This window comes from Sparus aurata, chromosome 8 (genome assembly GCF_900880675.1).
Source record: "Sparus aurata chromosome 8, fSpaAur1.1, whole genome shotgun sequence".
Taxonomy (NCBI): Eukaryota; Metazoa; Chordata; class Actinopteri; order Spariformes; family Sparidae; genus Sparus; species Sparus aurata.
Genome location: NC_044194.1, coordinates 30,405,586 through 30,670,363, shown reverse-complemented (window position 1 = coordinate 30,670,363; position 264,778 = coordinate 30,405,586). Strand labels below are relative to the sequence as shown.

At 41.6% G+C, this 264,778-nt stretch overlaps 4 protein-coding genes across 5 annotated transcripts; 1 reads left to right on the top strand and 3 right to left on the bottom strand.

Annotated features, from left to right (window-relative positions):
• The first annotated feature begins 24,550 nt into the window (after positions 1-24,550).
• On the top strand, positions 24,551-181,339 carry necab2 (N-terminal EF-hand calcium binding protein 2). 2 transcript variants are annotated; one of them, XM_030425706.1, is made up of 13 exons: positions 24,551-24,935; positions 32,243-32,267; positions 74,820-74,928; positions 78,828-78,853; positions 79,480-79,577; positions 106,270-106,406; positions 107,482-107,606; positions 120,574-120,653; positions 133,405-133,461; positions 163,832-163,944; positions 172,519-172,596; positions 173,435-173,526; positions 174,759-181,339. In XM_030425706.1, the coding sequence occupies exons 1-13, from the start codon at positions 24,609-24,611 to the stop codon at positions 174,785-174,787; spliced, it is 1,296 nt and encodes a 431-aa protein (XP_030281566.1). In that variant the 5' UTR covers positions 24,551-24,608; the 3' UTR covers positions 174,788-181,339. The 2 variants fall into 2 exon arrangements, with proteins under 2 accessions (XP_030281566.1, XP_030281567.1); XM_030425707.1 differs by lacking the exon at positions 133,405-133,461.
• Positions 181,340-183,479: 2,140 nt separating this feature from the next.
• slc38a8a (solute carrier family 38 member 8a) lies at positions 183,480-205,173 on the bottom strand. Its single transcript, XM_030424939.1, has 10 exons — positions 204,834-205,173; positions 200,879-201,077; positions 198,315-198,471; positions 196,742-196,843; positions 195,472-195,529; positions 190,360-190,474; positions 187,315-187,462; positions 186,804-187,006; positions 186,673-186,724; positions 183,480-183,694 (listed from the first exon to the last, which is right to left on the bottom strand). Exons 1-10 carry the CDS (start codon positions 205,035-205,037, stop codon positions 183,592-183,594), a joined length of 1,341 nt encoding a protein of 446 aa, XP_030280799.1. The 5' UTR covers positions 205,038-205,173; the 3' UTR covers positions 183,480-183,591.
• A 7,217-nt stretch (positions 205,174-212,390) lies between these two features.
• On the bottom strand, positions 212,391-241,994 carry mbtps1 (membrane-bound transcription factor peptidase, site 1). The gene is made up of 23 exons (XM_030426188.1): positions 241,829-241,994; positions 236,303-236,892; positions 234,528-234,791; positions 231,812-232,027; positions 231,438-231,548; positions 231,062-231,171; positions 230,202-230,318; positions 229,494-229,561; positions 227,794-227,896; positions 226,685-226,836; positions 223,971-224,132; positions 221,859-222,003; positions 221,462-221,650; positions 220,975-221,147; positions 220,690-220,805; positions 220,423-220,579; positions 216,403-216,527; positions 216,209-216,286; positions 215,913-216,053; positions 215,665-215,796; positions 215,433-215,559; positions 214,649-214,779; positions 212,391-214,217 (listed from the first exon to the last, which is right to left on the bottom strand). Exons 2-23 carry the CDS (start codon positions 236,505-236,507, stop codon positions 213,997-213,999), a joined length of 3,243 nt encoding a protein of 1,080 aa, XP_030282048.1. The 5' UTR covers positions 236,508-236,892; positions 241,829-241,994; the 3' UTR covers positions 212,391-213,996.
• Positions 241,995-243,776: 1,782 nt separating this feature from the next.
• On the bottom strand, positions 243,777-256,069 carry pskh1 (protein serine kinase H1). The gene is made up of 4 exons (XM_030427136.1): positions 255,735-256,069; positions 254,261-255,039; positions 251,656-252,585; positions 243,777-247,940 (listed from the first exon to the last, which is right to left on the bottom strand). Exons 2-4 carry the CDS (start codon positions 254,327-254,329, stop codon positions 247,623-247,625), a joined length of 1,317 nt encoding a protein of 438 aa, XP_030282996.1. The 5' UTR covers positions 254,330-255,039; positions 255,735-256,069; the 3' UTR covers positions 243,777-247,622.
• Positions 256,070-264,778: the final 8,709 nt, after the last annotated feature.

Sequence of the window (264,778 nt, the reverse complement as noted above, 5' to 3'; positions counted from 1 at the left end):
AAACATGAATGTGTAATCAGTAGCCATTATCCTCTAGACACTATGGATCTCTTTCTAAATTTAACAACTCTTTGAAGGAATGATGTAATGAATATTGCTGCCTGAAGTTTCTCATTGTGATGATTTAGAGCTAGATTTAGAGTAGGTTTTTCTGTTCAGAGAACCTTAACAATCTCTCCGGACTTCTTCCTGTTTTAAATGTAGCTGAGAGTTGAGAGAAGGACATCTGTGTTTTTCACAGCAAGGCAGACAATACAGATTTATGTGGAATGGTGATTAATTTAATGGACGCTGAGACGAAGGAGATGGTGGAATGCGGCAGTGAGAGCAGCAGTGAGTCAGACTTGGCCTGGTGGAGTGAAGCAGTTGCCAACTGCACTGTCCTCACACAACCGACAAGGCCACCTTATTCAATGTCAAGCTTTTAACAAGCACAACATCCTTTCACACTGCGCTGTCTGAAACTTTGCAAAAGTTTTGCACTTTTACAGCACAGCTAGTTTATCAAGTTGAAAAATCTGATGAGCAAAGATTTGCTGCTTAGACCAAATTAAGATCATCTGTGTGATCACATTCATAATCCTGCTGTGGATTCTTCTCCCTTATTTTTTGTAGTGTCATGGGTGTGCAACAGTGCCAACAGTTGAGTCAGATAGAGGGTTGCAGGGTGCAGCAGAGTAAACTAGGAGAGCAGTTTACATAATGGTGTGTAACATTTTCAGTGATGCGAGCCACATCGCTCTCTTTGGAGCTTTTATCAGTGATTCCCTTTGCACTTTGCCCAGTAAGGACATCCATGACACACAGTTGATTGACACCACTTCAGAATTAAGATAAAAGCTCCAAAGTACTGCCATGTCAGAGATTCATAGATTGCATGAAAAAAATGGAGCGTCTTTGATATCAGCTCCAGTTTGTTATTCTGAAGCTTTCATTTCATTGGTCACTGTCTTTCACTGATTTGATGCATCATCCCGCCCCTGAACATAGCCTTTCTAACTCTGACTCATTCTGTCGCAAGCTATTTACATTTTACAGCTCATCCTGTTTGTTTGCAACCGACTGGACATTTAAATTAATTCATGTATTTATTTATTTTTATTTATTAGTTTTTTCAGTAAGACGATTCTTTCTTATCTCAGGCTTCATGTACACAAACTACTTGTACACTGATTGTTTCGTGGTCGGGTTGTAAAGAACAATTGTTCCCACAGTTAGATAATCCTTTTACAAGAGGAGGTCCTTTTGATGGTTTCCACATGGAACAGCTAAATGACATGGTGAATGAAAAAGTGAGAGACCCAGATTGGCTCATGGCCAGCTCATGGTGTCAGTGATGTTCATGGTGTCACAAGTGTCAGTGATTATGGGATGTGATGCCTATGATGTACACTGTATGTGGGTCAGGGCCTGTTGATAAGCAGGGTGAAGATGGAGAGTTGTTGTGTGCTGCTGTTCACAAGCATTATCAAGGCAATGAGGATTTTTTTTTTCAGCGCTGGATTGAAAAGAAGACAAATGTTGAAGAATTAGACAAGAGAATGCTAACAAAATTAATAAGCAAGTCGCTAATAGATAGCCAAGATAACTGCCCAGTCCACTCAATAATAGGCTGCCAATAACACACAGATTACTTTAGGTGATAATTAAAGTAAAGCATTACTGTAGCAAAACTGTAAAAACGTACAGAAACCACAAACAATAACTTTATAGTCAAACATATTCACTAACAAAAAAGGCAAGGACAACAATACACAAATCATGAGAGTCACAGCTGTGTAGGATGGTGGTATGGTGCTGGCCTCCTCTCAGCTTTTTCTGATGTTGGTTCTTGTGCCCCCTAGTGGCCAAAAACAGATGACTACAGCTTTACTCTATTTCCATTCACACACACACACACACACACACACACACACACACACACACACACACACACACACCATGGTCTTCAGCTGTAGAGGTTGTAAAATGAAAAGGCTGTTAAATGTGTGGGGAAGGTTGAAGTTGCTGCAGTAATCAGAGAGAGTAGTTCCAAACAGGAGCAGGCCAAAAAAATATGGATTGAATACATTTAAGTATACTGACTTTTTCAGTGTCGTTACATTAATGTGATCACACTCAGGCAAAAAAAAACAACAACAGAAAAGTGTGGTGTGCAAAAGTATTCACCCCCCTGAGTCAATACTTTGTAGAACCACCTTTCACTGCAATGACAGCTGCAAGTCTTTTGGGGTAAGTCTCTACCAGCGATGCACATATAGAGACTGAAATATTTGCCCATTCTTCCTTGCAAAATAGCTCAAGCTTAGTCTGATTGGATGGAGAGTGTCTGTGAACAGCAATTTTCAAGTCTTTTCTCAATTGGATTTAGGTCTGGACTTTGACTGGGCCATTCTAACACATGAATATGCTTTGATCTAAACCATTTCATTGTAACTCTAACTGTATGTTTAGGCTCTTTGTCCTGCTGGAAGGTGAAACTCCGCCCCAGTCTCAAGTCTTTTGCAGACTCAAACAGGTTTTCTTCCAAGATTGTCCTGTATTTGGCTCCATCCATCTTCCCATCAACTCAGACCAGCTTCCCTGTCCCTGCTGAAGAAAAGCATCCCCACAGCATGATGCCGCCACCACCATGTTTCACGGATGGTGTGTTCAGGGTGACAGTTTTCTGCCACACATAGCATTTTGCATTTAGGCCTTCCCTTTTTCCAGCAAACCCATGAGAAAAACTGCACTTGAGTACAAATTTGAGCTACTTATTCCATGTTATTCAAGTCTATACCTCTTCTACATCTCAGAGTGCTCTTTACTTGACTGCATCTGGGTGGCAGCTTTACTAGTTTCATTTCAGATTTTAATAGATTCAAGATAAAAAAAAAAAAAAGTTAATTCTTTTTTCAAAAGGAACAAGCAACAAATCTGTGACACGAGATAATGATGGCCTTATCATTTTTATTTTGCAATGACCTTTGCAAAATATGCATATTTTCCAAACCCATGATGAAGCATTTCAGTCAATGTCACAAAAGTCATGCCCTGGTTTCAAGGGCGGACACAGAGACAGACGGGGCAAGAATGCAGTGTAGAGGAATGTTTACACAGAGACAAGGAGTCCCGCGGAGGCCGGAGGGTTGCACGGTCAGCGGACAGCTTTAGCCCAAGCCGCTGGTTTAAATCTATGTGGCTCGCCTGCAGTTGTGCTTTTGGTAAGAGGATATGGACTGTCACAGCAAAACTGACCTCTAAAAAGTGTCGCAACACAACACAATGCGGTCATAATGTACCATATCTACAAACATGCAGAGCATTCAGACAGACTGGTCAGAACAGGACAGAACAGGTAAGAAGGGTTAAATGCACATGCAGGTAAGTTGCAGGAAAATAGTCCTGAGAAATGGACATTGTGTTCAAACATGTCAGGTGATGGCAGTTATAGCATGATGTGCTATTTTGCTGGTGGACTGAAGTTGTTTGTGCAAAAAATATATTCAGGACTGCAGTGACTACCAATTTCTAGAATTCTGTGGTGACACACCGATGTGTTGAGGCAGTCAAATCCTACTTTTAATAGGGCTCCTAACCCAAGAGCTGATTTATATCTAATCTTCTAGACATTTAGCTGCTGCAGTGTTATCTATGGAGCACTAAAACTGCCAAAGTCAGAAATTGAAGAAGAAATAAATTAGTAGCTCAGTAAATATATTATTATGCTATTAAAAGCATCAAAAATAATATCCTTTAATCAAAATATAAAATGTGACATAATTTTCCTCTGCATTTATTTACCTTTGTATGAATTCATCTATTCATCACTTTCCCATTCAACTTTACACTCCATTATACATATATTTATTTTTAGATTATGTGCTGAGTGTTTCTGGGGGATGGGCCTCACTGATCACTGTAAAGTCAACAACTTTAGAACTTATTCACGGATTTCACTGAAACTGGATCGTACTGTATGGAGAAAATACTTTGGAGATTTGGCTACGGAGTTTCCTGATGGACAGACAGCTCCAGCATTACTGGACATACTTTTTGCTTATCTAGCTAGCCTTGCAGCTTCTGGCCATAGCTGTTGACTCTGCTCAGACTTGGAGAGCCAGAGGGGTGCTTGTGTTTAGGTACACATCTACAGCTAACCGGCTGCTACTAGCTTATGCTACAGTACAGCAATTGTTAGCCTTTAGCAAAAATGTTTTTTTCACCTGTTTTGCCTTGTCCTGCCTTATTGTGCTGATTGGCTGTAAATGACATGCCCCTCATTTGCATAAGGAAGCATAATTGGCCTATTATGGGGATATAGGGAGGAACTGGCAAATGTCAGTCACAAATGTGAGAGGTTTTGACCTTGAGACAGCATTTTGAACATGTCTTGACAGTGAATCCTTAAAGATATTTCACTGGGACATTCTGCAGACATGCCTGTGAGATGAAATCTCACTAATTGGTGAGAATTAGTTGATGTGCATTGTAAAACTCAAAACACAAATCCACTGCACTCGCTTTTTCTCTTTGTTCTGCCATATACTGTATTGCATCATTCAGTCACTGAAAGTTTGCAAAAGGCAGGCTGTTTAGTTCAGGCACTTTTTGACATATAGGACGTAGCAATCAATGTTATATTAATGTTTTTTACAGTAGATAACACATTTCTATAAACCATGTTCAGCTTTTCAGAACTCTTCAAATGGTTGTCTTTATTGAAGTACAGCTGAGCACCAAGTTAATGCAACATCTAAAATCGACTAATGCAGGCAAAACACTTGATACACATCTCAAGGTCAAGAATGAGAGCATTCTCTCCCAACAGTAAGGGACAGAGGTTACTTGTCACTCAATCTATAATAACTGTTGTCTTTAAACTATCTATTAATTGGTTTTATTATATTTATATTTTTGTCAGAACTTTTTGTTTTGTTGAGCTCATTTACATGTACGTCAGAGAAAAATGCCCCTACAGTGTCCTTGAAGATGTGTTGAGTATATACCAGTTTGACAAAACCACAAACTATTTGTTTGTGTGCCTGCATGCTGTACTGAGTGACTGTTATAGTAGGAGGAACTTAAACAGTGGAGTAATGTCTCCTTAACAATGCAAAGAGATAAATGCAGCACAAACAGGCCTCTGCATCAGATGCCTTCAGTTAATACAGCATCATGCAGTCTGGCAGTGACCCCTTCAGTCCTAGGTACTAAATCCCAGATGGAGAATATCTCAAGCAAGCGCTACATGTTGCTGCCATGTCTCATCATAGCCAGCATGATAATGTGGAACGACAAGCAGCTTGAAAGAATCTTCAGATACTTCTGCCATTACTTATGAGCTACAAAGAGAGGGTGCAGCTTCAGGGGAAAATTCTGCTGCGAGTTCATCCTATATGTTCTTCAGGCTACAGTGTCTGGATTTCTTTGGTGCACGTCAGTGCTTGTCGATGGAGACTGGTATTTGTGCTGTGGAAGCTCGGAGGAGGTGATGACTGTTAACAAAAAAACAAACCAAACGGTACATAATGAGAGGTGCTTGTTGTTGATATATTTGCCAGGATATGGGGTTAATCTGTTCAACGTTCATTTTTGCTCTGCTGTAGAAGAGGTGGTGCGCAGGGAGAAATCACTTCAGGGCAGCGTTTGAAGAGAGCATACTGGACCAGACAGAGGTTATTTTGCGGAGGGAGATGAAGAGCACGGCTGTAGATGCTGTGAAAAAATCCCTGACCTGTCTGATAAAAATGTTAACTGGAAAAAAATATCTTCTCTTATTGATGTCCTCAGTGAAAGCATTCCAAAAGAATGAGCTAATAATAATAACAACAACAGCAACACTTTATGAATTTCTATTAAACAGACGTATGAATGAAAACTTAATGTAAATAATTATAAGAGAACACATATTAATACGCCACACGTGTAAATGCCTTTTAGAAATTGCTATTTTTATGTCAGCATAAGAGTTAGCTGTTTTCTCTTTTTTGAATGAATTAGCTCTTTTTGAATGTAGACATTTCAATTTTTTTCCCTCTCATTTATTCACACTGTTCAAAATCTTAAGGGGCAAAGAATGTCATCACGCTGAACCCGATAAAATTATTTGCTTGCTCTGATTTGGTTTGAAACGTGCACCTTAATGTTAAGGTGTTAAATTATTGGATTTGTTAATTTTGAGTTATTTATGTACCACTGGGCCTTTCTGTTTTCATCCCATACTTTATTTACATGTTGCCGTGTTAGCATTCAATTAAACTGATGTTAAATAAATAGTTTGACATTTTGGAAAATAATTTTTTTGCATTTTTGCCCACCAAAAGTGACGCCATGTCACAGAAGGAATCAGACATGCTGACTGAAACTGATCAAATGTTTCAAAATTCATGATCTGTTTTTTTTTTTGCACTCAAACTGAACTGCCACCAAACCAGTTTGCACATGTTTACATATGATTGTAAAAAACAATTGTATTTACAGTGCCTATAAAAAGTTTTCAACCCCTCAGATTGTTTTTTATAAAAACAACTCTCTAATGCCAACCTGATTTCTACTGTGAATTAATTAATCTCACAGTTAGTGAAATGGAGTTCGCATGAGTGCAGTGCAGTGTCTGTCAAGTGATGGTAGCATAAAGACACTTGTGTCTGAAGGTCCGTTCACTGGTTAATCAATGTTAGAAAACCCCAAGTAACTCTTTGAAAATATTATTGAAAAGAATAATTCAGGGGATGGATACATAATGAAGCCTAGGTTCTTCACCAGCGTGAGAATTCGTGACTGGACTTGAAAAGGGCTGTTCATGTCCGACCGCTGCACAACCTGACAGAGCTGGAGCAGTTTAGCAAAGAAGAGTAAGATTGCAGTGTCCAGATGTGCAAACCTGATTGAGACCCATCCGCACAGGCTCAGTGCTGTGATTGAGGCCAAAGGTGCATCTTCTAAATACTGACTTGAAGGGGCTAAACACTTATGCAATCACTTATTTTACATTACATATTTGTAATCGATCAACATTACTTTGTTGAACTCACCTGACATTAAAGGTTTTCTTTTGTATATTGACCATGGTTCCATTTATAAAAGCAATAAAAGGGGAAAACATCCGAGGGGGTTTAATAGTCACTGTATGTTATCAGTGTACACCAAGTGTGACAGTTTGGAGATCCATCTTGTAGAGCTGAACCTGAGATGTGTATGAAGTATTTTGGTTGTATTAATACGTTTTAGATGTTAGATCAACTGTTGTGTACAGCTGCCTGTCACTAAACACTGTGAAAATTGCTTTCAGAAAGTGTTATCAGTACAACTTACAGCCTGAATACCAAAAAGAATTTGGCACGCGAATTTGGCACGCGGTTGAAAAAACAGAAGGCAATAATTTGCAAGTGAACCACCCATGAAGGTTTTACAAAGTGTTCCTGAGCCCATGTTATAACATCCTTTATACAATCATGTGTTTAGTGGTGAAGCTCCCTCCCCTCCAGCCTCGCTTGTGAACAACTGAGCCTGTCAAAGATACCCCTTCATACCCAATCATGACTCTATCACCAATTTACCTGTTGAATATTCCGAACAGATGTTTATTAGCATGCCACAACTTTCCCAGTCTGTTGGTGTTTGTCACACATTAGATCATGTGTAAGGGGGTCACGGCACTCTGCATTTACATGTCTGGTAACTAGACTGTCCAGATGCCTGTAACACTTAATCTTGACACGACTTTCACTGTCCAAGAAATACCGTACGTCAAACACTGTTAGATTGGTGGAGGGAAGTTATGTTCCCTGATAAAGATCCTGATGATCTTTAGTGTAAACACTATATACAGAAACTGTAGGTGACTTTGTAGCTGTTGTACTCTGAGTGAAGAGAGCCACTCCATATGTTTAAAGGAATGTTTCCATTATTAAGACTTACATGTAGCTCTGGCAAGTATCACTTGGATTTTCCTTAGTTGACCCAATATGAGTGATCTCATCTCAAGAGTTAAGATGCAACCTGCAGTTGGCTCAGGAGAGGCTTTTAATAGCTACAAAACAAATGAGAGGATATGAAGTAAGACACATATTATCAAGGATGGAAAGAGTAGACTTTGGCACAATGACCAGCCGAAAGTAGGTTAGTTAGTAGGTGTTTCCAGTTGAAGGAGACTTCCCTGCAGAGTCTAGACACTGGTGGTGGTAGTGAGAACTGGAGCCTTTTAAATTTGACAGCTCACGAATGATTGGCTAAAGGATGATGTGAAATGTTGTGATTGGATGGAGAGGACAATGAGCAGGAGGGGATAAGGGGAAGAGGGGAGGGAGTCTTAAATAACCCTTCCCTACGCTTCATTCCTCTATCGTATTGAGGGTATCTTTCCAACCAGCTACATATTCTATAAGTGTGTGGACTATGCAAAACAACAACACACACAACCCGAAGGGCCCAGGCCGATGCTACAAACAAACTTTATACAAATGTACAACCTCTGAGCCAAAAGGACAGCTAGTTGCTTTCACTTTAAGCTTCAGTGCAAGGTGCTCCCTTTAGCAAACCCAAAAATATCACTACTTAACTTTTGGATCCAGTGACAGGTCTGCCCAAATCCATCTTCCACTTTCTACTTCATTTTGTTTCACACTTTAACTTAACTTGAAAGGTGGTTTCCACCGAACAATGTCGGTTTCCACTGCAGAGTATGGGGAAGCAGGCACAGCCAAACAATATGCCTGTATGGTGCACTTCTTTCACTTCCAGTCTCACCATGCCCCGCTGCTGACCCAGATTCCACAGTTACACATGAGTGTGTCACCAAGCCTGTCACGCAATACACAGCTGGTGTGCATGATGAGCGCAAGCTTCGAAGCCAGCAAACTGACCTCAGCCAACAACCAGTTTCTTCCCAAAAACTACAGAGTGCACCTTAAATAACTTAAGCATCATACATGGTGTCAGAAGTTTTATTCCTGAGTTGTGACGGACTGTTTTCAACGCGGATGTGTGATGCAGCTAAACAGTGAGCATGGCAAATTGATTCCTGAAGCCCCACCCACTCGTCTGTGATGGTAACATCAGCAAAAACTGAAATCTTCGGAAAAACTGTTTGACTTTTTCATCACGCCAGTAGCCGCTGACAAGCCGGTTTACCCACAAGCATTCATTCTCCTCAATCAAGCGGGACTGGAGGCAATTGAAGTGAAAGTGTCCAGCAAGGGAGTCACTCAAGAAGTGCAACCCTCACACGCTAATGTTAATGGAAAGACACACGTTCACCAGGAAACAGAGGCACGATTTTAAATATGACAAGTCAGTAAGACAAAATGGAAACACAGGGTACTGCCAGCTGCAGCAACTGTGAAAGAAGCCATGCAGCCAAGAGAGATACAATTCCAACAGTGCCATACCTGCAAAAAATAATCATTTTTAAAAAATGTTGCAAGTCCAAACTGTAAGAGAAACTGTCAGAGAGCCAGGAGCACTGTTCCAGAGCCTGACCAGGCTGATATCTGAATCATAACACTGCAGATGAGTGTTCATTAGACTGCTGCACAGACAGAAGGAAACGATGAAGCTTCTGTCACTGTGCGCGTTACTGACAGTTCAGTTGAAATGAAAGTATATACAGCTGCTAAGTGCAACGTTTAGACAAAAATGACATCTGAGCATATAAATATTGAACAAATGGGCACGTATTCAGTCCACAAACCTTGCTGCATTTAGTGGCAGCAAAATCAAAACTGTGGACATGATTAAACTACACTGCCACCTAGAGGTACATCTACACACTGCCATTCTACATGTTGGGGAGGATGTTCTGCCACTGCGAGGTCTGCATGCCTGCAGGCAGATGTGGCTTGTTCCATTCAGAGAAGCAGTGCTCTAACCCTACCTTCTTTTGTTTAAAGGGTAACGACAATGTTATGAATGCACTGTTCAAATGCACTACCCCTGTCTGAGTTGTGTTAAAAACTAAATTACTGAGCTTTATCAAAGCTCATCGGAGCTGCATTCGAGTGTCCGAGGCAGATAGAGGGTGGAGCTGTAGAAATTGCAAGTGGAGTGTGATGTTGGTGGAAGCTGGAGGTTGTGGCTGGAGATGCAGCTGGCTGTGAGGAGTGAGGAGTGAAGGCTGAGACCGCTGCTGACTGGTGGGGCTGTAGATGGATGTGGACAGTAACATTCTACTTATTCAGGAGCTGCAGGTGAAGAAGCTGGAGGCATCAGGGCAGATTCTTGGCATTTGCAGGCAGAAGACGGAGGACACTGTAGATGGAGGTTTGGGCTGCACTTTTTCTTCCAGAAACTGGAGGTCAAAAGCAGGACTTGGAGGGACCTATAGGTGGAGGACATACGTTGTAGCAATCTGTCAGAATCAACAGGTGGAGGATGCAATGGGTGTCTCTGGCAGTCTGCAGGCGGAGGATTGTGCTGCAGCTGTGTGCTAGAAAATGCAGCTCAAGGTGACCGCTGCAGAATAGTGGCAGAGGGTGGAGGTGGAGGTGTGTGCTGTGTCAGTCTGCCCTAGATCGACAGGTGGAGGCAGCGGTGTAGGTTTTGGACTCTCTGCAAGAAGCTGTAGGTGGAGGTCGCTTGCAAAAGCTGCAAAGTAGAGGCAGAGGGTGGAGACTTCTGCTGGGTCTGCGGATGGAGGCAGCAGTGTCTGTCGGTGGAGGCTTGTGTTGCATCTGTCTATGCAAATCATACAACAGCAGGAGGAGATGGGGGGCAACATATAGTCTTTTCAGTTTCCCCATGACATGAAGTCTCTGACGTCTCCTTTTTTGGATACTGCTGGCGTGCTAGTCAAAGCTGAGTTGATTGTCAAGTGTCACCCTACTGTATTTATAACTATCAACTGAGGAGGAAATTGTGACTGAGGTCGAATAGACGAGAGGTGGTGTTCAACTGGTGTAGCGTCTGGATCATCAAATACCCTTGAATGGTGTTGAAAGCATAGCTGAAGTCCACAAACAGAATATTGGAGTGACCTGGGGAGTTCAGGTGCTGAGGGAGGAGGTAAGGCAGGCAGGCAGGCCCCACCATCCTCTGTGCCCCTCCTAGTCCTATAGGCACACAGGAGGGGGTCCAGTTGCGAGGTGAAAACTTCTCCAGGCACTTCATTATCATGGACTGTTCTATGGACCATATAACTACAGTGCCTCCTGCTGGCGGCATCACTGCTGTCCACTGATTGCAAGCCGACACACCAATACCGCAGCGTTCTTCCAAACCCTGACAAATGTGTGAGCATACTTGGACGCTGCCTCATGTTTATGCACAACCTGAAGCTCACACTCAGATGTACACACACACACACACACACACACACACACACACAAACACAAAGGCAATAAGACAGAACCAGCTTTCAGGTGGCATCACTCAGTAAATCTCTTTCACTCTCTTCCATGTTTATTCAGCACTTCACTGCTATCCCGTCTTGTTTCCTGCTGCTCGCCTATTAAAATTCCTCTTGATTATAAAACACTCTGTGTAATTAACTTGATGGATGCACTGAGTCTGGTCCCACAGGGAAGGAGACAGTAAAGCAAAGAGAGAAAATAGGTGTCAGAGTGTTTTTGGGGATGCAGGCGCCAAAGATTTTCTTCTCCGCTTGGGTATTACAATGTGCGTTAATGATACATTGGACGTACAATACATGCGGATGTATTTTCATTTTCATGTGTTGATCTGCTAACCCTTAGAGATCTTGAGGCTCTCAGTTGTCCATCAATGAAGCTTTTTTAAATCCTTTTGCCCTAGCAGGAAGATGAGCAGCCTGAGGCGAACGGTCCTGAAATGAGACTGAAGAAGGGCGGAGGGGGAAGCTTCTCCTGCAGATCACACAGCTTGGCAAATGTTCACATGTAAACAAATTCCCTTTGAATGTGGATTTCCCTTTGATTTCAAATGTGCCAGGGCTCATTCCCAGTCTGTGTGCTGCAGCGATGTTGCTTTCTTCATGAATGTTCCCTGATTTATGACTAATGTTTAAAATGTTTACCTAACTACAGTGATCTGCGAACACTTTGACGGCGGGGTAGGCAATATGAACATTAATATCACTGTTTCATATGTAAACACTTACACCAAACTAAAAAGTACTCGACTCACTCTACTGACATTGTTAGGGAACTTTAGAAAGAAAAAAGATTTTCAAGAAAATATATGTATGCTTGAAATCAGAGTAGAAATAAGTCATAGGCCTACATGTGTTTTGGGAGGAATGGTAGAAAAGGTAGATGAATCTGTTTAAGGGGCAGGAGCATTTAATTTGTAGACAATCCAAAGAATATTTACACATGGAAGTAGGTACAGTAGTCGGCCACTAGAGGGCATGTCTGTCTTACATGTCACAGCATACTTTTTCTTATTTTGGTCTTTTGCAATTCCAATCCCTCTTTATGTATGCAGGCCACCCACATCGGTCACCAAAATGGATTTTTGATTCATTTGAAATGAGGGATTCAGCAAAACATCTCTCTGACCTTCCTGTTTGTTCAGCACTATTCTTTCTCTTGTTTTCGCCCATTAACACTCTCAACACCATCAACTTTGGAATCCTGGCAGGATGGGCCTTGAATACAGCGTCACTGACCCCCAAAGAGAGAGTTAGGCAAATGTGGAGCCAGGCAGGACAGAGGAACTCAGAGGAGGAGGAGGAGGCTGAGCAGCAGTCTGATGCATGGCACAATAAGAATGGACAGGAGGTCAGACCAGGCCAGCCCGTGGTCATTCAATGCACAATACAATACAACATACATTGTTATCTATTACTATGCTTAACCTTCTAGCCAAAACTGAGAGCTTTAGTCAGTAAACAGAGCTTATCATTTATTGTACGGGTTTATTGATCCCTGTTAGATCATTGTCAGAATAGAAACTCAAGCACAGAGCTGCTTTGATTTTTAATACCTTTTATATTTGAAGACGCTGAGCTCACAATATATGGTTGATGGACAGGTCAGGTCTCCATGCTTACAAATGTTGAAAGGCTCGTTATTTCTGCACTCATGTGATGCTGGGATTGCCTCACAGCTGACAGGAGCTGCGGTGATGTGATGCAGCTGTGGAGGCACATAGAGTCAGAGAGGAGCGACGACAGAGGCCGACTACACTCTCACCGTCAGTGACCATGAAATGAAAATTAAAACACTGATGTTATACAAAGCTGTTCTTGAGAATCAGGAAAATTCATCATTACTTCATACTTACAAGCATGTTTTGTAAAGTACTGGGTTTTTGACCTTACATAGCGGCCGTGCAATTTACAATTAAGCATACTGTACGTAGTGTAACAGAATAACAGAATATACAATAAACTAAGTATAAACTAAGTAATAAGGTAAGACTAAAATGACTATGAATTCTGTTCCTGGAAGGAGGGAACAAGGCACACCACATACAGTTTGGGACGTAAGGACCCTGGGTGGTCTGACTGAAGACACCCCTCACCATGCCTGTGAGACAAATGATCCGGGGTGACTTGCTAGGCCCGCCTGCTCATCAATCACCATGGTCTATCATCAGTTTGATAGTCACTTTTCACCAAGCCGGGCTGTGTCATGGGGAGACCAGGCGTTCCTTTCATTTAGAGAAAAGAAGAGACATCATGTCGTTTTTGGAGGAGAAATTCAAACTCAGAATCTAAATGTTTAGAATATTATTGAGGTAATAATACAATCTCAGAAATATTTACTTTTTCCAAAACTGAAATATCCATAGAACACTGTTTAAGGCTAGAAAGGTGGCAGGGTCCGCCACATATAAACAAAGTAAGACCGTATGAAACTGTGTTGTCCTTTAATGTCAGTTTGGTTATTCAGTTTATTCAGCCATGAAAACAAAAATTTTTAAAGACATAGAAATGTTTTTCCCTCCACACTGGTTAAACAGGCTGAGAAGCTGTGCATGCATGCCACAGAGGGAGGAGAACTGCTGACTGACCTGCAGCACTTTAGGAGAAGGACTGTCGCCCTCTGGTTGGCTGGAGGGGAAAGGCATCACCTGTCTGCACTCATTCATTTGACATGAAGTTTTTTTAATACAAACTTGACTTCGTGTTGACTTCTACAGACTTCTACATATTCCTACAGCGCCTGGAAGCCCTGGAAGAGGGAAGCTCTGCCCAACAGATTGAGCTGTGGGTAGCGATATGGAGGCTTGGTGTCTCTGTGCCACCGCTGTAGATGCCAGCTCTCTGCCTAGGGAGAGCACTGCACAGCAGGACACCCAGAAAATGTAATCCATGGCAATTCTAGGCAATGAACCATCGTGGAGCACCAATGTCCCGAAGTCCTCGAGACACACGACTCGAAATGTCTATCTATCTATCTATCTATCTATCTATCTATCTATCTATCTATCTATCTATCTATCTATCTATCTATCTATCTAGTCTCTCATCCTGTTCTGGTCTGTTCCTGCATCTCCCGGTTTCATCTCCTCTTCCTGTCTTACTATCCCTCTCTCTTGTCTTTCCTGGTTGGTACCCTTCCCTTTTAATTTTCTACAGTCTTTTTATTCCAACTTTGCTTCCTGTTGTTCCTTATTTCGTTTTGGTTTCTTAGATTTGTCTGGTTTTGTTTTCCGACATTTACATTTACATTTAGGGCATTTAGCAGGCGCTTTTGTCCAAAGCAACTTACAATAAGGACATTTGTCAGAAGAAATAAACCACATCACATCGCTGTCACATGGCCTGCCTTGTTGCTTTATTTTTGGATTTCACTGACTTTGGTTATTGCCTTTATTTCATTAAAGCTCACCTGCTGGCTTGTGTGTCTTGCGTTTAGGTCCCGGTGAAAGACTGTAAGATCTGTGAGTCAGTGAATGTAGCCTAAAATTACAAATTTTCCTCGAAAGGGCTTAGTAGATAAGTATTATTATTCCTACAATCCACTCAGTGCTGTTTGTTGCTTAAGTAACTCTTCAGTGCTGTTTTAGTAACTTGTGTGTGTGTTTATGTCCCCCTCCTTCTGTCTCCCTCTCCCCATTTCTTTACCCTCCTTTGCCTTCTGTCTCCAGCATGAAGAGCTGCTTCACATGGAGTTCGAGAGAACGGCCGTCAAAGAGAATACTCTCGCTGTGACTGGCCGCACGCTGGAGCCCAGAGACACGCAAAGGTCTTCCAGAAAGTGGCACAAACTTAGCGAGCATGCTCACACACACACACACACACGCAGTTTGGTTGAACAGATGGTCCACTCTCTGGACGGAAGTGAGGGCTGTGTTGTGGGATTCAAACAGTTTGGCTTTATGAATAATCTCTGACTGGGTATGTTTCTGCTCTGTGGTTCAGATGTCATGGTGCGCACTGTGCCGTTTTCCCTTGAACCATATTGCGATCCCTTGTTTAACTTTCTCAAATGTACACTGCAGACTGTGAGATACAGAATAATCACATTGATTTTCAAAACATAGGAATGTGTTCCATTGAAATGACAAAAAAGAAATACACCTCACACAGTCAAAACAAAGACTTTGATAACAAAAATGCTCTTAATGGTTTTAAAGGAGGGTTTTCGCGCAAATGTGACTTTCAGTAACATAGTTTTGTAAACTGATAACATATTATTATCATAGCAACTTGAAGCCGTTCTTATTCTATTGTTCTTTTGAATCTCATTTAATCGTAAAACTCTGCTTCGGTTAACAAACTGCATGCGTAACATGGTTGTATTGCCAATACATGTCTTCACTCTTACCTTTTCCACTTCCCCAGGTTTCTGCCTCCAGAGAATGTTTTGGTTTTGTCACTCTAAGTCCTCAGTCACGCTGTAAAAGTCACCAACACTGGGTCAGTGGCTGTGCCCTTCTATGCCAGTCTCAAGCTGCATGTTGGTGCTGGTAAAACAAAACTTAATGTGCTGTGGCAATTTCCTTTTCTTCGTGTTTGTTTCTTATTTTCACGTGATTTATCAGTATTACTTTACCACCATGATGCCACTGAAACAATCATTTTCGGCCTCTCAGTCATGCACTTTTCGTACTGTTGTCCATTTCTGAGTTTGTATTTCTACCTCATTAGTATTGTAAATATTATAATTCTGACTTTGATTTTCTTCTCCAACTACATAGTGCCCCTTAAAACCCAGAGGAGGTGACCTGAACATGAGAGACACGAGCGTCATGACACCAGTACAGGTACAACACGTGGTCACACAAGATGTACATGTGCATCTAAGTGCACACAGTTATTGTCTTTATGTGTGATTCAGTGTTAGGTAATTCCTACATAATTGGGCAGTAGCATTGTGACCTTGATCCTAAGAGGATTCTGTTTGGGTGTTACAGGTCACACATGGTCCGGTGATCCAGACTGCGCCTGCCATCACTGTCTCCATGGGTACACTGCTATTTGACATTGTGCAGTGTGGCATGTGTCAGGTTATAAATACAACATGATAACATGGAATGACTAAATACTGTTCTGCAGCCCTATAATGGTGGCTCGTTGTGTTCCGTGATTGAAAACGTACTTTGACTGCTGATTTTATATAAAAGACACTTTTTACACAGCTTAGTGTGTGTGTGGAGCAATAATAATCGCGTTAATGAGACACCAGTATGTGGGTGGCCCAACTGTGGTGCCCTCTTGTGGTCAGATCATCTCAGACCGATTGTACTAAGTCGATATACTTGAAGTGCCACAACTTGATTGTGGCTACGCATCTTAAAAGTGATGAAATCATTAGCTGAAAACTGTGCTCAGTGCTTTTATGCTGAAGCAACAGGAACCCATTTATTAAATGAAAATCTATCCATTCTGTTTCATCCAAACAGGCCGGAGCCTGCGCTGAAAACCTTCTAAATCTTGTATTTTATAACCTTCCCCACCAGCTAAAGAGAATACAGCTGTTTGATCACGACGCTGTGACCTGCTGCTGGAGCATCGCTGAGGTGGTGAAGCCTTTCAAAAACATACGGTCCAATTATTTATGTATTCAATTATGCTATTTGATGTTCATGTAGCTAAAACGACCTCTACATGGCACATTTCTCATCGTTAGCTTTGGAAAAAAACCCCATTGTTGGGTGACACCTACCTTTGCGTTTGCTATCACACAGGTAGATAAGTTCCTGCCTCTCTACCAGCGTAAAAAGATCTTGCAGGAGCTACGACCACCTCTGGAGGTGTTTGAGACGATCCCCAGCTCTGGCATGCTGTCCCCTGGTGAACAAGTCAATGTCAAGGTAGAGCTCAGCCCTGCTGAAGGTGTGAGGACCTGAAGGGATATTAGAGTTTGGCACAATGCATAGCAGAGCAACATGGCATTAAATGGGTTATGGGTAATGGGTCCCAAACAAAATCTAGGGATTAATATCAATCATAAAAAAAATCAGTCATTATCCAACTCTCTGAATTGAACCGAATAGTGTTCATTTTCTGAAGGCATTTCTTTATCTGAAGTTAAACATACAGTTCTCCATGCATCTATCCTTTGACTTCAGTACACCTGTCATCACAGTATGGTACCAAATCAGGATTTGGTGAAGCAGCGACACTTCCTTCTTTTTTAAGTTCCTACGGTCTAATGTAAAGCTCATAGCAACCACTTTCCTTGAAGTTATTAACAATTCATCCACCAGGGGGAGCAGGCTATCAGTCACAAGCAATCTGCACCAGTTTTGTATCAATTATTACCTCCAACTAGAAAATGTACTCATAGTACAGAGAACAAACTGCACCACAAGACATTATTGTGTTCTCACAAACACATTTGAATTGATTCCAGGACTGGACTGAACTGGAGCTCTCAGGGCTCCTGGTTTTATACTGTTGGAGACTCTGAGTCTCCATCTATTTGTTTTTATTTTTTTTTAAATCCTCCTCTGAGATGTACTTTAATAGTGTATTACTAAACCTGGGGCTTCCAGGGACTTTCAGTTACTTCTGGACCTTTCTGCTGGATGTTTTTTTTTTTTTTTATGTTTAAGATTTCTCAGACAAATAAAAGATTGTTAATGGATTGTTTTTGTTCTTTTAAATACATTGAATTTGTTTTCCTTCACACAGGGTGTATGATTTATCGCTAAGTTTTGTCACAACACACTGTTTTTCCCTTTAGAAAGAAGAAATCATGACAGTAATATTGGATATACACTGTAGTAGTTTTATTGTGTGGCACGTTAAAAAAATGGTCTCAGAATAATTGCTGGGGCTCAAGTGTCATAGGACCACACATATAGTTCAGACAAGGCCTTCTGGGAGACAAAATGCTTCGTGCATTTATGCTACAGAGTTTCACTTGTGTATTTTTATGTTTTGCTTGTCTTTGTCTTGTCATTGTCCACCGCGGCGTAATGATCAGAGGCCTTATGTCTGTGTGCGCTCAGTCAGTGGCAACAACACTATTAGTTGTTCTCAAGGCGCTAAATAACAGCCAACACATCCATGTCGCCAACTCATCTGACTTCCCTCGCTTCCCTGGAGGCACGGGAGAGAGTGAACCAAGAGAAACCTAGGTTAAAAAACAATTTGTACAGAGGACAGAACACGTCGAAGTTATCTCAGTTATTTCTATTCAGTGAGGAACTGTCTGTGTGTGTGTGTCAGAGGCTCTGCAGAGAGAGAGACAGCTGACAGGGAGGAGCAGTGGCTGCAGGAGCCGGATGAGAATGAGTTTGATGCCCTGCCAGAGGAGGAGAAGGAGTGTATTATCCAGCAGAGAGAAACTCAAACAGAAGAAGAAACTCAGTTACTGACTGCCAGACGGGCGGACATGAAATTTTCACCTTCTGTTTTTTCCTATCAGTTTTCCTGTGAGGGGTCCCAAGTCAGGTTGATCAAACTGTTGTAACTCTAAACCGGACAAATAATTCATTTCAGCCAATTGAATCTTACCTGTGCTTAAGGGCGTGCACGTTCCTGAGATGTAATCATTACCATAATCAAATGCCCCTCCGTTGTTGGTCAAGTCTGAGTCACAGAAATGTTACCAACGATTAAAAAAGACTGAAGGCTCACACCAAGGAGCCTTCAGTCCTGCTGTCACAAATCAGCAGACACAAAGACAAGTTCAGCGGTGTCCGAAGTGGTGTAAGAACCGTGAGAAATTAGAGATGCAGCACCAGCCACCTAAATATGCCTGATTGTTTCATTAAGATTCATGCATTATGCCATGAGAAATAACTCAAATCTCTATTCTGGGCTGCGACCCATCCTCAGTCCAAGATTCATGGAGGTCCGTTCTGTAGTTTTTGCAAAATCCTGCGGACAAACCAACCAACAGACACAGGTGAAAACATAACTCCTCAGCAGAGCTAAATATTGCTTGTACAGCTGCCAGTGACGAAACCAGACCACTTCTTAAGTGTGACAGACATATAGAGGGAATAGGAAATGAAGTAAGACACTAAAACTGTCTTCCAGTGACTAATACAAGGGGCAGTCAAGGGAAGGTGACGATTACGTTACAATTAGACAAGAAAACGTGATGTTAGACTTTTACACGTCTCCTGACACGTACTTATTGTAACTGATCAAATCTAAACAAAACCATCAGTAAACTGGTCAGCCATTTGATACTGCATTAAATATCATTATAATTATAATATCATAATTCAGTTGAATTCATTTCTACATCATGAACTCAATTCTTCAAATTAAGGCTATATGGTTCTTGAGTCAAACAGGCAGATGTGTTTTTGTCAGTTTGTTTACACAAAACTAAGTGGGTTAAATTTGGCTATCAATAATAATTAATGATTAGCTGAGATAATCATCAATCATATTGAATAATAAGATCCACTTTACATTAGGTCACTTTAGGAGCACTGCCCTTGAAGAAGGAAGAAGAAGGAAATGAAAGCCAATTCGATAATTCTGTCTGATAAAAGGTACTAAACTGTGAATTTGGAACAGTTATTGATAACTAATTCAATACCTACAACCAAAATGACAATTTTATGATTTTATGATCATTAATTTCAGAGCTCTTAACTCACTCTTGTGCAACATTGAACTGACAACATGTAGGTTCAAACGCCTTTTATTTACTCCTAAACAATGGCAACACACAGTCTAACAGAAATATACTATATACAGATGTGTGGGTGGACCTCCCGTCATGTCAACAGGAGCTCATGTCGCTGGTGTTGAGAGCAGTTCTGAGGGCCTGCTGGACCTGCTGTTGATCCCAGGAGAAGAGGAGTACAGACGGCTGGGGGCCCAGGAGGAAGAGCTGGTGGGGGTCAACGCCCATCACAACCCTCACATCACCTTAGAACTCTCTTCCTGAGGTGACGTTCTGTAATGTGAATCTGGTGAGTGCTAGTACTGCTTTGTTACCTTCCTTGTCACATCTCCTGATGTCCTGTCCTCCATGGTGACAGCTGGTGACAGCTGTTCAATGGATGGCCTCAGCCACTGTACGGGTAGAGAGCCCCCTGACCACAGGAACCTGCCTACCTGCTAATGCCCTGACGTCAGCTATCACTGTCTACAGTATCTGTTCTTATATATCAGAATTTGTACAATCCTTTATGGATACGAGTGCATTGCCCGTAGGAAGCATGTATTCCTATAGAAAAGTGGGAGGTTAAGTAGCTTTTTCATGGATGGCCAAATGAGGTTGTGTTTGAAGGTGGGACGTCAGGGATATAATTGGCTGTTTTTGACTACTTTTGATTATACCATTATATTTCACCTTAAAAACTATTTACCTTGCCTTGTTTGGTGTCATTATTTTCAGCACAACCTCACATGTGTGACTGTACAGTTATTATTTCATTTTGACATATTATATTAACACTATGGACCTAAAATCACAAAATAACATAAAATCAGAGTAGGAAAAAGTTAGATTTTTTACTGTGAAAACCACAAATATGTTTAACAAACCATTTTTGGTATTACTTATAATGCAAATATAAAGAGTTATATGTTATATGTAACTATTACTTGTAAATGCAGGCAATACTCAGGTCTGTCTGTGCTCCTTCCAGCTGAATGAAGAGCAGCACTGCCTGCTCCACATTCAGCTTCTCCTCATTGTTTTGACTCATTAAAAGAAAAACCGACTCCACTACACACTAAACACACTACACCAAACACTACATAACACACTAACTACACACTCCAAAACACGCTTAAATGTCACAAATCTCTCAACTCTCTATACACCGACCGCTGTTGCCTGTCATTCATCCGCCTAGGTCCCTCCCACAACTTTCCCTGTTCCTCAACAACCAAACTTGCTGCTTGGACACTTTCGTGACAAAAGCCTGTTTTTACGTGACGGCAATGTTCGCGAAAAAGCGTGGCGGACATTATTTACCCTAAGTCAGGTTTTGGACGTGCCGTAGCGTCCAGTCCGTCGACTCGGGAGGTGGGCCCTGGGGGTGGGCTAGCAGCTAGCTACACACGAACATCCACAGATTCCGATTCCACTTTGTTGTCCGCGCGTCTCCAAGTCTCCTCAGACCCGAACAGACTCGGTCCGGACTCGTTTAGTCTCATTAATCCACAACAGTCAGTTTAGATGCACAGAACAGAACGGACCGAACCGCCGACATAATCCCGGTCCAGCTCGCGCCGCTGCAGTTACAAATCCGCTTGTTTCTTAAGGTATGTCGTGGAGTCGGGCTCTGCAGTGATTGGCTCTGGTGCGCACGTGGCTACGGTGTGCAGTGATTGGCTCTGGTGCGTACGTGACTGTGGTGGCTCTGGTGGACAATGGTCTGGGAATTTGTAAAGCATTTATGAAATTATTTATTAACGGTATCATTGCAGTCCAAACAAATCCGACGTTGCATACCCTTGAACCAAGCAGCAGCCATGTTGAAACTCTCAGGTCAGTCTGATCCTGATCTGCAGAGATATTTGAGGAACACACACATACACAGACAGACAGACAGACAGACAGACAGACAGAGATTCCTTGCTTTTATAGAGAGATGCCAGGGAAAATTTCGCCTGACATATTGTTCATTATTTGAACAGTTACTTATTTAGTTATTCATTTATTTAAAAGGATCTCCATTTGTCAAAATATCATTATAAAGTACATATAATAATATATGAATATAAAGATCTCTTTCAACGGTAATGATGGCCGCAGTTTTCATTCAAAAAGAGCAATTCATGTTTCAAAACTCAAGACAATCCCAGAGATTTAGCTGCTTCCATGTTATCCCCTTCTTGTTATCTCTCTCCTGTAGACTGATTGCCCGGACTTCACTGTCGACAAGAGCAGCTTTGCTTCTCCGTGTTTCCAGGCGGGGTCAGAGGCGAGCGTGGATGTTTGCTATGAAGCTCATCAACTGGGGGAAGTGAGAGGCCAGCTGAGCCCGTCCTCAGGCATCGGAGGCGAATACATCTTCGCCTTAAATGAGATCTGCCTACCTCCTAGCGCCCATTTAGCATCAGGGCCGGTTGCAACATTACTAAGCCCGCTCTTTCCAGGTTAGGAACGAATGATTAGAGAGCCTGTGAAATGAGCTGTTTGAAAAGTGAAATTCATGTGTGACACAGAATGAAAGTGATTAATAATCCAACACAGGCACCGTGCAGAAAGTCAATACACTCCATTCTGAAGCTGTGTGAGCAATATTTAGACTATGACTCTTAAACCTTCCAGCTTTATTTAATTTGCTTCACTTTATTCATTTATCTTTTGAAATCTATAATTGATTAAACCTTAGCCTTATTTACCCGGTTCCTAAGTAGAAATATTTCACTGTCAAAGGAGTGGACACCATCCCATCTAAAAAGCTGGTTTGGCCAGTTGACCATCTCCAGCCAGCGCTCTGAGGGCCACCACAAACCATGTTCGTGAGTCTGTTACCTGAAGGGATATCGTCCCCAGTCATTTTTTAGAGAGATGTGTGCACACATGCACTGGGCTGTGCATACACCTTGTAATGATCAACGGCCAGCTGACAGATAGTTTGAAGATATTCTGGTGGTACAAGGATTGTATGCATTTAACAAATTGACACTGAAGTCCATCCTCTCCAGAGACATGTACAGAAAAGGAGAGCTTACTCTGTCAAAAGCCTTTTTGATGTCAAGGCTGACCAGAGCTGCACTCTTCAGCTTGTTCTATGATGTTGGTGTCCAATGTCGTCCTGCGTTTGTCTCCCTTTCATAAAACCTGTTAAAAATGCAGGAATGTATTAATGCAGGAAGAAAGTGTTCAAATCTGTTTGAAACTGTGGATCTAAATAGTTTATAATCTGGGATGGTTGTGGCTCATTTGTAGCGCCAGCGTCTTGTTATCAGAGGGTCACTGGTTTGATTCCCCTGGTCTGCACGTCAAAGTGTGACCCCAAACTGCTCCTGATGTGCTGGTCGGCACCTTGCAAGGCATCCACTGGCATCAATGTTGAATGCATGTATGAACTACTGTAAGTCGCTTTGGACAAAAGCATCTGCTGAATGTAATCTGAGTTCAATATAGAAATTGGGCAAAAAGATTCACAACATTCTTAATTTTTTGTATTGCCCCTCCTTTGGCTTGACTGATATCACTGCCTCTTGCCATTATGGCGGGGCCCTGGCTTTGAGAAGTGCGTCTTGTTTTTTCCATGATGCTTCAGTTAAGTTATTAATCCAGTGCCTGAACTCTGACTTTGACACAAAAAATACAAATGTATTATAAATAATCTTTGAATAAAGGTAATGAACTCTGCAGAGAACACAGGCTCAGGCCTGTCACTGCACACTCATTTCCACATGGGGGCAATCATGTGCAATGAGTCTACCTTTTCCTCTGCTCCACTGATGTGAGGAAGAGACATCATTTGCTTTGCTTGTGTGCATTGTGGTCATTCTTTTTAGCCAGCGTGTCAGAGTGTCGCCTTTCCACCACGAGTTAATTTGTCCAAACTACCCTGTGTGCTGTTAGACACATGGCACAGTGCGGGCATCACCAGCTACTCAGCTGAAAGGGCAGAGCTGGAGGACATGCTCATTATTAAAGGTTAGATCTGTCACACACACACACACACACACACACACACACACACACACACACACACACACACACACTCAACCAAACCTATAATGAGGAGCCGGACTGACAGTTAGAGAGACACTCCTCTTACTTCAGGAGATAATCCTCCGATCTCCCCACTGGGACAAAGTGGAGCACACAGGACAGGACCGACACCTCCTGCTGTGACTGTTTGGGAGGAGGATGGCAGAAGACATTAGTCAACAGACGCAGACAGGTGGATGTGACCTCTTGTCATACACCCCTCAGCTTGTATTTGGCCAACAAGCTCAGATGAAATGTTGTGATGGAGTGTGTTCTACTTTTATTACAGAGATGTTACCTGACTGCTCACAACACCTTGACCAAGGATCAAAAACCCCAAACCATTCACTGAACATACATGCAATACACTGTAGCCCATAGCAATATACAGTGATTTTTGTAGTAATACAATGTGAGACGGTGTAAATGCTATTAAGTGCAACAAAGTCCCCATAAAACTCTCCAAACCTTATAAAAATCCCTTCCCATAACAATATAGTGACTTTTCTCTTGTTCCATCGATGAAATTAGGGTTATGTCGAATGGGTGGGTGTGTTTTAGGGTGGGTGCTGTGATGTAAGAGGGGAGGTGGGGGGGGTGGGGGCTTCTCTCTCTCCCCCATAGAGCGCAGCATGAGCGCTCCGCAGCAAAAGGATGTGTGAGCAGGCAGCGCGCTACTGTAGGGACGGAGTCCACAAACTGCTCAACAAAGAACAAGCCAAACTTCGAGCTCAGGAAAGCCGCGAGCAGCCGATACCCGTAGCCGGTCAGGACAGCGAGTCCGCGACGGCAGCGCAGTCCGGAAACAGCGGCGCCCAGCCCGGTGGAATCGACGGGCTCGTCCGCTGGATCGTCACCAAAATGAGCGACAACAAGAACATCTCCAGCCGGGAGTACGCCTCCAGCAAGGAGGAGGTGGCCGTGGCTCAGGAGCAGTTCTTCGCCCCGGAACCGCGGAGAGGCATCTCCGTTATTTTGGATGTGAGTATGGAGAGGAACCAGGCTGCGGTCAGCCTCACAGGTTGGGTAGGAGGGTGTGTGGGATGGAGACATCCAGTGAGCAGTGCGTACGGACCGGTGCAGTGCGCGCTTACGCACAGAAACGATTCTTACAGTTCAGTGTTAAAGGCTCGTAGCTCGAGCAGAGCAGAGCAGGCAGGAGATCTGCAGGAGGAGAGCTCCTCACAGAAGTCATCATTAATGCAGCTCTCTGCGTTACTTTTGCTGGTGGTTTTACTGTCGGTCCAAAGTAAGTCTGAGGCGCACCGACGCACCCCGCCGTAGTAAAAGCGGCACCAGTGAGTCAGATGGTCTGAAGGGATGCTTAAGACAGTTTTATCACAACACTTTAATAATTCATGGAAATGCCTTACTACCACATCTCAGAGGCTGTAGGCAGCGGATGAAGCTGCGCAGAGACGCAGCCTTCCTGTTCTGGATGTGGCAATAACGCAGCGCCCTGTCGATGTAGGTCAGCTCATCAATACTATTGGGTTATTTTTTCATAACCGCCCCACTAAATATTTCCCCTGGAGACGAGCTGGAGTTGTCTGAATGCGTTAACGGGGTAGAAATAAAAGAAAAAAGTAGTTCCTGAGCACGCACACGACCCACATAGACTGATGGAGTGATAAAGAAGGGGTCCACGGGAAACTAATTAGGATCAAGACCGGAGGGCCAATATATCCTAGTACCCTAGTAAACCAATTGTTTTGTGTGTGTGTGTGTGTGTGTGTGTGTGTGTGTCAGGTAGATGCATCTCTAAAGTTTTTGTCATATGCAGGAAATGTAAAAAAAGAAAAGAAAAGAAAAAAGAGAAGAAACAGAAAAGTGGAATGGATACATTCAAGTTTGTCATGTTCTCCACTGGACCGTTTCCTTAATTTGGTTTCATGTTACCTGATGCCCTGATTGTGACGCTTATCTGCTACACACTGATTGGTCGATACACAGTGCGAGCCGCGCCTTCTGACACCAGCACTGAACTCGCTCTGATCCCCCACCCAGCCCCCCAGCTCACAATCTGCATCTGCTTGAACTTTGAAATGTTAATCGTTTTTTGCCATTCTCCGATATTATTGACTCCAGCGTTAATATCACGGTGAAAAAGTCCACGCCGAAGGGATTTGAGTGTAGGTGTGTGTGTGTGTGTGTGTGTGTGTGTGTGTGTGTGTGTTTGTGTGTGAGAGAGCTCTCCTCATTAGACCTTGTCTGCCTGCTTGTTTCTCCTCCTCTGCTGTTCTCTTCTTCTCCTTCATCTTAACCCTGACGCACCTTTCTTTCTATTGTTGAAATATCTTTCATCTGTTGTGCTCTCCCCCTCCATCCATCTCTCCTCTCCTCCTTTCATCCATTTCCTTCTTGTCTTCCTCCTTACTCCTCAGCCAGGCCAAGAAAACATCCATTCTTAATAAGGTTAGGAGATGGATGCAACATCCCCCCCTCCCTCCGTCTCCGCTTTCTCTCTCTTCACTTCAATCGTTTTCTCCTCCTCTCCTTTCCCGTCTCTCATTGTCTTCTCTCTCTGTATATCTGTTACAAGTCCTTTTCCACACATACACACACACATGCACGCACGCACAAACACACACACGCACACACACACACACACACACACACACACACACACACACACACCGCCTCCTCAACAATTTCCCTCCTCTCCGAGCCTGTCTGTCTCCAGCAGCTTCAGAGTTGGGCTGTTTTCTGTGGAGTTGAGCGCGCCCCAGGGTGCTGCAGGAGAGCAGAACAATGCAGAACAGCTTGTCATTTGGAACGTCGCGCATCTCAGATGTGAATGATTTTCACTTTGGCCCGTTCAGATGGCTGCAGTCAGTGCCTGAATGCACCACAAAACTCGCAGCTTTATTGGCAATTAACTTGTAGAGTGAAGCAGTTTTAGACTGGTATACGCACTTTGCAAGTTCTAATCATTTGAACTTTTGTCGAGATGACTTTAACCCACAGTCATGATTGTTGGATAAGTTGATTGATCTATTTGTCTGTATAATGTAATAACATTCCTGTTTTAATCTCTTGTAGCCCGAGGTAACTTATCCTGATTGTTTGTCGAACCAGCTGTCCAACACCCAACAATCGACTAAGAGTATATTTGGCTTTTTCGCTTGAAAAACTATGAAAACAATTAGTTATCAAAAAAGTCGACTGATTTACATTTAGCAGACGCTTTTGTCCAAAGCGCCTTACAATAATTCATACATACATTCATCACTGACTGCCGTGGCTGCCATGCAAGGTGCTGACCAGAACATCAGGAGCAGTTTGGGGTTCAGTTTCTTGCCCAAGGACACTTCGACATGCAGACCAGGGGAATCAAACCAGTGACCTTCCAATAACAAGCAGTGGCATTACCCCTGAGCCACAGCTGCCCCGACTGATGAACAATTATTTCTTTGAATAACATACATCATTGCAGCTTTGGCTTCAGGGAGACCCATGCATTATCAGCCAGATAATGGGACATTTGAATTTTTATGTATAATCCTGAAATGAAAATAAAGCTTGAAAATTGAGCCAAATTGCTTTCATTTACCTAACAAATGCCACATTGGCACACTCCAAAACAGCAGGTGGCAGTATATGCTTAAAAGTTTGTTAGCGATCTGCCAATAGACAAAGAGAAAAAGAAGGAGGCAAAGAAGAACGCCGTTGTCACGCTCCTGAAGTCGACATGTATATAGCTGTGACACTCAACCCTGCTTCCAATTTTGCCGTGTGGCCACTTATGGTATTGTGCCAGAAAATTCCCTTGCGGTCTCAAAAGCATTTTTCCCATGAAACATCATTGTAAGAGAGAAGTCTGTAAAACTGTTGACACAAAACCTAAAGGCCAATTCTTGCTCCAAGAAAGTTTTATATTTTTACAACTCTGCATGAGCCAAGAAAAGCTGTTGCTTGTTACCTTTAATGACATTTTCATTTTATGTTTGAACTTCTGTTGTCTCTGATCTTCCTCAGCCAACATAGCGTCATGCACAAGTGGGCTTGCTTTAGAGAAGGCGCTGCTTTGACTCTGCAGCATAGACAGTAGAAGAAGAAGCAGAAGAACTCGATAGGAGACTCCGAGATAGCACCTATTCAATTCTATGAGAATTGCGCATGTGTCAAAAAAGGTTTTTCTAGCTTACGGGTTTACTTCCTGGCTATGCGAGCAAGTAGAATTTCCCCTGGTACTTCCTATGAGTTTTGCTTTGCCTGTACACTGTCTATTGTGAGGATGTCACCGATTTCTAAACAATTTGAGGAAAGTTTTACAAATATAAAACCTATCATAGAGAGTCATAATTGACCTTGTCTGCAGTAGCGGTGGCCTCTAAACAGTTATAAAGCTGTCTCAGTAATAAATGCGCTTAACTGGGAAACGCTTTTTGGGCCGCATGGGAATTTTTTTTGCTGTAATACCGAAAATGGCCACTGGGTACAATTTGTAAGCTAGGCTGAGCACCACTGTGCTATCTAGGTTTTAAGTCCGTGCTCTAGTTCTATTTTAATCTGTGAGGTAAAGCAACGCAGTGTAGACATGGGAGTCAAACATGTCGTAGCTGGTGAGGAGGTCTTTCAGGTTTTTAAAGAATACAACATAACTACAACTTGCACTACATTTTCCAGATGGGTTCTGGGGAGAAGGAAAAAGTTTACCAGTTTTCACAGTAAAAATCTTATTCGACCTCTTGAATTTTAGGCTAAATCCTCCATCTCTGCTCACTACATCAAAGCCTTTAAGCCTTCATTAGATGTGTATAAACTACAGGTTAGGAACTTATTTTTATAATACAGCAATGTGAATAATCACTACTGAAACAGTAAGATACTTCTTCTTTTTGACCTTTCCATTAACTGTTGATAACACAAGTCAATGTCAAGTCTTCCTCTTATAAGCTCCGCTCCAGCACTGTTCTCGAGTGTATAGGTGTTCTTCACAGAAATCCACGTCTTGTTGGTAGAATGGGGCAAAGTTAAGATACTCCGCCGAAAATTGTAGGTCCCCCTCACTCATCGCCCATAGATTGGAAAAACGTGTATTAAAGTTACCACTTTGTCCTTCAGATGAGCAGTTACTGCTACAACAGTGGATGGTGACAGGTTTTCTCCGGGGAAAATAACAATCCTCCCTCTCACCTTCTTTCTGTCTCTTCATTTCATCTTTTGCATCCCTTCACTGTCTTTCTCTCTGTCTTCAACCTCTTCTCTCTCAATTTACAGTTTTCTGGCAGTTGAACAGTTGACACCACACTATGAAACACAGATTAAAGTACAAGAGCTGCTTCTTTCAAATCCATAGGGAGGCTTCCACTGAAGCTATACATAAGATCCCAGATTCATGTGTGTGTTCATACATGCGGAGAATGCTGCACACACGTACACAGCAACTAATCATCAGACTGACATCTTCCCCTAGGTGTGTATTTGTTCATATAGTTGTGAGGGTTACCCTGTGACACATTAATAAACTTTACAGTCAGTGGCTCCTGCCAAGTCTTATCCCACACCACTGCACCCCATCTGGTTGAGATACACTTTTGTTTAAGTGTTTGTGTGTGATTCACACAATGCACCGACTGCCCTAACAAATTGAAAAACCAAACAATTCCATTTGCAGTTACTCACCCACTGGGTTCTGTTTTTCGTTGCGAAACACTGGTCATTCTGTTCTACTTGTTAAACATTACATTATGTGTTTAACCATCTGTCACTTTAGCTGAAAAGTGACTTCATCGAGATGTTTTTCCTCAGAGCTTGAAATGTACAAACCTCAACCTCTCGATTTTCCCTTTTTTATTTGTGTGTCAAAAAAAAAAGAAAAAACATATTCTGTTAAACTGATGTTAAAGGTGCAATATGTAAGAATTAACCACCTGTTGAATTCTTAGTCATAACAAACAGGGGGCACCATATCAGCAATGTAACCACTAACTGCTGCTAACTGTAGCTGACATTAGCCATTTAACTCAGTTAGCTATGCAGCTAGCGGTCCAGACTGGGAGCTTGAGAGCCACTGGCCTGTTTGTGTTTACATAGCTACAAGAGGATATTTGGACCTGGGGACAGAGCTGGCTGGTTAGCACGCTAACTTCAGTAGATATTTCCATGATACAAAACAGAAGTTATAACATCAGACTGTTGGTTCTGCACATTCTGAAATGTTGGTAAATGGACTTGCATTTCTACCGCGCTTTTCCAGTCCACTGACTGGAAAAAATGTTACAGTTTTGTAGAAAAACACATGAGAATAGTTTCATTCAGAACTGATGCGTTCTACAAGACATGAAACATAAGTAACTAAGTTACTTTACTGTTTCTGTCTGTTTCTTAGGATTATTTGTGATATTACTTAAGGGAAAGACATGTTTAATATCTGTCATTTATAGACAGATATTGGATTTCAAAATTGATTGAAATACATTTAAAAGTTTAAAGGGGAACTACAGTTATGTTAAGCCTTTTGTGACTTCAGAAGGAGCTGATTGAAATCTAATAAATCACCTCAAGTGATGTCACTTCGGTCAAAAAGGCCAATTTTGATCCATTTCTTAAACTGCACATCCTAACTCCATTTACAGAAGTGCATTTTAGAGTATTCTTTGATAAAGTGAGCAGTGTTCTTTATTCCATGAATGTATATATCCATATGCTTTGCCTAAGCATTATTCAAAAGTAGGGCCGGGACTTTAACGCGTTAATTACGATTAATTAATTACACAAAAAATAACGTGTTAAAAATACGCATTTTAATCGCACTAATTTTTGCACCGCGGAACGTTTCTCACTGGATGAGTTTCAGGGGTACCGATTATACTGGAGCACCTGCTAACGTTCATGCATAGCGTTCATGACTTCAGACAACAACAATAAATGAAGAAGTAGATGAGACCGCTTTGGTTGGCCCCGTGGATGGGAAATTTTGTTTTAAAAAGCGGACGGATGGCAGCGTAGACAAGAGCACGGTTGTGTGCAAATTATGCGAGGAGTTTGCGTATCACCGCAGCATATCAAGCCTCAGATATCACTTAAATGCTAAGCAACTATTTATTATGTTGTTGTTGCAACTGGCACTTTATGTTGAACTGTTTATTGTTTTGGCCAAGGTTATTTACAGAGAGTTGGACTGAAATTGATTTGTTTAGATCAGCTGTTGGTAAAGTCTGTTATGGCCACTGAAGATAGATGTTTTCTAATAGTCAGGGTTTCCAATGTTCTGAATGTACTTGAAAGTATTGTGTTTTACTTAAAAAACAAAGTGTTATAGTTTACAGAAGGTCTACCTACCTATAGGCTACCTGAATCTCTGAAATGTATTCCTAAATAAGCTATTGCTACACTTTATGGCAAAAATTGCACTGGTCTGTTGGTCTTGAAAAAATAAATAAACAATGTTTTGTTGCTTAAGCTTATGTATTCAGTCATTATTCAATGGTATACTAAAATCCATGTGAAAAAAATTGCTTCTCACTTCTCAGGTCAAATATTTATATGCGATTAAAATGCGATTAATTTCGATTAATTAATTACAAAGCCTCTGATTAATTCGATCAATTTTTTTAATCGAGTCCCGGCCCTATTCAAAAGATAAAAATACTTACAGTGTGAGAAACACTTGTCAGTGCTCTATGGTCAGCAAACGACGTACTAGCGTCACTGTTTCTAAAAACACCTCAAACTTGAATGTTTGTGCTTTTTCTGTCTAGCAGTTTCCATCTGTGATAAACTTACGCTGGCTGATATATTGATCCTCACTTTCAATCTCTTCAAAATCGTATAAACTCCAGACAGACATGTTTTCCATATATGCAGATGATACCAAGTTGTACATACACACATTAAGTTGAATGACAACTACTGTTCTAGATTGATACAACATCTTTTGAAGAACAACGACTTAAATAGATATAGAATTGGCATATTATAGCACATGGCCACATTAACATGAACGCCTGCACCAAATAATGAAAATAAATGAAATACCATAGCCCTCCAGTAAACACAATTTTTGTGAATCGTGGATAACTAGTGTTGTATATAAATTCCAACTTATGTGAAAAGTGTTAAATCAACTTAATTGGCTTCATTTGTTATAATTTGTTATTTTATTGTGTCCACCCCATGTTACTCCTAATTGAACATTTCCAAACACAGGGTTAGAACTTATTTGGTGTTGAGACTGCATTTATATGATCGTTCATTCTCTCTGTTGATACCTCCTGCAGCTCACTGCAGATCCCCTCAATGATACTAACTGCACTCTCTCTTTTTTTCTTCCATGATCGCAGATATTCAGAAGAGCTGACAAAGATGGTGAGTGCTTTCATTGGCTATCTTAATTACTCTCTGCAGACCTGAAGAGAAAACTCACCCAAAAATGTTAGTTTGTATGATGTATTTGTTGAACATTAGCAATTACAGAAGGCAGATATATGTGCAATGTCATACCTACCTCTGACATGGAGGGGTTTCTCAACATTGAACATAAGAAAAGGCCATTTTGAACATTTTCATTTTTGAAATTCTGAGCTTCATTCAACACTGATTTAAAAAAGGGGACACTCTATTTCTATAGTGATGAGCTAGATCCAAATGACAATCGCTAAACATTTTTATACATCTTTCCTATGGGGACACAACAGGTGACACCAATTACATTAATAATGTCTGCATTCCACTCAGATGATGAAATCTGTGCTTTTTCTAGCAAAGACATTCTGCTTTGAGAGAGGTTTATGATTGAAATGTATGATTTCTAAAGGATATGCTGTTTTCATACAGTCTGCATCTGGAGTTTTGCACCAAATGTTAACAAAAAAACACAAGAAGTTAATGTAACTAACAACCTGTTTCTCAATTATGTTGGCCTCATTGGGCAGGCTATCAGCCATATGATTGGGTTTCAACACAAACATTAGATTAACTGTCTGTGAAGGTTTTTGTATCGCAGGAAACCAGAGCGTCAAGCTCAGTCTGTGTGCTGCCTGAGCTGCCGCTGCTGCACTATGCTGTATTTTTAGCATGTTGGGACATTAAAGCGTTTTTAAAGGGGAAAGTTTATATTGCTGTGTAGCTGTGCCAGTGAGCAGGTTGTTTATACCCTTTGGCAACTCATGTACTGCTACTTTTTCTCTCTTTATCATCTTCTCCACATCTCTTTTTACATCTCTTCCCGCTCTACCCATCTTTCCTCTCTCTCATCCCCTCCCTCCTCGCCTCTTTTATCCGATCACTGTGTCGTTGACAGAAAATAATTTAACTAATGAGGGAACAACATTAAAAGCTTTGCTTTCATCGTGGCCAGATGGCCATTTACTCTTCCAGTGTGTGTGTATGTGTGTGTTTGTTGAGGGGGTTTCTCTGCTACCCTAGAGCATTTCTTCTTTGCCTCCTCTCCAGCAAAGCTACAGTATGCTCCCCAAATGTATCTCTGCAGAGAAGATGTCTGTTCACTTTAATGTTCACTATTATGGTGGCTCATTCAGTCACTGTTTAGTCATCTGTCTGACCGTCGTTTTATTAGTTGTTAGCGCAATGGCTGTGTGCGCACGGCACAAAATCCATTTATCAGCCGTTGTCGAGCAGCGAACATAAACTATTTTTCCAGATGATTTAACTGTTGACATCCTTGCTGTCAGACTTTCTCATCTTGCCTGGGGTCGTTCTTTCTTTTCCTTACAACAGACTGTGGAATCAGCTGTCAACTGTTTTGATGCTTCCACTGTGATTACCAGCTGCACAGATACAGAACAAAATTCCCACTTTCTGTTCATGCTGATATTATCCCAAACATGGACCAGTTGTGCCAACGATAAAGCTGCTCAAACAAGCTGTGGCATTGTGTGCAACTTCATGATAACAGTCTCTTGGGGTGTTTCAACGACTCCCATCACTGCTCCAAACGCACAGCTGCAAAATTGCCTTCAAAGAGTCAGATACAAGTGTGGCTGGGTGAGGGGCTACAGAGCGAGCGAAAAAGAGAGACTGAGAGTCAGCGAGGAACAAAGTGAGTAGAGGAAGAAATGACGGTTATGAAGAAATGTGGTTATTTGATGTATGGAAAACAGACTGGAAAGAAAGCACCAGTGAGCCCAAGCTGAAGCAGAGCTATTTTTATCCTCCTCCTCTCTCCAGGGAGAAGACCGGGGAACTGTTTTAATGAGAGAGAGGGAGAAAGGAGATGCTAACGGAGAAGGGGAGAGAATTGTTGAAATGAGAAGAAGGTGCAGGGAGGGAGATGGTTGACAGGAGGAGAGACAGGAGGTGGCAAAGTCCAAAAGGGAGAGGAGGACAGAGACAAAGAAGGAGAGGAGCAGGGCAAAGAGAGGAAGGGGAGTGAGGGAATAAGAGGGAATTGTGTATCTGACAACGGGCAGTAATTGAGGTTTAATTGGCTGAATTCTGTCTTTACATTCACGGCACAGATTTTAGAGTCGGCCTTCCTGCCCCCCAGCTGCTGAAACAGCAAACCAGGAAGAGTGTGTGTGTGTGTTTGTCTGCATGTGCATTAGTGTGTGCATTATGCATCTACTTCAAATACAATCTGTATGCATCGCTGAGCAGTTTTTCTGTATGCGGGAAATTTATGCATATCGTGTGCCGGAGCTTGTGTGTGTGTTTGTGCAGGTGTGCGTGCATGTATGTGTGCATTCTGTGTGTGATTTTGTGATCATCGCGACTGAGTCACAGCAATTGTTATGCAGCTGGTGAAGGGTTTCAGCAGCCAATAACTCTCTGAAATAGTTGCATCATTTGACAGCACTTAGTTTACTGTTTGCACTCGCAGCAGCACCTCGAGTATAACACAGTTCACGGAGCCGCTGCTGTCGGGAACTTTGTCTTTGCAAGAGAAATGTTACGTGAGAGTAACTTGGCTGCCGAATTGAATTGAAAAGAAAAATTCAAAATCATTTAATTTGCACCATTAATTTGCGACATTAAAGGGGAAATATACAATGTACAAGGTCATCTATCAGTCATTACACAAAACAGGGTTGCACAAAGAAACAAAGTTATTTATATAAAAATATACATCAACATGTAGTGCATCTTTTCAATCTGCGTCAGGGTGTATGTGAGCAGGTTGGAGATGATAACGTGGTCAGGATCTTCATATCAAAAGTTGGACATCAGTTAATCACCGTCCATCAACTTTGACTGTGTGTGAGCCCTAAGCATCGAAATTAAACACAGAGTCCACCTCTCCTCGTTCAGCTGTCGTCCTGCACTCTGTTGGCTCAGGACACGCTCTGTTCTGAAATGTTATGAATCGGTCACAATTTGGTTAGGTTTAGGTTTAAAATCTTTTTGGTTATGTTACGGAAAAGATAATGCTTTTGGGTTGGAATAAGAAATGTCACTCCATAAGTTCAGTCATGTCACTTATGTGACTTACCTTACAGTTATACCTGAGTTACCTACTGACGTAACATAACAAATCAGTTTTGTCACACACGGGACACAAATCCTTTGTGTGACCCATTCAACCGACCAGACTCAGAGTTGTATTGTTCTCTATACTACTGTACTAGAGGGGTAACCACAAAATCATACTTAGAAATCTATAGCCACTGACCAGACTGCTGTGATCAACACAGTGGGAGTGAGAACAGGCTAGTTATTCAAACTGATAGAATCTGGTTACAACAAGAGCCTGGATAGATGATGTGGAAATAGAGAAAAAACTGGACAATCTGTACTGTGTACTACTGTGCTAGCTAGCTAGCACAATCAGTCAAGAGTTCCATTTAATCATTGCAAAGAAATTCAAATGATAATAACCTTGATCCAATTCTGCTGCACATCTTGGTCCTCACATTAAATGAATTTTAGTTTTCCTCTACAGTTTGAGCTGCTGAGAACTGCACATGTTCTTCCAGATGCCCTTCACAATTTGTCAGAAGAGGTTGAAAGGTAAAGGTAGAAAATTGTGCACTTCTTAGAACAGCTTTTTGTCAGAGGTGTGTGTTGTGGTAGGAAGCTACAGCAGTGATGGTGGTTTGTTTACTTCTGGTACTTGACTATCTGTTATCTGTTATATAGTGAGTCAAAGAGTGAACAAAGGAGTGTTTAATTGCGACATGCAAACCTGATCTAATTAGCCAAAAAACAACATTTTCGAGAAACTTTCGACTCTGACAGCACTGTCACAACCAGGGTTTTTTGTATCTGAGTTTCTCATCAGTTGGCGTTTATATATTTTTTTTTGCTTCTTGCCTCGTGACTCATCAGCCATCTGCTAATTATTGCCCCAATGTTTGACATACAGACAGAGTTCTGGGAGGCTTGTTTACCCATCCTGTCAAGACCAGACAGAATTACAACCTAACAGTTAAAAGCAGACCAGAGGGTGCAGCTGCTTCTGTTCAGTGTGGCCAAACACAACTCTTCACTTTTACACTAATGAAAGTGACTCCCTCATTTCCTTTGGATTTGCTCTGGATATCTGGCGCCCGAGTGTTCTTCGGCGCGCACTCGACAGATCACCTGTCAGTCTGGTGTCAAGATGCTGGAATGTGCTATTGATTTCTCTGCCCAATTTATATTCGTTCTACTGGCCAAACCAATAACAGGCTTCTGTCATATCTTGAGACTTAAAACAAAACTCTCACCAAAATGCAACCGAGGCTTTTTGTGTGAATGTATATGAGTCAAACCTTCACGTAAAAGCATAATTACGACGAAAGAGGCACTTTAAGATTTACCTTATTTTCGTTTTTGGGTCAAACCCATTTTCAATGGGAGTGCTTGGGGCACTTTTACGACAGCATCAAAATCGCTATTTTTAAAACACTAAGAAGACTTGACACAACATGAAATATGAAACTGCTCAAAGTATCACCAGGGTCTCTACACATGAACACGAGCAATGAGAACATTGTTTGTGTACACAGAGTTTACTTAAAAGAAAGTTTTTTAACTACTCACATTAGCAGATGCTTGGTCCACTAGCCATCGTCCTTGCCAGTGAGAAGTGTCGATCTTCGAATGTGACGTAACCTGGAGGACAGTTAAGGTGGATCGCTCCTAAAGCTTAGTTCCATAAAAATGCATAGATAATTCATTGTTTTGTCGTTAGCGAAAAACAATATTGACCTTGAAGTTAAAAAAGGAGCCTCATATAAGAGACAATACTGAAATCAAAAGCCGGAAAAGTCAAGTGAGCTATGGCGTGGATAGTTGTTGTTGGAAGACAGTAGCGGTCCACCTTAACTCACCCTCATGTTAAGTCGCATTCTGAGATCGACTTCTAGCTGGCAGGACACCAGCGGGCGGAACAAGCTACTGCTAAGGTGAGTTCTTCAAAAACCTTCTTTTTAGTAAACTCTGTGTACACAAAAAATGTTCTCAATGCTCATGTTCATGTGTAGAGACCCTGGTGATACTACGAGCAAAGTTTCATGTTGTGTCAAGCCTTCTTAGTGTTTTAAAAATAGCAATTTTGATGCTATCGTAAAAGTGCCCCAAGCACTCCCATTGAAAATGAGTTTGACCCGAAAACGAAAATACGGTAAATCTTAAAAGTGCCTCTTTCGTCGTAATTGTACATTTACACGAAGGTTTGACTCGGGTACATTCACAAAAAAGTCTAGGTTGCATTTTGGCGAGAGTTTCGCGTTGATAAAGAATATGAATGTAGAGGGTGAATGAGGATGATGACAAAGATTCGGATGAAGACTTCCTTGTCTCGCTGTCAACAGAAAGAATGGGACGGAGAGAAAAGGAGAAAAGCAACACAAATCAGATGAGAAAGACAAACTGACAAGTCGCAGACATGAGGAAGAGAGAGATCAGACAGCGCAGACAGACAGCATGATGGCCCATACTGGAGCATTAACTTCATGGTTTATTCAACAGGAGCTAGCCGATTCACTGGGGCACAGGTTTTAAGCAGAGGCTGGATTACATCTCTGCTAACTATCTGTTTCCCAAACCTGTGCTCCAAGTTTTTAAGGTCAATGTCTCAGCCCTTCTGAAGTTCAGAGGAACCGTTCGACACAAGGGAAATATTTCCTGCCGAGAATAAGATGAGAAGACCGATAACATTCTCATGTCTGTGCGCTAAATGTGAGGCTACAGCCAGAAGCCAGGTAGCTTAGCTTGGCTTAGTTTAGCTTAAGCGTGAGGCTGGAAGAAGATGAAACAGCTAGCTTGGCTCAGTCTAAGTTTAAAATGCAGTCACGGTCATCTTATACTAGTGCAACCCTCATACCACTACAACTCCCTGTACTTACATTTCCAATTCAGATACAGAGTATGTTAATCTGTGAGTTTTGGAGGGGCTGCTAGGTGTGTTTTGAACTTTCAACCGAGCCAGACTAGGTGTTTCCCCCTACTTGCAGTATTGTTTACACTAAGCTCAGCTAATGCAGTCCTGGCTCTAGCTCTGTAAAATGCAGAGACATGAGCAACCTTCTCATCTAACCTTGCGAGACAGCTGGATTTGCAAGATCAAGTGATCAAGTGTTCTCGGAAATCCATCCTGTCAGGCCATGAGCAACACGCTTGTGGTCAAACACACATTAGTTGAACAAATCAGCTTCCTTTTTGGACTTTGTGGCTGCTAGAGGCTTGCTTTGGGTTTGACGACCAGTGACAGAAGTGATCCTTGGTTTGAAAACAACAATGGTGGCTCCTTAAGAGGTTAGCAGAGCTGCTGCTATAGCAGCAGCTACATCAAAACTAGGGAGTAGGCTATATTTCATTAACAGAAGAGCAAAGAAGGGACTGAAGGCTTTTCTGATGGAAAAAATGTTCTCACTCTATCCTGACTGGCTTCAGCGAGAGCTTGATTTACCATCTGGCTTTAATGGCAGTCGTCTACTGCTACTGAATAGTTGAACTCCCTAGTGATGTATTGCCGTCTATAATGGGCTGAGTTTGGTGTTATTTGTTGCTGGTTTCTCCAATCACCTGCCAAGTATTTTTTGAGAGGCCCTGCCCTTTTTTCTTAAAAGTTTCCTGCATTGCTTGTTCTGATTGTTCTGTAAAACAAACCATCCGGCTCATCAGGTTAGCATGGACTAACCCTGGGTAAATAAAAAACAGTAACGCGTGTTTCCAAATTGTCCAAACAATATCTTTAAAATTGAATCTTAAAGGTGGACTTCCTTTGACTCCTGTTAAGTTGAGCATTAAAGCAAAGTTTTACATTTTGGGGACTGGAAGGTTGAAAGCTCTCATACTTCATCTGTCAAGTTATCCTTAGCTGTATGAAAAACAAAGGTTACAAAATCACCTTAAATAAATTAGTGATCTTTAAAGGTGCTAGCATTCAGATTTAGTTAGGATACCTTAGGCTAGCGGTTCTAGGTAAACAAACCTACGGCATCTACTGTACTGTAAGTGAGTGGTATCAATTGATTGGATTGTTAAGGGAGTGTTTAATTGGCTGACACTCCATGCAGTCAGACCAGGCTGGGCGTAGGTTTTAAGACAGCTGGGCTTCATATCAGAATTCAGTTAGCATAAGCCAGTTCATCTGCCACTCATACTGTAGCCTTCACATGTTAAGCTAGTAGCCCAGAAAATATGCAGATGGACCATTAGAACAGGGAGGAAGCATGAATCAGACTAACCGTGGTACAGTAGATGTGAAAGATCAATGTGTAAGCCCAGCTGTCTAAAGAACTCCCTCTGATTCAAACATTGTAGCAGCTCTAGACTAATAAATTCATCCCACAGAGGAGAAAAAGCCTTAAAAAGTCATTAATTCACCTAAAACTGTACTGAAACAACCTCAGAGCTAATCACACAATCAGTCATCAGCACCTGTGATTAGAATAATCAACTTGCTCGGCTAACAACCTCAAACAGAGTTGTCCACATGCCTCCTCCAACCGAACTGTGTTTGGTTTTTTCAGGACTGATATAAAACATTTGATATGATCAGTATGATTGTTTAATATGAAAAACATGTTTGTGTTAAAATTGCATGCAGACATATTCCTGGGCAAACTTAGATGTCAAACATGACTGGTCCATTGCACTGATCATGGACTGTTGAACACTGCTACTATAGTTACGTGCTTGCTTTATTACATAACATGCCTGAATATCCAAAGCCTCTGGTGAGAGTAACATTTCATTTTAAAAACAGCAGAAACTCAGATGTCGTGCACAGATTTACATTATAGATGGCGACATTAAGTCTCCATCTGGTGTCATTGGGGGAAGAATTTTGACTGCCAGCAGTACAACACTGGGCTCGGCTGCTGGTAGTCGCTGCAGCTCGTCAGTCAGCCAGTCAGTCAGAATGGTGTCATGTGTATCTAATTACCTGCAGTCTTTAATCACTGACTCCGCTGCTAACAAGCCCCAGAGTGCCGCACGCCGAGGGAGACAGAGAGGAGGCGAATAAAGAGCGGGCGCTCTGTCGGAGTGACAGGAAAGGAAGGAAAAATAAAGGAAAGTGTTTTTGCTGTAGGACACAACAAGGAAGCCAGGATGTGCTCTAAATATTCAGTGTTTGTCTTGGAAAACCAAATCCGTTGTATTTCTTCAATTAAACTAACAACTGAGAAGAGCTGTGTAAATTGCAGAAACAAAGTGTGTTGTCACTGTCAGGTGCCTACATCCTGCCTCTCCCTAAGTGTACACACGTGATAATGACATATAGTATGTAACCAGTATTCTTTCACCCTTGCAATGAAACATCACTAATTTGTGCTCTTGAACTCGTCCGACACATTAAACAAATACACCTTTATGACACGGACAGTCGTGTGATTGGATATAATTGTGTTTAAAACGAATGATTGCACAGAAGTCAGAGGCGTTAGAATGTTGTCTTCTTCCATAGTCACTCAGTATCTCAGTGTGTGTTGGCTGCAGGGTTGTAGATGGGTGGCTGGTTGTTCTAAAAATGTCTTAATTAAATCTCTGTATGGCGCTGGAAGATAAAACTCATCCTCTTCACTGCTTAGAGTGGTGGACTTGAACATGGAGTGAAAGAAAAAGAAAGAAATATAAAGTCTGTTTTTCTGTCTGAACTTGCAGTGTATTTCACTTCAGACAAAGAGAGGCTTTAGTCCTTTAAGTTGTACGTACGCCTCTGTATACTCTCAATTCTAACATGTAGGTTATGGGAGGGTTGTATGGGTAGGGTCTCGTATTTATTCGACATGTATAAGCTAAATATTGTCCTGTATCAAATCTTGACACACAAACTAACATCCTCATAGTGTCATTATATTGGTCTTATACTATGCAGGACATAGGTGCTGCAGTAATCCCTGAAATGCTTCAGAGCATGTAAAATCTACATTTTACCCTGAGCATATCATCCCACATTGTTGAGATGTGTCTCTTTCATTTATTGCATCATGTGTAAAATGGGGTCGAGATATTTGCAGCCCAGTCGCCAGAATAAGATGCTAGCAGTTAACGTTTCAACAAACCAATGTTCAAATTTGCACAAGTCATTTGTTTGACATGATATTTATACAATATGTGTAGTTAACGTAAAGTTAGTGAGACATGTTAATGGACTGATATGATAAAGTAGTGTAATAAGCAATATAGTACTCTATACAGACAGTAATATTGTAATGTAGTATATACATTAAAATGAAGGAATCTAGTGAAGAGACCTTGGGACAATTTCCAGCTGCATTTGTGGTGACAAAATCGGTCTTTTAATGTTCTTCTCCTAACCCTAACCAAAGGGTTGCTGTGCCTAAACCTAACTAGTCCCTAAACACAGCGTGTCACTACATACAATTGCAAATTGAACCTAAAGAAACTGAAAGTTGTGACATACACAAGTGTAAAGTTTCAACATATCCATGGTCCACAAAAATGGTCATTACTAGTATTTATTCTTGCAATGCCTCCGGGCTTTCATTAAGAAAAGGCTACCTCCACATCTTTTACATATCAGATTTCTAGCCAACCCACTAGAAAACCACTATATACACACTTTCTACTAGCATAAAGAAGAAAACAGAACCAAGCTGTCTGCATATATAAGTTGACACACATCCTGTTTATTAAAAGAAAGATTTTTTTTTCGATTACATCTACAGAGCTTGTTTTAGGGTATAGATTTCTGTTCCTTAAAAACACTATAACGATTGTGCATTAATGATTTTAAAATGTTGTCAGGCCCAAAACGATTGTTTTGTATATCTCTGTGTAAGAATTCTGACTGTTGGTTCCAGCTTCTAACATTTTTTGTCAGCCAATAGCATAACCCTGTTGGTATCACGTGGTGTATGTGTTTCGTCTGCATCAACTGTCTTGTTAGTTTCCAGTTTGTGGAAAAAAAAAAAAAAATCTGAATGGCGGAGTTCTACAGTATGAACCCAGCATACTGTACTGCATACCGGATTTAGTGACTGAATGTCATCAATAACACCGTCAAATGAATAGACTTAGGCATGTTGGAAAATAGGGTTCTTTGGCTTCTTAGCAGGATAAGCTAAGAAGACTGAAACCACTGTCTTGTCTTGTAGGTAAATACTTTCAGTCTAAGCTTACCTAACTGCCAGGTTCTTTTTGCTTCAAATCTGGTGTACAGAATTTTTTTGAAATTGCAGGGATCAAAGGGAGAGGCTCTATTTGATTTACTTTTTCTTTAGTCTGATAACTCAATTGTATCTACTGTATGTGGACACTTGGTCTACAAAATGAGGCCTTTAAAATATGACATCGCAATAAAATGACTTTACATGAGACAACATGGCCCCTGGAGTTTTCAGTAACGATCATAACTCAACGCTAAACGAGTTAACATGGTGCATGAGTGTGTGATGTGTATGTGTGATGTGGTGGAAACGGTGCAGCGAGAAGTAAAAAGGATTCAGCGGAGGTTCCTTTGGTGGCCCACGGAAGAAAGGGAGGGAGGGAGGAGAGCAGAGCAGAGGGGATTGAAGTCTCTTTGTTTGCCGTCTTGGTCGTCTGGATTTGGATCAAAGGCTGAGAGTTAAGACGTCCTTTGAAGACGTTTTCCTCACCTGACGCTTTCTGCCCACCGCTGGGTTGGGATCAATCCCCCCCTCTTTTGGGCTCATTCAATTGGAATTTTTGTACGCTCTAAAATGGCAAGAGCACGGAGCTGAAATGAAAGCCTTTAGATACAGAATTGTAAGAATAAAACATGATTTTATTCACGAAATGTAGGAATAAACATCCTTTCTTTAAGGATAAAAGAGGGAAGGATGGTTGGGTCTGGGCGCCGCAGTCTTTTATCATGCGGGGCCTCATTTTTTGGATTCAATAGACTCCAAATATATGAATGTATGAACTCTGCAAAGAAGCAACCAAAGTTTCTTTTGAAGTGTAACACAGATATTTTATTATGCAATAACTTTTCGAGTGAACTATTGCTTTTATTTTGGGAGCCCTGAAGTACTATTCTTCCCCGTTTTATTCTGTCTCAGTCACACAAAATCCTTTCATTCTATTCTTTTCTTTCCTTCCTTTCTCCCATCTGCCATTATTTCTCTCCCTCCCTCCCTCACTCCCTCCATCCCCCTGCACCGAGCCTTGTTAAACCGGCCTCGGTGCTCGTGTGGCAGGACTCCCTGGCTGAGCCACATTTGGCAGCCTTGCTGTAACAAAGCTGAGCTGCCTGTGGGATGACTGAGTGGGCATTTGGTAACCCCAACCACCCATCCTCCCCCTTCTCTTGTTCTTTCTCCTCGACTTCCATTCTATGTATTCTCCAACTCCTCCCTCGTTTTCCCCTTCAACCTCTCCCAGCTCTCATTAATTGTTGCCGTTTGTCCCTCACTGTCCATCCTCCTACCTTTCTTTCAGTGAGTGTATCTTCCGGTTCCCAATTCTGTGTAATCGTGTCTGTTCAGCCCTCGCACTCCTCGCTCCATCCTTCCTTCATCTCCTGATTTCCTTTTGAAAGCGGATAGAGCTGTCAGCGTGTGACAGGGATATAAAAGACAAAAGGGTGGGCAGACAATAGCAAATTAAACTAGACTCACAGAAGTAAATGAATATGGGTTTTGGTCAACTATGGCAATTTAGAGGAGGATATGAGGTTTTCAAAGTCGTCTTGGGGGAGTTGAAGGGAGGGAGAGATGTGAGGCAAAGATACTGCATGAGGTGGCCAAGGCACAACTGTAGACTACTTTACAAATTCAAGTTTGGCCTGTTCGTTTGGCCAGTATGGCCCAGCCCTCTGCACAGGACAGGCGCCATCACAGATCTGTGTTCAGGATTGAGAATAGGGAAACATAACATTTTAACAGACAAACCAGATGCACAATAGGGGAAAAAATATCATGCATTTTAAATGTCCAATAGCCCGTACATTTCGTCATCATCTCGCTGACGAACATTCTTCGTTATAGTTTAAGATAACGAAATTAACTCTGATGACAGGGAGATGACCAGATTGCTTATTCTCACAAAAAATGATGCTCACTGAAGAGGATGCGTGTCCCATATCAGTGATGCAATACAATGAGCGTGTCTTAACACGCAAAGGCAAAGTGATTCTAGTATGTTTAAGTGCCATTTTAAGAGTTTGAAGCGTGTTTCGGTGATTATTTGATTAAGATCATGAATTGAATGTGACATGGAATTTTCATATCCTCCCATGTATACAACAGCAATGAACACAATACAAACAGGAACCGCTAACAGCTCGCTCCACCGACTTGCAATGGTGCCAATTAGGCTGCACAGTGTTATGTATTCATGTTGAAATGATATATTGTGCAGCTCTTGTGCCCATTAGCTAATATGTTAACAGATATAGAGGAAAAAATGGGCTTCGGTTGTAACTGACAGTGTAACTCACTTAAGCCATGGCACTATTCCACTTCCTGTTTACATCCCAGAGTGATATATTATCTCCTGAAAAGCAAAAAGACAGAGAGCACGATAGCAGTGACAGACAACCAGCGTAGAGCAGAACATGAAAACATCCAGTGTCCTCCCGACTTTTTGACTGTGTGGAGCAAACAAGCATCTCAACTCTATGCTTGTCTGAATAACAGACTTCACAAACTCCCAGAAGACACTGAGATCAGGGTTGCCCAAAGTAAAAGTAAAGTCAGTAAAAATGTCCTTGACATATGTGCGATCCCAATTATCTTATTGTTTCGTCATGCTTCGTCATCTATCACTGACTTTCTAAAATAGAACCCCATGTGAAAAGGTCGGTATCAGCCTTTACAATCAGCTTTATTGAACGTGTGCGCAGGTCTTAAGCAGTCCTCTGACTATTGATTGACGTTCGGAAAAAGGGAAAAGATTGAAAGCAAAGGCCAAGAAAATTATGAGACTCTACAAATCATCAGGAACAAAGCAAAGCCTTTAATCAGTCCAAACAGACTCTCTGCTTTAGTGCTGGAGGTGTGAGAGGAAATCAATGAGTCACTGATGTGACCTTTCCAACCACTCACTCACACACACACATACGCACAAAATCCTCTTGAGAATCTGAACAAACAAGCGGTGATGAGATCAGAGGTCTATTGTGTCCTGAACAGATTACACCCTGCTAGTCTATGTGCTGTTGTGTGTAGGTGTGTGTGTGTGTGTGTGTGTGTGTGTGCAGGCATAGAGTTAAGTGTATTACAAAGTTTTTACTGGATAATTGAAAAGACGGAGAAGAAGATCGGCTGGCAGCATGCCAAGACAGCCGTCCACCAAGTGTTGATAAAAACTCTGAATGAATGCTTACATATGAGGTGCTTGTGTTGTATAAGGTAGCTGTCAATGACAGGATTAGTTACACCTGTGCTTTATCTGCTCTGTGAAGAGAGGTGTAATGTTAAAGGGTGGAATGCGATGGTTTTAATCGTCTTTAAGCACCGAATGAATGAGTGAGTGAGTGAGTGAAAAGTAAATAAAAGCAGTTTACCTTTGGTTGCTTGTTCTCAGGTTATTCCAGTAAAGACTTTATCCTGCAGTAAACTTCTAGAATTTACAGAAGTTATAATCTGGGTTATTGATTGTAACAGATACTCAAATATTCCTTTCTGGCGGTCAGCATTTATGAATGCCAGAGAGAATGCTGTTATGGCTGCTGCACACCCACAGTAACAGCAGGAGAATATTGTTGAGAAGGCTGAATAAAAATCAGCACAGGTTTAAAGGTTTCTGTCAGTCAAGTAAAGAAACTAGGGGGGTGTTTGTCAAGCACAGACAGCTGCCAAGGCCAATAGTGGCGCAATTTAAACAGGATCGTAAAATTATTTGTTTCTCACCATTCACAACCATACAGACTTCACCTCTCTCTCTTTTGTTAGGCATAAAGTTTGAACATTGTTACTTAATATCTCTGGTCAAATTTGCAGACAGTTCAAATTTGCATGTGAGTAAAATCTAATCAGTTCTGTCATATGTTTGTATTTCAAGTAAGACCTAATGTGCTTTTTTTTGTTTTCTCTTTCAGTATGTTATGTACTGTATGTTCTTGTGCATGTAAAAGATCTTAAAAGTTAAAAAAGTCTGCACCAGCAGAAGCATAGTTAGTAGTCCCCCCTTTTGTTCCGTGACTTTGTGACATCACACTATGTCACAAATTTGCATAACTTCTGCCCAGCCGCTAGTTTGGCATGTAAGGATTGATTACAATCTAGCTAGTGGTGCCTTGTCAAGTGTGTGTGTGAGTTGACCAATCAGAGCAGATTGGGTAATCAGGAGGGGGGCCTTAAAGAGACAGGAGCTAAAACAGAGGGGACTTCAGTTCTGCAGTCCTGGACAGTATGGGAAACGTGATGTGGGTTTTTTTTTTTCTAGCATCAAAGCATGTAAACTTGTTCAGCTAGTGATAAAATAAAATTATGAACCTGAAAATGAGCATAGTATATCTTACTTTAGTTTAAGCATTCACAAACTGTGGCAATGTTATAATGTTGAAGTGTACTGATTCTGAGGAAACCATGTTTCCTGTGTTTGACCAACAACATGGGTCTGTTACCCATGAGGATTAACATTAAAACTCCCAATGTTAACAAAAGTGGAAAGTGTGAGCTCTCCGTATTGATCAAATTTGAGGGTTTTAAGGACCCCTGCCAAGCTGGTTATGTTATCACCCGTGTCTGTTTGTTGGTTGGTTGGTTTATCTGTAGGATTACTAATTGCACAATGTTGCACGTTTTTCAATATTTTCGTGAATTTTGGTCAAACATTTATGGGTGGTTTAAAACTTGGAGAGATACAGGACTGAGTGTGATATTGGATTAGGCTTGATTGAATGAAAGGAAGTGTTGGGCTATGGTGGAGGTATGCAATACCTGGTATGGTATGATTACCATTGTGTATTTGAAGCAAAGTTATGTAGAGATTGTTATTTTGAGCGATTTTGCACCCCCCCACTGTTTCTGAGTGCCACCACTGATGTAATGTACGTGCTAACTACAAACAAAACTTATTGCGACATACAAAGTTATCTCTTGAAAACATGAAGCGAATGATGGGGGGGCAGAGACACATCAATTTTGAAGCTGTTAAAACAGACAGATAAACAAATGGGACCAAAAACATAACTTTCTGTGTGTAGGTTATAAATCTGCAGATTTCTTCGACGGTAATTGCTCCCTGCAACTGCTTCTGCCTTTGTGGCAACCAAAAGTCAGCGATTGGTTTTTTGAAATTTGTGCTATGTTGATGCAGGTGCATGGTAAGAAGCACAGTGCTGCACCGGCAAAGTGGCATTTCCTGTGGCGTTCTTTGCTGGGCTGGGCTGGTTTAATATTTTGGTGACACCAACCGTGCCACAGTGGGAGGTGAGGGTGTGCCATGCAGTCTGTAGTCGCTAACTTTGAGAAGGGAAACAGCTTAGTATGCCCAGAACACCCACGTTAATCTCTCTAATAAAACACAAAACCCCTTCATTCATTCTTTTTCTGTTGCTTTGTTGGTCAGTATCACATTCAGCTACATTCTTCAAACTGCCTGAGGTCATTACACAAAAATTATATAACTCTGATAATGGCAGATCATAGGGGTGGGAATCTCTTGGCACCTCACGATTCGATTCGATTCAGATTCAGATTCAGAGGTCAACGATTCGATTCTAAACCGATTCTCGATGCATCTCGATGCAAAATTTTTTTATGTACATTTCAATGCATGATTTGAAAATTAATAATAATTAAATGTGAGTTTGCTAATCACTTCCTACTTTTTTCTCACTGTGTGACTACTTGGCACTTTCAAAGCAAAGTATTTGTAATGATCCATACTTAATTTACTTCCAACATATTTAATATATTAATATTATATTAATATATTAATTATAAATATATTAATATATATTTAATTGTGGCAAGTCAACATGAAGGTTACATTTGCTAAAGGTAAAAGAAAAGTGTTCCTGTAGCAGCATACATGTAGTACATTAATACAGCTGCAGCTGGTCGACAGTCGATACAGGTGTTTGTATCACAGGTTGATCTGGACGTCTCACACTTTGCCACAGCTGACTGACCTCACGCTGAGTTCGGGCTGGATTTCAACATACTGTGCGGGCAGTATGACAGTGTACAGTTTTCACATCGACTTGGATTCAGCTTAATAACGATGTATGCGGCTGGGAACGATGGCTTTAAGTAACCATTTGAACGCAGTGCGAAATGACAGAAATAGTTACAGGTATCACAAGTTAGCCTGGACGCTGCGCACTCAACGCAACAGGTAACAGGTAACAGGTAACAGCCAACAGCGGTCTCCGCGCTGCTCTCGAGCCGCTCGGCGTGAACAAATGCCTCAGACGTTCCACCCATGAGTTGTTTGTGAGTACAGACATTCACAACACATCCATGTTTTTTGTTGTGTGCACGCCGCCGACTGTCCGGGCGCTGCACTTCCGCACTTCTGAGTTCCGCCTCTTGCTTTCCGTTAACATTACGTTGTCAATTAACATGTAGAAAATCGATTTTTGACATTTGTGAATTGATTCAGAATCATCCACGTCTGAATTGAGATTAATCTAAGAATCGATTATTTTTCCCACCCCTAGCAGATCATGTATCCCACCCCATATCCAGATCGTTTGAAAATGTGGTGTTGAGCTCCAAGAATGGAGCCAAGGTCAGATTGATTAATGAAGTGTCATCAATGACAAGTCAGATAGCTTAACAGGCTTACTTAGCAGCACACAACACAAACTTTAAAGTAGACCACATGTCTTCTCTTGTTGTGCATTTGTTCAGTGCCTGCGGGGACACTTAGAGTACCGGGCCAGTCAGAACTGCAGAGGGGGAAAACTCATTTTTAGTTAAACTAGCCTAATTAAAAATGTGACATCTGACAATGCATGTTTTGGATGCAGCATTCATTATCTCTCTGTGAAACGTGCTTGTCGCTGGATTGCACCATTAGCGGCAGAGGAAGTACCTGCCACAGCACATGAAAAGCAAGGCGCCTTGGTGACATAAAGCAGTGGGGCTACCGTGGCGAACGCAGCTACAGTAGATGATTGGCAGCGCTGATGATCAGAGACAAAGCTACTCGGTGTTTGTTCTTCCATGAGCTTCATATTGGGAGAGAATCTGGCTGTGGCTGCTAATTCCTGACTTTATCTCTCTTAATGAGCAACGGTTGGGAGCTGCCACTCAGGAGAGGATGTGTGTACTGTGATTAGTATCTGTGCACACCGTCTGTGTGTGTTATTGGAAGAGTGGGGGTCTTCTGTTATGAGCCTGAAAACACCAGGGGCACTTAAGACATGACATTTACGTGCCTCATAATTAACACTGGGGCCTTGCCTTATGTGTAGTGTGTGTGTGTGTGTGTATGTGTGTGTGTGTGTGTGTAAGTGCATAAAAACTCTTTCCTAAAGGTCTCTCAGAGCAATCAAACAGGATTGAGTAGATTTATTTGAAGTTTGCAAACTTAACTTTGTGTTTTCTGCTTGTTATATGAGATTGATAAACCCCCTGGAACTAAACCTGCACATATTTCTGTATGTTCATCACTAAGACTCCAAAGCTGACAACACACTGGCTAACTAATGAAAGAGCCTGGTGATAATCAGTCTTAACAGTGCAAAGAACTACAGCACATTAAGGTAAAATTGAGACTTCTTTTAGCATTCTGTATCAAAGCACTAAGAAAGCAGTTTGCCTCTGCTGAGATCAAGGAGACAGTAACCCCAGTTACCACTCAGTTGCCCCTGGTTACAGCATCCCTATGTTCTCCTCCCATGAGGCCTTATGGGCTGCTGTTGCCATGACACTAAATGTAACCCCTCCCCCAAAATGAATTCCTCTGCACAAGACCAAAAGCACCGTTTTTTGTCACAAACTGTGGGCAGCTGCTGGCCTTCAGTTTGTACTCTGCTCTCAGGTGTCGATAACCTTCCAGGGACACGCTGAGTTAAAAAAGTTTCTTTTTGATTTTTTAGATGGGTCGAGTCTAAAGTCAATTCAATATCTAGTTGATAAACAAAACACTAACCTTAACAACTACAAACACATTTAGATTAAGGTTTTGAATGAGCTTTAGCAATACTAGCAGAACTTGAGTCTCATTCCCAACTCGTCAAATAATGACACTTTGGGATATAGGATGGGTCGGCCGCCATCCCACAGCATCGTTTTTTGACAAGTTGGGAATGAGGCTCAAAAATCAACCTTTTTTTGTCATGATATCACATATTGTTTGTTCAAATAGCACCTTTCATAACAGTATGCACTAAAGCTAGCATGGACTCCACAAGTATGTGCAAAGCTTGCTGACTCATGTTATCCCAGCATGATTTTACAGTGTTTCCCAAAGCTTTTTGTGATTTAACAGAATGAATGGCTTTCTCAGTCATTAAGTGTCCCCATACCTATTCAATGGGGTTGAGGTTAGGTGAGTGTGGAGGAAAGTCCATGACAGTCAGGACTCCATGATCTTCTTTGGTCTTCAAGTAGTTCTTGCAAAGCTTTGAGGTTTGTTTCAGGACTTGTTGACTCTACTATATATACTAGAACTAAGCTCTATAAGTTTTTACAAACATTCATAGTGATAAGAGGATGAATTCAATTGACTTTAGTGATCCCCTGACCTTTCTTGTCTCCCTCCACCATCAGGTTGACATAAGTGGTTTTAAAGGAGAACTTCGGCCGTTTTTAACTCATATCCCTGTTGATTGAGCTTACCGAGTGCTGTCAGTAGGAAAAATAACGTGATTTTTTCGCACAATATTGACCAGATATCAGGACAGCAGCTAAAGCGAACCTATGGGGGCAGACATCCTTAAGTTTCACCTTTCGCTGCCGTTCTGATACTCTGTAAATATTGTGCCAAATGTTCTCGTTATTTTTCCTAATGACAGCACTTTGTAACCTCGATCAACAGGGATATGGGTTAAAAACGGCTGAAGTTCTCCTTTAATTAAAATGTCTCAAAGTGGATTGTCATGAATTTTGTTACAGCTATCCGTCTTTACTATAGAACAGAAATCTCAGAAGTTTTTAACTTGTCCAATTCTTTATGACCAAATGGTGGAAATTCCCTCAGCTGCAGCATGTGTTTTGCACTCATTAGCAAATGTTAGCATGCTAACAGGCTTAACTAAGATAGTTAACATAGTAAACATACCTACTAAACATGATTGTGTTCAGAATGTAACTATGAGCAAGGCTTGGCGATACCCAAATTGTGATATCATGACAGGATATTATCTTCTTACTGTGACATACAGCCTCATTCAAATTCCCTGGTTAGCCATTTTAAACCCGAAATATCGCCAAACTGACTGTCTGTATGTTACAGCACAGTACGCTGTATGCAGGTCAATTAACCTGAAGTGACCTCCGCCAGCCAGGTCTCATTTCCACCTTGCCAAATACAAAAACACTGAAATAGCTGAGTATGCATTTTCTTTTCAAAAAGTTTGATATTCGATATTCTTGAAAATATTGCATCTGATGGCAAATATTGTGATATTCAATAATATCTAATATCAATCAAGCTTACTGTGAGCATAATGACATTAACATTTAAAGGAGCAGTGTTTAGGACAAGGCCCTCTCTAGAGTCAGTAGCCGTTTTTAGACAGGGCACTGTCAGGGTACACTTATTTCCGCCTTGCCTTCTAACTAAAAATGAGGCGGCAATGTGCTGGCCTCTGCGCAAGGTGGGCGGAGGTGTCAATGAACTGCACTGTTGTGTGACCCACAGTCGGGGAGTTTTAAAACCAAGAAACAGCTGATCACAGCAGTCAGTCCATCATTTCATCTGCGGACGTCAAGATGAACAACTGGACAGCCGCTGAGGTCCGGGAGATGCTACAATTTTCTCAGTCTCAGTAGCTGTTTGGTTGTGTTAACTTGTTGTTGTAGCAGCAAGCTAGGAACGGTCGCTACTTTCAAATTAAAAGCCCCCTGCTAAGAACCCAGTTCTAAACTCCAATGGGGTGCAATGTAAAGCTCTTATTTTGAAGTCAAATTCATTGTCATTGTTCACAGCGCAACTTCGAGCTTCACGTCACGTCACATGTTTATGCCTACCTCAGAGGCGGCTTTTGGAAAAGGAGGAATATTACGCCTCCGTTTTAGAAAGACAGGCCAGCACATGGCCGTACTTACCTTGGAGCAGATGTGCCGCCTTTTCTATCTAAAAAGGGCTATTGTTAGTTTTGTCTGTTCTGGGCTACTGTAGAAACATGAGGGTTCCACTCTGTGGAAGAGGACCGGCTGTCTGTAGGTACAAAAGGCTCATACTAAGGTAACAAAAACACACTTAGATTATGGTGATAATTCACTAGTGACAGCATGATGATATCATATTCCAGTTCTGTTCTATATTGTGGATCATTAAGCACCACTGTACCTGAGGATAGCCTCAGAGAGCAGTTAGAGTGGAAATATGCCAAACATTTGTTCGTTCCAACCAGTATCCAGACCTGCTGCTGTTTTCTTTGACATTGTAGTAAACTAAGTATGTTTGGCATACAGAGCAATCTGAAGACGTCATCATGGGCCTTGGGAAGTAGTTTTGGGAATGATCTACTATTTTTTATGCCTAATTAATGATGATGAGGATGAGCTGCAGTCTGAGTTAAGCCCAGGAAGTTGCCTCGTGGCCATAAGTAACTAAAAAGGCCATGGCCAACTGTTTGAACACCCTAACTCTTTGAATTTGTCTAAGTGTGCATAGAGCATAGCTGACCCTTACGACTCTGCCTCACACTATACGGCTACTCTGTTTGGTGAAGCAGTCTGTCACATATTTGCCATCCCTGTCGCCTCTGATCTTAGTGTGACTTTAATTTTTATTTAATATTTGCTCTTCTTCACACCCACCGCTTTGCCTCAGCCTGCAGATCACAGCTGCTCCCGTATCACCGACACACTCCACCGACTCTCTGCCGAGTTACATTTAATATTCACCTCGCAGCTGGCATCTAGTACAACATCTGTTACCTACAGACATACACGCACGTCATGTCACCCAGAGGATTGTTTTCAAAGGGAGAGAAATAGTTTTTGTAATTCTAATTGTAGCGTAGCTCAGTGGCTGGCAGCGTAGTCTCGCAGTGAAAGACCTAGGTTTAAATCCCAGGCCGGGTCCTCTCTGTATGGGGCTCGCATCAGTTTGCTTGGGGTTTTTCATGCTTTCAACACGCAGAAGGTCACAGTTTTGAGTGAGGTTTTTCTTTCAGAGTGTGAACAGTGATGGCAGCCTCATTGTGTTCCACTGCCTGCAAAACCAATGCATGCTGGAATAGCCTCCAGTCCCTGCTGACCACGCATAGAAACAGGCACAAGAACAAAACGAAGACATTTGAATTTGGTATATGAGTCAGACACCACAGGAAATTCTCATGCAAATACTTGAAGAAAAATTCATTTTCTGACATTATTCGCGTTCCATTCAACCACGGACGAGGCTCGGCTCCACTAATAGATGCGCTGACAAATCGGGATGTCGGCGCCCCCCTGCGCGGCGCCTTCCGTCTGTATCTTGTTTATAAATCACACGGCTGCCAGGTTGAACAGACAAAAACACGTCAGGTTAAAGGCCAGAGATTTCATTTTCAGCCGACAGATATTAGCAGCTCATATAAATTCAGTCACGCCGCACGCGCTCCGTCCTGCTGCTGATTTGCTGGCTCGAGGCTCAGACGAACTCTATCATCTCCTTCCCTGCGTGGAAGTATTGAATGGTGTAGCGACAGCAGCATACACGTGATCTCCCGCTCTTTACCGACAATCTCAGGGTTATCAAAGTACGGATTGGCACCAGAGGGCAGGTTTACTGTCTACAAATTGGAATGAAACAATGCTATCTCGATCTGCTGTGGGGCTCCCAGTGTCCAACAGATATCATTATAGAAAAGTTCATTACTATTTAAAAAAGACGACTATTCGTGCCATTTACTGAAGGCCACTGGAATAACCTGTGTGTGTGTGTGTGTGTGTGTGTCTGTGCGCCTTGTTCACCGTCTGCCTTTGAGTCTCTGATCAGCCTTCGGTGAATCGGCTTCGCTCGGTGACAGAGTGGAAGAGACGGGTCAAAGTTTGCCTTTATTCATTTTCTCTCTCTTCTTCACTCATCTTCTCTTTTATGAGGATGCCGCCTTCCATGACAGAGAGTGAGAGAGAGATAGATAGAGAGAGAGACAGAGAGAGAGAGAGAATGGTGGTGGTGGTGGGGGATATAATTGAAACATTTTAATCCCCCATGGAAATAAAAAGCAGAGTTTTTCATTAGTAGTTCTGTGTGATGACGGAGGGAGTGGATGGGAAAGAGGCAGGGGTTGTTCAGGATGGAGAACGGAGGGAGAAGGAGAAGAAGGAGAAGAAGAGCAAACAGTGATTAAAAACCAATTCCTGATCACACACCCCCTCGAGCTCATTCCCATTTTCTCTCCTATTTCACATTTCTCTCTGATTCCTCTTCTCGTTTCCTCTATCCACTTGCAGTTGACCCCCCCTCCTTCTCTCTGTTCTCCACTCTCCACTCTCCACTCCTGAGCTTCTCTTTTTTTTATCCACCTGTCAGACATTTCTACAGCTCTATTAATCATTACTCTGCCCATGCCATGACAGCAGCACTGGCCATGTCAAATTCTTTGTAAACTAAAATGCCATTTCAGCCTGTCAAGTGTGATTGTTGCTGTTGTGAAGCACTTTGTGTGGTCCAAAACATCTGGTTAGATTTTGGTGAAATGTCTCATCTGGGCACCTCTGACATATACAGACATACAGTAGGTGTAGACTGTTGAGCTCACAAGTTGCAAACAGTAAGTAGAAAGCAAGTGTAGGTGAATAGTTGAATACCTCAAGGTTTGGTTGAATTGGCTTTCATGGGACAATATATGTAAATTGTATCCTTATCTGGACATGAGACTATATATTCTCTTGGAGTTATAAAGATATTGTTATGTGGTCATATATCATGTATTTTCTCTCTATCTTCTACCACTTGGTTCTATTCTCAGGAAACATGGCATTTCTTTTCATTGCTATGCGGATGACAGCCAGATCTATGTCCCCCTCAAAAAGGCTGATTCCTACTCCGTTAACTCACTGCTAAAGTGTTTACATGACATTAAAGCTTGGATGTCTTTACATTTTCTGAATTTTAATGAAGAAAAGACGGAAGTCATGGTCTTCGGTGGCACTTCTGTGACCCTCCCCCAAGTTGATTTGGTTTCTCTGGCACAGTATCACAAGCCAATTGTGAACAATCTGGGTGTAAAAATGGACTCAGCCAGATTAAAGCTGTAGTGAAATCTAGCTTTTTCCAGTTAAGGCAGCTGGCAAAAATCAAACCAATTTGTAATTTGAGACAGTAATCCACGCCTTTGTGACCACTAGGCTGGATTACTGTAATGAACTTTATATGGGGGTTAGCGGGTCCTCCATTGCGTGTCTTCAACTGGTACAAAATGCTGCTGCACGTCTTTTAACCGGCACAAGCAAGTATGAGCACATCTCACCTATTTTAGCTTCACTCCACTGGCTGCCCGTCCATTTTAGAATTCACTTTAAAATTCTTTGATTTGCTTTTAAAGCCTTGAATGGCCTTGCCCCACTGTACCTCTCTGAGCTGCTGCACCCCTACATGCCCAGCCGATCTCTCAGGTCAGCTGACCAGCTGCTCCTGACAGCGCCTAAAGCTAGGCTTAAGCTCAGAGGGGACCGAGCGTTTGCCATTGCAGCTCCAAAGCTTTGGAATGGTCTGCCTCTGCACATTAGACAGGCCTCCTCTCTGTGTCATTTTAAAACTCTTCTTAAAACCTTTATTTTATCCTTTTGTGCAGCACTTTGGAAACCTTGTGTTTGTTTAAACTCATGCTATATGAATAAAGTGGATTGGATTGGATTGGATAGAGGTTGTCTTTCCTGGTTTTAAAGGCATGCCTTACAGTAAAGTCATGTCATTTCTGAACTCACCAGACAGCTCTACTTGTTCTAATACCCACCTAGTCATTATATTCACATTACTGATGACTATTAAAAATCTCAAGTACCAATAGTCATCCTCACAACATTGTCACGATGTCATTATTCCATTGCCCCTCAGAACAGAGTTACCAAGGGTAAATCCTGATTTAAGATAGGACAGCCCTTCTAGACCCTAATACCTCATCAGAGGTTCCCAATTCACCATTTTCAGCTGTGGTGATTTCTCTAGCATTACTGTGACAATATTTCCACATTTGCTATTTATCTGATGGAGATAGAAAACCCTGGATGCTCACAGTCTGTACCTAACACCATGCTATCAATCAAGCCATCAAATTAAAAACAAGACTGCTTCCTTACCTGGCAACTAGTGGTGCTAATATTTATAGGTTAATATTAGCAACATTAGCTGCCAATCTGCACTTGTCACAGTTGCTCAGAAAGAAGACACACAGGCATATAGGTTGTATAACAAAAAGCTAGCTTTAACGTCCAAAAAACCAAAATCCAAAAAGCACATATAAAACAGGCAGTGGAAAATCTAGAGGAATAAAAAACAGAGAACAAACCAAAAGCCATGGGGAACATATCAGGAACAAGGGACAAACCAACAAAGACTGAGTCTGCACAGTGCAGGTTTAAATACAAACTAAACTTAGGAAGGGATAAGGTGCAGGTGGAGCGACACTGGGACAGGGCAGTGCTAGCGAGGCTGATTTGAGACAGGTGTGGGGGGAAAAATCAGGCTGGGAGCACAGGTGGGAAACAGAACACTAGGAACACAGGTGAGCAGGAAGTAAAAAAGAGACAATGAGACAAAAGAGCATACAACTACATCATAAAACACTAAATAACCAACAAAAACAAAAAAGAAAACATCACACTGATAATTGAGGAGTGGTACCAAGTGTAAAAACTTTGCTGCCGGACTTAAGTTTAGCTACTGCGACATCAGCGAAGTAGCAGTGGCTGTTTTATACTTTTCATCGAGAAAAGACCATAATACATAAAGAAACAGAGAGTTCCCATTAACCCCTTAGTTTGAAGTGTGCCTCTGTAAAAGCTCTAATTGGAGGGCCATGTAGCCCTGACACGCTATCCCAACAAGAATCAGGACACCTCACTGCTGGACGTGAATGCCAGAATTGGAGTGGGTGGGATAAGTGCTAGGAGCATGGAATGGAATGCCCTAGCGTTTATGAGGAGCTTTATAGGAGATTGCAAAATAAGAATATATATTGTAATATAGACTTATATGTTAAGGCCATCTTGCCAAACCCTAGCTCAGCAAGTGTTTCAGTTTCTTCAGCTTACAGTAGATTGTGAAAGTGATGGAGGCTCTTTGTTTTATTGTTTTGGTGACACTACTCCAAATGCGTTATGAATCTGTTAGGAAGGTTCAATTCAAGCATCTGTGAGGAATATTTACGGTAAATGAACATGTAGATTAAGATAACATTACTGTATTTGTTTGCTTCGCTCCAAAAAAAACGTGCACCTTTTCCAGCTGTGAGTGGAACCTCCATTGCAACCAACATATGCAGTGGGCTCAACTCTGTAGCCTGAGGGTTCAAACCCAGGACAGAGAGAGTCCGTGATGCACTCGCCAGTAACTGAAAGCAAACAACATTTTTATCAAGTCCTTTCATCTGGATTATGACAGCTTGACAGTAAGTAAACTCCCTAGGGGAAATCATTCCCTTGTAGTCAGAGGCAATAAATATTAGCATCTTCATGCTCGAAACCAAAGCACTTCATTTTAAATAAAGGAAGCTACTTTGATGCTTGTAATGAGAACAAATCTGTCTATGCATTAGCACAATATGGACAGCCTCCCCGGCAAGCTTGTTAATCTGCCAAGCCACCAGGGCTCCATGTGATGATAACATTAACAACAAAGAGGGCCGGCACAACATGCAGAAATGGCCTCGTTTGACGCTCTGACGTTCTATTATCTGTCATTAAACACCATCACGCTGCATTAAAAAAGCACTGTTGTGGGCAACAGTAGTCAATTACGGGCTGGTGAAGGAGCATATCTGGCTCTAACAGGAACCATAAAACACCATTTGTGCAAATGAGGCCTCCCCAAAGGGCTGATTGAAGTAGGAGAGGCTGTCAATGGGCTTCATACTTTAGGATCTGCTGCAGAGACAGGAACCTGAATGCATCATCCTCACTAGCGCACTGACACGGTGCTATTATCTGCCATCACCCAGGATTACTCATCATTAGGATAGACCCCCACACACACACGTACATTCGCACACATCTTCTCAACGCCACTTCACCCATTGCTTTGTGTGCAGCCACACTCCTCTAATAACAACATTATTATGTTCAGCCAGCAGATTGATCATGATTACATCATTCCACTCTGCTGAGACAGAAAATAGATAAAAGTGACTGATGATCATCTACTGGGGTTCATCTCCTCTTCAGACAGACAGACAGACAAACAGACTGACGGTATATTGTTTACACCAGGGAACAATTTGTCTCTGAGGAGATGGAGAGAATCATATCCTTCTCATTAAGACAAATTACGAGCCAAATCTCTGTTTTTATTAGAAATTAGAATGCTGGTGATGCTTGAGCAGCACACAAAGCAGCTTGTTAAGTTCAGACACATAACACACACAATATGAATTTAAACAATGTGCCTTTCTGGATATTTGAACGGTGCTCATGCTGTTGAATTTAAAGATGCAATATGTAGGAAAAAAACATTTTTTTTAAATGTCTAAAATTCACTAGACCTTTGCTATATATTTTGTCGAGTGAGTTTACTGTAATAGTACGTTTTTGTTTCATAGCCTACCTTCTGGGATAGGTTGAGGAAGGAAGTCTGCAAATGCAATTAAACGTAACATTATTAAAACTAAGATAAGATGAGATAAGAAAGAACATCATAAATCCCGAAGGACATTTTTGTGCCAGAGATTGCTACACAAATTTCAGGATGATAATAATAATTAAACATTTTTTTTTTAAAAAAACCCACTAATAACCAGTGAATAATCATGTCCATTAATTTGTGTAACTTCTGAGTATTTGTTCACCAGAAAAAGCCAGATTACGTTTTTGTTTTTGACCACTAATGGCAGAAATGATATATTGTACACTGAAAAGACCAAAGTGATGGTTATGCATGTCAGATTATAGATGTTTAAGGTCAGAGCTGTTACCAGGAGCCTAAAAGGTGTAGTGTCATGATCCTTGTTGTTCATTCATTTCACACTATGAAAATGGAGTTGCAAAGGAATCACAGGTTGTTTCAGATTGCTGCACAGTGAACATTTACCTTGATCATTTTCAAAGTTGCATTACTGTAACATTTAAAACAGTATAGCTTGTTCACTTGAAATCAAAAACTCAAAACTGGACCATTGTCATCATTGTCATGATGCATGTCATCCTTTTCCTGTCTCTCCCTCCATTTGCCTTAATCTCATTCTCCCCAATGAATGCTAGTAAGGACGAGCTCAGAAAGTACTTAAATAACTGGAGCACCATGCAACTAGCAAATAGGCAGCAGATGGGGGGTAGGATTTTTAACATGATACGATATCTTAGAAAAATCCCTTGAAGCTTGTTTAATGCTTCCTAGAGATCAATCTAGAAAGCCTGAGGTATGCTGGGTAGAAAATTGGATTCATTTCAGTTAAAGGGCTGAAATATGCAAAACTGTTAGTATGGTCCCTTAAAAATCCTATGATGTTTGAATCGTTTGCTGATCTGGCCTCAGTTGGGGTTGAGGTTTCAGTTAAAGTTCTATGAATCATTGTACCTTGCTGTGTGCAGGATCTGTTTGGTTGTTATAGACATCATAAAGCAATCAGCAAACAAAAGTGGTTTCCCATTTTTGTTAAAATAACTAAATATTCATGACTTTAAGGTTCCATGTTCTATTTGGAATATGCAAACACAGGACCTCCCATGTCCTCCAAACCAAGGTTAAGAATAAATGATGACAAAAGGAAATTGAACCAATCCCTTGGCTTTTGTCTACTAACGCTGTGTTCACTGCCAGCTCCTTTATGTCTGGTAGAGGTGGTGACCCAGTTTCCAGAATAATGGAGAGATCATTTCGCAGTGCTACCATGGTAGTTGTCACCAGGGTTGTCAGCTGGCTAGTCGGGTCAGGCGGGACAGTATGACTGGTTTGATCTCATGAACCTTTTCAAGTGGACGTCTGCGCTAAATGCTATTTTTACATCATGTGAAATCAAACTGCAGAGAGACAAGTCAATAGTGGTGTGATACTTCAATCCAGTGTCTGGCTCAAGGGGTACTTTAGCAGGGTGGGACGCTAGCCAACAAGAAGATCCGACTGACCCGTAGGAGACAACAGCTGAGGAAGCTGATTGGTTAGAAAGTAAGACATGGCTGCTCCATTTTTGAAAACAATGTTTCCTGAGGGACTGCTAAGTGAGATGCCAAATTATTATATGTGTGAAAATGTGTGTGTGTGTGTGTGTGTGTGTGTGTGTGTGTGTGTGTGTGTGTGTGTGTGTGTGTGTGTTCCAGGTGGGCTGCAGTGATGGATAGGGGGAAAGGACAAGAGCTGACAGCTCAGTGAGAATCACTCCTGTTCCTCATCTATCAGATGAAACAGCTCACTGGCAGCCTCACACATACACGAAGACACACACATTCACACGCTCTCATACGCACACACACAGATTGTCCTCTCCCGCTGATAAGGATTATTGGCAAAAGTGAGATAATTTAGACAAAGAGTGAAGCCAGCTCCTAGAGCAAATCTCTACCTCTCACTGACAAAGCAGGTGATTGTGTCTGTAGAAGTAATAAAGAGATAAAGACAAAGATGAGAGAGACAGGCAATAGTTGCATCATGAGCGTTGGAAGTTGTTAAGTGATTAAGAGAGGAAGATAAGAAAACAGGAGAATGGAAAAAAAGGAAAAGGAGAACCAAGAAATAGGAAAAGAGGTAGAAGTGTGTGTGTCTGTGTGTGTGTGTGTGTGTGTGTGTGTGTGTGTGTGTTAATGGTTATACTGAGGGAGAACGAGTTGGTGTTATCATGAGCCTGAAAGGAGGGTCAATTCCCCCCTTCTTGTTGCTATGACAACCCATTATCTAGCACCCCAAAAATAATGATAAACAGCAAGAGAGAGAGAAAGAGAGAGTGGTAAAAGAGAATGGAGAGAGGACACGGACGGCAGATATCTTCTTCACAAACTTACATGGTTCATCGTATGTAAAAACATATGCAGACAGGCTGAATGTGTGTCGGACACGTGGTGAAGGAAAGAGCAGTGAAGACACGCTCGGTCTCTCCTCGTCCTCGGTGGTGTGTGCAGGATGTGGAGCCCAGCAGGAAGAAGGATGTGCTAATTGCTTGTCTTTAGTCTTCACGGAGAAAAGAGAGAGCAGTTAGCGCAGTGGGTCCACCGCTCCAGCAGTCCCTCAATCTTTCTTTCTTTTTCTCTCTTTCTGTCTTCGAATCCTGATGTCTTTCCCCTCGAGTGTTGACCCTCGGGCCCTCTCATACTGTCCTGATGCTCCAGAAGACGTGGCCTCCCTCAGTGCTAGTCAAACAGAGGCTCCACTCAGTGATGCACAAACGCTGGTCCAGAGCATGGACTGGTCTCTCTCTCCTAGTGGTGGTGGTGGTGGGGGGGAGAACTTGATATTAAAAGATTATCTGTTGATGATGCTCCACATCTGTAGAGCGTTTACTTTGATCTATAACAGTCAGATCTTCCTTGACGGTTGGTTCATTACTAAAGGAACAATTCTCCCTAAAATGAAAATTCAGTCTTTATCCACTCAACTCCATGCTGATGGAAAGTCAGCTGGAGTTTCGTAGTCCATGAAAAATTTCTGGAACTTTACACCAAAACAGCATTGCAGCATTCTCCTACACTGCTGAAGAAGATAGGGAGTTGTTTTAAAATATTAAAAAAAAAAAAAAAAAAACTTACTGTAAAAAAACCAAACATAAAATGACTCCATCTGGTGTAATCCAAGTCTCTGGAATGCCTGAGATCCAAAATTAGCTCTTGCAACCACTTCAGACAGGGTCAGACAGGCTAACACCTCTACTTTAGCAGCTTACGGTGAAGATTTTGGCTTTAAAAGAGTGTAAATAGAGTATTTTCAAGTCAATTTGGGAACCGTGGGCTTCTGAAGACTTGGATTACGCTGGGCTAGCTGTATGGACTCATCCAATGTTTTTTTTCCCAGTTGTTTTAATGGAATGCTGCAACACTGTTTTTCTGTTCTGGGACACTCCAGAAATATTTCTTGGACTGCAAAACTGCCTCTCATGTAATTGGCACGAGGGTGAGTAGATCAAGACTAAATTTTCACTTTTAGGTTGAACTTTTTCAACCAAGATTCAACCAGGTCTATCAGAAATCCCCAACAATGACCGCAGCAACTGTAGCTGAGGTCCAGGGAGGCATTGTAAATTATGGCATGTTAGTACCTGGTTTAACCAAGTTCGCCTTGGTTTAAACAAATCACTAGCTTACACCATACTGGTGATGTATTAAACAACAGAGTACTGACTTTTATGTCATGACTGTATGAATTGTATGGTTGCTGATGCTTGGGCTCTTTATAATTGGCTCTCCAGTGGATTTCAGTCTATACAACCATATCCAGTTGTTGGACATCATGTGAGGCTGTGAATACTCGTTGCTTTGAGAATCAGACTCCCTCCACTCTGTGCTGCATCTCTGCTGCTGCTGCTGCTGTACAGAGCAGAAATTTTCAGAAAGTGGAGTGTCCCTAATTCAACTAAGTATTATAACACGCTCAGTGTTACAGAAGTACCCTGGGAACTGTAGTTGACATTGAGAGATGAGTAATAAAGTAACACTAATGTTAAGCACACACTGGTTGAAACATTGACTCTCTTGTCAGGGCCCAAGTCTCCCTCTCAAATAAGAGTTTTTTTTTTTTTTATTTGATGAACATGGGCACTGATATAGCAAAGTTTTGAAAAAATTGGTCTCATTTCTATTAAAAGCAAAAAAAAAAAAAAAAAAAAAAAAAGCAGTCCACTCATGGTCACAGAGTGATGTTGCAGTGTGATGTGCTTCTCAGTCCAACAACAACAACAAAAAAATCTTTGTCAGACTACAGTCAGCAGCTTGAAGATAGCACATTAATTGACAATCAAGTGCCAGTGTAGCTGTTACAAAATTAACATTAATTAGCTACGCTGGTGTAATCTGCTGCTCGTTGAACTTTTTAACAGATGAAAGTACCCATCATTGCCCACTGTAAATGAGATGCCAGCCAATGTTACCTGCATTTTTTCAACACACTTTGCTAATGAAAATTAATGAGGAGAGATAAAAGGTTCGATTTGTTAGTGTCGAAGAACCCAACCCTCGTTGTGCCACGTTATCAGAGCTGATTGTGTGTCAGCTTGGGTCCATTCTGAGCATTAGACAAATTGACGTGTAAATTTGAGATACATGCCAATAAAACAGGACCTCACGTGACCCAATTATGTTGAATAATTGGACCTGACATGGCACATTCCTCTAGCAATATGACAGACCTCTAGCTACAGGCAGCAGTGAATGAATTACAATTCAGGAAGTCCAGTGTGACTTACAGATCAATGAGACACCAAAACACTGCACAGAGACAAGTAATACTCAGTATTCTACATCTCTGCAACATAATCATTATGGCAATTATTACCTCCACTAAGGAGGTTATGGTTCTGCCTGTGTCCATGTGTTGGTTGGTTGGTTGGTTGGCAGGTCATTTGGTTGGTTGGTTGGGCAGCAGGTTGGTTGGATTTTTGGTTGGTTGGTCAGTCTGTTTGGCGTAGATCTAGGTAAAGGGACTGATCCAGGAATTATGTATCACTTACTTTGTGTTTTATGTATTTAATTATCCAAAATCCCAAATCAGATTCAAATTAAAATACACGCCCAGCTAATTAAAATATGATTATTTTGATATTGGATTAATATTTGATATTGGCCCCAATTTTTACCAGATGTCAAATCACTGAAAACCTCAAAAGTTTGGTCAATTGTAAGTGTTTATGGCAAAGAAACTCTACTTTTCTTTGCGTTTCCTTTGAGCTGGCACCCTCACTGTGACACTGACCTGGCCCCATTCAAATGCTTTTCCATGTTGATTTGAGCACAGCCTTAGTGGAACAGATGAATTTCACAGTCTACTTTATGGTAGTGCACAGGTTCAAAGCGATGTGATTTTAGTTAGTTGATTTAACAAATTAAGTTTTCATGTTCATATATATATTTTTTTAAGATCAATTATTTCAATAGTACCAGATCTAAATGTCAAATCAGATAAACGTCCATCGCAAGTGATTAATCAGAGCAGAGGCAGCTGCAGTCTGTTTTCTTTGACAGAGACTTTTAGTTGGTCGCTCTGCACATTTTTTTTCCTTAAATCAGTCAGGTTAAAAACAAGCATCCACACCTTTGATGTTTACTAAGGTGAATCAAATCTTGAATCACTCTTGAATCACTTCACTGCTGAAAGACAGCCTAAATAACTGGGTGCGTTGATGGCATTTTCACCACCTGTAATTTGCGACACTACAGATGGCACCACAGCTGATTTCCATGATTGGCTAAACAAAGAGGGATTTAGTTGCTTGATTACCTTTTTGGTATTTTCTAAATGAAGAACGCTGATGAAAGTAGAAATGTGGAAATGCCATCCTGTTTATGACTCGGATAATGACACCCCAGTGGCATTATGAGGAAATAAAACAGGGTTTCATTTATTCTACATAATGCGGAGGGAAGGACTGTTTTTACCTTTGCCCAAACAACTTTAAATTAAGTGTTTTGTAAATTGTTAATTCATAGATTTATGAATTATTTAGAAACAGTCTTCTGTCATTACCTACTTTCAGAAGTCACATTTGTACTTGCAGATTACATTGAACTTATCCTTATAAGCCTATCCCCAGCTACAAACAGATTAGAAATGAGCGTGACACAGATTTGCATGACTGTATTACATTGAAGCAGAAGCAGGCTGGTTTACATTATACTGTCAGTAAAAGTGGGTAAAAAAACAAAAAAAACAACAACTATTAAATCTTCAAAGAGGTTTGAGTCTGAGGGGACCAGTAGACAGCAAATAAGAACAGAAGATGAAGACAGAGAGAGCCAGCAGCTGCTCTACCTAAACCCTCACACTGATGAGGTACACAGTACACTCTGTCCGTGCAGGTCTGTGTGAGTGTGTGTGTGTGTTCTGTAATTTCCATAATTTAATCTTGCTATGCCATTAGGAGTACAGGACCTTGTATTAAGAGAAAATGAAAAAGACTCAAACTACAGCATCGCAAACAGAAAATAGAATCAGCTGGTGGAGACATGGCATAGGTAATCAGAGCTGCGGTGGGCAGCGTTGGACGTCGGCAGGTCAAGGTTTCAGATCAGGGGCACTGACTTTGGAGGACAAAGTGGTACAAACATATCCACCTTATTCAGTCCATAACACCTTATGTCTTCCTTTTTCTTGGAGATTCCTTGGAAATAAATGTTGGTGTTGCAGCATTCTGGTGGAACAACTGAAGCAGACTGTTTCTTGTTAAAAAACATAAAAACACTTGGAAAATATCCCCCAAATGGCTCCAAACAGCGTGTATGTCATGGTTTGGTCATTTTGTATTTTATTTTGTAGATTACAAGTGTTTACAAGTGTGGCAAGTGTTACTCCCCACTTCCTATCTTTATCTTTGTCCCACCTTTTATCCTTAGTATGCCTGTGTTTTATTTTAAAAACACGCGCCTTTTGTTGTTTGCATTTTGGATTTTGTACTTCAGCTTTGTTATCAAAGTTGTAATCCAAGTCACTTGAAGCCCAAGATCCCAAAGTGATTTTGAAAAAGACATTACTTACACCTTTATTCCTTTTCAAATCACTTTGGGATTGACTGAATTTTCATTTTTAAGTGCACCTATCCTTCAGGGGCAAACAGCAAGCCTGGCTCTGTCTGAAGGTAAACGCCAACATTTTCTATTATAACAATGAAAATATAAAAATGTTTGCCCGGACTGCCTCTTAATCCCCTCCCTGCTGTTTTAAAAGCCGTTTCTGAGTGTTTGTCATTTCCTCTGCATTAAATTGACCATTTTGGATGGTAAAATAATTATCAGGAAATAGGGCAAATCAACAGTGTCTCAGCTGCAGGAGTCAGGATGCTCTTGGCGTTTGCATCACCTCCTCTGTTGCCAGCCTATGAGAGTGACTGTGAGGGTCGTCAGGGAGTTGCGGGGTGAATTGGTGGCTGGAGGAGCAAAACTTTGATGAAAGGGAAGCAACCGAAATGTTTTATGAATGCTGTTCTGTAACTGACTGGTCGAATGCATGCAGAGAATTTCCCAAAGGAGACCATGCAAGTGGAACATTACATTACGCTGTATATGTGTGAGAGGACATTGTGTGACAAAGAAGGAACATATTGAAGTATTTTACAGTGAAGCCGGGGATTACAGAAGCTGTAGTTTTTTGTTAGACATGTGTAATTTGGAAATGGGGTTAACTAGCTCAGTTTTTTTTTTTGCTTGAGTGGTGTGTGTCGCTGCATTTACGCTGTGTTACTGGAGAATTCCTAAGTGGGTCTAACGGGGCTAGCTGGCTGCATGCAGAAAATTGGGTCACTGCTGAATTAAATACCAGTGCCTCTACTTTCAGTGCTGGTTCAGTGCTGCTGCGCCAGAGAAGGGCAGGTTAGAAATAGTCAGCGCCACACAGTCTAAATAAACACTCGAGCACATGCGGACAGGAAGAGTGGGACCGGTGCTGTGAACATAAGAAGTGGCATTTCAGTAGTCCTCCGCAAACAAACATGCCTTCTGCCGAGGAAAGGTTATGCCAAGCGTCACCGAGAGAAAGCCGCTTGTAAGGCGTTTTCTTACCCTGCGTCATCGTGCGCAGCCAAAATCAACATGGCACAATATGTGAGACTCAGCTTCTACTATCTCTAACAAGGAGCTGGAAGAGCGGAGGGATAAAAGTTATGGCGAGACTAATAGGGAGACAGGAAATAAAGGGAAGGGAAGAGGAGAGGAGGTAGGAGTGTGGCTGGCTATGGTTGCAGAGTTTCTGAAAGTTTTTTTGACAGTTTGTTAGCCTGTTTTGAAAACTGTGCGGAGCCTTTTCTCCTGAGTGGTCAAAACTCGAGTCAGAGACAAAGAGCGTAGCTCACGCTTTCTTTTTGCTGGATGAGTGTCAGCCATGCTGCTGCTGCTGCTGCTGCAACCCCCCCCCCCCCCCCCCCCCCCAAATAAAAAAAAACAAGAAAATAGCTGCGAAAGAAAAAGAAAGAAAGGGGACTGAAAATGACAGAAATAATAAATAAAGAGAAATTCATTAACATATGCTCACCTATTCCCGCAAGGACCAGCAGAGGAGAATAGATAAAGCGGACTTGAGAGCAGCACATTTGAATGCAGCCCTTTGTAAGGCTGCAGTCCTCCCATCCTTGTGGGTTTCCCAGCACTCTGCAGTGGCCCTATAGCTCAACCTGCTGCATCCAGTCAGACACACTCAAGGGCAAACACACTTCGAGGGCAAGGGAATAAATATTTGATATCAGGCTCTGCATCATGTGGTGAGACAGACAGCAAGGCATACTTAGAGAGAGTAGATGCAAGATGGAGTCAAAGCCCTGAGTAACTAGTCCCTACTGCAGAGCCACCACTCCACCACACCAGTCAAACAGCAGACAGGGATGTTGGATTGGTTGTTTGTTGGATCTGTGTTTGCAGCACTGGTTTGAACAAGATGCAGAATAGCAACACCTCACATGTGTCAGGGTCTTGCTGTATGTTCCAGCAGCCTTGTGACAAAAATTTCAGTTCAGGCAACTCAAACTACTGTACTTCATTGTTGTTTGGAAAGGACTGGTTTTCAGGGTTAAATCTTAATAAAGATGTTACTGCTGCTGTTAGATGGGACCACCACAGCCTTAAGCTTCGCTGTGCATCGAAAGAACAGTACATTGTGTGCCGCATAACAGTCTAGTATGAATGTTAGTCCAGCACATAAATAGAGGTATGGGAGAATACCTTTTTGTACAGATAAGTTCATTGGCCCCATCAGGCCAAATCTCCTCTGTAAAGGACTAGTATTGTGTTTCTTCTCCTCTACATGTTTTTATATTTAAGTTAGCAGACCGCTAATTTACGGAGTTATATCAACCTCAGAAAGACTGCACGACAACAATACACTGCAGTAAATGGATCCAAATATAAACCGCCACCAAAAAGCCACAAATAATGCTCAGAACAGCACCAAACTTCAGCAACAGTACAAATACGGTCTCAGCACATAGTCCAGGGCATTAAAACTCCACAAGCTTAGCTGGTTTTCTACTGAAAAGCTGACAAAATTTACCACTCTTCCGCAGCAGCTTCGATTACCGAGTGCAGTAGAGTTCCACGGCTCATGGATGAAAATGTATGATTATGACTCCATGGAAAAGCATTCCAAGTTCATATGTGTCTTACCTGCCAGTTTATAACAGTTATTATCGAGAGCGGACAGGGAAAACATTGAGCATTTCTAACGGCATTCGGTAATTGTCGCGTCTGGACTTCCCTGACCCGGAAGCTGATGGAGGAGAGTTGAAATCTGTTTTTAGCTTCACAATAGAAATCCAGCTAAGCTAGCGGAGGTTAAATGCCCCGGACTATGTGCTGAGACCCTATTTGTACTGTTGCTGAAGTTTGGTGCTGTTCTGAGCATTATTTGTGGCTTTTTGGTGGCGGTTTATATTTGGATCCATTTACTGCAGTGTATTGTTGTCATGCGGTCGTTTCTGAGGTTGATAAAACTCCGTAAATTAGCGGAACTTAACTAACTTTATCTCTCGAGAGGGAGTCTAACACAGTTTCACGGTGATTTAGACCATGGGTTAAACTTACACCGGAATATCCCTTTAACCAACTAGTTACTGAGACACAGTAGTGTTTTTTTTTTTTACATGGATTCATTTCATCAGCAATTAGACAAGAAAGAAATCACTAATTCGGATCTGAAAAAATGCTGAATATTGGATCCAATAATCAATTGACCCATGGCATACATTAAATACCATACATACTTACATGTATAATACTAGTTTACTTTTATATACTTTTGATGGTAAGTACATTTATTGCCAGAAAATTACTTTTAATACTCAAGTACATAGAGTATCAGATGCTTTAAGACTTTAACTCAAGTATGTCTTTTGAGTACTTATATAACAGTCTGTTAGAGATTATGCATATTGTGCACTTTCAACACTGCTTTTCAGTCATGTGTTACATTAGGTAAAGTGCGCACTATATATGCCAGCACACTGGTGAGCACTTACTTTTGATATGTTAATAATATAGCTGATAAAAGCTGGTTTGGACTTGAAATGCACTTGCATGCAGAAAATGTAGAGAGCATTCCACAACATTGCAAAGTTTTGGGGGCCACAAATCAGTATGAAAAGAGAAAGAGATGGACTATTATCTATTTAGCATAAGGTTGAGGGAAGGTTGCGCTGTTTTTGGTTGAAATTAGAAAATCACACTGAGGGAATGAAGCACCCTGAGGACACAGGACCAGGACAACATAGAGTCGGTCGACTCGATTCCAGTCATTATGTACGACCAATTAGACTAAGAGCGTGATTGATCTTGTGTTCAGGAAGCAATTGATTGTTTACATGGGATTGGGTGGTGATTGTTAGCAGAGAGCACACTGAAAACAGTTTTGCGTTTTGTACTAATGACCTATAATTCTAAACCTGTAAAATGCTGTACTCAGCTTGCCAACGATGCCAGTGTCCTGCAGCTTGTTCTACACTTTGGATACACAGTGCTTGTACATAATGTACATCTTCTCTGTAAAACAAATTATTGGACTGTCAAAATGGTCAATTAAATATTCTGTTTTGCTTTAGGGTTCATTGTTAGATGATGAAGTGTCATATTAAAACCACTTGCTATGAGGGATCAACGTCCTCCTTCTCCTCTGTCAGTCAGATACTGCCACAGTCAAAGTGTCAAACATCGTCCTGGTCACACATCAGCATAGCATGAAGAAACTAATCTTTTGCTGAAGCTTACATAACAACAGCAGAAATCCATTTTTGTTTTATGAGCTCGCTGTTTATCAGTGCTTCCCAAAATGCCTCGAGGTTTTGAAACAGAATCGGCATTGTGTGCTTACTAAAGTGCACGGACAGACAGACAGCAGGGATACAGCTGAGGGTTTGTAGACAGACAGCATGTGCTGGATTGATTTCACAGCAGCTTGAGAAAGCACTGAAGGCAGGGATCACACTGAGCATGTGTGTGTGTGTGTGTGTGAGTGTGTGTGTGTGTGTGTGTGTGTGTGGGGGGGGGGGGGGTAGAGCAAAGCAAACTGGAATTAAATGTCAAGACTTATAAAATATTCATCACAATCAGAACAAAAGAAATCTGAACAAAAAAAAGGGGCAACTAAGGACTAAAAATCACATCGACAACACTAATAGTGTGTACTGAGCAGTGACCCCTGTCTTCACTCTGACTCATACAGTACAAGGATGAGGGGTTGGAAAGTTTTAGACAGAAGTTCAGGCAGGTACAGTAGAGATAAGACGAATGCATGGATGCCTGTCAGGGGCCTGTTTGACTCAGTCTGGCTCTCTTGGGGCTACCTGGCTTCACTGAGCCGAACATCGGCCATCCTGCATAACCGATATCACAAAGCTGGTTTTCAACTGGCTCAGTCAACTGAGTTTTCCAATCAAGCTCCAAGTGCGTTCATGTGAAAGAGGTAGACACCAGAGGGAGAAGACGGGACCAGACAGCGGTGCCTGCAAGGAAACTGGGCTGTAACTGCAGCAAAAGTCAACGAGGATTGAATAAAATAAGTTGTTGATGTTGAAACACTGGAAATAATTTCACAATAACAAAAGTAATATGTCTTTAGTATTAGGTATGATGAACAAAGTTCAATGAATATGCAATGAGCATAAATAGGTTTATAATGTAAGGATGTTTTTGCTGCCAGCGCAGAGAGGACAGGAGAGAGAAGGAAAGCATTTAATGTCTATATATATATATATATATATATAATGATATATATACACATATATATGTATATGTACAGTGTTGGGGAGTAACGAATAACATGTCACGACGTTACGTAATTTAATTACAAAATTTACGTAATTGTAATCCGTTAAATTACTGGGAGAAAATATGGAATTAAATTACAGTTGCTTTTGGAAATTTCGATGATTACAACTTAAGTTACATTTGAAAAATCGCCGCAAAAGCTCGGATTTATCAAATAGTTTTTCGCCCCCCTGGATTCATGTTTGTTTTTAGTTTTTTTCATATCAACATCCTCCTTCAAAAAACTGACGCTTGTGATTGGCTCTCTGGTCATGTGCCATTCGACTCAACCGACAAACCGTACGGCGGCAGTCAGACTCAGCAGCAACAGTGTCGGCGGGGCACAAGATGTTCCTGGGCTGGAAATACAAAAAACACTTAATACAGACAGAAGCCAGGCTTCCCTGTATTACAAAGGTGGCTCTCTTTTAACCCGACTAGATCACCATGGTAACTTATGCTTAGCTCATAACCTGGTCCCGACCAGGTTCTGTTCATTGTTTAATAATAAAATCAACTGTTTCCCTATTTAACTCATTTACAGCTGGCATGACCTTTACTTTGAAAGTCCAGTGGAGCTGGATCAGAACAGAGCATTTGTACGGAGGGAGAGATCGCGCTGATCCGCTGCTGTTTACTTTCTCTCTGAGCGTCTCCGCCTACAGATGTTCAGCTGAGGGGATACGCTGCTCAGCCGATGATCCGACTCGCGTCAGGAGGTCATTTATTAGGCTATAGCCTATTTACTTTTATATACAGTCAGTCACCACTGAAAGAAGTTGTGCGCTCGCAGCAGGACAGATAATTTAACTTAATGTGGCCATGAATAAATTAATTGTTTCGCCTGTTATGTGTTGTCCAAACGCACATTTTGAGTAGGTCTACTCTGTTTTCTGACATTTAAAAAGGTCTTTGTACAGAGACAACATTAGATTTGCTTGTACCTACAGCACCTAAAAAACCCACTGTAACCTATTTTCATACGCACACCAGCCTCGCTTTCAATAAAACACACACTGGCATTTTATAATTGCGATCAGTGAAATATATGAAAACAATATAAAACACAGTTTAAAACAACAGTTGTTGTTGCTCTAAAGCTTCATATTTAAAAGCAGCTCAATGTAGAGATGTCAGAAATTAAAATCAGCCTCCTCTTGTCATATTTGCAGCAACACTGTTGCTTCAGGCTGTGATCAGGCTTTTTTGTATCGCTCATACTCTCTCCATTAAACAACCTGCTCCTCTTGGCTGAAATCAGCCCGTTGTCGCTCCATTTAGTGAGGAAGTGAGCCTCCTTTGCAGCACAGGCCTAAGGTTAGACTCATAATATATGGTTAAACCTTTGAACTGAAAGGTTTATCACACTATAGGTCTTAAAATGTGAAAATGGTTAGCAGTTGAGAGATTTCATTCAAAATTAAGAAAAGTTATCATAATGTAATCAAATGTAATTAGTTACATTACTTTGAGAAAGTAATTGAAATAGTTACACTACTATTACATTTTCAACAGGGTAACTTGTAATTGTAACCAACTACATTTCCAAAGTAATCTTCCCAACACTGTATATGTAGTATGGAAACTATCCCTCCATTTTAATTCCGTGACTTCCTGACATCACACAATGTCACACATCTATGCCTAGCAGCTAGTTTGGCACGTAAGAAATAATTTAGCGAAGCTGCTTCATTTTTGTTAGCAGTGCTGGCTCAGACATGTGCAAGCTAACCAATCAGAGGAGACTGGGTATTCAGGACAGCAGGCCTCATAGAGACGGGAACTAAAACAGAGTGTTACAGACAGAGGGGGAATGCAGCGCTGCAGCACTGGACAGAATGAGAAAACAAATGTGGTTTTTGAGCAGTAAAGCATGTAAACATATTCTAGTAGTAACCCAAAATGAAATGAACCCAAAAAATGGTAGTGTCTCCGTTAAAACCAGAGTGGACACAAGAAACACTTTGAACAGCAAATCAGTTTGACTAATCTTCAAAGATATTGGGTCTTCATTTTATTGTAAACTCTTGTCCAGGTCTGACTCAGTGTAGTGATCTGATTGGTCAGTAGTCAGTCGGTTGTTTGGTTTTCTACTGAAGTTAACCTGTGAGCTCTTGGCTACCCTATCAGCTTCATGATATCAGAAAAACAGATTTCAGCCCAGAGATAGCTGGCTAAGCAAGCGGCACAGTTTCCTGGTCAACACAAGAAAGGAACTGTTTTATTTTTGGTAAAAACGATCTCCACCTGCTTATCAAAGATAAGATCAGCTCTGTCTGGTGGTGAGGGGAGGGAGTCTTTCTGCAAGAAGATTGATACCAGAGCAACTTCCAAGAATCTACAGTAAACATTAGATATAACACTGTGGCATATGGGGCTTTATTTAATAGTTGCCTACACTAAGAAGTGTCAGATGACCTGTGATTTGTTTTGAGTTAAAATTGGACCCAAAAGCAGACCCAGACATAGCTTAAGTGTGATAAGTTTGAAGGTGAAAGAAGGAGGTGAGTGGCAGAGGCAGACTGAGGCTAAGGGTTTTTAGCTCAAGTGGAGTGGGCAGATGGAAAATGGCTGAGCTGGCACAGGTGGTGCCAAGCACAGGAGGTACACATACGCAAAAAGACACAAGGACTAAACTCAATGCTGAGAAGTTGAGAGCATCACCCCCACTGAGAGGGCAGAACAATCTGGTGATGAGTGTGTGGAGAGGCAGGGTGCTTATACTGCGAGCTGGTGAGGTGATTGAAGGCAGGTGTGGAGAATTAGCCAGGTGCCAGGTGGCTGGAGGCATTTTAATGAAGGTAAGCATGTCAAATAAACAGTAAACAGTTGCCAATACAGGCAGCTTCATTGACGCCTGCAGCAAAACTCGCCAGACTCCCTGAAAAATGTGGAGTCAGGAAAAACTTTTTAAAGTTTGTGAACTGCTGTCCACAGCAAATTATCAGTTATTTGGGCCTTCTTGGTAATTCGGCAAACATTAAACATGAAGATGTTTCTTCCTTTGTGTAAAAAACCCTGTATCCATCAGTTCCATCGATGTACATGTTTATAAGCACGTAGAAGTGAGGGGAAGTGAGATGCACGTCGATGCCGGTTGTGAACTGACTGATTTAGTGCCTTCCACTTCCACTACGGATCACTCGGGACGGCTGCTGATATGAAATGTATCACAGGGTGGAGCTGGTGCACGGCTGCAGTAATAACCATCCGCTTTATCTCCTTTCATCCCTTTTAAAAGCAGCAGACAGGATCACACAGTGACGCAACGGTTCACCATAATAATACTGTCTGATATTGATTTCTTTTGTCATGAGCGAAATGTCAAGTTCTTTGATGGAACTCAGTCTTGTTGCGAGGATGCTTTTTAACACAATGACGTGTGTGTGTGTGTGTGTGTGTGTGTCTCCTGCAGATGATGGTAAGCTGTCTCTGGATGAGTTCCAGGCTTTCTTCTCTGATGGCACGCTGAACGAGGAAGAGCTGGAGAAGCTGTTTCACACCATCGACTCTGATAACACCAGGTCAGCACTACCACGCCACTACAGCCCGTGTAGCATGTGACACAGCTTTGTAACCTCAGGAAATAAATCTGCATTGGGTCCTTTGTGGCATTTTTGCATGTGTGTGCTCGTTCCAGCGTGACTTTTTCTTTTTTTTTGAAACATCGCTGCTCAATTATGAACGGAGGGAGAGGCACAAAGCCGTTCTGCTGCTGCATCGCGTCAATATCTCACTTTTACTTTTGCGTGTGTGTCTGTGTGCGCACGCTCAGGTAAGCCCTTTCTGAACCAGAGCCCCTTATGTTAAGTGGCACTTCAACTATGAAAAAGACAAACTGAAAAATGATCAAGTGAGATGAGACGAAGAGATAAAGAGAGGGAAAATTAATGAAAGCAGGTTGAAAAGTGTTACCTGTTACCTCTCGCTCAGATCTCAGTTTGCATTTTTCACCGTGACCCTCCATGACAGAAACCTCCCTGCGTCTCCTGCTCCCCGGGACGCTCTGTGATTGACTTTCATCGAATCAATTGAGTGACCCTTAAGAATCAGCCAATCAGCTCATCCAGCCTTAATCAGGAGGAGTGTGCTGACACAGTGGGATGTGAGTGATCAAAAGAGCGGCTCTGTTAATTTACACGACCTCGGAAACCTGCGGGGCCTTGAAATAAAATGAAACCAAGCAGAACAAAAGCTGACCTTTATGACTGTTGTAGAATTGAATAAGGGTTCAATATATAAATCCTCCAGCAGGCTCAGCCATTAGTGGGGATTTTTTTCTTTTTCAAATCAGCGCAGTAAGTGAACCATGCCCACCGCCGCCTGCTCTCTGACGTCAGCCATCTTGCTTATTGGAGATGGTTGCGCCTTTATAAATCTTGTTCACTGCAGTTGATGAAGTCTGAAAAGTTTCAACTCATTAGAGTAAAGTAGACTTGGCAGCCGCGTTCCAGGCCTCAGCGCTATCATGTGACAGCAGATAAGGTTATTGATTGGTCCGAGTAATAGATGAAATGATGGCGTAAGCGTTTCCTGTTGAAGAAGGAAGTTGATGGATGGAGAGGAGGGAGGGAGCAGGCAGAGACGGAGCGCCGCCCTGCTTCCAGTCATTTGTCTCTCTGTCTCTGTCACTCGCTGGTTTCTTCCCATTGCCAGCATTCTTCTTCCGTCACCCTGTTTTCTGAGATGTCGGTCTGTTTTGTGGCAGGCTCTTCCTGTTTCCATCCTCCATCACTCTGCCCATCACCCCGATCTCTGCATCTGTCACTCAACCCTGTTTCCAGCCTTTTTCTTTCTTCACACCCATTTCCCACTTCTCACTGTCTGTTCGACTCCTTTGTCAATCAGAAATGGTTCTGGAGGCGAGGCAGCACATGAAATCTCAGGTGACATTCAGATCGAAGTGATGCCGAAGGCCATTCGTTTGTGCCTAATAGATGAAATTTTACCCAAATACATGGACAGACAAACCTGCAAAACTGACGTTCCTTCAATCAGTTCAACAAAAACATAATTTTATGAACAGTTATTAGAGTAACAAGCAACAAAGTAATTATTTAGCTTTTTATACATGCAGAATAGGCAGATACATATGAAAAATGAAACTACTTGTGTATCTGCATTAAAAGTATGAGCCCATCTCTTTTTGCAGAGGGAGTTTGTCCCATTTTTTTGCCAGTATGTATAAAAACATGCAAAAGTAAAAGTGTAACATTTAATAAGTTGGACAAAATGTTACTCTCACCATTAAAAGGGTAGTCCACTGATTTAGTATTGCACTCAATTCAAGTTTAAAAAGACTCATGGATCGGTGCAAGAGAGGCTGATTAGGGCCGAGCTCCCAAAACATCTGGCACCAGATGCATGACGCTCCATGATTAAAACTGACAGAGATATGCTCATGCTTCTTGATGACAGATTTATAAAGCTGTAGAAGTGCCGGAATCTGTTCAATAAATATCTCAGTCATTGTCTCAAATGGAGTGCACATGCACAAAGCCTCATTTCCTCTCCAACAATTATCCATAAAGGGATGTAAAAACACCGTTAAATATGTTGATACTTAGATTTGACCAAGAAGAACAGATAAATAAGAAGCAAAATGCAGTTTAACCGACTGTTTCATCAAGAGGCTCTCGAACAACATCAGAGCAGCTGTCATTTTGCATGATTGTTACACACAGCTGTGGCTATTTATAGCACCTGCACATGTACCTGTAAACCAGTGTCTCTGTTATATCTCAGTCTTAATAATTCATCTGTGGAGCTTCACAAAGTGCTTCCCTTTTCAGGATCAAATGAACAGACCATTAACAGGGGAGTCACAGTTCCAATGTAAATAAAAATAATGATAAAATGCAACAAGTCACTCCTAAATATTATAAAAGTCAGTTTATAAATGCTCTGATTGACATTTTACTGAAAGCTGTTTGGACTGCAAAATAAAACATCAGTGACATTTGTGTTTTACTCAGGTAATGATGTCACCTTACACCAATCAGCAGCACCGTTAAAACTACTGATGGGTGAAGTGAATTACATCCATCATCATTTTAAATCAAATGCTCTGTTGGAAAACCATATGTCCTAGCATCATTTGGAGCAAGCATTGTTTTTAAGGCGTACACAGTGTTAATACATCTGGCCCCAGGTCCTACATTTCCCATAATACAGCACAAAAATCACACACTCATTCCACACAGTTTGTAGTTTGTAGCACATTAAATTGAACTTGACGTGTACAATCTGTGGAGTGCCCCTTTAATTTGCGCAAAGCACCGATAATTCAAAGACACAGTGATTTGAAATTCCTTTTGCAACATCAGTGTAATTCTCCTCGGCCCACAGACAAGAATGAGATGCTTTTGATGGGTTTGATGCAGATAAAGTCTGAGAGCCCCACTTTCATATATCACTATGTATTGCTTGTGAGAGAACAACTTAATTACTGGTTGTGAAACGACAGCATCTGCATCTAGCATTTGGGCAGTAAACAATCAGTCACTATCATACTAGTTGACAAAATTTTTTACAACATCACCAAATGCTGGAAGCATGGGAATACATTTAATGTCATGTAAAACTAGACTTTTGGTAGACACTTTAAAAGCCCATCTGTCACAGTGATGTATCTGGATTAATACTGGCAGCGCTCATGCATGTAAAAAGAAACTGCTGCTTAATAAAATAAAACGGGCCATTATCAAATCAGGCTGTCTAACAAGGATCACTCAATCAAAACAGAGCCTGAAAGGATTAGCCTTTGGATAATATTTAAAACATTGAAAGAGCAATGAAGGAGAGAATTCAAACGCTTAGTCACAGTGTTTTGTTTTTTTTAAAGGTCCTGTTCCTGGGCAGCATTTACTGAACAGTGATTTATAATTAGGATGAACAGATGGAGTCTTTCTGCCCATCTCCTCCTCTGTCCATGGTCCTCCCATCATCAGTTACATCTCACGTCCCTCTTTTGGCTGCTTCCTCTTCGTCCCTTTATTCTCTCGTTCGTGTTTTCCTTTCCCGCCGTTCCCTGCCTCTCCTCTCTTGTTCTCCTCTCTCCCTCGTGGTCAGTCAACCAGGGAGAGTCTTCTCCCTGCCAGTAAAGAATTGGCTGCCAAATGAGTCTGCACACACCGAACTGGGCGTGAATGATGGCGCTGGATTGATACAGACTCCTGTCAAGGAGTCTTGTTAGATTCTTCCTTGCATGCCAAACTTTCACTCTCTCTCTCGCTGTGTGTGTGTGTGTGTGTGTTTGTGTGAGAGACAGAGAGAGAGAGAGAGTTAGAGAGACTGCATGCAAAAAGCCTTTCCTCTGTTTCTGACCCTGCTCCTCTCTTTCCTTCCTTCCTTCCTTCCTACTTTCCTTCCTTCCTTTCCTCCCTCTCTCTCCATCTGCTGCTCCTCTGCTATGCTGTGATAGTAATGTTGACACCAAGGAACTCTGTGGTAAGTAGACTGCCCACACACACGCGCACACACACACTCTCTCTCTCTCTCTCTCTCTCTCTCTCTCTCTCTCTCTCTCTCTCTCTCTCTCTCTCTCACACACACACACACACACACACTCTCTCTCTCTCTCTCTCTCTCTCACTCACACACAAACACACACACATGTCCTAGCATCATTTGGAGCAAGCATACACACACACACACACACACACTCTCTCTCTCTCTCTCTCTCACTCACACACAAACACACACACATGTCCTAGCATCATTTGGAGCAAGCATACACACACACACACACACACTCTCTCTCTCTCTCTCTCTCACTCATACACAAACACACACACATGTCCTAGCATCATTTGGAGCAAGCGTACACTCACACACACACACACACACACACACACACACAAACACGCATACACACACACTTCCCTGCCATTGTCCTCATTCTCTCTCTTATCTATTATTAAAATGCTTCTCAGTTGAAATGTAATTGTTTTTTCTTTCAAATATCTGATATTATTTTAGCAACTGCAGCTATGGCTAACTGCTTCAAATTTTTTTGTGAATGTAAAAGTTTTATAAATCTTATAATGTGCCTGTATGTGTGTGTGTGTGTACAGACTACTTTGCTAAGCACATGGGGGACTATGAAGGAGTTTTGGCCTCGTTGGAAACGCTCAACCTTTCCATCCTCAAAGCCATGGACTTCACCAAAAAGGTAAGATTGTCACAAGTTCTGTAGTAATAAGTGACATCAGTCAGGTAATGGCGAAGGCTGAAACACATTGCAACAATAACACAATCACAAAAAAGCCATAAAGTCAGCGAAAAGACTGAGCAGTGTTAGAAAACAGTAAAGTTTGCTAACATTAGCCACCGTAAATCATCAATGACACTGTGACACCCCCAACACATACCATATGACATTTGCACAAACATGTAATATCGCATTCACACAACATGTCTTTGAGCTGACTTTCATATCGCTGCCAAGCCAGTGACCACAGTTAGAAACTGCTTTTCAACATCAGTTAGTGTGAAACCACTGGATATTTTTAAGGAGACCTCGGGAGAACTTCCAACTGTGTTTGTTGAATGTCCTATTTGTAAGAAAAGAAATGGTATTAAATAATGATGGTCGGGGTTTCCCAAGTCGTCAAAAGCGGATACTTTGGGACTGTAAGAATGTGGCGGCTGCCATCCCAAACATGATCTTTTTTTACCCTAACCAATAGGTCTTTGTGCCTGAACCTTACAAGACCATAAGCACAGTGTTGTCAATGAATTGAAAACTGAACATAAAGAAATGTAAAGTTTCAACCTGCCATGTGTGCAGTTTGCAGAAACACACATGCCAACACAGCAAGAGTGTTTCATTGCTTTTGAAGTAAACTTTCTTCTTTTAAGATATTGTGCCAGTCATTCTTAATTAGCTTATTATTGGATGGACTTACAGTAGATGCAGTGTCTGATATTCTCTTACACACTATAACTGGGCCTGCCAACGAAACATCCCAGACCAAGTTGCCATCTACCAAGAGACAGACCCATTTCTCAAAACACACTATTCCCCTATTTTGACATATGATTCAGATTTGTTAAACTTTTGGTAAAATAGTATACACACAGTTCCCTTCATGGCACTGGTGTTCAAAATAGATAACTAAGACAAAAATGTTCACACACTAATCAGAACCTCAGGATTGGATGTATGAATGAATGGTCCACAAATTCAGTTTTTGATCTGAGAGTAGAAGAAGACACTGGCGAGGAGGTGGAAGAGTATAAGGAGGATTTAACTCTTTTTTTCTCACCACGCCGCACAGCAAATCCTCCTGGAGGCAATGGTGGACCTGTGGTGATGTGTTTGTGGAATCTATCCAGAGTCTGATAAGACACACCAGGGCATTTTTCCCATGCTGGCAGGGCATGAGCAAACATAATGTGTAATGTTGTTGAGATGTTATGGCCCGACACAAGACGATGACATCGCTGATGCTAAATAACTTGTAAGTTTACTGCATTTTGAAATAATGCTTTTGGAAATTTGACGATGCATGAACTTAGGTACATGTCAGTGGTATAATCCAAACCTCCGGTTTTGGACCAAAACAGCATTTATTGTAGTATGTTATCCCCTAATGTAATGTGAAACAGAAAGAGAAAGAATGGTTTGTCAAGTTTCTGTCCGAGCACTTGTTTTGGTGTGTGTTTGTGTGTGTGTGTGTGTTTGTGTGTGTGTCGCTGTCAGCTGGAGAACAGTAATGTTTTATCCTCTCCCCATGTGCCATATATAGCAGCTGGTCCGCAGCCATACAACCCTATCCATGTTCATGTCAGAGACTTGCTACAGTGTGTATGTGCGTGTGTGTGTGCGTGCATGTACTTGCGGGTGTGTGGGCAGCACTCTGACTCTGCTCTGTGTGTCTCTATATCTCTATCCACCAGCTCTGTCTTAATCTTTCTTTCAGCTGCAGGCCATTCAGCAGCACACATACACACACACACACACACACACACACACACAGACATGCCCTCCCTTGCACAAAACCTCAGGCTAGTTTCTCTCTAATGAGCAGCCATTGTTTAATCAATCAGTTGAGTGTCCCTCTTGTTCAATTGCTATATCTCTGGTGCTCTCTCTTTTTCTCACTCTCATTCATACTATCCTTTTCCCTGTAACACACATGCACACACATACACATTCTCACACACACACATGGTGCTGTCTCAGGGGCAGTGGTGTCCTGTTATTGTCTGTTACGGGCAGAGTAGAAGAGCACCAACAGTGCTGTGGAGGGGATAACCCGCTCAAAGAGTCAAATAGCCAAACTGAAGCACAGACACTGCTGACAAGTCAAATTTTGGTGTGTGTGAGTGTGTGTGTGTGTGTTTCAGATTTCGTGGCTGCAGTAGATTTTACTGCAGAGGGAGGGAAAGCTATTGGTCTCTGAAGTATCTTTGTTTCAAATATATCAGATACATTATCACAGCTACTGTAGTACACTCAGGTATATGTATCAAATGTATTCATATTTTTTCATATATATTTATATGCATTATGCATACTTTACTGGTTTTTATTCTATATTTACATAATAATTATAATTATTATAAACACACATATTATAATGCATATACATATAGCAGTATACCAAGTTATAAGTCTGCAGTATATAAGTCTGCATACACTACATATCCTTATTCAAGAATAGATACTGCATGTATACAGTATATCTGTCATATTCACACAGTGACACTGTCCTGTGCAATTCCTGTTTTTTTCCTGTGCAGTTGAAGTCATACACAGATTTCCACTGTGTTACTACACACTGTGTGTATTACAACTATGGGTGCAATTATCCATCTCTTATCCATCTGTGACAGGTAAATCTAGCATATATAGTCTTCATTATTTTTATTTTATTTTTCTGTTCACTGATTTTTTTTCTAGCTTTGTCTTGTATCGTTCAATCTATCAGGCATGAGGCAAACGCTTTATTTTTATTTTTTCCATCAAAAGCTTTGATAGCAAAGCTGATTACCCAATACAAAGTGCCAAAAAATCCAAAATTGACGACACACATGCTGCAGACACACATCACTCACTGCCCTGTTCTTTGAAGAAGCTGCGCCACTCTTTGAACAAATGAATCCACACACATTCACAAGGACTTCCATCACTAAGACAGGGTTGTAGGTAAGACTATTCTTAGGCTCCAGGACATCAACTAGTTCTTACTAAGCCTATCAGCTCTTCAGCAGAAGTGGACTGTCTGAGTGTTAATCCACAAGCAGTGATAAAAGCTTAAGTCACTGGGCCGGCAGTAATTGCTGCATATGTTTCAAATTAACGTAACTCTTTTAACAGGAGCACCGGTGATGCTTGTTTCTTTATCCTTTGCTGCAGAACTACTTTGTCTTTACCTATCACTGCCTCCTCTCTGTACTGTGTGCCTCATTATTCAATTCCACACCCTGCCCTCCGTCTGCGTTATTCCTCTTCTCTCTTTCCCCCATTCTGCCATGCTCAAAAAAAGATTGATAATACCATTCTATAGAAAACAGTGAAATCGATGCTTCCAATGTTAAAGTTTCTTGTTTTGTTGCTTCTTTTTGTTTACCTTTTAAGGAGTTCCAAGACAACTCCGCTGTGAGAACTGGGGAAACTCTCCAGATGGAGGCAGATGTGAGGAGGCGGAGTGGGTGGAGCTAAAAGACAGAGTGTGATATTAGCCTGAGCGGAGGGCTGCAGTCTGAGCCCTGGCCTTTTAGTGCACAGTGAGAATTGATTCGCTCTCCACCTCAATGGATTTATACAAAGTGAGAGAAAGTGTGGAGAGTGGCACAGGAAGGCACGCTTTACTAGTTTTTTGTTAAATGAATAGAGCACTTGTTTGAAAGACAAGGGGCAAGTATAAAATGTCTCCTGATTATGTACCTGCAATGGAAGATGATTAAAGTACTGCTGCTCCTGGGATAATACAAATTGTGCTCGCCAGTACAATGCCTGCATGATTGTCTCTGCCATTATCTTTTCACAATCATATAAATCATTCTGATGTGTACAGCCACAGCCGTGATCTGCGCATTCTGCAATAACCCGGAGAGCGGTCGTACTTTGTGTCGGTGTCACCATCGCTCATCAAACTTCCCGTCGAGTTCCCAGAGGGACGGCCAACACACTAATAATTCATGCAAATGTGATATTTCCATTCACTTCATGCAGTATTCATTATTTTGACTGTCAAGGTATCAATTAGTGGAGGCACTCATCGCTGCCTGTCTTCAGAGGCTCGTGAGATTCTGCAGATGAGCTGATCAAAAAGTAATTAGTGGTGATTAATAAACTCCAATCATCTCTGACCCCACAACAGATCAGCTCGGGCATTAATTGTAATTATCCTGCTCATACACACAGGAGGAAGCAGCGTTCTTTCATATACATAATTATGTTTAGATGCTAAGATTACGAATTAAGAGATGTATAAACAGCGTGATCTGATTTGTATCTTTTACCCGTGCTGTTAATTGCATGCCCATTTTCTTGACTTATTACTCTAATGTGTTGACACTGAAAAAGTTGCCACCAGATTACCAACAGTTGCACCAAACAATAGACCTTATTGTGCACAGTGGTAGTCAATAACATTGCGCATGCTCACAGACTGACATGGCTTCGTGGCACACCCTAATGGAACAGGGCCATCGTCAGTGTTATTAGTTACACCTGTGCCTTGCTCGTGACGGCTGCTCCGTCAGTGTGTGAATGTGTGTGTGGAGGGCTGAGCAGAGAAATTTCATAGGGCACTTTTGACAGAGCAGTGTGGCCCCTTGCCTCGCCGTCTCTGCCATCACTGTATGAACGTGTGGGTGAATGTGTGAATGTGGCTCAGAGCGCTTTGAGTAGCAGGTAGACTACAAAAGCTCTATAAAAAGGCAGGTCTGTCTGGCATTCCTGCTGTGGCGAGTCAAAATGTCTGCTGAGAAAAACTCCTTCCCCCCTGCGAACACTGAAACATAACGTTTCGCTGTGAGTGTGTTCTTTGGATGATGAACGCTGGACACAAGTTTTGGAATCCAACAACCAAGTCACCCCAATAAATGTTGGCAATGTTTGCTTTTTGCAATTCATAGACAGGTTGTAACTCAGTGTTTCTTCAAACTCAGTTTTCAATTGCATCTTGTGACAACACTGTGCTTCTCTGGTTCCATTTAGTTAGGGTTACAAAACGATCATATTTTGGCTTAACCCGAACCCGGTAGGAAATTGTCCCAAGGTCACCTTAAATCAACCAATCAATCAGTCAGGCAGTCAATCAGTCTTTACTTGTATAGTTCCAATTCCTAACAAAAGTCATCTCATTATCTGATTTAAATTTAGCAGGTCTTGAACATAGTCCTTGATCAGTTTGTTTACAGAGACCCAACATTTACCCCATGAGCAAGCGCTTGGCGACAGTGGCGAGGGAAAAAAAACTGCCTTTTAACTGGCAGAAACCCAAAGAGAGAGAGACAGAGAGAGAGAGAGAGAGATATGACTTACATAAATTAAATAATCTCCAGTACAATCATGCTCATGAATATTGAAGCACTGTGGTCGCTCATCTAAAGTATCCAGTAGTTTATCACATACAAATATTGAAACAGGGTCTTGAGCTGCCGTCACTGTCTTCCTCACTGGCTTTGCCACCTAGGTAACCACCACCACCACCCCCTCCACCTTGTGAATTTGATTTGACACTGTTTGTGGAGTCGTGGTACTCAGCCAGTGACATGTACAAATACAAATGTATCAGTGGATCACAGTAACTTTAACTGTCAGCAGCGACTGGGCTGATTTTATAGGAGAGTTTAAACAAAATAACGATAATTATATTCATTCTTTTCTTTAATCCTCTCAATTTTTGTACTCACCGTAATTATATTTGTTGACACAACGTTTTATACAATAATATGCGACCATTTACAGAGTGAGACACAGTTGAATTATTATTCAAACAGCGTTGGATCGAAGCACTCATACATGTAAAAGGCTTAACAGACTATTTCTGTACTGTCTGTTTCCATTGTCACTTTCCCCATTACCTGGAGAACACACTCTGAGCACGCTCTGAGCCTCTGGCTGCTGAGCTGAGACCAGTGATGTGATTTTTATTTATAACATTTCTTTTATGTTTTTTTTTTCTTTAATTAATTAGCACACTTTCTGATATATATTCCACTTCAGCCAGTACTTTTGCAATCATGAACCGAAACAGCAGGTGAGCTTCGAGGCAAAGCACTAGGCTTGGTGTATTAAAGAATACAATTATTGAAGAAGGGGCCGTGCAACCGTGAGTTCAACTTTTCTTTAACTGCATTGTGTAATACTTAAAGTCTCGGATCTTCTTTCTTCAAATTTAATGAAAGTTAAATTATCCCTTTCTCTTACAGCCATAACAAAACGATGTTGAAGATGAGTAGCCACTTCAATGACTCATTCATTCTGGTCTGAATATGGTTTGCAATATAAGCTATAACACTTACATGCTGCAGCTCATGAAGAACAAGAGCTGTTTTAATAGTGACTTGTGTTAGCTTGATTATGCATAAAGAAAAATACAGCGTACAAAATTGACAGATTTGATCACTTTAACTTTGACTTTTGTGTGGTTGAAAGAAGTGAGCAAGATAACGGACATTGGACAATAAAAAGACAAAAGAGATCTCGGTCGTCATTAGATTTGTCAACTTTTTTCTTTTTTCACAGTAAAACAAACAAGCAGTCAGCTGTCATGTTCGTCTAGAGCATCTCACCCCAGCTCGTGTCAGCAGGGCATCAAGAGTTCTCACAGATGAATGTGGTGACAGTTGCCATGGAGGCAGGATACTTTGGGTCAGTTGTCATGGAGACAGGTTGAGTTGATGTGGAGCAACTTTTGTATTTGCAAGCAGCTCCCACTCGTGTCGTCATCCAACATCACACGCAGGACAGACCGTGGGCTTGGGTTGACATCCCTGACGTCTCCCTGACAGTTTCATACTTAGCTTCAGTTCTTCATTTCCGAGAGCGACTCCTGATACTGTGAGCGATACCAGAGGTGATCGCGAATCATGAGCAGTGAAGAAAAGTTCGAGAGAACTTTAAAGTGGACAGGCCACCAGTGAGTTTGAGAAAGCGCGTCTCCTTCTTAACCACAAGAGCAACTTAACCCAAATGACACCACTGAATGTCACGACTTAGACAACGCTGGAGAGCAAATATATAATCCGCATGGATGGAGAATGTGTTGGAAGGCTTCGGATGTAGTGCTGTTTCAACTATTTTATCTTTTTCTTTTTTGTGAAAGCTTTTATGGCGCTATCAGAGTCAGTAGTGTCTCCAGAAAACAATTTTAATTGGCTTGCCAGCAGGTGGAGATACTGTTAGAATGGCCCCTCCCATGAGGACTGTGTGTGTGTGTGTGTGTGTGTGTGTGTGTGTGTGTGTGTGTGTGTGTGAGCTGAAGCGGGCGACAAAAAGAGAAAAGGGAGAATTCATTAAATCTCCTGTCCTATCTGTCTTGTATAAATGCTACGTTCAGTGAGCCACTCTCATTAGCACTTTATTTTTTCAAGCTTTTCACTGAGCAAGCCGCCACACTCATTGGCAAGTCTACAGGCACACACACACACACACACACACACACACACACTCTCTCACACACACACACACACACACGCACACAGTGTCTCAGACTAACATCTTGTTAAACCCATCTTTTTTTTTTTTTTTTTCAAAATCTGTTCAGGAAATTGTTTTGTACCGGTGAGTGACCCTCCATCAGCTTTTTTAGCTTCTTCTTCTGTGACTCCTCCTCCCCATCTCCTCTTCCTCTCACCTCCATTTTCTCTCATCTTCTCCTCTTTCATCTCAGCTCCATTGTCTTCATACACCCCCGAGTCATCGCCGCCTCCCCCCACCTCATCCTCTTCATCCTCTCCTTTCTTCATGAAGATTAAGGTGAAGCAGATCACGGGGAAGAGGGAGGCGATTTGGTCGGCACACAATGACATGACAGCAGGATGAGGAGAATAAGGGGAGGGGGATCGATGGAGGAGAAAGGGAATAGCGGAAAGGGCAACGGGGAAGGGAGGCGATGAGAAAGTGAGAGTGGGTTAGGCGAGGGGGGTGTGACGAGACTAGGCAGGAAGTGGAGATGTGATGGGTAAAGGGATGAAACAGAAGCCAGTGTGTAAAAGATCTCAACGCAAAGTCGGTCCGACTTTGCGTTGCATTCATCACTTATTCATTAGCATTTGATGGGGTTTGGATGAAGATTGTGCATTTGCACATACAGTATGTTGGAAATGCAGCGGTGGAGTGTTGTGCTGTTAAAGCTGAACTGGTATTCTTGAACTTGTATCCTTGTGGGAGATAGTTTGGTTTTCAAAGCCTCAATGTGATCATTATCATGATGCCCCAAAACTGACGAAAGGCAGGAGAAGCTGATACATGAATAAATCATACTGTTAGATCCATAGTTAGAATCAAGTATAAAAGGAAACATGAAGCTTTGTACTTTTTCCTTGACTACCCTCCCCCTGCCCTCGACATACAGTACACCAACGCAACTAACTCATTATCATATTTGCATAAATATTATTTGGAAATGTTGAGTGGGGAAATAAAGAAATGATCAAATATGTGCTGAGACCAAAGGCAACATAGCAAATTGAATATAGCCGAATAAAGAATGAAGTAAATTGATTGGCATTAAAGGTGATATATGTGAGAATCTTACTTAAAGTCATTTAGAAACATTTTCACCAGGATGTGCAGAAATATTATGACATTATGTATTTCGTTGCAAGATGGCAACCGAGCTAACTAGCTAATGGCAGCTGCAGTTAGCAACTGTTAGCACTCACTCTGGTGTGACTATTTGTTTTGAGTATGAATTCAACAGGCATCCAACACTTACATACTGCGCCTTTGAGGCCAGAGGGTCAGTGTTACACCTCAGAGGTTCACAGAGTAAACAAACCTGCACTGTAGCCTGCAATTCATGAGCAGACAGCATCTCATTAGTGGCATTAAATAAGGGCAGCAACAGCCTCTAAATAGAACTAAATTTGATAAACATATTAAATATAAAAAAAAAAAAAAATCCCTGACTTCAAAAAATCTCATTTAATGTTCAGTTAGATGGGATTAAATAGTTGTTTTCAGAGGACTTATCGCATGTCTTCACCATAATGTGTTGGATCATTTGCTCCCAAATGTGAGGGCACGTAATAAATTACATACATGGCAGGTTTAATGATTACAAATTGCTGAGTGTCCCCAGGTGATTTCGCTGCAGTGCACAGGCAGCAGTGTGTACTCCTGAATGTGTGTTTGTAAGGCTTGTGTGTGTATAGGTAGCCAGCTGGTGCCAGGAGTTCAGTCTGGGGCATTCCTGCAGCCTGGAGACACACACACACACACACACACACACATTATATACACATGTATTACTAAGTGGTGTCAGCCCTGATAGCTGGTGCATCCCTCGGCCTGTAGAGCCTGGTGCCCAGGGATATCGCTTCCCCTGTGATCAAGGAGCAAGATGTGTGCTGGATTTTAAAGAAATAAAGTTAGATTCAGGGAATGAGGAGAGGAGGCAAGTTAGGGGAGGGGGTTATGGTGAAGACAAGGGAGTGAAGGAGACTCCGGAGGAAGTGGAGGCGTATGATAGGAGTTTGAGAGTCAGGAGGTCAGGCACAGCGAGAGGAAGAGATGAGGGAGGTCAAAAAACAGGTCGACAGCTTTCTCATGGCTGCCATCACCGTCTGGATGGGGAGGAAGCTCGGGAGCTCCGTCAGTGAAGCTCATTGCAGATTACATGGTTTCATTTCATCATTCAGCTCCAGAGTGTTACATTATGCCACCTAAACATTTCACCACATTTTGGCTGAGCTCATCTCGTATATTCTAACATTTTGCGCACTCCAGCTACAACAGAGCTAGCAGTTAACACTGACTCTACCAATAAACGGGGTTTGGGTGTCAATCGAAGAAAGCCTCAACCAGCACGGGGACAGCCTTCCATTCCGACACACCACCATTGCGAAACCCCTCCATTCCGAAACACCCCCACTCCGAAACACCGCTGTTCCGACCCTCCCCCCAAAACACCGCTGTTCCGAAATTAAACACAGCTGTTCCGAAATTGATTTTCAAGTTTACATTACTTCCTACATCAAACACTGCAACTCAGTGTTTTTTATTGCTAATAGGCCTATGTCACTATCTTCACTTATTATGTAGTATATTTTCGCTTGCAGCAAACACATTTAAACGTTTGTCTAATCTTTTTACACGCGCTATCCGTGGTGCTGAAATCCCCACTTCCAGCCGCACTCACACAATTCTGAAATAAACTGTGGCCCATGGGTGCGATCTGCCGGGGAATGACCTACAACCCCTTTGGTCGTTCGTTTTGCTCAGAACCCATATCAGGCTGTGTCTGAAGCATTGGAGCAATTTTCATACAATTTCGGATATTTAGCATGATAAAGTAATTTCAATTCAACATAGCCATTTGTCCAGCTGAAGCACAATGAGCGTTATGTCATTGATATGAAGTAGGCTTGTTTTGCGGTTAATCAGCCACATGATCCGTTTGAACCCACAAAGGAAAAAAGGATAAATGCGCAGCCTCCGTTTCCTTTCTGATTGTGTCCATTCGGAGTGGGGGGGTTTCGGAATGGAGGGGTCTTTGAAAAAAAGGGAAACCCCGTCATTACGATGAATTGAAGTCTATGTTCGAAACAGCTGGGTTTCGGAAAGGCGGGGTGTAACCTCACAGCACGGCAAAACTATCTCTGCTGACTCAGTGCTCAACACTGACCTCTATCACAGTGACAGTAAAATAATGTAAAAGTGTAACACTCTGTCCCCAGGTAGTCTTTGTAGTGTTCCTCAGTGTAATTTTACATCTGTGCTCGTCAATGGGAAATTGGGCTCTGCTCCCTGAAGAGCTTCTCATGTGATCTCATGACATCGCTTCAACTCGCTTCATCTTATTCTATAGGTTTGTTTCATTGGCGCTGTACTATAACAGCAGAGCAAGAGAAAAAAAACAACAGGCTTACCTAAACTCGATTTAACATCATGCTCTTTTATAGCTGTAAAGCTTTGACGTTTCTATGAGGCAGCAGTTGATTTCTAACCTGCAGATGTTCCCAGATCAGAATTTACAATAATCGCCCTCATGTCCGTGGAACCGGCCCGTACTGTTACAGTAGTAGCATCACTGTACAACCCCTCCCTTCTCTCTATCTGCTCTATTAGCATTGCAGAAAGAGCATTTCCTGTCTGCTTCTCTCATAGTTGGAGCAGGAGTGTAGCAGAAGAGCAGACAGGAGGATATTATAAGGGGTTTCAGTGTTTCCAGTTACCTGTGGGGTGGGGGATGGGGATGGCAAAGTATCCGTATTTGACAAAAAAAAAATCATCCATCGGCCTTCAGATTCAGTTTAAAGGTTTGCCTACATAGTGTTACTTTAACTGTCCACCTTAAAGGGAAATTCCGGTGTAAGTTTAATCCATGGTCTAACACACCGTGAAACTGTGTTAGACTCCCTCTCGAGAGATCAAGTTAGCAGACCGCTAATTTACGGAGTTCTATCAACCTCAGAAACGACCGCACGACAACAATACACTGTAGTAAATGGATCCGAATATAAACCGCCACCAAAAAGCCACAAATAATGCTCAGTACAGCACCAAACTTCAGCAACAGTACAAATAGGGTCTCAGCACATAGTCCGGGGCATTAAAACTCCACTAGCTTAGCTGGATTTCTACTGAAAAGCTGACAAAATGTACCACTCTTCTGCAGCTTACTGTTGACGGGACTCGATTACCGAGTGCAGTAGAGTTCCACGGCTCATGGATGAAAATGTATGATTTTGACTCCATGGAAAAGCAATCAAAGTTCATATGTGTCTTACCTGCCATTTTATAACAGTTATTATCGAGAGCGGTCAGGGAAAAGAACGGAATTGAGCATTTCTAACCGCACTCGGTAATCGTCGCGTCCGGACGCGACCGCGACGATTGGCGGTTTATATTTGGATCCATTTACTGCAGTGTATTGTTGTTGTGCGCTCGTTTCTGAGGTTGATAGAACTCCGTAAATTAGTGGTCTGCTAACTTGATCTCTTGAGAGGGAGTCTAACACAGTTTCACGGTGATTTAGACCATGGATTAAACTTACACCGGAATATCCCTTTACTGCACACACACTGGCTCACCGCATCTTTCTCTCCCTGTTTGTGTCTGATACCATTTTTACTACAGCTGATGAGCTGTGAGAAGAGGGAGCTTGTGGTTATTTATGTAGCCTATCAAAGCTATCCAATCCTACGTGGTACTAAATGACATCAGTACCAGACTGGGACCCCCCTGGAAAATGAGATTGTTCATTTTGTCCTTAGGGGTTTGTCCTTATTGATAAACTTGTATAACATCGCCACAACCAGGCTCACCTACAAGTTTGGCTGAAACAACAGAAGGCCTATATTAGATAGGAGAGGTCGCAAAATGTGTGCCTTTAAAGGAGGAACATAATACCAGAGAGCTTCCCTCTCTTTCTCTGTTTGTCAGTGTTTGACTGCAGTAGACAGGGGTTGAGCGAGGGCGCATTGTCCTACATCGATCACAGATGGCGTAATTCGAATAAACAATAACAGTTGAAAATGCTAAAGTGGGTCATCAAATATATTTGGGCAGCCTATAATATAACTCGTTGGCCCGCATGAGTAGAGTCTATGTGTGGGAAACACCGGATTTGTGTAGCTGTGTTTCCATTGCATGGTACAGCTCAGCCAGTGATGAGCACAGACATGTTGAGGGTCTGTTGCTGTAATCTGAAGAGAAACTAACCCTAAGGCTGTATTCACAACATATCAGGTGTTGCAGTAAATAGCACGGGGGTGTGCATTGGTGTAGAAGTGTGATGCAAACGTGGAGGCATATGTGGAGTTTTCTATTCACTGTTTTTTTTCCAAAGCCCTCACATAAAGGCTCAAAACAACAAGTTTCAGTTCTTGTGTCACACGTTTTCATGAAGTTGGCTGTTTCCCGCCGAGGCATATGGCTATCAAATATTAATAAAAGTGTGGATGATATGGTTTATATTTTGCATAGCCACAACAACAAAAATAAAAAAGAGGGGGCAGCTCAGCCAGAGATAATAGTGCTCTCTTTATCCAGCAAACTTTAGTCCAACCCTTGGACATGTTCATGGGCAAAATGCCTGAACTTACTTTTAGTATGAGGTATTTTTCTTTTAAACTGCAATTGGCACCACTTCACCACGGCAGATGGCACCACCTCATCTTCATTGCAAACTCAACACACAGGAACAATGGAGGATATCTTCTCCTCTCATCAACAACCAAACAGGGGAGCTTCTGCTCTTTGTCAGTTGACCACAGCATGGTTATGTGGGCTGCCATGTTTTAAAACTATGGTTTGAGTTGACAAATTGCAACCGCAAAAAATTGCGGTTGCAATTTGTGGTCAATGATCAGGATGTCCGTGCTGTGCAAAGTGGCGATTCTTGTGAAAAAATCCCCGCAATCAGAGAGTCAGCAGTGTTTCCACTCTGCTGTTTACGAAAAGACTCGTCAAGTCAAACTGAGGTGTACAGTACCAGCCAGTGAAGAACACCGATTATGTATGTATTCCTGTCCATCCCCTGTTTACGCTGTCGATCCACAAAGAGCAGAGGTAGACATGTGAGCGACAAATGCAGTATGTGACTAACTGCATGCTCAGTGTCTCACACAACTGTTAATGATGTGGACATGAATAATTTGTGTGTGTGTGTGTGTGTGTGTGTGTGTGTGTGTTTGAGTGAGAGAGAGACAGAAAGAAAGAGAACTGGCACTGTGTGTTAGGTTGTCAGCTGGGTGTGTGTTGACTGATGAGGTTACACCCAAGGCATGAATAATGCAGAGAACTGGAAGAGTGAGAAAGAGTGTGTGTGTGTGTGTGTGTGTGTGTGTGTGTGTGTGTGTGTGTGTGTGTGTGTGTGTGCGCGAGGAAGAAAGAGAGGTTGATGGGTAATTGGGGAAAGGAGAGCTGAAAGGATTTCCACCAAAAGGATTTGATATAGAATTGAGGTTGTGAAAAGTAAAATACACAAATGAAACAAAAAGCTTTACACTATGTACAGAACGTTGTCCTCCTTCTCTCCTAACCCACTTATTTTCTTCCCCCCTGCTCACTTCCAGTCTTCCACTTCCTGCCTCCTTCCTCTGCTCTCTTATCTCCTTTTCCTGAAGCACCTTCTCTCCCTCCTGCTGTTTCTCCCCACCTTTGACCCCCGTCATCCTCCTCGCCGCCCGCCATTCTTGCCTCTTTCTCAAGGCTGATGAAGCTGGCATGATATCTGAAGAGTCAGTATGTTTCTGGTGCTTGTTAGTGGGTTCGCCTTCTGTTGAGAAACAAACTCAGGCATGGTGCCTGCTGGTAACCAAGTCCACAATTCCAGCAGTCGATTCCACCAGTTAAATCTTTCCAAAAGACCAAATATTTGGTCATGTATTAACATTTTCTCTTTATAGCTGTGTTCAATCCCGACTGCAAACACAATATCATGGGGGACTGATGGTACTCGGTTTAGAATGTGTTAAACCACAGTATGGGTATTTGTCTTTTCGAACTTTCAAGTCCTCAACTTTCAAAGCTTACATAAACTTGTAAAGAACATGTATATCATGACAGTCTTCAGGCCCAATAATTTCTAGCTCTCATTTTTCTGTTATGGAATGAGAAGATTATGAAATTATTATAGGTCTTCTGAAAATATGACCACATCTGCTGGATCAAAAATATACAACAGTAATTCTGATATTTGGCTAAATGTCCCTTTGCCGTATTTTGCCTCACTTTTAGCCATTTTTAGACAGGGCACCAAGCTGCCAATTTGGCCGTCCTTTTGGCGGCTCAGTCCTCGGTTTTAGACAGAGGCCGGCATATTGGGGGTCTGTTTTGGTCCGCCGATTTCCCGCCTCGGAGGGTACACTTATTTCCGCCTCGCCTGCTATCTAAAAACGAGGCATCAATGTGCCGGCCCCTGCGTGAGATGGGCGGAGGTGTCAATGACCTGCACTGTTGTGCTCCACACAGCCGGGGAGTTTTAAAACCAGGAAACAGCTGATCACAGCAGTCAGTTCACCACTTCATCCACGGACAGCAACTGGATGAGCAACTGGACAGCCGCTTAGACCCAGGAGATGCTAGCATCTCCTCGGTCTCTGTAGCTGTCTTCGTTGTCCTCTTGTTGTTGTAGCGGCAAGCTAGGAACGGTCGCTACTTTCAAATTAAAAGCCCCCCGCTAAGAACCCAGTTCTAAACTCCAATGGGGTCCAAATTCGTTGTCATTGTTCACAGCCCAATTTCGAGCTTCACGTCACATGTTTACGCCTATCCCAGAGGCGGCTTTTGGAAAAGGAGGAATATTACACCTCCATTTTAGAAAGACAGGCCGGCACATTGCCGCCCTTATCTTGGAGCAAATGTGCCACCTTTTCTATCTAAAAAGGGCTTTTGATAGATATCCAAAGGCTTCTGACTGACCTCTTCTAACCAACTTTTTGACCAATCAACTTAAGCTTCCTGGCACAGACTTGTTTCTTCAGCATGGTCCACATGTTCTCCATGGGGTTCAAGTCAGGACTTTTGGAAGACCATTCCAACGTGATGTAGCCGTTCCTTTACCACTTCTGATGTGTGTTTGGGATTGTCCTGTTGGAACACCCAGCTGCACCCAAGACCCAATCTTCTGACTGATGATTTTTGGTTTTCCTGAAGAATAATCCTCCTTATTCATGATTCCATTTACTTTCTTTCGAGCAGCAGATCTACTGGTAGCTAATCAGCCCCACTGAATAATACTACCAGAACCATTCTTGACAGCAGGTATGCTGTTCCTGGGGTTAAAGGCCTATCTGACCTATCAGGCGACAGTTTGTGTTTTCTTCCTGATCATGGCAGTGACACAACTGTGCCATACACTTTATACTTACAAACAGTTGTTTGTACAGTTGATCTTGGGACCTATAACTGCTTTGATTTTAATCATTGTTCAAAAATCAATAACGTCTATCTTTCCAATCAATGCTGAGCTCTTTAGACTTTCATTGTGGTGTTTTATATAAATAGGCCCAGAAGAGTCGCGAGTTGTCATCAGTCAGATTCACCCAGAAGAAGTTAAGAGCCATAGTCATCAACATTTGTCATTCAAGTTGCTTTATGTATATTTTCTGGTCACAATTTTAGAAGGCCCATTAGGAATTCACTGTTGAACCAAACGTCATGTTTTTTGTGTCAAAGCACTAACAGTGGCCACAAAGCCAAGCAGAGAATAGATGCTGATAGTGGAGAGTGTGTGTTTGTGTGTGTGTTTGAACGCGCGCACACACACACACTGTTCCGCTAATGGACTGGTAGATGTCTCCAGAGGAGGAGCAGCGGGTGGTCACTCATAGTAGTCCCCCATTATTTCTAAACCACAAACACACACTCACACTCACATGCACACAGGCAGTGCACTAACGTGGTTAAACTCTCTGTGGTCAGCATGTGCTGCAACTGGGGTGTCTTCATCACAGGGGGAGGCTAAGATGGAACAGTGAAGAAGGACAGGGCCAGAGAGACCAGGAGATGCAGGCTGAGAGAGTGTGTGTGCACACGAGAGGACACTTGGCTGTTTGTGGTTCTGTGTGTGTGTGTGTGTGTGTGGTGTGTTTGTGTGTGTGTATGTGTGCCTACACACTGACTAGGACTGTGAAAAAGAAGAAGAGACATTTTAAGGGAAAATCTCTCTGTTTTAAAGGTCTGCTGCTCAGATATAATTTCCTGCATACTGTTAAAATGGCGTTGCTCAGAGACATATTGACTGTGGTTGCTAGGATACCACTTTAATTGGTTGATGTGTGAAGCTGAGGCAGGGTTGTGGGGGTTTTCAGATGTAGAGGGCCAGCCGGGGAGATACGCTTGTGCTTCCTGACACATCAAACCTCTGTTATCCCTCTGTTATCCTCGCAGATAGAGACCTACTGTTGGGAGGCGACGCCGGCTCTGCAGAGACCTGTGAAATAAAAAGCGATACCTCTTGAGCTGCGAAATGAAAAGAGACGCCACATCCAAAAAACCAACACAACTTCTCACAGCTGACGCTTCAGACTAGCTGCAACATAAACAACTTTTTATTGGTTGCCATGGTAAAAAGAAAAAAAAAAAAGAAGAAGATCAAACCAATAAAAAGTAATAACAATTCTAAAAATAGGCAGCTCAGGAAGACTCTAGAGATTGAATCTTGGTAAGCTAAGGTGTGGGCGTTGTAGTGCCTGGAGCTGTTTGAAGACCAGTTGAAAGGAACAGTAAACTGCTCAAAGGCAACATGCTAAAAACGACAAGCTGTGCACTCTCCTCTCCTCTCCTCTCCTCTCCTCTCCTCTCCACTTCTCCGGTGAAGGAGTAGCAGGTGGAACAGGGGGGCTCTGTATTCCTGCTGCACCCTCGGTGGTTGCTTTCACAGGGGTAGTAATAAATCATTGTACATTATTTCCTTTTTCTTTTTGGTGCAGTTTGGGCTCGCACTGACTTTTTTCTAACAAACCATGAGCTGTACATTTGAAGTCATATTTACTGACAGATAGCCAACTCTTGAGCTGGACACATTACTGACGCCATCTTGCATCATCAGAGAAAACCAAGCTCCAGGAACTGACAGCCTCCTGTGCTGTTTGAGCCTGTTCTTACTGGCATGGCATCAATTACAGCAGCCTGGTTGATGAGTCCAATGGTTCAGAGTGCACTGTGGTCGTCCCTCTAGCATTGCTTCTTAAAGCCCCCTTTTGGTGCAGGAGTACAGAGAGTGAGAAAGTCTACTTTATGAGGTACTGGGTGTGGTTGGGTGGGTCTTTCACAGCACCATCCCACTGGAAACCGGGAATTGCATCAAGAGTGGTGTTTGACAACTTTAAAAACATGCTAAAAGTCTTATATGTCATAAAATGTGGGCTGTTTCTCAGCACGCTTTATTATGGAAGACTGAATGGCAGGCGTATGTTATGTATTTTTGCCATCTTCACTGCAAAGTCTTAATTTTTAAAGTTCAGCCAGATGTTGCAGGTAACATATTGGCGCTAGCTAGACTGCTGAGCTTTTCACATGCAAAACTGTACACTAGTAAGTATTTCAAGGACAATTCCCCATACTAGAGGCAGGGATCAAAACCACTGACCCTCCCATTAGTCGATGACCCGCTTGACCTCCTGAGCCACAGCCATCTTCTCTGGTGTCGCAGAGAGCTCATTAAGGAATGACTGATTATGAGCATCATCAAAAGTGTAACACAGCCTCATTTTGGAATAACCAGTAGACAACCAGTAAGAAAAAGGTAATAAAAATGTCCTCTATTTTTTTAAGGGAGATAGAGCTGTTTAATAAGTAAATGTAGGGTAGGACATAATTAAGCTCAACAAACACAGTTTTGACTTCTTTTACTTTTAGATGGCTCTGCTGTCGTCTTTGGTTATGATCATCTAACCAGCAGTCATTATTACTCCCAGAGTTCTCCCTGCTCATACTGTCAAGAACCTGCAGAGAAAAGGCTCATGTCATGCCTTGTTGGCCTACAGAGGCACATATCCGAGGGACAATGCAGCCCTCAGGTAACATCGCCCTTGCACTCCATTACCCACTTATCCAGAGATGTTGCAGCCAGCTGTCCCTGACCTGTAAACCGACCCGCACAGGAGAGGAGAAAAAAAAAAGGTAGATGGATGCCAAGTGTTTCTATATGGGACAGACCAAGTGATTTTGTGAAACTGTCACCAGAAGCCTCAGGTTGAAAATAAAGTTGAGCAGACATTTCTGCAATAGCTAATTGAGGACCAGTGTCGCCTGTAGTCAAGTCTCTGAGCACAGGTCAGGCAGAGAAAATGCAATTAGAGGGCTATGAAGATATGGTAATGTGAAGAATTACATTTTCTTTTACTCATTCAAAAAAAAGTAAAAAAAGTAAAAAAGTGAAATGAATTGCTCTGTGTGCGAGGCAGCCTTGAGCATGTGGCGGCCTGTTTCAAGTGCTTATGTGTGTCCCTAATCAGATTCAAACACACTGACCTGTATGTTGGTGGCAATCGGGACAGTTAAAATCTTTTGGCTGAAGTGAAGAGTTTGATCTTGCAGGAGGGGACCACCAAGAATCTCAAATCCCACTGTCGTGGTAACACAATCTTTAGGGGGGGCCTGAATCAAAACATAGCTGAGGCCACCACTGTCTGTGTGTCACAGTCAGTGATTTGAACAGAAGACACAATTCATTCATTCATTCATTCATTCATTCATTTGTAACCTGGAGATGATGTCATTGGCTGCTGTATACTAAACTGTTACGATGTCGTTCAGCAAACAGTGTATCTTAAAGGAGACCTTTTCTGCTTATCTGTTTTTCCTCTTCTTCAGAATTTTTTATCAGTTCTTGTACAAAATATCTTGAAATTCCAAAGGTCAAAGCCCCCACCAAACAGAAGCTCCTCTCTCCCACAGAAAACACTGCTACTGAAACGCCTCGTCAGTAGTCCCTCCTTTAACTGATTCTAGTAGAAACCCAAAATTCAACGGTGACCCTGAAAATGTGCTCAATATATCTCCCTTAAGTCAAAGTAGTCTTTATTGCCTCAATAGGAACCTAACACCACATTAAGAGCCTGCCAAACTGTTACTATCTAAATATGAGTGTGTTTCTTCACAAACTTCTACACCTCCTGGCCTACAGCATCTAGAAGGTGCTAAAAACAGCTGCTTTTAGCTGACTGATTATATTTCAGCTGATATTTTGAGCAGCAGTGAAAGTATAATTTTTTCGATCCACTTGAGATGCCGAAGCCAGGCATACCCAGGATCTGGCACACATTGAGGTTTTTCATGTATTTGCAAGATGTTTACACTTTGTGCCATGATCTAGGGCTCCATTTTTCAAAGGAGTTTATTTTCTGACCTAAATATGGTGCAGGGAAAAGGTCGCTCTCCTCTCCTCTCTTCTCCACTCATCTCCTCTCCTCTGAGAACAGTTTAAGGTGACTCAATTTCCCTCCTGTGAGACAGATCAAGTTCCTTCAAGCTAAGCTGAAGGATATAGAGAATTATCAGTGGATCAATACCAACACTTACATCCCCTCTCCCACCCGTCTGTCTGATTGACGGCCAGCTTGCAACACCTTATTCTTTACTCAAAGTGGTTCATGCTTGACATGCCAGCACTGGAACGCTGGGATGACTGTTGTGACATTATTTAGACTAGACAACACTACAGGGACAATTATATGGTCCAATCAATACTCTAGATTGGGGGTTATACATAAGGGGAGCGCCACTCACTGTCTTATTATGCAGTCCGTACCCCATCATTACAGATTTGTGGATGCTTTCCTGAGCACGACTGCTATTTTGTCACAGTGAACGATTGACTTGCGTTGGCTTTCATTAAGTTACAACATGAGGACAGCGGACACTGTGTAGAACAAATGGAAATGATTGTTGTGAGCATGATTATATGCATTATTGTCCTTAAGCAGCCATTTCAATATTTATCAATACGGACTGAAAGGTTGTTTTTGGAAGGGAAGCAAATTGAAGATCACGGCAAGAGTCTTTTTAAAAAAAATGTTTATTAGTACCATTGTAACATCACATTGATCCAGATATGCTGTATGTGAAATTCAGTTATTTGATTCTTAATTCTGCTAAAATGTTAAAAAAGCATTCTTTTATGCACATATTTTCAGAACATGTTATTCAGTAATAAATGGTAAAAGTATAGTTAATCAAATGTAATTAGTTCATAGTTATTTCACTGTTAACGAATAATTAAATACTTTATAAACATTTATTAAACAATATCAGTTGCAACTGATATTTATAATTGTAATATATTGTAAGTGGTTAATAAATACTGTGTCATTCATCTATTAACATTAATTGGCAGGACATTATAAAATTACGCTAACTGTATTTTGGGTTACTACTAGAATAGGTTTATGTTCTTATTACTGAAAAAAACACATCAGTTTGCTCACAGTGTCCCGTGCTGAGGAGCTCTGTTTTATCTTGTGTCTCTTTAATGTCCTTCCTCCCAATTACATATTCTTCTCTGGTTGGTCAGTGAACACACCCCTGATCCGGCCCCAATAACACAAATGCAGCTGTGCTAAATACATTTTCACGTTATGCAAACGTCCGACATGGTGACGGAGTGTGATGTCACAAAGTCATGGAATTAAAAGCGGGACTACTGACAAGAAATCTTTTACATGCACAAGAATCTATATAACAGGAAAGGGAAAAGGAAAAATACGAGAGAAAAAAATGCATAATCGGTCGTCTTTAATGATTTTTTGTATTTCCTTGTGGCCAGTATACCTCATAATCAAACTTTATCATTTTATATCATTGTCATATCATAATCTAAAGTCCTGTACTTTCTGTTAAGGTCTAGCATTTCTCTGATAAGGTGCAAGTTTGAATATATGGTCAATGTTTCCTGTCCAGGAGTGACTTTTTTGGGAAAATCACGAATCAAAGTTGAAAATTGTGAGTTGAATATTTATGATAGTGAATAGTGTCTGAGTGAAAACACTGCAGTCTGCCATTATCAGTCAATTACGTCTGTCAAACTGAAGGCTTACTTCTTTGTCACCTCCACCCCTCCGCAAAGCCTCTGTATCCCCATCTGAGACACTGAAGATGGAATAATTTCCCCTAACTAGACCAACCTCTATAATCACTGATTACCACCTTCTGAAACCCCCTGTAATCAGCCACCGCCATCTTATCGCAAAAGAGTGTGTGTGTGTGTGTGTGTGTGCGCGCACTGCAGGGGAGAGCTATGCCGTATGTGTGCAGATGCGTAGGTGGATGATAATTAGGAGAAATGTTGTTAACCTTAAGAAGATGAAAAAGATCTGAAACAAAAATGCACAGGCACACACACACACACAAAACACGCACACACCCTCACAGGCTTGGTGACCCCGCTGGCTCGGTCAATTACCCCTACCAGATTAAATTTCTCAGGTCTCATAAAAATCATGTCACCTCCACTTTGTGATAAAAAAATGAAATAAAAATAAAAGTGGTATTTAGGGTGACTTCAGGGCAGATTGCAGCTCTGTGTGTGTTGGCTGTGTGTGCTCTTCTAAATGAAACACTTGGTGACGTGTGAAAAATGACAATATTGAACCATGTAGGTGCAGTAAGCTCTAAAGCAATGTCATCAATCATCACAAGAAATCCACACATCCAAAAGCACGCACAGATCCCTGCAGAGACACACGCACACACAGGCACATGCACGCATGCACGCACGCACGCACACACACACACACTGATGTTAACAATAATGCAAACTGTAGCTAATCACCGTGCTGGTTTCAGGAAGCCAGCAGAGAGAGACGGTGTATCTCCTCCAGGGTCAGTGATCTGTGTGAATTATAGATCACAGTGTTTCTATCCCAGGTTTTGTAGCCAGGCTCATGGGAGCAGAGGAAGAAAGGGAGTGATAGACACATACGGAGGGAAGATAAGGGAAGAAAGTGAGGGGAGAGGAAGACATGATGAACTGTGGAGCAAAATCTGAAAATAGAATTTACAATTTCACACAACCCAGTGTGTTTGACAGAATAAACACACTGCATTTTTGAATCAGTCCTGTGCAGTTTGGATGTTCTGCTGATGCAGCATTCCTTGATTCTAAAAAGCAAAGTGGAAATAGCCCTTAAGGCCATAAAAGCTCCAGGTTTAATGTGACTGGTTTGTGCCAATTTATTGAAAATTCATAACGCCATTGCACAAGTGGAAGGGGTGGCAGGAGCATCTAGGAACCAAAGAGTCAAGACTCAATGCATTATGCATTTATGACTATCAGGTGTATGGCTATATCATTGTAGGATCTTAGAGTGGAAAAAGACAGCTTTCCCTGTGGTAGTTCTGTTGGTGCCACTATAGCGAATCATTTTCACCCGGGCTCACCTAGCCCTAGCAAGATGACCGGTTGGGTCAACACCCCACAAGTGGTCCTAACAGCTCTAAAACTCAGAGCTCACATGTGTCCTTAACAGCTCTACAAGGACACCCCCAGACAGAGTTTTTAAGCCTGCGACTCTCCTCCAGTTAGTTAGAACTGAAGAAGCCTCTTGGATGAGAGGTGAAACGTCTTCAAGAAACTGAAACGTGCAGTTTCCGTGATCTGGATGACTGAGACCTTCATCAACATTGAGCAAACACAGCATCAGCAACATGGCTGTCCATTGCTTTGGACAGTTGGCAACAATGTCAGTATCTTGGTCAAGGCCACTGACTGGAGAATCAACCGACCATGCAAGTTTTGAATGAGGAAACCCATGCAAGCACGGGGAGAATATGCAAACTCTGTACTCTTTACATGATTTAAACCTCTGACCTTTTTGCTGTGGGGCAACAGTGCTTACCACTGCGCCACCACTGGCAAAGAGGAAACACATGTCAGTGAGGATACAGACACAGGCACGCTCCATTGAGTGAATACCTCTTCACTTTTTGGTTGAGCAATGGCAGACATGCTTCCTTCGTGCTGACATGCAACTTTCATTTTTGCAGGAAAAATCAGGCCTAATGAGCAGGACGAACATCATAGTGAAAGCAAGGTTTATAGGGAACCAATCTATATTTGGAAGATGTTATTTTGTCTACAGCCATTATAACAATATTTACTTCAGGATGATAGATAACAACAAAAATGTCTATTGCCAGTTTATATTATCTTTAATGGCAAGTTTTGGGAGCACCATTTTGGGATTTCCAGGTTGTAATGTAGTGGCTTGTATATTTTAAACTTCAATTTGTCGGTTTAATGTGTTTCACATTTGATGCATACTATTGCAATTGTTGCTCCAGGGGCACCATTATTAAGTAATGATAATTTAAATCTGATCTAATCTAATCTAATCTAATCTAATCTAATATGTCTGATCTAATCAGTCCAGGCTCATGAACAGTCAAGTGTTTAACAGTCACAGTTACAGTTTAACACCTACCTACAAATCAACAACTAAATCAGTGCAATGTTCTAAAAAATATCGGGAACCCGAATGTTTTCTGCAGCCAGCTGAAGATGTGATTCAGTCTGTGCAAAACAAAACAAATATATCACTATTCAAAGGTCACACAAATACATCGACTCTGCGCGCGGTTGGATAGTAGTGCATGTAACTTTACTTTGACCATAAAAACAACCAATTTATCCACCATGTTGCATCCTGCATCTTTCACCCGTTGGGGGAGCTAGTCCTCTAATCACTTCTTCCTCTGAGTCTATAAAACAGCTGTAAACTTTTAGAATATCACCTCAGGGAATTCCTCCACTTTATTAGTTTGGCTCTCAACTTTATTAGTTTGGTTCATCGTCATTTCAAATAAATGATAGTGCTTAACCTGCCTGACTAAATAGAGAACTAACTGTCTACCAGCCAAATAACTGGCATGTATCAAGAATCTATCAGCATTTTCTTATTCAATGACTAAGTTCCCCTAATGGACTCATAATGCTCTCATAATCTCCAAGAAAACTGCCAGAATTTCCATGTATCATCTCTGTTTATTCAGACGTGTACTCCACTTTGGTAATTGAATCTCGGCATGGTAGTCATAAGTGACTCATCAGTGTCTCCTGGGTAAAATCGTGCATAAAAAAGCTACCAAAAAACCTGAATCCTGTAATCCTGGGGATTTATGTTGCTTCTACTTCACATATATGTGTGTTTTATGCTCTGAGTGGATTCTGTTAAAAAAACAGAACATGCTGACTGGATTATTCATACACATGAGCCGATGAGGAAGGAGCCTCCTCCAAGTCTCTGTGTTTGCATGGCTGAGGATGCATGTTTGTGCGTGGACATGTAAGTGTACGTGAATAAAAGCCGTTGACTGCGATAATGGAAGTCAATACGGCCCGTGTGATTCTGCGTCTTGTGGGAGTCTTTGTCTTTGATTAGAGCATAGCAGAGAATGGCTGACTGCACAGGAACCTTAATTGTCTCCCTGAATCACTGCACTGTGACTTCTGACAGTAAAGCTGACATGACCGACTGAGTTCCCTCTCTGGAGTAGGCATGTAGTCAATTACGGCCTATTGTCTGATGGTTTGGTTTTCATGCGTTATTGACAGTGTTTAAGCCTTAACCCACATGGCAAAGTCTGGACCAGTGACAGTCCACACAGTCATGTACACTTGGCCCACATTAGTAATCACTTATTGTGTGGAGATGGTCCAGATCTGGTAGCCAGAGCACAAATTCTGTGACATAGGCCTGATTCATTGCTGTATGTTGACAGACAGCCACTTACACTGGGCCTGACCAACTTTGCTATGTTTGAACATGTATAAACAGCCCATGAGAGTTGCTGGTTTAGTTTCTTGTAATCTTCAACTGAGCTATATTAAATCAGGGCCTGTTTACTAGGCTGAGTTACTGGTGCCACACCTAGCTGTTTTATGAAATACAAATATAACAATTTGATTTCAGGCAGAGGCAGCCAAAAGGAGGCCTCTTATTTCTAGATGCCAATTGTTGATTTTTCAGATGAAATGACAGTGGTCAACAGCAGATTCTATCCCTCGTAGCTAGCTAGACTAATTAAGTTGCCAATTAAGATACATTGTGAATGTTAACTTATGTTAAACAACTAGAGAAACAAGATAATAAAAAAAACAGTTTGATGGTGTTGCACGATACGATAGAAAAGGCATAAATCAATTGCAATATATTAATGCATATCTTGGAAACATTTTTTATGCTCAAGTTAGCCAATGGATTATCATTTGGTGTTCTTTGATAATCCGATGTCCCTCTAAATTTGTATTGTCTGTCATCTTTTCAGTTGCTGAACAATCAGGAAATGTTCAAATGATAAGAATTTATCAGATTTTCTACGTTTATATGACTTGCAACCAAGAACACAGCAGCATAACTCCAGTCATATGTGAAGCAGTCAGCTCCTCTGACAGTTCACCATGCTGTTGACGTCAGGATGTCCCCTCTTTGTTAATTCCTCTCTTTGAGAGAATTTCACTCACATTCAAAAAAATCAAACTGTCCTTCACCACAACAAGTTCTGTCTGGATAGATTTCCCCTAGGGCTTCATTCACAGCAGTTGTGACAACTTAAAACAGATCTATGAAAATGATTGACTACCTATGGATCAATACGCTCTGCACTGAATTTTGATGAGCTACAGTGCTCAGTTGTCACTGTGAATCAATATTGTTAAGAGTTGTGGCTGATGCCAACAACTTTATTGATTTCCAAACTTTTTTGTGCATTTGTGTTTAATAAGAGAAGTAAAACCTCAACACGAAAAACTTTAAATTCCCAGCGAGCCTGGTTGTCTGCACAGCCTGAAAGGTTTTCAAGGTTTACAGCGGGCATGAAACACTCAGAGACTACGAGCGAGAAAAGGAAGAGATTAATGAGGGAGTGAGAGAAGTAGAGAGGGAATATGGCAGCAGAGTGAGTGAAAGGTACAAGTCTATTTTTACTTGCTGTTTTGGCCTCCCGACATGTTGCCTGTCCACGTTCAGAATCCCTTCAACCATCGGATGGAAGGAAGAGATTTATGCCGAAAAGGTCCTGTCAGAGGAGTGAAGTGAACAGAGTGAGAATTAGGGAAACTGCACTGTGATGTGTAAAAGAAACTTTACCTCTTTCATTGTTTATGGACCATAACCTTCAACAGACTGTTTTTTGTATTATAACAGTTCTGAGAGAATGACTGGCATTTAGTTCCGTATATGGTTTGATAAATAACATACAGAATTGTTTTTTTTCCCTCTCTTCCCCCCAGGTTTATGAGAGAGGAACCAACGTGGAGCAGTTTGTGACCCGTTTCCTGCTGAAGGAATCAGCCAATCAGATCCAGTCTCTCCTGAGCTCTGTAGAGAGTGCCGTGGATGCCATTGACGAGCAGCATAGCCAATCAGGGTGAGCCAATGAAGATATCACTGTATCAGGCTGTTTTGTGTGAAATTGTGTGTGAATATATGTGTGTGTGAGTGTGTGTGTGTGTATGTGTACACACACATGTATCATGGCATTATGTGTGAAACTCAGATTGGCAGCGCTCATAATTGTAAGCAGGCAGTGTTTCAAGTACAGATCTCTGCTGGTTAGAACATCGGTCACTCATATACACACCCACGCGCACACGTACACACACACACACACACTTGTTCTCCTATATTTGTGATCACCTTCATTGACATAATGCATTCCCTACCCACTCACCCTAACCATAAACATCATAAATGCCTACCTGTAACCATTACCTCTAACCTGCCTAAATCCTAATTTACAACCTAATCCTTAAAACCAAGTCCAACCCATCAAACACAGCTATGAAATTGTGAGGACCGACCAAAATGTTCTCTTTCCAAAAATGACCTCACCCATTGGTTACAAACCTGTTCCAGTCCTCACGATGTACTATAGCAAGTGCAAGTATGGACACAGACACACACACACACACAATTTTCCATCAATTCTGAAGACATTGGACAGACTTACAAATGTTTTCTGGAGCCTTACAGTAATCCTACCTTGTCATTACTTGCCTAACCCTAACCCTGCTCTAAACCCAACCTTACTCTAAGCTTAAACCACAACCTCTCCTCAATTTCTCAAATGACTTAAATAATGGGGACTTGCATCTTGTCCCCACAAGGAAAGTGGGTCCCCACATTATTACCGTCCAAACACATTTGTCCCACAAAGTGAGTAATACACAAACACACATACAGACACTCACACATGCACACACAAGACAGGTTCTTAAGATCACCCTCCATCACTCTCTTCATCCTCTTCTTCATCTCCTTTGGTTTCTTCCTTTCACCATTCAAATTCTTCTGGAAGGTCAGGTGCTTTATTTTTTTTGTTCTTTCTCCCCTCTCTCTCTCCCTGTCTTTCCTTTACTCCTCCACAATCCACAATTTTCATGACCTACTTCACTTTTTTTCCCTTACCCATCTATCTGCTTCTCCCTCTCTCTGTTTTTCAGTCATCTACCTGCCAAGGTGAGCCCACGGATTCCACCGAGGCGCAACGAAAACACTGTCCCTGACTATCCCCCTAACAACAGAGTCAGTGCCAGGGAGGCTGTCAGGACCATCAACACTGCTTCAGGTGACAACCACAAACACACTTATATAGACACACACACACACACACCAACAATTCCTCAGAAGTCATGGTCAAGGGCCATCCGTCATGCGCTTGTATGATTAGCCTCATATCCACGACCTTTGGTGTGAGGGTACATCGCTCTGGGTGAGCAGAAATCAAACTCTGGCTGCCACTTTCATATATTGTACATACACACACACACACACACACACACACACACACACTCTCACCCCTACTTGATTCATTCTCCATTGTAAAACACCTCAATCTGCCAGCTGCACATGTGTGGTGCAACTCTTCCACAACAGACAGGCAGAGAAAAAGGAAGGGGGTTTAGAGAAGTGAGGGGGATCAGGGAAAAAGAGGGGAGGAAGAAGGCAGAGAGCGGAAGACGAGGATGAGGTGACAAGTGATTGAAAGAAAGGCTGCGGAAGCAAAGGGATGAGGTGGAAAGAATGACTTTATATATCTCTGAAAGTGATAAAGTCAAACCTGTGAGCGTGAGTGTGTGCACTTAACACTAAGAATCTGCCGAGTGTTGTGTGTATTTGTGTATGTGTGCATGTGCACCTAAAACAGACTCAAACTGATTGAGGCTGGCCATTCTCTTTTAAAGATGTGCCGGACCCTCATTATTCTCTCCCTGTCTATAAACATTCTCCCTATCTGTCTCTTTCTTTCTGTGTCTGTTACAGTCATCCTCTCTCTATCCTCCTCTCTTCCTCCACCAGCTGGTAGTTAACGCTGCAGCGCACGCTCGCCTTGACACTCTGCACCCACTCGAAACAAATTGCTTGCTGAAGAAATGACACTTCAAAAGTCGTCAAGATATGGCATCACTTTATCGCTCCACAAACTTCATAGAAGACGAGTCAGACAAAAAAAACAAAAAACAAAAAAACAGTTGAGTCGATGCTCGGGAAAAGAAAATCCCACAAGGGTGGAGGGGAACTGAATCCATCACTGCTCAGATGATGTTATTGACAAGTGTCAGTTAAAGGTTTTCAGTGGTTTTGTTTCAGTGTCAGTGGGTCATTTTGTCCATGTTAGGAAGGGCTAGAAGTGTGGAACACACTTTATTAGTAAAGCAACAGACAACAGATGGTTTGAAATGGGGCTTCCCAAAGTGTGGCCTGCAATAAGGTTTAATTTGCTGGCCAGATGTTTCTTGTAGTAAAAAAGGCGGTGAGGTGAAATTACTCCATAAATATGTGGGAACCCTAATCATTAATTATTTCTCATAATCTGAGCATGATGAGTAGAGTGATACTTAGGAAGGGAGGAAGGCGATTAAGGGAACTTGGGTTCTTAGCTAGATGAAAAAGTTGTTGCTGGACAAGTGGGTGTTTTTTCACTGACATATTTGATGTTATCTTAGCAATTCCTTACCAACATGCTGTTTAGTGTGCTAAAAAAGTGAGTTATTTTTTTAGTCTGAAACTCTAACTCCTGTTATGTTCTGTGTCGTAAAACAATCAACAGTGATTTCTACAAAATCTCTCACATTTTTAAGTGTCTCACATTTAATTTGGTAATGATTTATTGACATTAAATGATTTGAAATTATGCAAATGATATCTTCTGTAATGCACGTGAATGTACCTTCAAACCCAAATCAGAAAAGACAAGAAATTGTCAGAGAGCTGTTGTTGCTGACATTATGTCTAAATAAGTGTTATGATACAAACGGGCACAGACAACAGAGCTGCTGTCAAAGACATTATTGATGAAGTGAGTGATCAATAGAGCAGAAATTGATCTTCTGGGTTTTAATAAACAAAGGGTTCGACGTGTGGCCCTCACATGTCCATGACACAGAAAACCACAGCGTTTATCACAAGAGGCCACATGAAGTAGAAGTTCATACTGATACAACATACTTGTCATAGGTATCAAGGCCAGTTGAGTCATTTGACCTATTTTGATACACACTTAAACAAGAAACATCAATTTAGTTTACAGGCTGTGAGTTGTCTCGACAGGATTTTGTGATTTATGGCCTCATTAATGTGGTAAGATGAGCAGTAGAGTGTCGTAACAGTTACCTTGTTTTCCATAAGGCTTTGTGTGTCATTGGGATGTCACACACACACACACACACACACACACACAACACACACACTATCTGACGTTGCTGTCAAATTGATGGGGCATGACAGTGATGGCTCTTTGTTCTCACAAAGCACTGACAGTGACAACATGTTGCTAAAGAACAGTTTATCCTATGTCTATAAAAAAACCTCATTATATGACACACACTGTGCTGTGACAAAGGAGGGTGTGGTGCTTGCAACGCACTTTGTACCACCCTCATATCGCCTCCTAACATTGATAGAAATACACAACAACACAATAACATAAACACAGGGTAAAGAGCATATAGGAGAATTGCAGTAATCCTAATTGTATGCAATAACAGTGTTGCAGTGAATATCCAGATGTACAGTATGTGTACAGCTAAAAAGTTAGCTCACAAAATAAATCTATTTTTTTCCTTTTACTTTGGTGCTATTTATCTATCTAGATTGTTTTGGTGTGAGTTAGATGGTTTTGGAGATGTGAAGCATAGAGAAGTCTGCCTACACTTGAATATAAAGGAAGATGACACTCAAAGTGCCAATACAGCTCATCAGCTATGTCTCTCCCATGAATGATGACTATTTTCTTTCTACCGAACTACACCTGCCATCACCACGCAGAGAAAGGCATGCATCGACTTATGGATGAGAAGCTTGCCTTTGAGACAAAGAACGTTACATTAAAACCTGGACACAGCCATGGAGACGAAGCCCCGTTCATTCCTATGAAAGCGTGTGCATTATAGAGACTTCTGCTGACCGATCCAGCTAACTTCCAGTTTAGCGCCAGGCTGATTTGAATGGGGATTGAATAAAGTCATTTTGCAGGGGTTGTGAAGCTCCATAAAATGTTTACACAGTTTTACAGTTGTTCTTTGACAATGTTAGCTCTGGGGGGAAAAGTCTTTTTTGGCCCTGTGATGATACACAGTTTGGCCACAAAGTAAACTGGCATCAAAGCCTGACACTCCTCCTGTGGGCTTGCTGTGATGGTGCAGGTTGTAAGAATTAACGTTGTCCATCTTGGCTGAGCTGTCCATGAGTAGACTGGGGCGGCTGTGGCTCAGGGGTAGAGCCAGTATCACAGAGGGTCGCTGGTTCAATTCCCCTGGTCTGCATGTCAGAGTGCCCTTGGGCAAGAAACTGAATCCCGAACTGCTCCTGATGTGCTGGTCAGCACCTTGCGTGGGAGCCACCGCCGTCAGCGTATGAATGTATGGATGAATTACTATAAGTCGCTCTGGACAAAAGCGTCTGATGAATGTAAATGCATACATGCAACTACAAGCACATTTTCCTCTGCATGGCACTAGTTCAGTAGAAAAAATTGTTCTTACGTGAAACTGCTCTCAATGAGAATTCTTGATTATCTGGCTGACAGGGTTATGATTTCTGGAAAGAGACGTTTTTGAGTTTTTCAAATGTATTCTTTTGGTGCTTTGAGCACCACAAGCTGAGCACCATGTAGTTCCAATATATTCAGATAGAGCATACGTCTTTACAGCTAATTATTTATTGACCTATCATTGAGAAAGAATAAGGTAAAAGATTTTTTTCTTCCTAGGATAATAGTATTTCCTTTAAATGAGTCACTCCATGATATGTGTCGTGACCCTGACCCAGATACAGATCTGTTTACAGAGTTGATATGAGCAACCGATGACCCATGCCGCTGACAGTGACTAAACCAAAAGACTCCTGGGTAATAAGGTATCCTTCAGTGAATACTGTGTATGACTGTGTAACACACTGACAGAGTCAAACCGAACACACAGCCTTAATGACCATCCTTGAAAAAAGTATAGAAAATAACATATTTTTACATAATGACCCTAAACAACACCAAACAAGCCACTGCAGAAACCTTCCAAATGAAAATCCACTCTGTGATCTCTGTGGCCTTACGATCATCAGCGATAGGTAACATAGTTATTTTTATTTTTTATGATTAGAAAGCTTCTGTGGCAAACATCCTAATATGAAGGCAGTCTTCACTAAAAGCAAAAGCTTCCTGCAAATTGGCTCATTCCATCTCAGTTTTGCCTGCTCTGTATTTCCTCTGTTGCTTTAAAGTGAATGTTCAAAACCCTGTTCAAAGTGCATGTTATATATTATTCTTTGGATCTTAAAATAAATAAATAAGTCTTCTATCATCTGACAGTGAACCAATTTCAATACACACAGCTTCAGTGGAGCTTTGCCAAAGCAGTGTGCAACACTGAGGAAGAGCTTCAGTGTCATGACAGTTATAATGTAACATCATCCAATTATAGATACTGCATACAGAGGTTATAGCTGCTTCAACACAAACATGTTCCTTAATAAGGATAGCACAGTGTTTGAGCTGAGCATTAAAAGTAGCCCTACTAGACGTGGTGTCATTATAAAGAAATAATTGCAGATTATGTGCATTTCATTCAATACGCTTCTGAAGCGTACGCTGCACAAACATGCAATCATTTGTTTGCACCAAAGCAGCTTGTCCTGTATTATTTTTTGTGTTCTCAGGCTACAGCCTTTGCACAACATGACAAATAAATGGCAGTGAAAGGCAAAATACTGGCCCTGCAAACTCATCAAAACTGTGCACACCGGCAGTGATGCAAATTTGCAACATGCATATATGCTCTCATTAAAATGGTACCTACAACACCAAGCAGGAACGAGCACTATCCGGGGATCTCTAGGGGTCCCACTGCAGCACTGAGAGGTTGCATTCACCAGCCTGTCCTGGGGCTCCAGTCCAGTCTGTTAAGATGTATTAGTACATTAAAACAGAGAGAGCAGCAACTCCCACATTCTGTAAGGTAAAATAATTGTTTTTTACAGAGCACAGATGGAAATAACAGCTTCAGTTCCCCATCAGTAGACCCCTCGTGTCTGTCAGTGGAGGGAGCAATCAAGTTTACTCATCCGGAGTCCCCTTTTCCATAATGTCTTGTGCCATTTGCCATAGATTAAAGGGTGATGACAAACAGGTCTGCGTCATCATGGGTTGTGACATGATGGCCAATTTGCACAATATTAATGGTTGATCTCTTCATTTGTCATGCGAAAGCCGAAAAATATTAAAAACTATTAAAAAAATAAATATTGATGTGTAAATTAATCGGAAAAAAAAAACCCCACTGTGAAGAGGCCTGTAGACATCAGTGAGAATCTAAAGTTTGGTCCCAGAGAGTAATTGACAAAAGAGAACATTTGATAGATGTTGGATGACTTGTGCAAAGATGACAGGATGTTCAGTTCTTCATCTTACAAAGCCCAAACATCTGTCACCTGTCAGGGCAGTGTATCCCAGGATATATTTGAGCTTACGGTGTGTCAGAAAAGGCCCCTGAGCTACATACTCGTAGGTACTCTTTATGAGATCCTGCAGGCTCAGGCTTGGAAATGTATTATGAGAAATACTGGTATTGGTTTGGGTGAGGTTTCCTTGTTGGTTTATGTTGGAGCACCGCTTTGCTTCAGATTGGTCACCCCCTGTGCATCATATGTTTGACTCTTGATGGCTAGTCGAAAACCTCACAGTTGCCAAGTCCATCTGCAACCACATCAAATCAAACAAGCAGCACATTTTTTTTCTGCACATTAAAGTCATTTTAGTCCTCATTTCGCTAAATGGTAGCATGTGGCAGCTCTGAGTGACAATGGCCGTCATCAGGTTTGATTTTAGCACAAGCAGCCATCACACTGAGAGCTATTCAGCCTCAGGATCGGTGGGCAGTAGCTGTTGCTGGAGGATAAAGCACAGCTTGATTGCAGCATTTCCCAGCTGGTTTGGGAATTTGAGTTTCCGGTCATTGTACAGCCTCCATGTTTTGATGGAGACATTTAGTACTGTAATATTGAACCAAACTGCCGCGGTCTGTTTTATGTTTGCAGCAGATAAAAAAATCTTTTGTCATTTTTACGTTCAGCCAGACTGCTGGTCCCACTGGACTGTAGACTTTAGTGTCCATACAGAGTCACTCAGCCGACTGACTGTCGGGCTGAAATTGTAACAGCTTCCTCCCTGTGGTATAGTAATACTTAATAAATTGTACAGAACACAATGTAATGTGGTTGTGAGCAGATATAAGGCGATTTTAAAGCAACTTTTCAACTCTCCCACACAACATTGTAACATTGCTACCGCTAGCATCCTGGCTACTGGCTACCTGATCTCAGTGCCACGAAAAAACTCTGTGCGGTCAAACACTGTTGTATTAACACATAAGTAGGTCTTGTTACCTTCTGATCTAGAGGAAAGAATGCCAGTTCTGAACAGTCTCAAGGTCTAGTGATAAGGGGAAACACAGTCTCCATTTTTTTGCCTCCTTCATCAGTGTTTCTTAATTTTTATTTTGCAGTATATAGAATCCACAGTTATTCCAGTTGTTCGATTGTTACCAAGGGTTGTTGACAGGGGAAAACAGTGCCCCTTGCAGACTTGTGTCCTTTGTGCCCGGGTGGCAAACCAATTAGCAGAGTGAAAGCAAGGTTTAGAGGTAACCTATACGTCTATACGTGGATTGTGCCAATTTTCTGAGGCCATTACACTGTGCAGTCAGCATTTACTGCAGAATGGTAACTAAAAGCAAAAAAAAGTTCTAAAACAAACATATAGGCTGTTAATACACACAGTTATTACAAATTATTCACAGGCTTAAAACATTTCTAGGAGCACAAAGAGGTGGACTGAGATGCAAGAGACAGCAGACAGGCAGATCAATGAATGAAGGTTTATTCAAAGGAAACTGCAGGAACAGGCACACGCAACAGACGGCCGCACAAAGACTGGACTAATGACTGGACTTCAGTACAAACTAAACTAACGAGGGGATGAAGTGCAGGTGGAGAGAGGCAGAGGAACACAGGGGAGGGAAATGATGTGAAGTCACAAAAGAGCAGAAAAGGAGCTGATAAGCTGGGAGGAACACTGGGAACAGGGCCGAGCTGACAAGGCTGATGGAAGGCAGATGTGGAGAGAATGTGGAGAAGTGGCTCGGGATGAAAAAAGGGCACGAAAACAAATAAAGACAGGAAGTGAAAAGTAAACCAGTGAAAAGCAGAGAACCTACAAAATCAACTGAAACCCCAAACCATGAAAGTTTATAAATGTGTTCAAAACTTAGGATGATATGTGGAGCTTGAAGGTTCTCTGGAAGTCAACTTTGCATAACTTGGAATGGACTGCTCACTTCACATGAAAAGTGAAGAAAATGTATTTATAGTTCAATAATAGATATAATTTCAGTATGCACTTCAAAGGTGAAACCCTCAAGATTTCAGCCCTGGTTGATTTGACGACTCCCGTGGTTCCCAGTGATTACAGCAAATGCAGTTAAACAGTACAGGTCACGGAGTCCTGCAAAACACACTATTGTCATATTAGGAAGGCCTTTTTATATCACTCTGCGATCTGATTTTATTCTGCACGTGGCATGAGTCTGTGAGCACAGGCACAGTGAAAGGAGTTGGTTTCCTCGCTGAGAAGTTGGAGGAGTGCAGCCCGTTATGACAAGTCACTGTGACTCCTGCTTCCTGTTCCATTACTCCCTGTAATACTTCAAACTGATCTGCTTTTAAAATCTGCGTCATCTTGCTTTTTAGACATCAGTGCTAATGTCACTGACAAACATTTCCTGTGACTGCTTCATGATAAAAGTCAAGGATTTGTGTCACCAGTTAAATGATTTTATGGCGAGATCGACATTCCAGGTTGTAATACTACACATATATTATTGCACAACCTTCATCAGAGGACCATAGATTCAAGCACGTGTGTGATACCTGATCCTCAGATATATTATCACTTAATTTATTCATTTTGAGTAATAAAAATAAAGTACGCACTAATGGGTCTCGTGAGTATAGGAAATAATCCCTAGGCATAGAGGATGAGGCGGTCCAAACCCTCATCAGTGCTTAACTTCTGGTACCATGAAACTTATTTTTTATTTTCATTCATCTTGATTTCAATTCAGGACAAAGCCGGAGAGGCAGTCTTTGAGCTCTTTGTCAATCTCACAGTCTTTTTATCCTCATTTCTCAGGTTTTCTCCCCCACCTCCCCTCCTCTCTTCTATACAGTAGTCTGTAAAGCAGCTCTGACAGCTGAGGACCTTGATGTCAGCTACACTTTGTCTTGAGTCAGGATAAGTCAATTGATTAATGACTCCCAACTCTTCTTCTCCTTCCCCCTCTCCCCGTCCTTCTGCCCAACCTCCTCCAATATATATGAGTTACTGCACCCCTGAGTCAGTTCTTTATTCTGCGCCTCCTTGCTGTTCTCCTCCACTTATGGCTACACTGCACGAACACATATGATGTCTCCGAAGTTGTGTTATCTCGTCTTTTCATGTCATAATTGTGTGTAGAGAGGTATGTGTGTGCGAGGTGTGTTTTCACTGTGAATCGATCAGAGTCTGTGCAGAAACACAGACACAGAGGAGAGCAGAGAAAAGACAAAGCAATGAGTGGGAGAGGACTGGGGTTAGAATAAAAGAGCGAGGGAAAAGAGCAAGAAGGAGGGAGAGAATAAGAGAATTAAAAACTATCCACCCCCACCTTTAAGGCGAGCAGCCGCTGCTGTATTGCTGCTGTATTCACCGCTCTAGTGCATATCTCCACTAAGTGCGTCTGTCACCGTGCTGAGGAGTTTTAATTGCAAATGAAGTGCAGTTCATTGTTCAGTGCTTTCTCAGGCACGGATGCACTGGCAGACACAGGCCAAGAGTGTGTTTGTGTGTTTGTGCAGATGTGTGTTTATATACTAACAGAATGAGTGTGTCCTCACCTCGGCAAAAACATGGATTTCGATGACGTTATCTATGTGTCATGTGATGTTTTACAGACATTTTCCTGTCAAGCTTTGCGCTCTCACATTGGTACAAATGCATGTGATAATGAAGTCCGGCTTATTATGGGGGACTTAGGTGATGTCTTTATAACGTGGGCCCTTAAAGGAGAAGTTCACCCAAAAATGAAAACTCAGTCATTGCCTACTCCCCCCAGTGCTACTGGAGAGTCGGGTGAATTGTTGTAGTCTACGGAACTTGCACAGCCAAACATTGTTGCAGCGTTCTCCTAAAAAAAGTGAGGTACTGTAGATGGAGACTTGTTTTCAAATGCAAAAAAACAACCAAAAAACACACATGAAATGGCTCCATACTGTACAGCTTGTTTGGCATAATCCAAGTCTCCAGAAGCCCTGAGATCCCGAATTGAGTGTTAGCGCACACCTCGTCTGAGGCCGGTGGGTGGATGAGCTTGACCGCATGTTGAGGGTGTAAATAACTTATTTTCAAATCAATTTGGGATCTCTGCGCTTCCAGAGACTTGGATTACGCTTGCCAACCTGTATGTAGCCATTTTTTTTTTATTTTATTTTGAGTAATCATTTGACATTTTAGAACAAGTCCCCATCTACCTTAGTTGTTTAGCTGCAAAGCTACAAAAATGTTTTGTGGCCTTCAAAGATTCATGAAGGTGAGTAGATAATGAATACATTTTCATTTTGGCATGAACTTCTCCTTTAAATATGCACTTGATGTCTGACTGAGTCACAAATTGACGGTCAATGTGGATGAACATAGTTAACTAGTTAGTTATTAAGAAACATGTATCTCACATAACTCTGTTCTGCTCTGCTTAAAGTACAGATACTCAACTCAACTACTTTTATACATATCTGTTTTCAGTTTTAACATTACAGGAGAAAAGGATGAGGACTAGCCAAGGAGGAAAGGTCATGCTGTAATAAAGAGCTGAATAAAGCTGCTAACTTCAGACCTTTTTTGTTCCTGAATTTTGGGTTTGGTTTGGAAATAGCTAAAAACACAAAAGACACTATCATCCATTATATCCCTCTTACTACAGCCCCATGCACATAAGCTCAAAACATATATAAAAACGAGGCTTCACATATATCATACAGATGAATTGTGTGCATCTATGTGTGCCACACGCAGCTGTATCTGCCATTATGTGACTGTGATGGAAATGAGAATGGAGCTGCCATGTGTTATCCAGTCTGCTGTGACAGTCTGTTAAAAGAGGACAAACAGTAGCTGCTAATTATCCCAATAAGATGGAATACTCCGCTCTCGGTTTATTGTTAAAAATGTGAATTTTCCCATCATTGTCTGTGAGATGATAAACAAACAGATGGTCCTCGCAGGAGCTTTGATTTCTACTGTATCACCAGCATGAAATGTCAATCTCTTCATGTCCTGATAAAGATGGAGATGATCCTTGAGTGGGCACAATGGAGCGGCCCATAGTTGTTATGGTGCTCGCCACTATTTTGTATAATTAAACCTGGATTCACTTTTGCTTTGATATGTTTTACTTATATCAGAAGCTAATCTGGCAACTACAAACAGCATTTTTTTTTTTAATTGCTGCAGAAAAGAGATGATCTTATGTGAATATAATGAAAGGCTGCAGGTTTGTATGACACAGCTCTCATTGTACAGATATTTCAACATGACAAAAGCTGGGGATAAATATGTTCAGACAATGTTCTGCAACACCAATCAACTTTACTCTAATACCAAGCAACTTCTCCACTTTTAAAAAAAAAAAAATCAATTTAGAACACACACATTTCTCTTGAGCTTCAACTGTATATCTGAATGATGATGATGATGATGATGATGATAATAATAATAATAATAATAATAATAATAATAATGTATTTAATATGTACCTGTACACATAAGAGCACACATTGCTGGTTCAGATGGCCACTTCTGTTGTGCCTACATTTTGAATTCCACCACAATGCACATTTTCACAATTTGATAAAACAGTCCTATACGTTTTGAGAACAAGAGTAAAGGTAACCATAGGAATCATAAAGCAGCCCGACTGAATTTCTTTTTGGAAAACAATAGAAACTTCTAAAGGAAAGACAGTGGAGTGTCTGAGCATAAAATGAAAAAGTAACCACACAGACAAGAAGAGAGGAGAGGATTGTACACATCATATTTTCTTTTCACCTCTCCGCAGCCTGGTTCTGTAAAAGGAGGATCACAGTAATCAGGGTGACTTGCAATAACATCTTGCAGACAAAATATTCTGATGAAAAAAATGTGTGTTTGAGGCCTTTTGTCCACCAAAGGGCACCCTAGAAAGAACTTATAGGGGCATCCAAGCTATGCTTTTTCAAACATGGGGGCAGCAAGTTCTAATGTTACAAGGCTGCTTCTCCATTCAGGTCAGTTGGCTTATGTTGCGTTGACTGCCAGAAATTATAATAAATTACTGACGAACAGAGATGAACAGTGCTGAACCAACATTTGTGCAATTTCCAGTCACTTGGTTTAAGAGGCGGCTTAATAGTGGACCATTTAACCACCGTCTGACACGGAGTGGAAGCTAAATTATGTGAACAGTGAATATCTCAAATCAGGTTTAATTTAGGAGAAAGTCAACAGCGCTCCTCGCCGTGCTGCTGCATTTGAAGGCTGTAATTCCTCACACACTTCTTTAATTGACTGGGACACTTATTTTCTAAGTCCATCGAAATGACCACTGGGCTTTTATCTCCAACTGTCTCCATGGTTACTGACTATGGTTTAATTGATGACTGTGTATGAGTGTGTGTGTGTGTGTGTGTGTGTGTGTGATTGGGATGGGGGGAGGTAGCTCCTAATTGACTGGCTTTTAATGAAGAGTGGGCAGCCAGCTCTCCAATTAGCTGTGAGGGGGCCATCAGGGAATGAAAAGAGGACAGTGGCTCAGGAGAGAGCGGAGGAGACAGGGGAGCAAGAAGACAGAGGGAGGAGAAGAAGGAGGAACCAAGAGAGGAGGGAGAATCACAGAGGACAAGAGGGAGAAAAAGAGAGCCGTTTATCACATGTGGGGTGAATGAGAGGAAAACAGCATGTTTTCTCAGCGTTCTTTATTTCACAGATTTTTAGCTGTAGCGGCATAAACGCAAATACAAACCAGCAATAGCAAAGGCAGTGAGGAACACAAGGAACCCTCCAGTTCATTACTTCACATTTCTTTGTTGTAGCTTACAAATAGTTAAAATGACAATGTGTAACATGGGTTAGTTGTTAATAAATGTGTATGTTTACATTCATCCGACTCACAAAAACACAGGATGTGCTTCTTCAAATTCTAAAAACTTCTCAAAAAAGCATTTGAAAATGTCAGGAATCAGGAAGACAATATTACAAACACACAACAGTCAAGCCAGACAACGAAGGCTAGTCTAAGGAGATGTTGAAACAATATTGCAAGCCCTGAAACATATGAGCCTCATGTTCCTTTCTGAAATCATTCTTCTTCTGTATATATGAATTATGTTCATGAAGCATCAATCTGTGGCACCAGTAAAACACGTTGCAGACAGAGCTTAGTGGTGTACATGTACATTAGTACATGGTGAGGTGAGGTTACATCACTCCATTATGATGTATTAAAATGCCTTGCTCCTCCTTCCTACTGGAGGTCTTTATTTCTAAAAAAAGTAAACATTATCTGTCAAAATGTCAAACATATGGCTTGAACACCAATATTAATTAGAAAACAGGACAGTGGCACTGGGTACCTAAAAATCCCCCTGGATTAAGAACCAATTAAACAGAGCATCTCTAAAGAGCTGGCTTCCCATCCGTCTGTTCTTTACCGTCTTCGAAAAAAACCTCCCGTTCCTTCCGATAAACAGATATAATTGCCTGTTTATCAGCCCCACTTTGCATGAAACATTCATGATGAAACAATGGGAGTGAAAGAAAAAGAGCTGATAAGGAAAGAGCATGTAGAGTTAATTCCTCAGGACTGCGCAGTATCTTCTGCATTTTTACTGTACCTAGTGTGTTTGTGAAACATGGACCAGTCAAGAATATAACTACTACCATATTCACAAGTATGTGTATGTGTGTGTTGCAGGTACAGTGGAGGTGAGGAAAGAAGGATTGGAGAGTCAGATCAACCGCCTGGCTGAACTAATCGGACGACTTGAGAATAAAGTAAGGAGTACTGCATACACCGCCCCCCACACACACACAAACACACACACACACACACACACACACACATAAACTTGTTCTGGTGTGTGCTGCCTGGCATTAATTCCCTGGAGGCTTACCATAACCACTACATATGAAACGTTTTTAAACAGGGGTTATTCTATTTCTTTCTGTCTTGCTTTCTTTTTTCTTTTCTTTTTTACGTGCTTCCCATGCACTCCCATGATTCTTTGTTCCACGATAACCCATCTGCTTCCTGCTGGCTGTCTTGAGGCTGGTGCTGTGTACAAAATTGAAATCATGACGGAAAAAGAAAGTCATTTTCTTTCAATAAAAAATGAAGTCTGCTCGAGGCTTATGACAAACTGTCAAAAATGAAAAACTGATAGAAATGTAGACAAAACCTTTTGAGTGCACACTTTTACAATGACACATCACGCAATGGCCATAGTGAGTTTCATATCTTTATCATCATGTAATAAATATACAACTAGATGATGGTCTGTAATCAGAATAAAGAAAAATATATATATCTTTAAATAGTCATCCACTTATAGTGATCAATGTGACTTGCAAGTAGTGATCATTTGAGAGGTTTCCACTCATGGCCACAAGAAAAGTTATGTTTCTAACTGTTTTGGCTTTAAGACCTTTTAGAAGGGTGAAATGCCACCTTAAGTTCCTCTTTTAAGGAACAATATGTATGAATTTTGAGTTGAAAAAGAATTCATTAATCAACTAACTAACCAGCTAGCCCTGGCCCAAGCTCCTGAGCTAACAGGCAGTGTAAACACTAACTGCATCATTAAATGAGCTACTGATAGCAGCAGTTAGCAGTTATTCTGGTGATATGCTGCCCCAAATGTGATTTGAGTATGAATTTGAAAGATGTCAATTCTTAAATATTGCAATTTTAATCAAAGGTTATGTGTTTCTGAGCTGGGCTATCAACCTCCTAGATTGTTTAAAGGCACACTATGTACTTTGGGAGATGGAACTCAAACTAATTTTAATTTTTACAATATTATTGAGGTTGTAATACACACTCAGATATTTGTATTTTGTCCATAAGTGAGCTGTTGCCAGTGGAAAATAAGGTCAGAGAACTCTGTTTGAAGCTAGAAAGGTGGCAGGGTCCGCCACATATAAACAAAGTAGAACAGTATGATATTGTGTTGTCCTTTAAGGCCAGTTTGTTTATGCAGTCATTAAAACAAAGAGAGTTTGTTTTTTTAGTAAAAAAAAATTGGCAATAACAAAATTTCTCTTCTGATCATATTGCCTAAACTACATAGTGCACCATTAAACAGAGTCATTTTAGTGGTCCTGAAGTGGTAAATCTATCATGTAACGTACAATTTAGCTTTCCTCTAACTTGTTAAAACATATCATTAACCTCCCAGAATGAACGTGTGGTCCAAAGCCCCAGGCTATGACTCTTGGCCCTATACTGTAGATTAGCTTCAGAAGGTTTTGAGATACAGATACAGTTTTCTCTTTTCATGGCATTTGTTGACAAAAAGAATGAAAACAACAGCAGTATTCTTAAAGCCTAGAATTTATTACAGACACCGTGTTGTCAGCGTGTAAATGATTTGTAGGTTTGAGATGTTTCATTGGCCAATTTAGGCGATGTGAAAGCACCATACTGAAGCTGAAGGTCCGCAGGAGAAAGGGACACCGGAAAGAGAAAAATGAAGAAGGGAGAAACAGGGGGACGAAGAGGAGGCAGAAGGATTGGGTTGGATGAGTAGTTAATAACGCTAAGTGGTGGAGAGTAACAGGGTGGAGGGAGGGAGTAGTTGTAGAAAGAGAGGGAGGAGGCAATTAAAGGCCTGGTGTCCCAACCATAGCAGTCTGTCTCCTTCCACACCTCCTCCTTGTTGTAGCAGCTCTCTTGTCCCAGATGAATCTTCATCTACCTCCCTCCCTCCATCTCTATATCTATCTTTCCACTCCTCCTGCCACTTCCTCCTTCTCCCTCTCTCCCCGCGGTCTCTCCTTTCCTCTGCATCGCCTGCATCTCGTCTAGTACTGAACATGTTTGGGCTAATGGAGCCCCAGCAGACTCAGCTGTCTCTAGGAGAGGGGCCACTACAGCAGAAAGAGCTGCGAATAACTAAACACAATGTACTGCTGGGGGGGTGCTCTCCAACCATGGCCCCTGTTTAGAAACAAGCCAGAGCCCATGACCCTAATTTAATATAGTTCTGACAAATTGCTGAGGTTTAAGTAGAATTGTTTCACTCAGTTGAGTGACCTCCAATTTAGAGGAACTGATTGAAACGCCTTCAACTAGAGAATTGTTCAATAATCACCTGTGACCCTGAAGCCCCCCTGAGGTTACCCTGAGGCTCACTTGTTTACAGTGACTATGGCACAAAGGCACATCTTCTCACACATGACTAAACACAGTGATGAAGACTCCTTAGGAATGATTGACGTATTGAGATTTGTTGCTAGAACTAAGTTGAAGCTTGACATTTTGCGTAAAGGGAAACGCAGAGATGATAGTGACGTCGCTTTATTTGATTCATTCTTTTTTCATGTAACCAACAAGATAAGATCAAAGTAACAAATAAAAGTCAACATTGTCCCAGTAAGCAGCCAATTAAGTGAAGAGTACACAGAAAAGGTAAATGAAGCCTTAGATTAGATTATCATTACATGCTAATTGGCTACTCCCATACATATGATGCAACGTAAGGTTGAAAAAAAAAAAAAGCTACTTTTTTCTGTTTAAGAAAGACTCAGGCCCCGTCCGAAAACGCAGCCCTCCCGTTTTCATGTGGACGGCGAATCCGCATACTTTCCAAAACGATGACGCCATCGCCCCACCCCGCGACGTCCCATAACACCAACAACAACAATGGCGGCCTACATGCTCGTGTTCGTGCTGCAGAAGATATTGAGCCTTTCTTGCAACTTAGATGCCTTGTAGTTGAGTGTGAGTCGTAGCAGCAGTTTGACCTCGTTACCGGTCCACACAAACGATGCTGGTTTCCTTGCACTAGCCATTTTCATCTTCTTCTTGCTGTGTTCGGTTTCTCCGTCTACTGTCTGTTTACAGCGCGCAAGCTTGATGCGCATGCTCCGTGTCTTCTTCTCCGTTTTTGGTGAATATCAAGCACCACCTATTGGCCTGGAATATGAACTACAGCGTTTTCGGTCGTTTTTAGTGAAGAGGTGTTGACGCAAATATTCTTAAAACGATGACGAGGAAGACGGAGAAAAAAAAGATCGTTTTCACCCGTGTGGACGGCCCCTTAGAGATAAATCACACATTACATTTTTTTAATGAATGTTTTAAATTACTGAGAACCTGTGCAATAATTGCAGCATTAATTAATTGTAGTTCTTTTGTTATTGGGAAACAAGACAGGTGTAAGGCTCAAGGTTATCTGTCATTATACAACACAGGGTTGCATAAATAAAAAAAGGTTTTTGAATTATCTCATGCTACACAAACAAAGAATATATACACTCATGTATTCACATACATAGGCCTACATAAAAGCATAGTGCACTTTTTTATATTTGCATCTGGGTGAATGTAAACCTCAGCACCAAGATGTTGAAGATGATATGTTCGTCGTCTTCATATTAAAAGTTCAACTCTGACTGCGTGTGAAAACCAAACATCAACAAGGTCAACATCCATTTGTTCTTTTCGTTTCCCCCGTGGTTTCTAAAGGGTTTCAAGTTTAAAGGGCAGCACGGCATTAGACATCCATTGTCAAGATTTACAGCAAGGAAAGGGTAAAGGGATACAATTAATTCCTGGAGATTTTCAGTCTGACCTTGCACAGTTTATGGTCAGCTTACACATGTAATGTCTGCAACTGAGCTCTCGAAAACACTGCAGCGTTCACAGCCCCCAGCCGCTCCTGATTCCACGTATGTATGTTCAGTGGACACCTGATTAACACACCTTTAAGAGATTGTTAGGCATTCCTCTCTAAAGCCATGGACATTAACAAGGAGTTGGACCCCACTTTGCATCTATCACAACTGCCACTCCTCTGGGGAGGCTTTTCACAAAGTTTGGAGTGTTTCTGCGGTATTATATGCCCATTCAGCTGAAAGAGCATTTGTGAAGTCAGGCACTGATGTTTCTTCCCAGTGGTGTTCAGTGGGGTTGAGGTCGGGGCTCTGTCTAGGACAAATGAGTTCCTCCTTATCAAACTAGCCTCGCCATGTCCCTATGGACCTGACATTGTGCACAGGGGCACAGTCATGCTCGAACAGCAAAGTATTTTCCACAAACCGTTGCCACAGTTTGGATCCATCCAATAGGCTCAACTGTTTTCATATCTTGTAGCATAAAAAGACCCTTCAATGGCCCCAGACCATCATCCCTCCTCCACCAAACTTTACAGTCAGCAGTCATTATGTTTTCTTGGCATCTGCAAAACCCAGATTTGCCAAATAGTGAATCATGATGATCAGTCCAGCTGATGCTTGACTATGTGAATGGGGACATGAAACTTGCACGCAGCTGCTCAGCTATGAAACCAGACCCATTATGTGTGCTGATGTTGCTTCCAGAGACAGATTCAGACTCTGTATGGACTGATGCGACGGATGCTAGGCCATTTTTACAACCCAGGTGTTTCAGCATTCATTGACCTTTGTGGCTGTTGAGGCTTTTAGATGCTTCTACTTTGCTAGCATTTAGTTGACCAGGGGAGATCTAGTTGAAAAGAAATGATAGCAAAGGTGGGATCCTGTGAAGGTGTCATGTTTGCAGTCACTGTGCTCCTTATGTCCTATTTTAAATTTGATTGGTTTGTCCGTGGAGATTTCATGGCTATGTGCTGGATATTATGCACCTGATAGCCATCGGTGTGTCTGAAACACCAGAACTTCATAGATAGTGGTCCACGGACTGTGCTAGTGGAAAGCATATAACAATATTCCCCTGGATATAACTGTTTCTTCAAGCTCAAATATAAGCTCAGCACCCTGTGATAACTTAAAGGCAGAAAGAATGTAATCATGAGCCAAAAAGTTCAGATCAGAACATGTATTCAGTGTTAATATTTTATTTAAGAACCACAATGAAATAAAATAAAATGTGCCACCACTCTGCTAAAAGAAACAAAAAAAAAAACCAAAACTGTCTAGGTCTGATCCAGTTATGATTCCAAGAATGACTTTAAAGGTGCAATGTGTAATTATGGCTACCTGGATTCTCCAATCAAATAGGTGGTAGCATATCATCAACTGCTACTACCTGTAGCTTCTGTTAGCTAATTAGCTCAATTAGCTGTGAAACTGGTGCTCCGATGAGCTGACTCTGTCCGAGCTGGGAGCTTGAAGGGAGGTTGATTTACTTACGGAAGTGGATAGGTACTAGCTGGTGAGCATGCTAACTTCAGCATATCTCTAAAACACAGATACATCCATAGACACAGTCATCACTGACATTTGATCAAATGTATTGTTCCTGTTATTTTTTCACATTATGTTAATTATTACATATTTACATTATTTAAATTGTGCATTTCTTGAACTAAAACTCTTACATATTGCACCTTTCTCGAGCAGTTCATTCTCAACCGAAATTATTTTGTACTCTTTTTCAATTAAAGCCTGTCCAAGGATGAAATAAAGAAACATAACGTTTCAGTTACATCACACTGGCCTATTTCTATTTGATTGTCATGTAAGGTTGTTGCATTTTCAGGAGATTTTCCACATCGCTGAAAGATTTCATGCAATGACAACAAAGAATAGCGAGAAAAAGAAGAAAAAATAAACACCGTTCCTATGAGAAAAATAGGTCACGAAACTTTTATGTTGGAAAGTGTTTGTGTAGAAAAATCAGAGCTATAGAAAAGCAGCACAGATACAGACACAGACAGTTGCTGCTGGAATGGGTTTTCAGACAACCAGACAGCATTCTGCAGTAATCATATCAAAGCAGAATAAGGCTTTGAGGAGGCAATATTGCATGTGGATTTGTCTTTGTCTCTGTGTTTGGCCTGGATTTACCTGCATGAATCATAGTATTAAGACTTTGCAGGAGTCTGGATGAGGAAATGATATTATCACAGTGCGTCGGAGTGAATCATGACTTGTTTACTGGATGAATAATAAGCCAGCTACACACTGACTGATGTGGTGCCTGGTGAGATGAAAATGGTGCCCTGCGTTGGCACCGCTGCTCTGTGATAACACAATGGAAATCCTGTTACCTGCCAACCCTCCTTAAAATGGCACATTCATGTTGCCTGTGTTACCCACTCTCACTTTCGGATTCCCTTGCTGTCTTCCTCCATGCACCCCTGGGAGTGTGTTTGTTCTTTGGTTTACAAAATATCGGTATTTTGTGCACTCTTGTGTAGACATGAAAATGCATTTCTCACCTGAAAGAATCGGCCTAAGGATGAATGATCTTTGATTGAAGCTGCATGTCTGGCATATTGGGACTGAATACTGACGGGCAAAGAGGTATATGCATTCTTCTCTTTTTCAGCAAAAGTATGTGATGTCTATGATGAACTAACTACATTGTCCTGTAATGGCAGATCTTTATTCCTTTACCACGCACATGTGCTCTCTTGGCTTGACTCACTCTGAGTTGGTGCGTTAGCCAAGAGCAGCAGGGACGTCCACCTCCATCGCAACCAGGCCATCCGCTTAAAAGTTTGTCTTTAGCTGATGACAGGCTTCTCTTCTCTAGTCAGTGATGCTTAAAAGCAGTGCCCACTTCAGTGCTGTTGACTACTGCACTGAGCTATGGTTTATGGAAGCCTGCTACTTGTCATCGTGGATCAGAATGCCTGAAAAACTGAAATAGAATGACAAAATAGATCTAGAAGACAAACAGAAAGTGCAACGTTAACGCAAACCGCTTTGATTGATCATCTCGGGTGCAACTCGATGCATTCAGACTGATAATAGAAGTGCAAAATACAGCATGGTTTGACTCAAAGCAACCACAATGCCAATGGAAACATCTAATTTAAAGCCTATTGTTGTTAAGCCCCAAGCTGGTTTAGGATTGGTTGTATGAGCTGATCAAAGCAGGTCAAAAAATCGGATCCTTTCTTTCCTCAACTCTATTAGGCTTTTTCCATCTCCGCCTTCGAGTGTTGCAGCACTGCTCTCCTTAATAACAGGCAGCTATAGTGTGAACATTTTTCTCCACATATGAGTGGATACTAGAGCTTTGGTTGCATCATGACGAGTGGGCGAGTCTGTTTTGCCGCCTGGGTTTGTAAAATAAAAATTCCACTGGTAACAGACTTTTCTCCCTTATTAGCAAAGATTATCACTGTCCAAAACATTCCGATATCAGCTCCTCCTTGTTTGAACACTGCTGTAGAGCCTGAAGTGGACTGAGTGATTTTTGCTGTCCCAGCAATTACAGCTGAGCATTACATCTTTTTTTCTAGCAGATCCCCTCAAGTCAATTTCAGGATTGGCCTTCATCCAGTTAAACTTTCCTCCATATCGGCAGATAGCTACTATTAAAGGACTCATATCAGGACATTACTAGCTTTTAATGTTTTAAGGGTCAGTGAAGAGCAGTGGAAAATGGAAAGATAGGAATCTATCTCCTCCAGTCTCTCAGTGTCAAGGGTAATCTTTTTTTTTTTTCAGAGCCTTACTTGCTTTTGTGTCTTAAGATCCTGACCTCATATAGGAGAAGTGAGTTTTAGTTTGCACAGAATTCCTCTGACTCTACACTTCCCCTCAGCTCTACAGAGCGTTTTAGTGTCTTTCGGCTCATAACTTTTTACTTTACTCATTACTGACTTGTAATGTTTCGACCTACAGCCCGCAACTTTATTGCTAAGTTAGATTCCCTCTTATCATTTTCAGGCAGGCAGCTGTTGTTAGAGATAACAGTTTTGTAGAAGACATATTTATACATTTTCAGGTTTCCAAATTTTGACTAGAAATTACTAGAATAGGTTTACATGCTTCAGTGTTTAAAAAGCGTATCAGTTTTCTGTCCATTGCTGCAGCACCGTATTCCCCCCTTTGTGTGTTTTAGCTCCTGTCTCTTTAAGACATCTGTCCCGAATTCCCAGTCCACTCTGATTGGTCAGCTCACACACACCTGAGCCAGCAACACTCACCATGTCTCTGGTCAGCTCTATAGCTCTCTTCTACTGTGAATATAGGCCTAAACTATGCGCATGTGTGACAAGGTGACGTAGTGTGATGTCAAGAAGTCATGGAGTTAAAGGAAAGACTTCTCAGGTACAGGCACTCCAGAGGCCGCAGACTTTGGACTTTTGTAACCTTAAAGAATTTTACATGCACATGAAGCTTTATAATAAAATTAAAAGCATAGAAAAAAAAAATGCTGTTTTTCTCAAGAGTTTGAGGGAGACAGTTAAGAGGACTAGTGGCAGTCGGACTTACTTTAATCAAGTGGACAGAAACACTGCTCTAAACAGATGCTCATGACTGCTCGCGGGCAAATCAGCAGATTTATGCAAACATATTAGTCACATCCTGTTCATGAAGCATCAACGCATCAATATTGTGTTTGCAGCTCTTTACCACTGACGTAAGGAATTAAAAATCAGTTACACAGATACTGTGTTTGACAAATGAAATGTCCACCTTGAACAAAGTCCATTGGGTAAACTGCACAACTACATTTTGGTAAAGAAAAGCACACTGTGAGTCTTCACCTCTGGAGTCTTTTGTGTGCAACAGCCAACCAACACAAAGCGCTTTACCATTTCCATCCAGCTGTGACCAGACTGTGACATATCAAGCTCAAAGCATTCAAATACCAATGTATGTGTGTGTGTGTGTGTGTGTGTGTGCCATGTGTGTGCGTGTCACCTGCCCACTGTTCCAGACCTCATTTCTTTGACTTTCCCTGCTGTGTTTGGTAAAATCCTCAGTTACTCCTCAAAGCGGTGCAGAAACTCTTCATTCACAGTTCCATCACTGATACTCATCAGTCACCTTGGTGACGGGAACCTGCAGCGCTTACAGTGATTTATTAGAATAGGTTTATATAACTCTGACTCAAAGACTTTGAGAGGGAACAAGAAATCAATGTCTCATCATCTTCACACACAGTCACTCACAAACACACAGTCCATTAGCCACCTGGTTTTACTGACATCCAAAGAGAAGAACTTGAACTATTAATTACATCTTCTTTGCTTAACTCTTGTAAGTGAATAATTGACTGTTTGCTAAACTAAACCCTTACCCTGAAGCACTGAGGGCAAAACTCCTCACCAAGAGCTTGTGGATGATTTATATGTTTTGCTGTATTTGTGATATTGCTTTCAAAAAGCGGAAAACACAAGATCTAATTAGCTAAATTGCGAAAGGCTAACATAAGCTACAAAACATTAGCACGTCTAGCTAACTAACTTACTTTCTAAGGTGGTCAATTAAAGTAGCATTGATTCCAAAGGCAAGGGGCATGACGACTATTATAATATTGGGTTACACGGATACATTAGAAAAATATCTGGTCACATTGGACTGGAACATTCAATGCTTGGGGGCTAATTTGGTAGGGGAGCATATCACAGTTTAGAACAGCAGCTATCTATTTAGTTTGGTGAAGTTAACTCACCAGTAACTGTAAGAAAAAAACAGACGTAAACTTAAACTATTCTTTAATTCTTTTGATCATTTTTGACTTGTAAACTTGTTTGAAAAGCATGAACACTGAAGCAGAAATTAAACCATTATGTTGAGCATCAAAATCAAGCTATTTAAGGGTTAATCTAGGACAATCAACACTTCAGATACTGTAACCTGAAATAATGCTAGGACTGCAATACACAAAGTGGCTTCCCCTGTGTGAAATGGGTGCGCCGTGACATTCCGACACCCCTCCATTGCGAAACCCTACCATTCCGAAACACACCCACTCCCGACACACCGCTGTTCCGACCCTCCCCTCAAAACACCGCTGTTCCAAAATTGATTTTCAAGTTTACATTACTTCCTACATCAAACACTGCCGGCCACACTCACACAACTCATTGCTTTTTATTGCTAATAGGCCTATGTCACTATCTTCATTTATTATGTATTAGGGCTATATTTTCTCTTGCAGCAAACACATTTAAATGTTTCTAACGTGTCTAATCTTTTTACACGCGCTATCCGTGGTGCTGAAATCCCCACTTCCAGCTGCACTCGCACAACTCTGAAATAAACTGTGGCCCATGGGTGTGATCTGCCGGGGAATGACCCCTCTGGTCGTTCGTTTTAACATAACTTGTCTTTGTGGAAGGTTAACAATGTATGTGTGGATTGAGCACTTCTGCTCAGTTGTTCTTTGAAAAAAAAAAAAAAAAAGCAGAGGAGAAGACAATAGGCTACCTATGTATTTTTGATTCAATAAACATTAAATGAAATTGATTGTGTATCCATCTCTTATAGCCATAGAGGGGATTATCATGACCACGGGCCTACACACGCAAACTGTGCGCACGCAAAGGCTGTTACATAATTACACTGAATGTAATAATGTCCGCAAACGTAATAAACCTCAAACACCTACTAATACTACTGACCGTGCGTGCTGCTGACCCTCCGCTCCGCTGTCACACAACGGATCCCCCGTCCGCGCTCCCTCTCTCTCTTATAATTGTTTGCCCGAAAAATAATTTCCATGAAGAAAACATCGCCTGACATTTAAATTCAAATTCCCATTGACAATACAAATCTCAAGAAATCTGGATGTATTGCTCATTTGTAAACACAACACTTAACAGTCTATAGGCAAGAATCTAAAGGTTTATTAATTCAATTCATTTCAAATTTGCTTTAGAATGCCACAACAACAATATTGCTCCAAGCAACAAGAACCACGAAAAGAATACCTAGCACAGTAAATAATAATAATAAACAAAAATGAATAAATAAATAAATAAACTGCGATGTAAACAAAATGCAAACATTACAGACTTCTAACCATTTTTTAAAAGTGTCTGTATTTTAATTGAGAATAGTTTTTATATAAATTACACAAAAGGAAAAGAAAATGTGATTTGTTTTACCTATTTCAGCCATAAGCGGTCATACTGACTGCACATCGTTTCGCGGGATTTCATACATTGTCTCTCTTGTCTCTAACCTTGTTAGCGGTCTCCAGCTGTGCGAATGTAACACAACTTTATATGAAGAAGGACTAACACTAATAGCCTAATTGATTCTTGTTTCTTCCACTTACAGAACTGTTTACGACTCGAAACAATGTTGTTATATATGACGTTTCTGACCAAATGTCGCGGCTTCAAATGCATCAAATTCCCACATCCAGTTACGCAGGCAGCTGTCCAGGGTGCTGAACCAGGTGACAGACAAAGGCTGCACTCTGCGTTCTGATGTTTGCTGGACAGATCTGTCCCCCTTGGTTTCTCATCCACTCTGTTGTGGGAGATCTCCCACAGAGCAAAAGTAATACACATTTTTTCTCTCTCGGCTGAACTCTGGCTTGAGCCCACTTCACCCAGGCGCGATACCTGCAGCCCCCGCTCCTGCTGACAACAGACCGGGGGAGAAAACAGACATTCCTTTGCTCAGAACCCATATCAGGCTGTGTCTGAATATGCACGAAGATCGGTATAACGCATTGGAGCAATTTTCATACAATTTTGGATATTTAGCATGATAAAGTAATTTCAATTCAACATAGCCATTTGTCCAGCTGAAGCATAATGAGCGTTATGTCATTATTAATATGAAGTAGGCTTGTTTGGCGGTTAATCAGCCACATGATCCGTTTGAACCCACAAAGGAAAAAAGGATAAATGCGCAGCCTCCGTTTCCTTTCTGATTGGTGTCCGTTCGGAGTGGGGGGCTTTCGGAATGGAGGGGTTTCCCCAATAGACTTTTCGGAATAGCGGGGTCTTTGAAAAAAAAGGGAAACCCCGCCATTACGATGAATTGAAGTCTATGTTCGGAACAGCGGGGTTTCGGAAAGGCGGGGTGTAACCGTGTAAATGTATTTTACATGGATTGTCATCTGTGAGGGTGTTGATGGTGGTTAGCATGCTAACTTCAGAAGATGGATACAGAGTCTTTGTCATAATGCTAAATCAGATATTTTTTCACATTCTGTTGATAAATGTTGTAAATGTTTAACAAATTGACCTTTAACAGACCACTTTTTTAATCTGCTGGAAACATGAGAAAGTCAGCTGGAGACAGTGTTTTTAATCTCACAGAGATTGAGCATCAGTTTTAGCTTACGCTAATTAGCTCAAGTTGATAACATCTGCTAGCGACAGCTGTCAGTTCACTTTATAATTTCACACAAATCATCTTTTAAAGCATACTACTAAAGTTTTGCAAGGTAAATGTACAATAGTATCGTTTAATGTGTGTGTGTGCCATGTGAGACTGAAGAACTACTGGTGTAGCAAAAGCAACTTTCATGTTTCAAATATTTCCTACTATCTGTAGCTCCTACATCATGATGTTCAGTTAGATTTGTACTTCCAGTGTTCTTGTTTGTTTCGATCTTTCATGCTGATATAAGTTATTCTCTTTCATTTCTGGCTTCTCTTATTGGCATGCATCCACCTCCGCTCTGAACCCTCTCACCATACTCCCTGCTGAATTTTATTTCCATCTTATCATGTCCCGCTTTCATGCTTGTTTCTCTTCTCAGCGTGTCCACTATCACCTCTTGTTGCTAGTGACTAATGTGTGCTTTAAGTTGTGTTAGTAGTAGTTGCTGTCGTTGGTCTTGTTGATTGACATGTTGCTGCTGTTGTTGTTGTTGTGCTTCTCCTTGCAGACGGTCTGGTTTGATCTGCACCAGAGGCTAACAGACACAGATGGCACTGCCAGCGCAGTAAGTAGACACTAAATGAATAACAGTTGTACTATACACTGTAACACACAGCCTCAGGTGCATCGTCATTTACTGCTTCCTTACAAAGGCCAACAGCCACTGCATCAGTACCTTAGGCTGAGTGTTACAAGGCTGAAACAAGACTTTGTGATGTAATTAACATGGGAGAGCGCTCCCATCCACACATAATCCATGTCTCGGTCCCTCTCCCATGGGCGCTGATCTTTTGAATTATTTCCCAGGAAATGTGCGTGTTTTGTTTTGTTGTCTAGACCTGAATAATGTATAGACGCTGAGTATTCTATGCAGGAATTAATAGTGTCACATACCATCTCACAATATCTAACACCCAGAGAAAATAACATATCAGCTGTCCCAGAAACACAGAGAATGTTACGCGTGTGGGATATTCTCTGCGATAACAATCAATGATTCATATGAAAACACCACCAAGCTGTGTGAGCTTCACCTTTCCATAAATCAGAAAAGAAATATGCTGTCACAAAGGCTCAACTATATGACAACATCTTCAGAGATAATTTCAAGCCTGCCATCAGATACAGCAGTTGTATGTGTGCAGAGAGGTAGGATAGAGTGTAAGAGCGCAATCGATAGAGTCCAAAGCTGTATACAGCTCTGAATGCCTGCAAGAAGCCATAAGCAATCTGTATCTCAGAGAAATACAGATTTATTGTATTCACATGTGCTTCTCCTTAAACCCTCTGTAGTGTAAAGAGGATACAGGAGAGTTGAAACTACTTTCGCTAGAAAGAGCTCAGGGCTTTTGGTCATATATGTTGGAATGTGCTTTGGATGGTGTAGTTCACTACATTGATTCTTGATTATGACACAGGGTGCAGGATTACTGGCACCAGTGTAAAGTTACAGTACATTTACACCATAAGTGACAAATGGATCCTGGAAAAAATGTTTCCCATGCTGTTTATTTTACATGAACATGCAGTACAATCCCAGCTGGATGACATACGCTGTGTATGTTTTTTTTTTTTTTTAAATCTCAATCATTATGGAAATCATTGCACAAGCCCTCTCCACACTCCATCTGTTACAGTGAATGGATCAAAATACATACATCTAATTAATCAACAGTGTGCATATCACCACGCATTAGACCTGTCAACAGAAAGAATAGCAGTTTATAATGACTGTGCCACATCAGCGAGGTTCTGCAACAATGTCAGAGAAGCCATTATTACAAGCGACCGTCAGTCTAAGCTGTGGCTAATTATAGCGCACATATCATTAATTTATCGCAAGAACCACGTCAGAAAGATGATAAATAATGTAGTTCATAGCACCATTAACAAAAACAGATTTACATTACAATAAATAGCACAACACAAAGAACAACACACAAACAGAGAAAACTGTAAAATAATGCCCCTATGTAAATAAAAGACTGATCACAAAAAAGTCGTCAAAATCAAAATCGTCAGTCTATTGCATGAATCTTACATCTTCATTCCTGTGATACTGCTTGGCGGTGCGTGAAGCCAAAAAATTTCAAATCCCAGGTTTAAAGTTAACCAAATCCCAAAGGGCATGCACACTAGAGACTACCGCCGACTGAGCCAGCTAACTTAAATGGGAATAAAAGAATTTAATGATACAGCTCTACTACAATTTCCGAATGCTAGTGGATTGAAAATCTGAGAGTGAAACAAGTCATTCCATGGGGGTTGTGAGGCTAGAAAAACGTATTCCCCATTTTTCAATTGCTTCTTTCACAATGTAATGTATAACATACAATTAGGGTGGATTTTAAACTGGTGCACAAGACTAAATTGAGTGGATACAAGTGAAACAGAAGCTCACACAAAAAAGAAATGTGCTTAATGTTTTGCGCCCACCTCTCCAATCTGTGGGCAATGCCAGTCTTGTAATTGTCTGCATCAACAGATGAAGAAAAAGCACACTTACTTCCAATAAATAACCAGGGTGTGAGGCTTAACAGTACAGTGGGTTTTAAGAGCCAAATACATGAAACATTGTAGTTACACTCTAATCACTGTGGTTTTGTCATTATTGCTACTGGTCTGATCACTGTCTTAGTGATTGGCCACTGCAACGTGACGCCGGGTTATTTTTCTCCAAAGTAGATTCTGTTTTGCCACAGCCGGCTGTGTTTTATTAGCAACCCTCCACAGACTAAACAAACTATCCCTATTTAAATGAGTGGGAGGATTGGTGTTTTCAGTGCAGCAACTGATTCTGTCTGAATGAAGCCTCAACGAAAAGTAGGGGAACCTGTGTCTGTACCAAATGCCAGAACAATCCATCCAATATTCGTCAAGTTCTTTAGCTAAAGAACAGTGTTGACCATTTGGTGACGCTACAGGAGTGATCACCAATGCCATCTGACTGAAAACATGGATGTCTGAACAAAAGTTCAAGGCAATCCATCCAGTGGTTGATGGGATATTTTAGTCTGGTGGAAAACTTACCCACAGCCATGTGGCTCGTGTGGCTAAAAGAATCACTCAATCAGTGAAATACATCTGGCCCCAAATGTGTGCCACAAGGGGTAAAAGACTGTGCCTTTTCCGTCCTCCTCTCGCTGCGGAAGACCAGTGTAATAATCACCTTTTGCACTTTGTCCACTGCAGCCAGGCCACTTAAGGCTCCCCATGAGCAGCCGCCAAGCAGAGTAAGCCCTGACTAAATTGTCCAGTTGTCATGGGCACAGATGCAGAAGGGTTATTATAAGACACTGCTCACCTGCACTGAGGGGGAGAAATCTCAAGTCATGATTCACCTTTAGAAAGCCTCTTGAAGAAACACTCCTAATGCACCCAACCAGGAGCACTTATTAAGTCAAGGACACAAGGAACAGGTGCAAGTAAGAAACAAGAAAATTAAAACAAGGAACTAGTAAAAAATAATGAGCTTTAAACAACAGGAGCTAACTCAGGGCACAGTCTTTGAAGAAAAACATCCCCCTTGAAACCCTGTGAGACAATTAAAAAAGACGTTTTTCAGCAATTACCATGCTTTCCGGGGTCCATTTGGCTGTTTGGTGGTCTGCTTTACAAAAAACAAAGCAAACAGGGGCAAGGCAGGGAATTTTTGCCTTTGGGGTTATCATATTTGTTCACTGACACAGGCTGGGAAAACACTCCACTTCAGTTCCCATGGTAATGTAGCAGGAGCTTAGTGCTTATTGGATATGCAAAAACCGTCTGTATAATGAATTGTTTTTAGACGTAAAAACCCATGAATCCAACATTCAATTTCAATGTCAGAAGTCCTCATTTTAACATGAGACTTGTAATATTAGACAGGTGAACTTTCATAAATAAGAGTTAATTATTTCCCATTCTCAAAAACACACATGCTTTGACAGGACTTGGGACATTTGTAAGTCATAATCAATGTCCTGTTATGTACCTGTGGTGTGCATTTAGGAGCTGTTTACACGACAATGTTTTTTGCATAAAATTATAAACGTTTTTTGTTGTGTCAACTAGAAGTACACAATTCCTGTGAGACAATATGGCCCCGCTTCCACGTTTGTTACATTTTCAACCTGACAGCCATGCGCTAATAGGAGGTGAGGTATCTGGATGACAACACATTCTGATCTTTGATTTTACCTAGATTAGATTTAACGATGACTAATAGTTTTTCCATATGTGAGTGAAGGAATGTAGACAGAGTGGGGCTCGCAGCTCTAAGGGACCCGGAGTCGTTCCTCAGCTGGGGATGTGTTAAAGGTTAGCAGGCCATAAAGTACTAAACTGAGTTTTGCCCCCATGCCAAATGGTGGGAGATGCCTAAACGTTTATGTTCCTGTAGAAGGACAGAGAGTTCATCTTGTGGAGAAGACCTTAGGTTGACCGCAGCCAAGTTAGATGAGTTATGGTAGATGAGCAGAGAGACAGGTCAACTCTTCTTTTAGTCTACTGGATAATTTACCAAAGTGACCAATTTAGAAGAAGTGGGTGTTAACTGGAAAATGGACTCTAAAAACCCGCGCACAGGAAGAGAAGGGGGTGGCATTTGGTAGATCTCCTAAGATCGAAGAATATAGAATTTCTGATAGAGGGCAAGGCATTTTGGCATAGCTATTGCCATAGATTTGGCAATAGCAATGCCATAGATTTAAGAATACCGGAAAAGCGGCCGCTTTCTGGATCGGACGCAGGCTTGAGATCTGTTTCGATAAAGATTGCAATATCATTCCACCCAGCCTTGCCTCCGCAGAATTCTTTTATCATCAAACTACACGCCGACACCTTTTGATGAAGAAAGCCCAGAAACCACAGGGGACAGCAAGAAAAATGGCGGAATATCGTGCTATCTTTAGTCTATTCAGTCTACTGTACTCACTTACACACACTAGAGGTCTCTTTCATTTTCAATCCCGTTTCACCTTTTCTTCAGCTTGTTCCTTGTACATTCTCCCACGTCTTTTGTATTTCTGTGGAAGTTCTGTGTGATTCAGGACAAAAGAGTAGTGCAAGCATGAAATTAGCGAGCGATTTCTACAGTTATTAGCACTGCCCATTCTGCAATAAAGGAGATATCAAAGAGTCAAAGGTCATAGCTCAGTGGTGGGATTTGACCAGTAAGCATAGAAAATAAATCAAACAGCTGAGATATCAGAAATGTAAATGTCAGGGGAGCCCTGATAGCTGGCTGGTTAAGCCCGAGTTATGCTCGAACAAGCAAATGTCAAAGCTGGTCTGAATGTCAGCACTCAAGACAAAGTTAAAAGCTCGCTATCACTGAGTGGGGGGGCTACAGCATTGTTTAAATGTACTTCAAGGAACTTCCAACTGGTTATGAAACAGACACAAATTAATACTGATGCCTTTACATGATCTACATTAACAGTTGAGAGCATCAGTGAGATCACTGGCTATTTCTGTATTATTGAAATTGTTACTTTTCTGCCTGTAACTTGGTTGGATTCCAACCAACACAATGTTTTATGGAGCACTGAGGATGATATGAGGAGTCTTACAGCCTGAGGAAAGTTAGACGGTATGGTATGGCACTAAAAATAAGTGTCTTTGTTTAACTATCCTAACCTTTTGTCCTGAGAGGCCAGTTTCAACAAAAAGTGGCCAATCTCAATGTGTGAATGTCGGGTCATCACCCGCGGTAACAGGAAGGAAGTCCCAGAAATGATAACACAGCCTCCAGTCCCTACTTACCTACCCATTAAATCTGTCATTTAATGCTTTCTGGGGTTTTCCCTTCATTTATTGTGTTATATAGCATTTCTGTGCATGTAACAGGTCTGCAAAGGTCCAAAGGTCCATGCTAAAGGGAGATATGGTCTCTTACACTAAACACTACTCCTGCACTGCCTGAAATGCCTGGTTTGGAGATGAGCTTTTACTTCCGAAACTTATTGGGGTAGAGAACGGTTTGTAGAACGGCTATAACATAGAGATGTTATAGCCGTTCTACAAACATATATATTTATATATATTTATATATTTATATTTATATATTTATCATAAAAAATATACACTCCGGTCAGTCAGCAGACATATAGTTGCTACTGTAATAACAAGTTAAAATCAATCAATCAATCAATCAACTTTATTTATAAAGCACTTTTCATACATGAGTATGTAGCACAAAGTGCTTTACACAGGAAACATAAAACAATAATAAAGAAAGCGTCATATTTGAAAGTAAAGATAGTTACAACATAATGACTTGCCACTCTGAAACATCCTGCGTGTAGAGTTATTTTGAATCACACTACCTTGATATGACCCGCCCTAGTCTGCCTCTGATTGGCTTTATCCTGCCCATTAAGTAATGTGCATATGTAACTCCAAAGATTGACCAGAGGTGAGATGTCTCACTCAATACCTGAAACGCAGCATTCAAGACACAGTGTGAAAAGTGTTGCTGCAGGAATGCACCATACATGGTGAAAAAAACAATATAAAAAAATGATGTGTTTTTGTATGTAAACCTATTCTACTAGGACCCCCAAATAAAAGTGTGAACCTGAAGAATAGCATAAAATGATCACTTTAAGACGTTGGAGGGGTGGATTTACTGGATGTATGTGAGCAGACTGTAACTTGACTTGAAAAATGAGACCTTTCAATTCTGCTCGTCAGTCCAAAGGGCGTGACTCTATGCAGGTTCTCCAGTGCTTCTTTCTGCTCCGCTAACAGAGAGCAACAGTAGCTTAGTTTAGAAATGGAGTTTGCTAACATAGGCTAACGACCAGCTTCCAGCACAATGCAGGAGTTCCAGAAACATGATTCCAAAATAGATCACACTTAAGCCACCATCCAAGTCTGTAAGACAACAAATTTTGTTGTAATCCATTATGTTTACTATAAATCAAATTAAAACAACAGATGCCACTGTGATATAAATGTCTCACTGAAAGAGGAGAAGCACCAGGGCTTGACAGGGACAAAAAATCGGCCCTGGCATTTTTGGCTTAGACCGGCCCCTCATAATTAGCGGAGCACAACCGGAAAAAAAAAACATAACTTTTTTGCCTTTAGGCTTATTAGAAATCTACAGTTTATCATTACTTTAGAAGTCTATCAAATAACCATTGTGGAAAGCAAATAAGTACATACACAAGGTATATTCTATTTCAAGCATAATGTATCATCAGCATCCTAGATCTCAGAAGTTTAGCATCTGTTGTTAACTCTACCACTTTTGTCTGCTCTGTGTAGTTCAATTGATTATTTTATCCTTTTTATTGAAATCATCTCTAATATGTATTTTCTGAATTTCCCTGATATAGCAGCTCAATTCTAATTCTTCAGGTTAAAAGGTGCTCCCCTTAAAAAGCTATAAAATTGTTATATCAGGCTAAAAACAGGGCTGCTTTATGAACTCATGCAAAGCAACTTGTCTTAAAAGCATTTGACAGATCTACTCTTGTTCTATGTGGACAAACCTTTTGCTAATAGTACTTTTATACTTTTTTTTTACACTTACTTTAGTAATGCTTAAATTGCAAAGCTTTTACTAATCATTTAGCAGTTTTAAAATCTGTTTTTTAAAACATGTTTAACCACAGCATAGAGGGTTGCTACACATTCAAATTACTATGCAGCCTTTCAACACACCTTTAACCTAAATATCTAAAATGCTATGATGGAGCCTAAAATAGACACTTAATGCTCATCCGACACTTTTTACACGTTTTTGACATGTTTTATCAGAATAAGGTGCCGTGGCTGCCAGATTTTGAGAAGTATGCAACACCAATTAATATTGATACTAATCAATCGCCATTGCTCATCATTATCATGTAATTAGAGTTCTCAACGGGCCTGAAAATTACAGTCCAAACCCGAAACAGCGCTACACACCCGCATGAATTGTCTGCCCCCCCCCCCCCCCCCCCCGTTAACTCGGCCAGAGCCCGCGGGTCCGGTCGGGTTTGTCGGGCCGGCCCGACCCGTTGAGAGCTCTTCATGTAATAGAGCTAATGTTCCCTCCATCACCTCACAGTCCCTGTATTAACATTAATACCTGCTTACCGGCTGTACTACACTGTCCCTGTCAGTCAGCATCATCTCTGGCTACTTCTCTCCTGCCCGCTGCTGCTGTCTTCACCTTCAACCTGCTGTTACTGGATCATTGCTGTCTCAGATGACGTGGAGGCTACAGCAGCCCCTATAGCGAACATGTCTGTGATTTTAGCACATTTTGCAGCATCTACAGTGAGATTCTTCTCTTAGCACGCAACTTCTCCGCATCCAATTTCTTTCTCTTTGGTTGCTCCATGTTGTCAGTCCTCGCGCTCAACACTTTGAAACTAGCAGAAGTTACAGGAGACAGCGCAGGGAGGGGTGGGGCCGCCTTTGTACTATATCCTGATTGGCTCAGTTCACTGTCTATATTGCAGACGGACCAATGGGCCTCCCCCTCTAAATTGTGCACTTAGAAAAAAAGGAGGGCTGAGTGAGATTGGATTAGCCCAATGTCCTTCAAGAAAATCAACCAATGGGCCATCGCGGTCGATAAAAATGATTTATAATAAAACTTTTGGATTCAATTATGAAAGCCCAGCCAATAAATGTGCTTCGACCCACTGGGCATTGCCCGGTATGCCAGATGGCCAGTCCATGCCTGAAAAGCAACAGTGTACACCACAGCTCAGTGAACAAGTGGCATTAGCACAAAGCCACAGACTCATTGTTTTGTTTTAAGGATTGGTTGGTTGTTGTGCTCATGTATGGTCTTCTCCTTTCTTTTTTTTCATTTAAATAAGTCGTGTGTTTGTTTTTCTCCATCGGTAGTGTGCCAGCGCAAATCTGCATCTGCTTTGGAGAGGCAGGAAATATTTCTACACAGCCTGACCCTCATACATTGTGTATACCTAAATGATTCCATCGAAATGCAAATAGGTGTAGTGTATTTCCTTTTGTTTGCGTCTTCCTTTAAAAAGAGGCACTCTTCACTGATTACACACAGACTTCTCTCCCGGCCTGGTGCGCCTGTTTGATGAATAAATCACACATCTGGAGGCACAGTATGCCTCTGAAACCAAGTGAGCATGTTCAAATAAATCTACGTTTTTATTCCCAAACTCAAATAAAGACACAGTATGTATGCTAAAAAGGAACAGAATGAAAACTCTTCCTTCATCCACCTCTCACCTCCTCTTCACCCTTTCATCTCACCCTCTTATCGTACCACTGAGTGTATCATCATCCCTCGAGCCCTGTGTTCCCTTAGAAACCCCCCTCTCTTGCATCCAAACACAGATTACTTTTAACAAGGTCGCGCTCCTCTTCACCTTTACATAATTTCACCCTTCCTCCCACCGCCTGCTCAATCTATCCCCTCTGACCTATCATTCTCCAGTGGAGGAAAGATTCAAATGCGATTAGCTGTCAGCACGCCTCCCTTCAGTCCTCTGTCGAAGCAATCATCCCTCTGCTGGGCACAAAGACGCCTCTGTGAGTCACATGCGCACACTGGGGATCATAATAAGATCATGTAGTGTATGATAGACACAGAGATACTTTGAAACTACAGTTGTTAAGCTGAATTAGCATGTGCATTGTCCTTGTAGTGGACACTTGTGAGCAGTGAGCAGCCGGCTGACAATGATATCTGTCTTGTGAAGTGGGTAAAGCACATCCACTGTTTCTTGTCAGTCTTTTGGTCCTCTGGAGCCAAATGGAAAAGACAGAATAAAAAGAGAGGAAGCTGAGGCTGAGAGAATAGGAAAAAAATGGGTGAGTGGGATGGAGGGGTAGATTACACTGTAATAAGAGAGAGAGAGATAATAGAGATGGGGTTGGGGAATGAAAAGAAGAAAAGGCCAAAGGGACACAGGCATGTTTCTGTTTTTAAGAAGGGATGTTTTTAATAGCGCCTGAAGTGCTTTTTAAATCTCAGCAGCACAAGTTCGTCTTGCTCTCCTCCTCTGTTTGTTATCATTGAGTTCAGTATCTCTGCACAGCTATGTTTATCTAAATGAAACACATAATTAACTAGAAGGCACCAGAAGCACAAACCCACACCAGCGCTCTGCTATTTGCCATCAAATGCCGCAGTGTTCAAATTATGGTTTGTCTTCTGGGTTTGATCCTCCACCTAAAAATGTAACATGAGCGCAATGATGCCTGATGGCTGACCTGGATACTGTAGATCTGACCACTGGCTCATAAATTCCACCAAGGCAGCAGTTGTGTGAGTCTGTACATATGCTGCGTTCCAGTCAAAGTCAGGGCGAACAACATGGTGTCTCTTTGGCTGCTGTACACGCAGTTGAGCCCTCAGCTTTTCGGCCTCCTCGCATATACTGTATAAACAGAAAAGTCTACCATCTTAACTCAAATAGAGCTGGAATAATGACATTTGACGTAACAGGCACCAGTATACATTTTATTCAGTGGGAACCATGAATGTCTAAAATTTAGCAAAACTGTTTAGGGCCATCCGTCTAGTAGGAGTAGAGATATTTCTCTGTAAGTGAAACATTTTAACCGCTGATGGTGATCTCCTCTGGGAACTTTGAAAGCCTGAACAAGAATGGTTGGCAAATCTATTCAGTAGTTGTTGAGAAATTTCAGTTGGGACCAAAGTCTTGGATCAGCCAGCCAACGTATATGGCTGAAAAGATTTAGACCTAAATCCATAGCACTGAACTATTCCTTGGTGTGAGTGTCACATTTCTGCCAAATTTCCGGCAACAATTTCTATTACACACTTTGCCTTGCCAACAACCAGACAGACAGATGATAACTACTTTCCAAATTCATTAGCAGAGCAGACCAATTAAAAAACAATAACAGATTAATGAAGGGAATGTGTGGGAAAACAAAAGAGAGGTGACAAGTCTGCATCTAAAAATAAGTGTGTGAGCTGTGCTACACAATAAAGAGAGGGGAGGGAGGAATGCAGAGAAAATCAAAGCTGGAAAAATTGGATCACAGAAGAAAAAGATGTCCGTTTGAAAAAGCAAATTCACACTGTGATTAATAAGGAAGAGCTTCCGCGTATGGCTTAAATATATAATGAAGGCTCCAATAAGAAGTGGATAAATGAAACGGACAGTCAAGAGGTGAGAGGAGAAAGGGAAGTTCACAGAGGGACGTTCAGGATGCTGTTAAGACAGTTATGAAAAATAAATCAAGAGGTTATAAATATGGATATTACCATAGGAACAGGTCACACACTCTACAGCAGCTCCCGCACAGACGGGCCTGCTCTTTGAATTAACTATAATTCTCAAACACCACCAGTGCTGACTCAGACCAGATGGAGACGTGGTGTGAAATAGGTCCCACCTCACGGATAATGCAGGTCAGCTGCATGTTAATGCACTTTATTACTCACATTGTAAATTTCATTCAGCTGAGGGGTCATTTTGTAAAACCATGATATGAATATAAGATTCTAGAACAGTCTTTTGTTCTGTCATATTTTGGGAATCCAGAGTTGGAAAACAACCCCATGAATTGTGCTGTCCTCAGTAACATATCCAGACACAGGTGTTTGTTTATATCTACGATAAACATTCAATTGTGTAGGATTTGGTGGTATCTAGTGGTGGGGTTGCAAACTGCAAACAACTGGATACCCCTCGTCTCACTCGCGAACAATGTGACGGGCTCTGTATGGAGCCAGTGTTGTTTGTCTGTTCTGGGCTTCCATAGAAACTTGGACAACCTGGTGGACAAAGGACATACTCCCTCTGTAGATATAAACTGATAATTCTAAGGAAACAGAGTACAGCTTTTACACACCTTAGGAGAGGTGAAGGACGACAAAATCATGAAAAAGACTCCCACACACTGTTTACTTCACTTACAATTGAGTTTAAAGACAACAACATTTCGGTACTCAGAAAAGTCTTAGTCTAAGTAAGGTCTAAGTACCGAAATGTTGTTGAGGAAACAAAAACTCAGTGATTCTTCATTTCAGGTGATAATAGACTATTGAAAACCTCATCTTTGAATATTATGTTCCATTTGTGCCAATAGGTCCCCTTAAAAATTCTCTGCACTGGACCTTTAAACTAAAGTAAAGTATTATGAATAAAGCATGTTCATTTCTGGTCTGCATTATCTGCTCTTAAGTCACTCATTTGTAAATACACAGCGAAAGTGCTGTTTGGGGAGAGAAAAAGTCATGGAACTTTACAAGACTCAGCAGTGCCTGGAGCACACTGGGCAGCACCGAGGTACTGGTTGTTAAAATTAAACAGTATTAATGGTTTGGTAGGTTAGTAGGTCCCTAATCCTCGCCAGGAAAGAAAAAAATAATCAAGCCCCAGACAAAAAGTGTGTTTTCCAAAATGTCACATCATACAGCATGGGCCTTGTGTCACCAAATGTGTTTTTGTTTCTTGTAATTCCAAGTAACGTTTTTAGAGCTTTCAGTCAAAGACAGACTATTTTACCATTTCATATTTAATTGTTTTTAGGGTTTTACACTAATCTTAATTGCAGTTCTATGTAGCATTAAAAGGTCTTAAAAGTCTTACATATGGCTTTCTGAAGCCTGCAGCTGCGCTCCAGTGAAGCAGTTGATTTAACATCACTGGTAAAGATGCTTGTGTGAAGTGGGTCCCTCCCTCGCATTCATTTTTCCCATTAGCATCCTCCCATTCTGACTGCTTCTTTTAAACATCAGGTTACCACCATGTTCAGTGAGCTTTAAACGTTAAATTCAGCTTCACATGAGCCTTTTCTTCTCCTTTCAGCCTCCCAGCTCACACAACTCTGACGGAAAGAGTTCTCGCCATTCTCACAGGGGTGTTTTATGAGTACAAGGTACTCCTATTGAAGAAATTATTCATAAAAATAGCCTCACTAGGGCGATCGCATAAAAGTAGCATGTACCAGGTGTTACTCAGCCCAGCAGTCTGCCACTTATACTGCAGTGAGTTGCAATGTGTGGAGGTATTACTGTCGATATTTGAAAATCATATCAAAGCCAGAGAGAAAAGACACAAAATAATGGGAAGGGATTTCTCGCTGATTCAGTTTAGACTAATGTTTTATATAAAAGAACTCAGAGGGGGAAGCTTATGACTTATTGACAGTGAGAAAGCTTTTATGACACAGGTCAGCAGCTGGAGGAAAAATACGTGACATATTGAGGAGAGCAGTGATTGATCGGAAATTTACCAGAAAGCTTGTGTTTCAGACCTGCAGCTCAGACCACATCAAAATGTAATGGGCATCCTGGGCACTCACCCTGTCCAGCATGTGCCATGTATCAAGGCTGAGTCGATTCCAGACCGGACATTTTACAGCATGTTATCCCCTCCCTCTCCCCCACCTGCCCGTCCTGTCTGTCTACAGATGTCATTGTCTCAATAAAGCAGTAATGCCAAAAAAATAAAGATAAAGAATGCAGGAGGGCAGCAGGGTGGTGAACCACCCAGAGGCAATTATAGCTGTAGGACTCTTTATTCGCACGATCGGCTCTAATTCACGTATCCCTGAGCAAGTGGAGGGCTCTGCAGCACAGTTTGACCTCTGACCTCTATGTGGATGCCAGAAAGAGACCTCTCCCTCTCAGATGAAATGAAAGCAGGATCCCGAACAAGAAAGTGTTAGAGGATTATGAGCCTCAGCTAAAGGTTTCAATGTGTACTATTGTTAACCCCAGTGTGAGCTCTGTAGAAGCCATAGCCCTTATTATACAGATTTGGTGGGAGCTCCCTTTTTACTTATTTGTATCATGAAGCAGGCCAGCAGATGTGAGCTACTTATAAAGGATAAGCCTAGCAATATTCAATATTTTTCTTATTCACAAAAAATACCATAAAAGATCTACATCCTGCAAGTATTCTCCTAAGCTTATCCTCTGTGGCATGGAGCTCCATTGTTGTTCAAAAACTATTCATAACACACCAATGAGCCACACTGTTGCAATTGGGGACATGTTCCTTTATTTCTATCAGGATACATCATTCAGAGTGAATAAATAAGATTTTGAACATCAGATGAGAAATATGTCTTTGGCTATTAGGCCCCGGTCGTGACGTGACATCGTTATATTCCAAATCAGACATATTATGCTCATTTCAAGGTTACCACTAGAATAGGTTTACAGGCTCTAATACCAGATACCCAGTCTGCTCTGATTGGTCAGCTCACGTACGCCTGACCCAAATGAGCTTACAACAACAAAGCAGCTGTTCTAAATCAATTCTTATGTTCCAAACTAGCGGCAAGGCATGAATGCAAATGCATGCATGTGCAAATGTATGACATGATGAAACAGTGTGATGTCACAAAATCACAGAAGGCAGACGACTGATGAAGCGTTTCAGGAGCATTTTTTTCTGTTGGAGAGAGGAGCTTTTTTTAGATGTGGACTTTGACCTTTTTCAACTTTTTATCATTTATATTTATAGGAAAAAAACAACCCATTAATAGGGAAGGTAAAGATGTGAGTAGTATAGGAACCCCCCTGATACAGCCTAGACACTGATGGTGATGGGGTGGAGATGTGTGTATGAGGTGGACTCTGATGAGTTCGACCTACCCTGAATATGATGAACTGGGGGCTAATGCGGTGGAGGTTCACTGAAATGACAGCTGACGACAACAGAGAGGAAAACAGTTTAAAGTTTGATGGCAACGACATGATTGCTTGATTCAATTGTGGCAAAATCTGTTTGGTTTAACTGGGAGTGAATGCCTGCAGTCAGCTGATTTAGAAGTAGGGAGAGAGAGAGTTGAGAATGAATGAGCATTAAGGTAGTTTTCCTGGTTCAACTGAAATGCTGAGCTCCACAGAGCATATTCATACAGAGGCCATATTCCTCTGATATCTCGTTCAGGTTGAGAAGCTGCATTGTTCCAGGTGGTGAGCATTATTGCATTATTGTTTGATAGTGTGTTGTGATACAGTAGGAAAGATGTAAATTAACTATAAGATATCAACTTACATCTTGGACATTTAGCTAAGCCTCGAAGTGAAACACACTGGATATAGGCTAATCAAATGTTTATATTAGCTAGGAAGTGGTTGAATGCTAACATTAGTTCATGGACACCAAAAGTTTGACGTTGAATTATGGCCCGATGTCCCTCTGGATTTCCGCCACTTTTTTGCTAAATAGTCAGGAAGTGTAACGATTTGTCAGATGGCATCATCGAACATTGTCCCGGCGTTCGAGCTTCGTGGCATCATAGGAAAATGGCCTCTGTGTAAATACAGTCTATTACCATGAACAAACACATCGTAGTTTATTGAGGCAATTCAGCATGCACTGTGTTCCTGCTGTAAATACTCACCACAACACCAAATGTAATTATTAAACCGCTGCTGAAAACAGTCCCGAACAAATGCTCTCATTCCTTCAGTGTGATTAACGACAGCACCCGTCTGTGTTAGCCGAGCCCTTTTAAAAAGGGAAACTGTTTAATTGTAAATTGTAAGGATTTATGTCTCAGTACTAAAAAAAAATCTGCTGAGTGCCACATACAGAGTGGCCTGAAATTCTTGAGAGAATGCATATTTTGTTTTTTTCCGTCATGACATAATGAAAATATAGAATAACTGACTTATCCTTTAAGGCCAGAGGAGGAGTCTTCTTTCCAGCAACAGTCCTGCTTGTTCACAGTCATAAACAGGTCTGCAGATAAACTGGCTAACGGTATACTGAAGTGTTAATGTTACACATCTGAAGAAATTAGGTCAGAATTACTAGAGAGAGTCCACGTGGTCCATTTAATACTCACTCTGACTGCATCAATAGCCTGTAAATTGTAAAGAATACTGAAACGTGTGACTGGGTCCTATTGGGCTTTTTGAAATCAGTCATGCCCCACAGCTGTGTTGGTTTGAAGAGTCTGATGAGATCTGGATCTTTTCACTGTCTCCTGTCCTGATGTATGAGCAGCGGCACTTGTTCCCTGAATGGCCCAAATCCCCCCGGGGGCTGCTTGTGTCCTCGGCGCTGGATTTTCTCTATAAATTCAATAACCGCTCCTACGTGCATTAATCAACCAAAACCCACACTGCTTCTCTCCTCCCTCCCTCTCGCTCTCTCTTTTTTCTCTCTCTGTTTGCTGTTTGTTTCTTTCTCCCCCTCCCAACCCTTGCTGTCTCTGCTGCAACACAATTTAGGCCACTTAGCCTGCAAAACTGACAGCTTGCTCACTGTATCTGTTTCTGTGTGTGTGTGTGTGCGCACGTGTGTGTGAGTGTGTGTGTGTGTTTGTGTGTGTGTCCGTGCATGCTTGCGTGCGTGTGTGTGTGTCATCTCCTTCGTCTCCATATATTTTGACTTACCCTTTATTGCCTCCCATCTCTCGTTAATTGACCTTATTGACCACTTTGTTGCAGGCTTTTATTCAATCGACTGACTGCACCGAGAGGGCCCCTTTAATCTATTTTGGTTTTCCAAATGAAGACATAACTTGTGTTATTTTTCTCTCTGCAAGAATAACACACTTCGTGATCCATATTTAATTATTAACAAACATCAAAACAGAGTCAACCAAATAGAAGGCAAACAGTCGGCGCCCCCTGTTGCAGCACGCTAACAAGAATGCTTTTAGAAGATTTTGGGTGAATGCAACAGAGGGTCATAGTGTATGAAGGCGAGCAGCAAAACAAACCAAACACCCGGAGGAGGAGGAGGAGGAGGAGGAGGAGGAGGGAAAAAACCTCAGGATCAAAGCCTAGAAACACACAGACACACAAAACACACACATTATGGAGTCAGCTATTTTTTTTTGTTGTAATTGTCTTTTTGGCACAGCATTATTTCACTCACATTCAGGGCTCAATGGATGTGAATCACATTGTCGATATAACCATGGCAGTGTGGACAATAGAGAGAGAGGGGGAGAGAGGGGGAGACAGTCCAACAGTTAGGGTGGTGAGCCAGATATATAGATGAGGAAGAAATTAAACGGGAGCGTGAGACACAGCTCTCTGGTGTGAGTCTCCACTACACTGAATACAAATAAGGCTGGGGATGTAATGAATACAACACCTGTATTTGCTCTTGACAAATGAAAACAAAACTGATTCCGGTCTCTGTAAGTTGCTCTTCAGGCACTCATTTTCCAACCTGTTAAAAGTATGACACTTCATGTGTTTATTGAACTTCAGTAAAATAAATTCATTCAAATGAAAAAGCTTATAATGTATAAAAAGCTTTCTTAATTTCTTCTCAATTAAAAAATAAAACCCTCCCTGTTACTTTTAAAGAGTAAAATGTGACATAGACTTGGAAGTTAAAGATTAGTGGTTTGGCTTGAGACATGATGACTCAGATGACTTGTCTGAGACGAGTCTAAAGTAGGGCTGATCCTAGCTGACATTGGGCAAGGGCGGGACACACCCTGGACAAGTCGCCAGTTCATAACAGGGCCAACATATAAAAACAAGCAACCATTCACACTTACATGCAATCCTGTGGGGAATATAGAGTGACCGATTAACCTCACTCGCATGTCTTTGGACTGTGGGTGGAAGTTGGAGAGAACCCAGGCAGGCACAGGGAGTACATGCAAACTCTCCTCTATGAAGTCTGTTATAACAAAAGATGACATTACACGTACACATGGTGAGCCCCGTCTCTGGATGTAACCAAGTGTTTTTCCTGCATACATCGAGACAGCCACTCAACAGCACTGATCTTGCCACACCAAGCATGCTGTATGCTTACTGGCTCACACGGATGAGATTAACTGAGGTACTGAATGACTGTGTATTGAAATTTAATAAAGAATGACAAGACTTTTTTCGATTTCTCAATAGAACCAAGACAGTTCGGACAGTGACATATAATTACAGAAGTGTAGTACTCAGCCGAAATCTTAACTCAAGTCCAAGTCACAATGACTCGAGTCCACATCTTTGCTTTCAGATCACGTGCAAATGATTTAACACCAGCTTCTCCACATGTGCTGTAAAACAGCAGAGGGGGGCCACAGCGCTGCCACAAATGGCTCTCCTCACCGACCCAAGCTGCCTCACTACAGATCTGCAGCTTTATGGTGTCATTACATCGAGGTGGGAATCTGAGTTAGAGACAGTCATAATACCACAGATGGAAGCTGAGACTCCACCTGTCCCGATCCCTGACATCCACTATATGTTCTCATTTGTGAGCAGCACAAACTTTCCTGGTGGTTTCTTAGAATATTTCGCAGTGACCCATAGTGCCTTCTGTGTTGTGGCAGGAACGTTTGGACGGGGTTTCTATAACCTATTTTGCAAAAACAAAACACACAAGTTCAAATGCAGTTTTCAGCCAACAGCAGCACCTTAGAATTGTCTCATTTCTGTGTGTGACAACTTTGTAATATGCTGATACAAATCAGAGTGATTACTGAAATACATTTCTTAATTATGCTGTGTTCATATTGCTGTATAGTTTTGTAGTCATTATGTATTTTGGTGTGCTTTGCAGTGTTGTTTACACCTCATGCTGTGCTATTCTGCTGATGTATTTTGGGTTTGAGAACACTCCACCCCTGCACTCCCTATTGAAACGTGCTCCTGTGCATAATGCTAAAACTTAGTGGAACAGTATTGTGTGGAAGTCACAATGTAAGCAAACTCAGACATGCATTTCATTACTTGAGTATAGCTTTTCATCTGTGAGAGGATGATAAAACCCAGAGAGACAGAGTCTCATAGTCTCCGCGTTTTCATCTTCATGTCACTTCCCTGCTTAAGACTTTGTATTTTGGGGGCATTACAAGTTTTCATGACATTCTCACTCGTCCCAAACCGCAGCTAAGCTCAACAGTGGGTTCAAGTTTTTGTCTCCTTTTCAAATTCAAATCAGATTTTTCTTATTTTCCTAAACAAACACTGAACTGAAAGTATGAACTCCTCTGAGCTGAATATATTTCTGTAAACCAATGTCCAAAAATGCCTCCTGCACCAAGAGGCGTTAACATTGATTGAAGGGGTAATTTGGAAGATCTTTGGAAAGGCAAGAAGTGGAATGATTTAATTGATGATGGGAGGAATTCATAAGCAGAGAAGAAAGATCGATCGGGGATCAGATATGGGCAGATGTTCAAAGAAACATTATATATATATAAATATACGCAGCCATTCAAAAGTTTGTTGTTATGAGTCACGATAACTGCTGCCTGGAAGTGTGTAAAGGCACTCATTGCGTTTTTACATAAGAACAGTGAAGGTAATACAGTCTGAAAGGAGACCATAGAGACAACATTAAAGAACAGTGATACCTCTGATGAATAGATATACAAGCAGGTTACATCAGTGGAGCTCGCAGGGAGCTGGTGTGTAACCTATCTGTGTGAGGGAGGGAATAACAGGGATGAAGAGAGACATGCAGCTTTAGAGAGAATGTGTTAGTATTGTATTTGTCAGGCAGCGACAGATAAAGAAGACTGAGTGAAGGTGGCGGCAATAAAAAAGAATTTGTCCTTGGAAATATTTCAGCTAGCGTTGCATTATCAGGTCATCAGTGGCAGCTGCCGTTTCCATCCCAACTTCTTTATGAGTTCTGCAAGTTGGTGGCACCTTTGGGATTTACTACTAATACACCATTATGCACCACCAAGTGTGTATGAAGTGTACAAGCTTTTGGTGGATTGTTGTGCAGGCAAAAAGATTTCATCTGTGTAATTTTTTCTGTGAATAGTCTAAAGAGATTTTTGTTGTGACAATATGAATGCGTGGACCTGCATTTCCAAAGGCACTCACCCTCATTTCACCAGGCCAATTGGTCCATTTATAATTGCAGCAATAGTCTCAGATATGAGATTTTAATACACATGAAAATATCTGGGAGCGGCACACTACAGCCACAGCCTGGTTCCATTGACTGATGCTGTAATTGGAGGTTAGACATGATTAGTTTTGTTGCTGCTTTTGTTTCTGGGTTCTGCCGCTCAGAGCTGATTGCTGTTTCTGCTTCCCAGATAGCACCTGTCAGTCAAACAATGTTAGCTGGACTGTGATTCCTTTTTCATTGGATTTCCACCCATTGATGCCCACAAGTTTGAATCTCCAATTAACCAAACCTACACTTCATGTTAGAATAGGGGAGTCAAAGGAAACCCTCACGGACAGCATGCTGTCTACCAACAATCGGTTAAAACTGCACTACTTGATATTTTTGAATAGGCAATCTTTCAAAATGACAAGGATCTCTTGTAATGACCCATCTCTGCAGTCTATCTTTGCTCCACAGGTTGTGTTAACTATTGCTGTGACAGCAGACCGATATCATTAGCGAGTTAGCAGGTGAACATAGTGGTAGCATTTAGCAGTTAGCGAGACAGATGTTTCCTTTAGAGTTGGTGGAGGTCAAACCACAGTCGAGTCCACGCCAAACGCTGTTAATGTAGGCTGACGCACTGAGTTCGTGTTACCATGTTATGCAGTTGTTACTATGGGAACAGCTTGCCTGTTTACCCTGATTACAGATATGTACAGCGTAGATACGTATACACCAATCAGCCACAACATTGAGCCACTGACAGGTTAAGTTAGTAACATCAAACATCTCGTTACAATGCAATGTTCTCCTGGGAAACCTTGGGTCCTGGTATTTATGTGAATACTACTTGACACACACCAGCCATCCAAACATCAACGTAGACCACGTTAATGACCTCCTGGTCATGGCACTCCCCCAGTGGTAGTGCCCCCCCTTAGGAGGACAATGTGCCCTACCAAACTACAACAACTGGTCAGGAATGATCCAAGGAATGTGACAAAGAGCCAAAGGCATTGATCCGATCCCTAAATTACCCAGATTCCGATCTGACAAGAATCTGTGGGATGTGCAGGAACAAGTCCGATCCATGGAGGCCCCACCCCCCAAAACACAGGGGATCCACTGCCTGTTCCAATGCCGGCCCCTAGAAGTCTTGAGTCTCTGCCTCGATGTGCCAGACCTGTTTTCGCAACACAGAATAAAGCAGGTGGTTTTAATTTTGAGGCTAATTGGTGTATATTTTATATCTGTTGATGGAACTACTGCAAAGTAACAAACAGCATGTGTGTTGCATCCACCAATTTTAGACATTAACATGTGTTGGCAGGTCTTTGTAATTCAAAGCCCTTTGTGCCTTTACAGGAAGCTCCATGTTATCTGATAAATTGCCTCCAGTGATGTCACTCAGTGGCTAAGTTGCATTGTATGTAATGTAGGCAGCAGGTTTTGAAAAGCATTCCACTGTCCAGCTCTGCACGCGTACAACACTGTTGGACACATTACAGACAGTTTGAAAACAAATGATCAAAATCCATGGAACAGATACAGATATCACCTTTTGCTCCGTAAATTCTTATTCCTTTGCAAAACCTGCTGCCTACATTACCCACAATGCACTGAATGCAGTTTATCGGATTACATGAAGCCTCCTCCAGAGCCATGAAAGGCTTTATACTATTTTTTTTCACATAAGGAGCAGTAATCCCTAAGATCTGTAAACATCCTTTAATTGGTGGAGTTACCCTTTATTATTACTTAACTTACATAACTTATTTTTACACTGTATTTTTACTTGCTTTTACACTTTAGCGATGCTACGAGAACTTGAAGGCAGCGTGTCAACTGACAACTGTTTGTTTACATGTCAGTGTCATTTCAGACACACCATTCTCAGGTAGTTGACGAAAAAACAACAAAAAAAATTGCTGTAGCTTTGAACCCTCACTTCCTCTACAAAATTATACCAATGCTATTCATATGGGGACTACTTAATCTGAAATCATATTCATTTATTGTTACACACAGAATACACACTGAGCAATTTCACTACTACTCCTCTATTTACTTGAGTAAACAAGTCAAACAGCCTGAAAAAAATGGAACAGCCTAGTTCAGCAAGGTGCTGCAGGCCCAAAATGATAACGACCACTGTTGTGAGTGTACAACTGCTGCCTATTGTAAGAAATGTATTCTCCTTCTCCCAATGCTGCAGTCAGCAGGTCAGGGCACTGCACGTCATACTGTAGTCATCCATCTATTATTGTAGCCCAAGGAGAAATATGCAAATGTTCCCTGATCTAATGAAGGGGTTCTTTCTTTCTTTCTTTTTTTTGTTTGAATAAATGAGGGATTCCTTGAGCCCAGGGATGGAAAGAGAGAGCAGGGAAAAGGAAAAGAGGAGGGGTGAGGATATGACACTATATGTAAGAAGAGGAAGAATGAGGAGGGCAGAGCCGTACAGGGGAGGAAATGATAGAGGAAATATAGGGATAGAAATAGAAAAAGCGAGGCTGCAGAGCCCTGAGATGTCCAAAACGAGAACTAGGGCAAGGCAGAAAAGTGGGGGAGGACAGAGAGGACAGAGTGGGCGAGTGTGTGGGGAGATGGGGGTTCGAGAATGAGGTAAGGTGTGAGAAGAAGACCTGAATGTGGATCACTGGTATTTCCCAGTTCCCATGGTAACGCCAGACTGATTCCCCCCCTTTACACTACATACTCACACATCTTCCTGCTACTCTCATTTTCATACCCAGTGGGACAACATCCCACACTGCCGCATGTTAAACACACACACACTCTCACACACACACACACACACACACACACAAACGCACACACACGCATGCATGCTTAACATATATAGTACAGTATACTCTATGTGTCCTTGATAGATGGTGATGATTTTTGCATAATTTATACCGTTGTCAGTGGGAAGCTTCACTTGGGGGGTTTGTTTACAGATCTGAGGAGGGGGGGGGGGGGGGGGGGGCGCATGAGAAACACCTAAGTTTCTAAATGATTTGATAACACAGTACCCTAATGCTAACACTTGATGCTAACCCTAACACTTAAATTTTCTCTTTAGTCCTATCACGAAAGACACAACATGGATGCAGAAGTTTTGTTAGATAGACATATATCCCATTTTACATATATATTCCCTAGGTCCCTAGGTCCAGGGGAGGCTTTCCTGTGTAAATAAGATGCTCCACACTTCATGAATGCAAATCAGTATAGCAGGGGGAGAGATGCCTTCTTTCATAATAAAATTACAGGTGCACCGGCTAAATATAGATGATTTACTCCTTTGCACATTGCCAGGAGACAAATTAGCCTTTCTGTCTTTTTGTTGTTGTTTTTTTTTCTTGTGTGACAGGTTCTTCATCATGAACATGCTAGAAAATCAGAGAACAGTAGAAAGCAGCAGAACACAAACCTAATCAATCGAGAAGACGTTAAACTCATTTTAAAAAGCCTTAATCAACACATTTCTGAAGCATTGTTTTTCCTAGAGCTGATGGTGGAGGAGACATCTTGCACCTTTCTCATCTGTGTTGTGAGTTGGAGCAGTGGTGGCCCAATGATTCAAGAAGCAAACTTGTGACAAGAGGGTTGTTGGTTCAAATCCCCGGACAGAATAGCCCTGACTGGCATGATATTGGAGTGTTTGCTCCATCCTCCTAACCCATCAGTGAGGTTCCCATGAGCAAGGCCCTTAACCAGTGTAATCCAGTGAAGCACTAATGAACAGATCAGACTCTAGTTGTACTTCCAGGTGTGAATATGCTCACGTCCTGGTCGTGAACCCCCTGAACAAGTTAGTGTATTTTAAGATTGATGTCCCTCTAGACCCAGAGACTCTATGTTATCACTTGTGCTGGCACAAAATGAATGACAGCAGATAGAGAAAAGTTGGTAAGATTGTTTTATTCTCCAGCTAAGATCATCAGATGACAGAAAAGCCTGCACACAGAACCCAGTGAAATCATTAGATAACAGTTCAGAGATGGAGCCCCAGTTTGATGGCAAGATAGGCTGACAGTTATGGCATACCAATTTCTTTCCCAATAGGACCATGCTTAATTCCCTAAAAGTTGTCAGGATCTTGACTTTTCGAGCATCTTCAGTCTCTGTGGGTGAGTCAGGGGATTTTCAAGTGAATATGTAGGCGTTATAGAACACTTGAACATGTAGACCAGGGGACTCAAACCAGCGACCTTCTGATCACAAGACATGTGCTCTACCCCCAAAAAACAGTTAAGATGAGTTTGTAATGGTTGGGGTTAAGAAGTAGTCCCCACAAATCATTTGATTTGATACATGTAAGCCAATATTTCCATTAATTATCAACTTTCATTATCAACTTTTGTACACATCTGAATGAACACATCTTAGCTAGTTATTGATTTACATGTATGTAAGTTATGTCAATCAGTTTAAGTCAATCAGACCTCGACGTTTTTATTGGTTTATTCAGTCACTTTTCTGTATGTTAAATGCATCTTGAAATTCAAAAATGTCAGAGTCTACACCAACAAAACCTCCTCTCTCCCACAAAAAACACTGCTCCTGAAACGCCTCAACAGTAATCTCACCTTTCAGTCTATGATTTTGTGACATCACACTTTGTCACCATGTCACACATTTACATAATTAATGAGATAAGCTACTAGTTTGATGCATCAGACTTAATTAAGCACAGCTGTTCTGTTGTTGTTAGCTGTGCTGGCTCAGGCATGTGTGAGCTGACCAATAAGAGCAAACTGGATACTCGGGAGGGGGGTCTTAAAGAGATAGGAGCTAAAAAGTGTTTCAGATAGACGGGGAATACAGCGCTGCACCACTGGACAGTATCGAACTGGTGTGTTTGAATGAAATTATAAACCTAAAATAAGCAGAATTTGTCTCTAATATTTGCCTTATTTTCTAATATTTTGTCTTTTAAATGATTAAGAATTTAAAGTTGAGTGCTAGCATTATTATGCTGTTATATTTTCATGATATCAGTGGCATTTAATAAACCTAAAATTGAAATATTGTTTATTGCATTTATTCATGGTCCATATGGTCCAACAAAGGTAGTTATCTTGAAAGGTCTAGATATGTGTGTATACGCCCCCCAGGATTATTGAAAGTGCAGTTTGACACGCAATAATTCTGTGTGTTTGTACAATGAGGGAAAGTCAGACTGTCTGTCTGACAGTTCCTTTGTCATTTCCTCTGGGATGATCCCATCAAAGTCAAACAGGGACATTTTTTGTTATTCTTACACAAAGTTGGTGATCACTGTCAGTTTGTGATATATTATGTCTAATTCCTAGCTGCACTTTAAAGTGCAATACAGAGTTACCTAAAATGGCTGCAAACCTCTGAGCTAATCATTGATACCTCATTTGACCAGTTAGGAATCTGTATGCCTGCCATGTGGCCTACAACAGCAAATTGTCAATACTTAGACAGAAGTATTTGTCCTTGTTCCCTCTCCTCTTTCCTGAGCCACTTACACACCAGCCTCTGGATGGATGCGTAATGTAGTCAATGACATTTCAAATCCACAAATATATACTTTTAATGGATTTTAAAGCCATTAGGCAATTTTTCCATCCAGGCACTTTTTTTTACTACGAGACAATTTTATATGCACACAGAGAGTGGAAATAGGGAAATACAGAATATTAATGATTTTAATGCTCCTGCTACTCTCAAGTCTTAAGGAGGGGTATTTTATTATATTTTTTAACTTTGGGCTAGACTTTGACATTTTAGGATAATTTTCCAACAAGAAAGTGTGTGGCACCTGTCAGTGAGTGTGCACACGTCAGACCCAAACTGAGACATTTTCTCTTGTGAAAAAAACAAAAACAATCATGATGTGAAAATGCTGACAGGACTCAGTTCCAGTTGGCAGCACATGAGATGATCATCGGTCTTTTTTTAAGATAGAAAAACAGGGCTGTAGAAATCTGATGGAGCCCAGAACAAGACAGAAATCGATAACATTTTCACAAGCCGATGAACGCGGCTCCATGCATCTTTACGACATGGTGACAGTCAGCCATTTGTCCAATCAAACAGACATGTAGAGTCAATATTGTCCTATAAACACACACAAAGTATGCAATATTTTGCAGGCTTTATGGGTACAAGAAGAAGCACCGTTATAGATGTTCATGCTGACACAACACACATTCACACACACATTGAGCAGACTGAATAGGTCCATTATATCATACTGTAAATTGAAAGCTCAAGGCAGTTCTCAAACAATATAAAGTAATGAGCTGCAGACCTCTGACAGGAGCCAGAGCATATTTCATAACTGGTAGGCCTTTAGGGAAAATCTCGTCGTATGCACTCTTACACTGTTTAATGTGATCACATTTTAATTAATTTAACTGCATCAGCACTGTCACTCCACTTGTCCTGCCCTATACATCTGTTTTCACAACTCTTTCAGGGTTTTATAACTCTTGATTGGAAAACTTTAGTGCAGAATGTACTGGGCCTGTTACCGTCATGGATGTATCTTTGATGTAGACCATTAACACAGGGGTTAGCCTTCTGGTGGAAGCAAAGCTGGAGAGTTAGAGGATCATGATGTATCACATCTGAAGGGCCGCAGCGTTGGAGGGTAGCAGATGTAATCATTTGGTCAGAGAGGCAGGAGGCGTAATGGAGTGGTAGTGATTAGATTACCAGACGCTGCTGGACTATATAGTGTTTCTAATTGAGTTGGTAGGACGTCTCTGTGTATTTTATGTGCATGTTCATGTCTTAAGGTTGACTATACGGCAGTTATAATCCTGTCAGGTTCTGTCACTGTTAAGAGTGCTTTATGTATTGGCGCACATGCTATCATGGCCTCATAAATCACATACAACACACATCTTTATCGACCAACGGCCAGGGGTTAATCCTTCCAGTTTAATGTTGCAGAAATGCCGTCGTCTCATGACAGCAATTTAAGTTAATGGGAGCAGATAAACAGAGGTGAAAAAGGAATAAACAGTCATTACATGCCAATAAAACAAACAAAGTGTCAGAGGCGCACTCACACACGAGTGGATGCAGATGTGTGGAATACTTAGAGCCTGCATGTGTTCAAGGAGCAAATAGAGCGCTCTCTTCTTACGATGTCTTACAGCAAGCCGTTTCCAATTATACAACAGCTGCATAATCTGATATCTCAATATCTGTGCTGATAATGGCAACAACACTTCCTGTATCTGCAGTCACTGCCAGTATCTTAAAGATAATTGGAAAAATTTCTCATGGAGACGGAGCGAAAGATTAAAAGAGAACCACCCAGTGGTGAGAACCAACAGCCAAAAGGGGTTACCAATGAGGTTCACCCTCCAAAGTAGCTTGAAATACAGAGAGCGCAGAAGTGATTTCCATACAGATAAATAGGATTTGATCACATCTGTATTCTAAAGGAGACCCAGAATGTGGAGGATAGAGGGATAGAGGAGTTGGAAAAGGGTTTGTTCCAGGATGAAAAAGGGTTGGGTGAGGTGAAAATGAAGTAAGCAGTGAACTAGCACAGGGCTGCATAGGGGGAGAAGCCAATATCAGGTCAAACTAAATGTGATGAAGTAGTTTCTGCAAACAGTAGAACAAAACACAGTTGTTGTGATTTATTTCATGTTTCTAGGTTTCATTTCTGCTTGTGTGTAGACTTTGAGAGCACAGTTCTCAAAGTCGCTTAGATAACTTTTGTACTTCCTCAGCTCTCAGGTCATGTGGAGTCCCACAGGACTCAGTTCTTGGCCCCATTTTATTCAGTGTCTGCGACCCACTGGCTGTATTAAACATAACTCACTGCAGTGTTTATGCTACCATTACAGTAAGTGATGATGCAATTTTGGTTTCAGTCCCTAAAAGCAAGGAGCAGTGTTTTCTTGTATATATCATTACACAGTCATCTGTCATCCGGGATAGAAACCATGATGTCTCTCCCTTTCCCTGAAAAAATTGTTCTGTTGTGCCGACATCCACTGCCTTTTCTAGATCCTTTACTTAAGTTAAAGATTCAATACATTAATGTAAAAATACTTTCATAAATCATGTATAAATTGTAGGAATTCTGCATTAAAATGTCTTAAACGACTAGGCCTTTGTTATATTTTGTTGAGTTGTGTACTGAAATTATCCCAAATGTGTCAAACAATATGCAAACCCAGAGAAATCCGTTTACCTAAGCTAACGGTTTCATTTTGTCCAACGAAGCAACTTCCAGAATAGGGAAGTTGGCAAATTAGACTTAATTTAATGTGAATTAAACTTTCAAACATTACCTATTCTGTGGACATTTGTGCCTGAGTCACATTAGATAGATTTTCATCAGCAATGGTGATTGTCTTATGGTGGGGTTAGGGTTAGGTAAACAGGTATAAAGATAAATCCATTATTCCCAAAAGTTAAAAAAGTAATCTCTGAGCTCTCCTCCCGTCAGTAAAAAGGCTCTTGGTGTTTATTCCTCCAGAAGGTCTAGCTCTACTCCAGAGCTTACGTCCAGGGTTATGTTCTCTGCTCCACGACATTCAGGGGGTGGAAGTGTAAAGTAGCAATTAATCAGGTACAGTACAAGTACCTCAAAACTGTACAGTACTTGAGTAAATTTCCTTATATACTAGTCAACGCTGGAGGCCTCTTAAGGATTGTCAAGTCATTACAGATATCTTTTCAAATCACTAACAGTGAAGGAGAACATGGGAGACAATAGAGACATGGCAGGATAAAAGAAAGCAGGTGTGACAGGAAAGTAAATTATAACACCTCAAAGTGTGTGTGTGTGTGTGTGTGTGTGTGTGTGTGTGTGTGTGTGTGTGTGTGCACAAGTGACATCTGAGTGTGTGTGGACGTACATGTATTGTGAAGTCTCAGCGAGGCTCTGCTGGAGTTATCTAGGTCATAGTGGATGAATTTTTAATTGCACTGTAGTGAGCTACAATAGCACTGGCACATAAGAAGCTGAAGGCAGCAGCTAATCTCATCAGATAATAAACAGTGCAGCAGCAGTTCTTTGTTTCCACCTGTTCTAAATGGGATTTATACAAATAATTGCAAATAATCCTCTAGGCTCTAATTGTACAGCACTTCACACACATGGATATGCATGCAGATTTTTGCAGGCTAAAGCTTCTGTTACATCCTGGACCACTGGGAAGGGAGCCACTGTGCTGTCCTGAAAGTTAAAACCGAACAGAGAACGATCTCTCCCACACACACACAAACACACAAAGGCCACTGGAGTTGTTTTAGTTGCATTTTATGCATCTTAGACCACCGGGTCCCCAGGAAGCCTCCATGAAGACATTTCTATAGGCTGTGTGAGATTATGAACATTTTGTGCTTACCTCTGAGAGACAGAGACTGTGGAAGAGTGATGCTTCATGCCCTCCCATTGCAATTCAGAAGCAGACAAATTGCTTGTGGCTATAGGGGAGGCTTAACACTTGCACCATAGATGAATAAAGCTATTTGGATGCAGTTTTATCACAGATCTCCTGGTAACTGCAGTTGCTGTCATAAAGCTGCTAGATAAGAACAGAATGTAGTCCTCACATGCAGCTACTGCACTATAACAGAGAGAAGAAGGCTCTGACCACACACCCACACACACACACACACACAAACAGGTCAGATGTGTCGACAGAGAGAGAATGAGTGTTAGCTGACCACAAAATATCTCAGATTTAAATGAATAATTTGAAATAATATATTGAAAAAAAGTTTCAAAAAAATAAATACAAATTCTAAAAGTTTCTGACAAATTGAAATGTTGACCTGATGGTCACACTCAATGAAAAGCAGCTTATTTCTGTTCAGGAGGGTATAAATGGAACAACATTTCATATTCATTCATCCAATATTTTAATCTAAAGGGCTGGACCACCAGACCAAAAGGGGAACTTGAAGGAGAACTATGTTCTTTTGGAGAAGAAATTCAGCCCTAACCCTTCTTTTTTCCATAAGTGAATAAACAAGCTGTTCTCAGAGGAAAAAAAGAAAACTGTTTGAGGGTAGAAAGGCAGCAGGGTCTGCCACATATAAACAAGGTAAAACAGTATAAAATTGTGTTGTCCTTTAAGGTCAGTTTGTTTATTCACTTATTCAGTCATTAAAATGACGGTTGGTCTATTTAGTTTACTTTCTCTTCTGATTAAACTTTCTTCCCCCAAATTACATAATGCACCTTTAAACACAACAAATTAACCACGTCTCCTACTCTTCATTTGAGACGAACATTTAGGAAAACATTAACACACAGCTAAAATGCTTTAGCAAATCAAGGTTCATTTATTTATGAACACAGGTTTATACAATGAAAAGCCAGTTGTAGGCTCTTAATGTTACACAGAAAAGTGTTACTCATGGTGGAGTGTTGAGGATGAGTTCAGGAGTCCCACAGCCAGAGGAAAGAAGCTGCTCTTATCTGTAGTCTGGTGGTACGGCAGCAGATACTTCTGTATCTTTTGCCAGACAGCAGGAGGGTGAACATGCCCTGACTGGGGTGGGTGTTGTCTTTTTTTCTGGGCATTCTACAGACATCTGACTATACCAGTGATCTTCAGGGCGGTTATGATTACCTGCTGTAGAGCCTTTCTGTCCTCAGCCGTGCACCAACCATGCCATTTTGTGATGTTTCCAGTCTGAAGTCAGATCTTGACATGGGAATCTGGCTTCAGTCATTAAGAAGAAGAGCCGTTATTGTGCTTTAACTAGGTTCTTTAATGGTGTTGATTCACAAGTATGAAATGTATTCTACCTTGATTACGTTTTCATGTTTTAAAAATGTATACCAGATGTCAGATATAGTCATTACAGTAGTTTTCTAACAGTACTGGCAACCAAAAGCACCTGGTGTTCTTGGTTAGGATTCGAGAAAGATCCTGGTCCATGTTAATTAATGAATAAGTCAGTGCTGACTTAAACCTTGACACCGGACACTGTGAACACAATCCAAGCAGTAATTCTCTGAAATGTATTTGGCAAAGGACGGTAGAGGTTTATAAATCTATTTTGGATTGAAAATGAGAAATGTCAGCCAATGAAGACAAACAAAGGCAATTAAAAAGTTTCGTTATTTGGCAGGGAACTTTGCATTTGTTCAATCTTATCTGCTTGTAGCGAACACAGTGACTATCGCTAATATCAAAATGTTGGTTCAAAACTGTCTCCCTCTCTCTCCCTCTGCAGTCTTTGTTGCTGATTCGTCAGGAGATGGTGGTTTCCCAGAAGAAGCTTGGCGAGTTTTGCGAGGCTCTGAAGCAGTATCTGAAGAATGTGTCCACTCAGAGAGACTGCTTTCAGTAAGTCTCACTACTGCTCCACATTTCCATATCTGCTCTGCTGCAGCTGCAGTGTGCAGCACCATAACCGTAATCATTTTAAATATTTAATGTGTTCCATTTTCAGTGTCAGGACCTCGCTGTTTTTCTCACTTTATTAAGTACTTCCTCAAATATTCTCTCCTCTGGTCTTGGAGTGTGTCAGTATCTTTTTTAGGTGTTAATGCACACACACATGCACGCACGCACATACACACACACACATACACAAAGGCAGAAACAAACTTTTTCAGGTATGCTTTGAGTGAGTATTTCATCATAATCTTTACAAAACGCTGTAACTCCAAGGTAGTTTTAATCAGTGAGATACGATGTCATTCTGCAAATCTGTTGTGCAGATTATTGTGCCTGTAACATGCTGTACCTATTACACACCTCCTGTGCCTCCCTCTCTGAGCCTCAGGGTGCTAATATCCTGAGAGATTTCTCCAAATCCCAGACTCAATATGCTTAATGCACAGTCCACAGCCATATTCATGCCCTTGGCTAGACCTTAAGGTTCTGTCTCCACTGTTTTAGTTTTTCCTACCAGTAACTGCACTCTCTTCTTTGGGATAAAGGAACTGCTGAAGGGGTAGACAGAGGTATAATGCTTAACAATTTCACAGATTGCACAGAATGCATAGTGCATGTACGTACAGTAATATTCAATGCTTCTGGTATATGGGAAAACAGAAAGACCGCAGTCATTCTTAAACCCTGGTTAATTAAGAGCATTGTCTAAACACAAAATTGACATTGACATCTCTTTTATTAGTTGATAAGGCTAATGTGTTAACAGTTGTCTTTTCACTCACCCAGCAGACATACAGCAATACAATCATAGCTCTTTTTTTTGTTCTCAACCGTCCCCTTGAACGAAATGTCTGTCTCATTAGCTGCTAAACGTTCCACTACCTTCAGCAGCTAGTTGCAAACTTTGTCTGCTGTGTGCTAGGCATGTAACAGCTGTTTGAGTGCGAAATTGACGCTGAGAGTTGTGAGACTGAAACAAAACAGTAAAGTTATGGCCTGTTAAACCAAGAAGATTAGCCTATAATGATAATACACCTGACAGAAGCTACAGAGTGTTAGTACAAGTGTTCATTAGATCCTGATTACAGCACTGACATTGCTATGTGGCAGACAAGACAAACCCTACATTGATAATATTGATGTTATTAGTTGTTTTTTAAAGAAACAATATGTAACTTTCTGGATAAAGTAGGGTGATGGTTTAGTCTCATCCCCAGGTCATCCAGTACTGAAGCTCTGGGTTGGTGGCCCAGAACCATTACCAAACCAAAGCCTCAGTGTTTGATGACCTGGGGATAAAACTCAACAATCAGTTGTGTTAAAGCAAAAATCTGTATCTTTCCAGAAAGATACAGATTTATGCTTAAGCACTGTTTACTAGAAAAAAAGAACTGACAAACCAGAAACAAGTCTCTACAAATAAACCATAAAAAAAAGGAAGAGACTAAATTAAATGATTAATTTAGTGTTCGCTCCCTGATTGGAAGATATCTTAATCATCACTGGTGATTTATCAGCCTGAATACTCATGTACCTGGAAGACTGCTGTATAGTCATGTACCTGTCTTAAACTATCATGAAGAGGAAGGACCAACCAATCTGAGACAACTTTATTTATTGACCTAAGGACGTCTGAGGTGATGGACAGAAGAAAAGTTACAGGCGAGGCAGTGAATACCCCTCAGAGTCCAATAAGATTGTTCATAAAAGTAAAAAGATATTGCACTCGTCGTTAATCTGCCTGGAGCAGAGCATCCTCAAAAACTGTAGAGATGGGAGACATTGTTTTTGCAGTGTAACTTAACTCTAACTTTAGGCTCTCTTAATCTGGGCTGGAGGCATGACGAAAGCTGTCAAACACAGAAAAAATAATGTTCTGGTCTGGTGAAACCAGACTGAGCATTTTGGCAATCATATCAAACAGTGTGGGGTAATCCAAACATCACACAGCAGAAACACACCATTCACACCATGTAGCCTGTCAGTGGCATCATCGTGCTGTGGGGATGTTTCTTTTGCAGCAGACTCTTAAATCCTGGGGGGAAGGTCTTTGCGAAAGCTGTGCAGTTTTCAAAGAAGAATGGGGATAAGCACAGTGTGCAGATGTGCAAAGCTGAGATAAGCATACAGTATACGCGTAAAGTCATGGCTGTAACTGCTGCCAAAGTTGCTTCTACTAAATGTAAAGCGAATGTATGCATTACTTTGTGATTGGGTGGGGAGAACCATAAAAGGTCAATGTCTAATAATGAGTTCTCTTGTAGCGACATTTTACAAGTAAAAGATTGAACACAGCAAAAGAATAAACCAATGTTTTTATGTTTGCACCCATTTTATTCCATTTTAGTTCGCCACATTTTATGATCAGCATATTTTTTGATAAAATGTTGCCCGGGCCGGAGGGAAGTGTCTCTGTCACAGCAAATAATGTCTTATAATCATTTGGATGGAAGAAGTTTGAAAGTGGAACAAGGCGAAGGTTTTGGAGTCAGAGCAAGTTGTTGTTTATCTTTTTGCTTATGTAGTGCTGTAAGGCCCCAGGGGCACGCTATTCTGGAAAACTTGGTCACATGCAATCAAAGCCCTGCAGTGAACTGTGGCTCTTACCCGGCCGTCAAGGGACAGGCTATGCTAGGAAACTTGAAATTGCACGTCCCGACCTTTGAAACTCTGTTATAAACCTCTTTTGCTGCTGTGAAAGTTCAACTGGCACCTTGATTTACTGATGCTGTTCCCAGCACTGTTTTCCAAGCACATTTATCTCTACGATAATAGCAGTAGTATATTGAGACAGCATCAATTTTCAAAACCAGATACATCAAGTTAAATATAAACTATATCACTGCCAGTATCGACACAACCATAAAGATATGTGCTGCTCTGATGGAGTCAGTATGGGTAGTTGATGGTCCAACACTTTGTCCCAGACTAAAATGTCCCAACAACTGCTGGATGGATGGCCACAAATGTTTATAGAAGATGAATTGCTATCACTTTGGCCATCCTTTATCTTTCCTCTAGCGCCACCATTAGACATTCCCATCAGCCTTTTGTTGAAGTCAGGGCTGGTAAGATTGTAGAAAACCAGCAAGAGCAGGCTATACTTTCAAAGTATCCCAACTAAAAAATCCCACCTCCTCCCTACAGGGCCAGTCCTCCGAAACACATAGCTCACTGGCCAGCAGGGAGATGTGTAAGCTGCTAGTTCGCTATGTTCAATGATCTCTCTTAATGTTTTTTTTTTAGTCTAATAAATACATTAACAACTCTTTTAAATGTCAAAATGCCACCATCATAAAAACAGAAGCAAAATAGCCATAGTGAATGTACCACAGTTCAAAAAGGCTACCCAGTGTGCTTTGTGTTATTGTTAGCCACTGAGGGAGTCTATTGCTGCTGCCATGCCCCTGTTCTTTGGCTGTGTGCTTTGTGCTACTGAGTTACCTAGCTGCTGAACAAAACACCCTGTGGCTGTGTGCTTTGAGTGTAACACATATTTGTAGTTGCTAACCAAATCCATGTAACTTAAAACAATGAACATAGCCGCTGTGAGTATGATATGCTCAAGCTAGTATGTTAGAATTAGAAATTAGAATTAGTTTGCTAATAGCTGTGCTAAAACATTTGCCTAGCCTCATGTGCCATGAGAGCCGAGTGCAAAGGACAGAGTGTGTGCAGGCAGACAGGTAGACAGACAGGTCCTGTCCAGTCTTTTCATACAGGCTGAATTAAATGTTTGGATTGGCTTATTACAGGCCTGCAACAGCCATATATAGTGGATTTCTTTCTGTTATTTGTCAGAGCTTTGTCTGATCTGATGTATAGATTGATTGTTGTGATGTTAAAGGATTTTCTACAAATACAAATATAGCAAAAAACACTTCCAGAATAACTTACCAACCCTAGCTTTAAGCATGCTTATGTTAACTTTAGCTCAAAGCACGGCTGTGTCAAAGTACAACATGGTGTACTTCATGATTTGCTTCCTTCCAGGTTTGCTCAGTATGTGGAGAATTTGGGCATACCCTTGACTTTTAGTTATGTTTATCATTAACTTTGTCATCCATCCATTTTCAACCATTTTTCTCTGATTTAAAAAACATTCAAGGATTTTTGGGGTTTTATGAGAACTTTAACAGCCCTGTTCATAGATGATAAAAGCTTTTCTTCAACAAGACATGCACACACACACACACACACACACACACACCTAGGACAAAATGTATGAAATGATTCAGCTCAATAAATTGCAGGTGGAAGTGGCCTTCGGTTGAAGCACCACATTCATCCTAATGAGGCTCTTTCTTTGGTGTTTGTTTTTAACATTTTTCAGCTTTTTCACTGGCTTGTTGGTAGCTTTGCTACTCCCTTACTTTATCAGTAAATACGGTGGCAGCACAATGCTTATATGTAGCTGGGGTAAGTAATGCAGAGAAGCTTTGTTGATGGAAGAAGCCTGCTCATTACCTCTGAACAGATTTTCCTGTGTGCTGTCTCCTTCTTTCTCTCTTTTGTGTCACTAACCCTCTTTTAATCTTGCACAAACAATCTGTACTTCTCTATAAAGTTTTTGTACTATCTGCCTACCCTACTCATTATCTTTTGGGGTGTATGTGTGATTACCTGCACAAACACTTTATTATACCCTCTAGCAGAGCTAACACATTTAATGTAATGCCCTGTAAAATGTTAAGCGGGTAGCAGCAGCCTGTCCCCCCAGTGCCCTCCTCAGGTTCAGGGAAGAACTGCCTTTTAGACTGTGGATACACTGCTCAGGCCAAGTGATCAGACCAAGCCTTTAGATCACATAGAAATACAAGCAGTGACAGGTATTTGTATTATACATGTCAGTGGTCGAGGTACTGGATGAGAAATAGCTCCTCAAGATTTTGCATAACAAAGCATTTCATTTTCTAAACATCAAGAATAAGTTGTACATTTGGTAGTTGATATTCGATCAATAAAAAATATATTCAGATTGATTCCTTATAATGAAATGACAATTTGTCCTTAACTGTTAATAAGTAATAAGGCCCTCATAAGATGCTTATTAACATTAATGATAGTAGAATACAAATGTTTTATAGTTGAGTTATAAGACCTATACATTTCTTATTATAGACCGCTTAAGAACAAAGCCTTAAGAGTCTCTTATGACTGGTGAGCATTACAAATACATTAAGTCTAACTGACTTACCTTTATAGGTAATTATTATTAGGTCCTTGTTAAACTTTGACATAGCTTTTTATGTTGCTTTATTAACATTAATGAATGCTGTATTATGCACTTATTAACAGTAAACTTTGTTTTTGCAGCTACATGAGCTAAAGCTAGACCACCAATATATTAAGGATATGGTTAGGTTTTCACAATGGTACATCCATATACAATTTTATTTTATGTCACTCTGTAAGACCCTTCATCTTGCCATGCCATACTTCCTGCCTCTCTTAGCAAGTTCAACAACTGCTAGCTCCTTTCAGGTAGAGCAACAACAGAGCCAAGGTCATCCTGAAAAAACTTGCTGTCAATAAACACTCTGTCCACAGACTACTAACTCACCCCTACTTTCATTTTACTTAACTACCAACCTAGCCAGCTAATTATTACATCATTATTATTATTATTATTATTATTGTTATTAATAATATATATATATATATATATATATATATATATATATATATATATATATATATATATATATATATATATACTGGTTTTTTTTATAGTCCGGCCAGTCTGTTCACTCTGCTGCCATCTGGCAAAAGATACAGAAGTATCTGCTGCCGTACCAGCAGACTATATAGCAACTTACTTCCCCAGGCTGTGAAACTGTTATCCTCCACACTCTGCCATATTTTATTTTGTTTGTGTAGCATGAAGGGACTACACCTTGCATGTTGTGGTAAAATCTTGTGTTGTAAAATTACAATAAAAGGAAGCTTTGAGCTTTTATTAGCAGGAGATAGCTGAGAGACAGAGTTATCTCAGCAACTTGTAATTCTGAAGACAGTCCTATCAGTGATTGATTATTACTGTCTGTTGGGTATAATCTTATTAGGTGAATACAAATATGTGTCTACATTTAGCCACTATGATTAAGTACACTAAGGTAGTGCCATGACATTAAATATTACTTATGTCTTGAGATCTTTGATGAAACTCAGGATCCACCTGCTGTAGTGTATAGATCATGTGAAATATTTCACATGTGAAGTTAAACTTGTGCCAGATTAAGAAATACATCACTGTGAACGAGGTCAAACACTATCCACATGAAAGGAGATTTTTCTTTTGCGATTTTAGAAAGGTCTGTGCTGGCACCATGAAAATTGCTTTGAAAATTGAAACGAAAACTGTGTTTGTGATAAGAGGTACCCTGAGCAGGCGTTAATGCAAGTGTAATTTCATGCCGAAACAAGTACCAGAATTGCTCTGCACCGCCTCATCTGCATAAACACAACCTCAGCTGCTCCGCTTCTCTCACTTGGCTGCGTTCAGAGACAGAGAATGACAAAAACGGGCAGGTGCAGCTAATGGACTTGAGTCCGATGCAAACGGCATCACACTGCATTGGTGCTGCTGTCCATTATTTACTGGAACTAAATCTGAGGTCTGGTGTCATGTCAAACACCAACTGGGGACTTTTAATCGAGCTTAGTAGTAGTTCACATCACATTCTTTCATCATATGTTTAGAATTATTCAAAAACATACCACCGCATGTTGAATGCTTCATCATGCGGTGGATCAGCAGGTTTAATTCTTTCTTCCTGTCAACTTTAAACAATAAAATAAGACGACAGGATGGTAGACTTGTGATCATTAAGACAAGGATGACTAAGTAGCATACTGTCACTAAACCGCAATCCTTTAGCTGTGATATGTTGATGCGAGGGGGGCGAGCTGGCATAGATGGTGATGCCAGTCCCCTTTAGCTTCAAAATATTTCAGTTACCAACCTATCTGTCCTTTCCAAATCTTTTTAATGTTACTACAGAAATAAGGAGGAAGCAAACTGGGCTGCCGATGATCTGACAGAAGGCTAACACTGATGTTACATTAGCTAATCGTTTTACGTAAGCCACCTCGTCAACTAGTGTTTTTCTAGCATTAGCTAACCTAAGATGTGACTGTGAAGATTGTGGTATTAATATAATGTGACATCATAATGATACCTGTGAAGTAAGTACTTTGGAGACGCAACAAACAAAACGAACCCAACACGTCGCAAATATAAGTTATAACAGGAAGCAGGAATGTTGACCCTAGGTTCATCCGGGAACCAAGCTTGCTCACGGTCAATTTAGGACTTGAATTATATGCACTGTTCTGTTAGACTTTCAAAATGCAAAAGTGCTGACTAACACTTTGCACTGTACATATATATGACTTTTGGACTGTTATAAACGTTGTCAAACTTTCACGGTTTGGTTAGATTCAGCAAAAAAAAAAAATTAACGTAACTCGTTAAGAACAAATTACCCTCAAATGGGACCAGAAGCCCGGTCTGTGAAGGGAAAGTCCTGTGAATGACCCATCCAACCACCCCATGCACCCCTGACTCGGAGTTTCCCAGTCTTTATACCACTGTACTGGAGGGGTGCTTCATGAAGCGATGCTGCAGTGTTACCTACAGCGTTGGGCCACTTACAAGGCTGCAGCATGTTACTCATTGACAGCGAGACAGGCTGGAATATCCCCATCCATGTGAGCGCCAACTAACTCTTAAACACCATTTTTCTGCACCCTGCAACCAAAATACTCCTGCTGACGAGCGGCATTCCCCTTTGGGCTGTTTAACCTTTGTCAAATAGACATCTCCAGCCAGATAACAGACTTTCTCATGACGGTGCTCCCAGTTCACCGCTGCAGTTCTTGAAAAGCAGCACTTGCTGTGAAAACAAGAGTGAGTGAGTGATTTCCAGCACCTTGTTGAACCCAGACTAAAACACATTCATGCTGCTCCAGAGGCAATGTGGAGCTCTTGCTCATTACTGCGAAGTGTACCCCCTATAAAGTGCCTCGCAGAATAGGCCAATAACCTCCCGCTCCCGCTGTTCACACTGACCTGGTCATGCGTTGTTCCACTGTATTATTGCTCATTTCATTTTTATGGAGGGGATGCACTTTCCCAGCCCTCATCTCGTCGTTAAGTGATATAACATCAATATTGTATACACCATCTTCTTTTTCCCGAAAGCCCGACTATTGTTGTGTCTATGTATCTTTTTCATTTCAATCACATGTCTCTAATGTGCTCCTGTCATGTCTATCATCTGCTCCGTCCTCAAACTTTCTCTTTAACTCCCTTTCCCGCTACATCTAATCCATCTCTCCCCTCCTCTACCATCACTTATGCCATCAATCTATCGTATACATGCATCCCTCCTCTCGCCTCCATTTTCCATTTACCATTCTGTCATAATTCTCACTTCCTCTACCCTTCACTTTCAACGCCACCTACCCTCCTCTATTATCTACTCATTCCTATTCTCCTCTGCCTCCCCGCTCCAGTGTGACTGCAGTGCGCCTGCCTGACGGTTTATCCTTTGTCGTCTACGAGTTCTGGGATGGAGAGGAGGAGTGGAAGAGGTGAGTTTTCAATCACATATGGCTTTATGTGCTTAAAATAATCATATTCAATCTTAAGCCTAAGCTTCTGGCAAATGTCTGTCACTCATGCTTGTATTAAAAGGCTTTGTGATTTTCTGTGAACACGCCTCTAAAACAGCCATAATGCAGTTAAAGTCACAATCCTGCTGTGACAAGGAACGGGCAGAATGAAACATCTGTAAATGCCGAGGAAGGCCCATTGCCGCAGAATGTCTCATTTCCAATGCTGATCCACTCTAAAGGTATTAAAAGTCATTACTGGGTGTGGACATTCGTTTTGTTTCTGAAAATGCCTTCGAGTCAGCACTCTTGACTGCTCTGGAAAGTTTTTTGGAGCTGAGCGTGCCGTTCCTTCCTGCCATTGTTTTCATTGATTGGTGACTGGCCAAATAAAGAGAGCGCTCACTTCTCTTCCATTACTGCCACGAGCCTGCTGGATAAATTCCTCCATCCACATTTAATTAGCATGCTCCAGCCATTGCCGCTCGCTCCAGAGCTGCAGGAGCACTTGAGTTGCGTCAGGTCATCATGATTTAGTGATGGTGCTGGTGCTGGGCGCGAGGAGAGGCTGCTGATGCTGCTGCCTTCTGATCAGAGTTTCTGCTCCACTGCTCACAGCATCTCTCCGCCATTAATATTTCAAGTCTTACAGTAAAGGCTGAGGGCTGCGCTAAGCGGTTGGAGGCTATGTGTGCTCACATGCGTCTGTGGGTGGGGGTGCAGATGCGTGTGCTTGCGTGAATACAGTATGTATTATGTGTGTAGCTGTGTGCGTGTGTGTGTGTGTGCGCTCTCACATTCTCCCTTCTGATTCCAGGCACCTCCAGTCGGCCCCTAACAAAGCCTTTCAGCATGTGAAGGTGGATACACTGTGCCAGCCAGAGGCCATGTCCTCTGTAGCCGTGCCAGGTGAGTGGTGAAATACTACAGAGTACAGCTAGAGAATGAAACGAGGGCTATTATTCTGTCAACAAATGAAGGAGGAGTGAAAAAATGCTGAATGCGTGTGCATGGACTGTAACCACATAAACTTACTAAAGTACTATAGTTAAATTTACTACATGGAACTTTTAACTGGCTATGAAGCACTCCCAATCTATCACTGATGCCTCTATATGCTCTACATAAGCACATAGTTTGTTGCCCTGTCCTGATCCGACACACCTGCAGCAGAACTTCATAACGACCTGATCAATTGAATCAGGTGTGTTGTGGCAGGGAAACATCTGAAACATGCAGGGCATGACCAGAGGTCTCATTTATAAACATTACGTACGTACAAAATGGGGACTGAAAGGGGCGTACTGCCACCTCCCATGCCAAAGTGGTGATCTATAAAAACAAACCTGAAGGGAGAATGTGTTATATTGTGTTATATATCCTATGCTATACTATTACTATTTAACATCTAAGTAATACCTATATTATTCTTATCAGTCGGACCGCCTTTGACGGACTAAGCACAAGACTAATTAGGCGGACTACATTTACAATTTGCCAATCACTTTTTGCATTCTTGGATTTATTGTTTGTAAGATATCAGAAAATAATGTTCCCAGAGCCTAAGATGATGCTTTAACAGTCCAAACCCAAAAGAAAACAAGAACATAATAAAGATTTAAAACAGATAAAAACACGCTGGAGGAGCTGAAAACTGGAGCTGAATTTTTTGTGGAAAATGACTTAAATTATTAAACAATTAACAACATTTTATAGTTAAAAATGGAGTATAGAACAATATAACAAAACAGAAACTAATGAAATGATGTTACAATACACATATACAGCTGTGTAATTACTTGAAGCTGAGATGCTCCGGACGGTTAAAGCAGCCTGGCATCATTTAAAACGTCTGACACTGGCAGGCGTCCATGCATCGAGGTGTACTCTGTCACTGACTTGAGGTGATGCCTGGCAGAATGCCATTTGTACTTTTTCTCATCTAATCCTCGTTTTTTCCTCCCTCTCTGTCTTCTTTCTTTCTCTGCCATGCCACATTTCTCCTCATCTCTTTTCAATCTGTTTTCCTCTCATTGTGCTCCTCTCTGGGACACTTTTTCTTCTCCCTGAATCTCTCTTTCACTCCCACCTCTTTTTAACTTGTCGTCTCTATCTCTCCATCTCTCTCTCTCTCTCTGCAGCCGCCTGGTGCAGTGTGAACAGGGACTGAGCATGAAGATATTCAACTACGCGCCAAGACTCCCCCCGACACTCCCCACTTCCTCTGTAACTCCCCTCGGACCCTAAATCCTTCTCCCCCTGCGTTTCACCCGCTCTCACCCCCCCTTAAACCCCCTCCTCTTTCAACCCTCACTTCTCCTTAACTCTTTTTGTAAGTACATGTTTACACAGTGCAAATGAATGGTGTCAACTGCAGTGAAAATTGAACAAACAGTGCATTTTACGATGTGAGATTACTTCAACGCGTTTGCAGATATCAACAATAATGTCATGTTTCGAGTAGCTTTGAGCCACTGAGTTTTGTCATGTAGCAAGGACCCTGACGTTGAGGTTTTCATGTAGCAGTTAATGTTTTTGAGTAGTGCATCTGGGAATGAGGCTGTTTATCACTAATCCGCAGGTAGCTCATCTGTTTAGCTATATTTCAATGACCAAACGCTTTGGACATTATTCTCACATCAGCCATTCTGAACACGCATCATCATTTTAAGAAAAAGAGGTCTATAGACGGACGAAGTCACCAGATTAGCTTGCAATCTCAGGAAAACTGAATGTTTGAATTTAGCTTGTAGGCTAGCTAGATCCCTAGCTAGCTGTGACTTACATTTCTAGAGTCCCTAATAACGGAGTTGGTGTCGTGTCAAATGTGTGAAACCATGATGGCCTTGCAAGCAGCGAAAGGATTTTCAGAAATGTATAAGTAGGTTACCAAATGTGTCAGTGTTTAAGATGTTCTGCATTGATATGGACAAAAGCTAGCTAGCTAGAGCTAGTAAAAAGCAGTGAAGTTGCACGTTTACTAACTCAATGATTAGATAATTATCAATAATGATAATAATATTCATAATAACATTTAGTATAAAAATGCACACAATATTCATACATTTCATGTCATGTACAACTTTGGTTTTTCATTTTAATATGTTTCAGTTTTCCCAGAGAGACTGAGGTCAAATGTCATATTAGCTTAAATGTACGACATCCCTTACTCTTTTTTTTGTAGGGAAAAAACTCTTTCTAAAATGTAACATATCTTACATCTTTAAGACAAATAAAAATAAAAATAAATTCAGCCATCTCATTGACAGTTAGCTTTGATCTGTGGGTTGGTCGACTTGTTCCAATAAAAACAGCATTTTCCTAAATGATTACAGCTACACCCCCTATAATTAAGATGAGAGAGCGTGTACACAGTATCTCACAATAGATTTACAGTCCTCTGCACACTCATGCTATCAGAGAACCAGGGTTACAGTCATAACTTTAGGTTTTAAATGCTTACTTACATTTATGCCAGTCTGTAAATGAATGCAGCTGTCGTTCCAGAGTTATTTTCCTGTATATCTGCACATGGTATTTTACCTCAAAATACACTCCTGTATTTTTTCAATATCCCCATATCCATTAGTTTGGTTGTATGAGCGTTATCTTGTTGAGTTTGCTCATGTTCAATGGCTGCTGTGGGAGTAATGTCTAGGATGGTATATACACTCATTTGTAAACTCATGTTTAAACAAAGATCTGGTTTGTAATAAGCAACAGAACCCTCAAGCCAAATCTCTGTGAAGCCAGACATCAGGATTAGAGACTGGCCGATAGGAGTGGGCCACTGCAGTATTCAGCATCCCACATTATGAATAGGTGTTCGTCTTCACAAACGTTTGGGTATGTAGACACCAGTTTCTGTTTGACAGTTGATTTGAATTTCTCATGTAGCTTTTATTTCATGAAACACTGACACGAGGGTCAAGTGAGAGGTGAGATGAACAGATCGTCTTTGCTGTCAAGAAATCATTTCTGACTCCGACAAAAGTCTGCTGCTACCTTGAGACAGAAGCATAGCGATAAAGGCAGTGCCTCACTGTTCTCCATGCAGCTAGCATTTGTTTTATTTCCACCTTCTGTTTGTGTATTACTTATCTGAATTGGCGCTGGGTAGCTTATATTAGCAGTGTGAGTCTAGTAGAGAGTGTACATATATGAAAATGTTGTTCTATTCTGATTATATTTGTATTTATTGACATATTTTAGTGCTATGGTGCAAATTTTTCCTCAGTGGAAGCAGCAGTAGCTGTGTAGGCACTGCGGCTTCATGTAACAGTTTGTTTGAATCAGAATACCTACCATCAGACACTTCAGACAGATTAACCCATCTGAATGACACTGAATATGAAGCCTTAAACATCACCACATACTAGAGGAGGTCCTACGGTTTTCAAAAGATTACACTGTCTTTTTTTGATGTGAAGTAAACTCCCAGTAAGCAGGGAAATGCCCACTAGCGGTCTGTCAGTGTGGACCTCATGGCATCAGACTACACAACACCAGTTTAGTGTTGCATTGACATATTAAGACAAAGATAGTTTTGCCATTACATTAGATTTCTGCACACCAGACTTTCTCATCATCAAAGCACTTGGGAAATAACTTCGATATAGGACTTCCCATCACTTAGTGCACTGTAGCTGATAGCATCAATATCTTTCACAATCAATGATCACATATATCGCCACCATTGACCCCTAGCTACAGGAGACTAGGGTCTCAATATCTAGAATTCAACTGGAGGACCACGCAGAAAGATGTGGACCACCATTATCAAATGCTCGACAGCTCTGATCAGTTGTCCCTCAAAAAATAAGACAAGACCAACATCTAGAAACTCTGATCAGCACATTATTGTCATGTGACCAAAGGTAAAACTGTTCAAGGAAGGAGTGGCTCGCTTACAGAAGAGGATTGGTGTCAGCTCCTGTGCAGTTTTCCTGTTGGCCTGGGTTTATTTCCACTATCCAAATAACCTCAAAGGAACCTCTCCAGCAAATATACATTAATGTGATCATGTACCGTGGCTACAAACTTGGCTGAATTGGCAATTGGGAACTGAAATGATAACGAGGTCAACAAACAGAAGAAAAGGTTAAGTCTTGTCTTATTCCTGTTTGGCCTTTCCCGTGAACTTGGTGGATTTGTTGGAAATTGATCGGACCCGCCTCAGCATCCGCTCTGATCTCTCTTGATCCTTGGAGCAAATCTCACCATGTTCGAAAATAAAGTCTTCACCCATTCACCCTGGGCGGAGCTTAGGTCAAAATACACAAGATTCAATCCCCCAGACGCCTCACCCAACCTCACCACCACTAACACCACCCTGAGCCCACCATCGAAAAACAATCAGACTGTCACTCAGAAAGCACAATGTAAAAATGAGTGAATATTGTGACTTGAAGATAGAGTGTATTAGAGGTTGTTGAGTATAATGAGAGTATTTAGAGATATATTGTGTTACTGTTTATCTGGTAAAAGGTTTATTGATGAATCACTACTTCTTTATAGCTCTATACTTTCAAAGGTGCCATTTTGCCATCCACCTCACTGTTGACTCTATTTTCTCAGTTTTCATTGGTGAATGGCAGCCAGTCTGTCATCTGCCAGTACTTTGGTAGCAGTGGGTGGGGGATCCAGCTACACTGATACTAAAGATCGATCCAGCACTTCTTTTAGAGCTCTGGGCTGCACTGAGCGGGGCAGGGCTGTGTGGAATGTGGAAGTGTTGAATATTATTCGATATATTGTAACAGATATACGTATTACAGTAGGCTTATAGAACAGGCATGCAAAGGCATTGCAGCTTTATCTGTGAAATGTCTCTATTAATCTCTCCGAGTGTCTGTGTTAAAGGAGTCCTGTGGAGCTTTTGACCACTAGTAGCACTGTGGAGCAATGTGTTCACGAGTGCATAAAGTGATTTGTTTGTCTGCTGCAGGCAATAGGATATACATTCTTGCAATTTCACACAATTTTTGCTGAATAGCTCGCGGCAGTACAGCATCAAGAAATGTAGCACAAACAAAGGCTGCTAGCAAACATGGATGTAGCTCAACAATGCAGGATTCAAAATGTTAGCATAGTTAGCAGTGGTTTCGAGTGGGTATACTTCACTTGAGTTTTAAATGCTTAACCAAGTTGTGTCCACAAGGAGAACAGGCTCAGCTGATCTGGAGCTAACCTAAGTCTAATCTGATGACATTACCTTAAAAAGGTGCAATATGTAAGAATTTAAGTTGAAAACGTTCAAAAATGTAACAAAAAATATGAACCGAATTAGTTTGGACGTTATGGCGCCTTTGTATCGTTGATATATGCTCAAGTAAGCATGCTAACAAGCTTACCCCAACAGGTCCTTGTCTAAAGCTCCTGTGCTAGCAGTGCCAACACTTTCATGGTTCTTGAAGTCCTGGTCCCAACTGCTAGCTGCACAGCTAAATAGCTAACAGCAGTTAGCGGGAGCATATTGTAGCAATAGGCTGTGCCCAATTGGTCTGATTTTGACAGGTGGTCATTCTTATATACTGCACCTTTAAGATCTGCCAAACACTGGTGTTTCAGAGGAGCACATCATCACAATATCATTATTTACTCAACATTTCTCTTGTATGTTTGGCCTCCAAAAAAAGTAAATGATGTGGGAGCCATTTTTTGGTTATTTTAGTCACTTTTTTGACATTTATTTTTGCAAATATTTAAAAAAATATATAAATGTGAAACTTAATAAACCTCAATCAAGAGATGTACTACTGGAAAAAAATATTTAATCCTAAATCCTGTCTCCCGTTACCATTAGCAAAAAAAAAAAACACATTCTGTGACAGGCTTTTATCCATGGCTCCATCTTGTCTTGATAATTGGGGTTCATTGTGTATTTGGCTGTGGTCTGCAGCTGGTGCAGAATGCAGCAGCAAGTTTTGTGACAAATGATAAATGCAGAAACTGTATCGCTCCATCACTTGGCTGGATTACCTAGGCTTCCTTTAGAGTTCAATGTAAGATTCTTTTAGTTACTTTAAGATGTCCATGGCTTTGGTTGCATTAGTATGAGATCTTATAACACCCTATTCTGCACCAAGGCCACTCAGGTTCGAGGGTTGTTGTTGTTCTGTTGTCCTTTAAATCTCTTAAATGGTGTCTACAGTAGTAAATGGTAAGATAAAACTTCTCCAGTGATATAAACCTCTGAGGACACAGCGATGATGTTAAAGGTGTCACCTGATTTAAATCCACCATAAAGGAGACCTATTTTGCCTCTTCCTCGTTTTTCCTGTCCTTCAGTGTTTCATATATGCTCTTGTGCATGCAAAAGATCGTGAAAGTGAAAAAAGTTGGGAAGGTCCCACCCACAGAAATCACTGCCCCTCAAAACGCCTACGTCTCAATGTCACACATTTGCACCATTTATGCCACATGGCAAATTTGGCATCGGGGGGATACACTGAGGGGGATACATAGCTGCAGCGCTGGACAGTATGAGAAAACTGATTTTGAGCACTAAAGCATGTAAACATATTCTATTAGTAACGCAAAATAAGAAAATAAACTCCAAAAAAGAGCATAATACGTCTCCCTTTAAACTGCAGCTAATGACATGAATGAAAAGCAGTGAATGCAACATGACTTTGGTGCGTTTACCTGAAAGCTCCACAAGGTTCCTTTAAACATTCACTTCTTAAAAAAAAAATACTACTTGCACTCCTGTGCCACTTCAAAATGTGCCAGATCATGTATGCGTTGAAGAAGGAGCTGCTGTATTCCGAATAGAAACATAAAGCCATATTGCATGGATTGATGTTTACATGTCAGTGACTTACTTTACTGATAGCCATAGTTTTTCAGTACTCGAGTGCCCAGCTGAATGCAGCCCACACTCTCTGATCGAGGGTTTCTTTCCTGTACATTGTGCCCAGCTCGGTTGGGTTGTGTATATGAGATAGATAGTGAATCAACTGTCAGAAATGCCAATACTGTTTCCTATTGATACATTCCTGAATGTCCCTCAGACTGTGCAACCTGTTTCTTTTCTATCCTCCTACTCCTCAGTGCAACCTGTGCTTCGTCATACAATGGGAGAGTTATGACACCGGAAAGTGAGTGAGACAGGATTTGAGACCTTGATTGAATGTTTCCTGGGAGCATGTTAAGGTAAAACACAGAGGGACATGGCAGCCTCAGCATCCGTAGCTGCAGGGGAGCTGGTGGACGGACAGCGTGTCACCGGGTTTACCTCAACGAGTGCTGTTCCTCCATACCAGGCCCATCAGGAACCAGCCAGAACTGACCAGTGTCATAACTCTTCCTTTATATGGCTGTGTTCTTTTCTATCCTTCAACTGAGTGCATGTCAACTGAATGTCCAGTAACTTCTTTGCTGTAGTATTAGGCCATGCTACTCTTCAATGGGTTTTGTGCATTTCTTACCTTCTTCTTTCTTTTCTAGTATTCCTATGAAGGAGACAGAGACTAAAAATCTATTATATAAAATATATATGACTAGAAAAATGGCATACAAGAATGAAGATTCACTTTTATGGCAATGTTTAATGAAATATTAATTCTTAATGTATGTTTCAGTAAAAACTGCTTTCTCTTCTTAAGTGTAGAGACTTATTGCAGGGATGCAAGTATTATATTTGGTCTTTAAAGAATATCTTGTTGAAATTCTAGACGATGTAGAGTGATGCAATTCAATAAAACTATAAAACTGAAAACTGCTTTGTGGCTTTTAATCCTGCTGGTGATTCACATCGGTGCGAATGTCACGCTGAAAGGTTCCAGCAGATCTAGGATTTATTAAAGAATTTTTCTCGTGATGGAAAATTAGATTCATCCTGTGGGACAAACCTCAGTTCAGATGTTTACTTTACGGTTTGATGAGTATTTAAATGACATGAACTGAAAACAATCCACTTAATCTGATCTCAACCTAACAAGGATGCGGTAGTTTCATTAAAGGTGCACCCTTCTGATTTGATTTGTGAGGTGTGCTGGAGAAGTGGCTAAATTAAGTGTATGGGAGATTTCTGAGTGCTTTCGATGTACACTCCACACAACCAAAGTGAGGGAGACACACTTTTCATAAGTGTTTTTGTTGAAGTCCCGACCAAAGATTGTAGCCAATGACAAGAGACAAATACATTTTTGACTCAGTTTCAGTCTTGCAATGAATTGCACATAATGTCTGTCAAGTTCAAAATACATTTACAAGTCAGGAAAGTCCTAAGATTGTCATAAAGATAGGAAAAGTTTATGGAAAACTTCTCCGTGAACTACATCATCTCGCACAATATACTGTATGTCACCAACACCAACACGGCCATCACTGTCACAGAGGAAGAATTAAAAGAGGTAACAATCACAATAAGTTTGGCCATATTGCCATCTGGATTTATGAATAAATCAATTAAAGCATAACACAACCTACAGGGGGTAAAAGACAATATATTGGCTTGTTACAGTGTGGTTATCTGAGAAAAAACATTAAGATATTGGACCACAGTAAGAATTACATATTATTGCAACAACTGCTTTGGTTATCTGTTGGCAAAAATGTGATATAGTATTTGTTATTATGTTTTCATCCATGTATAAGCAGATGAAACCAAAAGTAGAATGAGCCTTTTCTACCTACAGAGGGAGCGGGTACTCTGTGGTCAGCATGTCTCCAGTTATTGTTCTTGTTGTACAAAATCATAGTCAAATTGTGCTTTGAAAAAACAAGCCACAATTTTTTTGACATCTAATGATGCACAAATCATTTCCGGTTAGTATGAAATAACTGAGTATGCACATTGTTTAAGTACAAGTGTACCATTTATTACGTCAAAAAAATATTTAGTACGTCCAAATACTGTATAGTATAGTGAATCAAATGTTGTATGCAAAAATACCAGCATGTCCTACTGCACCTGGTTGCATCTGCAGTATGCAAGCCAGCATGATTTTTTTGGCTCTTCTGCCCCACAACTCTCTGCACAGCTGAGGATACGTCACATCGACTGAGCTGCAGAGAGAGCAGACAGCTGGCCGTGTTCCAAACACATTCTTTGTCTCTTTACTTTAAATTCTGCATTACACACTGCATTAGATGTATGAACAAGAGGACCAGAGATCAGGGCATAATAACCCAATTGCATTATACTGCATACAAGTGTGCAGCTGCAATCTGTACTGAAAGTTAATAAACAGAAAAAACTAAGCCCTCACATCATGGTTATTAGTATGCAGTATGCACTGTGTAGGTGTTGTATGGGTGTGGGAGCCACTATTCACTACGGACTAAAAGTTGGAATATCTCAACTTCTGATTTTGACTACTCTTTTTCAAAAAGCTATCTCCTGAATCCCTCAACTTTATGTACATGCAAGAGTTGGAGGGCATCATTTAGCCGTACTGGTGGCTATGTCGTACAAACAAGTCAACTCATCTGGAGTTTTATTTTGCACTTCCATGAAAAACAGCCACACACTCAACAGAAGGTTTCATATAAAATTATTTAATTCCGTTATCTTTTCATTAACTCAGTAGCATGACTACTTTACACATCATTACACACTTATCACATACGATGCACGCACACGCACACACACACACACACACACACACATATATATACACACACATGTACAGAAATCTGTCCCCATCCCTTGAGGCTCCAACCAGCAACCTCTGTCTACTCAGGCTGATATGGCTCTACAGTAGATACCAACAGGTCCTGTAAATGTTCCCAAGCCGGCCTTCTGTCAAATAATCTCATATGCAGGTTGTTCAAATGAGTACAGTTGGTTGTTGAGTTACACTGCTGACAATGAATATTCTGTGAAATAGTGTTCAAGAACAGGACTGAGGAAATAAACTGACAAACATGTTTATAACACCATGCCCACCATCAGTTTACAGTGCCCTGTCCTACAAACAGGTACAAGTACAGGTTGAGATATAGTCAGTGAGAGTGGAGCAATGGTCAGATCTTTCCGAGGACCTGCATGACGGCGACGGTGGTGCTCTGGCCAAAGATGAAAGCTCCGCAAAGCAGGGTGACCGCTCCCCAAACTGTGAGGATCACTCTGGAGAGGACAGGGTGCAAGTATTGTTAGATGTTTGGGTCCGTTTTAACGGTTAAGGTTAAAGGATGATACAAAACTCAACTTTTTTTTTTTTTAATAAGTGAATAAACAATCTGTTCTCAGGGGAAAATAAGGTCCCCAGAACACTGAAGCTAGAAAGGTGGCAGGGTCCGCCACATATAAATAAAGTAAAACAGCATGAAATACAATGGTTTGTTAATTTAGTTTGTTTAGGCAGAAAAAGTAAAAGAAGATCTTTGTCTTCTGATTAACATGGTGCACCTTAAATATTTTGTGAAAGTACTTCCCATGGATTTTGTTGCCCAGTCCTAACATTTATGAAGTGCATATCACAATGTAGCTTATAAGTTGTGCAAAACATTTTTAAGTCCATATCTCCCAGCCATAGTTTTAAGCAATGGGGGACATTTTGGCAAATAAAATAATTCTCTAATCATTCAATTTCCCATTCATAGTCAGTCCTTCACACGCAAAAATGTTGTGATTGATTACTGAAAGAATAAAATAAGAGCTTGAGAGTTGAAACTCTACATCATCTCTTTCTGCACACATCTCTTACTGGCCCTTAAAGGTCACACTCATCAATCCATCTTGGTTATAAAGGAGGTCTAGGTGATGCATAAATATGAAAATGAAAATTGTTCAATCCACCAAAGACTGCGCACAGCCGGTATTCAGAAACTGTCTCTTTAAAAGAGCAGTCAGGACTCCTGTAATGTAAGTATGAATGCTGGTGAAGATTCTCAGTAGACGTTTCATCTCTCTTCCAGGAAGAAGCCTTTTGGATGAGCAGAGGAAACTTCAATAAACTGAAAGAAGTCCAAAGTATGAATACACAAAAGGAGAAGGATATTGGACCTTTAACAGAGCAATAATGATTCATCCTTTCAGCATTTTTTCTTTACAAAAAAATAATTATATTTGTGCTGAAATGACAAGCCTAAGAAGATGGGTCTAAATGTGCTTTGTTGATAACATTCCTAATAAACACAAGAGCAAAAAACAAGCATGCATCCATCCAACAGCTAGACCTGCTGGTCCTTCGGTGGGTGGCAAGGGGCTGGAACCAATCAGAGCTGACCTTGGGCAAGAGGCGGAGTTCACCCTGATCACCAGTCAATCACAGAGGTATTATATGAAGACGGACAACCCTTTGACACTCGAGTCCGTAATTGACCTAAACTGTATGTGACATAACGCAACATACTGATGATTTACTGATGATGTAGTTTGTAGAAACTGCAGCAGCAGTGGAGGAGAACTTATAATTACAGTAGAGAGAGAAGCACTGGAGGGAAAGTCATGAGGTCAAATCAAAAAGGGTTCATCTCAGTGGGAGCATAAATGTGCTCAGTAAATTCCATGCCAATCTGCCCTGAAGGGTGCACTACAGGGAGCCCATTAACTGTGGAGCACTTAAGTCCTCAAGCAAAGAATAAATGTGACAAAACATCAGTGATCTGCACATTACAATTTAATCTTCCAATCCAATGCATTTGATCTATGGTGTAGAAACTTTCAGCTGTGACTCATTTTAAAACAGTAAGACATGTGCAGACACAGCCCACAATCATGTGCGTGTAAGACTTCTGTCATATGTTTGTTATGCATGTTAGGCAAAGCATCTGGATGGACCAACAGAGGCCAATTTACAGGAAGACTTCATTCTCAGACCCACCATTACCAGGGAAAAAAAACACTTTTCTGAGAATTTAGGACCAAGAAACCATTTAGAAGTTGCTGTGCTCTGGAGGAGACATTCATCAGCAGAGCCCAGAGCTTCTGGAGGAACAAACAGTGGGAGTTGAGAAGAGCACTGAGTTTTTAAACTTTTAGGATTAACAGGTGGATTTATCTTCACACACCCATCTCAACCTGTCTTGCTGTAAGTCATAGAGTTGCTGAAATCCACAGTTATGTACTGTAATTGGCTCTTATGAGGCCGCTGCATTGACGGGACATCTACATCACTTTATCAATGTACAAAGAGGAGATGGGGACAAACAAAAAAGCACTCGAGGACAACAGGTCTTTGGAAGCCAACATTCCAATGTACACAAATGCACACACAATCGATGCCTGTGGTTTCTTGTATTCTAAGGATTAATGCATAGTAAGTAGCGATAGACCGATACATCGGTCGGCTGATGTTATTGGCCGATTTTTGCATTTTTTTCGTGTATCGGCATCGGCCGATGCGGGCTGCTGCGTCGCCGATCCGGCATTATTTACAGACAGGCGTCTAAAGGCAGCTCCGTGTTGCTGGAGACGCTGCAAGAAATGGCAGAGCAGAAAACCAATCCAGTGTGGCAGCATTTCAGAGCACTGTTCTACCTCACCTGTTTTTAATATTTGTTAAATATTGTTACTTGTTCTTGTTCTACCTCACCTTTTTTAATTTCAATAAATGTTCCTTTTTTTAAATTGAGACTCGTAACATTTTTTATCATCAATGTGTAATTTTTATGATGTAAACTGAATGAGCAAAAGTAGTATCGGCTCCAAATATCGGCTCAAGAAAATCAGCAGTCCGTATCGGTCATCGGCTAAGGCTGATGAAAAAAAAAAATCGGTATCGCCATCGGCCCTAAAAAATCCATATCGGTCGATCCCTAATAGTAAGGTATTCTGGCGGTTCGGGGCGAATAAACCTGCAGTAAAACTCAAATTGACACAAATGATCCAGCAATCACACTCAAACAATTAACGCCGAGTGAGTGATTTGGCCGTCTCAGGTCCAGCCACACTCTTCTTTGCCTATGTTTGATTGGCCAGGTTGGCTGGTACCGCTAACTTTGAGCCGCATTCTGACAATAGGTGATGTCACAATGGAACAAACACCCACTCAACAGTTCGACTTATTACTTAATTCCGCCTTTGTGTGCAAGTATTATTTTGAGCCCTCAGCCAGACGTATATTTACAATAAATTAACATTTAAATGAAGTTCTGTCTCACCTGGTCTTCAAGGACACGGGCTCAGACTGCATGGCAAACATCAGACAGAGTCCTGTTCAAACACATCACAGCGTTTAAGAGTTGCAACACAAGGGGATAGCAGAGAATATGAGTGTATAAACCAGAGTTACCTGGAAAGATAAAGATGAAGAAGGCGCTGATCCCTCCGATGACACTGATGACCTTGCTGATGTCAGGTACAAACATGGCTATGAGCAGTGTCGCCATTATCCACAGGACCGTCAGCACATAGCGGCTGCGGCTTTCAAACGCCACCGTCGCAATGCTGTCACGCCTTCGCCACCAGCTCAAGAGGGGGTCCTGGATCACTGATCTGATGAGAGGAATGGGTGCGATTTTGATCCGTTAGTGTGTCTACAAAACCTCTTTAAGCTGCCCCCCATAAAATTGTCCTTTGTAAAGTCAAAATTGTGACTAAGGTAGAGAATGTGAGGAGGTCTGAGGTCATTTGCTCTCACTTGATATTATCAAAACAGTCTTGTGTCCACATCAGGCCAAATTTAATGTAAATACAACTTGATATGTAAGAAACTTGAACTTTAAATCATTCACAGTCATTTAAAATGTTGAGATAAAGTGAAATAGTGACACAGATGGAGATTCAGCTGAAGTGTCCCTGACCTGCCCAGCAGCAGGATGATGGGATAGATGGTGATGATGGAGATTCCAAACAGCAGCCGGGCGATGAGCATCAGAATGTCATCGCCGGTGTACGACATCAGAATGTCTGCCTTCACATCCTTTCCAAATGTCAGGTACCCATAAACCCCTGCAACAGAGGAAGGAGGCTGATATTTCCTTAATCCATCCGTAACAAATACAGTGTGTGATGCCAAATGGGACAACTGACATTTCCGCTCACAAACCACGGCCAAGTGTGATGACTCGGCACGTTCACAGTGGCATGATAAGTTGGAGCAACCTACCTGTTTAAACATGACTGATACATGTATGACAACATACATGTAACTGTTTATTTGTTGGGTACATAACTAAGCCAAATGACTAAGCTAAATGGATTTTGTATAGTGGAGCATCTTAAAACATTTTTATTCAAAGAACATGATTTATAGATGTGACGTGCGTAGTAATCCTTAATGAAGTATTCAGTCATGATCGACTCACCCCTGTGCAGATGGAAAGGCTGGTGTCCTTAATAAAGGTGTAAAAAAAAAAAAAAATATGTCTTCAAATCAATTTGTGGTGTCAGAGCTTCATGACACTTGGATTAGCTGCATAGAGCCATTTTATGACTTTTGCAGTTTTCTTTACATTTTAAAACAAGTCCCCATCTACTTCAGTTATTCAGGAGAAACGCTGCAACCTCGTTTTTCCTGTGAAGCTCCAGAAATGTATGGCATGGGGGTGATTAGATAATGACTTTCTGTTTTTGGGTAAACTTCGTTCATTCATTTTCATTCAACCTTTATTTAACCCCCAGTCACCAGTAATGAATCTGAGGGCGGAGCGATAAACTGAGTTTAGTGGAAAAAGAGATAACAGAGAACATCACCATAATCCAGGACAGATAAAGACAACTTCAATGATCCATGTCATGCAGAACAAGTGGTTCCGCTTCTGTATAAATAACCAATTGTTTGTCTTAGCTTGCTGACAAGTGTGTTAATATGAAATTTAAATGCAAGTTTCTGATCCAACCAGATACTCAAATATATATATATTTTTTTAATCAGAAACCCTTTCAATACTGTGTCCTGTAGAACATTTCTCGATGAAGGCTATCAAAAGAGTAACGTTTCATCCCACCTCCGTGTCAATTGTATACGGTGTTAGTGAACTGATATGGTTATTTCAACACCGATACCAATTAATAATCAGGAAGACGGATCATTCATAATTGGAACTATAAAAAAAAATCTTAGTCTCAAAGCTGAGACAAACAATTTACTCGAGTACTGTACTTTGCTTCAGTATTTTCATTTTCTGCTACTTAACACTTTCACTCCACTCCTCTTACTGAATAACTTTAGCTACTAGTTACCTCACAAAATCTGATTATTCAGAGCTGATCGACTATTACTTGTGACATCAGATAGTGTTGTGGACACTGAAACCGCAGACTGGTGACCACTATTATTTGAAATCATCAATCAGACACACAACTCATTGATACTGATCAATGTTGAATAATGGCCCCAATAATCAGCCAGACCAATAATGGGTCTACCTCCATTATACAGTTTATTATTTAGTTTACTTTCTGAGTATGGATTGTGGACACATGTTAAAGAGAACCTACAGCCATGCTAGCAGTTGTGTGTGGCTGCTTATGCTGCATTCAAGAGGAATCACAACTTCAAAAATGTCAAACCATCTTCTGTCAGAATCTCCATGTTTATAGGACTGGCAGCCAGCTTGACATTTGAGCTTCACCCCCCTGAGCTTGATGTCAGAGAAAAATGGCTGCTGTGTGACCATGGTCTACAGGGAGGGGGCAGGATGTATTTGTAGATGAAAGTATTTGTATTAGGCGAGTGAATGGAATATTAAGACACGGTTCCGAGCAGTACAGTGGCTTAAAATAAATGTGTAACGTCCTAGTGGTGTGTTACCTGATGTGTTGTTTTCCCTCGTCTATTTCGGTAATACATGTAAGGAGGATGCACTGCTGATAGTTCAGTTCTGTGTAGACTTGCCAAAGATTTTGGTTCGGGAAGATGAAGGTCGGAAGTTGGAAATTTCAACTAGGAAAATCTGACCTCAGACCGGAAGACCAGAACATTTGGCTCAGCTTTCATTTGAGCTTAATGCAAACATGAGCATGCCAACAATGACAAAGCAAATATTCATGTTGCTTCTTGGTTTGCCCAGTCATTCAATTAAAAACTCTTTCATCAAAGAAGGCCATTTTATATCCTTAAATGCATTGCCTGGAAAAATGCTCACATATATCAATAATATACCACCTACAACTGCAGTTTGGCATGAGCTGATATTCGAGAGAATACCAATGGATGAATCTTAACATCATAATGTAAATTAGGTGAATTTTTGTTGACTGGACATCCTTCTTTAGATATTTTAATCACAGACTTCCAAAAAATATAATAAAAGGAATGATAGATTACAATGAGGAAACTTGATACAACAAAGTTTTAAATCCAAAGATGGGAACTGGATGAAAAGTTGATGGATCACAAAAGTTATTATACTTCATCCTGAGGGGGACCTGAATGTCCAGATTTTATGAGAACTCATTCTATAGGTGACATTTCAACCAACCAAAATGTCAGCCTCCAGGTGGCGCTGGAGGAAATGTCAGGGGATCAGCAGCAAAGTAATTATGATTCAGTGTCTGGAGAGACCTTGAATATCTACCAAAAAATGTCCCTGCATATATATATAGAAGCAGACCTACACATAGATGCTGAGATTTTTCAGTTTGGACTGAAGCAGTGGACCAGACACACTAGAGAATCTAACGAAACTGCCTGTGACCTCCAAAATATGCTGCTCACTTCATCTCACTGCACATAGCAGTAAAGGGAAAAGAAGCCGGATCATACCTCTGGAAGAGACTTCTCTGGGTCAAAACCAGTTAAAAAGAAAACAATTTGTATTCCCCCTGATGTTTCCTCTGCTGCTCATACTTGCACTGGAGATGTATGGAGAGACAGTAGGTGTATTGTAAGAAAGAAGAAGAACCTGTAAGCGTGTAGATGACGAGACAGATGATCATTGAGACCAATGAGATGAAGACCCAGTGGGAGAGCCGCTGGTTCTCCATGCTGCTGTAGATGGCGATGGACGCCTCGTGGCACTGGAACAAACAAAACACAAAGACAAAAGAGAAAACTAAAACACCCAAAAGTGTGCGCTCAATGCAGAGAATAAAGACTTCTTCGGTGAAGGCGAGGAGATAAAACACAGATCTGACAGATGAGCAGGGACAGGTGTTGGGCGGACAGATTGCCTCTCTAGCCGCCAACCTTGGATTTTTCTCATCAGTTTGGAGCTCACAGAGGAGGGTGAGGATCCAAAGGTCTTATTATCTCTGATCTCTGTGCCGCGTGTGATGTACTGAGAGGAGATGGGGAATTAAATGAAGGCTTCGGGCTGCGACCGGCACAATGGGTCGAGCTAAACCATCACAGAGGTCAGGATACAGACTCTTGTCCCCACTTGATCCCAGCTGCCATCGCCTGGTTATAAAATCTAGCACCCCTGTTCCTGCCTCCTCCTCCTCCTCCTCCTCCTCCTCCTCCTCTCCGGATCTCATCAGCTTCCTTTTCAGCCCTTCACAGTGCAATCACTCACCCTGAGGGAGTGTGTCCCTCGGTGTGTTTGTGTGAGAGGACATGCATCAGTCCTCTCTCACTTTCCCCTCCTTTTATTAGATCCCGCCAGCATCCCTCAGGGGTTACCTTGGCAACTTGGGAAGTTACACATCAGTCTGTTCTGCTTTAGACTGACAGAATGATCTTTTTCCCGTACCCTACCCCTGCTATTAAATATGAAAAGCTCACTCTGCAGAGTTCCTGCGGAGCACAGCGGCTCCGGGCTGCACCAGCCTGCTGACCTTTACACTGCACTGAAACACTCTCCTGAGAAAGTCTAGATCCTGGAAATTACCGAAAAAACAAACCCTGCATCACTTCAACGTCTGCCACTGTTTTGAATATATAAATACGCCGAAGCAAAATTCCAATAACTGTTTTTTTCATTTGCCTCTGACATTTGCATAGTCTCACTATGCAGATTAGTCTAGTTTTATATGTCAAGCTTAGAAATGTTTCAGAGTAAGTGAACATACTTGTGCCTGTGGTGCTCACAACTTTCCACAGCAGTGCTTCTATTTGATGTCATTTGGGAAATTTCTTCCGTAGAAAGCAGCTCCAGTGGAAACGGTTTACAGTCAGGTTGGAATAAAGTATAGACATGGATACATTTCTTTAGCTCATTCCTTCGCCATTGTTGAGTTTCCCAGTCCCGCCCTGCTGTGTGTATTTGAGCATGCCACACTGACCCTTTTGAGCACAGCCAATGGCTGAAGGTTACTGCAAGTCCCAAGTTTATCATAACAGACTGACATATGCACATCTCATGAAGTGAGATGAGACAATACATACTATGAAGTTACAGCCAATAGGTAATTAGCTTAGCTTCACATGAAGCAGGGTTCTCCCCAGACAGTGGAACAGCGGCGCTGCGCCGCTATACCACTAGGTCAGCGCCGCTATACCACTAGGTCAGCGCCGCTATACTCCGCGCGTGACTGTGACGAGCGTGCGTGCGTCCGTCCGTCCCCCGGTTGACGGCTAGGAGCTCCCGGCTGACGGCGATGAGCGTCCGTCCATCCCCCGGCTGACGGAGTAGATGACTGTCTGTCTGTCCGTCCGTCCGTGTCTCCCTCCCCTCCCTCCCCCGGGACTGACGTTGACGAGCGTTCGCCCCCCCCCCCCCGGACAGACGGTGCGCTGCAACACTAAAAATTTCTGGGGAGAACCCTGCATGAACATTGGAAATGGGAGGAAGTGGCTAGCCTGCTTCTGTTCAAAAGGTAACACAATCTATATGCCAGCAGCTCACTTCACCACTTATATTTTCAGCCATGGGCTCCTGTCATCACATGGGCTCCTGTCATCACATGGGCTCCTGTCATCACATGGGCTACTGTCACCACATGGGCTCCTGTCATGTGCGAACCAGCAACTTAATTAATGAGGTTAAGATAAATGAATGAAAAGTGGAAAGTTCTTTACCAACTAAACATAATCAAATTATCAGCATTTGCTAAGTGACATGTCATCTTCCACGTGGTACATACAGTAAGTAAAGTGGCCTGTCTGCTCCAGCAGCAGTGCTTGTTGGATGGTCTAACAATGTCTGAAAAACCCTCGACCTGAACTTCTCAGGCATCAGAACTGGGGATCTGCATCTGACAATTTTTGCAACGTTTAGAATCAAAAACAAACACATTGAACCGGTCGTCTTATTTATGCCCCCAATAAGTAAAGAGACCTGTTCTCTGTGAGTGTCAAAGTTTTGCTCATCTTTGACCTGTTATATTGTTCAAGTTTACGAGTGTGTCCTACTGTTTTTGAAACAGACAATCCATCAGTCAAATCCACCAAAAAAACTTGGGTCACTGTGTCAGTGTGAATGTATATTGTGTTTTTAGTGTTCCACCTAGGATTAAGTTGTAGCAGCGGTGTGTTCTTTTTTTTTGTACGTTTGCAAAGTGCCCCGTCGGGGAGGTTTCTATGTGTCTGCTAGCAGCACAGTGACTCTAGTACTTATGAGGTGAGGTGAGAGGAGCCAGTCTTTAAAAACTCATCGGAAAATATCAACCTGTGCAGGTGAAAATCAAATATCTCCTTTGGAGGGGAAGATTACATGAAATTTTCTCTAGAGCAACTTGAAGGAGACACCAAATGTAGTGGTGTAACTCATACACCCTTCCAGAACATCCCTTACCATAAAGACTTCCAACAGCTGCAGACCAGTTGCTCTGACTTCATACCTGATGAAGACCCTGGAGTGGCTGGTCCTCGTCCATCTCCACCCTCTGGTGGGTCCTTGTATGGACCCACTCCAGTTTGCATATCAACCTGGCTTTGGAGTGGATGATGCCATCATCTTCCTCCTGGACAGATCACAGCACTTCTGGGGTACACAGCCATCCACAAATGTTCTCTGACGACTGCTGTCGTCGGCCTCATCAGGGAGGGGGACGACAGATCCTACAGAGAGCTCATTAAGGACTTTGTGGACTGGTGCCAGCGTAACCACCTTCAGCTCAATGCCTAGAAGACCAAAGAGCTGGTGGTGGATATCTGAAGGCAACCCTGCACACGTCCAGGGAATGGACATTGAGATGGTGACATCTTCCAAGTACCTGGGAGCTCACCTGAACAATAAACTGGACTGGATGGATCACACTGCGGTATCATATAAGAAAGGTCAGCAGATTCCGTCTGATGAGGAAGCTCAGGTCCTTTGTGGTGCAGGGGGCACTCCTGACAGCTTTCTATGACTCTGTGGTGACATCAGTCATTTTCTATGGAGTAGTCTGCTGGAGCAGCAGCATCTCGGCAGCAGGCAGGAGGAGACTTGATAAACCTATCAAGAAGGCCATCTCCATCCTGGGATGCCCTCTTGACCCAGTGCATGTGGTGGGAGAAAGCAGGATGATGGACAAGCTGTCATCTCTGCTGGCGAAGAAGTCCCACCCCCTGTAGGTCACCATCTCAGTACTGGGCAGCTCCTTTAGTGACCGACTGATACACTCCAAGTGTGTGAAGGAGAGGTATCACAGGTCCTTCCTTCCTGCTGCTGTCAGACTGTACAACCAGCACTGCTCCCAGTAGCATACACAACTCATTTCTCCAATTTAGTTTGCACTATCTGGTTCAATTTTTATAAATACCCATATTTATTATTATTTGTAAATAGCAATTCACTGCCACACTTTATAATTACAACGTTAATTTTGTACAGTATTATGTTGGTATGTATATAGGAGTCTATTCGATTTCTCACCACCTATATTGTTGATGTTTTACTGTTATTGTTAATCAAATTACTACTGTCCTTTGGCTGCTGTGGCAAACAAATTTCCCCATTTGTGGGACAATAAAGGAATACTGATTCTGATTCTTCTGCTGGAATAATTCAGTGTTCAGCATTGCTTACTTTAATTTACCTGATGTCGTTGTGCTGACTCGTGTGTGTGAATTGGTCTGGATATGAAGAGTCAGTAGCAAGAAATACATTTAACTTTAGTCTCCAGCGGCTGCTGCCGCCATTTGTATATAGGGGAAACACTGGTTACACATTTAAAAAAGGCTGCACCATCAACAGTTTTTAAAGGAACCGTTTAATCCTAGTTTTCTCTATTAGTTCTTGACTGACTTTCAAAATAGATGATAAAAGTATGTTGTATGAAATGATTCTCTGCAAGGATTTACCCGAGCCAACAATTATAGTAATCATATCACGGTATCAGTCGATACCCAAAGCCCAAGTTCGGAATTAGTAACGGGAAGGAAAAATGGCATCTGAACATCTCTAGTAAGAAGTCAGTGCAGAGAGCAGAAGATGCAGAACACACTGGCCAAAATACAATGTCAGAGCCCATCAGCCCTGATGACAATTTAGCTTTTTATCAAGTTCCTTTTTTAAAAAAAAAATAATTTGTATTCAAATGCATGTATCTGTTTATATAGATTAACCAAAATGTCGTCTCCATCTGCATTCACGCATCTCAAGTTGCTCATCAGAATGTAAACCGTGATCAGGGCACAGAAAAGAAGCCTCGGCCTGGATAACTATGAGCCCAGCCGCAGCCCTGCAGCCTCCAGAGGCTACGCTGTCATCAGACCTTGGTTGATGGGTTCTGATGCGTTCAGATGTCGTCATTGTACTTTGTGCAAACAAATTATTTTCTGGCATACTCAGGCCTTAACTAAGAAATTAAAATGATCCCTTTGCCCACAAGTTGGCTACCATAGACTCCACTACTGATATCTGGAAAGAATAAGCATCCAGGCGGAGCCTGACAAATACTGTAAACCCAAACTACCAGCAAGGCTTGATACTTATGTTGAGAAAAATCTGTAACTTGATAGGTAATCACATTTTAATGTAGCCTCGTGCACGTCTTTTCAGTTTTCCCCGCTGTGAAGCATGCATACATAATTTCCACACGCGGCTGCACACTCAGTGGCCTCCAGCCTTACCACATCGTGATGTTCCAAGCACATGTTAAAGTCTCAAAGGGTCCTACATGAACACATTTCAAATGGTTGCACTCACTTGGAAACCAAAGCAGATGGTCGGGATGACGCTGAACATGGAGGCCCAGGAGCTGATCCTGCACACAGACGGGGTGAGACACAAGAGTCATTCTTTTAAGATCACAAATGCCACGAGAAGAAGAGGACACAAGCCATTATTAGGGCACCATTCATAATGCCGTGCCATTTAGAGACACTTCGCCGTAGAGTTCATCTGTCAGTCACAGGCGCACTGCTGACAGGAGCAGCCGGGGTAAGCCAATGAGCTAGAAAGAGTGTCTAAACAGTGACACAGGTTCAAGGAGAGGAGCGAGCACAGTGGTTTGATCTACTTTGTCTGTCCTGGTGGCCTGGATTGAAAGGAGATTTATGGATAAGACTCGTGACAGTCATATTTCCTGGAAGCAACACCAGAACACACACGTGCTCTGGTGATGAAGTGCATTTATAACACAGGAAAGAAAGCTTCAAAGACAGAACTTTACTTTTCAAAAAGATGCATAGAAATCCCATTTAGCATTTTGTTATAATAATTTCCTGTTTTTCCTTTCCTCATTTCCACTAAAGTTGCTGAGGCTTGAAGGCAAATTATACACTTTGCTGCAGTCATGCAGACAAGAGTAAATATGGACTGCCGAGCATTTATTACAGAAACTAATTTTGTAATAGAATTGTCAGCTCCAGACTCTGTCTAAAAGAATAGTCTGACATTGTGGGATTTAAAGTTAATTGCTTTTTGGCCAAGAATTAAATAAAAAGATCCAGGTCACTCTTATGTGTTTGTATAATATGGACCTACAGCAAGCACACAGTTAGCTTAGCTTTGCATAAAGACTGGAAACGGGGGGAAGCAGCTAGCTTGGCTCCGTCCAAAGACAACAAAGTCCCCCTACCGGCTTGTCTAAAGCTCACCAATTAAGAGGTGAGAACCATAACAAAGAGTAAAAGATTGTAGCTGTGATTTGGCTAGCTTTGTCCACCTAATACCAGTCTTTATGCTTGGCTAACCATCTTCTGGCTGTAGCTTTGTTCTGAAGGTAACAGACAAATAATCCTAATAACCTCATTATAGTCTCTGCAAAAAACAAGTGCAGTTCCAGAAATGTCATAAAATAAATGCTGCCAACAGGAGGACAATACAGCATTCCTGATGGAACACATTAGTCTGCACCTAGACACATCAACTCTCAACACTAATTTGAGTTCACCAGCCATTATGACCAGTGGAGCAGACGGATTGTTTGGAGCCCTGAATCCCATAATTTGTCCTCTCCAACACACACACATACCCACTGCTGTAGAGCGGGGCGATGTGAACCAGAACTGGAGCGGTGTGGTATTTGATGATGATGGCGATGGTCAGGTAGGTCGCAGCCAGAGTGCCTAGAACACTGAGAGGACAGAGACAAAACGCCTGGTTCAGACACAAGTCAGACAAACGCTGACACAGTTAAGTCAAAGTGCAACGGATGAGCGCATTACAGGAAAATGACCACAGCAGTCGGTTATCCATATACACGTGCATGACTACAAGGTGTGTTGTACTTTGTGCACCATGTGTACAGTGGAGTAGCATCCGCAGTATTAACTGAATGTGTGTTAAAACTAAGACGAGGTGAGATGAATCTAAAACCATACTGTATACTTGTTGACGATGTCAAGGTCAAAGTGCTACACAAGCTTTTAGAGGCTGCAATGCTCATTTCACCCTGAAGTAAGAGAAGAAACAACATACTGACCATATGGCAAGATATTTGGGCCAAATACACCCCTTGCCCCTACAAGTTAGCTCTACCCCTCCACTTTGTGCATTCACACTGAGGGTTAAGGTGTCCTGATTTAGCACACTGAGAACTCGTTTCAATGTATTATGGTCATTTCCCTTGAAAAAAAGAAAGCATAAAACAAGTCCTTTATTTTAACATATTACAATGCTGCCAGTAAGTAGTGATGGGGAAAAAGGACAAGACAGTTTGGTCAGGTGTGGGCTGAGGTGGCACTAATTAAAAGTTATTTTGGGGGTGCCGTTTAGCTCAGTTGGTAGAGCAGGAGTCCCATGTACAGAGGCTTTGTCCTCGCTGCGGCGGCCCCGGGTTTCAGTCCGGGCCTGGGGCCCTTTGCCGTGTGTCACTCCCCCTCTCTCTCTCAACTTGTTTCCTGTCATACCTTCAGCTGTTCTATCAATAAAAGCCGATAAAGGCTGAAAAATATACTAACTATAATCGTTAGTTATTTGGGGTTTAAGGGTTTGTCCTCAGGGGAGTATGAATATCTATGTATACAAGTATATACATTTATGTTGCTTAGTATAGATCTGGAAATCTGACCATTACCTGCTGAGCTACCTTGCTATGTATTGAATAGCTGATTAGAGGCATATCTGAGCTGATGGTGGAGCTACATAAAAGTCAAAGTGGTCACCAAAATCATTAGGAATCAGACTGTGGTAATTACGGCTGCATCTGCATGTCCAGACTTCAACGCTCTTGCAGACTCGGGCCCCTTGCGAGGAGTCCGAGAGCACTGTCCAAAAAAATACTTAATCCAGTCCACAAGGCCCCTCAACCCGACTCTCTGCAGACTTTCAGTGTCCATTTGAGGTGCAGGCTTTGATGGACCTCACTGGTTTAATTGACAATTTATTGTAATACGGACTTGATGATGTAGTTTTTCCAAATGCAGATTGAACAAACAAATGACTCATAATGAATGTGTAAAACAATGAATTGAATAAAACACTGATACATTGAAACTGATACAGGGAAACATCGACTGCTTCTGTACTGCTATACTGTACTTCTAAACCGTGTGTGGACAAACAAATGGTTATGCATACATGCACTCCCAAATGTGACATCTGACCTGATGTATTTCTGAATGCTGATCTCTTTGGGGATGGACAGCGGCAGAATGAGGAGGATGCAGAGCAGCAGAAGGGCGAAGCGCTGGTCTGTGTAGAAGTGGTACGGCATCTCTGACTCGGGCAAACCACTTACCAGCTCATAGAGGGAACCGCACACTGACAGGCAAACAAGAAAAAACATACGCATACATGACATGCAAGCACAGAGTATAATTGAACAGTAGGAGGCATAGAAAAGGCTGTAGTAAAATAGATTTTGGATGTAAACTGTATCCGTCCAAGAGACAAGAAATAAGTCTGCAACTGACGTGGATTGGGATAAAGAAAAAAAGGTGGAAAATTTGTGGCCGTTTTACCACAGTCTGACCCATTAGGTTAAACTCAATGGAACAAACCAGACAAATCTGACCTTTAACTGAGAGGAGGAAAAAGCCAAACAAGGTCAGAGGATTCATCCACTCTGACATAAGTGGAATAAAATGATCCTTATCGACCAGAGAAAAAGAGTCGACTTGGTTCTTAACAAAAATTAAACAGAAAACAAAAAACAGAAAAAACAAAACTATAGATTCTGAGTCAAGTTCCAATGAAAGAGGTCACATACTTTTCTCAAAGACATGAGCTGGAATTTGTGGCATTAACCTTGTGCACACACACACACATACACACACACACACACACACACACACACACATAAAAACTGCTACAAGTGTCATGCTGGGAGCAAAGATGATCCACCCAAATGCCAGAGATAGCAAGCAAGCAGATCAGTTGCAGAAAATTATTCCAAAATACGATGGGAAGTGGCAGTGGTGGAAGTGGCAGGCAACTAGAGCAGGGCTGCCAACAAAGACCCTAGGAAATGGAGCAGCGTCGAGGAACAATATCAGGGGACGACTTGGTTGCGACAGAGAACCAGAGGCAAGGGTCGACCTGGCCACTGACAGAATCAGAAGCGGGAGTTTGCCAGGCCATTGACAGAAAACCAGAAGGATCAGGGTTTTCTTCGTCACCTGGAGTTTTTGAATCCCTGATATGCCCTACCATCACGGTACTACATTACATTGATTCCACTTTTGAGTTACAACGTGCTGGTATGCGCTCTAGTTTCGTGGGTCTCATACAGCAGAGCATGTAAAACATGCTGAAGGCGTGTGAAATAGACAAGCAACGCGTCCACGTCATACTACGCAAAGACGTAAGGAATATGAAAAAAGCATTGGATGATATGAAGGTATCAAGCGTGGGCTGCGTCTCACACACACACACTTCAGCTGGCTGTACACGAGGGTCTGCTGTCACAGTACAGCGTCATAGACTCACCTGCTAACGCAAGGAAGGTGGCAGGCCAATGTTGCAATAGCATATGCAGAATAAGAAAGAGCCATATGAAAGTACATACTTTTACGTTTCAATTTTTTTTTTTTAAACCATTAAGGAAGAGCTTGGATGCAGGTACTTTTTTTCTTATAGCAGCCATATTATCCAGGAAAATATTAGTTACGGCTAAGTATCGGATCGGGACTCGGTATCCGCAGATACTAAATATCAAATAACTCAGATGAAAGATGGAACGGGCAGGAGGTTAGCAGGCTGGTGGCTTGGTGGATTCAGGACAGGGAGGCTGCAGGCGCACCAACCTAAGACTAATCAAACGAGGCATAGGAACCATATGCCATATGCTGAGAACTGGGCTGGTAGCTCGAAACCTGGGGCTTCGGCTTGTAGGCTTGGATTGTAACCTCACACTCCAAACACTGCGAACTGCCATCAGCCCTGTGGTCAGAGCTGGGTTTCCTCATGGAAGAAATGGAAACAATTTTGGAGTCATTATCACAGTAATGTGTGGATAAAAAGGCTGGAGACCACATAGGTCAGTCTCTGCCAAGGCAATGGCTAGTGAGCTATTGGAGACATCTAAAAGACATCTAAACTAAATGCAAGAAATGGCAGGCAGGTAGAACAGCTGCAAACTCGACAGGCACCACGACAAAGAATGAACTAATATATAAACTAAAGCAATAAGGGAATGAGGTGCAGGTGAAGCGAGGTGGAGAAGCACAGCTGAGGAGAATGATGTGAAGAACAAAAGAGCAGGGAAGAAGGTGATGGGCTGGGAAAGAACAACGGGAAAAGGGCAGGGCAAACTAAGCTGATGCACGGCAGGTGTGGATGGAAAAGCAGGCTAGGGACGAGCACAGGAACACAAGAAGGCAACAGAAAAAGAGAAAGGAAACGCATAGCACAAAAGTAGGAGACAGAAATGACAAATCCATGGCAAATTGGTTGATGGATTCCATCACAGGTAAATGAACTTGCATTTCTATAGCACTTTACAACTTAAAGCGCTTCACAAGACATTATCAACCATTCGCGCACACATTCTTACACTGATTGCAGAGGCTGCCATGCAGGGTCATTTCAGAAAGATAGTCTGTTGAAATTTAAATTCAAAGTTTTCTCAGCAAAAAACGAATATCAATGAAGCTAAAAAGGACTTTACCAAAAACGTACAAATCAGTTCTCAGTGCAATTTGTGCACAAGGCCGACTGTCAAACTCACACTTCTCCAACTGGTCATCAATTATAACCAGAAAGGCCACAGAGATCATGAAGAGGTTGAAGACGAAGCAGATCTCACACAGCTGACCGATGGCTGGCCCGCACACCTCCTTCACCACCGCCTGGTAGGTGCACTGGCCACTGATGGACGACGAGTAGCCCAGGATAATCAGTCCACTGACCAGGAACACAAGGGACACCTGAGTGGACAAAGGAAAGGCAAATGATGGAGCCATGAGATTGGTTGAGCTCTAATTTGAACAACATTTGATATAATGGTAACCAAAATCTATGTATCAAGGCATAGAAAACTGGAAAAGAATACAGATGAACTAAAAGGGCTGGCTCTTATTTTCAACAACCGCCATAACATTACATCAGAAGGGGAGAAGATGGCCATTTGTGACCACCCTAAACTTTCCAGTCAAACCTTTTAAACTTTTACACAATGCCAAGTAATTACCTTCATACCTCAGGAGGTTACCCCTCCATCCCTGCTACAGATCAGGATAAATGTCGGTTTCTTCCGGGATAAAATGCTGATAAGGCGCAATGACTCACTGAACTCTTATCAGAGGTGTGAAAGATAAAGCGTCACCTCAAAAAACAACTACAACAGTTACAAAACCTAACCAGAGAGGATAAAACACCAGGGAGCAGAGGCACCCTTCAGGATTATTGATCCCTGCTGAACAGCTAGGTCAAAGTCTGGACTTAGTCATTACAACATGGACATACAAATGACAGCAATTATGCTAATAAGGTCTATAAGGGATCTGTGGGGAAAACACCTAGGAGTGACTTTGCAGGAGTGTCAAAAGAGCAAGCTCAGACACAAATTACAAAGGTCCATGGTCCAATTAAGCTCTAAAGCTACCATCAAGTGTCCGGTCAACTATTTGGAATCATTGCCGTGTAATTGGGAGGCCGGGCCAAATTGGGAAGCACAGAAAAAAAAAAAAAAAAAATTCAGGTCTTTGACCTCATTTAGTCCAATTACACTATCCAGGAAAAGTTTTTGTAGATTATAGGAGAAAAACCACTTAAGAGCCCTTTAATAGTGCACAACGCGCTGAATGTTTACTGGTATCAGCGAATATGGTGCGATGCCAACCTTTAATGCCGATATTGATTAAATATATGAATATAAAGTAAATTTCTCTCGACAATGAGCAGTGCAGGGCATCATCGCAAATCATCGCAACTTGATCCAAGAGAGGAGTAATTTCAGAAGAGAGTGGTGTGTGTCTGTGTGTACTGGAGGGTCAAAGAGCCGACATCTTGGGACCACATTTTCTCATTTAATTGATTAGTATTTTCAGTATCAGTTAATCAGGCTCTTATTTATTTATTTTTTTTATCGTGAAGTTCACAAAGCCCATGTGTGCATGGTGCATCAAATTTAGTGCTCAGAATCACATTGCGATTATTTTGTCAGCTATGATATCTATGTAGCACCACAATGCTTTAACTAGAATTGCTTATTTTGTCTGACAAAAACTCGCAATGTCAGTAGTATTAGATTTAATTTAAAAGACTATAATACTGCCAATTAGCAATCCATTATAGACCCTTTTCACAGCAGACATGTTGACTTGTCAAAGCCAGACAAGCACAGCTGTAATTTCCAACATTAATGATGGCTTCATTCCATTTAGTTCAGCTTGCTCCAGGGCTCTGGTGTCGTTAATGCTCACTCACTCGCTGATGTGACTTAACCGGATACTTAATGGTTTGGAGCCATTGTTAACATTATTGGTCACACCTATGTGGTTCCTGCTTTGACGAGCCAAAATGTCTGCCATGAAAAGGGTTTACAGTGTGAAAGGGTTGACTTACAGGGACACTGTATATAGAAACATGGGATGCAATGTATTCATATTTCAGTTTTCATAGCTGTTGTTGTTGTTGTGGCTTCTGTACATCTACATGCACCTGTGAAGCTGTGTTTAGCTTCTTAGCCTATGTAAGCTAATTGCTTTGGTTTCACAGCGCATTGATTCCATGTTGAAGTTTTACCTTTTTTATCTGACTTCCTGAAGACATTTATATCCAGCAAAAAGCTCTGATAAACCCGAGGTAAATACTAAAAAGCACGTCGACAAAGTTAGCAACTTAGCAAGTTAGCTAGTCAACAATTTAACATTTTTTCAGGAGTATGTGGAGACTGAAATAAAAGTTGAGTTAATCACTGGACTTAATACCTGTGGGGGAGCTGGAGGCGAGATGATAAATGCATGCTAATGTAGCTACATGCAATAAGGCCACTGTACATGAACTTTTTTCACAATGTACCACCTCCGAAAATATTAGTCTCACTAAGTATCACAATCATGACTGACATAAAGTCATATCTCCTTACTGTTTATGTGCTGTTTGTTGCTAACATTAGTAGGTACCATGAACACCTCACTAGCATTCGTGGTCAGGTCATTGTTGTTAGCTTCAGTTTCAACAGGGCTGCTCAAATAATTGTCGAAATATTGCGGAAAGGGCAAAACCCATTTTAAATTTTGTTTGAGAAATGTTAAAAGTTGGACAATTTATAGCATTATGTTTTAAAATTAACTTGTTTTCATTTCATTTTCATTAACATACCAGTAGAGTAGCTGAAGAATAGTGGAATTCAGCAAATGTTTGCCAACACATTAGTCAATTAAACAATTGGATAACCTTGTGAGTGGCTCTGAATCTGTCAGCTTGTTTTGCCATTTTTTTCTACCCCCTAGAGTCAAAAAACGATAAGTATGGAATTCATTATTAAATTTAAAAAAAGTATTATGAACTATCAAATGAAATATGTCATTGGTCATAAGTGTCAAAGCTCAGTATGCCTACTAGTTTTGACTGACAAAAACTCAAGATTATATCCACGTGTTTAATTTTACGAGCAGCTTTGGAATTAGAGGACTTAAAAATGAAATCATAGGAGTGTGAAAACAACAAGGGAGAAAGCCTCACTGTATGTGACAGCCAAACTGACCCAACATGGAGGACACAGGCAGTTTAGATTTAAACACACTCAAGCGTTACTTTGTAAAAGGTGTGCATGGAGACAAATGATGAGGAAGTAGCAGCAAAGATGCCCAAACACTGAACTGAATTATTTTCTAACAGAACAGACAGGAACTGAAATATTAATGGAACCTCTCTGTTCAGAACCGCCAGGTGACTTATCCAGTAAATTTAAGAAAGAAGGACGAGCGGGGCAGGCAGGGACACCAGGTGGAAAAAAGACGAATGATTCATATTTTTCTTTCCAACATTTGGACAGGGATTTCATCTGGAGACTTACACAAAAAGAACTACAAGAGGAATGTGATCGATTTTCTCCATTCCACTCAAAACTTAGAGTGCGCAGGTTTACACAGAGGAATTCCCACCGACCTCATGGGCCAAAGCCAAGGGAAAAAAGAAATATGCTGGGATTTGTGTTCAGTCTGGGAACTTCTTCCACATGACTATAAGAGAGATTCAAGTCAGTTGAAAGGGTCAAAGCGATGCCCGGCTGGAGGACAAGGTTGTGCACAATACATTCTGGTTTCAGATGAATTGCTAATTAACAATACATTAAAACGATTTCAATTGGGGAGTGATGTGAGAGACAGACTGGATAAGAATGTCGAGCGAGAGAGGAAAAGCCACACCGATAAGGATAAAGTGAGTCTAAAAGGTGCTGAGGTCAGATCTAACGTGGCCTCTGCTGTCAGCTGGAACTGATCACAATCTCCCTAATTGATCTCAGTGGACCTCAGCCCTCGGTGGATAAGATGCACCGCTACAACAAACTTCCAGACACTTATGTAAAAAGTTAGTTTCAATCTTTGATAAATAACCTTTAAAACGGTTTAGCTCAATCAACTGGTGAGATCTCAGCCAGAAGCCAGCAATACAGAGTGAAGGAATATCTTCTCATAATCTCATTCCTATAGAGTTGATAGAAAGGAAATGCCCACCAGCTCCACGGTCAATGCGCTGCGGATGCCCCCGGCTCTCTCGAAGGCCCAGGGGAAGTTGAGGAGGCCGGCGCCCAGGGCGGATTTGAGCATGATGAAAATGGCCCCCAGTGATCCGAGCCGAGGCCCAGCGGTCACGTCCAGCGGGGGCTTGGCTGAGGCTGAAGCCAGCAGGCTGATGCTCTCTCTGGCTAACTCCTCCATGCTCGGACCGGCGGTTCACACTGATGCACGCGCTCGCTGACACGCTACATACGTACACAGAGCCACGCGGGCCGCCGCTCAGCTCGGAACCACCTCGCGGGCACGTCACCGCGCTGTGCTCTGTGGGCCGGGCCGCTCACTGAGCAAGGTGAGCCGAGGGGAGGGAGGGGGGGGTCTGATGGAGGGCTGCTGTCTGCTGCCGCTGCCTTCAGGTGCTGCTCGGAAACTGTACCGAACCCTTCGGAGAGGACCACATGGGACTTTTGTTGAATTAAATTTTTAATGAGAATAAGAGTAGTGCCACAGGAAGATGAAGTGAAATGTGCCACACTTCAAAAGCTTCTATGACTGTTGTTTCACTGAAAATGCTCCAACCTTACTATAACTTAAAAACAACTCTGTGTGTCATAACAAAATTAACAACCTCATATGTCCAACAGGATATAAATGCAACATAAATTCTCAAACCAGTCCTGATTAAATCAACATCAAATATAATCACTTCTCAGCTCACCTACAACCTATAAATGTATTGAATTTATTTGTAAGGGGCCATGTTCAATAGGGGATAAGTGGTACTATGGGATGTCTTTTACCATACCACAATTAGCATAAAGCTAATCTTCACTTTAAACCTGCATGTGATCACACAACAGCATGGAACAAACAGGACAGGACACATGATACAAAATGATACACAAACAGTCACACACACACACACACACACACACACACACACCATGTCAGCAAGAAGTGGGCACAAATCTGCAAAGATAAAAATAAAGTGTGACCATTATGAACTGAGCGAGTTGATTATTAAAGTATTGTCTGTATGAATGTGTTTTGGGGGGTAGACATTTTAATGAGAATAGAAAGGTCTTCATTGACTTGTTATGCCTAAACAAACTCAATAAACAAGCTGACCTTAAAGGACAAAAGAGTTTCATATTGTTCAATAGCTCAGTCCGTAGGGACTTGGCTTGGGGACTTGAAGGTCACCGTTTCAAGTCCCATCCGGACCAAAAAAGAATGATGTGGACCGGCAGTTGGAGAGTGCTGGTTCACATCCTGGGCATTGCCGAGGTGCCCCTGAGCAAGGCACCGGCCCCTAACACTGCTCATTGGCCACCGTAGCACGTGTGGCTGCCCCTTTGCTCATCTCCTCTACACTGCGTGTTTGTGTGTGCGCACCTGTGTGTAATGTGAGTGGAAAAAAGAATTTCCCAATTTGGGATTATAATAGTACATCAAAAAAAAAAAATATGTGGCGGACCCTGCCACTTTTCTTGCTTCAAACAGTGTTCTTGCGACCTAATTTTCCTCTGATAACAGCTTGTTTATTGAATTATCGCCTCATTTATAATGTAAATGGCAAAATTCTGAGTTTGGGATTCTTCTCCAAAACTACATAATGCCCCTTTAAGTGAAAATCCACATGTTCTACTGGAACAAATTATTTGGTGATAAAGAATTCTGTCTAGGCTGTTTCTCTTACACACATTCTCCCTATTACCCAGTCTACTGCCCTTAGAAATGATGAAAATATGTTCTAGCTACGTATAATTTTTATTTTCCTCAAATGAGTTACATATAACAAAGAGACAGTGGGTGTGGTGTGTACGTCTGGGAGTGTGGGGGTGTCTGTGTGTAGGACCACCTGGCTCACTGTCAAGTCTGAGGATGTCAATAAATGAGGGTGAAGAAAATGTGGGGACACAAAATGTCTGCGTGGGGCCACAGTGTCTTGCGTGCCAGCTGGCCAGGCCACAGGCACTAAAGTCAGTGAAGGTCACACACACGTTAGAGTCCCACATGGACAACATCGTTTCACACAAGCGTTAAAGACCAGATCATTTATATTTGTGTGTGGGTGGAGGCAATGTGATTACACTTAAGGCTGTGAAGAAAACTGTCATGAGGGATGTGGAGTCGGTCAGGCGAGGAAGGTTTTCTCATCCGCCGTGCTCATGTCAAACAAGGTTTCGCCTGCACCTAGATGTTAAGGAAACAACGTGAGAGAGGCCTTCGCATCAGTGCTCTCTGTTATTCTTCCTCAGAGAAATATGCAGCAATTTACTGCTGTGAGGGACCTAATTGATGTTGACTGCTGCTTGTTTTTGCACCCTTTTTTCTTTTTATTCATCCTCTCCCCTCCACTTTAAAAGCTTTTATTGTCTTTGTGTTTTGACACAAAGTGTTTTCAACACAAATAATTATTGAAAAAAGATCTGTTCTACTTAGCACGATGAAGGCAGAAATGGTGTCTGGTGCTCTTGGAATAAAGCAGAAAAAGGGTGATTACAAAGGCAATCCAGGCACTCCAAAAAAGAAAATATCAAAAATGGAGGAAGGAAAGAGGCTATTATAAGGCCTTGACTGTAGTGGCTAAATCATCAAGGCCAATCATTTAAAAAGCCAACATGTTTCGATCATTAGGTCTTCCTCTGGGCTTCGTTGTAATCACAAAGAATGATTGTTTTTGTCTAATGATTTATCGTTCTGCCGCTTGTCTAGCCTGGAAGGAAAAGTCAGCATGAAGTCAGAATTACTCAGCTGAGACGACAAGTCTGAATAGAAAAGAAATGTCCAGTGGTAGAACGTGCACAGCAACCTGTAAATTTCATGCACAGAATTGATGTGGCGTTAGAAAAGCCCCAAAACACCTTGTTCACCCAAAAAAAAAGAAAAACACTGTCATTGTGTTTCACCTGTGAAATTGAGTTCCTGACTTTTAATTTCATGGATGAAATTAAAAATAGCAACACGAATCAATTTCCTGCAGTACAGTTGCAGGGTAACGGATTGTGCCCCCGTAGGTTAAAGCCAGCTTTCAGGGGGAAAGACAAGACATGGACCGAATCAGGAACTAATATGCTGATTTACATGCATATCCTTTCTGTTGGAAATCAAAGGAAATATAGAGGACATTTTGTTTCACGAATTCTCTTTAACTATGAGTAAGCCGCCAACCAGGATTACGTATGGGGATAAGGGGGTGTAAATGAGAAGGGTCCTTTCATTGCTCAGGTGCTGCAGCCCTGCTTTCAGATGACAGTGGGTAAGAAAAAGAGGTACTTTCCATGTCACAAGTCTCAAACCTGGGCAGTTAGGTCACAAGAAGTGACTGAACTCTGTGCTTTTAACAGTCTGTGTACAAAATCTACTGATATCATAGATGTTTTAAGTCGACGCATGATGAGAATGGCTCCAAGGACGGCACCGTCAGTTGATTGGTTCATCGTTCTGTTTGTCACTGAAATATCTCAACAACGATTGGTGGATTGCCATGATATTTTAGACAGATGTGAAGCCCACTGACTGTGGTAATCTTGTGTCATCACCAGGTCAAAGTTTACAACTTATCAATACAGTTCAGTACAATAGTTTGTGACCAGATACCTCCAAGACCTGTAAACTTAACACATTCCCATCAGTTGACTTTGTGCTTAGCCCTAGTTAGCCATTAGCATACCAGCACCCAAGAGTATGATGGAGTTAAGTTAACAAGGTAAACAATAAGCCTTCTAGTCATGAATATATCAACATATCATATTGTAAATACGAGCAAGTTAGCACGCTGACTTTAGCATTTAGCTCAAAGCACCACACCACTACAAGCTACAGCATCACAGAGCTGCTAGCGGTGAACAATCACCAATAAGACCAGTATATGTTGTGTTTTGGTGCTGGTCTATGCTGGTTTTTCCAGCAGGGATGAAGGACGCTAGTAAAGCAAAACAGTACATGAAATAAGCACAACTGAAACATCACACAGGTCGAACGATGGCTTGACTATCTTTAAAGATTACAGTTACAGCTGAAAATGACAAAAAGAAGTCAGCAAGCTTGCAGATATTACATATCAGTTTACCAGTTTCTTACCCAGAAGTGACTGTTGCTGTCATCACAACTGTGGCAACGTTGTGTTATGGGTAATGCAAGCAGCAGATTTTGAAAAGGAAGAAGAGTGCGCCTGTTTCTCCTGTGGTGATGTTGATCATTTGGTTTTAAATGGTATGTTATGAGTCCAGCTGTGTTAGAGGAGTGATTTGCTCATTTTCGAAACCCACGATGCAATTTAGCCACTGAGTGAAATCACTGGATGCTATTTATCACATCACATGCAGCTTCCTCTGGAGCCACAAAAGGCTTCATGCTACTTCTTCACATATGCAGTAGTACTGCCCAAGACCTGTGAACACACTTCAATCTGTAAAATTACTTAAGTTTCCTTTAATGAAATGTAAAAGCTATATGATTGTCTGTGTCTTGTTACCTTATTGTTGTGATAGGAAAAATATGAATGATGTGTCATTGTTGCTGAATGTTTTGCAGGTTGCCATCAGTTCTTTGATAGCCCCAACTGGTCTGTGTGTCTTTTCCTGCCTATACAACCTCACTGGCTGCTTTCTTCTGCTTATGATTCCAAGCACATTTTTGTTATATCATAAGTTGTAATCCTCGGGCCTGGGCAGGTTATCAAGTCATTCCAAGTTAAAAGGCTAAAATCCAAGTGAAGTCATTTGCGTTAAACTCAACGTCAAGTCTTTTCTTATTTTTCAAGTCAAGTCTAAAGTCATCTGATTCATGACTCGAGTCTGACTCAAGTCCAAGTCATGTGAACTTGAGTCACGGCTTGAAAAGTTTGTCGCTGGCTGCCACAGTTTAGTCTCGGCTCTGAGGCTCTGAGGGGACATCGGGAGTTACGGAGGAAAGCAGCGAGAGGGACGTGTGAACAGGTGTGACCGGAGGGGAAGCAGGAGTGTAGACATTAGCCAGCCCTTCATGCTCACACAGACATTAATGGATAAAGTGGACGGGGAGAGGTACTGGCTGGTAGGACGTCTGATGAGAGAAGAACTGATGAGGGGTTGAGGGTTCAGCTCAGAGCCGCCACGGTGTCTCTTTCAACTGCCAGTCCAGGATGCGAGCAGGCGACCTGATTGGCCCGACAGGAAGTCCCGGCATCTGGGAACTGTTGAGGGAAAGAGGGCATGTGACCTCCACTCACCACCAGCTTTCCCAAATCTTGTTAGCACAGCTAGCTGGCTCCGGGGTCATTTCCCAGTTTCCCAAGGTTCCAAGGGAGATTAGTTCGCCAGCGGGGCCGTCATCCAAGAGGACGGGTGACAGATTCACAGGCTGATCTGGCCTATTAGGCTCGGATAAAGAGCCAAAGCTCAGAGCCCAGAGCACGCCGACGCACATCACCTCTGATGAAATCAACCTGCATCACTGAATTCAGCCCACAACCAATCCCAAAACCACGAGTGAGATGGAATTAGTCCATTCAACGTATAATTACTCCAGAGAAATAACGCAATCATTCCTTTGCAAAAGCCTGAAATGGAAATGGAAGAAATACATTTTAGTAAGCTGCAGAATGAAAAGGTATCAACTCATGTCACAAGTTTACCTTTTCTGCTCTGCTTGTGGAGACTGTAGCTGAAGGTTTTTATAGGTTTCATCACACCTTTGTAATGCCCACAGTGCAGTGATGAGCAACTTTGCAAGAAACTGCGAGAAAAATAAAGATTAAAACTGAAAGCATGATAGTGATCGCTACTGATGACTACGGATTTCCCAATATTTCTAATCTTAACAATCGTTTTCTGCTCCATGGATGCTGCAGCTTTGGGGGGGAAAAAAAGACAAAATCTTCAGGCCTTCCTTAAAGAAACAGTTCAATGTAGAAAGAAGAGCAAGAAAATGTAGTCATTATCTACTCATCCTCATGACAAGGGAAAGTCAGGTGATGTTTCGTAGTCAACTAAACATTTCTGAGGCCTCACAGCGAGACGGCGTTCTGTTAAGCAACTGCAGAAAACAACAGGAAAACACCCTCGATGCCTGGTTAAATTCATCCGCCAACACGGACAGGGTGTGTGCTAACGCTTTTAGCTTTGCTGCTGCGGTGAAGATTTGGGTTTAAAAAAGGCTGTAAATAACCTCTCTGCAAATAAAGTTTGAATTGTGGCAACTTTCTAGAGTATGGATGACTCTGGGTGAGGTGTATGAGGTGTGATTTTGTTTACGGCAGTTGTTTTTTCAATGTTCTAAGACACGTCTCCGTCGCCTTCAGTTGTTTCGGGGACTGCTGCAGCACTGTTTTGCTGTGAAGCTCATAAATTGTTTTGTGGACTATGCAAATGACTCGAGTCGAGTTTTGGGTAAGGTTATCCTTCAAAATGTGTCCCTTACACTATTCTGGCCAGTCATCCTTTTGCACGTCATTACACATCTCTCCTGTCTTCAGCCCCCCCCCAACCTTTAAAACTCCTATTTTATAATGATTCTACAGTGAATAAGGCTCCAGCTGTCTTCTTATGAAATCACTGGCTTTATAGTTTTTGGTGGTGGGAGATGAGTTCATGCTCACAGGTACTGACTTGTGTCTCTGCGTTTTATTGGAATAACACATGGATTTCCACCTTATCCACAGAGGGGAAAACAAGAGACAAGAAAATACTTGTTGCCTGAAGAAGAAAAAGGTTTGCTTTTTATGAACAAAAGAAAATGGCGGCCCTTGGAGGGCGGGGAAGTCATTATTCCAAAACGTGTTATAAATATCGGGGAAGAAAAACAGAAATTGGAACGAGGCAACAGAACTAACACATTCCTTTCACGGCTTATCACTTTCAACATGGCAAGTCTGAACTGAATGCCTTCAAAAGGCTGCAGCATCTCAAGAGAGCTCCCACTTTTCACCTCATTTAGTACTGTGATAAACGTGTCACAGCATAGAATAAATGTTATAAAATCAACCAAAGAATAAACTTGATCTTCAACTCATCTCTGATCTGCAAAATTCAGACGACTGGCAAATACTTTATTTTCTCTAAACTATTCCTTTAATCAGCTTACGTCTGAATGACGCTATAGGGAACATTTACATGCAGTTATCATAAGTTTAAAGTGACTCTGACTTCCTTTTCCAAAAAGCACATAAACTGAGAATTTTCATAATAATCTTATTAATGAGGTCATACTACAAGCTAAGAAATACAAATGTATTTATTTCTCCATAAGTGAATAAACAAGCTGTTCTCAGGGGAAAATAAGGTCCCCAGAACACTGTTTGAAGCTAAAAAGGTGGCGGGGTCCGCCACATAGAAACAAACTAAAACAGTATGAAATTGGCCATTCATTCGGCCATGAAAACAAAGAGTTGTTTTATTTGGCATAAAAAAAAATAATTATCCGTCGCTGAAGGTCTTTCTCTTCTGATGAATAATTTTCCCCCAAAACTACATAGAAGCAGCTCTATGTAGTATATAGATGAAACAGACATATAAAAAGTATCACACCTGAGAAGAGATACAAGAAACCCTGGGAAACAAACACCAAGCAGACCACTTTTGCTTATGCTTTTTAATTGATGAGATATATTTAAACAAGTCTGTCAATCATCATGAAGGATCAACAGGATCAATATCAACAGAACGCCTGGCCAGAGTTCATTCATTATAGAAAATATAAAAACAATGAAAAGACCGTGGATCTAAACAGACGTGGGGCAGGACCTACAAAACAGCGGAGGGTGACACAGGAGAGGACGACTTGATCATCCGATGGTCCTCATGTTGGTCTGCACGACTGCGTGTGTGTGTGTGTGTGTGTGGGGTGTGTTTCTTTCCGTGTGTTTTACCAACTGCTTTATTCTTGGCCCAGGTGAGACCTGAAAGTAACATTCGTCCTGAGTGACGGATCACAAGCGAACAACTCTAAACATTAAGCTGTTTCTTAAGTTCTCACCTGGCACAACATGCTTGAGTGACCACGTGTGATCGTGATCTCACTTATAAACACATCCATCTGTGGGACAAACAAGCACTTCCTTTTACACAAAGACAGAACTTAATGTGTAACATTTGTCGAATTTACAAGAGGGCCCAATAATTATAAGTAAGTAACATTGCAAAAAGTTTCGAAAGTTTCACAGAACTCAACAACTCACAAAATTGAGCCATTTTTTTAAGGGAGTCTGGAGACTTTTACCAAAACAAGTGACCACATTTGTAAAATTTATTATGTTTACCCATCAATAAAATGGTGCCTTCTGTATATATTTAATGCAAATGATCAGCTGAGACAATATACAGCTGCTCAATGTGGCAGGTAAGACGCACATTAGACAGGCGGGCACAATGATGCTGTGACAATCCGACACTTTGTATAAGAACTAACTTATTCTATTGTATACAACGCATAAGATACAAGAACACATGAATAATTTTAAATTTGCCGTAGCCGTTTCACAAAATTTTTGAAGTATCTTCTCACTCAACCAATCTCAAAACTTTGGGATCCATTAAGGTAGTCTGGGGATATATTGCAGTCTCTAGTTCAATGGATAGATTGGTTCAAACACAAACATCAGCTGCTAACACTGGTGAGTAAAGAGACCCCAAACATGTCATTCTCTTTAATGCTATGATCTGTCCACTTGTGATCACTTGGGTCCACTTGGGTCACTCAGGATAGATGATGATACCAGGTCAGAACAGGGCCTTAAAGTGCATACAGTATGTATTGTATTTTGGTGTGTGTGTGTGTGTGTTTGTTTGGGTACGAACAAATTCAATAAATATAAAAGTCAGACACATTTCATTCATAAAGAAATAATTTGGTCAAAGTAGAGGGAAATGTAGGCGACCTGTCAGGTGTACACTGTGTTTTACATCATATTTGTAACACTGGCTAACACTGTTCATTAGTCCACAAACACCCACAGACAGCTTTCAACAGACGAGAGGCACAAAAACTGTTTCAGCATCCAAGAGTCACCCGGAGTCGCTGTGTGTTCGTGTCCGGCAGACCGGAGTTTACCAACAGTCAGACGTCTGCCTCGACACTCAGACTCCATGAAGTTAGCGCAACACAAGTTGTCCTTTTGTCAGCGTCTCCCTTTTGGAGGTGAACCCAGCTCCCCAGCAGCAGCTCAAAGCCGCAGTCCCGTTCAAACCGTGGGGTTCTTCCCAGTGGTCGTCTGCTGCTGCTGCTGCTGCTGCTGCTGCTGGAGGTACGTGGGCCGTTTGATACGAGGTTTCCTGCGCTTGGGTTTGCTCTTGGCCTTTGTGAGCTGAACCACGAAAAAGGACAGGACCACCATCGCTCCCAGGAAGGCGAACACGGGGATGGTCTGGCCCACTTCTTGGTTGTAGCGACCGGGCATTATCCCTGAGCGGAGGGAGGGCACAAATCACATGGGGCTTCATTCCTTGCATTTAAATACCCTGTTATCAACTGTTAATTAATTCATAAATACTACAACATGCCGTTTTTTTTAACATTCTCAAGTTTGTCATTTTGTAGCTTTGAGTTGTTGTAAAAAAAAAAAAAAAGGCCTTTCTGCTCTGTTGATGATAAGCCTTTTATACATTCTGACATTTATAATAATGAGCCACTAATCGACGGTGTCAAACTGAAGAAAAAAAACTGTTACACAGTGACACATGTATTCTTCCATGTCTTACATCAACACCATTTCCACTGCAAAAGCTGCTGCGAAGTTTAATGGACTGTTTTAAAACAATGTAGTCCACAAGTACAAAACTCTAAACTGATCATAAGTCAGATGACTCAGAATATAACTTTGAAGTGTGTCTTACCTCCAGGGATGTCCCAGGCCCCACTCTCCCCAGGAGAGAGAGGTCTGACCTGGGGACGGTAGGCCCTCACGTTAGGTAGAGCCACTTTGTCCAGATCCACTGAGAGAAGCTTCTGGTGCTTCCACAGGTTACTGCGAGCGCGAGAGGGAGAAACAATAAGAGAGAGGGTGAGGCAGAACCTCTACAGCGTCTGAGTCACTTAAAATGTCGACTATGGCAGAGTGTACAAAACAGACAACTCTGAGAATATACACCTAGGATAATAGCAGGGAAAACTGCCATGGTCAACCATATTGGGTTTTCCCATATACACCGGCAAAAGTCATTTCACTGTTGGACAACTGATTATTTCTCATCATAAATACAGATAGTTCCGAGATGTGAACAATGTTGTGCATTACAGCCTTTCAAACTGAATTTGCTGGTATGAGTTTTCCATCAGACTTGTGTTCACTTAGCGCCGGCGTCTTTTTTCAATTGTTCCCAATAACGAGCAAGCATCTGCAACAGCAGGCAGCCTCTTATAAAAAGCACAGTGCCCTAGCGTCTTTTTTCTGAGTGCTCCGTCCTGTGCAGCCCCTCTGGGTGCCTCAAGTTGTTTTTCTCCTACACATCATGTCATACACCCACATCCTTCTTGCTCTGTCCTGATGTCAAATAAAAAACAACCAGATAGTAAACTGCAAAGGGGCAGTGTCAATTATACAGCGGCGGTTGTCAAGATATTGTTGTCATAGAGACGAGACACATGGGCATCATGTGTTATGTGCACACAGGCTCTTACCTTGGTGCTGTCTCATTGACTGGCTGTGGCTTTGCCCAAGACAGGTGGGGGCAGGCAGGTAGTGGGCGGGGCTTTGGATCTCCCAGGTGAGCCTCTAGAACCTTGGAGTAGCGGTAAAGATGGTTGCCTGGAAGAGAGGAGAGAATAAATCTTAATAATGGGAGTAATAAAGCAGCGTTAACAAGCTGCTTTGCAGAAAGACACAACAATAAGTAATGAGTGACGGACTCACCTTCCAGTCTCTGTGGCAGTGGGCGCTCTTGGCCTGTGGGCGGTGATACCCTGCTGTGGGAGTGGCTAAGGCTGGGAGGCGTCATACTGTAGGAAGTGTACTGGAGGAGGGCGTCAAGCAGCCAGAAACAGTCTGAGAGATCGGAGACAACAAAATATTACTCACTCTGCCCTTTTTCTGTGCGTAAAGCGTGATAAAACACAAACGCACACACACATGCAAACACACACGCACAAAGGAGAGCTCACCTTTCTGTCTGTGGCTGTCGTCTATACAGTTAGAATCGCCATACAGAGCGATGCGGCCTCCCCCATCGGATGGTGTTTGGTACAGCCCAAGGATGGGAACCCCTTCCACTACCGCTGTCTCCTGCTTTAACACTTCCAGACCTGTGAAAAGAAAAACACACACACAGTGGTGTTACATCTGAACTAGAGACACACAGATTAAAAAGTTGCCTGTCAGCCTGCATGGCTGCTGGCCAGCACTGTGCTACACTAAGCTGAGTTCAACACTTAAAGAGGGGCAGGAGGAGTGCTGGTACCTTGGTCTTTTAGGTTCTTGGCAATCACTATTCCATCCTCTGGGAATCGGGCGATGCTGCAGCCTGAGGCATAGTACACTGTGACAGAGACAAACGGCCATCCTTACTTTAGAAAAAAAATGTGTGAATAACAAAAGCATTTAAGGTGAACAGAGGAGCATGCCACCGGACTGAAGAGGGTTTGTATGTCTTACTGTCATGATCGGCCAGGGTGAAGTCTCCCTCGTACAGCCCATCACTGAAAGCCATCCCCCACACCGAGATCAGGTCATTCAGCGCTGGTACGTTAGCGCCCCCTGTGTCTGGCATCCACCACTGCCTGCAGGTTACATCAAGGAACTCAACTTCATAACCATTCATTTATGCAACAAACATATACACATCAACCCAAATAACAATGAACAAGTCACCTCATAATGCAACAACAGGTGTAACAAACAAAGGACTTATTCAGGGAATTAGGTGGTGACATGAAAACAAGGAAAAAACCTGCAACCTGGCACAAAATCACTTTTCAGCTGGTTTTATAAGGATAACAGTGGCAACTTAAAGGAGCATGCAGGATGTAGTCTGGTGAAGAAATTTTAAATCAGATGAGAAAGATCAAACTGTCTATGTTGTCATGACTGAGGTCAGTTCGTCTATCCAGTTTATTCAAAGGAGAACACACTTTCTTAATGTTTTACTTTGTTTATATGTGGCGGACCCTGCCACCTTTCTAGCTTCAAACAGTGTTCTGGGGACCTTATTTTTTTCTGAGAACAGCTTATTTATTCAGTTATGGAAAAAACGAAATCTTTTTGTATTTCTTAGTGTGTATTATGACTTCAATCATATTATGAATATTAAAAACATAAACAGCCCCCTGTTATGGCGCACACACTAAATGACGAACCTTACGGAATTCAGGCATTTATGTACGAGCCGGAGTCGGAAACCGAACGGGAGAGTGAAGAGGCAGAGACGGTGGAAGAGACACATTTACAGCAGGATGCCTCTGAATGGTAAAATCTTTTTTTTTCCGTCTTACTTTTCACACTCGTGTTTTACATGTAAGACCTGAGTTTTAATGCTGGCAGTCACTATGTATGGCGTGAAAATGACAGAGAAATAAGCAGATTCGGCGTGCTCACTCTGGCTGAGGACGGCTGTGAGCCGATGCATATGCAAGTAGCCTCCTGTGGTAACGTCACCACAGGAGCAGAGTCAAAATCTCGTGCTTTAGGAACGCGCACTACTGTGCGCTATTCCTGTTCGGAAAAAGAGCCAAAGCGAAAAAAATAAGCCACTTTCAAACTCCAGCTTTTCAGGCAAGTTTCAACAGAGGTCCAACACCAATATGCATGATTTAACGAGAGAAATTGCGATTTCCGGGTGATGACTCCTTTAAAATTCTGACTTTGAATTTCTTCTCCAAAACTAAACAGTGTCCCTTTAAAAAGATAATCAGAGAAAACCCTACAGCAGCACATTCATAAAGTGAAAAAAGTCTAATTGGATTTTCTGTATCAGGGCTGATTTGTCCATAAAAGGCAGCAGTGAATGAAGCAACTCTCTAACGAACCCTTGCCATTCAATTAAAACTGAATTACTCAGCACAATATTTTGGAGCCATAAAGACTATATTTAGCTTAATTTAAGAATTCTAATCCTGTGGATTTGGTGCGACAGCTTGAGTGGGATATGAATGGAGCAGCGAGGAGTCATGACTAATTTGGAGCTCTGCATGGGGAGCCCGAAATCTGAGAAGTCGTGATATATTATATCTATTATGGAGCGAGGAGGCATAAATAGTCCAACACTGCAGGAGAGTGTCGGACAGAAACTGTGATACAGTGGGCCGTTAGCTGCCCGACACAGTTTATCATGCTGTCACTACAACATGATGAAGCTGTGGGCGAAAGCAGGAGCCTTTGAGGTAACAGCTGTTTAATCACTGAATGGTGTCATAATGGAGGAAGAGGACACATGGATCATTTTAAAGAAATGGACACAGAGGGCTTCCAAATAGAAGAGATGACTGCAGAGCACAAGTGCACTACAATACAGCTCAACTTCTTCCAACTCATTCTCTAAAACCGCAATTCATCAAACAGCACTCTGCATTACTTATTGAATTTGCTTTGGACTGCTGAGGCAGCAATTTAGTTGGTTTGGTTTTTAGCTGAGAGTGAGAACAGTTTTACACTTCCTCAAATTGATCTACAGAACTGAAGAATCCCTGTCTCCAAATATATTTCCAGGACTGTTTATTAAAACATAAAGCACTGTCACTGTACGAGCCGGTGCCAGTTTCTGCCGACAGTTTATTACATTTGTCATTTGTAGAATAATTTAAGGCTCTGAAAACGTTTTAATTCTCGGTCAGCTTCACGATCCTACAAGAGCACATTATCTTGAGCCAAAGCTACAACAGTTTGGCTTATGTCCCGTCAAAGATTTCATTTTGTGTTTTTGTCTGTGCTGGTTTGAAGTAGATGAGGCTCTGTTGGCATCAGTCAACCAATCAGGGTTAAGCAACATTTGAATCAGAATCTGTTGAGAGTTGGTGTTTGGTCGCTGTCAAACAAATCTGACAGAACGACACCAGCAGTCATGATAAAGCACAAACGTCAGCTGAGTTTTTCAGCATTAATAAAGAGGAACGCCACCAAGTTTACATATCAAACCTGGTTCAGGGTTCGTACACATTTTTCAAGGTCAAATTCAAGCACTTTTTTTTTCCAGCACCTTATTGCTGGGGTAAAATACTTTTCTACAGGAATATATAAACTCATTATTTTTTCTTCACTTTTTATCACAATAATGTACATTGTACTATGCTGTAAACATCTAAAATTATGTTTCATGATAGCAAAAACTTCAGAAATTAATTATCCAGTCTGATCCCAATTTTGTGAAAGACACAGTTATAATGTCAAGCACTTTCAAGCACTTAAACTAAAATCCAAGCACTTTTCAGACCTTGAAAACACATCATTGAAATTCAAGTACTTTCAAGGATTCCAAGCACCCGTACGAACCCTGCTGGTTACAGTTGTGGGGAGTACTACTGCATGTCTGAAAAAGTTGTGGCTTCAGAGGACACTGCAAGAAATCCGATACCTCAAGTGATCTTGCTTAAGTCAGTGACATTTTGGGTTGAAATGACAAAGTTGAAGATGTAAACAATCTGTGGGGGTGTTGAGTTAGACAGAAGTGATCTTATCAGGGCGTCCATTAGCTTAGTTGGTAAAACGGGTGTCCCATGTACAGAGGCTTTGTCCTCTCTGCAGCGGCCCCAGGTTCCACCAGGTTCGAGTCTGACCTGAGGCCCTTTGCTGCGAGTCTGACACTGTAATGGGGATGCAATGCTAAATCGGGAGAGTGATATTTCAATAAATAATATCTATAGAGTGGTTTTAAATACGACTTATATTGTGGCTTATCTAGTCATGAATATTCAATGTTATAGAGAACATACTTAGATCTGAAATGAGGCTTGTATCATTAACCAGAGACTTGCTGTGCACGTGTTTTCTAAAAGAAATTAGATGAGAAAAACTGACTGCAGCAAAAGACAATCTGTTTTCAGTAATTTGCTCTTTCCTACATCATTATTCACATGTGACATTGTGCACCGTACCAAGAAAATGCATCAACATGCATTCAATATTATTCATTCAGGCTATATTGTATTAGGTGTTATCCGCATGATATACTGTATTCGTACAATTGAACCTCTTACAACAGCAGATGCCGTTTCTGTCAAAGTCAAGCACTATGAGAATTTTTGCAGTAGATTATGTTGTCTTTCACTAATGTCTCTGAGAACCTGGGTTCTAATCTGAAGTATTTCTTTATTACATTAAATAATCTTGTCAAACCATCATTAGGTTAAACAGCCCAAATACTCAACACTCAGTGGGTGTGGTTCGATCTGATTTGACTGACTGATCTAGCAACATGACCAAACAATCCCAAAACTTCAGAATTTGGTTCAAATATTAATAAAAGTTGTGATTGATGCACAGGTGTGTGTGGCATCACCTCTTCACCATAAATCACTTCAAACCAGAGAGACGAGCATAACCTTCATTTAAAATATCAAAAACTGCCATAATTTTGACAAAAAGCGACCTCAGAAGTTAGGTCTCAAGGCAACATTACATGAGCCAGTGTCGTTGCTACTATCAATAATCAGCAGCAGTAAGGTGTCAGAGGGAGTTACATACCTGGTGTTTTCGTCATAGAACTTGACCTTCCTCATGACCGAGGTGTTGTACCAGTCACTGAAGATGATGAGCGACAGGCCGTTGTCGATGTCTCTCCTGAGCTTAGTGATCTCTTCGGGGAAATACTCCTCCTCACTGTCCACCATCAACAGCGTGCCTGCAGAGACACAATGGCAAACAACCCATTAGCCTCTTATCTTCTGCACAAACACAAGAAAACAGCCCCATTAAGTGCCTGATTCCGTTTCTTGTCTTCTGTGTTCTTACCATACTGGCTGGCATCAAAGCAGGTAATGGGCGCTCCGAGCACCTCAACAAAGTACCCCATACTCCTCAGGTGCTGGTACATGTCTCTGAAGTTAGTGTGGATGTGGTCTCCATTCCTGGAAACAGACAAATAATCAATACAAGTTCAGATTTCAGTTGATTAAGATTGATAAATGTGTCCTGTGAATTGAATTGTATATTTTGAGTCATATATTAACTAAATCAGGTAATTGATTTGGTGAAGGAGGCTGCAGACACCTATTAAACATCTACACACACACGCACCAGTCTAGTGGGTCGTTTTTCATGCGAAGGTTGTCTCGGGGAAAGTAGCCCGGCGGGTAGCGCAGGTTGTGGTACTGGTCCCACAGCACCCTCTTACTGCGGGGCGGAGTTGGCACAATCTTCACCTTGATGGGCAGTTTGACTGTGGAGGTCAGCTCACCACCCACCTCAGACTGCAAGGGGTCAAAGGTCAATGAGATGAAGAGGAGCAGTTAATTACATGAGCTAGACACTCTACATCCACGATTCCAAACTTGAATAAATGACTCAACAAGGTAAATAAAGGAAAAACAGCTGAAACAGTTAAAAAGTTATTTATAAAATGGTTAAAAGGTTCAGTTTATGTCGGTCAAAATGGATGTAGAAGTACGACTGCAAAATTTGACAAAAAAAAAAACAGTCAGTAACAGAAGTTTTGGGGCGACTGCTCAAGAAAAAGGTTAAGCCGCTTAGAAGACGGAGCTCAGCTGTTGCTTCAGTGACTCACATCATTCTCCGCAGGCGACGCCACTGTGACCATCACATGACCTTGAGCGATCCCTTCCCATGATGCCGCTTTCTTGGCCACGGAGATGGACACGGCCAGGTAGCCGGCCCACGGCCACAGCACCGGTGAGTAAGAGACGGCCACGTCGATGTGGTCGCCGTTCTGAGGGAGGTAGGGCTGCCAGATGGGCTGAACAGGAGAGAGCAACCTTTAGACGGCTTTCTGGGAAGAAGGTTTTTTTTCTTTTTTTTCTAAACATCTCTGAAATCATCACAACAATCAGGTCAGTGGAGGATAAAACTTGTCCTTCACTTGTCCTCTTAGTGAACTTGAAGAAATAATACTGAGTAAATTTTCGTTTTCTCTTGATGTATTTACTGCAGTCTTGTGTGCACACCTTGTCGACAATCCTGCCAGTGACACCCATCCCGTTGAGAATGGTCACATTGACGATGGTGGGCATTCCTCCATAGTAGATGGGCTGAGAGCAGTAAGGCCACATGTACGGACACTCTGTCAGGTCGATGTAGCTGGGGGAAAGACTGGCAGGAGACAAGGAAGGGAAAGATTGTCACATAGTGCATGACAGAAGTTTTTCCTTAACAAGTTCATTAAGGGCTTTCCTGACACAAACCAGCAGAGATGCAGAAACAGTTTGCTCTGAATGTGTGAGCTGTGACATTTGGGAGAAGTGGAGTCATATTTCCCTTGTCTTGTACATACTATGACAATTTTAGGATATCCATTTTTCATTAGAGGGATAAAACCCCGAAATATGCTGGTGTAGAGAGAATCAAAAATATGAGAGGATTCATTTTGATGCTTAAAGTTATCTTGGAGAGAAAGACGGATTTTATAATTCGTCTGATTTCCCAGAATTACACAGTAAATGTTTTCTGTCAGCAATCTTTTACTTTTTTTTGTAGACAATTAAGGTCTGAAAATCTCATTGTCAAAATCATTCAAACTGGTCTTGCTCCTATAATTTTGTAGAAACTTGTTAGCCTTTGCAGGCTGTGTTTTATGCATGACGAAATAGTTACAACTTAATTCAGTCACTCGTTAATCAAAATCAAACTGCATCCTGTCATATTACAGTTGCGGGGGATGGACCAGTCACAAACATCTCTGGTTTGCAGAGACAGATTTTATTGAATCATAAAATGTCAATCCAGTATCGAGACACTGTGATTTCTGTTTTTACTGTATTTAACCGAACCTGGGTTGCAATTGAATCCCACTATAACTGCTGTGACTCAATACTGACTATAGCTGTTATGTTTTATAGAGGAGCAGTTTGAGCCCATCCTGTTCCTCCCAAGAGAGAAGGCTGTGACAGCACAGGCTTTGGGCTCCTTTGAGGCTATGTAATTGTCGTGTATGTACGCCCACATGTGCAGCACAACATTAGATCAATGTACAAACAGAACTATGCCTGTCTTTACGTGTACACAATGTTCAGACTGTCAGCCAAAATCTGCCTTTTGGAAGACTGGAACATATGAAATGAGATTTTTTCAAATGAGATCCAAACAACACTTGGAGGTGGTTTGTATTGTGACTCAAATCTGATTTCTACAGATGCATCTCAGTCGGCCTCTCTGGCCGCTCATAATGGATTTAGAAGGTGCGTGGACACATAACGGCTACATGAAGTCCAGAGTCACAGAACTGCATCAGAGTGGCTGAGTAGAATCCATGCTGCTCCGAGCAGAGCGATATGAAGACAACAGCGAACAATAGTCTGTGAAGTCCCGCTGAAAAAAATCGTCTGCTCCACGTCTCAACGTTGTGATTGTTCACAGGGGAAGATGATGGATCTCCATTTCTCATGCTTCTGTGTTGGAAAAGTGCACCACCACTGCACATAATAACTGACACTTACACTGTTACCATAGCAACACATACCGATAGTTATGCATGTGTAGTCTGGACAAAAAAAATCCAATCTGATCATTTTCAAATAACAATCTGTCTGAAAGATGGGATGTGTGAAACAAATCTTATTTTCCTGCCCTGTGGTGGGCAGTACTACTGCATATGTGACAAAGTAGCAGAAAGCCTTTAGTGGTACCAGAGGAAGCTGCATATGATCTGATAAACTGCCTCCAGCGATTTCACTCAGTGGCTATGTTGCATTGTGGGTAATGTAGGTGCCGTGTTTTCATCATTTGTTTTTAAACTGTTCAGACTGAAAGCAACAGTGTTACAGGAGCGCAGTAAACCAGTGGACCGCTTTTCCAAACCTGCCGCCTATATTACCCACGATGCAACTTAGCCACCGAGTGACATCACTTTAGAGAATATATCAGATCACATGCCGCTTCCCCTGGAGCAACAAAATGCTTTATACTACTTTTTCACATATGTAGCAGTACTCCCCGCCAAGACCTGCAAACACACTTGAATGTGAAAATGGGTGGAGTGGACCTTTGACATTGTTCTATGTCTGTACATGGCTGCTCACTGAGGAGCGCGGTGTGGTATCTGTGTGCATGGAGACATGTACCTGGCCTGAGGTCTGTAACTGTTGAGGATCTGGTAGGCTCTGATCAGGTCTAGTTTCCCGTGGCCCTGCTCGAACATGTTGACACCTGGCAGCCTGCGGGCCGATGCGATCAGAGCCTGCTTCATAGAGGCTGGGTTCACCAGCTCCCTGTTCAGGACGGTGCTAGAGGACAGAGGAGGGCAGGTCAGATTAGTTTGTCTGCTGGTATCGGATTCTACAGCTTTTAATTTAGAGCAGTACTGCAGGACAGAAGAAGGTGTGTGTGTGTGTGTGTGTGTGTGTGTGTGTGTGTGTGTTTCTCTCTCCTGGGAGAAGGGAGAGGCTGTTGTCAACAAGGGTGGTATGATCTTAAATCCAGCAACACAAGCTCACAAAACAGGCTCAGTTACAGCTTTGTAACAAGAGGGCTTTCACAGACTAAAGACATGATATCGACAGACTGTGAATAATACCCAACATTAATCAGTGACACACCTCCTTCCTCTGGGACACATTTCACTGCCTGCTCATGTAGGATTTCAGCACAAGAGATAATTACACCATGCAGAGTTTTAAACAAGCCCACATGTATCCTCTGATGTCAAACCTCTCTACAGTTCAGCTACAACAGCACCCTGACTTTGATGCTCTCAGTTGGAGCTTCATCACTTCAGCCATTGCAGACAACCCTCACAGAGCTCCACGCTTCATTTGAAACCCGTGATTCTACAAGCTGTATTGACGCATGTTTTCATGGTTAGACTGCCAGAATACAATCTGAAACAGAGCAATTTTGGCCGCAGAGAGCTGGATTTTCTAAATATTAGTCAGACCGCTTTGCAACCAGTGAACAGCAAATAGTAACAAAGGCTGGGACTGATTGTTTCGTCAATAGTTTCTGATCTGAATCACAATTCTGGACTATCGACAACACAAACAAACGAGACATCTGTCTTCCATTGTTAAACGAACTTGATTTAGAATCTGCAGCCATGCTAGCAGCTCTGTGAGACTGTTTGACACAGTGGTTCTATGAGCTAAATGTCATCTTGCTAACACGCGCGTATGATGTTTAACATGTTCACTGTCTCCATTAGTATGCTAACATTTGCTAATGAGCGTTAAACAAAGTAGAGGGTGATGGGATTATTATCCCATCACCCTCTACCCTCTCATATTATTAGCTTTCCAAGTATTTGGTCACGAACCAAAGTAGTGGACAAATGAAAAACCTGGTGATACTTACTTTTATGGCTATCAATAATCTCAGAGATTTCACTTAAAACCAAAACTATCAACCCGATGGCGGCACTAGAAAGCTAGGGGTCAGTCAGGAAAACAGTCAGGACACTTTTTTTTTCTTCGAGACCAAAGTGGGTCTAGATCAACACTGCTAGCATCGATGGAATACGGTCAGGGTTGTTTATGAAACAGGAACTTTGATGGAAGTGTATGCAACTGAACAATGGTAAACTTCTCTGCATTTTGCCTGCACCTAGAGCCCCACTCTTTTACCATCAATAAAAACTGCAGAATGAAGCAAAATGCACAGATTGAGTGAGGGCCGTCTCACCAAACTCCAATCAAACTGTTGAAAGTAGGCAGCGCTGATAGACTATAAGATTCTGTTACTACACTGCCTAAAATCTGTTCAGAACAGTGGCGGCAGGTGACCGAAAAAATGGGGAGGACAGGAGGAAAACCAGTCCACGGTGTCATGTTATTTTATACAAGTCAACTACTTATCCCTACTTTCTTATATTCAATGAAAATTAAGCTATAAAACAATGACTTACAAGACTTCTTTAAAAAACATTTTATTAAATGGCTAATATACAAGACAAAAAAAATAACAATGTGTACCCCTTCCGGGATTCCATCCCCAGTCATCTGTGTGGCAGGCAACTGCTCTACCCACTGTGCTACCGCAGCAGTCAATGGAAATGCTTCACGACAGCACAGGACATCACAGTCATAACTCATCACAATCGCCCAAAACAACTGTGTTGCTGCTCTGTATTGTGTCCCGGTCGTGCCGCTAACGTCATGTCCTCCAGCAGGATGAAAGAAACGAAAACTTTGAATTATCTGTCTGACTGCTTCTCTCTGATTTCTCCGAACAGTTTTTTTTCTTTCAGAAATGTGCTTATATTTCCTTTGAAACCGATTCCAATATCGCTGAAAACTCCATATTTCTTGTCCGAGCATGGCTGGCTGTATAAGGTTGTATAAATGTGAGAATGAAATTTGGGAACTGTTATTGGACCAACCTGCTGTCAATCTTGTATTCTGGTTGCTGATTGGTAAGGGAGGACGTCCTCCCTTAGCGCGTCATTTTACGTGTCTTAGCCAATCATAGATCAGCATGAAAAAATCCTAAATGCACTGAGTGAATGGAAGGAGATCCCTCCCACGGAGGACAGAAGCCCTCCGTCCTCCTCTAGCCCCCACCTTCCTGCTCCCTGCTCCTCTCACAGACTGCTCTGTCTCCTCCGTCTGCAGCTGTCGCTGTTGAACCGTTTTAAGTGGATTCTCTTACAAAGAAGAAACTTTTTTTTTATAATATAATATATATATCATATTTTATAAATGATACTGAGATTTGGTAATGATTTATTTCAACCAGTTACTCTTTCTTAAAAAAAAAATCTTATTTCTATATAATGTTACTTTAAGGATAAATGTATCAAAGTCCTGACACTTAATGTCAGCATAGTCCAGTTTATGATACTGACCTGGCCAGGAGAGTAACGGCACCGGCCACCACAGGAGAGGCCACACTGGTGCCGGACAGAGAGCGACAACCCTCCTTCATCCCCGATCCCCGGACGCCAGAACCGTAGGTGACGATGTCAGGCTTCACCCGGCCATAACCGCCTGGCAGCTCCTGAACGGAGAGGGGGGGCAGAGACGGGTCATGAGATAACGACAGAGACGGACAGAACTTTTACTGTAGCGTGTTCCTTTAGAGTGGAATATGGCATTGTTTTAAACTGAAATGCTGTGTCACCTCATACACACTTCCAAGACCTAAAGCTGTAATTCAAAACTTAAAATAGCTCTTACTCACACACTTAAACGTATGTTTGAGGTCATGTCATTACGCCTACATCATGTAGTCAGAGGGGCTATTCAAAACTCTCCCAAAGCTCAAACACTGTGAAAATGTAGACATCCTGCAGACATCAGGTGTTGATTGTTTATGTGATGGTGCTGACAGGGAGACCAACACCAACACCACCACATGACACCAACAAACGGAAAGGAAGAGAGAGAAAAAGGAAAGTTGCAGAGCAGCGTGAAAATGAGTAGAAGATAAAGGGCGAGAAAGAAAAGGTTCAAAGACGAGAAAAATTGAACAAAGGCGGAGAATGTTGCTGACAAAAAGGCTGCATTTTAAAATGTTTTTGATGTATTCAGGTTAAAGGGCTGAGTGGGTGGCATGAGTGAGTGCTGTCTGTTCCTTCTGGCCTCGTCATGGCTGGCTGACGGTAGTTGAGGGGGCAGAGAGACTGACTGGATCAGAGAGTGAAGCCTTAATCAGATGTCTGCTTTTGGCTATGACTGATAAAAAAGTGGCGCGTGTGTATGTTTGTCTATGTGTGTCTGTGTGTGTGTGTGTGTGTGTGTGTGTGTGTGTGTGAGTGTGTGAGTGTGTGAGAGAATGAGACGGCTGATGGGATGTGGATGAAGGACCAGGAGCTCATGGCTCATGGCTGACTAGCTTCTAAAGCACAAAGTAGGTCTCTGGAGTAGATGTCTACTTTAAAACTGATAAATGATACGGCGTGTGTCTGCGTGGGACTGTGTGGGTAGCAGAGTGTGTGTTCCTGGGGTAACTCACCCAGGTCGTCATGCCTCTGGAGGAGAACCGTGCGATGTTGTCCTCAAAGTCAATCCCTCCGACCCCAATCACATCCATCTGGTCTGCTGGGTTGTTCAGGGTGCTGAGGGAGAGAGAGAGGGAGAGAGAGAGGGAGAGAGAGAGAGAGAGAGAAAAGCACTTGACTTCAATTATAAGACTTAAAGGAGCAATTTATAGTTCCATCACAGCACTACAACATGAGAGTGCAACAAAAACACAAGTCTTTTCCCCTCGTTTTGTCTTGTTAATGATCTTCTATAGAGAAGCGAGAGTCAGCAGTTGTTCTACAGGGCAATAAAACCAAGTTGGTTTGGAGGTCATTTGGATAATTCGAGCGGATAAAATGGTACAGGGGAAGAGGCACCAACAGAAAATGTCCTTTACAATAATAAAATATCCATTTAAACTAATGGTCAACTAGTGGTCAAGTGATTTGGCTCTCAAACACACCATGTTGCAAGACTTAAAGTGAGAATGTGTGACTTTGCTGAAACAGCAGCCACTGTGGCTATAAGTGGCAATTGTGGGATAATGCTGCTGGTGTTTGGCACTTGGCTAAACTACTAAGCAACTGTAAAAGTGAATCCGACTCAGGCAGCTGAGTTATATAGAAATATTTAACTAAAGTTTGCCACAATGTGCTGCTGGTCATATCAGACCCAGTAAGTCGAATGAAGTGAGTGTGATGGTTTACTCAGGAAATCAACCATTTAAATCAGAATGTAGGTCTGAACGATGGTGGGATGACATATATAGTAAAAAACATTAAATATCTGTAACTTTCTACCAGAAATTTGAAGAGCCCTGTTTGGATAGAATGAGTCATTCTGGAGTGATGGGGCTGAATTTGAACGTAACTGGATTTTATTAAACAACCAATGCTGCCCGGCTTTGACTGATAAATTGGTCAAGAACTAGAAAATACATTTCCTGTCAAAGAATACAGTGTAAATGCTGACATGCCCACTGATGGAAATGCAGAAATTGCCTTAAACTGCTAAACTTTCTAGGTCACATGGGCTCTATGTTCTAAATCCTTGGCCACCGAGCAGGACATCTAAGTGTACTATATACAGTATACTGTATACACACATGCTGTCAGTGGGCCAAAGAGTGGATCTGAACCCTTGGCCACTGTGGCGAGGACACAGCCTCTGTTCATGGGCTGCACACTCTACTGATTGAGCTACTGAGGCACTCCTGAGATGTGGAATACTTTAACACTGACTGGCCGTCAGGCCACGGCTATAATCAACCCAGAGGGATAAAAAAGTGCATGGCATTTTTTGCTAAAATTGACAGCTCCCTAACTACTGTAACTAGCAGTGGTGACAGTGTTTGCTGTAAGTCTGGTGGTGCCGACTCAAACTCCACAAAAAAAAACACTGAGCAGCAAGTCTCACTTATAGTTTATATATGTATGATGTCTAGGTCAGAAAAAAATTATAATGATGATACTGTCAAAAGTAGGTGACAAAATAATATACTTTCTAAATACATTTTAAAAAGAGAAGATCTTCTGTTGAGGGAGTTGACTTCAATCCGTTTGACGACACATTTTAAGACCTGCAGACAGCCTAACTGAAACAGCATTATAGTTCACAGCAAGTGTTCGCTGAAAAAAGTCCTTATTCAGAAGCTCCATTTTAATTGTTTTAAAGTTCAAGCGATTAACATACCCATAAAGAGGTCCATCATTGCCGATAGCAGAGACCATGATCACTCTGTTGGCGGTGAGCTCCCATACCTGTCAATCAAACAAAAAAAATGCAGCGAGTCAGTGTGGGAGGAAAATGACATTCTCCCAACGGAATACATTTAATTACAGCTTTTTATTTTTCTGTTCTGGGACTGCAATGAGGTCGCACAGAGGACAGAGAACACGAGAGGTGACTCTGACTTTTCCAGAGACATAGATGTGTCTTACTGTCACAACTCTGGCTGACACTTAAATCTTTATAACACACTGATCCACTTAAGTGATTCACAAAAGGCGCTGTGAATGGGCAAAGGCACTTGTCAACCTGTAACAGCAAGACATATTTTTGTTTAATGTAGCAGATGGTCAGTAGTTGTGCTGCTCATCTGTGAGCAGTGAACATGTTGCGGAGCAGTGGTTTGACCCGTTTTCACCGACAGTTGACCTGCAGATTTTCCGGCTCATTAACACACTATGGAAGGGTGTAACTGAGAGGGAGGAGAGCTGTTCTGTGAACTATTTTCTGTCTGTGAACATCATTAACATCAACATATCTGCTGCCTCTCACTGACCTGCTCATCATAATAACAGTCAACGCTTTTCAGATGCTACTACGTGACTGGAGCATTTCTGTCTTTCTGACAATATTATCCGTCCATGTTTCTGGAGTTACACTAATATCTTTTACCTTGTCAACAAAGGGGTGGTCCATGAAGTCAGGCCCTCCAATGCTGAGGTTCAGAACGTCAATCTTCTTCAGGATGGCGTAGTTGAAAGCATCCAGGAACCATGATGTGTACGATACCTGGGAGGTGATGACAGACAAATATTGTAGCTTGAGATTCAGAGATTCAGAGTCTCTTTCACAAGGGAGTCCTGGCCAAGATAGCGGCATAAAAAGTTTCACACAAAGGAATGAGGGTCTAAGGACAGAGGATGTCGTTCACTGTACAGTTGAGGCAATGCGATTGTGATCTGGGGCTATAAAAATAAAACTGATTTGATTTGATTTGAAAAGAACAAACAACAGCATATGACAAAAAAAAACAAAACAATGCTAAAATTCAGGATTCACGTTTCTGTCCAAGTACTACACAACACTGCCTGGTGACATCATTTAAAATGAATAGTTTAATATCTTGGGAAATGCAAGCACTGCTTTTTTTAAATGATTGAAAACACTATCATGTCTGTCCTTTTTAACATAAAGCTACAGCTAGTAACCAGTTAGCTTAGCTTAGAATAAAGCTAAAGAAGAGGAAACAGGTACAAAGTAAACAGTCCCCGTACCACCACCTCTAAAGCCACCCAATTAACGTGTCATAATGTTTTTCAATCCATAGATATCCAGAGTAAAGATGGCAGTTTGTGGTTTTACAGAAGTCACGTTATGCACACAAATAACTCAAACTTTAAGTAAAAAATAAAATAAAACTTCTATTGCAAATACACGTTTCTTTGCCCTTTCCTTAACATTTTCAGCACTTTTTTTTCACCCCCATATAATACTACATTTGTAAAGCCCAGCTGTGTGTTGGGAGAAAATACCTGGTTGTTGGTGAACACTCTGAAGATGTGAAGCTCCGAGTCAGGAGCAAAGCCCTGACACTCCCTCATACTGGCTATCACTCCTGCTACAAATGTACCGTGGCCCAGACCTGAAAAACAGGACAATAGATTGATCGTCATCCAACAATCTTTATCTCTCCTCTCTCTCTCACACACACACACACACACACACACACACACACACACACACACACACACACACACACACACACACACACACACACACACACACACACACACACACACACACTCTCTTTTGGTCTTGTTCCAGCACTACCAGCACAACTTCAGCCTACGTTTGAGCTTCAGCACCAGCCATTATCAAATTATCACAGCCACTGTTCTTCCTCCTCACCGTCATCCAGTGTCTTTTCATTAGTCCAGTTGGTCCTCTCCTTCACGTTCTTAAAATGTGGGTGCTTCTCGCTGAGGCCCGTATCAAACACTGCCACCTTCACACCAGAACCTGTACACACAGAGGACAGGTGAAATCAATTTCATTTATAACATGTCAATTATGAAAAACTGGCTGCCAGAAAAGCATTCTACTTTTAAGAGTAAAAACTAATTAAAGGTGTTCTCTCTTAGTTTATCAGTCATGAGCCTTCTTTTCATTAAAATCAGTTCTTCATTTCTGTTTGATCAAGTAAACATTTAGCCCAGATGTTTGGTCGAGACCCCACCACCTTGTCCCTTTAATCAGAGAAGTCAAAAGGTCCGAGGTCTCACCCGTGTGTCCCATCTGCCAGAGAACGTCTGCCTGCAGGATCTGGGCGACGTGGCGGGGGATGGCTCGCAGCAGACGCCGGCTGGAGTGGCGACCAGTGGCATGCCAGAAACCCGAGCCCAGCGACAGGCTGGTCCGTCGGAAAGGCCGGGATGACTGCCACGACTGCCATTTTTGCGTCCCACGGGTGGCGTTGCAGGGCGCTGCAGGTTCGGGTGCTTTGGAGACAGAATGAATGTGTTACAGCAAAGTTGAAATTAAGTCTTGGAAATTCTGTTTACAGCCAAATCCAGGTTTATGTTTTAGATGATCTTGCTTTGGTGATTCCGAAATTCCACTTTACAGAGGAATATTTTCACTTACATAGTTGCTCAAAGAACTGGAGCTACTGATGACAAGCCCCATTACTGCTGTCAGCCACGACACAGTCTCCCCGTTCACCTGATGCTGGATGCTCACCACGTTCTGATGCCTCATTTCATCTCATCTCTCCCCCCTACTCTCTTTGTGTCTCTCTCCCTCCTTCCATCTCTTAGCTATGATGTGAGGCTGATCGCTCTGCCTCATTTCAGCAATTCTTATCACAATTCGAATCACTTGGACAGAACAAATTATCGGGAGGTCATTAGCAAACAGCAGCGGAGCCCTGAAGCCTTTCATTCCTTCAGAGCTCGAGTGAGGTCTTTGGTCTTATCTCTTCTAACAATTAATTACCTCACTGGGTAGCTGACTCAAATTAACTCATCCAACAAGTATCCAGTGAACGTGGCATTGCCTTTTTTTTTTTTACTCTACCAGATTAAAAGGTGTATCTACATTCCCAGGGGACGGTGTAAGGACACTACAGCCACCTTCAAAACCGTTTCAATTTGAATTCAGTGCACGTCATGTAAATAATTTCCAACACATGCGCCTGTTCTCTCATGCGTTCAGAGTAAATTCACACAGTTCTGTTAATAAACAACCCATTTGGTCACCTATTGAGTTAAACATAGCAACACGTGCTCTGCAGTATTTCCATTAGCCTCTTCAGAGTGCACCGGGTGGTTTGAGCTTTTTAAACATCGTCTACAGCTGTAAAATGTGGCTAACCAATGCTACTGTCCTGGTAACAATAACCATTTGTTTTTGTGTTACAAAGTGCAGTCCCTTGCATTATTTAAACAGCATTTTTTTTAAATCACATTTGCACGTAAAGGAATTGTGCAAAATCCATAACTCGCTGTGGCTGTTCAATAATCACACCATGTGGGAGAAGACCAACTTGTCTTCGTTTTGAAGTGTGTATTCAAGTATGGAGAAAAAGAAGTTGAGGTTAATTTTGTAAAAATTCCTACAGCTGTGTGTGATGTATTTTTAACATTCTGTTAAATACATCATCTTGATCTTGTTCTTGAAAAAAGGGTTTGAAGTGAACATGAACTTGAAAAGAGGTCACAGAAAATCTATGACAGGGGTGAAAAAAGGTGAAAAAGGTTGGAATATCTAATGGAGTTCAAATTAATTAATGTTGAAAATGTGGCTAAAAGTTTTTTAGCTGGGAGTGTGAATGTGTAAAGAGACGTCATGGGTCACACACACACACTTACTATTTTGTCTGTTTTCAGATATAATAACAGTGTAAGCAGCTAAAAATCTTTCCATTCAGTGTAGAGAGAGGGCAGAATGAAAAAAATAGTCTTACGCACAGTGACCAACCCATAGCAGATGTGTTAACTGTCCAGTACACTACATCCTCTCGTCATAGGGAACAGAAACTGCCCACACTGGTGGACAGTCTGACGCACTGATCATTAAAGGGTACATTTTTTGCTTCAAACACCTTCTATGCATGTGTATGCTGATCTAATAAGCATCTGTAAGTGATAAAGGGGAACAACTTTTTTACTGTGATAATAGATTCATTTATCCCATTATTCAGGATAACAATGCTTATTTTCTTGAGATAAAGAGATACATTAATCTGTTAACACTACAAAACAATCTTTGTTATCTGGACTTTAAGTAATAATCAACTCATGAACTGAAGATAATGGCATCACTAATAAAATAACTGTACCTATGGCTGTTAAGGGCTGAACATTTTGAAACACACTACAATAAAGTATAAAAACTAATAAGCTAGTTCTACTAACTGACTGAGACAAAGCAGTAACTCTTTTGATAAGTTTAGAAACTATGATCCAGATCTCGGCAGAGATGTAAAACAAGACAAAGAACTTCTTCATTGTTCTTCAACAAATAAAAGGCTACATGTGCTATACATGGCCTCCACACATGTGTACATAAGCAGGCTGAGGGCACACTGAAGGCTTTCATCCAGTGCCAGGTCCAAGATGTGCCCCACCCTGCCCCCATCCAGGCAAACCCCACCACACTACTGACTCACCTACTCCCTCCCACGGTGAGCAAACACAGACGTTCTCTGTCTTTCCTCCCATCCCCCAACATGACACGCACTCACACACACACACACCCTGACCAGCATCGACACCCCAAACTTGGCCTGCACTTCACATAAAGATACACAATCCTTACTTACAGCACAAACACAGAGGAGACAGAAAAGCATCCAAACAAAGAGACACTCTGTGAGCTGCAGCAGACAAACAGCTTTCTGTATGTCTGCACAGTTTTCTACATCTAGGGTGGACGTGCCAACCTCGGAGACACTGTGATCCGTTCTCCCACACAATCACACCATATTGTCAGACTTACAGGGAAAGTATTTGAGCATGCGGAACACTTTGCGCTGTGGCGTCACCCGCTTGATGTAAGGGTGGTCTTCTAAGGTCAGCAGGCTGCTGGCCGAAGCTTGGCGGATGTGGACCAGCTCAAAGTCGCTTGGGAAGTCGGAGGCGGGGTTTTCCCTGGGAACGATGTGCCACTCCAGCGCTCCGTCCCCGGCGTTCCGCAGGGCGCTGCTGATGTACAGGCTGCGAGCTTTGGCTGAGAAATAGCCCGTAAATCCTATGATGTACTCTGCACAGAGGGAGAGAGAGGGAGGAGGATGTTTTAAAGACTGACCAGAAGATGCGTTAATAAACAGTGTGTACTGAGGTGGACAATAGTTTCTATTAAGGCAGATTTAAGACGTATGAATGGTAGAACGCATCAGTAAATCAGTAAATACAGCTTTTCTTTCTGACCTTGACACAGGTGACTGATTCATAAAGCAGCAAAACACATTTTATTGATTTATGAATTGGTTTTGAGACAGGGAAACAAGTCCAATTGATTTTGGTATTTATAGTATGTGTATGAAAAGGACAGAGCCTGAATAACAAGTTGTGTAAAGTGGCTGAGTGGGGTGTGTTTTATTCTCAGCTCAGCATAACACCTACACAGTTACAGTTTAATTAAGCTGTACGTAGCATTAAGTACCTGCAATAATATCAGTTTGAAATGCTTACGACCTCGTTGCATTTAGGCCTGTCACAATAACTACTTTATGTCGGACCACTGGGATAAATGATACTAGTGCCAATTTAAGACAATTTCATGCCACTGATCTAATGATGGTATAATACTATTATAATACAAATACACAATTAGAAAGTGCAGTGGTGCTTTTATCTCTTATTATTCAGACAATATTGGAATTGAAATTTTAAAACAATATCAAAATATCTGAAACACATAAAATACATAAAATCAATTTGACCCATGCAACCAGTACAATAAATAACACACTGTAAACACAACGCGCTACATCGAGGACAACAGGACGGTCAAGATCAGGTAATAAGTCGATGACATGACTGTCGTGACAGGCCTAGCTGCATTTTATCTTGATCTCTCACTTGCAATATTATGGCATCTGTAGTTCAACAATACAGCTATAGAGAGAACACAAAAGCATTTCTTCATGAGTTAATTTCAGTCACACGTATCTGTTCATGTTTTCAAGATTCAGACTTTCATTTCCTTCCACATCATTTTCTTTGCTTGGTGTTGATTCAACACAATCCCAAGCACTTGTAGTATATTGATAAACAGTCTACTATAAGCAGATCCAGGAGAGCAGCTGTGGCTGAAGCATCTTGCCAATTCAATTTTTCAGCAGTGACGGCTGAGAGATAGATTTTGAAAATCCATATACCGTACCGGTATCATAAATGTTGTCTTTTCCTGGTTTTAAAGAATGCATAACAGTACAGTGATGGATTTACCAGAATGATCTGCTTGTTTTAATAAGTACTTAATACGTTTTAATAAGTAGTCATTATATCCACATTACTGATGATTATTTATAAAAAATGTCTGTTAACATTTTTCGGAAAGCATTAATATTATTATGATACTGCAATATTGATATCAAGGCATTTGAGTGTTTTTGAGGAGACTTTAAAATATTGAAATATACACTGTATATCATGATACAGGGGTCACCACCTCAAGATCTTTCAAATAACTGAGAAATCTCTATGGGAAAGTGTGTTAAATACAGCTTACAGAGACACAACCAAAATCATCTTCAACACTCGTCTTACCATGCTCTACCACCTTAGAGGAAAACTCCAGCTTGAGGGTTAACTGGGAGGAGCAGTTAGACCCGGATGACGAAGGGAGCGGCTCAGAGTTGGTGGCGTGGTCAGAGCCAGATTTGGCTCCGCCTGTCGGTTCCATCCCCACCAAAGGTAGGAAGCCCACCAGCAGCCCCAAAAGCATGGATGCCCACACAGGAAGCAGGAGCATTTTTGAGTTGTAGCGTAGCACCAAGTATCGGTTTGATGCAGATCAGTAAAGCTCTAGCATCAGGCGCGCTGATACAGATGAAAAATGAGCAGCTAAAACCTGGTTCAGGGTCAGGGGTGAGGAAACAGCATTTCAGGTCCAAAGCTCCAAAAATGAGTCCATACTGCAAACGGCCTGAGCAGCTAGATTAATTTCTTTCTGCGTTTTCTCTCCATGGTGGTGGTCCAGGGTGGAGGTCAGTGGCACTGCCAGAGGAGGAACATATTTTCCATGTTGACAACTGGAGGAGGCAACGAGTCAGAGCAGTAGATGATGAGGAGGGTGGGAGCAGTGACGGAGGACGATGCTGGTGTCAGTTCAACTGCAGTCCTTTTCCTGTTTGTATCTGAAAGGAAAAGAGAAGAAATTACTAACATTATTCATTCCGATCACTTCAGATTCATGGAGAATTGATTTGAGAGCCTGCAAACACATCATGTTAGCACACTGAATTACATCTCCATTAGTTCCTGAGCTGTGGCTATAAAGTAAAATCAGAACTTAAAGGAGAACTTCGGCCATTTTTTGCTTATATCCCTGTTGATCGAGGTTACCGAGTGCAGGAAAAATAACGAGAAATTTTTGCACAATATTGACCAGATATCAGGACGGCAGCCAAAGCGAAGCTATGGGGGCGGACATCTTTAAGTTTCACTTTCGGTTATGTCTGCACACATAGGTTCGCTTTTTGTGCCAAATGTTCTCGTTATTTTTCCTAATGACAGCACTCGGTAACCTCGATCAACAGGGATATGGGTTAAAAATGGCCGAAGTTCTCCTTTAATGGCTGAAACCCAAGATTCAGATTAAAGCCTGACAATACTGTTGTTCTGTGGCCAGTACCTCCCAATCAATATTAAAAATTAATTCAATCTAATACTATTAATAAAAAAAATCTATTTCTTTAAATGACAAACTCACAATAAACACAACAACAACATTTTTGCCAACGAATACTAACGAAGGTATCAGTTCATACAGAATGAAAGTAAAGTGAACTGGGCTTCAAATGATTTGAATAATATTACAATTAAATGGGTAAAAAACATAAATAAAACAAAAATATATTTAAGCTAGCCTCGGCTAACTACTGACTACTTGTTAAGTGGCAATTACAGAACCGTAAATGTCAACAGAGGAGCTCTGAGTAGCAGCAGCACAGGGATAAAATATTCATTAAGTCCGAAAACTGAGTTAGTAATGTCACTTACACAGCAGCAAAGATTTATATTTTGCTCTTATTAGCATCCGTGACATACAGATCATACCAGAACAAGTTGTAACAGCAGAACAGAGATGCTGAAATGAGCACTGGTGTGTTCTATACCTACTCAACCTCTCATCTGTAAGAAGAAGGTTGTGTCACTCTTCCTGTCTCTGGGTCCATGGTCTCACTTATTCTCAGATTTAAGGAAATTTAGGACACATAATTTAGCCCATAAACATTTATTGCTGCACTTTAATGCTGTTAAATGTATTTCTGCGCATGTCTGCGAGATGAAAACATGACTATACCAGCACTGATTTATAAGTCAGGCTAAATCTTTATCATCCTTTGCTTCAAGTGTGTCTGTCTACTGAAATTAATTCATGTTCATGTGTCTTTGAGATCTGCTGCTGACTGACAAACGTAATGAAGGTCAATCTACATTTGGATGGATAAGAAATCATTTTATTCTCTAGCCCCCTACAACACCAACTTTAGGGAAATAACCTTACAGAGGCTGCGTGTCCTGCAGCGCTCGGAGAAAGGAGAGCTTCCCCCGCTTTGCCAAGGGGAGAGAAGGGAGGCGGTGTGTGCAGGAAGATGTAGAATGAAGAATTACCCACTGCTTCCCCGGGGTCGCAGCGCTTTACCGGTTTCAAGGCAGCACGCAGCGTTAAGGGATAGATTTTACACCAGGTCACATTTTCGGTCTGGGGTATGTTAATGGCGGCTTGTTTGCTTGTGTGGACATGACTGTGGCATTCTGTCATGTTTATTTTTGTATTAAATAGACTAAAACATCTGGTCACTGGGTATTGAGTGTTTCAGAGTGGATTTATCTATCTATCTATGTTCTACAATTTTCCCAACCCCAGCTTTAATAATTGTGTAAAAACGTATACAGCGACACCCTGAAACTATGATGTTTTCTGCTTGCTTAGAGCACTGTGAAAATCTCATAGCGATGCTTCCCGACTCCTTTCTCATTTAGCCACCCATGAAGCATCTGTGCTGCCCTCGGGAAACACTCCTGTTACTCGATAGAGAATGTACACTGAGACAAACCTTTATCTTACCTGCACGGATGACGAAGGCTCACTGAGTTCTACAGCCAACAACAACCGGCTGCAGTCGAAATGAAACACTATGAGCTGCTTTAAAACAAAATCATCGAAAATATCTTTCTGCTGCAATGAAACCCATCCTGCATCTGACAAAAAGACTCTGTGGGAAACACCTCACACACACTACATACAATACACACACCGGCATGAAAAGAATTAGCCTGGCTGCCTCAACTGACCTGAAAGTGTGTGATATATGATTCCCTAACACACACACACACACACACACACACACAGTTTCCTTCTGGGCTGCATCAAAAGGGACATTCTGGCCAGGTACAGGATCATTTCCCAGTGGCCCAAGGCTTGAACAGCCCCGTAATAAAATACACATCAACACACAAACACAAACACACACACACACACACAGTTACAACTAGACACAAAAGAATACACACACATACATTTGCCAAGCTCAACACCAGAGCTCATGAGAAAAAGCCCCACACTGATTGAGGGTCCGGCCCAGGTTACATAAGGCGACCACCCTTCCTGTAACTGCTCCCTACTGTACACCAGAGGACGGGCTTTCAGCTGCTACACAATACCAAGATGTGTTGCTTTGCTAATTTACCAAACTCTAATTTTTAAGAGCCCATCCATCCTCATTTTGGGATTGATTTATCGATTAGCCTTCACACAATTCCTCTCAGTGACTGGACTGCTGCTTAGCAGCTGCTCTCTGGCTGCCAAGCTTTACTGCTGGCCAGAGCATGTGTGCAACATGTTCCAGCCCTGAGTGTGCAGCTACACAATGAACAATATGCACTGTGTGTATTTACCTTCAGCCTATTTTATTCAGGCAGACAGGCACGCCACAAATCTATTGTCTACAGAGCAAACACTCCCATCCAAAGATGAAAACAAGTCAGAAACCCATCCTTATTGTAACACACACTAGTGTGTATGTGTGTGTGTGCTACCTGATGGCAGGCATTCTCATTGTTTTTGTTTTTTTTGTCCATGAAGAGAGAAGCTCAAACAAACATATAGATTTACATGGCACAGGAGTGTATACACAAGTCCAGGTTCTGTTCAGTCCTAAGGTATACAAGTGGTGATGATATTTAACCCTGATTTTAACTTCAAAGTAATCTAAAGGAAAAGTTCATCCAAAAAAATGTTGTCATTATCTGGTCACCCTGAAGCAGATGGAAAGTCAGGTAAAGATTTTTTAAACACATTTCTAGAGCAACCCATCAAAACAGCGTTGCAGCATTCCCCACAGCAGCTGAAGCAGATGAGAACTAAAATGTAAATAAACAACTCAAAGGACGACATAAAATAGTTCCGTAGAACTCATCCTGCGTATCCACATCTGCAGATGCCCTTACACCCTTTTTAAAGACAAAGTGTCTGCTATCTCTCAATCTCTGCTAAACTGACCAAGCTTCACCGTACGTTGAGGGTATACATTACATCTTTTCAGGTGACTGCTGCGACTCGGTTTTTGCTCCAGAAGTGTTTTGTTGACTACAAAACTCCACCTGGCTTCCCATCAGCATGAGGGTGAGTAGATAATACATTAATTTTCATTTGTGAATGAACTCTTCCTTCAAGCCATCTGGTTCTTCCTGTTGATCTCCCCTATGGAGACTGCAGAAACACTAGCAAACATCACTTATAACACATTCCGGCAGCCGTTTCAGGTTGAAGGATATTATCAGGTTTATATTAATCATAAATTACACACAAACCTCATCCTTCGCTTCCACTGTATTTGTGTGGTCAGATGGCTACCCTCCTCCTTAATGATACAGCAGATAAACTGCAGATGGGGGGCCTTACACAAGAGATAAAGTGTAGTCGATATAATTAAAAGCCCCTGGCTGGTCTGGACAGGAGGGCAGGAGGGGGGCTCAATCACTGGTTCCGGCCTGGGGCAGGATCTCTGCCTGTGTGAGACAACAATACAGCTAACGACTACTGGTTTAGAGACCGGGCTGTAAAAATAGCCCCACTGGTTAGGGCAGGGCTGTAAAGACAGGCTGGGACTACCTGTGTCAACATCACACCAAGCCACAAAACCGGCACCAAACCTCTGGGCGAATATAGATTAGTGGCTAGGAGAGGACCCCCACCACAATCAAAGGAGAGAGGGGAGATACACAGCAGGGTTAGCAGTGTAGAGACAGTCAAGTGGTGTCAGTTCTTTGGGTGTTAACTGAGGGGTCCCTCACACAATGACTTTCAGCATGAATCTAACATCAATGTAATCGCTCCTTCAATAAATAAGAAAAATCAGAAATACACATTAACAATGCAGACTATCAGAGGCCACCAGCTGCTGTTTTGTTGACAACAACATGTCTGAGTCCGTCTACAGTGTGTGCACCATAAGGGGTTCCAGGAACGCAACAGCCAAACCTCCAGTCATTCAACAATGGAACAGACTTCATTTTGTCTCATGAAGTGTTCATGTTAACTCCCTGAGCAAACCAAACACAATACAAACCACACTCCAGTTTAAATGTCTACAGTTTACATTAGAGAGCGCATAAAGGGTCTAGTGTTGTCTAGGATTTAGGCACGTTAAATAACACTAACCTGCTATCAAGTGCGACACAGCCTTTATTCAAAAACCTGAACATATCATTTAAACACGTTAGCCAGTTGGCTAGCTAAGCCACAGAACAAAACAAAGCAGAATTGACGACTTTATCAGCATAAACAATGAAAGCATCAGCAGACGCACATGCTGGAGGATGGGCTATGTATCACCAAGGAGGGCTAATGTTTCACAGTCTGCAAATAACTTTATTCGAACACCTTTAAAGCTCATGTTAATGTCGAGAAAGCTACACTAAGCCTTCTGAAATTGGTTTTGTAAACAAGAAGGCATGCTAATAGGTTTTTCAGACCCCGCAGTCTATCACATGTACAGCATTAGCTAGCTAGCTTACGAGTATTTTCCAGTATCTGCTTGGGTTTTGTGTCTTTATTATACTCACCAGGCTGAACAATGTGGCACACGTAACGGTTACTTCTTGGTGTCGTTCACTGTCCGTGTATTCGTGGGCTGATTGTTAGTAGATAGATTAATGTCCAACGAACAAAAGCTAGCAGCAAACTCACTAAACGCTTCAGCCGCAGACCACTGACGTCTGGTTATGACGGGATGCCAGGTTTGGGTTACTTGGTCTCCTAAAGCGCAGAGCACAATTAACTCCTTGATGCATTGCATCGTATAGAGAATACTGGATTCCAGTATTTTTTTCCTAAAAATATAGCCTATTTATCTCGTAACAGAAATGGCGTCGTGGGCACTCTCTTATCGTCTTTCAAAAGCACCTTTAACTCCATCGCTGTTCGTCAAGCTTTATATCAAACCTGGCAACCCAGAGGGCCTTCAGATACCACTTTAGTCCAGCCTTCCCCGTCATGCTGTGGTTTTCCCAGCAGAGGGCGCTGTTTGCTACCAAGAAAAAGGACTGCAAACAATACAGACACAGTGGTGGAAGATAACTTAACATTTAAAATGTTTATTTCACCTGCTGAAAGAAAAAAATACAAAACCATATAAATTAGGCATTCACTACCACATTAGCCTTTAATTAATCCATTACACTATGGCACAGTTGTTCTGAAAAAAACGAAAAGTAACTTTTTAGTTAGAGTTTTCTCCAGCGTTCAGGTTGTTTTTTTCCATTTTCATCATATACAAAATAAATATTTTTGTAGTGACATGAACATGTACAGAATATTATTCAGAAATGGAGTCCGCTTACACAAGTATTATAAAATAGCCCACAGTAAAACTATTCTCACACACTGCTCTTTAGCTTTACTTTCGTCAGCTGGCATTAAACTTGGCAGACCACAAATGACTGACGTCTTATAATCACAAGCAAATCCATATACTGTTAAGGCGCAAGTCACACTTTGGATTCTTAGTTATCCACAAAGAATAAAAACACAATATAACATAACATTTCATACACTTTGTTGAAATCTTATGAAGTTGTTATGGCAAACATGTTATCAAATGCTGCTTTTGTACAGTTGTTTTTTTTTAATAAGTTTTAGATCAAAGTCTTTTTAAATAATTTTATATTAAAATATATGTTAGACATTATTTAATATAGGCATATATATTTATATATTTTCGCTTCTGTCTGGGCCCCCTAGTGGCTAGAAGGGCCTCAGCATGTGCCTAGAATGCCTGTGCTCACATCAGGCACAGCTGGGCAGGCAGCATACATTCGGTCTGTCAGAGCTTTTTTTTTTTTTTTATGAAAACAGCTGCGGCTGGAAACAAGGTTGATGAGAGCAGTGAGGCTGAACCATATGGCAAATGTGCTGTAAAACTAAAATTAAATCAGATATTTTTCAAATTAAAGTTATCACTGAACATGACCCCTTTCACATTACAGTCATTTAGTTTATTGCTAATACAAAAAAGCCTTGGGGAAAATAAAGCTATAAAGTTATACAAAAGGACAATTTATGCACCAAGTTGTGTTTCAGTCTGGCTTGTTTCCAAAGGACATTCATCTTTTATTTTAAATTATAGTGGGCCTTCCCCCCAAGTGAAGTAGTGTCCTAATTTCTGTGCTGAATTAAGTCCAGCTTCATAACATTCCATGGTTATGTGCACTGAGGTGGAGGAGGGAATAAAAACAGTGAACTAATGAACCTGCAAGTAAGTGTAATCTTGTTGTGCAATTCACACACACACACACACACACACACACACACACACACACACACACACACACACACACACCAGTGGGACTGCAGATGTAAATTAGCCCAAGGCTAACTCTGGTGCAATGCATTGAATGGTCACATTAATGTTTTAATTGCACATTGTCCCTTACAAATAAAATTGAAATTGACACACACACACACACACACACAGAGAATGATGATGAAAAAAAAAATCTAAAAGCCGGCGAGTCGGGTTCGAGTGTTTTATTGGCACGTACAACTCACCGTTTAAAAAAATAAAAAAAGTTAATGGTAGAAGAATCAAAGTGTTATCATTCATTTCGACACACAATAACAAAAGATGAACAACTGTTTTCAGGTAACAGTGTTGAGCTGGCTACTTCATTTAGGATGACAGCATTTATATAAAATCACACAGATATATAAAAACAGGACAGGAAACACTTTTACAAATGTGCTGACATTCTGCAAAACTGCTAAAGGACTGATTGGTTATTCACTGAACATGGTACACAACAGGCACCCAACAATGCTGCTGGTTAATTCAACCACAGCAATTCCTTTGAGTCCAAACAATTACTGTGTGGCTGTCAGTCGTAAAGCTGAGATTTTACTGTTTATTTCACGTACCATTCATGAACTCATGACCAGAACTACTGTATTTTGCAGAGTATGACACCTTAAAGAGATATTTCGACCAAAATCTGTCTTTAAAGAGGACAGAGCTTTTTTCTCTGTGCAGGACTTTTCATGAATACAGAGCGTGTGCGTTTGATATTAAAACAACATTTGAGTGTAACAATACCAGTTCCAATGTCAGCCTCACTTAAAGTCTTTTATAAACATTTTAGTCCCATCAAGATGTGAGACATCAGGACAGAAAACAGCAGTGGGACAAAGATTCTGTATCAAGGAAAATGGAAAGAGAAAGATTACAAAGTGTCATGGAACCAGCAAAGGACAAAAAGACAAAGAAGAACGGAAAAACTGAGGTCACCTGACATGGCTCAGTTAGGTTTCCAGTATGTGTTAAACAAAACAAAAAAAAAAAAGAGTTCACAACAGCAAACACACTTTAAAAGTCTGGGGTGGATCACAGCACAATGCTCATATGAAGAAGAAAAGACCACACCGTAGCAACGGACTAACACTGGGAGTGTTCTGAGGGGCAAAATACAAGAAAATTCAATGGACAGGTCCAATACAGAGGAAGGCTGCAATTATAAAAACACATTTGAACGTAACTGAACTATCGATTAAGTGCATTTCCAAAAACAGAAAGAAAGCAAAAAAAAAAATAATAAAAGGTCCAATAATCCCAATCCTAAATCTTGAAGTTATGCTTCTTTTGGGAAATTCAAAAATCATTCATCAAATATCACATATTTGAAGTTGGGGATGAATCAATTACAATCAGCCTCCCGGATATAATGATCAAACTAAAAGTTGCATCCATTATTCATTTCACTTTGCTTGAACAGCCTTTTACTACTTCAATTTACCACAGTTTCACAAAAACACAATCCCTACTCTAGTCTCATTTAAGATAACTGCTATCATATGAACTGCTATGAGCAATACAGCAGTCACAGAACCTTATGATGTACTGATGTGGACCACCTACACTTGAAATGTACCGGACTGTTTGACTAGTCATGATTCAGACTGACAAAGGCAGAACTAGTAGTACCTATAGAGGGAGAAAAATCTTCTGAGTTTTCTTCATCTCTCATATATGGTCAAGCGAGCTGAAATTCCACAACACGAGAGCTTTAACCTACTGTATTACTGTCAGTGTTATAGGTCTGATAAACTGCGTTCAGCCTTTGGAATCTACTCAGATTTAAGTGCACTTACAGACAAAAGGTAACCTTACATACTAACTTATGAATGCATGGTTGGATGTGCTTGGTTCTTTGATTCAAAATGTTTTGAAAATCATATATACATGAGACAATATGGCAACAGGCAACAGTTATTTGATTAACCTCTACATCATCCTCATATTTTCAGTGGTTTCCTGCATTTTGGTCAAGAGTGTACACGGTTGTTATTCTGCTGGCTCCCGACAACCTGCCAAAGAGCTACTGTGCCATGCAACCTTTGGAAACTGAAAAAAATGCTGAGGTGCCCTCTCACCTAGCCTCTGGTCAACTAGTAAAAGTACAGTGACCCGACAGAGAATGATTGACACTTACTCTGACAGCATGCCAGTGGCTGAAAATGGTGTGATGTGTTGTTGCAAGATAAAACATATATTGTTTGAAAAAACTCACCGAGTTACAGATGATAGTGAAACAGAGGCTAGCTAGCAAAATGGCAGGACTTGGGTTGCACCTGCTATTTGTAAATCCAGTCAAACTTTTGTAAGTGAAGTTTTTAATAATAATTAGCTAGTTCCAAACTAGTCAATCACTAAACCAGGTTACACCATGAAACTTGAGAAATGTCCAAGTTCTTAACAAGTAAAGTAATGGATATGTAAACAGGAAGCCAATGTAGCATCATAAACTGTAGCATACCTTCCAATAATCTGGTTAAAGTGGTAAGCCAAATCTTAATGCTTTGTTAATGTATTACAATGCTTTATTTCATATGACATATTTTCAGAATCAGTTGTATTTTTGCAATTTTGAATGAGTTGAAACTATCTGATTATGCTAACCTAGCTAAAATTATTAGCGTTTTTGGTATAACATTTTGGAATTCTCTTTTATGTAAGTATATGTTTTTGGTAAATGTATTCTTAATTCCAAGTTACCTAAATACTTCAAATGTCAGGTCCGATATCTTTTTTACTACTCAATCTGAACTCGTCAGCTAATAGCAAGCCAATGTTAGCTTCTTCAGTGGGTTCAGTTATGGAACAGAATGTAATAAATATTTAGTGACAACTAATTCCTTTGCCTAACTAGTTTGTGTGGTGCAACCTGTTTCGACTGAGTGATGTAAAAATCTCCACTTAGTGAACATTTTTGTTATAACCAGGCTAAGTTTGAACTTACAAAGAGCTGGTACAACTGTAAAAGGTCCTCTATAACAAAGAGCTTTGCTCTCATTGTTGCATACAACATGTGCCATTCAAACTGTAACCAACACTGAAAATGTAAAACCACACAACAACCAAAATGATCAAATATCCTTATAAAGACAATGACTTATTGTAATACTGCTCTAACATGAAGGGATCATAGCAGGTCCTTCATGAGTGATTCTAGTGATCTCAGAAATCTTTCGGAGAGGGGTGGTCTGGCATATTGTCTATTCTGACACATTAAAGATTTAACACTGACACAAACAGCTTCACAATCTTTTGACAGCTTTAAAACAATGAGAGCAATAATGGCAAGATGAGATAAGCTTAGAATTGACTACTAAAAAATACGCCTTCATTTTGACCACTAAGGGTGTGGCTGTTGTGTTTCCATCACCCACATCTTAAGACAAGGTCTGTACAATTAGTACAATAATAAATTCACAGCAATTTTCGATCAGGAGTGAGTGAAGGGAGTTTGTTTTCCCCTCCTTTTCTTCTTACAAACTTCAGTACCCAGAACTCTGTTCAACAGATCCTCGTGGAAGGTCATTATCCAGTGACCATTTGAATGGAGACTAATAATCATGTCAACAATAATAAATAAATATGTAGAGACACAGGGATTAAAGGAACAAAAGCAAAGGAGTGGAAGGCACCATCCTGCCAGAGAAAAGGTGAAGGAATGGATGGAGAGATGATGTAATCTAGTGTGTCCTTTTCTGTGCTCATGAGGAGACACATGAACTTAGGATCTCTTAGATTACATTGTCTTCAGGATCATTTTTGACTCATTCTCAAGTCTCAATTGGCAGCAGTCAACCATAATTCAACTTTTGCTGGTAGCAATGGATGTAGTCAAGTCACTGTCGTCTTTTCTTTTTAAAAGGCAATGATTTGGGGCTTAAAGCCATTTCAGCCTCTAATACTTACAGCAACTTCAAATGGTGGGAGTCATTTAAAAAGTTCAGTCACTGCAGTGCTGTTCCCCCCAAAAATACAAGGTCGGCTACAGTCCCTTGGCTGTCATGCTCCATATCTCAGCCGTTGTACTGCTGCTGATATCGACGGTTCAGCTCGCGCAGCTCCTTCTCTCGCACCCGCCGTGCTTTGTTGGATTTGGTGGAGCGGCTTGAGCGAGTAGACTGGGCCGACTTGGTGCTGTGGCAGCGTGACGACGCCCGCTTCAAGAGGTTCTGAGATATGCAGCGCTGCAGGTTCTTCATGGAGGAGGAGGCGGCCATGCTGACGATCCAGGGGTGCTTGAGGGCCTGGCCAGCTGTGAGCCGCTCGCTGGGGTCCACGGTTAGAATCCGCTCTACAAAGTCTTTGGCCAGGTTGGACACGCTGGGCCACGGCTGGAGAGGAGAGACAGATGTGAGACAAGGCTGCAATTAACTAAATGAGGTCAAGGACATTCCAATGGCAGAACTCAACTTAGTCTAAACATGTGGTTCTCTATCTGATGAGTGGGCAAAGTCATGTTACACAGGTGTAACTAATATCACCACTTATTGTTGCATTGCACTGTAACAGTGGCTTTTAGTTTACTTCCACCTGTGTTCTTCCCATCAAAACATCTAATCCAACAATAAAAAAGAGGATTAAAGAGAAAACACAGAAGAAGGATGTGAAAGGAGAGAAGAGCGTTACAAAAGCCCGACCATGGAAATGAACAGTTCATTAAATGGACATAAGAGAAACTTTATGTTTGAGGGTGAGGAAAAAAAAACAGACTAAAATAAAAGAATGAAAACTTCTTTATTATAGGATGATAGTATTTTCAAAGATCCAATTTTAGAAATGTAACTCTTTTCAAATCATTTTGATTCACACTAACTGAAAAACTTCAGAAAGGGGAACGTCAAAGAAAAACAGTAAAGACAGAACTTTTTTGTGTGAGATGGGACTTGAGACCTGATAGTTTGTTCAGCATCAGTAGAGCTTAGTCCACTGGACACACGAGGGCAGCAGAGTGACACAAAACTGAGAATGTCTCGAACAGCGCAAGCTTTAACCTGATAAAAAGCGTATCATTTGATCGCGTTACGTGTTATGTTATACAGCCCATTGCAGTGATGAGTCTTTGTATTTGCCAACGTCAGACTCAATAAAGGGTGTGGGGTAGTGGATTTGATGTGACTATTTATATTTATTTTGCTTGAACAGAATTTCAGGTTTCTAAGATCTAATGTAAAACATAATGTCCTGAAAGCATTTTTTGTGCAACATCTGCTGACTCTCTTTCCGAGACATGGACTCTATTTAGTATCAGTGACTGGTAGTGAGTCAACTTCTACCCCCTACTTAGACAGGAATTGGGAATATCAACGCAGCGTGCCTTTCAACACATGCACACACGCACGCACACCACGCACACACACACACACACACACACACACACACACACACACACACACACACACACACACACAGAGTTTGTACATGATGTCCTGCTTGGCAACCAGCTGTGTTTTCGGTCTCCCAGTAGAAAACTTACCCTCCTCTCCACACAGCAGGTAAATCACCGCTGCTGGCCAAAGATACATGACACATATATTACCCTCACACATACATTTCACCTCTACCTACAATAATGTCCACACTGTGATTAGTTTATGCTCCGTAGCTGTAAATGTGAACATTATTTATCACAGCTGTAAAGACACATGTCCTTGAGGAGAGTACATTTAAGTTTGCCCCACCTCAGATCCACCTCTCAGGACTCTTAAACTAAAGGTCACAGGCCTCTGTGCTATACAGAGACACAATACAAGTTCTAGTATTGCATCCTTACAAGGACATGAGATGACCTTGTTATGAAATTAATAGTTGTAATCTCCTGTCTGAATCATATTCATAGACACTGAAAATACTATAAATGCTCAAGCCTCACAGCAGAACACGGCATATATTGATTCTTTAAAGATTATTTTCTCAGCATTATTTGATAGAAACAGAGAAATGAGTGGATGACAGAAATCTGCAGCACTTGTTGCAGTTATATGATATAGATCTTCACACCAGGCCCACAGAATGCCCCAAACACACCACGAACCAGAAATCACTACCAGAAAAGGACGATATTGTTTGGTGGGGAAATAATTAATAGAACGATTGTGTAGTTTACACATTCTGACAAAATAGTGAAGCAATCAAGTTGTTTGTGTCCACCCTACTGTCCAGGACCCAGATATATATTATACATACAATGAAACGGGCATAATTGCTTACATTTGGGAGGTTTCACATGTGTGGTATTTCTATGTGACAAACTGTTTAATCTCTGATCAAAATTGTTGATAATATTTCTTTTGAGCAGCTAACTTATCAATGAACTAACTGTTCAATTTCTACAGATTTTCAGAAGTCTACAGTGGTATATCATGTTGAATCAAGCGGTTTAGCATTTTCGAGGCCACTTTGTTCATTTATTCTAGAGCAGTTAAAGGTTCACTGTGGAGTTTTTGCCCAATAGTAGTGCAATAGAACAATAGGTTTTATGCGTACGTCTCTGATTTGTTTGTATTTTGCTCATGTTTGTATTTGAATGCACAAGCTATTCCAAAGACAGACAGTTGAGGGCGGGTATGTGCCAAGAAACACAGCAATGTGCCCACAAAGATAAGGAAGAAGAAGGTTGCAAACAGCAGACATGGATGTAAACAATACAGGATTTCAAATAGTTAAATTACACAGGGTACATTTAAATCATCAGATGGTGGCTCGTAGTTAGGAAACCGCAAAGAAATATCACTCGACTCTGCAGCTCATACATAAGTATAAATATCATACTATTATGTTATTTGATATTATATATAAATAAATATTGGATTTTACATTGACCGTGTTGCCAGAAAATGTCTCTAAATAAATGATAACCTGCTGCACATCAGATAGGATATATAAATAGGCATCTATACTACTAAGAAGATCTTCATATAAACTTAAAAGGTTAATGTTGTTATTACAGCTCGTTTCTGGTTCTTTTGGGGAATATACATTTGTAAGCCCTATTCTGACCTCATGTTCACAGAGAATTATGACTGCTCTGTTATCGCTCTAATTAAATAAATAATCAAATAACCAATATATGATATTAAAAAATGCATAAATGTTGACTAATTGAGCTCTCGCCAATTCCAAGGACGACTTGCCAACTATACAACCAACAGTTCTACTACACTTAAGCTGCAGACTTCAGCTAAAATATATACTCCCTGGAAGTGATTTTAATTATTAACAGTGTGAGCTCTGGCCTTATCTCACCTGTACGACACTCGATAAGTTGAAATCTGGACGCAACCCCAGAAATCTGAGATGATTCAACTGCTTTGCATTAAATATTACAAAACTCCTCGGCTATTATTTGAGCTGGACTGACTGTATGTGGGGCAAACATTAACCAAAGGGCCCTTTTGTAAAGCTCACTGGCAACATAAACATCCCGCACTATGAAACAAAGGAACAGACTACTCAGCATTCTAAGTAGATACACAGATAGAGCATAAATTATTGTACACACACACACACACACACACACACACGTACATATTGACTTAAAGAAAACAACTGAATGACAGCGAGTATGGCAAGGTAAACGGAAAGTTACATGGGACTGAAACAGATGTTAACTGAGAGATGAGGAGTGAGGACAGGAGTGTAAAGGGGTTAAGTGTGTGAAAATGTGTGTGTCTGTGTGAAACCAAGTCACCTCAGAAGAAAAGCTGAACTTCTTGGAAATCTGTTGACAAAGCCTCATGTGGTGCAAGGAATGTATTCCAAATATGGGTGAAGTCTGCTGGTGTGCATGTGTGTGTGTGCGTGTGTGTGTTTGTAGAGACGTGTATTTCTCAAGTTGTGGGGACATAAATCTGTTATCTAGACACACTGTGGGGACTTGCCTTCCTTATGGGGACAAAATGCGAGTCCCCATAAGGTAAATCGGGTTAGGCAAGGCAAGTAGGGTACCAGTAGGTAACTAGGTCTCCAGGAGATTAACGCAAGTCTATGTTATGTCTCTAAAACTGGGAAAAGAGTGCGTGAAAGTGTGTAACAGATCGAACTCCTCACCTCTCCAGAGAAGCTGTACTTCCCCTTCAGGATCTGCCGGTACAGCCTCATGCGGTTGTCGTCCTCGAAGGGCATGGTTCCACTCAGCAGGATGTACGAAATCACCCCCAGCGCCCACATGTCTACAGCATTTGTATAAGGCTTCCTCACCAGGATCTCTGGGGCGATGTACTCTGGCGTGCCGCAGGTGGTCTTCATCAGACACTCGTCCCCCTTCTTCCTGCTACTGGCCAAACCGAAGTCAGTGATGATGATCTTGGAATCGGCTCCAGGGTGGTAGTAGAGCAGGTTTTCCGGCTTTAGGTCTCGGTGGGTGATCCCCAAAGTGTGGAGATACTTGACGCCGTCCAGCACCATCTGCAGCACCCGCGTGGCGTCCCGCTCTGTGAACGAGCCGCGGGCAATGATCCGGTCGAAGAGCTCTCCTCCAGTGGCTAGCTCCATCACCATGTAGACACGTTCTGCCGTCTCAAAGACCTCCATCAGCTGGATTATATTGGTATGACGGACGCGTCGCAGAACGCACAGCTCAGACTCGCACACTTCCCTCCCCTCCCGGTAACGGGTCTCGATCATCTTGATGGCGTACGGCTGTCGCGTGCTCTTGTGCTCCACGCGAACAACGCGGCTAAAACTCCCGCGACCTATCAGAGCTTTAATGTCATACTTTGCTGTGACCCGGGGGTCAAACTTGGCTCGATATTTTGCCACCTTCTTCCGCTGAGGGTCGGACAGTTCTGATGGGTCCTTAGGGGGCTGAGCGGAAGCAGTGGGAGTGGCGGCTTGGGCCTGGGCCTGGGCCTGATATTGGGAGGTGGAGTCAGCTTTGTCACCTCCCCCTCCACCAGCCCCACCCATCTTGCTCCTAGTGCCATCCCCTCTTATGAAGTGCTTATAGATATCTGTCTGAGGAGGTGGGAGAGGATCAACCTGAAAAACACAGTTACAAACATCTTTATCACAGACGCAAATTAAGGACAAGAGCAGAACAAAAGTTGAATATTTTTCTGTGGATAAAAGAAGAATCTGTTGTAAACAGTATAAACTCTGATGTATGGATGGATGCATGAACAAGATGGAATTCTGAGCTTTCAATGTACAAATGAAGGCATCAACCAATCATGCTATGCGAAATGGACATCGAGTCACAAGTCAAGCTGAATTATGACTTGACCTCCGCTGGCAGACCTGTTAATTGTTTATGCTTGTCATCACCCTCATCATTTGACAAAGGACAAAAAATAATGAAGACAATGTGACAACAGTGTGATGTGATTTTCGTTTGAGTAAACCCTGATTTCTCTCTGCAGGGACACACTGATTATATGGGAGATTTATTGACGCAGAAACTGAAGCTGTTGGATCCACCTGTGCCCTCCCCAAATCCACCAGACTACGTTGATTAAAACGGTAACTCTACCTTGCAGAATCACAGGAGTTGTGGATTTCTACCGCTGCTCCATCAATTATTTGTTTGTACCTTTGCTGTTGTAACATGGTAATACGTCTGAATGGAGCTGACTGGACCGGACCGCACTGGAGCCTTGGGACAGGCACCCTAGATGAACCCGGTGAATGTCACCCCTCTCTACCTGTCAGCGAGCCAGGTCATTGCTGCAGTGTGACCCCAGAGCACCCTGGGGCCCTCTTAGAGCTCCGCAAGCTGGTGCCATTTTTCTGCCAGAATCTGTCCTGCTTAATAGATGGCAAGTATCATTTAAATGTGATAATATACCGGTGTCGCAAATATGCATATTTGAGCATACTATCGCCAGTTCATGTCGCTGCCAGAAAAAGAGACGGAAAGTGAGATACTCCAGAGGGTGTGTTTTGAATTTAAGTGTAATTTATTCATCACATCCTCAGGGTGTAAGGCCTTCCACCTATAGTAAGTATAGCCAGACCAATACTGGATTTGAGGCCCATACTGATGTTGATATATGCCAATTGCGTAGAAATGCGAGACCAATATATCAAATGTGTTTAGTTTTTAACACAAACACATACATGCATAATCTTGCCCAAAGTAAACTAAGTAGGACATTTGACATAGCTCTCAAGTGTACTCTGTAATTGTGGTTTTCTCAAGACTTTCCAGTGAATATACACATTGATATATCTGCTAATATAAGCAAACAGCTGATTAATCAGTAGTTTATAGATAACAATTAGGTATCTGTGTGTAGTTGGGCTGCAAATAATAATTTTCATTGTAACATAATCAAATGTCTTGATTTGTCTGACCAACAGTCCAGAACCCAATTATATTTAGGCTGAAAGCACAGGCATGACTTAGTGATTAATAAGTTCTCAGAATAGATTGATTCATTTTCTGTTCATCAACAGGAAGAAACACATGTACTGCACCAAAGTTCACCAGGACTATTCCACAAGTAAAATATTCAATAAACTGACCCATAAAGAAAATTACTGTTCATTGCACTTTTACTTATTTTAGTAAATAAAATGTATTATTATCAATGCTTATGCTGGTAGTGGTGAACATGAGAGTAGTGGTTCTACTGCTGCCGTTGTGAACAGTCACAGTATCTGTGGTATTAACAATATTATTGTCAGTACTAGTAAAAAACATTGTCTTACTGACCTTTTTGACCAGGTCCAACTGAACGTCCCCTGGAGGCTCAGGGAGGACCTTACTGTTCCTGCACCCCATCACATCACCTTGGGCCGCTGCCCAGTCAGCCTCACAGGCCACCAGGAGCCCTGCCTCATCACCGCAACAGCTGATTCAACACACTCAGGGTATCCAACATCCAGGCCGTACCCAGACTCAGACAGGGGGTTCATGAATAAAGCTGATTATACCCACTCAAGTCCTGATGAGCTGGCATCAGCATCACAGTTCATGAATACACCTGATACGTCCACTTAAGTCCAGTTTAAAAAGTCCAAGAGTTCATGAATATATTTTGGCCAAGCACATTGTGTATTTCGGCTCCATCAGCAAGTGCTGTATTGTTGGTTGTCTTTTAACAAGTTCCTTCACGGGCCTCTGCTGGTGGGTCTCGCACATACAGCCAGGCTGTACTGTTGGCAGGAAGGGGGAACTTCAAGCCCCTTGAAGAACCAACTGGGGCCCCATTTCAGACAGCGTGATATGTTCAATGTTTGAGAGAAAATTAGTTAGTATTCATGCTATCAACAAGAAAATTATTGATTGGGGCAGGGGAGGAAGCAAGACCAGCTTAAATGTGGCTGCCTTTTGGAGAAATGCAGACACAGTCACGCAGACCATCCAAAGAAAATAAGATCATCCACTCCGCTTCGATCCATTGGGAGACGCTGTAATGTCAGCTTTGGTCTTGCTGCAGATAAAGCAGCTCCCCTGGAGAATCACAGGCTGGAGAGCAGCGAAGTGAAGCTCTGAAATGGAGAACACAAAATGAAATGTGAGTGATTATGGTTTGGCTCACCAAACATATGGGCACTGTGTCTGAGCGCTGACATGACAGGAGCAGTCTTAACATTTAGGCCAACAAATGATAGGCAAAAAATAGGAACCAGCCTTAACAGACTGAGCATCTTAGCACCAAAGTTAAACACCATTTCTGTACTGAAGTTGCGTGATGAAGCCATATTGTAAAACTTTCCAGCCAAACTATGATTACAGCTACCCAGACATGTTTTGAAATGGCCAAGAAAACAGGGGAGAGCTCTGCCATGTTAAGAAATAGCTGCTCTATCACAGATGGTCACTGTTATCCGAGTATTCAGTGTTGGAAGTCTGCCTGATATATTGTTTAAGTTCTCAGTACAAAATGTTTATCAACTTATTTCACTTTTTCACTCGTGTCAACAGAAAACTGAGTGGAAACATCCCTGAAAACTTGGTGTAAACTGGTCTACACGGTGGTGACAAGTTCATTTATGTCCAACTTGCACTCAAGTTTAGTTAAGATTAAAAAATGGCGAGGCCCTACTCATGTCAATGTTTTGGCTTCAGTCTAAAACACATTTGACCGTTATTATTTTTGGCAGCACTGACTCACAACATGATACTCTCTAAAACTTTCAGAATTGACCCGACATGAAGGTGTAAAAGTGACTAAACATCTCACCTCATTACTTATCCGAGATAACGGAACAGTTTAAGCGTGCTAACTAGCCTGCTAGCAGCAGGGCAGGACTCCCAACTTTGCCAAACCCAGCCTCCTCACCCCACTCTCACTCAGCTGGGCTCTCCATTTTCACCTCGTAGTTTCCCAACTTTATTCCCGATGACAAAGAACTCAAATCCATCACTTCCATTGTCAGCAACCTTTTGCGTCAGTTCCGAAGATTCGTGCTGTGTTTTGGAAATGACGGGACTGAACAAAAACACGCGAAGTTGCCCCGTTGGTCGCTTTTACTGGACGGTGTTTTTCGACCAGGACCACCTTCCCACAGCCAGACACAAGCGTCAAGACCGCAGTGCGACATGGATGTTCCGCTTTGTACTTTCAAAATAAAATTGTCTTTGCGAGGTCTTTGCATTTCTGTGTTGCACTAAATTGTTTTTAATGGGAAAGTAAGCCAACTGACCGACTTGAATGTATTCATAATATGTTTAAGCATGTTGGAGTTGTAAGCGTGATTGAGCTGTCATTTAAAAAAAAAAAAACTGTTATATGTACCGGTATTTAAAAAATAAATAAATTTATATATATCAGATAAAAAAACTTTGATGGCAAGTCGCATTAGTGAGGGGTATCCAGTATCCCCATGTCCACATTCTTGCCAAGTCGACGCGTCGACGACTATCCTGGGGCCCCGACAGTGTCCAGCACAACTGTTTATCAACTGGTTTGTGACAGTTCATTGAAAATGCGTCTACATATTTGCAAGATTCAAGCACAATGAATGACGTGATACCTAGTGATAGGCACTTCTTTTTTATAGCACAGTTTTGACGGGGTGTTGAAGGTGTTCATTATGTCAATCTTGCACATGCATTGCATATCTGTATGTGACTGTGACTAAATGGCCAGGAAGTAAATCTGTAAGTATTCTCAAATGGACAAAATTGTAGCATTTCACAGAAACAGCGAGAAATTGGGTCCTCAGCAATGACTAAATTAACCAGCGTTGTTATCATTGAACATTTAGCCAATATTCATATTGTTAATGTTGTGAGGAAACTTATAGAAATGAAGGAAATCAGCCTCTGATAAGTCATATAAAACATCTTTTTTGGGGGGTCTTATTTTGAAGGCCCAGACCTTCAGCATCCTGCGCTCGTCTCTCTGTCTCGGGCTAACGTGATGGAGCTCCTCTTCCACCCAACTTCTTTTGTAGAGACGGGACGACCTCCATCGGCTTGTTTCGACCCCATTAAGTCCCTATCGTCACTTCCTGGATACACAGAGAAGTCCCTCTGTCAAAGTGCTGACTTCTCTCTTTGGAAAAGTACTAATCAGTCCTGAAGGCGCTTTTTTTCCTGGTTGACTCAAGTTCAAGTTGGATGAGTTACATATAGGATGACTCCTGTCTGACCCTCATTTGATCACGCCTCTAGGAAGAACATCTGAAAGAATTTCTGATGTTAAGCATAGATCTGCATTGGTTTACAGTCATCTGAGCAATATCTGAATGGCATGGAGCTATAATGACATGATTATAGGTGAATTATAGATAGTAGGCAATTTAGTTGTTCATTTATGTGGTGGGGTCCTACTGGGACACTCTCATGGACCCCTGCTGTTCTCTGGACTTCTTTTGAGGATAACCTACGGTGCTTAATACAGAGCAGACATGCAGATGGATCGGTTTCTGTATTCCTTTACACAGTAAGACCAGCATGAATTCACCACCAAGCCACCTCACCATGCTGCCAATCTAAAATCATCATAAACACAAGCCTCAGCGTATGCTTAGACATGTGTTTCACAGTGTATCCATTCACACGTTTTCTATTTCTTCAATCTTCAAAGTGGTATAATATGCATTTCGGCTCTATTGAAAGATATTGAAGGGGCTCTTTGTGGTTTTGGAGAAGAAAGTCAACCTTAGAATTTTAATATTTACAGTATCAATAATACAAACTCAGAAACATAAAGAATATAACTGAATACACAAGCTGTTTTCAGAGAAAAACAAGCTAGTTAGAAGCTTGATGACAGGGTCCGCCACATGTAAACAAAGTAAACGGTATGATATTGTTTTGTTCTTAAAGTTCAGTTTGTTATTCAGTTTATTCAGTCATTAAAACAAAAGGTTTGTGTATTTAGTTTGTTAAGGGATAGAAAATAAGTCAAACTACACAGTGCACCTTTAATTTGGAGAAGAAAACAAGATAAAATGCATTTCAGTTGTATTTCCTGCAGCATTGTCAGCACATACGGTTACAAGGCATTTCCACATGGTGTCACTATACACATAAAAGTCACTTTCAAGGCCATCGCAAACTGTGAGGCTACTTTTTAGACATTTTATAAGGCTGGTAGTTCTGTAACATCCCTACACTCGTGCCTCCACCGTGCTTGTAAAAAAGCCGAGGATGAGCAGCACCGGGCTTCGCCCGCTTGTTCATAAGTAAGGTAATAAAGAATACATGGCCTTGACTTCAATATTTATGAGCTAGAGCATACTGGACACACTGTACACTGACCATGACTTCTGAAGCCTGCACAGGATGCAGCAGAGTTTTGTGGAGAAGCATTAAAAGTGGGGAATTAGTAAGAGGAAGACAAATCCTACAGAAAAAGAGCCAGAGAGACAGTAAAATTCATCTTATGATGCCAATAAAGCTCCTTGAATTGGATTGAGGGAGTGAAAATGAGTGGGAGAAAGGGGGTGGGGGTGACAGAGGAAGACAACGGATGACAGATGGTGGGTAGCTGATAGAAATATAGGGAGAAAGGAGGGGAGGGGAAGAGAGATGAAACGGCGGGGAGTAATCAAAATGGAAAGAGGGTGATATGGAGAGATGGAGGAGGGAAGGAAGACACGGCGCAGTCAGAGACACAGAGAGAAGACAAAGAGAGATGAGGAAAGGAAAGAAAGGGAGTCTCTGAGGGACCAGTGCTGCCCAGTCGCCTCTATCTGCAGTGCAGCTCAGGTCAGGGCCTCTCCGGCTCTGCAACCACATCGTCATCCTCGTGATTGATCACCTCTTTGTCGCACTCTGATTAAGACGCTTTGTCTGAGCGCTCCGCTTCTATTGACACTTGTGTATTCCTCTGTTGCCACTCTCTATTTCTCCCTCTATCTCTCCATCCATTTCCGCTGCTTACACTGTCCCGTCTCTCGCTCTCTTTCTCCCCTTTCCCTCCCCCAAAGGTCAATATCATCTACTAGATCTAGATTTGCTGACTGCTGTATTATTTATCCATACAGAGGAAGAGGAGCTGCTCTATTAAAAGCTCAATTGACTCCGTCTGTGTCTCTGGCTCCATTAATATCCCCATGATGGTTCCCCCATCATTTGTGTGTGTGCATGTGAGACAGCGAGAGAGAGGAGTTTTCTAGTGTGTGTGTGTGTGTGTGTGTGTGTGTGTGTGTGTGTTTGTGTGCCAGTGTGTGCCATGTGTTTTCTGCGTATTTGTGAAAAAGGCTGCAGAGGATGAGTAAGCGAGTGAGCGAGGGTTTACACTGAGTGGACAACTTTATGTGTGTGTGTGTGTGTGTGTGTTTACAGCCAGTCTGGTGCAGTGGGACAAGAGCAGAAACTCCAGAAAATGACATCCTGTGTCAGGTGTGATCCTTGTTGGAGGGTATTGCTATTTCAGTGCCCTCCCCTTCTTCCCCCCCCCTACTCTAGCAGGGGTCCCCCCTTGAGAGTCAGACGTAGAAAGAGGGGGGGAAAAAGACAGAGAGACCACTGCTGCATGCCATCAGTACAATCAGGTCATAGTAAACTCATTATTGATTACCACGGGCGCTGAATTCCCTAAAGGAGTATTGCATGACTACTCAAGTGTCACCGCAGGAGGTAAAAATACTGTAATATACAACACGCTCATTGTTGGAATATTATTGAAAACCTCAGGGATGCTATTGATTTCCAGGAGATTATTATGAGAGCGTTATAGTGATTTCTGTATTCGTCAGAAGGCGCAGCATCTACATGGCAGGTGTTTTTTGGTTTTTTTTGAGGGAGAAGAATTTCATTTGGTCCCTGTTGAGCTGTGCATGTCCAGAACACCTGTGGTACTAACTTTTATGGCCCAGCTGACGGTCTCAAAGTTACTACTCCTGCTGTGTTTAATTTTATGCTTCTTTTTCCTCAAGTTTCTCCCACCATCACAACCATGTGTCCTCAAAGTGAAAAAGTCCAAATCTTCAAATTCCCTCCTTCCAGCATTTACCTGTGGTACTACTGTTGCCGCCGCTGCAGCAACGTGACCACTAGCAACATGGCTACGGCTAACGTCCTGGCTACTCCCAAAGTCAAAAATAACCGCAATTCAACCTACAAATGGCCCCTGAAAAGACAGAATAAAACACCTGGTTGTATTAATAAGTAGGATCAAGGATGGGTTTTGGCCTAGAATTGACCCCATTAACTTTTGGTGTTGGTCAGGAGAAAGGGAGGGACCAAAGAATTTTTTGTGTCTTTCTTTACCATTTGTTCTTTTCTCAGGGAACAGTGTATGGATTCTGATCCAAAAAAAAAAAAATATCAGGCTTATTTAGGTAAGGGATAATGCCCGACGAGGTGTCCATAAACAGAAGTTAATGGACGACGCGGAGTCCATTAACTTCTGTTTATGGACACCTCGAAGGGCATTATCCCGCTTATACCATGGTCACTTGCCAAAGAAAAGAAATTCGGACCATTAATTTACATTTTCATGCGTTTTACAATCAAAATATAACGTTTTTCACAAGCCATAAGTTAGTTTCCCTGGTAACGCCTGAGGGTTTGACTAATATCTGGAACAATCATTACTCTCCCGTAAGATTCTTGTGCAACGGAAGCGTTGTTCACTCCTCCAGTAAATAGGACGGACCATAGATACGACTTGGCAACGGGAGATATTCTAGTCCGCTCAGCGATGAGCCAGAAAGCTAACGCTATGCTAGCAAGATTCAAAGTCAATAACATTGCATACGGTTGACAAACAGTAAATATAATTTGACAGTATGCTAGCTAACACGCTTAGCTAACTAACCAGTCATGTCATTGTCCCCAAATCAATAGCAAGATTTTCACGAACAAATGACCGGCCGTGTGTAACGTTACTGTGGCCACAGCCTGAAGTAGAGAGTTGCACAGCGTATTCGCGTAGCAGTAAGTTTAGAGGGGAAGTGAACTTTCTGCAGCTTGTGTGTTACAGTCGCCACCCTGTGGTGATCAGAGGATAAGACACTGAAGGACTGACAGTCAGACTGAACTCAGTGCTGGAAATTAAATATTAAGATTTGATACGCCAGCTAGCGCATTAATTTACAGCGGTGAACAGTCAATTTGACTGGAACTACTTAGTAGGTGTCCATATATCAGGGGTTAATGGACACCCTGCAGCCAATCAGAATCAAGTATTCCCCCAGACCATGGTATAAGTACTGTTGAACCTTGGCTGAGGAATGCGCCCTACTGAGTGCCAGTCTTGTTCAAGTTGTTCTACCATTATCTCGGGGCAGCGACCGGGGAAAGCAATGCCTCTGCACTTTCATCCTTCATTTTTGCGGGACAAGTCGAGCCATATGGCCGGCAAAAAGCCACAGTGAGGTGCTTATGGGAAACCAGTCTATTCTAGGGGCCATTCCACTGTGCAACCAGTATTCAAAAATGATAAGTATGTGACCACTGTGTGATGTCTTCTGCCTGAAGGAATCACTCGGAGCAGTTCACGTTTGACAGCAGTTTTATTGGGCACCTGGGTGACAGGAAAATGGATCAGTAATGGTTCTCGGAGCTCAGTCTGAAAGGATAGCACCAAGGTAGCGTTAGTATTAGCATTAGCACGGAGTTTTCACTGGCGACAAAACATAAAAAATACACAGCGGTAACTTACAAAAACATGGCGAAATTAATCCAGGACACACAATATACAAGTACACACAGCCCGACTCCCACTCGGCTAATAAGACAGTTTTCATTTATTTCATTCAAAAGTTTCAGACAACATTACCTCTACAGTCGATCTTTTCCCGGGTCTGAGGACCACCCACAATCCTTTGCTACGTAACTAAAGTGCAGTGACAAATTGAGAGAGCAGATGGCGTAGTCCCATTTAGCTGAATTTAAATCTGAACCTCTTTTACACTGTTACAAGTAGAAGCAAAAATGTTGTCTATAGCCAGTTTGAAATGCAAGTTAAAGGGGCTCACAGCTGGATAGCTTATGACTAGCTAAGTCATACTAGCTAGTAAAAAGAAGAGTTCACCGAGAGGCTATTAATCTGTGGGTATTCTACAGAAGTAAACTGTTGCCTGCATGCACATCCAGGAGTTATGAAGCAACATTATCTTTTTTATTTAGGGTTGTTTTTCTGGCTGCCTGATATTCATTCTACATTTAGCTCTCAACCAACTCCGGAGGGAAATATCTGGCTCTTTTAGCAGCTAAAAGCTCTCAATGTGTTCCTCAGCTAGTGGCTAATTTTATCCGTCTGCTGTTTGCTGCTTTGAGCCAAAACAACACTGATGAAAGCAACAAGAGTGAACTAGAACTGTAAGGTTGTGGGCCAGAAATATAAGGAATAACCAGCTACCACCAAAACTCTTAGAGCTGAGGGCATTGTGTCGTTGGGGGACTCTTTTGACATTACACGTAGTCATTTGATCCTTTTATATATAGCAGGATATATATATATATATATATATATATATATATATATCTATCTATCTAATCTTCATGGATGCTTGACTATATATCTAACAAAATACACCACCTAGATGTAGCAGAATATTGAAATTTATACAGTGGAAGCATTACACTGCTTTTAAGTGGACAACATATAGGCTATTGATAAAGGACATCAGGTAGATAATGTTGCCTATGTGATATGTAACTATGGGTTATATTAACATGGTTTGACCCTTTACTTCTTTTAAAAAATATATCAAACTGCTGAATCAATCAATGCTCAAAAGAAGACGGTTGAGAAAGAGACTGACAGGTAGACATGAGGGAAGATGGTCTGGATAGAATACCAACAGAGCTAACAGTGTGTCAGGCTGACATAGTGACAATGACAAATGCAACCAGGTCTGGACCAACTTCTGTCCAATAAAAACACTGGAGAGTGCAAGTTGAGTAGAGGTAAGAGAAAGAACTTTCCTTTAGATACCCTTAAGTAAAAGAAACAAGTAACTCCAGTTAAACTTAAGGCCCTATAAGCCACTTTAGTGGAAGTGAGTAAGAAGCTAGTCTGGTGATGGAGTACTTAGGAACTCCTTAGGCAGTGCAGTGTGGGTAGATGTTAATTCATTAGCTTTCAGCTTCACAGACAAGAGTAGAAAGGCAGGCACAGAGGGATCCACAGGCAGACGGAGATAAATAGAGCCGGCGGGTTTCAGAGGCACAGACACAGTCGGGCAGAAGGACCACATTGACTCACGTACAGTTATCTGCTACTGCTTTAATTTACAAATCTAAGCACTTCACATGAGCTCCACAGCAGGTAAAAATTATTTGATTTTCCGGGTAGAAAATGTCTTTGGTCCAGCCATTTGAATCTTCATAGATGCTTGACTGGCCTTCAAAACTCTGAGAAATGGTGTGATTCCTGAAAAACTACAAAGACAGCAATGACCCAGTTAGGACCAAGAGGTCAGGCCTGATCGGATGTTGTGAACGTCCCCCCGCCATCAATATTCCTTGTTTACTGTTACTCAGCTCAGGTGGTAGATGAGACTCTGAAAGCAGATCTGTCATCATGTTACCACTGAAACAAGCCAGTGAGTTGGATCTGGTCTGATACACCGTTTTTGTCTTTACAGAGTTCACTTTTAAAGCACAGATATAGTCTTAAAGCTGTCAAGATGAAAAGTTTTTGAAGTCAAGATGTTGATCATTTTAGATTAGTTTTATACCATCTAAGATTTGCTTTCCCTAACGAAAAAGACGGTATCAGCCATTGCGTTCTCATTCCAGGTTATCAAATAGCAGCACCACTTTGTCATGTGTCTGTGCATCTCATACAGATGAACAAGGTATTCTTTAGCATCTGTGTGAAGCACAAAGCTTTTCTGCCAGAAAGGTTAGGTTTAGGGCCATAAACGTCTCGGTGAGGTTTCGGAAATTATTGTTGACATTTTGGTTTCGTACAAAACACAAACTCTGGTCTCCTGGGTGAAGATCCTGTGTGTGGTTAGGGTTAGGCACAACAATGACCTGGTGAGATCCTCCACCGCTCTTGAGACCTTGTCGCTGTGTTGCTTTCACTGCAGTCGTCTCATATTTCCTCGGATGGATTTAACTTAAGAGTTAGTCAAAGCTCAGTGTGTCTCGTATAGATGCTAAGGTATAACCTCTGCATCATCTCTGACCGACGTGAAAAAAGGTTGACACTTTGTCACGTGTCACTTTAGTCGCCATATGTTGGATCTGAAGACCACAAAAGAAAGAAATCTGGGTGTGTGGCGTGCATTACTTCATACTGAAAAAGTTTGGTTGACTGAACTTTGGAATGCCTTTTTGCAGAGTGTGTGTGTAGATTCTGTCCCCATCAGTGAGGGGTAACAACCCCCGCGACCCTTTTGAAAAAGGGATAAAGCGGTTACAGACGATGACGTGACACGACACACATTTAAACTGTATTCTTTAAAAAGGCACATAAGCTAAAATAAAAAAACTGATTCATGCCTGCAGACACACACTCATTTGGCCCTCCTTGCTGCTTTCACGAGCCTCCATAAAAATCACAAGTCATCTTGTGCACTGTAAACAGGAGAGGAGACTCCGCTGGGCTCTGGAACTGACAACTCTTCTATGTCCTGTGCCTCATTTTACACCTATTACTATTTTGGAGGCTTTTCTTTTTGGTCTAGCAAGCCTTTTCAAAGAATTGAGTAACACATTTAAAAGAATCTTTGCTTAATGCCTCGAATGCCTTAAATCTTTGTCATGTTGCTTTGAATTTCTCAGTACTAATAAATAATTTCTTTCTACCTATATGCTACCACAAAATTGCAGTAAAAAAAGAAGAAAAGATACAACTCTTTTTTCACACAT

Bases quoted from the DNA above. Each gene is read 5' to 3' on its own strand.
- necab2 (XM_030425706.1), top strand. From the start codon at position 24,609: ATGTGTGAGCAGGCAGCGCGCTACTGTAGGGACGGAGTCCACAAACTG. The intron at 74,929-78,827 runs GTCAGCACTACC...ATGCTGTGATAG, and splicing joins ATCGACTCTGATAACACCAG to TAATGTTGACACCAAGGAAC. The intron at 79,578-106,269 runs GTAAGATTGTCA...TCTTCCCCCCAG, and splicing joins CCATGGACTTCACCAAAAAG to GTTTATGAGAGAGGAACCAA.
- pskh1 (XM_030427136.1), bottom strand. From the start codon at position 254,329: ATGGGGTGCAGGAACAGTAAGGTCCTCCCTGAGCCTCCAGGGGACGTT. The intron at 252,586-254,260 runs GTCAGTAAGACA...TGTGTTTTTCAG, and splicing joins AGTTGGACCTGGTCAAAAAG to GTTGATCCTCTCCCACCTCC. The intron at 247,941-251,655 runs GTGAGGAGTTCG...TCTCCTCTCCAG, and splicing joins AGTACAGCTTCTCTGGAGAG to CCGTGGCCCAGCGTGTCCAA.
- mbtps1 (XM_030426188.1), bottom strand. From the start codon at position 236,507: ATGCTCCTGCTTCCTGTGTGGGCATCCATGCTTTTGGGGCTGCTGGTG. The intron at 220,806-220,974 runs GTGCGTGTGTGT...GTCTGTTTCCAG, and splicing joins AAAAACGACCCACTAGACTG to GAATGGAGACCACATCCACA. The intron at 216,054-216,208 runs GTACCAGCACTC...TTCTTTTCACAG, and splicing joins CAAGAACCTAAAAGACCAAG to GTCTGGAAGTGTTAAAGCAG.
- slc38a8a (XM_030424939.1), bottom strand. From the start codon at position 205,037: ATGGAGGAGTTAGCCAGAGAGAGCATCAGCCTGCTGGCTTCAGCCTCA. The intron at 198,472-200,878 runs GTGAGTTTGACA...TTTGCCTGTCAG, and splicing joins TGATGACCAGTTGGAGAAGT to TGTGCGGTTCCCTCTATGAG. The intron at 190,475-195,471 runs GTGAGTGCAACC...TGTTTGTTCCAG, and splicing joins CCATCTGCTTTGGTTTCCAA to TGCCACGAGGCGTCCATCGC.